This window comes from Canis lupus, chromosome 6 (assembly GCF_011100685.1).
Source record: "Canis lupus familiaris isolate Mischka breed German Shepherd chromosome 6, alternate assembly UU_Cfam_GSD_1.0, whole genome shotgun sequence".
NCBI classification, from domain to species: Eukaryota; Metazoa; Chordata; class Mammalia; order Carnivora; family Canidae; genus Canis; species Canis lupus.
In genome coordinates, this window is record NC_049227.1 from 75,434,106 (window position 1) to 75,722,463 (window position 288,358).

The 288,358-nt window shown below is 41.8% G+C and overlaps 1 protein-coding gene and 2 long non-coding RNA genes across 6 annotated transcripts; 1 reads left to right on the forward strand and 2 right to left on the reverse strand.

Moving 5' to 3' along the window:
- Positions 1–3,312: 3,312 nt before the first annotated feature.
- On the forward strand, positions 3,313–181,896 carry PTGER3 (prostaglandin E receptor 3). 4 transcript variants are annotated; one of them, XR_005361412.1, is made up of 4 exons: positions 3,313–4,221; positions 35,904–36,083; positions 165,239–165,417; positions 181,733–181,871. XR_005361412.1 is itself a non-coding variant. In XM_038541660.1 (4 exons), the coding sequence occupies exons 1-4, from the start codon at positions 3,313–3,315 to the stop codon at positions 80,358–80,360; spliced, it is 1,221 nt and encodes a 406-aa protein (XP_038397588.1). In that variant the 3' UTR covers positions 80,361–80,622. The 4 variants fall into 4 exon arrangements, 3 of the variants coding, with proteins under 3 accessions (XP_038397588.1, XP_038397590.1, XP_038397589.1); XM_038541660.1 differs by lacking the exons at positions 165,239–165,417; positions 181,733–181,871 and adding exons at positions 79,609–79,700; positions 80,321–80,622; XM_038541662.1 differs by lacking the exon at positions 165,239–165,417 and having other exon boundaries at positions 181,733–181,896.
- On the reverse strand, positions 89,766–93,574 carry LOC119872292. The gene is made up of 2 exons (XR_005361433.1): positions 93,351–93,574; positions 89,766–91,932 (listed from the first exon to the last, which is right to left on the reverse strand). It is a non-coding gene; the product is annotated as an uncharacterized LOC119872292 (long non-coding RNA).
- On the reverse strand, positions 159,750–163,108 carry LOC111096460. Its single transcript, XR_005361434.1, has 3 exons — positions 162,966–163,108; positions 162,533–162,621; positions 159,750–160,950 (listed from the first exon to the last, which is right to left on the reverse strand). It is a non-coding gene; the product is annotated as an uncharacterized LOC111096460 (long non-coding RNA).
- Positions 181,897–288,358: the final 106,462 nt, after the last annotated feature.

Consider the following 288,358-nt stretch of genomic DNA (forward strand, 5'->3'; position numbering starts at 1 on the left):
TGAGCCCGGGGACAGCAGCGCCCGCGGGGACACCCCAAGGGGCTGCGAGGTCGCGGCCTGGAGCCGCCGTGTCGCCTGCCCGTCGCCAGGGGGCGCCGCTGCCTCGGGCCACCGCGCTCCGCCGGCGCCGGGCTCCCAGGGCCGCCCCGTCCCCCCGCTTGGAAGGCCGGCTGCCGAGAGGGCCCCGGGGTCGCTGCCCCCCGAAGGAGTCACCCTTCTCCGAATAAAAACGGGAAGGGCTTCCGATGCAACTGGGAGACGACGGCTCCGCTCTCTGCGTGCGAAAACGCCCGAAGTCGTTAGGTAAAACCGGTGACCCCGCTAGGGAGCCGCGGCTGCAAAACTGCCCTTGCTCGGGACTCGCCTCCAAACGCCCGCAGGTGTGTATCTAACAATAACCAACCGCTGTTTTATTCTGGAAATGATAGTTTGGAAAAAAATGTTTCACAAGTCCGGGTTTCCAATGAGTTCATGGGTAGAAGACAAAAGTTTGGGGGAGGTTGAAAGGGTAAACGCTTTGCTCCTCCTCGAAACACACCATGAGTAATAATGTCATTATTAGTGCATGTTGTTCCAATGAAGTTTAAATTACATTTTTTGCTTTTTCTCCCTTAAAAACTATATAAATCCTACCAGTGATGTGTTTTTTTGTTTTATTTTTTTGTTTTTTGTTTTGTTTTTGTTTTCTTTTGGAAGTTCTACAGAATCAGCCCAACAGGGATCCCTGGGTGGCGCAGCGGTTTGGCGCCTGCCTTTGGCCCAGGGCGCGATCCTAGAGACCCAGGATCGAATCCCACATCGGGCTCCCGGTGCATGGAGCCTGCTTCTCCCTCTGCCTGTGTCTCTGCCTCTCTTTCTCTCTGTAACTATCATAAATAAATAAAAATTAAAAAAAAATCAGCCCAACAGCAGAGAAAGACTGTGGGGCGTGCGTCCGGCTCCCTGGCGGCCAGAGGGGACACCAAGGAAGCCACCCGAGGCCAGGGGACCAACGCGGATGACGGGGAGCACGGCATTTGCACATGATTTTTAGAGATCTTCTCATTTCCTGGACGATGTGAAAAGGCAGAAAAACCAGACCCACCCCCAAATGTGGGAGCGATGGTCCTATTGATGTTCCCGCCGCCAAGAGCGGTTAGGGACCCACGCGTCGCCCACGGGACCCGGACTCGCTGGAAGGCCTGGGGCGGGAGCCGGGGCGCCGTCGGGGCGCGACGACCACAGCCTCGGGCCTGGAGGGCCCCTCGTCTGGTCTGCGCAGTGAAGGATGCTCCGGGCCCTCGCCCCCTCCCTAACCCGACACCTGGCCACGCGACCTGGGGGGCGCTGGGCGGCGGCCGCTGCTCTCCACCGGGTCCCCCCAGCTCCCGGAGCCCGCGGGGGGGCAGGCAGGCCCGGCTGGCACCTGCCCCGACACTAGGGCCTCCCCCAGCTGGCACCCGCCCCCCACACTTTGGCCCCCAGATGGCACCTGCCCCGACACTAAGGCCCCCCCAGATGGCACCTGCCCCGACACTAGGGCCCCCCAGCTGGCACCCGCCCCCCACACTTCGGCCCCCAGATGGCACCTGCCCCGACATTAAGGCCCCCCCAGATGGTACCTGCCCCGACACTAAGGCCCCCCCAGATGGCACCTGCCCCGACACTAGGGCCCCCCAGCTGGCACCCGCCCCCCACACTTCGGCCCCCAGATGGCACCTGCCCTGACACTAAGGCCCCCCCAGATGGTACCTGCCCCGACACTAAGGCCCCCCAGATGGTACCTGCCCCGACACTAGGGTCCCCCCAGATGGCACCTGCCCCGACACTAGGGTCCCCCCAGATGGCACCTGCCCCGACACTAGGGTCCCCCCAGATGGCACCTGCCCCGACACTAGGGTCCCCCCAGATGGCACCTGCCCCGACACTAAGGCCCCCCCAGATGGCACCCGCCCAGACACTTGGGCCGAAGCTAATTTTGTTGTTGTTGTTAACGGGGTTGGAGGAGAAATCAGGTGGAGAGCGAGGGTAGTTGAGATTTCATCTCGGAGTTGGACTAGGTTTTATTTGGTCTCCCCTTCCGTCCTTCATATTTTCAGGGCGCCCCCCCCCCCCCCCGCCCCGGGCAACAGGGTCGCTGGGCCGGCTCGGATCCTGGCGCCCAGAGGACGAAGGGCGCGGTTCCCGGCGGCTGCGGGGGCAGGGGAGCCGCCCTCGACCCGCTCGCCAGGGGCTTGGGGGGCGTCGGCCGCCAGGTCCGGGGGCGGGGGGGGGGGCAACCTGCCCCGGGTGCGGGAAGCGCCAGGAGACGGTTCAGCCCTCGCCGCCCGTGGGCGCTCCTCCCGCGGGGAGGAGGAGGAGGAGGCGCAGGGAGGGGGCACCGGCTAGGGAGGGGAGGATCCGGTAGGGAAGGGAGCACCGGCTGGGGGGGGGGCCGGCAGGGAGGGGAGCGCGGTTAGGGAGGGGAGGACCGGCAGGGAGGGGAGCGCGGCTGGGGGGGTACTAACTGGGGAGGGGGTACTGCCTAGGGAGGGGAGGATCGGGTAGGGAAGGGAGCACCAGCTAGGAGGGCGGGACCGGCAGGGAGGGGAGCAAGGCTGTCCCACAGGGGGTACTGCCTAGGGAGGGGAGCATGGTTAGGGAGGGGGGACCGCCTAGAGAGGGGAGGCCGCCTAGGGAGGGGACCCGGCTAGGAGGGGAGCACAGCTGGGGAGGGGGTCCGCCCAGGGAGGGGAGCGCGGTTAGGGAGGGCGGACCGCCTAGAGGGGGAGCACGGCTAGGGACGGAGCACCGTTAGGGAGGGGGGACCTCCTAGGGAGGAGTATGGCTAGGGAGGGGAGCCGGCTAGGGAAGGGAGAGCGGTTAGGGAGGGGGGTTCGCCTAGGGAGGGGGCACGGCTGGGGTGGGGGTCTGGCTAGGGAGGGGAGCACGGCTGGGGGCCGAGCACGGTTAGGGAGGGGGGTCCGCCCAGGGAGGGGGGTCCGGCCGGCGCTCGGGCAAGCGCCCCCCGCCTTCTCCCCGCCGGGCCGGGAGTTGCCACCGAGCGGGGCCGCGGTGTGTCCGCGCGGGAGCCCGCCCCTCCCCCTCCCCCGCCCCCTCCCCCTCCCCCTCCCCGGCGCCCGGCCCGGCCCGGCGCCCCGCCCTCCGCCGCCGCCTCCAAGGGGCGGTCCCCGCGCGCGCCCCGGCCCCGCGGGCGTGCGGCGTCCCGGAGCCGAGAGCCGACGGCGCGGCCCGCAGCATGGAGCGCAGCCCCGCCGGCCCCGCCGCCCGCCCGCGCCCGCCGCTCCCGCCGCCGCTCCCGGGGCGCCGCCGGCTCCCGCGCCCGCCGCCGGCATGAGGGGGCCCCGGGGCGAGGGGGGCGCGCCCCCGCTGTGCCCGCGCCTCAACCACTCGTACCCGGGCCTGTACCCGGGCCTGTGGGCGGCCGAGCGCTCCGCCGCGGCGCGGGCCAACGCGACGGGGCCGCGGGCCGCCGGCCAGGACTGCGGCTCGGTGTCGGTGGCCTTCCCCATCACCATGCTGCTCACCGGCTTCGTGGGCAACGCGCTGGCCATGCTGCTCGTGTCGCGGAGCTACCGGCGGCGGGAGAGCCGGCGGCGGCAGTCGTTCCTGCTGTGCATCGGCTGGCTGGCGCTCACCGACCTGGCGGGGCAGCTGCTCACCAGCCCCGTGGTCATCGCCGTGTACCTGTCGCAGCGGCGCTGGGAGCACCTGGACCCGTCGGGCCGCCTGTGCACCTTCTTCGGCCTCTCCATGACGGCCTTCGGGCTGTCCTCGCTGCTGGTCGCCAGCGCCATGGCCGTCGAGCGGGCGCTGGCCATCCGCGCGCCGCACTGGTACGCGAGCCACCTGCAGACGCGCGCCACCCGCGCCCTGCTGCTCGGCGTGTGGCTGGCGGCGCTCGGCTTCGCGCTGCTGCCCGTGCTGGGCGTCGGCCGCTACGCCGTGCAGTGGCCCGGCACCTGGTGCTTCATCAGCACGGGCGGCGCGGGCAACGGCACGGGCGCCCCGCGCGACCGCGGCGGCCTCTTCTTCGCCTCCGCCTTCGCCTTCCTGGGGCTGGCGGCGCTGGCCGTCACCTTCGCCTGCAACCTGGCCACCATCAAGGCGCTCGTGTCGCGCTGCCGCGCCAAGGCCTCGGCGGCGCAGTCGGGCGCGCAGTGGGGCCGCATCACCACCGAGACGGCCATCCAGCTCACGGGGATCCTGTGCGTGCTGTCGGTGTGCTGGACGCCGCTGCTGGTGAGGCGCGGGGACAGGGGGGCAAGGGGGGCGCACCGGAGGCCCCTGCGCGGGCAGCACCTGCAGGGGCGCACGCAGTCCCGGGGGGGGGGCGCGGGGGCGCACCGGAGGCCCCTGCGCGGGGAGCATCTGCAGGGGCGCACGGAGTCCCGGGGGCGCACGGAGTCCCGGGGGGGGCGCGGGGGGCGCACCGGAGCCCCTGCGCGGGCAGCACCTGCAGGGGCGCACGCAGTCCCGGGGGGGGGCGCGGGGGCGCACCGGAGGCCCCTGCGCCGGCAGCACCTGCAGGGGCGCACGGAGTCCCGGGGGGGGCGGCGCGGGGGCGCACCGGAGGCCCCTGCGCGGGGAGCATCTGCAGGGGCGCACGGAGTCCCGGGGGCGCACGGAGTCCCGGGGGGGCGCGGGGGGCGCACCGGAGGCCCTGCGCCGGCAGCACCTGCAGGGGCGCACGGAGTCCCGGGGGGGGGACGCGGGGGCGCACCGGAGGCCCCTGCGCCGGCAGCACCTGCAGGGGCGCACGGAGTCCCGGGGGGGCGCGGAGGGCGCACCGGAGGCCCTGCGCCGGCAGCACCTGCAGGGGCGCACAGAGTCCCGGGGGGGCGCGGGGGGCGCGCCGGAGCCCCTGCGCAGGCAGCACCTGCAGGGGCCCACGGAGTCCTCCCCCGCGGCGGCCTCGCTACTGAGCTCTGAGCTCGCATCCACCTGCCGAGCACCTTTACTTTTCTTTTTTTAAAAATATTTATTCATGAAACATTAGAGAGACAGGCACACACACAGGCAGAGGGAGAAGCAGGCTCCAAGCACGGAGCAGGACATGGGACTCGATCCCGGGTCTCCAGGATCACGCCCTGTGAGCCACCCCGGCTGCCCTGCCCAGCACCTTTAGAGGCCACGCGTGGCAGGAGGCCGCTGCTGCACCGCCGGAGGCCCCGGAGGGCAGGGGGACGCCCCGCTGGCATTGCAGCGTCTGGGCGGAGATGGGGGCGCGCACCGGGTGCTGCGGGACCAGAAAGGCTGGGCGGGCGCTGAGCGCTTTCTCGCTTTCTCCGTGTCACAAGCCGGAGCCCTAGCGGAACAGCAGGCGGGGACCCCAGGCGAGCGCACCCCGCCCCCCCGCCCCGGTGGCACCCAGGGCGCGCCCTTGCTCGCCGCCCCGCTGGGACTGGAGGCAGGACAGCCCCTTGGAATGGCGCTGCGGCCTCCCTCCGGGAAGCGTTTGTAAGGGACATCCAGCCTGCGGGACCCCAGGGCCTGGGAACTCTCAGCGCTTGTGCCAAACACAGAGTTATCCAAGAATTGGAGGGGACAGGAGTAAAGGGGGGAGAAGGGGGGAATGGAAAAGCCTGGAGACACAGGGTGACCCGGGACAGATTGCAGCAAGCAGTGAGGCTGCAGGGAGTGCAGGTTGGGGCGGGGGGTGGGGGGGGGGTGGAGCTGAGGAATAATGAGCCCTTTGTGAGCACTTGGACTTGCACACTTCCAGAGACCGGCAGCTACGCTAGGAGGTCCGGCACTGGGCCAGACCCACTAGCTTAGACTTGCTAACGCTACCCCCGATGGAGGCCCCCCTCCGTGCCAGGCGCTTTGCAGCTTTGCAACGTGCTTTGCTGAATGAACCCAAGCGCCTTGGGTTCATTAAACCCATAGCACAAAGCTGCTACTATTTCCATCCCCATTCCTCAGATGAGAAACCTGAGGCTCGGGGAAGCCGTGTTGCCGGGGACCAGGGAGCCTGTGAGCGGCAGGGCTGGGATGCAGATCCCCCTCCCTCCCGGAGCCTCAGTGTTCCCATCTGCACCAGCGCCCCGGGGGAGGCTGGAGGGAGCCTGCCTTGAGCATCCCCCGAGGTCCTACCGCCCTCAGGACAGGCAAGTGGCAGGGCTGCGCAGGGCCAGGCCTGAGACTGGGGTGGGGGCGGCAGGGGGGCCGCACTTTCTGGCTCCTTGCAGAGCCACACAGCCTGGGAGCTGGTGGTGTCCTTAGTACCCAACCTGGCACTTTCCAGATTTTCCTGTGTGGTGCTTTTCGCTAGAGATTTCTGTGGGTAAGTGTCGGTTGCGAACACCTGATGGACGGTGTGTTTAGGTTCCAAGCCGAAGGCTCCAGAGGAGGCATTACAGGAGGAGGGACCTGGTCGTTGTGTCAGGGGTAGCAGGTGGTACGTTGGACCTGGGACTTTCTTAGACAGTTGGGGGACACTTCTGAAATCCGTGGACACGGTTTTCAGAACCACTCTCATGGAGTCTTTCTTTTTGGTGATGAAATATACCTAACGGGAAACTTGCCACTTTTAAGCGTGCAGTTCAGTGGTTATTAAGCATATTGAGGTCGCCGCGCAGCACATTTAGTTTTGAATTTGTTGTATTTAAAAATAGAACCTTAGTTCCTGTTCCCTGCCCACTCCTGCATTTGGCAAACCGGATATTCCAAGGATACCTGGGTTTCGCTGGTGTAGTAATACTTGGAGCACAAGTCTTGGCTTCAAATCAGTGACATGTGGTGACGAGGAGAGTTATGTTGGGACCTAGCTGCTCACGAGTCACTGTGTGGTCACGGCTCTGCGTTCCAAGGGCTGGAACTCAGGCTGACGTCATCACCGTGGCTTATCAAAACCAGCACCAATTTTAGACACATTTACTTCTATGGTTGAGGAATGGAGTTTATAGGTGGCCAAACAGAAGTGGGAAGAGTTCTAAAAAATAAACCTTTTATTAAGGTGCTAATTATTAACATGACTTTAAAAGCGAACAGAGTATCTGAATTTTTCAGAGCTGCCATTTGAAGCTGAGTTTGCTCTTATCAGGCACTTTATATTCTTGAGTTTGCTCTTATCACACGCTTTCTATCCTAAAACAAATGCAATTAAATCATGTGAATAAAATGCTTACCTATACAGTTAACCTGACAGAGAGAAACCATACAGTGTGTTTTGATTTCAGCAGCGCGATTCTAATGCCTCGGGCACGGTAGCCCTAAGGATTTAGATCAGTTTTGAAAGTTGTGAGCTGGGGTGGCCAAACCCACTCTCTCTTAAGAAAGACATATCTGGAACTGCTCCTATTTAATTTCTGCATTCAGAAAATATTAACTGGCTTGCAACTTTTTACTGGACACTGTGGTGACTCGGTTCGTATAAAAACATTGATCTTAAAATGAAATAAAGTCAACATGTAATCATATCAAAGAGGAGAAATTCATGGTTTCCAAAGTAGGTACTTCTTAAACCCAAGTTAACGGTTTTGTCTTCTCTTTTGTGCACCATCCAAGTTAAAGCTTCAAGTGTCTTCAGAAAAATCTGCAGGAGAAAGTTATTGCAAAGGAAAAGAAACTGGCAAAACTGCTTTCTCAACAGGTTAGGGAATTGTAAGAATAAAAACACTAGAAGTTAGTGAATTGAATTTTTAGTCATTAATGCTAAAGTGAGATTTTTTTTTTTTACAACTGTTTTATAATTACAGGAAAATACAGATTCCCTGTTAGTTTTTGTTGAGCTGGGCATAGGACACTAACATAATTATTCAAACTCCTTACTTAAAAGGACCCTGAGTATATCTCATTTTGAAGACTATCACAACTATAATAATATTTAATGTTACTGCTGGAAAACTTAGCAGAGAAGAAATACCGTAATAAGAAAACATCCAACCTGCAACAAGTTTCTACTACTTAATACCTAGATAGAGGTTTATCTATGGTGCAAACAAAACTTTTTTTTTTCTTACTTTTTCTTTTCCCCAGAAACTTCACAAAATATAGTGTGAGATGTGAAATTGAGAATGCAGGGCCAAATGATGTCAGTGTGATCAACGATCTACAATTCGTAGTTGCCTTATGTTTAATGTGTGGCATCAAATCCTATTGGAATGTCAGTTGACTCAGCAACGCAGTCCTTTCGACTTTTTATTATTAGTTTTTTATGAACCTAATTCACCAAATAGTCCAGTTATTAGACATGATAGCCAAGTTTCCACAAACAGGAATCACCTCGGGGGGTTGTTCGCAAAAAGCTAGGAGTACATTTTGTGTTTGTGTAAACCTGACACTCCCCCAACAGGTGGAACGTGGCTAACAGTGTAACTCTTTTAAAAATGGTAAATATAGGGATCCCTGGGTGGCGCAGCGGTTTGGCGCCTGCCTTTGGCCCAGGGCGCGATCCTGGAGACCCGGGATCGAATCCCACGTCAGGCTCCCGGTGCATGGAGCCTGCTTCTCCCTCTGCCTGTGTCTCTGCCTCTCTCTCTCTCACTGTTGCCTATCATTAAAAAAAAAAAAAAAAAAAAAAAAAACTTAAAAAAAATGGTAAATATAAAACTGACTTTGTGAAAAGTGAGGTCTGAGGAACAAAGTTTCTCATCTACAACTTTGGAACTGGATAAAAGCAGCCGTAGAAACCTTTGCCTTCCATCCTGAGCCTATAAATTCTGCTCAGTGTCCACAAACGCACACAGAGATTCTTCAGTAGAAGAACATATTTCACAATGTGGATGTGACTGCTTTAAAAAAAAAAAAGATTTTATTTATTTATTCATGAGACACACAGAGAGAGAGAGAGAAAGAGAGAGAGGCAGAGACACAGGCAGAGGGGGATGCAGGCTCCCTGCGGGGAGCCTGATCCAGGACTCGATCCCAGGACCCCAGGGTCACGCCCTGAGCCCAAGGCAGACGCTCAACCGCTGAGCCCCCCAGGCACCCCAATGTGACTGCTTTTAAATTTAAAGAATCACTGATATATTTTGGCCAAATGAAACAGGCCTTCGGTATACCACGTGTGATAAATACAGGCGATAGATTGCAGAGGTAATCCTGTTTATACTACAGAAAAGTACTACGGGATTGCTCGTCTCTGCCTGTAAATTTCTGCCTTACTTAGGATGTCGCTTCAGGGAAAATGACTACACCTGTGAATTGGCATTATAGGAAAAACCTTCTCTAATATGTTTTTGTAAGAATTGAGATTATTTAGAATTTTTTTTTTTACTTTATTTGTTTGTTTGTTTAGGACAATACAGTCTAGGCACTGTGGAAGGGATATTAAGGAGACTTACTTAAAATTGGCCAGAGAGCTATACTCTGTTCAGAGAAGCAGAATCCCTACATTTATGAGTGAGACAATTAGAGAACAGTGCAAGAGTTGATGTGATTAGTGCCTGTGGCTCTGGAAGGAACGTCCATCTGAATTTAGCAGAGTAGACTTCAGGGAAGAGGTGAGATGGCAAAGCTTGACCTTCACTGTGCCCAGGACCCAGCACAGAGCATGCTCACTGGAACCCTGGGACCAGGCTTTGGAAAGGTTTATGGGATCAGATTGAGGTTGTTAGGATGAACCTGGGATGAGGACGGCATTCTTTTGCCAGTAAACCACAGGACCTCTATTTGGGGCTTCTAATAGGGGAGAGGGTTTATACAAGATCAAGAGGGTTGCGGTGCGTGGATAGACTGGGGCTAGAAAATGGGAAAGAGAGATCAGTCATGAGCTGCTTTTGCAAAGTCGTCAGGGCTTTAGGGTAGAGACAGTGGGAAGAGATGAGTCAGAGAAGGAAAGGCAATAGAGAACTAACCGATCTGAAATGGTCGATTTAAGGAGCAATTGATTATGAACGTTTTTTTTTTTTTTTCTGCATCTGTCCTCTGTTGCAGTTACTATTTTCACATCCATTATCCCATTTTAAATGCATCTTGTAAGATTGCCACTATTTTCTACATCATTCAGAGAAGTCAAGAATAAAGAATATTAGAACCAGATTTAGTTTATTTTCAGTTTTTGTTATTGCTGATTTGTCCGTTTTTGCTTAGATAGAGGACAGAAATTCTAGCTCCAATAGTGGGCCCTGTTACCCTCTTATCTGTAAAGTATGGTGGTAGCACTCATAGACATTTAGCATATTTTTCCCATCTATGTTACTCTCAAGTTCTCTTACCGGAAGAATGATGGTTCAATGAACAGGAATGGGAAATGTGGAAAGGGGACTGGGTTACCAAAATTTTTTTTTTTTTTTTGGAAGGACAGGCTCATGAGTCACTGGGGTTTTGGACAGAGTACATATGCTGATGGCGTATTATCAAAATGTTATATCCAAAAGCCAATATAACTTGAAGATTAATGAGAGAAATCAGGGCTCAAAAATGCAGATTTTTTATTTTGAGCATAACAGAGGGAGCTAATAATTAAACAGTTCTTAAGCCATTCTATTTGAAGAAATTCAGATGGTCTAGATTTGTAACATAATTGTGACTCATTGGCCTCTCTCTTTTGAAAAAGGTGTAAAGGTCAAGAAATCAATTATGAAAGTTTCCACGAGTTCAGTTTTTTTTTTTGGAGTAACGTTCAGGACTGTGCACTGCACCCATGTGTCACAGGCAGTGATTCCTCTCAGGGTGCAGAGGGGTGGTGGTGAGGGGTTCAGGCTCATGTTTCAGTTTCCAGTTCTAGCCTCATGTTGCAGGGAAGCCAGGAGGGAAGTCCTCCCTTGAACTCATTACATTTGTGTAGTATTGTTTTTTTAAGATTTTGTAATTTATTATATATACAGAGAGAGTGTGTGCAGGGGAGGGGCGGGGGAGAGCATCTCCAGCAGACTCCGTGTGGAGCACAGACACCGCACCGGGCTCCACCTCAGGACCCCGAGGTCAGGACCTGAGCCAAACCAAGTCAGTCGCTTAACCCACTGAGCCACCCAGACGCCACACATTTATGTGATATTTTTTGTGACTGGCCAGCATTCCACGTTTATCTCACTCAAGCCTTAAACCTCAGAGGTCTACAACTGCAGCATGTCAAATTTTGGCTCTCATTTTCCTCAATTCCATATCACAGAGAGAAGTAGGAAATTTGTGTTTCAACTCCTCGAAACACAGTATTTCTTGAGGATTATTAGATGGCGTCTCGAGTACCCCTTCTCCCTAGAAAATTCCAACTTTCATAGATTAAAGAAGAGAACCAAAGGAGCCTGATTTCCCCTGGGGCTCCTCTGCGCTCTTGACCGCAGTATATGTCTGTATTTTACAGTAAGTACAGTAAGTCATTCTTATGCAGAAATAACAGTTGGGCAACAGTGGCTTCTGTAGCAAGGGGGGCACCACACACACACACACACGCATGCACGCACAAATGCACACACCCAGAACTAGCACCACGGAATGCAAGAAAATCTCTGTGCTCTTTACTCAGAACGCTTGTCTCTCCCTTTGGTCATTGGCCACTTTACCCGGCAGTCATTGGGCGAAGGCTGCCCAGCAGTCGCCCCTCCTGGATTGCCCACCGTCTCAGGTTAGGAGGCACTTGATTGGCGAAGACGCCTCCATCCTCTCTAGCCGGGCTTGGGCGCTCTGGCCCTTGGGCTCCACAGCACTTGCCTTGCATCTCCCACTCATGGGCTGAGTCACACTCCCTTGGCCGTGGGCTACTTGGCCTCCTGAGACCAGGTCCAGCTCCCCTTGTGTCTTCTCTTTTCCCTGAAACGGTCATAACTGCGTGCCTTCCCAGGTATGCCCGGTAGGTACCCGGTTATTGGTTAGAAATCTAAGCGCCCAAATCAGAAGACCCTACCTGGTCCCAGTTACATAAGCAATCAATGGTGTAACTTTAGACAACTCACCTGTTATCTTTGTGAACTATTTGCTTCTCTTTGGGAAAATAAGAAGAAAAACACCTCCCCAGCCCATTTCACAGGACTGTAATGAGAACCAGTGTAAATGTGTGGGAGCATAATTGGGAATATCCTTTTAGCCTTATGAATACTATATGATGTTCTTTCTTCTGGATGATAGCGTTGATTTCTTGTGTTCAGGTAGACCTTGCCCCCGGGAAGCTGAAGAAAAGAGACAAGTGATGTTTCACAGCTCGATTAGTTATAGTTCACTGGGGGGAAATGCACAGTACAGGATGGAGCTTTTCAGAAAAAAAATAAAACAAGAAAAATAGTAAATCTGAAGTGCATAAATGTTTACAAGGAATTATACTTCACCCCCCTCCCTCTCCCCTCCCCTCCCCTCCCCTGCGGCCATCTCTCTTCTGCATTTCGTCAGCTCATGGCTCCTTTCCCTTCGTGGCTACCAGTTAATGAACGCTCTAGATCTAAAACATGCTGGGTCCCCTCTCCCCTTTCCCTAAACCTGGAGGTGTAGCCACTGCCTCGCCCTCTGAAGACCTCTGCCACAAGTCTAGAAGGTGGCCCCTGGTTTTCCGGTCAGAGACTCCTTTGTACACTCCTGCCTGTCCTCACATCAGTGTTTAAGTCAGATTAATTGTGCCTCTAGTTATTGTCATTGGACGCATTGTTGCGTAGACTTCTTAAGGGTGGATGTGGATCACCAGTGTTTAGGCTAAACAGCATTTCCACCGCTGACTCACAGCCTCGGACTGAGTTTACACAATCCTTAAATGAGGCCCAAGTATGAGACTCACTGAGGTGTCATTTGTCTCACAATCTGACCGGGTCCTGACAAGGCACCATTACTATTTGTAGTCTACAAATAGCAGAGTGTGATTTCCCCATCCACTGGCCCGCCTAGATGGTCTTTGGGTGGCAGTCATAAGAAAGACATTTCATTGAGTGATTTTGGCACCTCTTTTTTAAAAAGATTTTATTTATTTATTCATGAGAGACACAGAGAGGCAGAGACCCAGGCAGAGGGAGAAGCAGGCTCCCTGCAAGGAGCCGGACGTGGGACTCGATCCCAGGACCCCGGGGTCACGCCCTGAGCCAAAGGCAGACGCTCAACCAGTACCGATTTTTAGGAGGCGTTTGAAGATCCATGAATCTAAAAATGAAAGCTAATGGCAGAGATGGAAGAGGAGGCTTGCCTTTTCACGCCTTCATTCTGTTAGACAGAAGGAAATTGGCCAATTTAGATAAAGGTCAGGTAATGGAGGCACAAGCAGTACTATTTTTTAAAATCTTGAAAGTGCAAAAATAGAAGGTCAAGTTAGACCTGGAAGCCTACTCATTTTAAGCAATCACTGACCCTCTGAAGAAAATCAGGCGTAATTTAAAAGATACATGATTCACCGATCTGTTGATATTTCTGGAAAATATTTGATTCCTGAATGTAGTAGATTGGATCTTTTTTTTCCCTACTTTCTGAACTTCCAAAGTGTCATTTTCTGTGGTTGAGAATGTCCTTCTGTTGGTGTGACTCACGAAAATCGGGAAAAAAGAAGCCTGTCGTTAATGTAGAAAATGCTGGAAGACAGATGGTGAAACAGAGGCCGCTGGAGGCTCAGTAGCCATCTGAGCCAGCTAGACATCCTAGCTGGTGACCAGGTGGTCGGCGGGGAGCGGGCGGGAGGGGCTGGGGCCCCGGTGAGGGTCCGCAGAGGGAGAGTCCATGGGCGGGAGGGTCCGTCCGCAGAGGGGAGGGTCCGCAGAGGGGAGGGCCCTGCAGAGGGGAGGGTCCGCAGAGGGGAGGGCCCCACAGAGGTGAAGCCCTAGCAGGGGAGAGGGTCCCACAGAGGGGAGGGTCCCGCAGGGGGAAGGGTCCTGCAGGGGGGGGGGTCCGCAGAGGGGAGGGCCCCGCAGAGGTGAAGCCCCAGCAGAGGTGAAGCCCCAGCAGAGGGGAGGGTCCCGCACGGGGGAGGGTACTGCAGAGGGGAGGGCCCCACAGAGGTGAAGCCCCAACAGGGGGGAGGGTCCCACAGAGGGGAGGGTCCCGCAGGGGGAAGGGTCCGCAGGGGGGAAGGTCCGCAGAGGGGAGGGCCCCGCAGAGGTGAAGCCCCAGCAGAGGTGAAGCCCCAGCAGAGAGGAGGGTCGCGCAGGGGGGAGGGTCCACAGGGGGGAGGGTCCGCAGGTGGGAGGGTCCACAGAGAGGAGGGCCCCCGCAGAGGTGAAGACCCAGCAGAGAGGAGGGTCCGCAGAGGGGAGGGTCCCGCAGAGGGGAGGGTCCCGCAGTGGGGAGGGTCCCGCAGGGGGGAGGGTACCGCAGAGGGGAGGGCCCTACAGAGGTGAAGCCCCAGCAGAGGGGAGGGTCTGCAGAGGAGAGGGCCCCGCAGGGGGGAGGGTACCACAGAGGGGAGGGTCCCACAGGGGGGAGGGTCCCGCAGGGGGGAGGGTCCGCAGAGGAGAGGGGTCCCCCAGAGGGGAAGGTTCGCAGAAGGGAGGGCCCTGCAGAGGGGAGGGTCCTGCTGAGGGTCCTGCAGAGGTGAGGCCCAGCAATGGGGAGGGTTCCGCAGGGGTGACTGCACCGCAGAGGGGAGGCCTCGAACAGCGATCGAGCCCCCCCAAGCCGGGACTCTGAGGCCATCCTGCCTCTCCTGGGGGGCCCCAACAGTGAGGACAGGGCTGTAGGCCACAGGGCCCAGAGCAGGGCCTCTGCCGTGGGGGGAGGGGGGAGGAGGAGGGAAGGCGTGGGGGGGGGGCGGGTTCTCTGGCTACAGCTCCCCGTACCAGGGTCTGTGCTGCTGCACCTGTGCCACCTGCTCTGCCCCTTGGGCCCCGGAGCTGGAGACGGGGAGCCCGGCTTCTGCGCCCTCCACGTGTCACTGGGACGACAGGCCTGGCCCGAAGGCAGGGAAGGGTCGCCGAGGCCCCTCCTGGGTCGGGGGGCGGGGGAGGCGCTGAGGAAGTGTCCCTCGGGCCAAGCCTGAAGGCTGACACTTGGAAGAGGCCCTGGGGGGAGAGCAGAGGCGTCAGCGGACCCGAGGGAAGGCAGGCGGCCTTCGAGGTGAGGGGGGCGATCGCAGAGCCCAGACTCCACACTTGGACCCCAGGATGGAGAGGGCAACCGAGGGGTTCCGTGGGCTCGAGCCCTGCGCTCTGTGCAACAGGTGGAGACGATGCCTAAGTGGCCGGGACTCAGAGCCTGCAGGTGCTTCGGCCACAGCGAGGTGTAGGGGCATCACTGGACAACCTCGCTGTCCCCTAAGTTGCTGGAAAAGAGAGAGACGCAGTTTGGCATAGAATTTGGGGTGTGGGGGGGTCTGTGCAGGTGTGCAGGGGAGGCCATTGAACCCGGCGTGCTAGGAGTGGTCCCTAAACCTGTATTTGTTGGAATGTGTCTGAGAATGTCGAGAAATGTTAGGAGTCCCGGAGAGGCTGAGGGCGAGGGAGAGAGGAGGGCAGGGGGACATCGCCCTGAAGGCCAGAAATAGGCATTTGAGTTCATTGTGGGCCAGTTGTGTTGCCTCCCAACGCTCCTGTTGCGTAGCTGTAAAATAAGGAGGTTCCCGTTGTAAAATCTCTTGGCTTAGGAAGGTCATTCAGTAAAACAACTCCTCGAATGTTTGAGGTCTTTCTAGAATATTCTCGGTGACATTGTTTAAGCTTTCAACACCTTTACTTCCAGGAAGTTTTTTGCCTTTCCGAGGGCACCAAGAGTCCTCCTACGGCCTCGTACTACACTGGGCTCCATCTTAGGAACAGTTGTTTGTTGGTTTTAATTTCTCACAATAACCCTGAGGTGTAGGTATAATTGGCTCCAGTCTACAGACAAGGAAGAAACTCGAGCTGAAAGAAGTTGAGTGATTTATTTAAGAGGAGAGAGCCAGTAAGCGGCCAGGCTGGGAGTCAGAGGACAAGCTGTTTCTCCAAGCCAGGGCGCATCGCATAGCTCAGTTCATCTCACCTTGTTCTTTCTGTTATAAAAATTTCGGGGCCCCTGGGGGGCTCAGTGGTGGAGCATCTGCCTTCGGCTCAGGCTCCTGGGATCGAGTCCCGCATCAGGCTCCCTGCAGGGAGGCTGCTTCTCCCTCTGCCTGTGTCTCTGCCTCTCTCTGTGTCGCTCAGGAATCAATCAATGTTTTAAAAATATATAAAAATTCTAATTCCTTCGTGTTGGCTGATTTAGTGTTGATCATGCCAGTCCTTGGTTTATATGGAGCCATAACTAAACTTATTTAGAGACCAGCGTTTTAAGTCATATAATCCTCCCGTGTTAGGCATCAAGGAGTTCCACTAAATTCACAAACAGCAAAATAGCCTGAAACTATCTTGGCAGTGGCGGGGCCAGGAGCCACGATGCGTCGATTGATTTAAGTGACACTTTATTGACTCTCAGGGGTGTGCGGGGCATTTTGTCACAACCTGACGGCGCAGAGCCGCGGCCTTCTCCTCCGGGAGTGCGTGGTCTACCGAGTGATTCCCTAAGAGAGACCTGAGGTTGCGAGTGAAGCCAGCAGGACTCTCTTCTATTGTCAATTGTGAACACAGCATCGAAGCCGAGGACCAGTCGGAATTCATTTATGCCGTCGTGCTCTGGGGGTCGTGAGGTATCCAGGATGCCTCCGGCGCAGCGCCAGGTGCTCCACGTCGGCCACCTTCCCGCTCGCAGGGCACATGCATCCGAGTAGAAGACGGTCCCTCCACTAGGTCCTTCCACGAACGCACTAGCAGTCGGACTGTGATAAGCACTGAAGAGAGACAGGACGTGACAGGGGAACCTGGGAAACGTGTGCGGGTTGCGTCGTCCGGGAACAAAGCCTCTGAGAGGGCGCGTGGAAGCGGAGACCTGCAGGGAGGAAGGAGGCAGGCACGGGTGACCTACAGGAAGGGCATTCTAGGCAGAGGGAGCAGCAGGGGCTCACCTGGTGGGGCCGAGGGAGAGGGACGGAGAGAAGACTTGGGCGGCTGACGTGAGGTGAGGAGGAGGGAGGGAGTCCGGTGCATCGAGGTCACAGGCGGGGCTGGGGCCGGGCTGCATCAGGCCACACTAAGGAGTTTTGATGTCCTTTTAAGAGAATGCTGGGAAGTTTGAATCATGGCAGTGATGCTCCTGGATTCACGTTTTTAGAGGATCCTGGATTGCAGAAAGGTGGGAGTAGGGGCTGGGAGACCAGATGGGAGGTGCGGACGTTGTCCAGGTGAGAGGTGACGACAGCTGGGGCTGGGTGGAGAAGTGGCTGCGTTCACACAAGGGGATTCCAAGATTGAGTTGCTAAGACATCCCGAGACTTCTCTACTCCTGCCTGTGACTCTGGGTCTCCGGGTTTAAGGCCGCGCTCCGTCCACACTGGGCTTTCCCTTTGGCTCCTTGACAAGGAGGCCGCTGCTGCGAGTTTACGCAGCTAATAATGGGCAGAGCCGGGCTTAAGGGTTATCTAATGGGTGCTATTTTTTCCCCCGAGACATAAATCAGAATAGTCGCCCGGAGAAAGAGAAGTAAGCACGTCTGCTCATGAAGTAATAGGATGTCGTAAGAATCGTGGTCCCCAGAAGATCCAGAGCAAGCTAAGCTTAGAAGTAGAGACAGGCAGGGAGAGAATTCCTGGATTCCCATAAGGTGCAGGGGCGTCAAGGTCGGAGGTGGCCCTCCGGAACCGAACCAGGACCGTCTCCCTGGGTGGCCCCTGCGTTGATGTCTTGCAAGGGGTCAGAATCCCCGATTCCGGCTCTTCTTCTAAGGAATCGTTTTAAGACAGAGCTTTACAGCTCCTTGGCCAAGTCCTATGTTGTTGGGTTTTTTTTGTTCAAAGCTTTTGGTTAATAGGTCTATATTTACACTCCACATGTGGGGCTTTAACTTTGCTCTTAGAGCGATGCAGTATTTCAGAGGTCATGTCACCTCGAAGTACTGTTTCGACATCTTTCATCTTCACTATGGTTTGTTTTGTTTTGTTTTGTGAATGCAAGCAACAGTCACACACGGCGTGAAGTCTCAGGACCCTGCTTCGTCTTCAAAGACGAATGTGAATTTTGTCAGGCCACAAGGATTGAGGCTCGGGGCGTTGTCCAGAAGCGGGTTAAGAGCGTAACGTGAGGTTTACAACGGAACAGAGGTGGCCATAGGAGGCTCTGAAAGCTCACACTCTATTAACGCTGTAGCGAGATGAGGACCAGAGAAGAAAATAGTTCTTTCTCAGTGTTGCCATAAAGGGTGAGTTGTAGCCTGGGCTTGATGTTAATCTGGCAACTTTCTCTTTATAAATCAGTAGATGTACTAACAGCCAACGTGCTGGGTGGCAGATTTTGGATTTATTCACGGTAGTAATTTCCTCCAAGAGCAGGCTGAGGATTTGCCTGGATCCAGAAGTAAATTTCTAAATATTAGCTTTTGTCCTATAAAAGACATTAGGGAACATTTTGAATTTTGTTTTTTTCGGTAGCATCTATTTCTAATTAAATTCTGCCGCAGATCAGTTTCAGGAAGCTTGGGGATGTCTTCTGACGTCAGAGCACGAGCCTCCTGCCTACACTTGGGTCTTGGTCATGAACAACAGTCTCTGACTCCAACCACCCAGGACATCTGTGAAAAGGGTATGAAGGACTCACAGGCTCCATGAGAAGCTTCCAGGCCAGGCTTGGAAGACAAGCAAGGCCCAGGCTCTCCTGGTTGTGGGGCGTCAGGCCACACTGCCGGGGCCCTGCTGCTGGACAGTGTGCTGATGGCCCCGGGAAGATCCAGAACCTCAGAGCTCCCTTCTTTGTGTCCCAAGACTCAAAGTCCTGGGTGCAGACCTGACTGCCTTAGCTTGGGGTTTTTACCCCCTGGCTGTATCAAGAGGCCGCTGGAAGAGGGATCGGCCACCTGCAGCATCTTGGTTTTGAGTTAGGAGGTGATATAGTACGACGTGAAGGTGCTGAGATTTCCTCTCCCACTTAGAATATATGCAGAGAAGGTTCTTCGACCTTGAGGTATGAATCATAAGAAGGGGAGGGGCTTCATTGCTGCCATCTAGCTTGCTTTTAGAGCCATCAGGACCTTAACACTGTGTCTGTCGAGGCCTGGGTGTGCACGTAGGTTGCATGTGCGTGTGTGTGCATGTGTGTGCTTGGCACTTACTGAGTTGGAGTGGAAAGGAGACAAGGGCAGGAAGCGAGGAGACGTGCAAATCGAAGACACGCTTCCTGCTACGTGCGAGGACTTGAGAGTTACCGTGTTAGGCCCTTTAAAATGTCATTGGATTCATTGGATTTAGGTTTCACAACAGTTCTTCAGTGTGGTGTTCTCCATCCCTCTTTTCCAGGTGCGCGTTCTAAGATTCCAAGGATTCCGCAGCTTTCTCCAATTATACCCCTAGAAACTGGTAGACATGAGGCTTTTTTTTTTTTTTTTTTGCATGTGATAACGTTCTGTTTCATATTGGTTGTCTCTACCTTTACCGGTTTGCTAAAACGCCACCCTATGACTTTATTGAAATGGTAAAAAAAAGAACAGAGGGAATGAGAGTGGTCAAAAATCACGCACGTTGGCTGGGTCGGATGATCACAGGGATTAAAGACTTCCTGAAGGATCTCATTGGTCCATTAGCTGACTGGCCTTCTTAGGAGCTTGGGTTTCTAGAAAATACTATGCAAATCCTTCTAGAAGGTGAGAAGAGTTTTCACTTGTCCTGCAGAAAACCCTTAAAAGGTTCCGTTTGGCACGACACCTGCAACGTGGGAGGTGTTTTCGGTGAAGGTGCGACATCAGTTGCCTCCAGTGATCTGTCTTTTCGGGCTTAGAACACTCACATGCAGTGATAAAGTTTTACGAGGCAAACATTTTCCAGCTAGTACGATTCACAAATATTATTCTTTTCGCGGAACTATTTATAAAACAAATAAAACTGTTTATTGAGTTCTCTTTGCTTAGTGGGAAAGTGTTTGACCGCAGTCAAAATTAGAAAATTTGTTTTGACAGTCTTAAAACTTGCAGCATGATATAGTGCAATCGGGAGTCTTGCAAACCTGCTTTCATCTGTTTTGTTTTTTTTTTTTTTTCCTTCTTGTAATTGTGGAGAAGAGAAAAAGCCCCAGCCAGCGGGTTTCAGTGCGCTCACAGCGACTCTCTCCCAAGAAACGCAGGCCTATTATTTCTATGGAGCGCCCTCTCCCCCAGATTAAAAGGCTCCAGATGCCTAGATTTAATCCTTCAGATCCTGGGTTTGGCCACACCGACTGCTCATTTTCGGTCCCTCCCCGCAGCATCCTCGCCTTCAGTCCTGAAGACCAATGTGCAGTTCCCAGGGCGACTCATGCCATTTCCCACTCAGCGGTAGGAACGCTTTGTCTCTCAGAACTCTCCAGAAGTATCGGCTCTTTTAGAGGGCAGCGCTTCCCTGGTCGCGGAGACGGATTTAAATGCCCTCCTCTCTTCCTGACAGTGCCTGCGTGTACCCTGATCGCTTAATTATGCACAGTTGTGTTTACAGTTGTCATAATATTTAGTACGCCAATGAGGATGATTGTCCACAGTAGACAGATGCTTACTCTGCAGTAGGCCCTGCGCTAAGCATTTCACAGACATCATCTCATTTCATTCTGTCAACAACACGCTGGAAGGACGCTGCTATCTCCTTTTTCAGATTGAGGAAATGGTTTGGAGATGTTAAGCAACTCTCCCAAATCGCATAGCTAACAGAAAGCAGAGCCGGCTTTCGAATCCAGATTTGTCTGGTTTTATAGCCTATGCGATAAATGACTCAGCTGTATGGCCTCCCTCTTGTTAATATTCATCGATTTGTCTGATTCACTGGACACTGTCAAGTGCCTGAGAACAGAGACTTCGCCTTATTTAGTCTATAAATTCTCCTGGCCTGTAGCAGCCACTCAATACGTGATGATGATGGGACAAATGGAAAAAATGAGGTTGTAATGAAGTGAAAAAGACACCTAATTTGGAATCAGAAAATTGACGTATGAATCCTGGCCTAGAGAGTTGTACCAATAGTACGTGGATTTAATCTGCGCATAAATCCTTCAGGGTGGCTGATATCTATTTTACTTTACTTTTTCATTAGCTGGGTAAGCCACTTGCTCTGAGGTCCAGAGTTTGTAGATGGTATTGAGCAAATCAAACCCCAGTGTTTTTGATGCCAGAGCCACCAAGGCAGCTGTGTTTAATGAATACTGTGTACTCTTGATGCAGTGCAACTTGTGAGCATTAAAAAAAAAAAAACAAAAAAACCTTTTCCTTTATGTGTTACTTTTAATTGTTTCCATGTTTGTCATTAGTAATAAAAATCCTTAGAAAGATTTAAAAAATACCTTTAGGGTAGACAAGAAGAAGGCGCAGCATTGTTTTTGTAATGGAAGAGAGTAGTTAACGAAAAGCAAGCGGGAGGAAGCAATAGAAACCACTGCTCTACTGTCTGGTGTCCAAAGAAGAAAAAAAAAACAAAAAAGAGTATTTAGGAAGGTGCCCTGGGGATAACAACTAAACAATGAGCAGTTTTAGCAACAAGAGGGGAATAGTAAAAATAACAAAGAAAGGAGAAAACAACGCTTCAAAAGATGCTCAGAAGTTTCAGTATAATTATCTTGCCCTCAATTGTTATTAGAGATGAAACAATATATTGGCTCTAGAATAAAAAAAAACAACAACAACAACAAAAACATAACTGCAAATCCAGAGTTAGGGCAGCCTTCAGAGTTGGTTGATCCAGAAGTTTAGCACTGCCGTCAAGGCCCGAGGCTTGTCCCGTCTTCTGCAGTCCACAGCGTTGGCCGCGTCCTATCGAGGGCATGTTCTCCTCCGGTTTTAGGGTGGTCGATAGGACAGCAGCCTCCCCCCTCCCAGCCTCGATCCCCAGGTTCACGTCCCTCTATTCAGCAGACTATGGTCCAGAAGCAGATGATCCTCCTCCTGACGTATGGTCAGAAGACCAGGAGTAGCCTCCGCTACGTCCCAATGCCTGCGTCACCTCACTTCATCTCGTCATACAGGCATTTTACCATCTCACATCATGGCAGGAAGGTCAGGGAACACAGTCTAATAAGATATTTTGAGACAAAAAGACGACATTGACAGGACTTTTATTATTCTGTATTGTTACAATGATTACATTCCATTATTCGCTATCGTTGTCAATCTCTTCTTGTTCCTAATTTATAAATTAACCTTTATCACAGGTATGTGTATATAGGAAAAAACAGAGTAGTTATGGGGTTTGGAACTCTCTGCGGTTTCAGGTATTCACTGGGTATCTTGCAGTGTATCCTCTGTTTATTATTGGAGACTAGTGTACATGTTTTTCTAGTTCACTTCTAGCTGGAGTAAGAAGTGGTGTTTTTCTATGGCTCAATCCTAAAAAATGTAGAGACTTTTTCCCAGATATCCTCAGGGAACTTCCTCTCGGAGCTCATTGCCCAGTCTGGGGTCACCTCATCATCCCGGATCCAGACACATTCTAGTATTCAGCGATAAAGTCACTCTGGGGTACCTGGGCTCCAATGCAAATCCACGTAGTGGTGAGAAGGGAAGATGGAAGAATGGACGTTGGGTAGGCAGCCAACGTTGGGTCTCATCCAACTACAGATGAGACCTATGCAGTTTAGTTGAAAGAATGTATGTGAAAGGCCCTCAAAAAGGATAAAGCCCTTGGGGCACCCGGGTGGCTCAGTGGGTTAAGTGTCCGACTCTTGATTTTGGCTCAGGTCATGATCTCTGGGTTGTGAAATCAAATCCTGCATTGGCTCCATGCTGAGTGTGGAGCCTGATTAAGATTTTCTCTCTCGGTCTCCCTCTACGCCCCACTCCCAGCTCATACAATGCACATGCACTCTCCCTCTCCCTTTCTAAAAAAAAAAAAGAAAAAATATAAAGCCCTAGACCTGCATTGTCCATTGTGGTAGCCACTAGCCACGTGTGGTTACTGGACACTTGAAATGTGATAACTCCAAACTGGGAGTGTGAAATACAAATATAAGGATAAAATACGCATCAGATTTTGAACACTATTGTACAAAAAAAAAGTAAAAAAGCCTCAACGATTTTTATATTGATTACATATGGGAATAGTATTTCAGATATATTTGGTAAATTAAAATATTTTACTAACATCAATTCTACATGTTTCTTTGCTTCTTTTTAAATTTTTTTAATTTTTTAATTTTTTTAAATAATAAATTTATTTTTTATTGGTGTTCAATTTACCAACATACAGAATAACACCCAGTGCTCTTTGCTTCTTTTAAATGTCGTTACTATAAACCTTTAAAAGCATACATGTGGCTCTCATTTGTGGCTTGAGTTATATTTCTTTTGGACAGAGCTGCATTAGGCCAATGACTTTCCAATTGCTTTAGCTAGAGAAACGATTTAAAAAAAACCTCTTTAGAGAAACAGACAAAAACAGAACCGTTCTGGTCCAGTGGGTAGGGAGCTGGAAATCCCAATAAAATCTATTCACTAATTCCTGTAAAAACATTTATGAAAATACTTATATCAAATACAGTCTAAAATGAAGTCAGTAAAAGTCCCTAAGATAGTAATAGGAATGATTTTGTAATTATTTGCTGAAGGTCTTCCCTGGGAAGCTAAATAGTGGGGTAAAAAATGCCTTAATGGAACTCACATGTTAAGGAGAGAGGGAGCTAATGGGTTTGGTTGGGATTTGGTTATCTTCTCTTAGGAATCCATAGTCTTCAGAGGAGTTTGGCTTCTGAGTCATGGGAAAAATAGATTTCGCCCTCATGTTTGCTTTCTTCTGGTTCTTATTAGTTACTGAGCTGTCGGACCAAATGGTACCAATCCAACTAAACCAACAGATGAGACAAAAGCAGCCTAAGGGGGGAAGACATGGAGGATGAACAAGTTACAAGTTTCCATTTTCCTACATCCCCTGAAATGTGAATTCAGTCTTCTTTAAACTTTCCTCAAACCTGGTACAAAATTTTAAGTGCTAACTTCAAGTGATTTTGTAAAGTCTGATTTTCTGAAAACAAAAAGCACAATCTTTTCAGAAGAACCTTTTGAAAAATAAAGCTTATCATTTATAATGTAAGTGACACATGGCACTTAATAGTTTTCCCCTGGCACATACATGGTGTAGAAAAGACTGATTGTGAAGGTGTGTCACGAGGCTGCTCTCAATGTGTTTTCTCTTAGACTCTGAAGGGTATTTTAAGTACTCCTTATAATATAGTTACAGGATACAGTCTCATATTTGTGGGCAAGAATTTCATAAGCAAGGAGCACTAGCATCCTATGTGACATTTTTACAATAATAAAAGAAATTTGACTTACTATATATCAAAAATTGATATTAATACAGACTTATTACAGACTGTATTGGTATGCATGCCTTATTTTGGGTTTGTCTTGAGGTCTATTTCTGGAAAAATTGTCATTAAATACACACCAAGAATTTTTCCTTTCTCATAGACTTAGTATGTTTTATTTTAAATATTTGCTTCTGTTGATTCTACAACGCAGCCCTCCAGCTTCTTCCAGGTTACTGCTGTAACTTCGAATGTTCTACTTAAAATCACGAGGGATAAGATGGACTTAAAATTCATTAGTACCTAAATTGAAGCTGTTATCCGGGCTAATTATAATAACAGAAAAAACAATAACAACAACACAAAGACTTGAGTAGGGATAAATATTAGTGGATTCATACATTAGATAAAAATTCTAGAATCTGGTACACCCAAATGGAAGGGAGTTACTCTTTTTTTTAAAAAAGATCTTGTTTATTTATTTGACAGAGAGAGAGAGCACAAGCAGGGGGAGCAGCAGAGGGAGAGGGAGAAGCAGGCTCCCCGTTGAGCAGGGAGCCCAGTGCAGAGCTCCATCCCAGGACCCCGGGATCATGGCTTGAGCCGAAGGGAGACACTTAATGGACTGAGCCAGCCAGGCACCCTAAGGAGTCCTCTTTCTACCATTCATCCATTCGTTAGTTAATTCAGAAATATGTATAAATTTACAATGTAATAAATTCTGGGCTAGGTCCTTCCTCAGATACACCTAAAAAGACTGAAATCATCCCTACTTTTATAGCAAAGTCTATTAAGAGAGACTGATGTTAAAAACAAGCAACAACGACAAAAACAAAACAAAACAAAACAAAAAAACAAGCAACAATATCAAATATTTCAGGGCAATAAGGGAAGTAGAGAATTTGGGGGAGTCTATATCAAAACTTATCTACTAGGCTTTTGGCAAGGGAAACACCAGAATAACTTGATATTTCAAGTCTACACAAAAACTAGGTTGAAATTAGTGAAGTAGAGGAGAGGATAAGAATTATAAGACCTAGGGATCCGCGTTTGTGAAAGTTCAGGAGCAAGATGAACCTGACACTTTTAAAGACCTCAAACAGGTTCAGGGTGATTGGAATATGGACGTGAGGGCAAGGAATGGTGAGAATTTAGGCTGTTGAGCTCGGCAGGGGCTGAGTGGTGGGTGTTCATTGAAAGCCTTTACTCAGGACAATGAGAAGTATTGAAAGAACTTTTCCAAGTGGAATAACACAGTCAACTTTCCATTTTAAGAGCATCCCCTGTAAGCAGCACGGAGGGGCCCCCGGGATGGAGGGTCATAGGTCGTGTAGTAGCCCATTGCAGTAGTTCAGACAGGAGAGGGGGGTGGTGCGGGTTTAGGGTCAGCGGGAGTGGAGGTGAGAGAAATGATAGTTTAAAACACATCGAGAAGGTAATGGGAGACTTTGTGATCGGTTGGGTGTGAGGAAGCACGGATAATGAGGTGGAATGGAGGAGAGAGACAGGCCAGGGAGAGACAGCGAGAGATGAATCAAGATGAATCCGGGATAGCTCTTAGGTTTCTGTTTCAGAGAGCTGGGTTCGCTGAAATAGGGAAGATTGGTGGAGAAGCAGCTTTGACGAAGATAAAAATGTCAATTTGGAGCCGGTTGGATTTGATGTAAGACACCTAAGCAGAGCTGGGCTTGCTGCAGGCAGCTAAATTAGTCAGTCTGGAGCTCCGAGAAGAGGTGTGGCCTGTAGCGCAAGGATGGATTTTGAGGCCGTTAGAAGAGGTCACCCGCCGGGGCTACACACAGCAAGAAAGGGAGGCAACCTCCCATTACTTAAGCTGGAACCCAAAACAATGACATTCTCAGGATGGGTAGAGAAACAGGAGCCATAAAAGAGACTGCGAAGGATCGCCCAGGTGGCAGGAAGATTAGTAAGAAATCAACCCAAACGGCAGCTTGAATACTTGGGAATATTTGGAAATGGCAACTTGGACATTTGACATCCTGAGTCTTAGGCAAGAGGTTGTTTCCAGAAAGTTTTGTAAGTGTCTAGAGGATTTCGAAAACCTTGTTGGTGGTCTTGGCCATCGCACTTCTTGAGGATTTGTGGGCACTGACGCCAGGCAAGAGTACGTTTATGAATCAATCTGAGGGGGCACCTGGGTGGCTCAGTTGCTTAAGCATCTGTCTTTGGCTCAGGCCCTGATCCCAGGGTCCCGGGATCCAGCCGCGCACCAGGCCCCCTGCTTGGCGGGGAGCCTGTTTCTGCCGCTCCCCTGGCTTATGCTCTCTCACCCTCGCTTTCTCCCGAATAAAAATAAATAAATAAAATCTTTAAAAAGGAAGAATGAATGTAAAGATAAGGAAGAGAAACAACTCTTGAGAATTCAGCTGTAACTCGTGGAGCAGTGTATGTAGGGAGATGAGAACTCCAGGGGCGTTTTTCTTCTCTCGAGGTTGGAGAAATTCAGATATGTTAATGTGATCTGAATCTGTGACTTTTTGGGAAAAAGCCAAAAGTTAAAGATAAAACAAGAAAGAGATAACTGACAAACTAAGGCCTTTGGCCTTCGTGATGGATGAGATCCGGGGCGCAGATAGAGCCCTGGAGAGATGGTCTTAGGTAGAGGATGGACACCTCTTCTGTCTGAATGAGAGGCAAGGAGGAACGTTGGCCTTAGATGCTGAGCTTGGTGGTAGGAGATGAGAGGCCCCTCAACAGGGGGTTTCCTATGGGAGGTGAAGGACGGTGGAGAGTGTGTGACGTAGCCACTGTGGTGAATGAAGGAGAGACAGAGAGGTGACTAGGGGGTGACACAAGGTCGGAAGGTCGGAGACCATGGATGGAGAGAGACCCCAACCTGCCCCTCTTCACCCAGTGCTCATCCCAAGTACCACATGTGTCTATGCGGATCCCTCGATGAGATCAAGTCCTCCCACAGCAGAGCTCCAGAAGGGAGTGTCGTTTTGACATGAGATCAAGATAAATAAGAATTTATTAGATCAGGTTAGAACCACAATCAGCCTGCATTGCGTACTGGCTGCGGCGCAGGGAAAGATTCTTCTACATGTGGTGGCTGTGCTGTCCATGAATCACAGAAGCCAGTAATTGACCACTGAACATCACATTCCCTTTAATAAAACCATAATGAATCTGATGAATCTGATGATTAACTTAAACGTTCGGATCAATTATAGAGTGTCAGACTGTTTACCTATTAGTTGCTAAATTATGCACACGTCGACTACCTAAGAATTCAAATAAATGACCGTGTGATGGTTCCAGGCTGGATCGTGACACTAACATCTTACCAATCAACTATTTAATAGTTAATATTTATTATTTATATGGATGCTTCCAGCTACTCTACATTCAATGCTTCTTTTGTAGGTGTGCAAATGATGACACATTTATTATGGAGCATTTGGGGAAGAAAATAGAAATTGCCCTAATTCCCACCTGGAGATGTCTTTAAAATTGAATTATACTATGTAATGCTCATTTGTTTTTATTTTTAACATCCTGAGTATTTCTTCGTGTTATGAAATATTTTTCAAAAATGTAATTTTAGATGGCAGCATTGAAATACATGTATGTTATGCAAATCAGTGGATGCCCCATTAATTTGAACTGTGCCCTGTGCCTTATTGTTGGCCTTTTCAGTTTTCCTAGTTTTCTTTGGACGTGAATATCCCTGCACACAAAACCTGGTCCACATCTCTGATTCCTTCTTTAATCATTTCACTACTCTTCAGAAAAAAAAAAAAATTCTTGAGGGTAGTTGACACACAGTGTTATGTTAGTTCCAAGTGTGTGATACAGTGATTGGACAAGTTTGTGTGCTGTGATTGTCACCAGTGCAGTGGATCTCTGAGTGGGTGATAGGATTCAGCATTTGGGGTTTAGGTGAAACTGTATTTTGGCAGAAAAAAAGAAAACTCTTAAATCTAAGTATTTGCAAGGATGAATGTTCTTTAAACTTGGCAGAGACGTATTTTCTAGACTTTTATCACTTGGCATCTGAGATACACAGGTTTGAAATGTAGTCAAGAGAGCTCTTCTGACATGTATCGCACAGACCTAATTTATCACCTGTAATCCAAGGAAGCAACTTGCCCCTTTCAGCCAGAATCTGAATACTTACTTAATCATCGACATTTTTTGACTGTTGTTCTAACAGAAAGGTATTTGTCTAGACGTACCATAGGGAATGGCCTCTACTGCAGCCCGGTCGCACAGAAGCCACCGTCCGTACTACCTGAAAGGAGACGGTAATTGCCAGGCACTAAATAAAGCGGTGGCGGCCTGCGGCTTCTTTTTTTTTTTTTTTTTTTTAATTTATTTTTTATTGGTGTTCAATTTACTAACATACAGAATAACCCCCAGTGCCCGTCACCCATTCACTCCCACCCCCCCTGCGGCTTCTTTATGATTTGGAGGTGCTCTGTGCGGCGATCGCGCGATGGTTCTACGTTAGCAAACATCTTTAAAGTTCAAATTTGAGGGTTTTTTTTTTTTTGGCCTTTTAAAAAATACAATCTATTGGGCAGAAATTTTTTAAAGATTTTATTTATTTATTCATGAGAGACACACAGGACAGAGGGAGAAGCAGGCACCCCATGGGGAGGGGAGCGCGATGCAGGACTCAATCCCAGGACCCCGGGGTCACGCCCTGAGCCAAAGGCAGACGCTCCACTGTGAGCCCCCCAGGTGCCCCTATTGAGCAGAAATTTAAGGAAAGCAGACATATATTTCTAGCAGTTCATTCCCTAGTATTCTGCAAGCATCCGCTGTTCCATCCCTGAACGTCAGATCATTCTCTTCTGGAAGCATACGCAATAGGGCAATAGCCTGGGGCTTGGGAAGACGTATAATTTGTGTATCGAAGACTTTAATTATTCTCACCTCATTTTAATTTTTGCAGCTGCATTACTAGATGGAGCAGATACTCAGTAAACACGTATTAATCATGTTCTGGAGAAGGGAGACGTTAAGATCCAAAGTTAGGTAACTGGTCCCCAGCCTAGACGCAGAGCTGAGTCAGATCCATGGTGGGTCTCTAACTCTTGGTCAGTGTGTTTGCCGAAGTCAGCTACTTCTAAAAAATATGTTCCCCAAAAGCTTTATGAATCCAGCCCCTTGTAGTTTTCGTTTGTCCATTTTCTAACTTCGTGACTTTCCTGCGTCCTCTGTTTTCCAAAAGACGCATTTTGGGGTTTTCCTGAAGGGAAATTTTGTCTTTTGTTTCCACCCTTTTACCTTTTGGGTTCTTCTCGTTTTCGCATTAAATCCTTGTTCACTTTTCAGCCTTGCTGCAGAACTTCGTAAAAAAAAAAAGAAAAAAACTTAACCACAGAGGTATATGGAAGGGGCCTCCTGGGCCAGCACTTTTGTTTCCTAGTGGGTTTATGAAAGCATAGAGGGTAAGTGGCTTTGCCTGAACTCACGCAGGGTGGCGGAGCCAGCAGTACAATTTATTTCTTCTGATTCTTAGTTCATCACTGTTTTGAAAAATTTTATGAAATTACATAATAGTATGATGAAATAACGCGACTTCTAGTAACCTTTTAAAAACATGTTTATGAGCTGTTTATATTCAGCTTTGAGATTCGATAAGGCAGGAGAAGCTTCTGAGACAGTGGAGTATAGAGTACTGAGATGGTTTGGGAGCCCGAGAACAGAGTTGTAACCAGACTGGCAAGACTGCAATTATTTCTTGAATCTACAGTGAAGCTTCTTCCCATGATAATCCTTCAAATTATGTCATTATGTGATTTAAAGGGCCCAGACTGGTTTCAGCGTATATTTCATAGTACATTTATCAAATGATAGAGGGCATTTCCAGTAAAGCAGGTTACTTACTCTCCCAAAGCCTAACCACGGAGGATTATGAAAAACAAAACATCGTAGATAAAAATTGGCTCTGAGGAAAATTCTCTTATACACGCACATTAGGAATAAAGTGGAAACGCTTAAAAAGCTTCCAAATGGAGCCTGAGGGCAAGTTACCAATTTTATTCCCTCCCCCGCAAGTTAATTTTTCTGGGTTTGCTCACTTATCATGTTCAATAGATATTTATGACCTATAACTCAAAGCATTTTTGAATTAAGAAGCGAGGCACTGAAGATTTTTAAACGTGTGGTTGCAAATCCTGCTGCAATAAAACAAAATCCAAAGGCAGAGTGTTAAGAACCGCCTCCCTGCGTAGCGCTGTGTACATGTACGAGGTCACGATCACTGGGGAAGAGAGAGGTCGCTTTTTACCTTTAGGTGGAGCACACTAGTTGCCCGTGACCCTCGGCAGGGACGGAGGGTTTAGGGGACGCTGAGACGGTGGTGTTCCTGGTTATGGGGGGCGGGAGGGGCTCTCTATTCCTGCTGATACGCAGGGACAATCGCGTGGAGTCTGAGGTCGCCGCTGGCCGAAGGGCTGCGTCCTGGGCCACCAGAATTAACCTTCCCGGTCCCTTGACCAGATCATGGTGAGAGGCTGTTCAGAGGAGCGGTCATGCAGAGAGCGTTCATGCATCTGCTAAGAAAAGTAGCCTCTGTGCTGCCCAAGCACCCTGGTTTTTGTTTGTCTCTTTTTCCCTGTGTGAGGAATTAAATGGAACTGATAGGAAAAATTAATTCCACCAGAAATCTGCATATTCATGCCAAAGGTTTTCTCCCAAAGTCTGAGCGTCTGAACAAGATCTGCAAAAACTGTAATTGCTGGTAAGCTCCTTAAATATAGGGAAACCAACAGATGGATGTTAATTTGCATTTATGTTCAATATTAGATGGACTTGGGAGCCCCACTTCCATCCCCGTGGACATTTGGAAATCTCAGTATCATGCTTACTGCCTGTAATTCTAGTTACTGTCCTATTGCACAGCTCATAATTTCCAGGAAAAGCTGGAGTGTCTCTCCCTGTGCGCCAGCTATTGCTTACAGAGCTTGGTCTCCTAATTTCATAATCACTGCATTGTCCATAGTGAATTATGGGAAATTACAGAGGACTAATCAACGTAGGCATATGAAACCTATATCAGCCCAATGATAATTTAAAATTATTAGCCCCATAAAAACTAATTTTAAAATAATGAAGGAGGACTGTGTAAAATGACTGAAGTCCCATTTTAATTACTAATTTTGTTAATTTTCCTGATTCTTTTTTTTTATAATTTTTTTTTTTATTTATGATAGTCACAGAGAGAGAGAGAGAGAGAGAGAGGCAGAGACACAGGCAGAGGGAGAAGCAGGCTCCATGCACCGGGAGCCCGACGTGGGATTCGATCCCAGGTCTCCAGGATCGCGCCCTGGGCCAAAGACAGGCGCCAAACCGCTGCGCCACCCAGGGATCCCAATTTTCCTGATTCTAAGTAGAAAAATTTTTATACCTTATTTTATTAAAAAAATGAAGAGTAATTTAATGAGTTTCTTTTTTAAAGATTTTATTTATGAAAGAGAGAGAGAGAGCACGAGAGTGGGGAACAGGAGCAGAGAAAGAGAGGAAATCTCAAGCAGACTCCACGCTGAGTGTTGAGCCTGACGTGGAGCTCGATCTCATGACCTTGAGGTCATGACTTCAGTGGAAATCGAGAGTCGGAGCCTTAACCAACTGGACCACGCAGGCGCCCCGAGTTTTTAGATCATTCTAGACCAGGCCCAGAGCACTTCCTGGAAGATGGTGGGCCATCAAATATGTTGAACTGTTGGATGAGGTGAGGGATTAAAAGAGCAAGATACAACCTTTCCAATAGTTTATAAAAGGGAGGATGAAAAAAAAAAAGAATTAGTAAACACATGTTTTTCTTAAAGGCAAACTGAAAATATGAATTTATACCTTTTTATCAAACACACTGAAATTTAACTGATGTTACTAGAATAGCGAGAGTTCACTTGTACATGATGCAAGTTTAGAAATTGAGGTTATTTAAGCAGGAGTTGGGATGAAGCTTACTTTTACCTTATGTTTAAAAGAAAGTTTCTTAGGGACACCTGGTGGCTCAGCAGTTGAGCATCTGCCTTGGGCCGAGGGTGTGATCCTGGAGTCCCGGGATCGAGTCCTGCATTGGGCTCCCTGCATGGAGCCTGCTTCTCCCTCTGCCTGTGTCTCTGCCTCTCTCTCTGTGTCTCTCATGAATAAATAAATAAAATCTTAAAAAAAAAAAAAAGAAAGTTTCTTAAGAAAGTGAACAAAGTAAACGGGCTTGCTGAGATGTTTTATGTCTGAGAGTCAGTAAATCATTTTCAAGCATCGGCCTCCTCCCTGTGCCCTCTCCACGTCTGCTGGGAGCCCAGTGTCTCCTGTTGTTCCCTAACAGATTAGTAGCCACGTATGGCCTAACACGAGACCGAGTTCTCTTACAGTTGTGTTAGGGGCTTAACGTGGATCCCACTGGCTTAAAATCGAGGTGTCCACGGGGCTGCATTCCTTTCTGGAAGCTCTGAAGGAGACCCGGAGACTTGGTTCTTTCCCTTTTTCGGTTTCTGGAAGCCGTCTCCACTCCTTAATTCAACTCGTGGGTCCCGTCCCGTGTGTTGGGTCTGGAGTGTTGTACGCCTCTGGCCGTGCTCCTGCCCACAGAGCTCCCTCTTACCGCAGCTGCACAAAAGCCTCAGGGTTTAAGGACCTACGTGATGACACTGAGCTCACCCAGGTCACCCAGGGAAGTCTCCCCACATCAAGGGTGAATCGCATCAGCAGGGGGCCTTTTTGTCACGTGTGATGACATAGGCACAGGTCCCAGGGGCTGAGTCGTGGATGCCTTTGGCGGCCACCTGTGTGCACCCCGAGAGTGGCATTCTGTTCACAGGACTGAGACCCAGCATCAGAATATCCTGATGTACATTTACTTAGTTTTTTTAGATTGGCATATGATAATTCGTATTTATTAATGAAGGCAGTTATCTTCAGCTTCCTTTAAAGAAAAGCCTTTCATTCATTGCTGCAAGTGGTTTTAAGTACACACAGTTTTTAAAAATAATTTAATGCTCGTTTAATGGTAAGTTATTGTCTCATAATAATAATTCCGTTGCCTTCCACAAGTCTATGTATTTCACATAATTTAATTATAATAACTATATAGCTTTACGTACATAAACTATCTATATTCTGCCTTCACCTAATGCTTACATGTACTACTATATAAATAGGCCATATTTTACTAAGCTTTGCTCCTGATGTTAGAGATTTATGTGTTTACAGTTTCTTACAAGTGTAGATAATGCTTTGCTGAACATTGACTTATTTATACAGTTGTTTTTACTTTTACTGAATAAATCCCTTGGAAAAAATCCCTTTGGAAGAAGTTAGAATAAGAATATATGACTGCAGGTTGCCTTCCCACTCCCTTGTTCTTATCTGTTTATAGAACCATAATTTTGTTCAGGTAGTAGGTGGTACGGTGGTCAAGGACCATGGTGTAAGCCCCGGGGATGAATTTGTCCTCTAAGTGAAACCTGGAAATTTCTGTGTCCTTTGCCAGTGATTGGATTAAGAATCTGTGGGCCAATTTTGTCCAAAAAGACCAGGTTGAAATTTTTTATCTTTTTTTAAGATTTTATTTATTTATTCATGAGAGACACAGAGAGAGAGGCAGAGACACAGGCTGAGGGAGAAGCAGGCTCCATGCAGGGAGCCCGAGGTGGGACTTGATCCCGGGACCCCAGGGTCACACCCTGAGCCAAAGAGAGATGCTCAACTGCTGAGCCACCCAGGCGTCCCTAAGTTGAAGTTTTCATAGCTGGAATCTAGTTAGGATGCTGAATCTGTGATGTGATGACATCTGTGTCACCATCTGGGTGTCTATTATCGCTGCGATTCAGATGAGTGGAGTTGCCGAACCAGGATGAAGTTGGAATATGAGCAAAAGGCATCGAAGAGGATGAGGCCAAAGAAAGATTGGAAGATAACTGGCATGTGGGGCCAGGATGACTGTATAATAAGCAAGTGCCGTTGTGGGATTCTGGGCTTGTGGTCTGGGGTGCTTTGTTCATTCAGGGATAGTGACTTCTATTTGTGTGACCTAAGGACAGACATCCAAGTAAGTGCAGGCCTCAAGAGAGATCTTGGGTTCAATAGAACGTACCATGAGCAACATATGCAAGCCCCGTATATAATCCTACATTTTCTGGTAGTGACATTTTTTAAAAAGTAAAAAAAAAAAAAAAAAAGGAAGCGATGCTGATTTTAATAATACATTTTTCGATACAACATATCAAAAATATTATCATTTCATTATATAATAATTATATCTTCCAACATCTCAATTTGTTCCAGCCACATTTCAAGTGCTTAATAGTTGTGCACCATTAGAAAGGTGAATTTAGGAGCCAGTTATAACGTCAGCGCCTTTCTTTGCTTGCAAATGTGAACCCGTGTTTGGCTTTGGGGTGTTTCTGTTTTGTTGGTTGGTTGGTATTGTGAGTGCCACTGTAATGAACAGCTATATATACAGCTCCTGGTGCAGGAGTTCAGGATGGAATATACCTGGGAGTAGGACTGCGGGCAGGTAACAGATGAAATGTGCTCATTGTATTTTCCAGGCAGGTTGCTCCAGTTCACGTCCCAGCTAGTGGTGTGTGAAAGAGCCCTTATTGCTCCACATCCATACTAACATTTGGAAAAGTCTCATTTCTTCAGTTTTGTCAAATTAGTGGGTGTAAAATGACTTCTTGTTTTCTCACAATTTGCATTTTTCCGATTATTAACGAGCTTCAAAACCTCTCAGATGTCTGTGAAACTTCATTTTTTGCTCCTATAGAAATCACACATATTTTTTCATTAAATATATTAATACATGGTACGTATCATATATTCATATATGCATCATATATTTTTTCACAAATATGTATTGAGCACTATCTATTAAGTATTGGTCTAAGTATTGGGAATATACTAATAGTGGGAGGAAAAATGGTCCCAAATCCTGCCCTCCAGGAATTTACAGTCTAGTGTGCATACATGGTGAGGAGGGAGAGACAAAAACAAAAAGAAGCCAAGCACCGTATGTCAAGGACTGTTAGTAAACCTCGTTTGCGTCTGGCTCAGCCATTTCACATCGAGGTTTAACTTGGCTTCTGTGGTTGTATAAAGGAGACAGTAATAATACTGTCCTCACTGTTTATTCTGTGCATGTGAAGAGCTTGACACAGTCCTGGCAAGTTGTAAGGATTCAGAAAATGCTCGCAAGAAGTATTATTTTCCCCTCTTTGCTTCTACTTTTTTTCTGTAATTTTTTTTTCAAATAGAACTACTGACGTTTAAGATTAAATATGTTTTGGTTTGTTGAAGTGTTGGCTCTCATCAGGGTGTCAACCCTATTGGTAATTTCTACGACAAGACAGATGACTTTGGCTACTTTTGAGATGTGTTTTTGAGATTTCAAGCTTCTTAAGCCCCAATGACCAAGAGCCCGAGAACATGCACTTTTATAAAAAGCTGCATCATAGGGACGCCTGGCTGGCTCAGGGGCTGAGCATCTCCCTTGGGCTCAGGGCGTGACCCTGGGGTCCCGGGATCGAGTCCTGCATTGGGCTCCCCGCAGGGAGCCTGCTTCTCCCTCAGCCTGTGTCTCTGCCTCTCTGTGTGTGTCTCTCAGTAATAAATAAATAAAAATCTTAAAAAAAAAATCTGCATCATGTCAAATGCCGAAAATGTGGGAAAATCTCTAGGAATGTCTTGTATTAATTCAGGGCTATGTCCCGTGAGTATAAAGTTTGTCTGAATCAATCATTTCCATCTAACAACCAACTTACTGTAGACTTTGTGCAAAGGACTGCATAGAGGAGATGCATGTGACCTTGTTAATGTTTGGAACAATTCTTTGTCCCTCTTTCTTAGATAATGATGTTGAAAATGATCTTCAATCAGACATCAGTCGAGCACTGCAAGACTCACACCGAAAAGCTGAAAGAATGCAACTTCTTCTTAATAGCTGTTCGCCTGGCTTCACTGAACCAGATCTTGGATCCCTGGGTTTATCTGCTGCTAAGAAAGATCCTTCTTCGAAAGTTTTGTCAGGTAGCAAATGCTGTCTCCAGCTGCTCTAATGATGGACAGAAAGGGCAGCCTATCTCATTATCCAATGAAATTATACAGACAGGAGCATGAAAGAGAATTCCTAATCAACTTGCATGTCCACAGCTTTTGGCAACAAGTAGCCGTAAACTTTACTGTGAATTTAGGCATCTCTGGCATGCCGCTGTTTGTGCATTGAAGGAGAATTTTTGATGCAATGCTGAATGGTCTCAGAAGCATAGATAATCCCCTATGTGCCAAAAGTATTGAAACACAAACAGAGGAAAATATATTAATATTTTCCAGTCCAGTGTTTTGGGGTCTCTGCCATTTGTAGCCGAATATGTGATTATTTATGAGATGAAAACTTTTTTTTTTTTTTTTTTTTTTTTTACAAATGATCTTGGTCTGCGGTAGAGATGAGTTGGGCAAAGTTAACCATCCGGTGTTACTGAGTACACGGGGGATTGAATTCATTGATCATCGAAGATAGGCAAAAATTTGTCTCTGTTCAAAGACCTTGGTCTTCTGCATTTTCTTTCTTCCTTCTTCTTTCTTTCTTTCTTTCTTTCTTTCTTTCTTTCTTTCTTTCTTTCTTTCTTTCTTTCTTTCTTTCTTTCTTTCTTTCTTCTCCATGTCATTAGGATTAAAAAAAACGTATACTATATCCATAATATTCAGTGGTACTGATGTATATATTGCTCAATACATAAATTATCTGCTGAACTTACGAAGTGTAAGTTTTGGTTGTGCTGGTAATTAGGTTTGCTCATTATCTAAATAAGAGCCAATTCCTTGTATGTGAAATATGACAGGATTTGTGACTATCCAAATGACTAAGTATTCTCCTTTCTGAATACATTTTTAATTCCTAAAAGCCTGGATGAGATTCATAAATCTGATCATGAGAGTCAGTGAAGTGATTTTTCAAAATGCTATTTACGAACTGATTTGTGAACTAACTATAGGTGCTTTGGTTAATTATCTTCCCTGATTGTTCCACCAGAAGTATTCTCTAGTCTTTTGGATATTTAAATACTAACTCTGATTCCAGGACCAATAAATATTTTGAAGGTTCCATGAAGACTTTCCATAGTTTGACCTATTTATAGAATAAGAAAATTAATAGTATCGACCCCTTGCAGCACTTTCTCTCTTCTCTCTTCAAAGTAGCTCTGTATATAAATATTTATTAATATTAATATGTTTTTCTTAAACTCTACATGTGTACAAACCTTCATAGTTAAGTTTGATATCTTTTTAGCACAAGCAGATTATTATACTAAGTTTCGAGAGTTGCACTTAAGAAAACCTCCCCAACAAACTTAACAATCTTTTAAGTGAGGCCTACACAAAATGCTCTTTGTATTCTTTGGAGCATTCATTTTGCAAACTCGTTAACATTTTCTCACAAAGATTTTTAATTTACAGCTTATGTTACTGCATTCCTAAAGTTTTCAAAAATTTGAGACTTATTTTATACATCTTTGTAGTAGCTACTCTTTCCCCTGTGTTTCGTAGGCATTTAAGGAATAATTGATTTTAACAAGTATCATATATCTACTAGGTTAATATATAAATCATCCTAGGTCAGTTAAGAATAATCAATTTATTATTATAATTATGAAATACTATGTCAAACTGAGTGAGAAAACAGGGTCTGCTGAGAGTGTTTATGTAAATTCACGATGGTTCCACTGGCCTACATTTTAGAAAAAATGATGATACCTAATACTCAGCCCTGTCGTAAAAGCTCTCTGCACTATAGAATTGGGTTATCCCACAGGCCACCTTATGAAGAATTAGACACAACTACCTCCTTTTCCCAGAAAAAAAGTGCACTTAAATTACCTTACAGTAAAGAGGCTTGACCTCTTGAATGGTCCTCTGGTCCCAGGTCATAATCAGATAGATTATGACACACACAGCATGGATTTAAGGGTGTGAGTGTGATTCGTTTCTCCCTCCAGCACCTAGTACAACACCTGAACTATAGGAAGTGTTCAGTACTTATTCAATGAATGAATGAATAAATGGCTGCTAAAACGCACGCACATCAGTGAGGTGCTTGCCATATGATTGAAGGCCTGCATGCCATTAAAGTCCACCCAACTGATAAAGTGAATGATCTCTGCTTATTTAATTACAAAAATATGAATTTATCTTCAAGTGTGTAGTATCGTATTGCTGTGCCACAAAGTGCTTTATGTGTATTAATAATTTAAGGGACTGATACTTCCAAATGGTAATGGAGATTACTGTCAAAGAAATAACCACTTTTCATCAAAACACAGAAATGCATAAAGACAAAAACAGCCTGAAACTTATCCTGAAGTACAAAATACGTTTCTGCCCAGGAATACATGGCAGGAGTGGACAAATGGCAGTTTTTCAACAAGTTTGAAAAGGCAGTGGAGAAGGGAAAATTATGCAAATGGCATGTGTTTTGTTACCATTTGTTCGTCTGGGGAAAACCTGATAAGAAATATAAGTCCCAAATGATTTCAGCCTTTGGGATGATAGATTTGGGAGATGTCGTACAGAGGCCCTTGACGTGGTCAGGAGGGGGACATCTGAAGTCACAGCAGAAGACTTTATGTTTCCAAGTTTAAGCTTATTGGCCTTTAAATTCATTCTCATATACTTTGTGTATCTATGTATATGTCTGAGCAGGAAAAGAAGACGTGTGCATAAATTATGACAATAAATTATGACAATTCTTAACTTGACAACATTGGTTAAAAAAAAAGAGAGGCCTAGGGAAGCCACGTGGGAAGAAGTGAGTGAGTACAATGTCGAAATTTAGGTACAATCAGCTGTTGTAGATTTTACATAGCAGTGCTGATATTCTAAATGATGACTTTAGACAGCTGTGCTGTGTCCTAGAAGGAAATGATGACATGCTATTCAATAAGAATATTTGACTTTTCAAATAAAATCAGTGTAGCGCATATCTCAAAACTATTTTAGATGGAAGAAATAAAACGTATTATCTTAAGATTTACCAAATTTGCCTGATGCTGTACACCTAGATATTTTAAGTAAATGTGTTTAATCATGACAGATTTAAATGATGATGAGTCCAAAAGTGCGCATGTATTTCTACTTCACACTCCTTTATTATATTAAAGATCTCTCGATTGTGTGATAGAATAAATTGTGGAAGCTCGTGGAAAAGTTAACTGTAGGAGACCCTGGGACCACGATGCCATCGAGTGATGGACCAACTAGAAACTCTCAATGCAAAACAGTGTTTCTAAAAGGTGGTCAATCTGTGGCGATATTCTAACAATAGATTTTCAAATGAATTAGACCTTTTATTCACTTATGCTTTTTATATATCTCTTGGCCTTGAGTCCTAATTTGTGATTAACTTTCAATTTTCCCATGTCAATAGTAACTTAATGGTTCTTTTCTACTAGGATTAAGTAGAGACAGAAAGTGAGAAAATTTCTATTGTTGAAATTTTAGGCACATATATTCTTGCTTACTTTTTTAAATACTTTGACCCCAAAAGCTTCTCTCAAAATAAACAGGATACCAGAAGATGAGTGACACACAAAGACTGCAGAGTATTTAATCCTACAAACATATTAAAAGCTTAATGTGGAAAAATTAAAATTTCTGTGATTTACCCATGTGAAAAGTTTAGACCATCACCTATGCCAAATCTTTAGAGATGTTGTTTATTGCTGTTTTGTGCTCTCATGTCTCAAAAACTGCTAAAATCGATGTTTAAATAAATGTGCAGAATTGTTCAATGAATGAGATTATATCAATTCGAAAGTGAAGAATATTCAATACTGTGGCTACGTCCAGAGGGCTATCATCTGAGTTGCAATAAAATTCCAATAAGAGGTGACACACATCTGTGATGTTTCCTAACATCGATTTTGATAAAGCCAATTTATAAATTTGAAAATCAACCTAAAACTCACATGCACATTCGTTACAGAGCTGTATCAGTTCAGTATTCTAAGACAACTAATTGGTGATGATTACATATTGGGCATGAAACAGAGAATTAGGGAAAATTTTAAAATTAAAACTCCATTAGATTGGCATCATTTATATAGGCGGTGTTTTTATAAGAAAATTTATAGTCAGCTGAATTACTCCCACCCAAAAGGTTTCAATTTTATTAGGAATTCGTATCTATACTTATCAGTAAAATCTTTTACATGTCTTCTTCCTTGAATGCCTTTTTTTGGGTTAAGTCCACCTTGAATAAAACTGGAGAAAGCAAAAAGAATAGCGCAGAGTGGCCTTATTCTCAGAGTGACAAAGGGAACACTGAGACTATGCCTATTTCAGAAAGACCTTCCCCAAGTCTAGAATCAAGGCAATTTTTTTTTTTTTTTACAAAGAGATCAACAATTCATGTTAAAGTCAGATGGAACGATACCTTCAAAACAGGCTACGTAACATCTCCTTTCCCACTTGTCCCTGTTCTCTATTCTTTTAAAGAGCAAAAGAGCACAGAGTTTTTATTTTACATATTCTCTATTCTATAATTCCTAAAACGAGGATTCTATTTAAAGGTTTATAATTTGCGCAAGTTGAATTGTAAACCATTACATTATGATTACCATAAACTGAGTACTGTTTGATTCTCTGGAAAAACAATTCAATCAGATATATACGATAGTCATTTATATATCACTCGTTTTCTTTACTGAGAATGAAAACTCATTTCCAGAAGTTTTAAATCCATCCGTTTAATATTATCAACAACTCAAATATTTACTGGATTACATATTTCTTCATTAGGAATGAGACTGTGGTGCCAAACCCTTTGCTTCCAACCTGTTTATTCATTTTCTCAACAGAGTGGAAAGTAACAGAAATATTTACTGTTGGTGGAACTGGGATTGTTTTTAAGAGGATAGAGAACAGCTTTGTATTTCTAGCACGCTTATGCCTTAATATATGAAGCAGACCTGACTCTGGTTTTTAGGATAAATCAGCTTTGATGGAATCATTTTATTATAGGAGTAAAGATAAGATGGAAACAGATCATCCTGAGGAACAAAACCAAACTTTTCAAGCTTTTTGAGCATTTTGGAGATGACTCCAACTTTAAGGTTACTTTCAAAAGTGCGGCTCTTAAATTCTTTCATCAATTGCTTTAGAAACAGAGTATTTTGGCCTTTTAATGAAAGTGAATTGGATATCGAGACAAAAGGTAGCCCATCGCCAAAACTTAATAGTTATTTGAAAATGGTTTCTTTATATGTTTTCTGTTTGTGTGGAAGTCAACGCTGTAATATTAAGCAGAGAAAAATGCATATGACGCATCGACTCACTCCAGTGTTCTTTCAACTCCTGCAGAGGTACTTGTGTGGAGCAGGCAAGGGACGGGGGTGGAGAACATAGTGTCGTGGAGGGAACCGTGTACATTTCCGACTTGTTAAAATTCTTCATCCTTTTAAGCCATTCCGCAGAATCAAAGAGAGGGAGGGACCACATTCATCTTTATACACGTGAATGTCAGTAGGACAAAGCAAGGAGTGGCCCGTATTCTTTTCTGTAGGATCAGGTGTTGAGTTCCCTCAAGTCGTCACTGACTGCTACATGCTCTCCCTCCCATACATATGTGTGGAATTTGTATGAAATATTTTACTTTCTCCCTCTTCTTTTACCAAATGTGTACGTATCAATAGCAAAAAGTTGAACATCGCTTTACACAAACAGGTTAAAACTAGGCACAGATTGTCATCATCTGTTTATAATAAATGAGCATAAGTATCATTCACGTGGTGTATTTAAGTAAGAACTGAAATCGTGGGCACTTTCATCAGTAAAGTAAAGCTCAGCAGAGAAGGCATATGTCTCTCCATCTTTCCCATTCAGCATCCTATCCCTACACACTTGGTTAAGTGGGAAGTTATACTTTTGTCATCTCTATGTAAAGTTGTTTTTTTTTTTTTTTGAGGTATCCTAAGTGTAGTTAAACACATCTTCCAATATATTTTAAAGGCGGGTCTTCAGTATTGTGGAGACAGAGAGTAAAAGAGACTTTGAAAACTACATCAAAACCTTGATGACATTCAAGTCATAGCTAGTCTCTGTATTTAATAAATGTATGTTTTTCATGTTGTGTTTGTCAATGGAAAATAAAGTTGAATGTTCTGAAATGTCCCTGTCTTTTTTTCCTGAAGCCAACTCGTGTCAGGAATATTTTATTTATAATTGTGTTAAACATTTTGCTGAAATCCTACTTGACACGCTTTGTCAAATAACAGCACAATGTCATGTTGTGCTACCTGGATGATGATACCATTTTGTTTTACGTCCCGTAAGTGTGTACAGTACACGTCATCACTGACTTGCTGTAGATCCGATGTGCTCTTTGCCCATTTTCAACATGATATCTATTCGTATTATAATCCCAGATTTTTGGGTTTTGATACAAATGCACATTTATCAATTATTCTCAATTCAGTCAATCCTTTTTTTTTTTTTTTTCAGATTCTAGTATAATCTATAGGCAGCCAACCAAGGAATTTTCCTGGTTTGTAGTCAGTCTCGTTGATAGATTTGTACCTAGGTATGGGTATGAGCTGATTACTGGCAGAGACAAACGCTGGACTGCCTGCGTTTATACCCTATTCTATGTACCCCTTCAGGCCAATCTACCCCTTCCTTCTTTACTGAAGGGAGGTGTTCTGCAGAACATAGGTGGCTAAGCCAAGCTCAATAAAAGTAGCACATCAGGCTTTCCCTTCTTCCTCCTAAGAAAAGGTATTAGGGAGAGCTCTGACCATGGTTTCTCCATGGGCTCCAAGGCTCCGAACCAGATCTTATGGTCCCTATGGTCTTTGCTTCATAGCATCAGCTGAATATCATGGTGGCATTTCTGGTCTACAGAAGGTAGAACCTACATGCCGTACAATGAGGCACTGCACAGTTTCAGGTCCTTGGAGAACATGAGCTCAAAAATATCCTTAGAAAAAAAAATATCCTTAGATATTCTTCGGGGGTTGTTGTGCTCACCCATCACCATTTTGAGCAAATCAGTTTGGAGGCTGGATACTCAGAATCCAAGCCAGTCCTCTGGGCTTGTTCTTTCCTTCAACATGTATTTGTTGTTGTACCTACTCTGTGCCAAGCATTCCGATGGGAGTTAAGACTCACGGATTTTTTTTTTTTTCTAAAATATCAGTTTTCAGTGAATGGTAGGGAATAGGAGATAATTTGATCAGGGTTGGTAACAGAGTAAGCATATAGGAGAGTTGATGCTAAAATAGGAAATCATTTCCTGTAGAAGATGACGGTTAACCTGCATTTTGGAGAAAGGAATGAGTATTAGTTGGGAAGGGGAGGGCACATTAGGATACTTTTTCATTTCATGCTGTCCCAAATTATAATTTCCAAGGCATTCAAACTAACTTCTAGTGGCCCTCTGAGAAGTATAGGTCGAAATAGAGCATATAATCTCTCAGAATGGGCCAAAGGCATGGCCTTGGGGCAGGATTTCTCCACTTCAGCCCCTTGGCTTATTGGGCCAAATAATTCTTTGTTATGGGGGCTGTCCTGTGCATTGCAGGCTGTTTAACAGTATCCCTGGCCTCTACCCACCAGATGATGGTAATACTTTACTAGCTGTGATGATCAGAAATGCTCCCAGACAGGGACGCCTGAGTGGCTCAGTGGTTGAGCATCTGCCTTTGGCTCAGGGCGTGACCCTGGGGTCCCGGGATCGAAGCCCACATCGGGCTCCCTGCATGGAGCATGCTTCTCCCTTTGCCTGTGTGTCTGCCTCTCTCTGTGTCTCTCGTGAATAAATAAATAAAATCCTTAAAAAGAAAAAGAAATGTTCTCAGATGTTGCTAAATACACTATGGAGGATCTGATTACTCCCAGTTGAGAACCTCTGCCTTAGAGCAAGGGCCATGGCCTTTGAGAGGGTGCTTTGCAGCACAAAGCCATCTGTGAGATCTTGGATCTGAAAGGCACCACCCTGGCATTCCCCGAAGCAGCAGGCCCTAGAATGCCAGTTGGTGTCTGACTGCACAAAAATGTGGCACTACCACTACAACAATGCCTGGATCACCACGGGCCCATATCCACTTCTGTAATCACATAAACCTATTCACAAATGAGGAGGTACAGTTTCTTAGAAAGTATCATCTTTCTATTGATGTCTCCAATCCCTATTTTGTTCTTGATAAGAGGCCCTGGGGTTATATGTCTCTCAAAGGGTTATCTAAAGGGAATGAGCCCGTTTCTCCCAGGATGTTTAAAAATCGGTTGTAATTCCTCTTAAGTTCACATTTCCACACAGGTGCCTCAGTAGGAGAGAACTGATTTAGCAAATTCTGTCTTTTATGGGGGTTTTGCACATTTGGTTTGTGTAACAGAGCTCCAGCAGCTTTATCTAATCTGAAAGATGATTTTTGTCAAAGAGCCGTCCAGCTCTGGGCAAACGTCTCTTTACTGGCCTGTTTTTCTGATGTCATGCCAGTCTGCAGAACCTCAAGCATTGAGCTGTTACCACACATTTTGGAGACAAAGTTCAACTCACGTAGGTCTCCGTAACTAAAACTTAAGTCTCTGGTTTGTATGGTATGGGAAGTTGAAAAACTTAAACTCCAAATCTGACCCCAAAAAGTTAGAACAAGAATTTTCCTTGGTCTACTGTAAATTTCTGAGGCCAAGTACGGCAGGTCTACGGATAATCAGTGTTCATGCCTAACAGTTTTTAAAAGAAGTCTTTTTGAATATAATATACAAGGTTGTTTGAATTGGACTTTGAAAAGAACACTGGAAGAACCCAGTTCTGAAACAGTCACCACCAACTGGGGCTCTTCAAATTAGATCTAACTGGAATATACCTGGTGGGACACTGGTTTTTAATCACTGGGGGATCGGGCCTCCTCGGGCAACCGGGTGAAAGGTATGGATCCTTTCCTCGAAGAGAGGATAGAGAATTTTTTTCCAGTCGCAGAGACTGTACAGCCCTCCTGAATTTTGTCTGTGGACGTCTTGGAAATTGATGGACACAGGTTAGGAATTCTCCATGCCAGAGAGTCTTGATGATTCGCGGAAACTCATGACCTTCCGTGTTTGGTTAGAAGCTAAAATCCAAAACTGGAGCTTAAGTCAACTAACTACTTCCCTGTGAATGTGAACATTCCCGACATCTCGTTATAGGCCCGTAATAGTAAAGCAATATAACCAGGGATAGAATCATTAAAAGAGGAGCTGCAATCATTTTTAAAAATTGTCATCATGGGACACCTGAGGGGCTCAGTGGTGGAGAGTCTGCCTTGGGCTCAGGGCGTGACCCCGGGGGTCCCAGGATCCAGTCCTGCCTCAGGCTCCCTACAGGGAGCCTGCTTCTCCCTCTGCCTGTGTCTCTGCCTCTCTCTCTGGGTCTCTCATGAATAAATAAATAAAATCTTTAAAAAAAATAAAAAATAAAAATTACCATCACAGTGGAGAAAAGAAAAATAACACAGTCCCAACAAGCAGAGGGACAGTATAGGCTACTCACCAAACGCAGGTCGAAAGTAAAAGTACTCTTTTTTTTTTTTTTATTTAAAATTAGGAGTAATTCAGTGATGCATTTGCCTTACAACAAAGAGCTTGTTTCGGTTTTCCCTTGTGCTGACCCAGCAAGAGAGATTTAAAACGAAGCTATTTAAAAGTCAATTAAAAAAAAAAAACATCACCCCACCTGAAGAATGCAGTCTCTTACACAGGGACGGTCTAGGCGGTCAGAATGCCACTTCCTGTGCTGACCCTGTTGGAGGGATTCATCCTAATGCCCGCGTCTGCATGTGCTATGTCTTTGCCTTGCAACTCGGAAGGGAGGCAGCAAGGGTGACCTTATCATCGATCCTCTGCCCCCGAGGATGCAAGGCATACACTTACAGATCTTCTTACTAATGCAAAATTAATGATGCTTTACGCCAACACTTAAAGCTTTTAGTAAAATGCTGTCTTGATGTTTATAGTTTGTGTTTCTCTACAGGGAAAAGTCTGGAGCGATTAATGACATTTATCTTTGCATTGTTCTAGCCTTATTGAGGAAGATGGAAATGAGATCTCAAAGCACTGAAGCATTTGTCTGTTGGAAACAGCTCTTTGATACCAAGCCATCCTCCATTCGGATGTGTTACAGGACTTGGCCCGTGCGCAGCGTGCATAATGCTGCAGGTGGATTTTCATGAATCAGTGGTTTGGAGTCTTCTCCCTCAGAAGATCCATGAAAAGCCACTTTTAGAGGAAAAGCTATTTAAATTTATTTTCAACATTCCATGATTTAAACCTTTTTTTTTTTTTTTTTTTTTTTTTTTTTTGCGGGGGCGGGGGGGAGAGGATCTAATGTTTTTAAGGATGATAGGGACAAAATTAGTTTTTACTTCGAAATTCTTGGAGAAATAATATTGACTTATTCCCAAGAGAAACCATTGTCTTAAATGTTGTGCAGCCCTAATTAGGTATGCATGGCCTTTATCCTCATCCCAGATTGTCTCCTCACTAAAGCAATTTTGAATATTCCTGTTAGACTATTCCTTCAGCAGAGTTTTTCATTGAAAGATGAGATACGTAATATGTTAATTTTCTTAATTAGTATAGACCACTGCTAAGATGTTATATGTTTAATTTAAAATATTTTAAAGATATTTTAAACAAAATCACCTCATCAAAATGCTCTATAAAATTTTTAGGGGTCATAATGCAAAAGAAAAATTTCCAACATTGGGAAAGAAGTCAGAACACGTATGCCCAGTTATCTGATTTGCTATTCCCTGGTTATTTGTGCTTGACAATTCAGTGAGCCACTCCGCACTTGCATTTTCTCATCAGTGCAACATTATTAGGATTAAATAAGGCAACGAAGACGAGGACACTTTTGAAAGCACTGTATAAGTGGTCGATGGTTAATTTATTTTATTATGCTCATTTCATTGACGGAACAACATTAAAAATTAATTATTATATTATCATCTTAAGCGACTATAGCCCAGTCTTGTGAATTTAGTGTTGGGCATTCACCAGAACACACAAATAGTGTTAGAGAACTGGTTCTGGTCCCACATAGGGTGTGTGTGTTTGAGAAAGATACACAGCTTCTTCTAAGTTCAGTTGCCTCATCTGTATGATCAGGGTTGGCCTATCTGTGTGGTATCTTCTAACCGAAAAACGTGATTCTCCTGCCTCTCTGGAATGTCATGTCTTTTGAATCTTGAAAAATAGCTCGTAGGAGACAGATAGCAAGGCCCAGAAAAAGTTTGTTCCTTTTTTTTCTCTAAAGAGAATTTTTAGGTGGCTCTTCTTCTCCTTTGAGATCGTTCTCTTGTCTCAACCAAATCACAAGATCCTTGAATACAGGAGCCACGTCTTCCACTTGTTAAGGTTTTCTGGCTGCTTTTCCCTTGGCTCCTCATCCAAACTATCAAATCCTAGTTTTTGTTGTTACGGGCTGGGTCTTATTTACTTCTTTATTTTTGGTTCCATAAATATCAGGACGATTAGGTCGTGTAGATTTTCATACACTTGGGTTTATCAGCATGTGCGTGCGTGTGTGTGTGAGACGTCCATAATATCTCAATTGTGCATTCCTTTTTTCAAAAATTTTATCAAGTGTTTAATTTTAATTCCAGTGTAGTTAACATACGGTGTCATATTAGTGTCAGGTGTACAATGCAGTGACTCCACACTTCTGTGCGTCATCCAGTGCTCATCGTAAGTGTACTCTTCAATCCCCTGCACCTGTTTCACCCATCGCCCCCACGACCTCCCCTCTGGTGACCATCAGTATGTTCTCCATAGTGAAGAGTCTGTTTCTTGGTTTGTGTCTCTTCTTTTTTTCCCCTTGTTTTTGTTTCCATCTGTTTCGTTTCCACATATGAGCGAAATCATGTGGTATGTCTTTCTCTGACTCACTTATTTCACTCAGCACTATGCTCTCTAGCTCCACCCGTATCATTGAAAATGGCAAGATTTCAATCTTTTTATGGCTAAATAATATCCCGTTACATATATATACCACATCTTCTCTATCCATTCACGGTTGATGGACACTTGAGCTGTTTCCATAATTAGGCCACTGTAAATAATGTTGCAATAAACATAACGGTGCCCATATCCTTTTGGATTAGTGTTTTGTAGCCTTTGGGTAAATATCTAGTAGTGGAATTACTGGATCATAGGGTAGCCCTATTTTTAAGTTTTTGAGGACCCTCCACACTGTTTTCCAGGGTGGCTGCACCAGTGTGTCTTCCCACCAGCAGTGCAGGAGGGTTCCTTTTTCTCCACGTCCTCCCCAACACTTGTTAGTTCTTGGGTTTTTGGTTCTAGCCATTCTGACAGGCATGAAGTGACATCTCATTGTGGTTTTGATTTATCTTTTCCTGATGATGTGTGACATTGAGCATCCTTTCACGTGTCTGTTGGCCATCTGGATGTCTTCTTTGGAGAAGTGTCTGTTCATGGGTTCTGCCCATTTTTTAATTGGATTATTTGTTTTTAGGGGGTTGAGGTGTGTATTTTGTTTTTAAAATACAATTTATTTTCTAATCACAATCGTATGAGCATTCCTTTAAAAGGTCAGATAATGTTGAAAGGCTCTGTTCTCAGTGTAGCCCTACTGCCAGCACTTTGCTTTACGGAAGTCACTTACAGCTTTTTTCTTCAGCATTTTTCTAGAATATATTACCATATTTCTAACTAATGTACTTGTGTTGCTATCTCTTGCTTCATTAACTTTTGATGCTGTATGCTGATTTATTTTGCTGGATTTAGCTCTCTCCTCATCCATTCACCTATTATAGTTATAACAACATTTTTATTAAATCAATATTCAGTGTTTGCATTTTTCTGACAATGCAGATAATCGTAGTACTGAGAATCATAGTACTGTGATTGTGTTGCCTTTCTTGGACACATTTTTCTTTTTTCTAGAGTTAAGAACTTAATGAGTTAAATTTACTTATTAGCTTTACTTTGTGCCAAAGACTAAGCCTCACGGTTATCCAGGTGCCCAAGCCCATCTGATAATTTTTACCCCCTCTGGTATCCTAGGTTTCTTGCCATTGATCCTTTTGCCTCTTTTTTGTTAGACACCCCGTTTTCTAGATCTTGTGTCTTGAATTATTTCTTGAATTATTCACTCATTTTGAACACACCTGCTTTAAACTGGGCTTTTTAATAGAAAAGAAAAGGAATCAAACTCCTAGAAGGGGAAAAAGAGTGGTTCTAAGTGAACATGAACATTAGTAATAATGGTGATAATAAAATAGTGGCAAAGATCATTTCATGAGCAATATACATATGTTCTCACAGTCTCATGCCAGTGCTACAAGGTAGGGGTTATATCACCACTCTCCAGATGAAAAGGCTGGAGCTCAGGGAGGATAAATCACTCCACAAGTCCACTGAGCTAGTGAGGAGTGAAGCTGGGGTTCTCACCTGCTTTCAGGTTAGAACATATTTGGCCTGGAATCCCTGAGCAAGGAATTACTATGGTGATTATTTTCTTAAGCTTCAGGTTTATCTTTGAGGGCTCCACTAAGGCCCCATGAAGGAAAGGTTTTGACTACCACGATGCCTGGGCATTTTCAAACAGCCACGATCGTGGAGGGGAGGCAGCTTTTCCAACAGTACCGAACAGAGTCAACTAACAAGATTCTTAGCAAAAAATCCGAGAGTCCATCTGCGCAACCTGGGCATGTGCACCACCCTGCACACATTCTGATCCTTCCTAGTTAGAAATGTAATTACTTCTGCGGTGGAGGGAGCATCAGCTGCTTGGCAGCAGATGGTTGTAGGGAAAGGCTATATTTCTACTTCCTGTCCAGGCCTGTGGGTTTTTCAGAATGTGAGTTTATCCTGATTCAGGTTACTTAGCACACAACTCCTTCCGCCTCTTTGTGTTCTGTTTCTTTTTTGTTGTTGTTTTGCCTTCTACACTCCCTCTCCTGCTGATAAGGCAACTCAGGAGCAGTCTCACTGAGAAGCTGAAAGGCAGTAAGTACTTTTATTTGCTTCCTAATTACAGAGGGACTCCGGGAAGGATATGTACAGTTCAAGATGGAAGAGAGGGAGGACAGGCCTTTGTCAGGAGTAAAGCCATTCCGTTTATCATCTCCCCTGCGTAATTTTGAGGTTTGCTCAAACTTCTTCTGCAAAATATAGTGCAGTTCCAGAATGGAGAATATTTTGCCTTTACGAAAGAGAAAAACTGCCCTCTCTTTTTGAGTCTTTCTTCCCTTGTTGCTAGCAGGCAAAATCTATTCGGTATAGCTGACATTTTATTCATTCACCAGGATTCTCTTCGACGAGCTGCTATGATTTCCACAGAACTGGTCAGACTGATTAGAAAGGGTGTGGAATATTTTGCTCATGGGAATGAAATCTTGGTATCTCCCAAACTTGAAATCTGTCACCAAGAAATGATTTCAAAAAGGAACCCACCAATAGCCATATAAGTTGAAAAATTGGTACATGTTGGAGTTTATCTTCGATCCCATTTTGCATGCTATCTCTACTATTTCAACATAATAACTGTAGTCAACAATTCTCAGGCATCTCAGGGATCAATTAACATTTATTCAGAATGGGCTCACCCCAATCACATGTAACTCTTTACCTAATTTTTTTTTTTTAGCTAATCGGTGGTTAATTAAACCAAATCAAATGAGTCGATGCTTAGGACAAATGTTTAAAGGATAAAGTCCCATTTGTCTGCCATCTTTATGTAATTTGCATGAGAAGTGGAGCCTGGAGATTTTCATATGGTTTGTCATTAATAATATAATTTTTAAAATGCAGTAATTTATGGACCTCATTTCATGAGAGTAAGTTTTAATATGAGAATATATTAAAAAAATTAAAATAACAATGAATGGTTACATACATTACTTGAAGTTCCTTCATGGGGAACACCATTCTCCATTTCAGTGGGTGAAGAATGGTCCTCTCAAACCTAGGGGATCTTTCTCAATTGCCCAAGACAATCATTTGGAAGAGAGAGAGGGATATTCTTGGAGAAAGGCAAGCGACAACTAAGATGCCAGCTAGATAAGTGGGATCTTCTCTCAGGAGATGAGTATCCTGTGGGGCTCCTGTGGGGCTCAGCGGGTTAAGCATCCAACTTTTGGTTTTGGTTCAGGTCACGATCTTATGCATCAAGAGATTGAGCCCGGAATCTGGCTGCATGCTCAGCAGAGAGTCTGCTTGAAGATCCTCTCCCTCTGCCCTTCCCACCACTCACGCGTCTGTGCTTTCTCTAAATAAATAAGTAAATCTGGGATCCCTGGGTGGCGCAGCGGTTTAGCGTCTGCCTTTGGCCCAGGGCGCGATCCTGGAGACCCAGGATCGAATCCCACATCAGGCTCCCGGTGCATGGAACCTGCTTCTCCCTCTGCCTATGACTCTGCCTCTCTCTCTCTCTCTCTCTCTCTCTCTGTGTGAGTGACTATCATAAATACATACAAAATTAAAAAAAAATAAGTAAATCTTAAAAAAAAAAGAAGATAGATATTGTGGTCAGATTACCAGTAAGGTATGAAAGTATGTATTTTGGAGTCAGACCTGGATCAACTTTGGCTTAATACCTGAAAGTATTATGATTAAGCTTTTATGATTTTTGCATATGAAGGGTTGGGATTTTTGCACTAACTTTATAGGGTAGCTATGAGGATTAAATATGTAAATATTCCAGAACAGTGATGGGTGCAATAAATATGTAGGGGGTATTGATGTTGCTGTTGCATTAGTAGTGTTAATATTAGCCAGAGTAGCAATATCAATTGCTTGAGGAATCCATACACTATGGTAAAGTGGCAAAAGACATCCTGATCTCTGTACTCATTCTTAGTATTATTTTGGGAGACCCAAGCATATAGCTTTGTGTTTGAAAGGATGGGAACAAAAAAAACCCCTACATTTGGTGGCACAGCAAATTTATTAATCTGCTAATTTGCCAATTAATTTGTTAATTTATTAGTAGAGTGAGGTTAATCAAGTTAACTTAACCTTTTGGGGCACCTGGGTGGCTCAGTCGGTTAAGCGTCTGGTTCTTGATTTCGGTTCAGGTCACGGTTTCAGCGCCCTGGGATGGAGCCCTATGTTGGGCTTCACACTCAGCGGGGAGACAGCTGGAGGATTCTCTCTCCCTGTCCTACTACCCCTCCCCCTGCTTTCTCTCTGTTTCTCCAAAATAAACAAATACATCTACAAAAAATAACCCTTCTAACCCTTAGTTCTTTAGCTATAAATTAAGGTAATTTTACCTAGAGTTAAGAAATTTATTGCAAATATTTAATGAAATAATACATTCACATACTTGCCTAGTGCCTGGCATTTTACTGAGTCAATAAATGGTTATTATTATGCTATTATAAATTATCATCATTAATATTAAAAGCAAGCTCAGAAGATGTAAGTCGACTGTTTCTAACTGAGGCTGAATACTGTCACAAGCATACTCATTTTATCCAGCCTTCTCAAGACTTAGGGTGAGAAAATAAGGATGTGGGTCAACTTCATAGGAAGAGGAAGCACTTACAAGAAACAGCAAAATAAAGACATTTAAGTTTCCTTTATGGCTTAAGTGTATGTCTTTGTGAGATAAAGAAATGGTTCCAATAGCACAGAAGAGGCTTCATGGTTTATTTATTGATTTATTCTACGGTTTTACTGAGATATGTCATAGAATATTGTATTCATTTGAGCTGTACAACATAATGATCTTTTCTTAAAGATTTTTATTTATTTATTCATGAGAGAGGGAGAGAGGCAGAGGGGGAAGTAGGCTCCCTGCGGGGAGCCCGATGCAGGACTCAATCCCGGGACCCTGGGATCACAGCCTGAGCCGAAGGCAGATGCTCCACCACTGAGCCCCCCAGGTGCCCCCAACATAATGACCTGATATACATATAGATTGCACAGTGATTGTCACAAGTCCAATTCACTTATGCTTATATACTTATAATTTTTTCTTATAATAAAGAACTTTAAAGATTTACTCTTTCAACAACTTTCAAATATATAACATAGTATCGTTGACTATAGTCATCATGCTGTAGATTACACTCCCCGAATTTAGTTGTCTTACAACTAGAAGTTTGTGCCTTTTGACCATCTTTACCTATTCTCTTCATCAGCCCTCCTACCTCCCACCTCTTACAACCACCAGCTTGTTACCTTATTTTATGACTTTGGCGTTTTCAGATTCCACACGGTATTTGATATGACGTGATATCATATAGTATTTGTCTTTATTTATTTTACGTAGCAAAATGTTTGCAAGGTACATCCATGTTGTTTCAAGTGGCAAGATTTTTTTCTTTTCATGGATGAATAAACTCCATCCCATTATATACATGGAAAGAATGTGGTTTCCGTGTCTTGGCTATTGTAAATAATGCTGCCATGAATGTGCGGGGCGGGGGGGGGGGGGCAGGCAGGTATCTCTTTGAGGCAGTGATTTTGTTCCCTTCAGGTATATACCCAGAAGTGGAATTGCTGAATTGTATGGTAGTTCTATTTTTAATTTTTTGGGGGAACCCAGAAGAGGTATTTTGAAGAGTCGCTCTGATAACATCATCAGGTGAAATCCAGGAAAAATAAATAATGAGGCATACACACAGAAAAGTGAATCTCAGCAGGCGGAGATGTAGCAGAGTCACTTAGTGCTTTCTCACCACCATCTAACGTAGATCAGCGCAAAACAGGTCTGTCACCCCATTTCCTGATCCATCAAGGACCATGGGGGTAATAATTTCTAGTTTATAGGGCAGCTGTAAATATTAGAAGAGGTAATATTTACCGCCTGGTTTGCCTATTTTACGGTTGCCTTAAAAATAAAAGTCAGTTATTTTGCCAGCAAAAGTGGATTTCTTTGGAAGAGCAGAGGATTGCAATTCAGGGCAAGCAAACGATGGCAAAACTATAGACCAGTCCAACAAAAGAGGTGAATGTTATTTTATGGAGAAGGAGGATGTTGGGAGGAGCTTCTTTGAACAAAAGTCCATCAGAGAAAGGCAAGAGTCCAGGGTGATGACACTTAGTCATTAACTTGTAGGAGATGTAATGCACATCTTCTCCTCTTGGATCCGAGACTGATGATTCTCCCCTGTTGACCTCTCTTCAGTTATTGGCACCTGTAATTGGCAGTTCTTGACCGTGAGCGGTGGGGCATGAGCGTGTCCCCCTTCTGGCCTTCCCACTCCATTACAGTATGGAGGATAATGGGGTGGATACTCCACTATAGTATCAATTTTCACAGTATTTGTGCCATGTCCCATCATCATCATCATCATTTAATGTACAAAATCCTCATAAGCTTATCAAGGTCCAGGCAGAACAGGTATTTATTTCTGGGTACCGTAAAGTCATTTGTTTTTCTCTAGCTATAAAGTCAGTAGAAAATAGAACTGCCAGAGAATTTTCGGACTGTGATGCATTGGGGAAAACACACAATTGAAAAAGACATTAAATCAGTTTAAATTAGGATGGGGGTGTTCTCCTTCTTCTTAGTACTTGGATTGAGAATGGTAACAACTTGGTCATTAATACCATTACTTCTCTGGGGATGACTGTATCTCCAAGGAAGAAAAGAGGGACAGACTATTTGTGTTGGATTTTGATGAAATGAATAATTGCTGGATTTATTTTGTCCTTGATGCATCTTTAATGAGACCCTAGCATGTGTGTCTAGTCCTGGGGAGCCTGATATTTTCACTCACAGATTCCAGGTTAAAGATTCTCTGATTCTTCAAAACAAAGTATCAACTTTCATTCATTACATTCAGGACTTTAATATTTTTCTCAAGCAATGCAGGAGAACACAAAGACCGAAGGGAAAAATTCCTGACTCTCTACCGCTCAAAGTTATCCTCTGTAAATGTTTGGATTAATGTTCTTTCAAATGTTTGTCTTTGCAAGTTTCTCCTCAACCCTAGCTTCACCTAAGAACTATGGTGAGATTCAAATGTTGGAAGGACTATCACATGAAATACAACATGGTGTGTCCTGTAGGCTGGACCAAGACTTATGGGAAGTCGCTACAGAGAGAAGGACTTTGACCCCAAGTAAAAGGAAGCAAAGTCAGTGGTGCCAAAGGTAGAAAGGCCTGTCTTAGAAAGTAATGAGGTTCCTAAGGCGGCAGATGTTCAGGCAGAGACTAAGGTCCCCCACCCTTAGGGAGTTTGCTGTAGAAGCAGGAATCACAAATATCTTTTGAAAGTCTTCTTCCAACTCAAGAGTCTATGATTTTATGCCTCAAACTAACGGTAAAATGGCTACTGTAGTTGAAATGGCCTAAAAAGATGGCTGAATTTAGCTGTTGAACATTGTGCCCCGCTTTAAACTCCTTTGTGTGTAGTTTATACGCCTCATGTGATGCTAACTGAATTGTTGAATCTCATCTCAAAGCTAGCCTTCAAGGTCTCTATGTTCATCTTATCAGTTTACAACTTTCTGGAAAACTCCACTCAGAAAAACAGCAAAATGTTATCAAAAAGGAGCTGCCACAATTATTTTCCAGTAATTAAAGCAAAATATCTGGTGGCCTTTAATATCAACGACTTTATTAGCTGGGGTAACTGATTGTCCTCACTGAATATAAGTGGCTGACAAGAACATGAATTTGGTCAACCTTGGCTTATTATTGACTCTGATCATGTTTTACTATGTACAAAGCATATATCTTAGGAGAATAAACTCAGCATGAATAATATTTATCAACTTTCTGTACATTACCAACCCTATTTTGTTTTTAAGTTTCATGACCAAGAGAAAAGAGAAATGTACTTTAAAATATAGAAACAGGGGATCCCTGGGTGGCTCAGCAGTTTAGCTCCTGCCTTCGGCCCAGGGCGTGATCCTGGAGGCCCGGGGTCGAGTCCCACGTCGGGCTCCCTGCATGGAGCCTGCTTCTCCCTCTGCCTGTGTCTCTGCCTCTCTCTCTCTCTCTCTGTGTCTCTCATGAATAAATAAATAAGTAAAATCTTTTAAAAAAATAAAATAAAATATAGAAACAAATGATTCGGTAAGTGTTTAAGGAAGCTTTTAAAATTTGAAATAACTGTAAGGAACCAATACTATAAATAGGGAGGTGTTATTTTTGTTTTGTTTTGTTTTGTTTTGTTTAATCAACAGTGGAATTATTCTTCAAGAAAGACATTTTTTCACTTCACTGGGTGGGGCAAAATAGGTCATATTTTCCAGTTAAATTAAGCCTAAAGAAAACATGCAACTTACGGATACGATGTGATCCTTAAAAGGGTTAGAAATAGTAACATCTCTTTTGAAGCACAGAAGCAGACACCAGCATCCTAGCTGGAAGTGATGAAATCGTTGGCATCATTGTTCTCTGAAGAACACCTGCCACTGCAACCTGAGAGGTTTTCGCATCAGCAGTGGGAAGGCAGCATTGGGGAACCTTGTGGAAGAGTCTGGGGATCTGAAGACATAGATTTGCAACCTGGTGCGTGACTTACTAGCTGTGTGAATGGGCAGTTTTTAAGTCTCTTTCTGACTCCGTTTACTCTTTTACAGATTGGAAATCATGATACCCCTATATCGCAAGGTAGTAAAAGGAAATCATGTGTGTTCAAAGCACAGTAGAAACTCAATCATTTATGGTCATCATTGATACTGAATAACCTTACTTGCCTTTGCAAAAATACCTAATGCCACCTTCTGGAGTAACGTTAGTTGTAAATGTGATAACTTTGTACCGAATAATCAACTCTTACAGAATTCTTTGAACATTTCTAAGGCTCTTTAGTATCTGAAGTTTTATCTGATTGAACTGTTCAAGTAGAGAAGGAAGTATTGCTATTATTCAGATTTTATTGATAAAGAACTAAGACTAAGACTAGATGGGTACAACTTTTGGTTGTAGAATAAGTAAGTCGTGGGGGATCTAGTGGTTAATGACACTGTATTGCATATTTGAAAGTTGCTAGCCAGTAGACCTCAACAATTCTCATGACAAGGAAAAAAAAACAACAACCTTGTAACCATGCCTGGTGGTAGATGTTAACTGGACTACCCGTCACGGGCATTTCACAATATATACAAATATCGAATCATTAGGTTGTACACCCGACACTAATGATGGTGTATGCTAACTAAACCTCAAAAAGTCTAGGTCTAGTGTTTGAACTGTGGGGTTAAACTTCAGCTCTACACTTGGCCTAGGAGTGAGTGTCTTCCCCTTCTGGGCCTCAGTGTTCTCCTTTGGAGAGTGGATAGAGTAGTGGGGTCCTCAGAAAATTTTGTGTTTTCCCAATGTGCCTGCCCTAAAAGCCCGAATGCTTCACATATTTAAAGCTCCCAGTAAGCTGTCCCCAACCTACCTCTCCGTGTTATCGACAAGATCCCAGCCTTTTGGGAATCTTTTCCTCCAACACATTATTCACTTCCATAATTCTGTTCCTACTGTTTTCTTTGCTTGAATGTGCTTCTTCTTCTTCTTCTTCTTTTTTGAATGTGCTTCTTAATTGAGAAAATCCTACTCATTCATTAAGGCCTACTGTAATTAGACCTACTTAAGAATTCTTTACCAATGTCTGATTGGGAATTAACAACTGCCCCCTTGTTGCATCCATGACCATTTATTTATGCCTCTGTGATTACTTCTCACTGTTTGACTTGTGCGGGAGTCAGCTGCACATGTTTCTAGCTCCCCCACTAGACTCTTAGCTCCTTGAATGAGAGACCACATCTTTTTAATCTTAGTGCCCCAGACCCTCTCATTTCCTCTCCTCCTCCCAGCCTCCAAGCCCATAAAGACTGAAATACAGATACATAGTAGACATAGAAATAGCTTTTAAATTTATTCTAGAGACTGCAGTACAACTAGTCTGAATAAAAGATGTGAGATGTCCAAGAAGGGGTTTTAGTGGAAGACATTAAGACTTACGGAACTTATCACAATGCTAGATATACAGTACATATTTTAGCAAATAGTTGTTAACTACAATTAGGGACTGAAATTGGAGCGGATGGCATCCAACCTTTTGGCTTACATGCCCCTCAGAATGCCTCTAATCCCTTCCCAGTGAAGGTCCCTTGATGCCATCATTGGACAAATTATTAAATTGGGTGGGGTATTAAGTTATTAATTTAAAAGTGTTAAATTAGTCTCATTGAATGCAACTCCTCTTACACTCATGTTAAGGCTATAAAGTAATGTGAAGGGAAGATCTTGTCCGTGTGGAGGCATACGTCTGTGGAATGGCCTTGGGTAGGGGACGGGCCACCCAAGAGGTGATCTGCAGCCTGGCAGAGAGGAGGGAGCTGGGGTCAGCAGGATGGTGTGAGGAGCAGGATGCCTTTGGCCGCAAGGTCTGAGTAACTGGAGCTGGGATCCCACAAGTGTTTTCCTGGCCCTTTCAGCAACGCGGCTGTGGAGTCAGAGCCTGATAGAGTAGAAAACACACTTCCCTTCCAAGAACTGCGAGCGTTCAAGAGAAACCAGTTCTGACCACCTCCTTTTGACATGTAAGGAAGCTGAGCCGAGAACTATCAGCACAGCTTCCAGGCTTCGATAGGTTAACACTCGAAAACACTTTTCTGCTTCCTGTCAGGTGCTCCTATCACCGGACCACAGCCTCTGCGTTCGTCCCCGTTATCACCCACTCAATCTTCCATTCACTCGCTCAGCCCCCCAGTATGTGGCTGCTCGGTCTGCTGTTACTGTGCTGGGTCACGCGGGGAAGCCAAGTGCCCTCCAGGAGCAAAGCATGGGTTGAACCCATTTCCAAGACTGAAGGACTCAAAAGCACCCCTGAGCAGCCTCCCCAAGTCATTTCAGATCTCCTCTGAGCCCTTCAGAGCCTACAGATCGGACTTCCACAAACACTCCCGGGCATCAGCCCGGGTTATTGTACTGCAGCAAGAGTAGAGCCTCGCGTGTCGGATATTTTGGCCTAGGCTTCAGCACACAGGCTCCCGCCTACACCAGTTCACTTTTCTGTATGTGGTGAATTTCTAAGAAAGTGAGCAGGGCACCAGGGTCCTCTAGCTCAGATACCAGGAGCTCCTGTCACAGAGGCGAGCTCATCGGTGTGTCACTGAGCACACCAAAGACCGGGGGATCCTTCTTGGTCTCTCTAGACCCTTTAGGAAGGACAACATATCAAGGCGGGACCATGATACCGAAAAATAAATGAATTGGAGGTGAACGTGCTCCACTGTGTGAAAGGGGGGAGTGAGCTTCGTAAGAGATTGTCTGCAGGTGGGAAGGAAAGTCAGCACGCCCAGCTCCACGATCCACATTCAGCGGCAGCGGAGGGAGCACCTCACCACTGCAGGGCCTCGATGTATTTTTATTGAAGTCAGAGGAAAAATAAGGTCAATGGAACTTATGTCCAAGTATCCAATGGAGTTAGCCTCAAAGAGTGCTGCCCAGAGGGATGTAGTTATCTACGTTGTGAGGCTCAGGCATATTTTTGCTATAATACTCAATTTGGTCTTCATGATCGCTCATCAGATGCTTCCAAGATGCCAGCTGAGTACTTAGAAGCTATACTTCTCATTCTTGCTTCCCTGAGGGAGGTTCATAGCAGGGGGGCGAGGATTTAAAACAGTATTTCCTTATTTTCTTGAACCCTAAAGGAAATCAAGTGAAAGGATGACTTCTTTCATTGCTCTCTTTTCTGACTCTAAGCTAGACTATTTCCACTTGAGAGGAGGTCATATTTTGATATTTTACCCATGGGTATGTCTGCACAACTGATTGCCTAGAATCCTACCACGGAAGCACACAGTAGAGACCACTGAGTCCAGAGGATTTCAGGTGGGTTCGACAGGGCCCTATCTGCAGGAGCTGCTGCTGCTGTGTGTGTGTGCACGTGTGTGTGTGTAAAGTGAACTTAGGGTCAAGGGGATGGGTTGTATTTTGAACAGTACGAGGCCCGTCTTATAGAGCCTGGGCTCAGGATCTCGCTTTTATCCATTGTGTGCATCATGCTTCTGATTGGGATTTCTTTTATTTATTTATTTATTTATTTATTTATTTATTTATTTATTTATTTAAAAGATTTATTTATTTATTCATGATAGACATAGAGAGAGAGAGAGAGAGAGAGAGAGGCAGAGACACAGGCAGAGGGAGAAGCAGGATCCATGCCAGGAGCCCAACGTGGGACTCGATCCCGGGCCTCCAGGATCTCGCCCTGGGCCAAAGGCAGGTGCTAAACCGCTGAGCCCCCCAGGAATCCCCCTGGGATTTCATTTAGAGAAATGGCTCTGCTTTTAAAGGAAAACCCCCGCCTCTTCTCCACCCTACTCTCCACACTTCAGACACAAAATGTGGGGGGCTTTCCCCACACCTACCCGATTCTTCAGCAACAGCCTGGTGTCCTACGGCTCAATCCTGATGCTCACCATTCAGAATCAGAGCAGCTCGCAGCTTACGGGCTCGGCCTGCAAGGCTGCCCCCTGCTTCAGGTGCCAACCGCAAGGCCCCGGACTTCTGGCCAACAGGCCTTACAGCTCAGGCCCCAGGACCCCCATCTTGGGTTCAGTGATTTGCCCCATGGCTCACAGAACTCGGGAAAACAGTTTCACTTACTAAATACCAGTTTATTAGAAAAGGATACAAATCAGGCCCAGCCAGACGGAAGGGAGGCAGAGGGCAGGGTGTGAGGGAAGAGGTGCAGAGCGCTGTGTCCTCTCGCATGCTCCTGCCTCCCACACCTCGGGGTGCTCGCAGCTAGAAGCCCTCTGCACCTGCTAGGCTCGGGTTCTTACGGAGGCCTCAGTGCATGGGGACGGTTACATCACTGGCCGTTAGTCATCTCCGTCACCTCTCTTCTCCGCGGAGGTCAGGCGGCGGCATCAAAAGTTCCAATCTTCTAATCATATGGTTAGTTCTCCTGGCCACCAGGCCCCATTTGGGGGCTTTTCAAAAGTCACCTCAGCAACAGAAACTCAGATGAGGTTGAAAGGGGCTTCTAATGAATAACAGAAGATTTCCTTTCACCTCTATCCCTCTGGAGCTTTTTTCAGGAACTGGGGACAAAACCCAAATAGTATAACAACACCGTCATCACCCAGAACTATTTCAGGATCTGAGGATGAAGACCGAGATACATATGTATATTTTATTATATCACAAATCACAGATTCCAAAAATTATAAGAATGTAAACCTCAAATTTAGTTCAGCTGAGACTCAAAGTTGAAGTGACTTGTCCGAGGTCGCACAGTTTCCTAGAGATGGAGCCCAGACTAGCACTCACGCCTTGTCCCCAAGCTAACTCCAACCGTGGTGGGTTTTTTTGACAACCACGTAGGTGGTTAGAAGCAGGGATTCTGGAGCCACATTACTTGGGTTCAAATCCTGGTTCACCTACTTCCTAGCTGTAAGACTGCAGGTGAAGTACCTCCGAATCTTCATCTGTCAAGTCAAGGTATTAGTAGTGGGCCCTTCTTCTCAGATTTTAGCATATAATGTTTAACTCAAACATTAAAATATTGGATGGGATGACACTTAGAAAGGTGCTTGATGTGTAGTAAAAAAAAGTATTTGTGTGAGCTATTATTATTATTATTTTTAAGGATTTTAAAAATCTCTTCTGATCCTATAGTAGTGTCCACCATAAGATCTAAAATCCTAGAAGTAGTGTTCTTTTAAGTAAGGACGTGGAAGGCTCCTCTTAGAAAGCAAATGCATCTTCTGGGTAAAGACAACACAGCGAAGCACCGCACCTCTCTAAAATCCCAGAAACAATGATTTCCATTAGCTCTAAGCGCTTATCAGGCCTTACAAGAATGAGACACAGAATAGTTAAGCTTTGGCGATGAGTCGGGAACAGGATTTCTTTTTTTTTTTTTTTTTAATCTTTTTTTTTTTATTTATTTATTTTTTATTTTTATTCATGATAGGCACACAGTGAGAGAGAGAGAGGCAGAGACACAGGCAGAGGGAGAAGCAGGCTCCATGCACCGGGAGCCTGATGTGGGATTCGATCCCGGATCTCCAGGATCGCGCCCTGGGCCAAAGGCAGGCACCAAACCGCTGCGCCACCCAGGGATCCCGGGAACAGGATTTCTTTATGGAGACCAAGGAAGGACATGAAGGCTGAGAAGGGGGACAAGTCTGGAGGGAAGGTACTGGTAGGATAAAACAGGCCTGAAACAAGCGTGACCCCTGTCGAAGTTCTCTTCTGTGCCCACGTCAGAGACGGAGGCACGGAATGAGTCGCCACAGTGGTCTCTGGAAAGGACTGGAGCGGGGTCTCCCTGGGCTCCCTCCCTGGGCGTCTCTCTCCTCCCTTCTCACTCCCTCACCTTCTGGCCCAGGTGATACATGGGGAGCAGTGGGCAGGAGGTCCTGGCGCCCGGCGGCTGGGCTGCTCTTCCACGCGGCCCCTTGCACTGTCAGCTCGAAAGCGGGAGGCCAGGGCCAAGCTCCACGTCCCTGTCCTTGCAGCGTGTCTCAGTCTTCAACGTCATGTTAGAGAAGGCAAGGTCCCATGGTGTGTGTGCTGAGATCAGGAGGCATGTGCTCCACCTACGGAGCCAGCCAGGTGCCCCAGAAGGCCATTCTTTTCTTTTTTTTTTTTTTTTAAGATTTTATTTATTTATTAGAGACACACACAGAGATAGAGAGAGAGAGAGAGAGAGAGGCAGACACAGGCAGAGGGAGAAGCAGGCTCCATGCAGGGAGCCCGACGCGGGACTCGATCCTGGGTCTCCAGGATCAGGCCCTGGGCTGAAGGCAGGTGCTAAACCGCTGAGCCACCGGGGCTGCCCCCAGAAGGCCATTCTTCACCATGAAATTCAAATAACCTGTTTCGTTGGAGCAAGCAGCCCAGTCTGCCCTGAGCTATCCGTGAAATGGAATCATCACCGTGGCTACTCTGTTCACGCAGACGCTTCTCAGATAATCTAGTGTTTTTATTGCTATGGACCTCCCTGCTAGAAGTAAGACTGTGGCTTAGTGGTGAGTGACATACTTTGGTTTCACTGCTGACGATGTGTCTTTGGCCATTCAGAATACACGACAATATTGTGTAGGTCCGGAGTCATTCTCATGACCACTGGTAATTTTTCAATGCTATGCAGATGACTTCTGCTGGAAATGTCTGGGTGCGTAAGTCCAGGTTAAAGGGAATTTGCAGCACACACAGCATTTAGATTTCAATTAGTGAGCGACCCATTCTTTTCTTTTCTTTCTTTCTTTTTTTTTGAGCGACCCATTCTAATCGCCTCTTCTAATGTAGGTAATGAATTCATTCTTAGTTTCGGTGTCTGTCCACGTGTTTCTCCTGTGCTGGTTGCAGAAGAAGCAGCTGCAAATTAGCCGAATACTCATTCCCAGTGGTATTCTTTTAGCCTAAATACTTGAATCTGTGTAGCTCATAAAACTCAAACATCATACAAACAAAACTTTTCTACAGAATCACAAAAATGAATATTAGGGAGAGGAGTTCGACGTGCAAAGGAGTCACTTTTTAAAGGTGACTGTCTCAGAAAGCGGAAAGCGCATTGCCTGTCCCAGGGAAGCGTAAGTGAAGATACCCAAATGATGTTGAGAACCTTGAGAACGCTTTGACATTTATTTATGTCATTGGATCGTCCCAACCTCCCCACGAAAGGCAATGGAGCTAGTGTCATCCTTATCCCCATATCATGGAGGAAGTAGGTGAGATTTATAAAATTTAAGCAGAGCTTGTCCAGGTTTAAAGCGAGTTAAGACTGAAGTCCGGATTCATGACCGATTGCCGAGTTGGCTGTGAAGGCAGCGTGCAGAGAGCAGACTACCCGCTGGCGTGACGCTACGCTGCGTCCCCCTGGCCATACAGGAGCGCTGTACGGGGGGGAGACCGCCTGCAAACAACTCCAAGTCATCTCCAGCTTTTGGGCATATGACCTATGCTCGGGTCCCACAGCCAGTCTCCTTACGTCAAATCCTAAAGCCTCCAGGATGGCACAGGTGTGGGGATCGATTCATTTTAAGCTAGACATGCTGGAAACCCCACTAGTTTCCCTTGATCAGTGTGGTTTTTCTGTATTGCATCAGGCGTTCTCTTGACAATTGCTTAGAATTTATTCAAGCTGATGAGATGCTTTATCGGTGTGATAGGTTTTGGTCAGATGCAAAAAAAAAAAAAAAAAAGGAACAAAACAACAAAACAAAAAAAACCCCCACAAACAACCCAATAACCAAAAAAACAACAATGACAATGGCTAAAAGAAGATAGAAGGGCATTTCTTGGCAATTTCTATAAATTCTGCGCGTGGGCAGGCCTGGGCCCACCTGGCTGCTCCTGCTCATCAGCGATGGATGCTCTGTCGCGGTTCTGAACGTACTGCCTCATGGTTCAATACGGCTGTTTGGGGCTCAAGCATGAATCGGCCTCTGCTCAGACAGAGGAGGAAGAGGTGGATGGAAAAGAGTGTCCCCTCGCCTTCAAGGAGATTTCCCAGAAATGTTGTCGCTTTTCCTTGCATAACCGGCCAGAGTGTAGTCCCACGGGCGGACCGGGCAGGGATGGGGTTGGGAAGGCAGTGCTCTAGTGGGGCCCAGACAATCAGAGTTCTCTTCCAGAGAGGGAGAGAATAGAGACTAGGAAGCAGTTGACCATCTCGGCCATAGCCGAAAAGCAGTTCCTCATTTTATGAGCCATTTTTATTATTGAAATATAATTCACACGTGACAGTGTGTAAATCTAAGGTGTACAGCCTGGTGATTGGATGCGGCGGCACGTTTTCAGAGGATTGTCACTGAGTCGGAAACGAGCACCTCTATCACATTACGTGATTATCATTTCTTTTTGGCGGTTGGAATAAATTCTAGTCTCTCAGCAGATTTGATGATTGTCACACAGTGGTGTTGTCTCTCATCACTATACGGGGCATTAAATCTCTAGGGCTTATTTACTACTCGTTGCCACTTTGTTCCCTTAAACAACATCTGTCCCGTACCTCAGCCCCCATCCCCGGGTCAACCACCATCCTACTTTCTGTTCCTATGAGCTTGGCTTTTGGAGAGTCCCCATATCCGTGATACCGTGTTTGTCTTTCTCGGACGTCTCACCCAGCGTAAGGTCTCCATGGTCCATCCGTGTTAGACCTGCAAATGGCAGGACGTCCCTTCTTCGAGCTGTATGACAGGACGTTTTATTTTTATGTATTTATTTTTTTATGAATTTATTTTTTATTGGTGTGGCAGAACGTGTTAAATACTTTTTCTGAATTTAGGTCAGATGATCTATTAATTTTTTTTGCCTCGGGATCATAGCTATTATGTTGTCACCTGCTATATTACTGTCATTAAGAACAAGAGAAGCAGAATAATAAAATATTTGCTAGATTATTTTGCATTTAAATAACCGACTTTTAAACTATTTTTTGTAGAAGATCTAGATTCCAAATGGCCAAACTGTAACTAATGGGACTTTCGTCATTTTTCTTTGTTGCTGTCACTTTGAGAAATGGGAAAGGCACCGAGGATTTAGACTTCTCATAGCAATTGGATATGTGCACACGTGATGAGTCCTATTTAATTACATACAGCCTTTAACACTTTTACTGGTCACGAGTCAAGGTTTTCTTTTAATGCCTCACGGTGTCTTGCATGTGACAGCTGGGTGATCGATGAAGGCCAGCTTGCAGGGCCCTCCGCTGCTCAGCTGAAGGTATTTGGAGCGAGAGGCCCCTTGATGGCTCCCACGAGGGTTCACGCACTAGTCAAGTGGTTGGAGTGAGGCCGGCTCTGATTTAATGGGATTGTACCAGGGGGTTGTGGGTTATTGACGTGGATGGATGGGACCACAGGGCATCGAGGCCCTTCTCGGCTGTGTCAGCGTTTTACCCCAAACAGTGATCACACCTGCAGCTTTGGGGGCCGGGGAACCCTCCAGAAGACTGACGTGCATAGAGATCAGTCAAATCAGCCCCGCACCGGAGGGTAAGGATTGATTTATCATCAAATTCATTACTCGGGGCAATTTCCATATCAACCGTCGTCTGTAAGCTCCCTCAATCCTCAACCACTGATTTGGTAACGTCCCGCGGGAGTGCGCACGAGCTGTACGTCCTTGATTGACCTTGCAAAGCGTGGACATAAACTTGCAGCCAGACCCTCCACTGACAGCCTCCGATCCTAAGTCATACAACAGACAAAACTTAATTTGTTTTTAGACACATACACCTAACTTGATGGAAATTAGGAAGGCCTTCTCTTATTAGTCATCTTGGGCGCCGGTTCATTTTCCTTCCTGGCCACCCTTATTGGTGCTTTATTTTCAGCATTAAACTGAAGGGGAAAAAAGCTCATATTCAGAATTCTGGAGGTAGTCACCACAGTCATTTAGTGCTATTGGCTTCTGTTTGGCTATTAAGAGTCTCTACTTTTGTTCATGGCTAAGGTGAAAGTTGTACAGTGCACAACTCAGATATTATTTAAATTTCTTTTTTAAAATTTTGCACATAGAACAAAGATTCATTACAAATCCATGTGCTCCGATGGCTGAGGCAGGGGCTGGCGGGCAGGACAGGGGAGGATGGGTTCTCCGACTTGCAGCTGGAGGATGTTGCCCACCTGTTTTTCTCACTTTGGGCCAGCTCGGCCTTCTCTTGTTCTTACTAATATGATAGCTCACGGTTCCTCCCACGTCCGCCTTCCTTACCCAAGGTGGCATCTATGTGACGGAGAAAGCTTACGTCCTCTCACAATAACGGGGGCAGATCAGGAGGGGCCACTTGTCTACCCGTAGTCCTGATCCTGCCTGTTGCGTCCTCTGCATTGTCCCTAGCGTAGACTTCGGTCTTCGTGGTCGCAGGGTGGCTCCTGGCAGCCCGGTTGACTCAGGGCTAGTGAATCGGTCAACTGTTGCCTCGGCACATGCTGAGCCCTGTGGTCCTACTTTGCTGACTCGGCCTCATTATTTTCTTACTGGCCCAGCAGACCCCTAGGCTCTTCCTTCCTCTGGACACTGGCTTTGGCTGTCTAACCCCTAGAGATGACATGACGCTGGCCCTAAATAGCAGCTCCAGACCAGTCCCTCAGGCATTCAGCTCTCCTTTCTCTTCTATGAAACCCAGGGGGACCCCAAGGGGCCTTCTCCACCTCGTGGAGGCTGGAGATACTCAGAATGACCATGGCCTCCTCTCCTCTCTGCCCTTCCCCTTCTCCAGAAGCGTCCACACATAGGTGCCAGGCCAACCTGGGAGGCCGTGTTCTCAAAAGCTCATAGCCAGTGCTTTCTACTTGGGGTTTCTGTTTTTTTATCCTCCTCTCACCCCTGGGGTTTGATGCTGAGTTGGCACTTACCCGTTTCCCGGGGGCTATGACGATAGGTGGGTTGCCACAGGTGTGGGGAGGAGACCGCAACAATCCCGTGAGCAATCCAAAAAATAATTAGGAGGTGTTTAAATATTTAAAGGATACTGCCGTTGTTTTACTAGAATACCTTCAACCTTTTCTTCTGAACTGCACGACTTCATTCTTTCCCGTGTGAAAAAATACATTTAAAAATATTTTTTCCTCTCAATTGAAAATAGCAACGTGAGTTCCCAGACCACCCTTATTTTAAGTAATTTTTTATATTACGTAATTTTGAATAGTTAAAATGATTTTGTTATTTTGATCCATCTAAAGAATATTATAATTTAAATCCGTCAGCCGCATAGCAGCTAGCCACAGTAGCTAAGCTGCGCTGTTACATCCAGTAACAAGTTCTCATTGCCCAACTCGACAATTAGGAGCACGAAGAGGGGGATCCCTGGGTGGTGCAGCGGTTTGGCGCCTGCCTTTGGCCCAGGGCGCGATCCTGGAGACCCGGGATCGAATCCCACATCGGGCTCCCGGTGCATGGAGCCTGCTTCTCCCTCTGCCTATGTCTCTGAGCCTCTCTCTCTCTCTCTCTGTGACTATCATAAATAAATAAAAATTAAAAAAAAAAAAAAGGAGCACGAAGAGGCTTCTGGACAGCTCAGTGTCTCCGCAATGATAATCCCTGCAGCGTGGGACCTTTTAGAAACTAGGCTCATGTTGAAGTCAACTGGGGCTAGGGCTGCATCCTTCTGGTTCTGAGAGCCAGGAAACCCCAATGGGTAACGGACCAGCCCGATTCAGGGAGGCAGGAGCAGCAAGGATGGTGCAGGGAAGGGTTAGGCTAACCCTCTAGCGCACCCTCTTGTTGATACGAATCAACTGTTCTTCCTTTTGCCTGGGGTACCTTAAACAGAGGAGGGCTGCATAAAGACATGGCAAGCTGTGAATGTGACCAGGTGCGCATGGTCATCACCAAGATTAAAAAAAACCAACTCCCTTTTCTATCTATCTATCTATCTATCTATCTATCTATCTATCTATCTATCTATCTATCATCTAATAGATCCGGTGCATCATAAATCAGCCAGCAAACACTGACTAGTGCCGTTCGGCATCAGGCATCGTTCTGGGCTCTTTGGGGTCAGAGAATATTTACAACACAGTTCCCGGTTTTACAGCTAGGGCGCTGTTGGAAAGATCATCCACTCATGCAGCAAACGTGTATTGACCGCGTCCATCCTCTGTGCCGGGCCCTGTGGTCCGTGGGCATAAGGCAGAAACAAAATAGACGAGAGCCAGGCTTCCACGGAGCTCACGATCGGGTGATAGTGTGTTCGGTACGTGACTCCGGCTGTAACCGAATAGCCCCAACTCTAGCCGGACGCAGTTCCTTTCCTTTGGTATCAGATAAAAGGACTCGATGGAGCACATTGTGGGGAGCCTCGGCGGAGGCAGGCCCTCCTGAGCCCGCGGACCCCGGCACCCGCATGTCCGCCGCCGCCTGGCAGGCCTCGCTGCGGACCGGGCCTTCGCCTCTGCTCCCCGGCTCCTGGAGGCGGCTGTGCTCTCCCCGCCGTGGCCGCGTTCGCCTCCAGACTGGCTGGGAGGCCCCACGACCACGGAAAGACTCTCCGCCGAGGGCTGCACCTGAGGCTGGGGGGAGTGGAGAAGGGGGAGAATTTAAAGCCAGAGGGACTACTCCTTCCTGTGCACGGACTGGCCCCCCTGAAGCTGGTCACAAAGGGACGCGTCTGTGTCAGCTCTGCAGACGTTCCCGGGGTTGGGCACATTCAGGCTTCCCTGGAGGCCCGGGCCTGGAGACCCAGCCCTGCTCTAGTTTTCAGCCACCCCCTCCTCACACACACACACAAGGAAGCCAAGAACTGTTTTACCTCCCGGAAGCACGCTCTGTCCACCAGGAAGGGAGCCCCTTGAGCCGTCTACACAGCAACTCTGGGCAACCTTCCCCTTCCCGGCCAGGGCCTGGCTTCCCCTTCACAAACCCCGAAGGGCTCGTTTAAGCCTTTCCGCAAACCAGAAGAACTGAACTCCCCCGAAGATGATTACCACCTTGCCTCTGTGTCCCGGCAGCGCCCCCACGTCTTGCACGCTGCTCACAAGCACGGGGAGGCTGGGGACGACCTGAGAGCGATTACTGGCCTCCCGCCCCCACGGGGCCCCGGAAGGGCGAACGCAGCCTTCTGGAGGAAGGGGGGCTGGACGGCGGGAGGCCCGCGGGGGGCGGCGGCACCGCAGATGCAGGGAGCAGCATGTGCAGCACCCCCTGGGCCCCGGGAGGCCCGGAGAGGGGAGGGCAGAGGCCCACGACGTCCAGGAGGGACAAGGGCCTCGTCTGCTGTGAAACTGCTATTGGCCTTGGTTCTAAAGGTCCTAGGAACATGCCGAGCAACGCTATGAAGCGGGTGTGTGGGGTATCCGTGAGCGCCCGTGGGTAACGACAGGCTTTCCCCGTCAGCGTCCGGGGGAGGGTGGCTCAGCTCATGACAGCGGGTGGCTGTGCCAGATGCTGACCGAGCAGGGACAGCCGTGGGTACTGATACGCTTCTACACAGTGTAGAGCCCCAGACACCAGAAGCTTCTTCCCAAGCCCCGGAAGAAGGAAGGCCGCGGCCCGGTCACACATGATGTTCCCAAGTGGGGGGCAAGGGGTGACCTGCGACGGCGGCTCTAGCAGGCCTGTGTGCGTCTACACATGCTGTACGAGGACCTGCAGGATAACCGTCCGGCTGCAAAGTTCCTCCTGAGTCGGCATCAAAGGCAGACGTAGGGCAAAGCCAGTGAAGCTCAAGCTTCAAAGCCCCCTCCTTCACCCGGGCCTTTTTGACCCCGAGCCCAGTTTCAGATCCATTTTGTTAAAGAAAGTTCTACGCCCTTCAGCTTCCTCAAAACCTGGATCCACGTCTGCGCGGCAGGGCGCCCAGGCACTCCGGGAGCCAGCGGGTCCGAGCCGGCCTTCGGACAGGGTTGGGCCTGGTGCAGCCCAGAAGGCCGGGGAGCCCGCTGGGGCTGGGGAGGGCTGTAGGGACAGTCGGGGTTGACCCCGGGGCACGGGGTCGATTGATCCATGGGGCCTGGTTCCCCGGCTCATCATCCAGGGCACCCGCGGGGGTCGGCGTTCCGGCTCTCTGGACTGAAAGGCCTGGGGTACCTGCCAGGTTCGCTCAAGCGAGGGGAGTCGCTGTAACGGGGTCCTATGGGCCTGTGGGAGCTGGAGATAGATCAGGATCCAGGAGTCACCATGGGCATGAACCGAATCCCACCCACGGGGGACCTCCCTGTCACCTACCTCCCCAAGTGTGCTGCCACCACCGTCGGCCGACCGCCTGGCCGCTGGGCCGTGGGCTGTGCGTGACTCCCACTTGCTCACCGTGGCTGCTTCCCCGTGGCTCCCACCTGCCCTGCTCCCGGGGTGCTCGACGGTGCAAGCTTCAGCCCCCCCCAAGGAAGTTTCTGCCCTGCGGGGGTTCCTCGGCCAGCAAGGGCAGAGGTCAGCGGCTAGCCTCCAGCTCCAGCTCGGGGACCTTTGCCAGCTGCATACACCTGCCACGTGCAGGATCCTTCTGGAAAACACAGCAGCCGGCGGCCCTACCAGCAGGGCAGGTGCAGGTGCAGGGGAGGCTCCTTGCAAGTGCGGCTGCAGCGGGACCAGCGGCGTCCCCGAAGCTGTCTCTCTGTCCCTTCCCCTGAGTTGACCCTCCTGCGGGGCTGTTGCCCCCGCTGTCCCTGGGGAGCCGGGGCGGGAACCGACGCCCAGGTCCGGTCCCTTGCTCGGGATCACAGGGCTAGGCACTCGGGAGCCGGGCATAGGCAGGTGGCAGCGTCTGGGCCACCAAGCAGGGACGGGCAGCACAGGGTGCACGGGAACGAAGGGCCCCTGGGGCCTACACACGGAAGCCAGTGGCCTGGCTCTGGTGGCTCCCAGCAGGGGTTTGGGAACGGGCATCGGAGGGAGCCCGGGGCACGTGACCCCGGAGGAGCAGACGAGCTGGGGACACGCTTCAAATCTTCGCCGCAGAAAAGGGACTACCGGCCACTTGCAGGTACAGTAGCCGCAGACTGTATCCAGTGCGACGGGACAGACTACCATGTGCCCGTCCTAGACAGTGTCACGCGACCATCGGGCCCGCCCCCTGTCCTCCCAGAAGGGGTCAGCCTGGGCTCCCGGGGAAGTCGGCTCTGACTAATATAGATCAGAATTTTGAAGGGAAAACTACCCCCTCACTTTATAGCACAAAATTCTGGAAGTTTCTGGGCGAGCAAGGTCTTTGGGGTCGGTGGGCGAAGTCCCGGGAGCCCCAGCGCAGGTGCGGGAGCTGGTGTGCACCCATGGCGGCCGGGCCCAGGGCACGTCCCGAGGGTCCCAGGGCTACCGTGCTGGCTGGGGTCCCGGCCGCCCTCTTGGAGGCTGAGCTTCGCCTGTGACCCCTCCCTGCCCAGGCTGCCAACCCGCTTCCAACCCCCGTGTGCAGGCCTCGCCTCTGAGCGGCTGGCAGCCGGGCTCCCCAGCGGCCGTGCAGTCTCCCCAGCTAAACCCTCTGTCCCCCACCTTGTGCCCCTTGGAGAAAACCCAGGCCGCTCCTACATCACTCTTATTTCCCTTTTCTCTGAATTCTTGGGGAGTTTGCCACCTGTGGTACTGCGGGGAGAACAGTGCTCACGGCATGTCAGGTATACCCCGATTAGGTTACATCTTATTGTTTAAAAAAGGAAGAAAGATCGATGCCTTCGAAAGGCCAGGTTTCAATCGAATCGAGAGGTCAGTGAGCCTGGCTACAGTGGGATTGTGTTGGTCAGCGAGCCCGTAAAACCCCCAGAGGTGAAGCCCTGCTGAGGAGAAGGCCGGAGGACACTGGAGCCTTTGAGTCATGCTAGCTGCGCAGGAGCCCCGCACAGCCGGGGGAGCGATCGCTAGGAGAGGCCCTGGCCCACCTCTTGTTCCTCTGAGAAAAGAGCAGAAGGGGAAGGAAAATTGTGAAGGGGAAGAAGGGAGAGCTGTCTCCTCTGGTGATAGTGGAAAGTAAGGATGCGGCCTAGACAGGGCAAAGACAGGCGTGCTCATGACGACGGTAGATAACGCACCAGCTGTTTGCACCTCCTGGGAATTCTGCTGAAGGTTACACACACACATCTTGATGTCTTCTACAAAATAATTCATTAACGAATTTAAAATAAAATCAGAAAGCGCTATTTTTACAGTCAGATAATGAATTCAGAGCCAAAAAGTCTAGTTCCTAGTCCTGGTTCTAGGTCTACCCTTGAGCATGCACTTTGCTGAGCTTTAATATATATTTTTCTCTCTTATGAAATGGCAATAACATCAGCCTCCTTAGAGACACGCTATATAAATCATTCATTTACACATTAGGTAGTAATTCAGCTGCATTGTGGAAGCCTCCAGTCTAGTCGCTGCGGGTGCAGCGGATGAACAGGAGCAGATAAAAATCTCAGTCCTTGTGGAGCTTACGGATTAGTATCATGGGCCAGGCTTTTTGGTTTTTTTACACAGTTATTTGTTGTATAGCTGTTATGTACTGTAGTGGTGTTTACAAGTGGATCAAGTCTGCAAATTAGTTGTTTGGCTTTGGGGTCCAACGGCAGCCAGGAAGCTGAAATTTAGGTGAGACTTTGCTGCAAACAAGCTCTGGGACTGTAAGAAGCAATGTTAGCTCACCTCCTGGGTTGTAAGTGAGAGAGCCGGACCGTGTGGTCTCTTCAGCTTTAAAGTAGGCGGTTTTGTTTATTCCTCCGGGGATCGCCGCTGTGGTGACTGAGACCTCTCTCAGTGTCAGGGCACGGGTTACAGATTCTGACAAATTAAGGTGATGGCAAACGGCACTGTGATGTTATCCCCTGGAGTGTGATTTTGTGGCATTTTCTGTCATTTTCTTGTTATGTCAATGGTCTCCCTGCTATATTATCCCGAGGTAGGAATCAAGAAGAGCATAATACATATTCTTATCCAAACGCGATAGAACTCACGTGACATGGGAAGCCTAGTCTTGCATTTCAACATTCTAAATTCACCTCTATTCTCCTCTCTCAAGTACGTCAAATTCTGTCCCTGTTGACTTACGTGTTTTACATTTTACTTCGACCAGTGACTCCCTTTTTATATATCATAAAAATATAAGGTTTGGGGAAAAATCAAATTTAGTTCGGCCCCCATCAGGATTATTTGCTCCTTCTAGATTAACGGGGTTTTATTACACTTGCATAACAAGAGAGCGACGATCTGATAAATATTAGACCTTAGTATGCGGTACGGGTGTATCTAGTCCAAGCATTACAGTAGCAGAGATGACAATATGCCAAAAGTTTCCAAGACACTAGATTTGTCGTGGGGTGGGAGACGGTGAGGCAGGATAGATAGTAGTTGTGTAGTCAGCATGTACCTGGAACCTGACGGCCCGCAGCGGAATCCAAATCCTGCCACCTACTGCTGGGCGACCCCCAATACGTTCCTTAACCTCTCTGTGCCTCAGTTTCCTCATTCGTCTGGAGAGGATGAGTACCGTGCCGATTGCAAAGAAGAAAATTCCTCAATATTTGTCAAATGTCCAGAATAGTGCTTGAGAAATGGAAAGTACTCTAGGGCTTGAGGCTATGACTTCGGGGAGAGCTGAAGGGAGAGGGAGGAGGAGTAGCAGATGTAGCACATGGAGAAGCGGGGGAGAAAGTGGGGTGAGCGCCTGGACCGCGCGGGCAGGGGGACGGGGAGAGCGCGGGCAGCCGGGCGCAGGCGTTTCTGGCTCGCACTGCCCAGGTAAGGGAAGTCTGAGGATTTGAAGGTGGAAGGAACAAAGCCAGTGAGGTCAGGGCTGATTAGAGGTGACAGGAGGGGGCTCCGGGGGGCTCAGGGTGGGGTGTCGGCCTTGGGCCCAGGTTGTGACCCCAGGTCCCGGGATCGAGTCCCACATCAGGCTCCTGCTTCCCCCTCTGCCTGTGTCTCTGCCTCTCTCTCTGTGTCTCTCCTGAATAAATAAAATCTTAAAAAACCAAAAGAGGTGATAGGAGGTAAATGCTCACAGAATAGTTTCCTGTGCTCCTCAGGAAGCCAGTCCCCAGGCCTGACCCTCTGTGGGCCCTGACCCTCTGTGGGCCTTGTCTGTGGGCCCTGACCCTCCGTGGGCCCTGACCGTCTGGCATCCACGTGGCATCGAAACCCTGAAGAAGCCAGTGCAGGGCACTGGACCCCTCGGCCCCACAGGAGCAGGCGGGGGATGCAGAGGCCTCCGGGAGCCCTTGCGGGCTGAGTGTCCCATCAGAGGCCGCCCCAGTGACAGGCCACGGGCAGGTAGGCCGCGGGGTCGGGCCGGCCCTGCAGAAGGAGCCTCACAGGCACACTGAGTCAGGATGCGGGCAGCCAGGGCGCAGACGGCAGGGTCGGGGCCTGCGGGCATCACAGTCGCCACAGGGCAGTGCTGTGACCCAAGAGTCAGACTCCTGCTGAAGCTCACGCACACATGCACACGCGCACACACACGCACACACATGCACACGCACACACAGAGCCTTTCCTCCCTACCTGGAGGCCGTGGAGAGGCCCGGGGCGGGGGGGCTGCTCCAAGGGAAGGCTCGGCCTCAACGGGGAGTGGCAGCGCAGGCAGGTGGGGGGACACCGGCCTCCAGCTGGGCTGGGACGAGAGGGACAGGAGCTGTTTGCCCGGGAAGCTCTTGGGCAGCGACAGGCCCCCCCACCCCCGCCTGGTGACACGAGGGAAATGGCAAAGAGGCCCCCCCGGTGGGGCGTGTCCTCAGGAAGACCCGGGGACCGGGAGGGAAAGCAGCGTCTTCGCTGGTAAAGTGTCCAAAAAGCTTGGCGTGGCTTGACAGATAAGGTTCTCACCCTTTCTCCCTGCCACCCAATGTAATTCTTTTTTTTTTCTTAAGATTTTATTTATTTATTCATGAGGGACACACAGAGGGAGGCAGGGACACAGGCAGAGGGAGAAGCAGCAGGTTCCATACAGAGTCCGATGCGGGACTCGATCCTGGGACCCCAGGATCACGCTCTGAGCTGAAGGCAGGTGCTAAACCGCTGGGCCCCCCAGGGGTCCCGATTCTTTTTTTCGCTATTGTTTCTCAACATAGATGAAAAGGCCTTGACCCCAGCTCTAGGGGTCCGCCGGGAGCAGGAGTGGAGATGGTCTTCAACAGGAGTCTTCCCAGAGTTCTCCGGTCTATGCTCACAGCACCCCCCCTCCCCAGCACCAGTTACATTTTGCTTGCCTGGTGTGCAGCCGGCGCTGTGTCCCACCCGGTGAGTCCTCCCAGCCCCAGCAGGCGCCAGTGGGCCCTTCCAGTCACCCACCCCCAGCTCCTGCTCGTTGTGCTGCTCCCGGCTGGCGCATGGCCTTCAGCGGCTCACCGAGGGCAGAGCCAGAAGGCGTAGGAGCTTTGCCCTCTCAAGGCGGCAGTGACGGAGGGATGTGGCAGTAGAGGAGCCCACACCCCTTGTTTACAAGTGGAACAAACTTTGAGATGTGCTTTTACTCCGGAGTTTCCCAAAGGTTCAGACTATGGCTGGAATCACTTAAAATTTCACCCCTGCTTGGCATCTCCTTCCGTGTCCCACTTTCCCACTCCCTTATTTTTTTCCCCCCTTGGAGCACGTTCTTAATAAGTCATTTGCATAGACAGCTTTGTCTGAGGTTCTGGTTCTGGAAGTAGTCTGCCTAAGACAGCCCTAACTCGCTCATTCATTCATTCAAAAATGTGCACCGAGTGTCTGAGGGCCTTTGTCCCAGTCCTGGGAAGAAGAGCAACATATGGTGAGGTAAAGTGTAACAACAGGCACCCCGGAGGGAAATGCGGGGCAGAGCGAGACTACCCATTTCCAAGCCAAGGGCAGCTTTTAATATATGAACCTATCATCACACCTGAAGGAGTGACCTACATGTAGCGGGTTCCCGTGGGTGCTGACGAAGCTGATCAGTCCTCGTCTCATAATGTTGACCACTGGGAAGAGCCCAACGTTTATTTAGAAATGGATTTATTCGCATTTATTGGGCTCCTGCTGCGAATTTCCAGTTTGAGAAACTGGGAGTCTAAGTACAATCTGAACGATGTGCACAAAGCTGTAGAAGTCCCATGAAAGAAATCATAGTTTTCCGAGAAAACCAAAGGCTGGGTGCTGGAGAAGAAGTGGAATGAATTGTGGACCCAAGAAGAGAGAGGCGTTTTGGAAGGGCAGTCGCTAAGTCCACAGAAACCGGGTGTGCAGAAGCGCTGGCAGGTCTGGGAGGGCATCGTGTGGGGACGGAGGCAGGGCTCCCGGGCAGGGCAGAGGCAGGGGACTGGAGATGACCCTGGGGGTACAGGTCAGAGCCCCGCGGCACGGGTCGGCCTTACTCCTGCAGCCACGGGGAGCATTCGACAATGTGTAGGATCGCCGGGGGTTGCACCAGGAATAACAGGGAGGGTGCCTGGGGGGCTCAGTGGTTAGGGGAGGGACTCGGGATTTTGGCCCGGGTCATGTTGTTGGGGTCGTGGGATGGAGCCCGGGGTCGGGTCTCTCAGCAGGACGTCTGCATGACACTGTCTCTCCCTCCCTCTCCCTCTGCCCCTGCCCCCACTTGTGCCCATGCTCTTGCTCTCTCGCTATCTCGCTCTCTCGCTCTCTATCGAAATAAAAAGTGATAATCAAGATAATACGAAGGATGCAGTCAAGAGGAGAAAGACTTGGGTCAGGACATCTATTGACTAAAAGACTGTTACTAGGTTAAATGATAAATAATTTCCAATATTTAACCAGTTTTGATCCAACAACAATGTGGGTTTCACGTAGATCCATGGGGCTCACTAGGCCAGGAGGACTGAGGGCACCAGTCGGAGCAGTGGCACCGTCTGGAAGGAGGGGGAAGGAGGAGACACACGTGGGACCGACGACCTGGCCTGCAGTGAGCAGCCCCCACCAGGGCAGGGTGGGGCTGCAGAAACGTGCGTGACAGTGAGGGCAAGCTCCGTGGGCACCCTGGGCGCGTACCCAGGACCCTGGGACCCCTACACACGCTGCACACCTCACCTCCAGGGCTTCATGTCTTCCATTCCTGCTTTTTTTTTTTTAATTGAAGTTAGGTTTGCCAACATACTGTGTAACACCCAGTGCTCACCCCGTCAAGTGCCCGTCACCCAGTCACCCCATCCCCCTGCCCACCTCCCCTCTACAACCCTTTGTGTTTCCCAGAGTTAGGAGTCTCTTACAGTTTGTCTCCCTCTGTAATTTTCCCCACGCAGTTCCCCTCCTTGCCCTATAATCCCATTCACTGTTTCTTATATTCCCCGAGTGAGTGAGACCCTGTGATGATTGTCCTTCTCCGACTGACTCCCTTCACTCAGCATCACCCTCTAGTGCAGCCACATCGAAGCCAATGGTGGGTATCTGTCCTGATGGCCGGGTCACGTTCCAGGGTATATATAGACCACATCTCCTTTATCCCTTCCTGCTTTTTAAAGATTTTGAAAAGAAAAAACATCTCTACATTCCTCACGGGCCTCAGATTCGCAAACCTGAGCTGGAGGGGCGCGGGCTGCAGGCCTTGGACCGCCAGGCTCCTCGCTCCCGTGGCTCCCGCTGCCCGGCCTGGACGCACACCTGACACCCAGGTTCCCGGCAAGGTAGGCCGGTGGGTGACGCGGCCCTGCTGGGAACAGCCGGCCTCCAGACCCTGACCTGGGCAGCCCAGCGGCAGGGGAGGCACCTGGGTGGCTGCAGCCTGGGCCCCACAAGCCAGCTCTTCCTTCACCAGGGGCACAGGGGGTTTGGAAAGTCACAGGGAACAAATATAAAAATCCGAGAGTGGGTTTGTTGTTGTTTTTTCTGACTCAACGCTGATCACACCCCCAGAGCCACAGTATTTCTGTTAAAAGGGCCACTAAACTTCTTCCATTTGCGCTGAAATAGATCTTGGCCAAAGTGTAATTTGTGGTGCAAAGAAGACATTTCACTGTCCTGCAAACAACACTGCTTTCCTAAAACAGACACGATCTATTGCGTAATAGTGTCAGACACTGGAGAACTACACGTCTGTGTGGGTAGCGTATGTGACTTAGGCTACGTGACATGGGTAGGCGCGCTGTTGGAGTGATCTCAACTAAACTTTTGAGGAAAAAAATACCCTAGGAATCCAATAAAAAAGACTGACTAAGAAAACACTGAATTTCATTTCTTTTGGCTTTTTCCCTGTAATGCTTCTTTGCGAGAACTTAATTTCATTCTGCTGTTTCTCGTAAGAGAATTAGTAAGAAGTGTAGACGGAGGAAATATTTTTTTTCTTAGTATTTTTCATTGAATCCAGTGAATTGAAGCTGTTATTTGTAGAGTACTGTTCAGGGATGGGCCTCGGCCAACTGCATGGCATCGTTCATTCAGGCCACAAACGCTCGCTGTCCGTGACCTACGTGCCAGGCGCTGGGGTAGCTGCCGCCGCACGGTGGTGGGCAACACCAGGCATGGTCCTGAGCTCGTGAAACTCGCAGTCTAGAGATAACAACAGATACTCAATAATCACAAAAAGTAATTCTTGCTTCCAAACTATCATGAGCTCTTGAAAAGAAAATAGTGGGTATGACATAGTGGGGGGCCAGTCCTAGTCAACAGGAGAGCCTCTGAAGAAGTGGTATTCCACGTTGAGGTCGGAAAGGCAAGTAGGAGTCAGCCAGCTGATGAGGGAATTGGAAGAGCATTCTAGGCAGAGGGAGCTTCAAGGGCGAAGGCCCTGAGGTAGGAAGAAGGATGACAGTGTTCACGACCTTCATAGATGGCCAGCGTGGCCGGGACAAACGACGCTGGAGTTCCAGCAGAGGCGGGATCGGACAGGACCTTTGAGGTCATGTTAAGGATTCTGGTCTTTATCCTTTTTAAGAGCAACAGAACGTCACTGAAGGCTAGAAAGTGGTGGGATGGGACTCACCTCCACCAATCCTTTGAGGCCGGCGAGTTTTTATTCAGTATTTCACAAGCAGTGTGATAACTGCTCTCAGGACTTAGAAGTCACAGAAGGCATGGTCGCCACCCTTAAGGAATATTTGGTGTGAAATCGTGGCAAGAAATAGAGGGTGGCTCAAAGCTGGGAGGCAGAAATGGGAAGACAAGATCGAAAATGTCTTCATCCAGATGGCTATGGCCGATGCAAGCTGATATGTAGATTTTTGGTTCTGCTTTTCTTTAAAAGGCGGTCAAGAAAGAGTCGTCGGACGAAAGGAATGAGCATCATTATTCTGTCCACTGACACCCTCTGTCTGTTCACAGATCAGACACCACACAAACAGCTACGCAGCCAGCTCCACCTCCTTACCCCACCAGGGCTCCTCAACCTTGATGTGGAGTGACCAGCCGGAAAGGTGAGACTGAGACACCGTCCAGGTTTGCGGCCTTGCCTGCCCCCACCTCCGCTCTGATCGTGTTCGTGCGACAAGGATGGACCGTCCCCAAGAATCAAAGTGCAAATTCAGCACACGTCCCCGATTCTGGAGGCCCAGGCTCCCAAGGGAGGTCGTTGCTGTCTTGACAAGCCCACTTCCACCTCCTCCAGCGCACGTTCTCGCCTGGCTGCAGGCCGCTCCTGGGACTGGGCGAGTCTGCGTGTCACTGCTTTTCTCATACGAAGAACAGCGCCCAGGACTAGTCTAAGGCTAAGCGATCCTGCTCTGATTTAGCACCAGAGCTCAGCGCGCTCCCCACGTGGTTGGCGCACTCTTGCTCGCCCCGGACTAGGCCTGTCTGGGGTACAGCGGGTACTTCAAGGGGTGGACGCTCTAGAAAGCAGGACGTAAGGCCGAATACGATAAGTTAGTCGTGTCAGATTTCAAGCACCAGCTTCCGCCCTCAAACCCCTTATTTCATCATTCCTGTGCTGACTGTGGGGCTACGTGGACGCCGTCAGGGTGTGATTCCATTGGGTGATCTTTTGCGTTTTAATGAAAAGTGAAAAGCTTTAATTATTTTTTTTTTCCAAATATAGCACACTTGGCTTCTCAAGTAAGCTGAAATCTCCATTGTAACGGACAGTGTGCAAGTTCATTTTACTCCGTCCCCTGCGTGAGTCTGGGCACGAGGCCTCTGCTCCTCCGTGCGTGTGGTGAAGGTGGATGCGGACATTTAGGTGGCTCAGTGTCTTTGGACGTTTGTCCTCCTGTGGTCAAAATAACTGAAAGATAATCACTTGAGTTCCTCAGGGGAAGATGGAAATGTAGTTTTTCAATAGAGGTACAGTGTGCGGCGATGCCTACAGGATACCAATAAACTAGAGGATTCTGGAACATAGCTCAAAAGTCTCGAGGCCAATAGACTTTTTCCTCAACTCACCTTTCTGGTCCTACATCCTTCCCTTAGTTATCTACATGTGACACACTATCGTGGGCACTCTTTTTGCTACACATGCAGATTTCCTTGGAAAACAAATGAAGGGAAAAGAAAAGAGATACTTAGTTCCTATCTCTTTATTGGTAGGCTCACCCTAATTTCATTTTTAATTTTTTAAAGTAAATCCTATTGTCCTTTCCTTGCATTATGAAAATAAGCCAGGCTCTCTATAGACACTGCAAAATAAAGAAAATTACTAAATTTTACTTCCACTACTCAAGTATATATATTCTCATACAGTTAAGAATGATCTTTGTCTAATTAGTTTAAAACCGATAGGAAGATAGTATATGTCGCTATAAAATACTTTTGATGCTTTCATTTTTAATCCACAGAAATGTATCCATTTCATACTAAATTCACCCCAAATAATAAGTTCTGTGACCTATGTTCTCAAATATTCTGTATCATGATTTAGCAACACACCGATTTCTAACCCGTGCTTTCATCCTCATTTTTTAAAAATTATCTTCCATAAACATGGATTCTCATTATTATGTGATGAAGTTACATTGAGAATAGAACTAATCCTCAAAATAAGACACATTTCTGCCAAAAAGAGTGGGGAAATGGGACCTGATCTTCAGTTGTATTGTAATTATAGAACCTACCGTAAAGCTCTGCGGAGTACACATGCGAAACAAATCCGTGATATTAATATGCTTTGCAGCTGAGTTGCATAGACGTGGCTCCTGACTACATATAATATATTCTTTTTTTTTTTTTTTTTTTTTTTTTACCGTATCATTATTTTTAATGTCCAATGTTTATAATATGAGGGCCGGGGCTTTCTCCTCAACTCAAGTTTATAAATTTTCAATTGGCTTGTGAGGCCAATAGGGATACTTCTTCTTGTCTAATTTGGTTTCTGGGAAGACTTCATTCAGGTCCTCAATGGTCATCTGATCAAATGGAATTATGTTCTTCATCTTCTCCAGCTCTTTTTCATATTCTTCAATCCTGGCCTTTGAGAGGGACAAAAACTCAGCACAGCTTTTCACATCTTCTTTTTCCTCAGCATCCACCTGGACAGTGTATTTATCCTCTGGCACAGGAACCTTCAGGGCATTAAACTTCTTCTCAAAGTCATCTACCAAGCCAGCCTTTGCCACATTGGCCTTGTAGTAAGCCCAGTCGATAGCAGGTGGTTTCTCAGGAAGAGTAGCCAACCTGGAGGTAAGCATCTCATTCCAGGATTTCAGGGAGTTGGCAATGGCCTTCTGGTTTCGGGGTATGATCTCCCCAAAAGCTACCCAGTCAATGGTTTTTAGAGCAAGTTTTCGCCCAGCCATTTTGAGATCCTTCACCGACCCCGGCGGCCCACAGTCCACCCATATAATATATTCTGTATAATTTTAGGCATATGGCTTTTAGGTTGTAAGAACAAACTCCTGCCTACTCCCACCTCCATCCTATTGCAGATGCTGTGCTTTCATACACACCACTGCAGGCCAGTGTGAAACAAGCAAACAAAATGACAAGCAAACGAAAACAAGCACCCAGCTCTGCTGCCCCAGGAGAGGTTGGGCCAGGGTATTGCATGAAGAGGAATGGCATAGAGTAAGGGCGAGGTAAGGAAACAGCATTAGGTTCAGAAGATTAGGCTTCCATCAGAAGCTACATTTACCCAAATTCTCCCAAAGAAGGAGCAGAAAATTAGCATCACTATCTTTTATATGTAAATGTGTATACGTGGCTTACAGTTGTAAGTGGACTTGGGTCCACGAATTACACGAAGATGCCGACAGAGTTGAATTGCTCCACATTATTACTGTCTACAACAATGACTTTTAAAAATTAAATACATGATAAAACCCACGTTATAAAGGAACCATATAAACTATTTAAGAGAACAAAGTTTCTTTCAACATCCTCAGTAGTTAGAAGCTCATTCAAAAGAAACCTATTGGTAAGAGAATGGTAATTGCCAGGTAATTGGTAATGGTAATTACCTTACGGATCTGTATAAGATACACCTTGCTTGACATACTTTCCATGACTATGAACACTTACATGTGTAGTTACTGTCTTAAAAATATTTGTGCCCCTATTCTTAATTAATCCAGGCTTTTACTGAATATTTTGTTAATTCGAAATATCTCTAGGTTCATACCATGGATAAAAGTGTTTTTCCATTGCATTCAGGTTCTAGGGCTTTATTTTTTTATTATGTGATGTGCCTTTTATATAAAAATAATTTGTACGAAATGTATGTTTAAGAGCTTTTATAGTTTGCTTTAATAAAATTCTCAACCACATTGTAAGCTCCTGTGGGCAGGACCCATGTTGTATGTATCTCATGTACCTACAGAGCCTAGAACAGTGCTAAGCTCATAGAAATCACTCAATAAAAGAAAGTTGATGGAGAGGCTAAGAGACCAGATTGCAATCTATGAGTAATGTTTAAGACAACCAGGTATGCACACTTTGGGTCAGGATGGACGACTGTTTCTCTATTGACTTTTCCTCTTTGATATTATGCCATTAAAAAAAGATAATTCTAGTACAGTTAACATACAGTATTATATTATTTACAAGTATACAATACAATGATTCAACGATTCTATACATTATTCATTATTACTTCTCCCTCTGGTAACCACCAGTTTGTTCTTTATAGTTAAGAGTCTGCCATTTTGACTGGTCTTTACATTTGAGTGGTACAAGGGAGTCTTTTTTATACTTCTTGAAGAAAACAGCTGTAAATATTTGTTGAGTATGGGATGATTACTTTTAGAAAAAGAGTAAATGATATAAATATAAGCCTGCATATAAAATAACTTGTCGTTTAGTTGGCTGTATCATTTCTTCTTACCTTAGTATAGGAGCTGAATTTTAACTCTATACCTAGAAGTAAATTAAGCTATTGCTGAAAATGTAAAGCCTGTGAAATAAAATGAACATAAATTGCAGATACAAAAACAGTAGAAAATTTTCATCTTATGGATTCTTTGAGCATAGTTCTCTCTCTCTTTTTTTTTTTTTTTTTTGGAAACAAGTACACCAGAGCCTTAGTAAATTAACAACAGTCTTTAGTTGATTTCTTAATGAAAGTTAGTAATTGTTGATTGTCGTTTTTATCAGTTTATTGATTTAACTTACAACTTATATGTTGAATCCTTTGAAATGCTTTGAAAATGGGCAAGAAATATTTGTGCAACATTATGTTGAGAAAATACTGTTGTAAATGGTAGGTGGACACAGAAAATGTGAGAGCTTAAGCACCGAAATGCTCTGGCACAGAAAGGGCAGAAGAAATTATAGCCCAAGGAAACACAATGCCACTACAAATGCAAGATTAAACCAGAGACTACTAACAGAAATGAAGGAATAGAACAGAGGGATGTAAATTTGCTACAGGATTGAACAAAGTATGATTCAGTAATATGTGCTTCATAAATATTTGCTGACTGCTGCGGTGGTGGTGTGGGCGGTGCTGCTGCTGGTGGTGGTGAAGAATAAGATATTCAAGCAAAGTTAAGTGAATAACATACTAAGAGAATAAGTAGGAAACAGGAAAAAGATAAGATATTCTTAATAAGACTCTGGGACAAACAAAAATAATTAAAACAATTGAGTTTATCTCTTTTCTCTATATCTAACCATCTTTTAAGTTCTGTTAAATCTACAGATATTTCTTATTGGGTCTCCTCGTGGGCACCACCATGGTCTAAGTCTACACCTCCATCATTTCCCACTTGAATTACCCTAGAAACTTGGGTCCTACATCTGGTCTTGGGCTCATCAATTATCCTGCACATCTGCTGCCACTGTGATATTTTGTTAATAAATTGAAAATCTGTTCATATTATTTTCCTTAATCTCCTTGGTATTTTCCTATGGCCTCCAGGATAAGGTTAAAACAACTTAATTTAGTTCAAAGGGCTTCTGGTGTCCTCTTTCACATCTGCCTTGTTTTCTAGCAATACCAAACCGCCATCTCACAGCCTTCCTGCTTCACACATGCTGTTCCTTCTATGCTGGATACTCCTTTCTCTTCTGTACCTGGTTAAAACTGACTCATCTCTCATGAGTTTCAGCTCAAGTATCACTTCTTCAGAAAGTCTTCATGACAAAAACATCTGTTTCTGCTGTAATTTGCTGGCTTATGCACCTAACTTCTTGGCATGGCCAAGGCAGGGAATCTGGTTTTCATTTCTGTGTCTGTTGTATGACATAGACTTGGCATTCAACAAGTCCTTGCTCGTGAAAAAAAGAACAGAAAGAAGATGTGCAGCAATGAGCTATGAGTTTGAGCAAAAGTAATAATTCAAGAGAATTCAAGGCCCAAACTGTACATATGTTACTTAAAGCAGGCAGTCAGCCACACTCTGAATAACCATTCAATGCTTGTCTTTCCAGGCACATAGGTTTATATTTACACTTGGTGTTGGCAGAGATTCTGTGGAGGTAACAGACAAGGCTGGGAGAGAGTGCCACAATCTTATCTCACTTGGCAAAAGTTTAAATGTGATCTTAGAAACTCAAGGAGAAACGAACAAACGGAAATATTGCTCTCCAACTTGATCCAGCATTTCTTCAAAGGCAGAAGAGTGTGGTCTTGTAGAGGCAGCTCAGGCTTTAGAGTTGGACAGTCCTGGGTTTGAATCCTGATCGGCACTAGGGAATGATGCGACCTTGAAGATTCTGTATTTAACCTCCCTTAGCCTCAATTTCATTATTTGCAAAACAGAGTAAGTAACGCCCATCCTGCAGGGTTGCTGCGAAGATTAGAGATGCCATGTGTGAGGCCATTATTCTTAAGGCCAGTGTAAGTACCCTTTAAAAAAAAAAAACAATTTAAAAGCCCTTTACGGGATGCTTCAATTTTGAGTAAGCAGCTGGAATTGGGATCTGAGAGAAAGGAACACATGTGCACTAAAGCAGCGCATAGCCTAACAGGGCCCCAAGCAGTTTTGTTATAAGCTCTTCGCAAATCTCCAATCGTCCTTTAAAGAGTTAACTGGAATTACCATCAAGCCAGCTGCTGAACCCATGGGATTTCCTCTGCAGGTGCCAGCAAGAATAGTCCTGCAAAAAATGAGAAGGTAGTTTTGAAATAAAACTCACACATAAGTACTTGTGACCTTAAAGAGGAAAGAGCCTGAGGCTAGAGCCTCCGTTTATATTCAGAGTAATATGTGGGTTACGGGCTAGTCAGGAGCAGAAGCCATGAGTTGCCAGTAAAGGCTGCATCGTCTGGGCCTATTTCAGGTTGGTCTCTGGACTGCAACATGGCACCAGAGCCAGTCGGTAGGAAGAGAGACTGTGTCCCAGGGCATCTGTTCATGAAAATAAGGAGTGAGGTTCTGTGGTTGGCTTAAAGGGCAAATGGATTAGGGTTACAGGATCCAGTAGTTTGCTAATGATCTTTGGAATTCCCTGACTTGGAGCATATCACCCCACAGAAGGTCTCCTTGTGTGTCCTATGTCCTATTTTCTTCTTTTTATAAGAACACCAGCCATAGCAGACCAGCCTATTGCAGAATGACCTCACGTTTACAACCGGGTCTGCAATGGCCCTATTTCCAAATGAGGTCACATTTTGAGATACTGGGGGTTAGGACTTCAACATATGAATTTGATTAGGGGTGAAGGAGACATTTCAACCCATAAGAGATGTGTTGATTGGTTTAGGAAGGAAGCCAAATGTAAACTCCAAAATAATAAGACCTAAAATGATGCTGCCTCTGGATTTAATGGGTTTAGGGAACGAATAAAAAACTCAGTGATGCATGCTAGCCCTGGCTCCAATTAGGAACGATAATTCAAGATTGATCATATTTCTGACACTGAAATATCTGTAAGTTTTTCCAGTAAATAAATAAACAATACAAAGCTCATAAACAAGTGTTAGGAAAGATACTTGTGTTGTTTGTACCGGATTATAAATGATCAAATTAGACTAAAGCCAAATTGCTCTATTTATGTTGGAAAGAGTAGGAGGTTGTAGGAGTTCCTGTACTTAAGTTATCAACTCAGGTTGATTTTACTGCTTTGAACAGTCAGATTTCTTCCCTGGTCGTTTCCAAAAAAAGTCTTCACCTAGAGATGGAAGTTTTAAGGGAAGTTAAATGCTACCCATTTAAAAGAGGATAGTTAAGAGACGCCTGGGTGGCGCGGTCTGTTGAACACAGGATCCTTGATTTTGGCTCAAGTCGGGATCTCAGCGTCATGAGATAGGGCCTGGTGACAGGTTCCGCACTCAGAAGGGAGTCGGCATGAGATTTTTCTCTGCCTCTGCCCCACCCTCTGCACGCGCTCTCTCTCTCTCTCTCAATAAATAAAATCTCTAAAAAAAATAAAAATAAAAATAAAAGACTTCAAAAGAGCAGAACAGGCCATTGTACCTCTGCTTTAGCTGCTAATTAAAGTCCATCTCGGGCAGAGGGTCAACTGCCCCTCCTAGTCTCTCTAATGTCACGATCCAATTGTTGACATCAGTTCGTGATGGAACTTTGGAGGCCTCTAAAGGCTGTTCATGATCACATTGAACTTTGTGCAGCCTTTGTTTCTGATGCACATATTGTTAATCTAATCCTGACTTAAAGGTTGTGCCAATAAATTGCATTGAATGTTCTTTTTATTTCACCACTGTATTTACATACCACCCCCTGTACTTTTCAAAAAGCAAAATAGTGGTTCACAAGACATGTACTTATGTTCCAAGGAAGTGATGCAATTGCTTTTGGCAAAATAATGAAAGTTTCAGCATAGTTCTAAAGTTCTCTTTGTATCAACATTTCTCGCTGTGTTTTCAGTTAGAGTGGGAGATTTTGCCAACAACCGGCGGTTACTAATCTGGTTCACAGCTGAATAAATCATTTTCTTGAAAAGGTTCCCCATCAAAACCTAACTATAAATGCCTGTAATCACCCAGGGTATCTATCTATACATCCCTGGTTATAGGAATTAGAGGAGCTGCAGATATGATCCATTGACAACACCTACCATGTACTTAATAATCTCACATTGCACCTTTCGGACTCTGAAACTATAAAAGAAAGTAGCCCTTCTTTAGGGCAGAGATAGTTGTCCACACCTGCAGATGTTCTCCTCTCAGGCGAGGATGGAAACAGCTCCTGGGGGTGGCATAAATGGGAAAAGTTTAGTTAAAACTAATCTGAGACTGGGCACTGGGAAATTCCTCTGTCTCTTAGGCTTACATGAGATATCTGGTCAGTTGTCTAAAAAATTAATGTGTAATTGTGTAGAGAAAGGCGACCAGTGGCCCTGAACTATATTTCTGTAGTAACTCCAGTGATGAATACATGATAAAATCAAAACAGAACTTAAAGTCTTTCAAGCAGGAGGTTCTTCTTTGTGGACCAATGACCAATGTCTGATGATATTATCACAAGTGTTACAAGAAGTTTTTATGTCTCTTGTGTCACTACCTGGGAAGGAAGATGGGACAAAGGACTACAAGTGCTTCCAGTCTCTACTGATAGAACAATATCAGATCAGAGAATCTCTCCATCACATTTTAGAACCATTCTTAATAAAGATTTTTCTTCTTCTTCCTCCCTTGTCCCATCTCCTGCCTGCCTCCCTCCTCCTGTCCTTCCTTCCTTCCTTCCTTCCTTCCTTCCTTCCTTCCTTCCTTCCTTCTTTCTTCAAATATTTATTAAATTATTGAATCTATTTGATTGTGTGCTACTAGGGAATAGGAGTTAGAGAATGATGTGAATCTATATAACACAAAGGGAAAGAAGTGACATATTTAAGGTTTACAATATATAAGTGCTTCCTGTTCACTATCTCATATCATGCTGCCCTTCCACGAGACTGTTACTGTAAACTTCTATTTTATTTTATTTTTTTTTTTAAATTTTTTTAAATTTTTATTTATTTATGATAGTCACACAGAGAGAAAGAGAGAGAGGCAGAGACACAGGCAGAGGGAGAAGCAGGCTCCATGCACCGGGAGCCCGATGTGGGATTCGATCCCGGGTCTCCAGGATCACGCCCTGGGCCAAAGGCAGGCGCCAAACCGCTGCGCCACCCAGGGATCCCTAAACTTCTATTTTAGACCTGAGAAACTTGAGGCCCATCTCTGGAGTAGGGCTTGATTAACTCACTTTCCCGAGGTCTATAACTTTAGAAGATGGGATTCCTTTTCCAACCCAGGTTGCTTGGCTACAGAGCTTGGCTGCTTTTTTTTTTTTTTTTTAAGATTTTATTTATTTATTCATGAGAGACAGAGAGAGGGAGAGAAAGTCAGAGACACAGGAACAGGGAGAAGCAGGCTCCCTGCAGGGAGCCTGATGTTGGACTCAATCCCAGGACCCCAGGGTCATGCCCTCAGTGGAAGGCAGATGCTCAACCACTGAGCCACCCAGGGGTCCCTGGATCTTGTGTTGTCACTGTAACCTTCAAGAGGTTCCCAATGCTTAAAACTGCCAGCAAATAGATAAAATGCTGGTAATTATATTAGCTATAAGAAAGCAATTATGGAAATGATGGGATTTAAAAATATAGCATCCCCTCATGAATAAATAAATAAATCTTACCAAAAGAAAAAAAAAAAAAAAAGAAAAGACTAACCAGGAGAGCTGCCCAGCTCAGAAGACCTAACAAGTTAGAGGCATCCTCTTTGTCATCTTGGGTTCAGGTTCATTGCCCTTCTCCACCTAAGTCTCAAAATACTATGTTGGAGCTTTAGTCTTCTAATGTAGGCTAATTCCTATGGAAACACAGCTATTTTAATGAATGATATAATAAGAGCAGTTTGGGACAGTGGAGTGGGAGGAGGGCAGAGAGCCTCAGGTACACAGAAAGGGACAAAGAAGTGGGCTCAGGACTAGGGAGGAGCGTTCAGGGAGAGAAGGGGAAGTGAGAAGGGATAAATGACAGGTTTTTTCCCCCATTTCTGCAGATTCTTCAGATCCAGTCCTTCCTACATGGATATGTCCTTCTAGAGTTTCAGTTTATTGACTGTTACCCTTCTCAAAAATGCCTATTCTCATTGAACGTCATCTATGGTTTGGCACCCCGCTAGGCACTTGACAAATTGTCACAGCACACTTATGCTATTGTCCCTCTTTTTTTTTTTTTTTTTTTTTTTACAGCTGAGAAAAAGAGGGATCAGAGAGCAGGCAAAGTAAAAGAAGGATGAAAAACAGGGCCATCTGAATGCAGACCTCCTGACCTTCTGCCAATTGTACCGTGTGCCATACTTCCCTTCACCACAAGCATGTGAGGGAACCCTCCCAAGGCAAGAAAACGACGTTATACTCTAGCGGCAGCAGTGACAACAAATATTAGTTTCCCCAAATATTAGTTTCTTAAAACCACAAAAGCTCTTATGCCCCCTCCCCCTTAGCCTGCCTGTTGAAAGTTGGGGGAGGAGACTCAGCAGCAGGCCACCCTCATCAGAGACTCGGGCTACCCTAGGGCTTCCAACAGGGCTGGAGCCTGCAGCAGGGAAGGGAGCTCCCTGGAGCAGCACCCACCCACTTCCAGAGCAAGGGGTACTCGGGGCCCACTGAAGGGGTGAGGGAGAGGATCCTGCCACGTGTGAGATAAAGGAGAAATGGAAGGTACTAGAGCAGCACTACTATGCACCCCAGAACATCAGCAGTTAAGAGTAGAATAAAAATGAAGAAATTAATGGCAGAAGGACTTCGGCTCCTTTTTTGACTCCAAGCGCGGCTTATTTTAAGCCTATTTTGTGTGTTGACTTACTTGCCCGGCGGGAGAGTTTCAGCAAGCAGCGCCATTTTAAATTATGGGGAGATACGGGCATATTTTTAGCAAAGCTGAAAAAACAGGTTGGTCATGGAAATTATCCAGTTTAGACATAACAGGGTATGGCTCACAGTTGCTACAAATTGCTGCTTTAGCAAATGGAAAATTTTTCACACGCAGGGGGTTAACACAGCAGGTCTCTGGAAGAAATGCAAGAATGCTCAGGTACTTTGTGCAGAACAGAAGAGTCTGGAGTGCTTGTGGGACTTGGTGCCCTTTTTCCGATGAATTGGAAGTCATGGATTTGCAAACTAAAAATATCTCCAGGCCGTCCAGGTTATTAAAGCGTGTTCTTTTTCAAAGATTTTTATTTATTTATTTATTTTAGAGAGAGAGAGAGAGAGAGCACCAGTTGAGGGATGTCAGAGAGGAAGGAGACGGAGAATCTTGAGCAGGCTCCAACCCAGTGCCAGGCTTGATCTTCTGACCCTGAGGTCATGACCCGAGCAGAAGCTAAGAGTCTCACGCTCAACTGACTGAGCCATCCAGGTGCCCCTATTAAATTCTAATTCAAAATCTTTAGACTGGCAAAAGCTTCTACTTTATGATTCTGTAAAACTTACATTGACCTTGAACTACTAGAGCTAGTGAGTATGGCGCACGGGACAGGCTTTAAGGAAGGGTGGGATTCAAAACCCCCCTCCCGGAGTTACCTCCCGTAAGAGCCTTAGTTAATTTCCTATTCTCATCTGTTAATGCGGGAGATATTGATAAGTCTACATGGCAAGTACCACTGTAAAATGTATTTCTTCCTCCAAAATATATCGTGACCTTGTTCACCACTCTTCATCTCGAATACTCCCATTCGAATTCACACAGAACTCATCTCTCAACTGGACCACCACTGACAGCCTCTTCATGATGCTTCTTCTTCTTTCTCCAGCCCATTCATTACTCGGTAGACATAGGGATCGTTCTCACCCCAGGACTCTTGCACATGCTATCCCACTTCCAACCCCCACCCCCCGTTTTCTGCGTATATATAGCTCTGTCTCTTCCTTTGGTCAATAGCTTAAGTACTTTCTCAAAGCCGTTTTTCTTAAGCTTCCTATCGGTAGTTGTTTCTTCTTGTTTTTTTTGCTACCTTAGCTCATTTGTTTCCTTCATCCACCCTTCACCGATTTATAACCTGGTTTTCCTTTTCTGTTTACTTCTTCCTTTGTTTTCTGTCCTTGAATATGAGTTTCACAAGAGCAGAGACTGGCTTGATCTTACCCATCCTTGTCTTTACTAAGCACATTGCAGGTGCCAAAATAATGAGCAAAGGTGTGATGAGCAAAGGGAGCGTGAAGAGGAAGTGAGATAATTCAATGCATCTTTAAGCACCTGGGTGGCCCCAGGATCAGCATTCCGTCCCTTTTCTTTACCGCGGCTGCCCAATCAGTCTATGCCTCCTCTTTACATCTCTCAGCTGCAGGTACACCGATGTGATTCCTTATCACGTAGAAATGTCCTAGGAATCTAAAGTAAAAGGCCAAAAGTAGTGAAATAGGGGAACAGAAAAGGTTACTCTTGACTTTGATATATTTGTCTGTTCTACATCTGTGCTTTTGTGGGTTGTCTACTGACACCCTTACAGGATCTTTCCTGTGCCAAATTTAGAGATTTGTAGTCAACTACCAAACATTTATTTCTTACTATCTTTTCCTATAGGGTAGGCAATACTTCTAAATTTGTCTTGAGCAGTGGTGTTGCAAAATTTTTTGACTATTTAATGACATTTTCTCTTGTTATTTAAAAAACGAATGGAAAATGAAAATATAAATATGCATAAGCTAGTGAAAAAAAAGGTCAGAGTGAGAATACAATTAAGGCAAGGGTGACAATAATTCAGCATATAATGGATGGTTAACATTTAGTTGTTTGGGACACTTTGAAATTAAATTGATTAATAGTATCCTTACAAAAGAAAATAATAAATTTAAAGAATGGCATGAAGTGATAGATTTATTATCAAGTATTATGCCTAAAAGGTTAGGCATAATTATGAAATTTATATCAATTCCTCTCTGTGGAAAAGAATTCCACTCTAAAATGCATCTCTTGCACGTTTGGCTTTCTTATGTGTTTTTAGCCTGATTTTGTCTGAAAGCGGATTGTTCATGCTCCTTTTCCCTCCTGGAGGATGGACAGACCCACTCCCTGAGTTTACTTATGGGGAATTTGTGACTCAGTGAGGGGAAGAAACTAGTCCCACAAGCCTGCTTCAGTTCTTTCTCATCATTTGCCTGAACAATTTTAGAGGCTAGGTCTGTAGGCGAAGAGACCAGTATTTATTTATTTAAAAGTCGCCCTTCATAGTTTGGGACTAATATTCATTTATAAATGGTGTCTGTTTTGGGATAGGAAACATTTACCAGTGGACAGCCAACAGTTCTAGATGCACGAGAAGAAAGACTCATAAGGCGTCTTTTGCTTTTGATTTCTTCTTGGTTAATTTATCCCTCCATAGGCTGCAGGGTGGTTTCTTCACTTGTTTCTTTTTAGGAAGAATAAAGATCAACCGGTGGAGATCACACCTTGTGTTTCTCAAACAATGCTACTTTAATGAATCAGGTCTAGAAGAATTTTTGTGACTCTCCCACAAGCCTGACCTGCTCCTCAACTCTTGCCAAATTGTTCTGGAACATGCCTCTGCTCTTTGACACGTTCACTCTTTAGATTCGGTGGGTCCTGAGGTCACTGGACCTGGCCACGTTCTTAATATTGCTCTGGATTTGCTGAATGAATGTTGGAGTCCTGCTCACATTTCTAGCATTTAATCCCCCACAAGCCTATCCCTCTTTTTCTTCTATCACCCACTGCCCTAAAGGCAATTACCATCCTCACTGCACGAGTATTATTTCAAGTTCTCAGTAGCCATCTGAGCTAGTGGTTACCTGATAGCACAGAAAGGCCCAAGGAACTGCTCCAGAGTATCCACATCTTCACCAGACTTCCCACCAGTTTCTTTCAGCAGATGACAACCGGATCAAAATATGAGCAGCCCAGGTTGGAATGCATCAGTGACCACCCAGCTCAAGCTAAGGCTTAGCACAAATGCCCTTGACATTTTCCTCTTTTCAGTTAATGGTGCATATCGTTGTTTTCCAAACTCTTTCACAAGGCTTACAAAATTCGCCATGACCTTTACCACGTGTCTAACTTCATCATTCCTTTCCCTTGAACTATACTCTCCTGAACTATTTTACATTTATTTCTTGATTCCAATTTTAAACTGGCCATTCCTTGTCTGGACTATTCCTCCCTTCTCATCAATGTCTCAAGTATTTTCTGGTGTTGTGGGACACTTTAAAAGGAGGTGTTCATCCCCTTTGGACAACTTAGAGATGTGTGGCTAATTTAATGTTATTCGACTATTCATATCATTCAACATCAGAAAGCAATTGAGGGCATAGGAGAATGTGGAACTGTAGTTTGTACATGGAAAATTATGAAATGCCAAAGTTTTTAAGTGAAGAGGTCTCAACCCTGGGGACTTAAACTGTTCCAAGGGTTTTGTAGGAAACAAACATTTTGTGTCTTTATCTGTGTGCGTGTGTGTGTGTGTGTGTGTGTGTAACTCACTCCCATCACTTAAAACTTTTCTTTTGAGCCTATACCACACACTTGAAGAGACAACGGAGGAGCTCTGCAGATAAGGTACAAAGTACATTAGAATCTAGCCCAATATTTAACTCTAAGAAAGTATTTCAATACCCACAGAGCCTTTGAGAAGCGTGCTCTGACCATCCTTGCTTATCGTTCATGATCTCTATCTAGAGGAAACGTTTGGGGAACAGAGTCATCCACAGCAAGAGTAGGGTTGTCAGGGGCAGCACAGACTCTGACTCCTGCCTGGTTAGGAGCATTTAGTGATGAAGCCGCATTATAGCAAAGAATGCTAGAGTTGGAGTGCCCCACTGAAGAACCTCCTATACTAAAATGTGTCGGACTAACACTTGAATGGCTATCAAATGTGAGCTTGCACCTCACCTGCACTGTCTCTTCATTGTCTCCCCATCTCCATGTTTGGGGTACAGAGACTAAGGACAAAGGTCTCTACAGGAAATGTCTCCACTTTATGACAGACGTACAAGGATCCTTTTCTGACATGTTTGCTGAAGACTGGAGAATTTACCCTGAGGCACACCTTTCAGATTGATAAGAAGGTGGAAACAAAATTTAGATTTTGTAATATGCTTATAGTTGCAATATCATCTTGAAAACGCAGTCACTATAACAAAGATTTCACGATACCATTCAAGAGATCCCAACTTGACCAAGATCAGAAAATCCATCTTAATTTCAGACACTTGAACTGAGAACTCACAAACTTAATTAAGCCAAGAATGCAGACTGACTTGAGAAATTACTCACAATTCAGATTAAATGCCTCTGATCATTTTTCTTTCTCAGTTCCTGCAAGGTCTACTTCATTAAACATGCTTATCTGTTTCTGTATAATTAAAAAAATATCCTGTAAGGGAATGAAGTACATAAAAAAATAATCAAATATACTTGCTGAACTACTTGTGTATGAAGTTGTGCCAGTTTCCATTCGTGGTAATTAGGTCATGTCTCTCCACTTTCTTTAAATATTACAATAATGAGTGTAAATTAGTACATTGCTATTTTCAAATTAATGGCAACATATAAAACTCAATGTTCAACTTTGTAGGGAGTGTTGGTTTTGTATAACAGGACCCCCAGGCGGTAAAGCATGGTCCAGGCTCTGTCTCAGGCGCTACAGGCAAACCCTACTATCGCCTCACACTGTGTCCGGAGCCCCCACTGAAATCCATGATTGTGTTCTCTAGCACTTACATTATGTTTTGATTATTATGAACATTAAAAAAATATTTTGTTTCTTAGGATTCTCAAGCACAAACAGTCACCCATTTATCAAAACAAAACAAGCCATAGCATGTATAAATATAAATTTTTAGAACATGTATACACAGATCAATAAACAAAAGTGTATGGAGTGTAAGTGTTTCTAAATGACATCATGCCCTTATTTTAGTTGCAAGGACTCAGCGTTGATGTAGGCCACGCACGACCCCATTGGCTTTAGTGAGTCCCAACAAGGCAACCTGGAACTCCACAACCCCAGTGTCCCGTGGTGCGAGACACTGTGTTTGTGTGTTGTCAAATGCAGAAGTTAACTTGAGTTATTCTCCTAAATATATGAAGTTCCTCTTTACTTTCAGAAGGTGAGATACGATACATGTGTTGAGCATCTACTTTAAACACGGCGCTAGCCGTACCTCCGTGTGATAGTCTGTCATTCCCACAACGGCCCTGACAGTAACAATCCTTATCCCCATTTTTACCAGTGAGGAAACTAACTCATAGGGCAGATAACTGACTCTCCCAAGGACATACTAATGAGGCAAGGAAGCAAACCCAGGCCCGAGGCCCTGGAGTGTATTCCTTTTCTAATTTGTCATGCGATTTCTGGTCGCTGAAACCCTTCCTGCGGACTTACACTTGGAATGATGAAAACTTCCCAAGGACATATAAGGGCAAATCAAGGAATGTAGAATGTAGCAGGACCTGGAACAGGACACCTGTGCCCATGCACACCTGATTCCTGGGGCAAAGCCAGTCAGGACCCCAGCCAAGTGCACGGGCTGCAGGGCTGGGCCTCAGTCCTCCGGGACAGAGGAAGGTCAAGCAGGTAAACTGGAGCAGACGTCCAGGTTGACGGGCTGTGCCAGGGTGGCCTGCAGGCCAGCTCTCCACGGGCACCTCGAGCCCGCCCGACGGGAGGTGCAGCTTTCAAAGGGCTCCCGTGTGTCCTTCACCAACCTCCAGAAGCCGAGTACATTGAGAGATGAAGAGAGCTTTCTGTGATGTGGGAACTGCCACTTTGGGGTGCTTCTTCCTAATTTCACATGAAGGGCACATCAGCAATATGCAGCTGGACGGGCTCCGGCTCACCAGCGTACAACTGCACACTCTGTAAAAACCAACAGCATTTTGATGCCAAATCAAGTCAGGTTAGGTTGTGTAAGGTCGGTTGTCCCATGACTCCGAGTCCTTGGAAAGCACCCAGTTCAGCCCCCGGAGTCACTCTCTGGGGCTCACATACGCACACACACGCCTGTGGGGCAGAGGCCCAGTCTGAGTTTGACATCAGGCATTTTGCAGGAAAGGCCGGAGCCCACGCTCGCAGCCAAGTCTCTCACGGGCTGCATTTCACACAACTGCAAAGCTGTGAGGACAACATTAAATGGCAGATCTGCAGCAGGGGGGTGGGGTGCATTTTTTTAAGATTGGCTTTTGTGCCTCCTGGTTGTATTTCTGCAGGTTGGAAGGGGTCATGATTGATTTGCTTTTCCGCTCAGATAATATAAAAATTATGTCTGGGGAGATACAATAGGTGACACAGAAATCAAAGCCTTTGAAGTCTGGCATCCTGGGGTTCGAGTAGGATTTCAGCCATTAGCCAACTCTGTGGCATTTACGCTCTCTGAGTTTTGGGGTTTTCACTTGCAAAAGTACCTCAAAGAGCTCGTGTAAAGGATAAGTTAGATAAAACACCAAGTATATAGTTAGTACTAAAAAAAAAACCATTATCTGTTAATATTCCCGTGCCATCTTCAGAGTGGTAGAGATTTTAATGTTAATCGATATGCCACACACAGTGTTAGTTCCCTTATATCTATATTATCTATAATTTGTATAACAACCACAGCCAGAAACCATGTCCAGATAGATGCTTCTCATTATATAGTGTTAAATGGACTGGAGAAAAAAGAGTCTAGGGGTGCTGGGTGGCTCGGTTGGGTAAGCATCTGCCTTCATCTCAGGTCATCATTCCAGGGACCGGGGATGGAGCCCTGAGTCAGGATCCCCGTTCAGTGGGGAGCCTGCTTCTTCCCCTCCCTCTGTCCCTCTCCCCTGCTCTCTCTCAAATAAATAAATAAAACTTTTACTAAAAAAAGAAAAAAGAGTCTAGAGACACGGAGATGAATCTAGAGGTTACTAGGATTTAAATTAAAAAAAAATTTTTAAAGAAGCTATTAAACTGGTTCAGATTTAGGAGGTCTCATGAAGGTGGTGGTAGAGAGGAGAAGGAAAAACCACTTCGAATTTGGCATTGGAGAACAAATGTTGGCCATGAGGGTAAGGAATAGCAAGGACTGAAATAATAAAAACCCCTTTTTTTATGTAATCTCTCTGGCTAAAATCCACCGATTATAGAGCACTGACTTGGCAAAATATTCAAATGAAAAGGTAAGGCTGTAAAAAGCCATATCCAGAAATGACATGCTAGGTAGCGTTTATCATCTTCATTCAGTACCAGGAGATTTATTTTTTTAAGCATCTGCTGTATTTCAGATGTTATTCCAGTGCTAGGCATCTGGTGCTGTATGATAGGACTTGTCGTACATAATAAAACTTTACTGACTCAAAGATATGTAAGCCGTACTTCTCTGGAAGTTTGGGTTGTACGTGACAACAACAACAACAACAACATCTCAAACTGGCTTTTAAAAAGGATGTTAATTGCTGAAATAACTGAAGAGTCTCTTGGTGCTCACATGACATATGGAGAATCCAGGTTTCTCTGAATTTGTTTTGCTCTTCCTTCTTCTGCATCGGTTTTATTCTCAGGAGTGTTCTCTTCATGGTGGCACGATGACCAGCAAAAGCTCCAGACTAGTCATCCTTACTAGTTAGGCAACCTCAGCAGGAAAAAAAAAATCGTCAACTTCTCACACCTTCATAATAGTCCTAGCAAAATTCTGGTGATGGGGATGTTCACATGGTTTGGATCCCATTGTCCTTCTTGAACTAGTTACTGTGGCCTGGGCTTGGCCCTAATGAACCTTATGGACCTGAAGAAAGGAAGGTTACTCCAGATAGAATGACTGAAGTGTTCTTACCAGAATTAAGAAGAAGAATTGGGTGATCAAAAATTACAAATGTTGACTCTTCTATCCAACTGAGCCAAGCAAGGGCCCCTTTTGTTGTAAGTTAACAGAAATCAATCTCAAGGGCAGCCCAGGGGCCTTAGTGGTTGAGTGTCTGCCTTTGGCTCAGGGCGTGATCCTGGAGTCCTGGGATCGAGTCCCACATCGGGCTCCCTGCATGGAGCCTGCTTCTCCCTCTGCCTGTCTCTCTCTCCGTCTCTCTCTCTGTCTGTCTCTCTCTGTGTGTCTCTCATGAATAAATAAATAAAATCTTAAAAAAATAAATAAATCTCAAACTAGCTTAAACCAGAATGAAACTTGTTATAAAACCTCATAGAATCCAAGAGCAAGGAATATAAGACCTCAGAAGGAACAGAAACGAGGAAATAAAATTAATTGACATTATAACTGCTTCCCCATCCCTCTCTGTCTCTGTCTCTGTCTCTCTGTGTAGCCATGTGTTAGTCTTTATTTCTTTATTTTTCTCTGCACAACTTCTGCATTTGGGGTGTGTCTCATTCTTCAAATGTCTGTTTCTCACGGCATATGACTACCTCACAAATCTGGAGGTTCTATCTCCTTGGTTTCAGACACTCACAGAAGACCAGTGACCTTATCTGACTCTCACTTCAAAACTAAGCCCACCTCTGCACAAAGGGGTAGTTCTTGGGAAAAAGAGGCTACTGTGATGTGGATAAAATACCGAAAGCAGTCTACTACAAGCCCATCAACTTTACTGAAAGAAGATCTCGCTCTTGCTCTAAAACTCATCCTCTGGACCGAGGTAAGTATGCAAAGGGATACCCACGCACAACATCAAACAATGGCCATCTGCGCCACGAGGATGCACAGGAAGAGGAAAACCCCCAATAATGACTGACTTACCGGGAAGCAGCAAGTTGTGCGGAAAGTGTTCATCCATCCTGAGGAAGGGTATTCACCTCCTACCAATGTGCTAACACATCTCAGGAGTTAATGAGGCAGATAAATGAGACAGAGTTGCTTCCCTCAAAGACGCACAGAAGAGCTGGGGAGACAGCCGAGCGGACCAGTGACTGAACGTCCGCTGTGGTAAACCAGGGCTGAAGGAGGGGATCTCCGAAGGCTCCCGAGTTGCAGAGGAGCCAACCTCCTGCTTCGACGAGGGTTTACTGGTTTACTAGGGCTGCTCTGACTAAATACCACAGAATGGATGATTTCAAAAACAGAAATGTACTTTTTCACCATTCTGGGGGCTGGACTTCCAAGATCAATGTGTTGACAACTTTGCTTTTTCCTGTGGCCTCTCTCCTTGGCTTGCCAACAGCCACCTTCTTGCTGTGCCCTCACGTGGTCCTTCCCCGGTGTGAGTGCACCCATTGGCTCTCCGTGTGCCCAAATCCCCTCTTCTTGTGAGCACACCAGTCAGACTGGGTTTACCCTGAAGACCTCATTTAACCTGAATTATTTCTGTAAACTCCCCATCTCCAAACACAGCCACATTCTGAGGCACTGAGGGTTCAGGCTGCAACTTATGGCTCTGGGGAAGGTCGGGGGGGGGGGGGCAACAGTTCAGCTCATAATAGAAAACGACACACTTTCCAGAGGAGCAATATCTGCTTCAGTCTTAAAGGATAAGGCAGGGAAAAGTAGAATTCTGTAGGAACAAAGGTGTACAAGCAAGAGAGGGTGTGACTTATCTATGGAATTTTAAGGAGTTGGGTATGGCAAAATTTAGGAATACATATGAGAGATTGGAAATCCATAAAGGATGAAATTGTACATGTAATTCGAGTTTGAATTATAAAAGGCTTTTTTCATATTGGCGTTTGTTGCATGGGGGTGGGGTTAAACTCTGGTAACAACTATGCCTCAAAATATAATAGTTCAAATACAACAAAATTTTTTTTCTCTCTCTAGTAAAGTCCAGGGGTGGGGTGTTACGGATCCACCAGAAGTTCTTTTTCACACAGTGGTTCAGGGGCCAGATTCCTTTCATGTTAAGGGTATCAACCACGTGTAAGGACTGGGGTGCTATGTCCAGCACTTTCTCTTTAAGGTCTGAACCAGCAAGTAGCACACTTCACTTGGGCTTTTGCTGAGAACTAGTCATTTGACCTCTTCTTGTTGCAGGGTTATGGAGGTTATGACACATAGGGGAGGTTTCCAGTAAAAGACTTTCATGGACATAATTCCATTAGGAAAACATTTTCTACGTAGGAACTTCCTCTGTCAGTCTTGTAAGTCATGCAAGATAATCTGGATGTTAGGTTATCTGCTCCTCCCCGTTCAACAGACACTGCATCTTCTGGTGCAGTGCCAGCCACGTCCCAGAGACCTGATGGTGAAGGTCAGAGAAAACAGATTTGGCCTCATTGGGCACCTGGTCATCAGGGCTGCTTTTACTCTGGCAAAGTGGACATTGTTGCCATCAGTGACTCCTTCATTGACCTCAATTACATGGTCTACATGTGCCAGTATGATTCCACTCATGGCAAATTCCACGGCACAATCAAGGCTAAGAATAGGATACTTGTCATCAATGGAAAGCCCATCTCTACCCTCCAGGCATGAGATCTTGCCAATATCAAATTGGGTGATGCTCATGATGAAGACATTGTAGAATCCCCTGGGGCCTTCACCACCATGGAGAAGGCTAAGGCTTACTTGAAGAGTGGGGCCAAAAGGGTCCTCATCTCTACCCCTTCTGCTGATGCCTCCATCCTTGTGATGGGCATGAATCATGAGGAGTATGACAACTCCTTCAAGATTGTCAACAATGCCTCCTGCACCAGTTGCTTGCCCCTCCGGTCGAGGTCATCCATGACAACTTTGACATTGTGGAGGGTCTTATGACCCACAGGTTATGCCATCATTACTACCCAGAAGACCTTGGATGGCTCCTTTAGGAAGCTCTGACCTGATGGCCCAGGGGCTGCCCAGAACATCATCCCTGCTTCCACTGGTGGTGCCAAGGTTGTAGACAAGGTCATCTTTGGACTGAATGGGAAGCTCACTGGCATGGACTTCCGTATCCCCACTCCCAGTGTGTCAGTTGTGGATTTGACCTGCAGCCTGGAGAAAGCTGCCAAATACGATGACATCAAGAAGGTGGTGAAGCACACATCAGAGGACTCCCTCAAGGGCATCCTGGGCTACACTAAGGACCAGATTGTCTCTAACAGTGATTTTAACAGTGACACCTGCTCTTCCATCTTTGATGCTGGGGCTGGCATTTCTCTCAATGACCACTTTGTCAAGCTCATGTCCTGGTATGACAGTGAATGGGGCTACAGCAACCAGGTGTGCATGTCTTATGGTCCACATCGCCTCCAAGGAGTAAGCCCCCTAGACCACCAGCACCAGTGAGAGCAAGAGGAAGAGAGAGGCCCTTGGCTACTGGGGGTTCCTTGTCTCATCCCCCAATGCACTGAGGATCTCCCTGCCTTCACAATTTCTATCCCAGACCCCCTGAAGAAGGAGACGGGCTTGGAGGAGCCCTTCCTTGTCATGTACTATCAATAAAGGATATTGTACCCAGCTCAAAAATTAAAAAAAAAAAGAGAGAGAAGAATCTGGGTTTTATGCTGAGAAAGAGAGCGTGACTTTGGGAGTTTTAACAGAAATGACATGACTAAATTTTCATTTTATTTTTTTTCAAGTGTTTAAATTTTCATTTTAAAAGGTAACGCTGGTGTCACCATAAAGAAAGGACTTATGGGGCAATTTAGCAGCAGAGATGATATTAAAGAAGGCATTTTGGAAGTTCTGGCAAGTGGTTCTGATAGGAGTAGAGAGCATGGGGCAGATTCCAACGATATTCCAGAAATAGATTCATCATTACTTCTGATTTATTACGAAGAGAAAGGAGGAGGAAAATTCTAGGTATCTTGTGATTTCTGGCTTGGGTGAATGAGGAGATTTGGTAGCATTCAATGAGGAAGAAGGAGTGCGGGAAAGTCTCAGTTTGAAACACAGTGAGTTTGAGACCTCTGCAGGATCCCAACAGCAGTATTCAGTGAGTTGTTGTAATATAAATTACGTTTTTCAGGAGAGAAGATGAGTTTTAAAATAGATTTTATAGTTATTACAGTAACAAAGAGAGGTAGTTGAAATCACCTATGAACGGGGTCATCTGTAGTAACCATAGATTTGTGTAATGACATAAGAATGTTGATTTCCAACTTCCACTTTAAACCAAATAGGGTTTTAGGTAAAAATAAATAAATAAAAAAAAAAAAGAGTTTAAATAATGCCACATCGTGAAAGCTATAGGTTATCTATTTCATAATTATTTAATGGCAAAAAGGAAACAATAATTTCCTGCCAAACATCAGATTCAAATACTGTAAGATAATCATCATAAGACAGAGAATCATTACAAGTAAGGTGGCGTTTCTGAACTTGAGGTCTTCATACATGAGTACTGCTGTTATTGTATGTACAGTCAATGAAGTTCACATTTAATTAATAACACCACGTTCTCATAAATACCCATCCAGTATGCTGGCAAAACAAGAGGTGGCCAATTTTATCCTTCCTGGCAAATAACCACCTCCTTTCTGGAAACCCTGAATCATTTATATTTGTATTTTCATTAACTTGTTCACTTAAGGATTGTCTCAATGTAATTACTAGAGGATTAAAGTTGATCATGTGACCCCAGAGTGAGAAACATGAGTTAAAGATCCCAAGTGAAAGATCCTATTACATGACTGTTACAAAAAATGCCTAAATAAACAACTAAATAATAACCAGATGTTAGAAAATGCTTGAAATTTCTTTAGATGATATCACTAAATTCAGGGAATTAAAATGTAAAATATTTTTAACGTATGGCATCATCATGGAGTACTTTCCCAAACACTAATATTTCCTTTCAGTTAGGATCATTAGGGTGAATTTTGTAAGTCATCACCATAATTTTACTAGGGGTCACTTACAAATTATACTTGAGTTTAATTGTACTGAGGAACTCTACGGTGACTTGACTTTCGCCCTGTCCAATCTGGTGCTCAGGCTCAGGTGTGATGTTTGAACACTGACTTTTATATTTGATGTGTTACCTTTTCATCTGCTTCTGAGGTCTGATTTCTATTTTTATTTCTATATCACGAGGTGTTTTAAAGGAGCCTTTTGCTAAAACGCATCCAGATCCTCCCCCATTCTTCTTAAAAGAGGAGGGATATAATAGTATTTTTCAAAATAGATATCTGTAATCCAGACTGCAGAGTCTTTTCATTACAGAAGTTGAGTTTGACTCCAAAATGTCATCGTTCACCTTAAAGTTAAAAGCCGATACTTTGAACAAGGGTTAACTCTTACCCGATTTTGATAGGAATGAAATTATAGAACTAACTTGCTATTCATTGGAATAATATAAAAGTGAAATACATTTGAAATCAAAATAGCTGGTTGCTTTATATGAACCATATAAATATAATAAATATAAATATATATATTGTATAAATATAATATATATAATATATATAATATAAATATAAATGATCAACTTTTACATCTTTAAAAATGTCTTTCATTCACATGTTCTATATGTAATTAACCATGTAAAATAATAAAGAAGCGTCATGGATTCCTTCAGTGGACATAGAGAGTCACTAAGCTATGTAAATAGGCTTTAGGGGTTCGGGGGCTGACCAAGTTCACATAGGACTGAAGACACCTAAAAGGTAATCTCAAGTACATGAACATTTGCAAGATCTTCACCTAATTATTCCTTTTGATATTCTCTGGAAATTTAACTGATCTCTTTTGCACAACATACTGGTTGTGGGTTATGTGGCTTGAATTGGCATCCACATGCGAAGGACTTCCAAGTCTCTCGGCTCTTCAGACTTCCCACCTCTGTAGCCAACGCCTGGCTGGACGTCACAGTCAACTTAACTTCACTCAAAACCGACTTCCCAAAGCCTGTTTCTTCCCTGGGGCTCCCCATAACCTGGGCACCAACCCTGGAATCATTCTGGGTGATCTGCCCCGCCTGTCGCTATGGTCACCTGTGCCAATTCCCCTTCTATAAAACATCCTCGAATCTATCCACTCGTCTCTCCTCATTGCAGTTCATTAATTCAAGTGCCCTTATTTTATGGCTTATTCTAGTGCTTTCCTGCTGCCCCCTGCCTTGCTCTTCCTACTAACCCTCAGCTTCGGTCACCAGATCTATTCACTGTGTAGCCAAAGTGACCTCTCTTTCATATTCAGCTCCCCAGGCTGCAGCCAGAAAGATATTTCCAAAGCATAGAAATAATCTTGGCACTTTTCTGATTAGAAGTATTAGGGATTTCTCATTCCTCCCAGAATAAAGTCCAAACTTATTAGCACCACCTATATGACCCTTAATAATTGGGACCCTTTACAGCTCTATTCTATTATTTATTTAGTTCCTGAATGTGCCAGGTCCCTCTACAGCGTTTTGGACTTTGTTGAGTGTTGTCCTCACCTCAAACCCTGACCTTCCCCTCCACCCCTGCCTTATCTTCTACTGTCTCTCAGGACTTAGCCCTGATCTTATTTCCCTGGTGAATCTTTTCCTGACCAAATGAGGTTGCATTTTATATTCTTCCCATGTATTCCATCAGCACGCTGTTCTTATCCCAACGTTCTACTCATCACATCATATTTTAATAATGTTTATCTATCTCTCTCCATGTATTTCGAGCTCCTTAAAGTCTTCATTGGGGGCAGGAACTGCTATTCTTTTAAACCAGTGTCTCCCCAGTGTCTAGCACCAACTTTGAAATAAAGTAGATACTTCATATTCACCGATTGGATAAATGGAAACCAATTAGATGCTCCTTGCATAGAAGCGACAGGTGCGCACATTTGATCATTGACTGTCAACATGATTCCACCCCAGTCAGGATGCCTTTACTGGTTTGTAACTGACACCACAGTGGGCCCAGGGGAATCTAGGAGCAACAGGGAGCAAAAAAAAACCCAGGGCTTCAGGGAAGAGTTTCTTAACAGAATTGCGAGGCGGCATCAAGAGCAACTGCCTTCAAATCTAGGACATAGTTTGCCTCTAGTTCCTAACACACAAACCTCGACTTACTGTTGCTGAATAGGAAAGGCTTAGAAGAAGGAAGAGAGATGGTTAGTGAAATCTCAGAGTCAATGCACAGGTTGCAATTGCTTTCTTTTTCCTTGGTTCAAAACCAGCTTCTAGGAAGTGTCTGTATTCCACACATTTTCCCCGAATCCCTCTTCTACTCACTAGAAAGTGACCTTCGGCAGTTATTAAATTGCTTGTTTTTAGATGGAAAAACAGAGATAATAACACCTGTTCATTACTGGCAGGAATAAATCATATAGGGAAATTGCCTGAAACAATAAATGGAATAAATGTAGGTTTTTTTGTTTTTGTTTTTGTTTTCTGTTTTTTTTTTAATGTTGTATCAAATAGTGTGACTTTAGAAAAAATGCTAAAAGGAGCCAGCAAGTGGAGAATCTGACCATGGAAGTTTGAGAAAATGGAGGGGAAAATCAGAAAGACCTCCTCTGGTTCTTTTCTATCCCAGCATCTGGGAAAACAGCAATAGTGTCCACCTAGAATAGAAAAATGTGTACCAAGAATAGAAAAAATGTGTAATGATGCATAGCAGCTGACTCTCACGTCAGAAGGAGTTGTTTTTCCTCAGGCTTTCATTGTGCATTTGGAAGTGCCTGGGAATAAAGCATGACCTGTGCTTTCTGTGCTCTGATGACCTAGTCTGAGGTTGCCTGCGATACAAGGGACCAAACCCATGGGAGTCCCATAAGGAGCTCAGGGTCTGGCCCTGCACTCATGGCCCCCTCATTAGCTGTGCTCCCTGGTGTCAGAAATCTATTATGCCGAGAGAAGATTCATGCTGCATTGTAAGTGCTGACCGGAGCTGTTGGAGTTGGGGGCATTGGGATATATTTTACACCAAAGTGATGTTTATTACAGTTTATTGAGACTTGGGACACGGTCTACCGAAGACACGGAGCTGCAGGCACCGTTGCTGACACTAATACAAGCTACACCAACTTACACCTGTTGCAGCCACAACTGAATTTCCAACTCCCCCTAGTGATTTTCACCTACTCTCCCTCCTCACCCAAAACCCATTCACGGAGACCAACTGCAGCCTCTAATCCGCCTTCCTTGTTTCAAATGACACCTATCTCTTACGTGATTCGAATCAACTTTTATCTCTATGTGTAAGTCCTTTTATTTCGTCTTTTATACATCTACAAATCTATCACACATTGGTCTGTTCTCAGAACACTTGATGCTTTCACATCCTAGCCCCAATCACGCAGAGCTTCTCACTTCTTGAAAAGACCATGTATCTCTGTCACCCTGTTATTTGCTTTTCTGAGCTTGTCCTCCGTCCTCTTCAAACTGGCCAACTCTAATTCCTAGTTCTATTATCTCCTCTTCTGTAGTCTTCTGTGAATTTTTTTGGTAGTTACCACATTCCACACCACCCCTTTGCTCCCATGGATCATTGGACTTTCCAGTACCATTGAAAGTATCTGCGTATGAATATCCTGAACTCCTAAAAGGCTAGAAGGGGTCACATCTACCTTGGTATCCCTAGTACAAGCCAACACCGCTCTAAAAATATTTTTGAAAGAGTACTCAATTCCTTGTAAAATTTTGTAAAAACAAATACAAGTAATATAACCAAGCCAAGACAACAACAACAAAAAGAATATGCTAAGGATAAAACTTTAACACTGAATTGTCATATTAATAGAACCTGGATTTTTGCCTTAATAGGAGAGTCTGCCTGAATTGATCCAACTGATTTTCAGTATAGTGCGTGACAATTCAGTACAAAAATTTTATTTCCAGCACATTTCTTTCTTTCTTTTTTTTTTTTTTTTGGCCCCTGAGCTACCCTTGGTTTTTGTATCAGTACGGTCACTCAGCTAGCAACCACCCCACTTTTATTAGAGAATTCCATATATAGTGAATAAGATCCCTCTATTAAACCAATAGCAATAATAATTACTATTACTATTATCATTATTATTATTATTATTATTATTATTATTATTATTATTATTTAGGCTAAAATCATGCCAAATGACAGAAAGATAAATTTTTGGTTGTTTCTGCTTATAACAATAACTGAGCAGAAAAAGTGGGCAAAAATAAATGAGAAATGTCCCTGCTTAGCCTAAAGTAGACTAGCTAGGTGAAAATTAGAGGTGGAAGTAAAGAAATATTTAGATTTGCCTGTTTATTATAAATACGTGCAAACAAATAGTGCATCTCTAATATCACCTACAGTGAGAAATTTCTGACATTAGCTCCCATAGCCTCTTATGATTAACCCATTTCTGTCTTTAATGTGTTTCCTTCCAATGTTTTCATTCTTTTTCTAAAACCTCCTAGATCTTTCTAACACTTGAATTTAGGATCAAGGCATCTTGGTGGGCTCACCATAGACACAGTCTTTTCCCTATATGGTTTAAAATACAAACCACATGTTTCTATAAAGCACATCTGGTGATCCACAAGTATCTTCAAGAGCCAAGAAGAGAAAGTTGAGAGCTGCTAGGTCAGAGGAGGTCAATTTGAGGAAGCAATCATTGTGACAGTTGACATTAAGGCTCGTAATAGGCTCGGCCAGCTGTTTCTTATGGAAGTTTTGTTTCTGTTGTTATGGCTGCTTCTGTCAGGACAGGAGATCTGGAGAGTGTTTTAGAGAGCGTGCTTTTCATAATTCGAATGATAAATCATCTTATGTAACTATTAACTTTATTTATATCTTCACACTGAGGTAGGCAAATTCTCTGGATAATATTACATGTATCGACTGTATTCCCAGATCTATGGAGACACCTAATTGTCCCCACAGTCAGTCCATGAGCATTTTTATCATTGAGTATTTTAAAATCCTACACTGGTGATGGATGGGCCAGTTCTGATGTGGGAATGAAGCAGGGAGAGACCGAGTTTCTCGAGAGCAAACAGAGTTAATGTGAAGCTGCAGAGTCAGGGGACATAGAAGATTAAAGGAAACTCAGTTGTGCCAAACTAACAGAAGTAGCTGAATTCCTGAAGTGAAGCCAGTCACTTTGGGACCTGCGTCTTATTTACGGTGCACCATTTTCACACTGAGGTATAGTAGCCACGTGTGTGCTCACAGACACAGGACCGTGGGAGAACAAAAGGAGTAGAATTCAAAATGCCAATTGTGTTGTTTACCTTGGTCAAAGTCTTGGTTGAGATCATTTTTGCCTTGTGGATAGTTTCCCACGGGGTCTAATGTGTCCCCCTTCCCAGGTAGGGAGGGGTGACGTTTTCTCATCTTTATCTGTGCTTCTGATGAACTGGGGAAATAAAGTTCTGTTCTTAAGTCACAGAGACACATTTGGGTCACTTAGTAGGCACAAAAAAGTCCTGAAAGAAAGTCAAAATGATATTTTTCTATCCTAATTTTTTATCAGAATTGAATTAAATCCTGTGATGATGCAGGGATAGCTACATAATGTTGGGTAAACCGATGAACATTTCCTTTTTTTTTTTTTTTTTCTGATGGACATTTCTAAGCCTCACTTTTCTCCTCTATAGAAAGGGGGGAGTGATACGTGGTCTACAGGATGGTCAGGAGACCAAAATGAGGATATATGTGAGGAGGCTAACACAAGGCTAGGGTATAAAGGTTTTCAATAGATGGAGCTATGACTAGCATCCTGAGAACAACGAAATCTCTGAGGATTTTATTCTTGGCAGCAAGAGATCCGATCCTTCCATGTGCCTGTTGATTTATGTGCTGAGAGCATCCTTTAACTTCTCAAGCAGCTACCATGAAAGAGACTGCGGCACCCACCGCCACCTGCTTGCAGTGCTGTTAACACTTCGGAGCATATGGCAGAAAGTCAAACACTTTATACTTCCCTAACTTCTGAGTTAAAAAATAAAACCCCGCCGTTATCCTTCCTGAAGTCGCTATTTCCAGGAATACCTAAGCACTGAAAGAAAAAGTGTACAGTGAGTCTAGCTATTAAAACAGGGTGGTTGTGATCTTTCTTACTCCCAGCATTTGCTCAAGGACCAGATTGTTGCCACTGGACGAACAAAGCAGAGTCCTTCTTCCTAAGCAGTCATTCTCTCTTTTCGCATTTAGCACCTGTTTATTTCGGCATTTGTTGTGTGCTGGTCCCTGGCAAATAAAAATGAATCTGGGATCATCCTTACACTGCAAAAAAAGGACCCACTGCATTGTTTAATGATGTATATTTGGGAAAGTGCTATAAATATGTAAATTAATTTCAGCAAACATTGAGAAGAACATTTTTCAAAGCACAGCACTATGTGGGGAAAGATCATCAAAGGCATGATGTTTTCCTGATAACCTAGATGATAGGGAAAGTTCAATTAAAATCCAGGAAATTTTGTGATAGTAGCCACAGCAAGGAATAAAGTGTGACGAGAACTCAGAGAAGCTGGGATTTATTCCTATCATAGACGAACCTGCAAGACTTCTTGAGGCAAAGGAAATGGCCATGGTTCTTGAAGGATGAGAATTCAGTCACCCATCAAGCATTTATGAAACGATTCGTTAAGTCCTAGGCACTATAACAAGTATCAGAGTTAGAGAGAAGATACAGTCTTGCCCTTCGGAAGCTCATGGTCTAATTACAGAAGAGAGCTATACAAGCAGATGATGACAATTAGTGGATTTATAATATTAAAGTAGTAATAATATATTATGCTATGTATGATTCTCACCTAATCTAGACTTGTTACTGAGGGAGACTCCGATTCTACCTTAGGTCTACAATCATGTGTGTCCATGTGCATGTGTCTACGTGTATGTGCATTTAGAAAGTCTTCACGAGGAAGACATTTGAGTTAAGTCTTAGCGAAGGGTAAGGCTTCAGCAAACTTCCCTGGGGACTGGGGGGGGACACAGGGAGCATTCCATGGAAAGAAGGAAGGAAACTAAATTTCCTTAGAAAACTGCAAAGAAAGTATCTGTTTTCCAAAGAAGACAGATGGCCAACAGACGCATGAGAAGATGCTCCACATCACTCATCATCAGGGAAATGCAAATCAAAACTATAACGAGATATCACCTCACATCCGTCAGAACAGCTAAAACTAGCAACACAGGAGACAACAGGTGTTGGTGAGGATGCGGAGAAAAGGAAAACACTCTTCCACTGTTGGTGGGAATACGCAGTGGCACAGATGCTCTAGAGAATAGTTTGGAGGTTCCTCAAAAAGTTAAAAATGGGACAACCCTATGATCTAGCAATTGCACTTCTAGGTATTTACCCAAAGGATGCAAAAATGCTAATTCAAAGGCATACTTGTACTCTGAGGTCCACAGCAGCAATGCCCACGATAGCCAAGCTGTGGAAGGAGCCCAAATGTCCCTGGACTGATGAATGGATAAAGAGGTGGTGTGTGTATATATATATACACACATATATAGGTATTTATATATATTTATATATATGTATATATATGGGAGATAATATAATATATATATTATTTTGCCATATAAAAGAATGAAACCTCCCATCTTCAGTAGTGTGTATGGAACTGGAGAGAATTATACTAAGTGAAATAGGTCAGTCAGAGAAAGACAAATACTGTATGATTTCACTCATATGTGGAATTTAAGAAACAAAACCAATGAACAATCTGGGGGGAGTGAAGAGAGGAAAACCTCTCTTAACTATACAGAACATATCTATGGCTACTAGAGGGGAGGTGGATGGGGGGGATGAGGGACATAGGTGATGGGGATTAAGGAGGGCACTTGTTGTGAGGAGCCCTGGGTGTTGCGTGTAAATGCTGAATCACTAAATTCTACACCTGAAACTAATATTACATTGTATGTTCACTAACTGGAATTTAAATACAAACTTGAAAGAAAAAGAAAGAGTGTCTGGAGTACAGTGTGAGATGGGGAAATGAGATCTGGGAGTGGGAATGAGTGAGTGAACCGTGATTTAGGAATGAAAGAGAAGACGCAAAAACTCCGGGTAGGGACCAGACCATGAAAGGCTCTGTACCTACCGACGGGGAGCCCCCGAGGCGGCCGCAGTGAGCTGGGGGGCTGGAGGCTGCCTGGGTGTCCTGGGCAGCATGTGTAGTCTGGTTTAGTGGCTCCTGAGCTTCAGCTACCCCTCATCCCACCCCCGGCCAGCTATGTTGAGAATATATACCCTCCCCTTCAGAAGCCATGAAGCCAAGGTCCACGGGCATTTCTTGAAATACTTTGGGAACATAAAGCAACGCTTTATTTCGCTTGGAGCCATGAGCTTCATCTTTGGATATACATGTGATTTAGGTCCAAAAATCGGAGACATAAAATAGGACTCTATGGGCAGAAGCACACTTTAAACTGATAAGAGATTTCTATTTTTTGGGCAATCATTCAGGAGTGATTGAGTTGCCTTGAGTTGCTCAAAATAGCTAACTTCCTTTGTTCTTGGAACATGAGCATATTTGTCCATATTTCATTTACTCATTCACTAATCTCCCCCCACTGATAGAAGAATTGCTGCAAATAGTGTTTATTTTTCCCTTTCTACCTGAGTTTTGGAAGAGCCAATAAATTGTGGGAGATAAAATTGCAAGTTGAAAGTACTGCTTATTTCTCCATCCAGGTACTAGTAACTTAAAAAAGTAGCAGAGATAAGAGCCCTTCCTTGTAAACTTTTGGGAACTTAGTAAAGAATTACTTTTCCACCTGCTTCCCAGCTCACCACTCTGACATAAGCACCGTTTAGAAAAACTGGTTTAGGGTGAAAGCAATGTCATTTCCTACAGAGTGATGTGGGTCACAAAGTGTTTGATTAACCAGGGTGGCCACAGACAGAGTTAATTATTTGGTAAATATTTTACTAGGTTTTTTCAGTTATTACCCATTTTATTTTTAATTACTATTTTCTATTCTCTACACATCTGATGTTTTACACGAATGTGCTTAAATTGTAAGGTCAACTGCAAAAGTTAACCCAAATATTAAATCATATTTTATCAGAAACCTGTACCTGGCCTCATTCTTGTAAGGCATGTTTGCAATAAAAGAAAGAAAAAAAGACAATGTTAGGAAAAATAATCGTTTTTTTTAAAACCTCACTAAGTTTTTTTTCAAATTGCTTTTTATAAAAGCACATCATGATGTGTCAACAGGGTGATAGATAAGAACTACATAGCTTTTACATTTTGAAGGGAAAAGGGGCCTCTGAAAATGGACTTCATATGAAAAGTGCAGAATCAAAACACAGCTGTGTCTATTAGTCTTTATCACTGCTTTATTTACAGCTTTGGGTTAGTTATTAAAATGCCTAAAGAGTTATACATTTTCTGGAACAGAACAGAACAGAACATTATATACAAGGCCAGTTGACAAAGCTCTCACCTGCAGATATCTAGAGGAATGGAGCTCCACAAAATCCGTGGTCTGGGGACTTTCTCAGTTTAAAGCTACTAGCAGGAGTTTTGCCTAAACCAAATCTTAGAATTGGACCCCCTAGGTTCCCATATTGTCACTGTGTGAGTTTTTGAAAAAGAAAATAAATGGTATCAGGTGTACAATTGAAGGATTCAACAATTCTATACGTTACTCAGTGCTCATCAGGATAAGTGTACTCTTTTTTAAAAAGCCTTTTTAAAAAATATTTATTTATTTATTTATTCATGAGAGACACACAAAGAGAGAGAGGCAGAGACACAGGCAGAGGGAGAAGCAGGGTCCATGCAGGGAGCCCGACGTGGGACCCCGGGGTCACGCCCTGAGCCAAAGGGAGATGCTCAACACTGTGTACTCTTAATCCCCTTCATCTGCTCCACTCGTCCCTCCCTCTACCCACCTCCCCTCTGGTAACCATCTGTTCTCTGTAGTTAAGAGTCTTTTCTGCTTTGTCTTTCTCTCTCTTTTCTTTTGTTCATTTGTTTTGTTTCTTAATCCACATATTACTGAAATCCTGTGGTATTTGCTTTTTCTCAGGCTGACTTATTTCACTAAGCATGATACCCTCTAGGTCCATTCATGTTGTTGCAAATGGCAAGATTTCATTCTTTTTTATGGCTGAGCAATACTCCACTGCAGATATACACCACATCTTCTTTATCCACTCGTCTATTGATGGGCGCTTGAGTTGCTTCCATATCTTGGCTATTGTAAATAATGCTGCAATAAATACTGGTCTGCAGATATCTTTTCGAATTGGTGTTTTCGTTTTCTTTGGGTAAATACCCAGTAGTGGAATTACTGGATCATAGGGTAGTCCTACTTTTAATTTTTTAGGAAACCTCCACACTGCTTTCCACAGTGGTTGCACCAGATTGCATTCCCACCAACAGTGCAGGAGGGTTCATTCTTCTCCACGTCCCTGACAATTGTTTCTTATATTTTTGATTTTAGCCATTCTGACAAATAGGAGGTGATACCTCATTGTAGTTTTTGATTTGCATCTCCCTGATGATGAATGATGTTGAACAACTTTTCATGTGTCTGTTGGTCATCTGGATGACTTCTTTGGAAAGATGTCTGCTCATGTCTTCTGCCCATTTCTAAGTGAATAATTGAATTATTTGCTTTTTTTTTTTTTTGGTTTGGAGTTACATAAGTTCTTTATACATTTGGATATTAACCCCTTATTGAATATATCATTTGCAAATATCTTCTCCCATTTGATGGGTTGTCTTTTTGTTTTGTTGATGTTTTCCTTCACTGTACAAAAGCTTTTTACTTTGGTGAAGTCCCAAAGGTTTAATTTTGCTTATGTTTCCCTTGCCAAAGTCCCTCCACATCTTTTAAAAGACATCATACTACATTAGTAATTGCAGTTAGATTTCTTAGAATTTTAATTCCAGCATTGTTACAATTCACTGTTAAATTAGTATCAGTATACAATAGAGGGGCTCAACAATTCTACACATCACTCAGTGCTCATCATGGTAAGTGCACTCTTAATCTCCTTCAGCTATTTCACCTATGCCCTCCCCTCCTCTGGTAAGCATCTGTTTGTTCTCTACAGTTAAGAATCTTTTCTAAGTCTGTCTATTTTTTTTCCTTGTTCCTTTTCGGTTCTTAAATTACACATGTGAGTGAAACCATATGATATTTGTTTCTCCCTGCCTTATTCCACTTAGTGTAATACTCTCTACCTCCATCCAGGTCTTTGGAAATGGCAAGATTTCATTCTGTTTTGAGGCTGAGTAATATTCCATTGCATATACATACTACATCTGAAGTTAGATATTTTTAACATGGCCAACGTAATTTATAATTTGGAATTTCTATATAATGCAGTGGTTTTCAATCACTTTTATAGTGGAAGACTTCTTTTTTTTTTTCCAAATTAACTATCTCATGAAAATTATGATACTTCCATGCTTGCCAGTTGGTTTCCCAGCTTAAACGTCGCTTTCCCTGGAAAGTCATTCTTATTCCATAAACTAGATTTATAATTAATCTTTTGTGACATAACTGCATGCTTTATTGAGATACACAGTAAAGCAGTAATATAATACAATAGCAAGGCATATATTTGGTGAAGTCTGATATGTTGTAAAAATGCAGTAAAACTGAAGTTTAAAAAATAATGTAAATGTTACAGTGTTGGTATTAAAACACAATATACTGTGATACTCAGATAAGAACCTAGTGATTTATAATTAATTCTTGAGGGATTTATTTTTTGGTTTAATACTGTAACTTCCTTGAGGCATAGTTATTATCTTTCCATCACCAACAGTCTCTAGCCCAGTGCCTGTGACATAATAGGGACTATACACGGTCCCTATTATGTTTTTTGTATATATTTATATATATGTTATATGTATTATATATTATATATGTGTGTATTGATTATGATAAATGGGTTCCTTTCACTATTAACAGAAAATATTCTTAAGCACTACAAGAGCTGAACTTTACATAATGTAAATAAAAGAACGATCTACATAATGTAGATAAAAGTTGCCTAGTGTTTGTGGAAGAGGAATAATGTCTCTTTAGACATTTCAAGTAGCTATAGCATTCTCTGGTGCTCACGTTGTAAAAACATTGGATGAGTGGCTAGGGCACCCACAGAGGAGCTAAGGCATCTGGTTTACAGGTTTGAGTTAGGCATAGCCTCTGTGTTTCAGTTATAATTTTTATTTCACTTGACTTATCTAGAGGTACTTGACATCATAGCTGCTGGCTTTTCTACACTTTCCTGATTCTCTTTTCCTCAGCCTCCTTCATGGTTGACAGCCTCTAGGAATCCAGTACAGCTCTCTTCACCTTTTATTTGACATGCTGTTTTTTTTTTTCTTTTTTAATGATCCCATCTACTTCTGTGTTCTTAGTTACTGGTGCATTGGTAATATTTGGGCTGTATTTCCACAGCCCACCATTCTCTCGAGCTCCAGAAGGTATTTCTACCTGGTGCCAGACAATCTCATTTTTATTTATATAGATGCTTAAAACTCTCAGATGTATAACACTCTACTCTCTATCATTATACTCCATAATTAGGCTTAATTATTATGCCTAATTATTAATTATTAATTATGGAGAAGCATAATTATGCTTCTTTGGCTATATTCTCTGTTTTGGTTAAGGGCATTGGTTTGGAAATCATCTTAAATGATTGTCAGCTCCTTACATATCACTAATTCCTGGTAATTCTAGCTCTTAAATAGCTCTCAAGCCCACTCTATATAATATGTTCCCAAAGCCACTGCATTGAGTCAGAACTTCAATATCTCATATGAATTGTCTGTCCTCTATACTGATGATTAAAATATCTTCCTTTTAAAACAGGAATATAAATTTCACTCCCCTACTGAAAATATATCAGTGGCTCCCATTGTCTAATTTAATAATCTCTGTGTAGCTCCAGCAGGAAGAATGAGGTCCAAGAAGAAAGTACTGGGACTTCTATTTATATTCATTCTTTTTATCACATGATATTTGATATTTACTGAAGAATGTGACATGGTGATGCCTGGGTGGCTCAGTGGTTTAGCGCCTGTCTTTGGCTCAGGGCGTGATCCTGGAGACCCGGGATCGAGTCTTGCATCAAGCTCCCTGCAGGGAGCCTGCTTCTCCCTCTGCCTGTGTCTCTGCCCCTCTCTCTCTCTCTCTCTGTGTCTCATGAATAAATAAAAAAATCTTTTTTTAAAACAAGAATGTGACATATATACAAGTTATAGAGTATAGTAATAAAATGCATGCCTGTGAACTCACTACTGACTTACATCCTAGAACATCACCAGAACTATCCCATCTACCTCTGCTTTCACCTCTCCTGACCTGCTGCTTTTACACACTCCCCATCCCTATCCAAGTAGAATTTAACTCTTTTATGATTTCCTTACTTTTTTGTAGGTTTATGGTATATGTATTTATTTAGAAATACTATATTGTGTAGTTTGTTCCTAAATTTTTAAAAAGTGGTATCCTACTGTATTTGGTCTTTGTAACTTGTTTTTAAATTCAGTATTATGTTTTAAAGACTCATTCATAGTGTGGCGTGAAGCTGTAGTTCATTAATTTTTACTGAGGAAGAATATGCCACTGTGCAAATGCATCAAGAACTGTTTATCCACTCTCTTGTTGATGGATATTTGGATTTTTCCCCAAGTTTAACTAATATGGACAATTTTACTATGGATAGTAGTATTTTTAAAATATTTTATTTACTTATTTACTTGAGAGAAAGTGAGTGAGCAAAGGGAGGGGCAGAGGGAGGGGACAAGCAGACTCCAGGATTAGGACAGAGCCTGATGTGGGGCTCCATCCCACGGCCCTGAGATCACCACCATCCCAAATGTAATATATTAGCAGTTATACAGGCGCATACTCTATTTTTAAATGCATTAAAGATATATTAAGGATGAATGCCCAAGACAGTTTTTTTTTCTAAATAGGAGTGTGTAAGCAAAAATGTGTGGAGACTACTGGTTTATAGAATAAAACAGCACTCCCAGATTTAGCTCCCAAATCCCTTTCATTTCCATTATTCCTAAGCAAACTTTGTATGCTCTTGCTGCCATAAATTTCTGCTTATGTCACCATGGTAGTACTCACTAGTTTGAGTACTTGTGGTTTATTCCATGTCAGACTCCTTCACCTAAATTAATAGTCAAGGACAGAGTTGCAATCTTTCATCTTTGTATCTCTAGTGTCTCATCCAGTGGCAGCATGTAGCAAGCAATCTATCTATCTATCTATCTATCTATCTATCTATCTATCTATAATGAATGAATATAAAATTGTAAGAATACCATTTTATATAGCTTAGAAGATAAACAAAATATCACAAGAAAATCCTACATACTCTGGAGGAAAAGTATTATGCAAATTCAAGGTATTAGTGTTTTATGATGGTATTTAGTCGATGATGTTTTAAAACTTGATTATCAAGATACACGTTTTAGTTTGGAATTAATCAGGAAAGCCAATTCTCTGTCTGCTCCTTATATTCACCTTAGATGCACTAGCACCATAGCAAAGCAATAGAAAATTCTCTTGGTTCTCTTTATTAATATTTCGAGGAGAAGGAGGTCATGTTAGAACAGGAAGATAACTGGACTAGGAATCAGAACAGGATTTCACTCAGTTCGGTCTTTGGCTAGCCGTGTGACTTTGCACAAGTCATTCAATATCTTTGATTCTCGGTATAGTAATTTTAAAGAATTATTGTTTATTAGCATGTGTCAAGCACAGTGATATACACTTAATGTGGATTTATATCCACATATATAATTTAATAATAGATATAAATGTTACTTTCATTTTACAGAAGCAAACGAGTATCAGAGAGTACATCTTGCTCAAGGTCCTACAGACTCAAGTCACAAGTCACTTATCATCCTTCTCTAGAAATTGTTGTGTTTTTTTTTTTTAAATCATTATGCTATTCTACTTTGCCCTGGCTTCTTCCCAGGAATTTTGAAAGGATCAAATGAGATAATCTACCTAAGAACATTCTATACTTTTAGAAACTTTACCCATTCAACAAATATTTAGTTAGCACTTAGTGCATGCTTTGTTCTGCAGTAGATACCAAAAAGAAAAAAAAAAAAAAGATGAGTTGTAAAGTCAGCATCCAGAAGATCTTGATGTCTTGTAGAGGAGACACAAATATCTGTAAAACACACTTACACAATAGTGACTACTTTTTCCCTAGGCTGGGAGTCAGGGAAAACTTCACAAGAGAGATGCCCTTGAACTCTAATATATGAAAAGATGGCAAGGAGTTTTCCAGGTAGAGCTTGTGCTAACGGCTATCCAAAGCAGTGGAAACAGCAGGCGCAGAGACAGAGGGGGTAAAAACACATGATGTATAGAGGAAATGGGAAGTCAGCCATCACAGCAAAGTACAGGATGTGGGGCAGCGTGGGGCAGCAGATAAAGCCAGAAAGAAGCATAAGTTGGAGACAGATTATAAAGGACTTGGGAGTTTGGGCTTATTTCATTGGGTTAATGGTTAGTATAAAATTTTTTTAACTAGGCAAGTACTATGATGTTGAAAATAAGAATAGTAATAATGATAATTATTCTAATAATAATAATAATGGATAATATAGAACACTTAATTTGGCCAATAACTACATTAAACATGACTGACTTACTTGATCTTCAGTCACCCTATGAGGTAGGCACTGTTTCCTAAATCCTAGAATTTAGCATTCATCAGTTGCCTATAACTCCCAGTGCTCATCACATCACGTGCCTTCTTTAATGCCCTTTTCACCCAATTATCCCACCCCCTCACCCAACTCTCCTCCAGCAACCCTCAGTTTGTTTTCTACAGTTAAGAGTCTCATGGTTTGCCTCCCTCTCTGTTTTCATCCCATATTACTTTTCCTTCCCTTCCTTTTTTTTAAATTTTTGCTCTTCTTAAATTTTTTATTAGTTTCAGAGCTAAAATTTAGTGATTCGTCAGTTGCATATAACACCCAGTGCTCATCACATCACATTCCCTCCTTAGTGCCCATCACCCAGTTACTCCATCCTCCTACCTACCTCCCCTCCAGCAACCTTGTTTGCTTCCTAGAGTTCAGCATTTCTTATGGTTTGTCTCCCTCTCAATTTTCAACTCATTTTATTTTTCCTTTTCTTCCCCTAGGTTCATCGGTTTTGTTTCTTAAATTCCACATATGAGTGAAATTATATGGTATTTGTCTTTCTCTGATTGACTTATTTCGCTTAGCGTAGTACCCTCTAGTTCCATCCACATTGTTGCAAATGGAAAGACTTCATTCTTCTTGATGGCTGAGTTATGTTCCATTGTGTCTATACACCACATCTTATTTACCCATGCATCTGTCCATGGACATCAGGGCTCTTTCCATACTTTGGCTATTGTGGATGTCGTACTATAGGGAGGCTGGGTATGAGTTTGTCCTGTTGGAATTCCTAGCCTCAAAACTCCCCTTCTTCCTCCACACCAGGAAACAAGCTGGGCTTGTTTCATTATATCTAATGAATGTTCTTTTTGACAAGCAGAGGGGTATCTGTCAGAGACCCAGAAGCTTCCTTCAGGGATATCCTTCTTTGTCCATATATTTACTTGACAGGGGAAGAACCCCAAAACTTGGGCAGTAACTTCGACTTAACAACTGCACAGACCCTGTTGCTTAGACTTGCACAGATATTTGTTGTTAGGAAGAAACCACACGAAGCAAATAATGACCCAGATCTGTTAGCAAAGAAACAATGCACTGGGGGTGGGCAACATACTGAGTGGTGCTCGTATAGACACATACTTGTGACACTTCCTCCTTTGTACATTCAGAGATGTGCACGTGTTTTTCTGGATATATTATCTCTGTCATAGTATATGTCAATGAGGGCAAAACTTTCCTATTTTTAAAAAATTCCTTGTACTTAGGATAGTACTTAAAACATAATAGATTCTTCATAAATCTTTCACTTATTTGTCAAAAAAATACTGAGCACCTACCTATCCTTTATTTGCAATTCAAATAAATAAGTGAATGAGTGACTGAGTGAATGGAAAGACAGATGAAGAGCTAACAAAAATTGCAGTGCCTATACCTAAACTTTACCGGTTCCTTAATCATCTTATCTGTCACCAGTATACTTGTGAGAGTTAGTCTTGTATAGAACGTGTGTAGAGTCAACAACATACAAAAGTTGTTGGGATTCTTGATTTCTCCTTTACTGTTTCTTGTCCTTCTCTGACTACAATTAATGCTCAGTAATAAAATATGAACAACAGATGCCAAATTCAGGATCTTTGTTTCAGAACATAGAACAGAAGCTAACATTTACTTTGTTTTAGGATATGTTCTTTCACAAATTCCTTCGTTTAATTCTTAAAATAAGTATCTGAAGTGGTGGTATCATCCTTATTTTACATCTATAAAGAAACTAAATTCATAATCCATTGAGAAATAGAGGCAGCTTTTCCCGTTTTATGTAATTGTTCATTTATGTGTTTTCCTCCTCTTGAACAGGGTTGTTAAAAAAGACCTTCTTAACCAGAAAACAAAACAAAACCCACCACCACTCCTCAATCCTCGGCTTTGCGTTTATCTTTAAAATTCCCATATTACTTATACTTTGGGCTATGGACGTTGATACGATAGGTCAACATGCAAACATAATCTGGGGAAGAAACAAAGTAAACAGGCAGAGGGGTATCATTAATCATTAACACCTTGTGGCTCATTTTGGTTTCTGAGATTTCCTTTAGTAAACAGAACCCTGAGAAAGTGAAATCTTGGTCAAAATTATTTTGAAGCCCTTCCCAGTCACAGTGAGCCTCTAGAGTCCTAATGAACTGTATTCCAGGAGGGGTAGAAACCTGCCACTCCCCCAGTCTCTAGCGCCTTGAGAAGACTGTCATTAAAAATACAAAATCAACCACAATAAGTCACCATGTGACAAAGTGAGTGTGGAGTAGAAAATGGATCTTCAACTTCTAAAGTTCCTCCAGAGACTCTTAGTCTGTTTCCCGAACACTGACTTTGCATTGTCACTCGTATTCAAGCTTGCAGCAGTTTCTACACACAACCGAGAAATTGAAACAAATGTCAGGATTAATCAATCCCCGACTTTTACCCCAGGAATTGGCACCATCATCAGAGCCTCTGTGAAGGACATGGAGTTGACTGCGAGCCAGCCCTGCCCTGGTGAGGCGTAGAGCTCCTTTGTCATTTGTAAAGATACATCTTACCACTCTAGGCCGGTGGACCTTAAAATTTCTGATGAGATGTTTAAGGCTCCTTTGTGGTTGTCCACAGCCACAACTGGCTACCCACCCTAATCTGCTACAACACTTTTTCTTAAAAAAAAAAAAAAAAAAAAGCTTGGACATTTTCAATAGCACTTCCTTTGCAACTTTTCGGGTTTCTTATTATTTTTTTCTCTACTGCACAGAGCATAAAATAGAGCTTCCATTAAATGTAGACTAAGCCGGCCCTATATTCATTTTCTTTAACATACCAGAGAGGGCAAAACTCAAAGTGAAAAATAAGTATTTTTCTTCAGTAAAAGCAGAGATTAAAAATTGTCTGTTTATCTGCCTGACTTTTAGTGACTGTAAATGATAAGTGGCTGAATGATTTCCTGCCTGAATTGAAATGATATCTGGTCATTTAAATACATACAAGTCAACACACCAGACAGGTGCTGAAAATCTAAATGGTGTTCGACCTAGGTAAATATGTTCTGTAAGATATGTTTTCCACTCTCAGTGTTTACTGACCAGCTGTGTGCCTGAATTTTTCAGGTCCTTCTCTGTTACTGGAAGGAAAAGGTATCTCATGATAGGTTCTGAGAATTAGGAAAAATTAAGGACTGGATTCTTTATAGCATGACCCAAAAGCCCATCACCTGAATGCACAGGCTGGAGAAATTTCCTTTTTTTTAGAAAGGGAATAAGTGGCAGAATTATCCCTTTGTCACCATTTCAGGATTCAAGATTGCTTTGGGTTGGGTTAGATCTCTGCAGACTCCACTGCAGGACAGAATTGAGGCTGTGGTTCAAATGATGAGAGAAATAAATTGTGATGGGCCTGGCAGGTGGAAGAATGGGAATAGGGATATGGAACCCAAGCTCTACAGATGGAGTCCTTGAACTGAATGTAATGTTGTTCCAAATGAGCCCAGGGAGCAGTTCCAAGCGGTGTTATTTGTGTTTCAACTTCTTTTTACTGGAAATCAGGGCCTCTGTTTTTATTTCTGGATAAGTTTCCAAGAAACTATGCCTGTTTCATTGATATAGATATTCTGAACTCAAATGTCATAGCAAAATTGTCTTCTTCCCCCTTTGTTTTTCTTAGGCATGTGTGTCCCATGCATCTGGTATTGAAGGAGGTCAGCCTACATATTAGCTATCATCATTTGTTTCAGGAACTACAATAAGAAATATATCACAAATTGGAAGCATATGTTCATGTTCAAAGCCCAACCAGAGAATCAGCGTGCTAGTGCTGTCAGAAGCCAGAGGACTGTCCGTTTTAATGTTTTCTTGTTCTTGATGAAGAAAGGGCCCAGAATTTTGAAGGGACTTGCCCAAATCTACACAAAAAGTTTAAGTACAGCCACATTAGGGGTTGAGATTCTGATCCCTAATTCCTGTAATTCAAGTCCAGAATGATCAATGCATCATCAAAATACTTAATATGCTACACAGAAAAGGTAAATTCTTGTTTGGGAACAAAGTGAACAGCTTCCAAACTAGATTGGTTTTGAGTTTTGGCAGAAATTGACCAAATGAACAATTATATTCAAGACTCATTTAATAACTGCTAATACATTTAAGGACGCAAAAACTGTTAAATTTATTCTTTTAGAGACCGTTATCAAGTTGGCAGAAGACAAGCAGGATCTCCAAACTATCTAAACTGATACAACCTGGCTCCAAATTCTATGGTCTTAACCAGTATGCTAACGTTTGTGTCCATATCTCTTCCATCTCAGTTATTTTTTAAACTAATAATTCTTTTAATATCTTTGGAATTCTTAATCAGTATACTTTCTCTCCAAACTCTCCACTCATGCATTTGTTCACCAACTCATTTATTCCACAGTTATGTGGAAGTTACCACATGCCCGGACACAAAGAGGTGTGCGGCAATTTTTCTCTTCAGAGTTCTTAGCCCCACGAGGGGAACACAGAGTGTAACAAAAAAGTTACAATTCAAATATCTGAGATTGAAGTTCATATATCCTTGAGAATCACTTGCACAGTTCTGTGATTTTTCTCTCATAGGGGAGATTATAACGTGTGTCTATGTCAACGCTCCTCATGTAAACTCATGCAGTCAGCAGAATAAACAAAGGTCCCAGAGAGGTTGAAATGACGTCAGCAAATCTCAGGGACCCTATGTGTCTTGTTCACCACGTGACTTGCACTCAGTGAGTATCTGATTGGAAGGCTGAATGCAGCGTGCAAATGTCAAAACTGCACCATGAGCTCAGGGGTTCTAATCTTGAGTCAGGATCCATTGTGTCGCATCCATTTTCAACATCAGCTGTAACCATTACCTCTCGTGGCTCTTCAGACCAAAGGCTCCCATCGATCTTGAGTCCCACCTACTTGAGATAAAGCATTCCAATTAATTAATGTTTATGAAGCTATTAATTAATATATTAGCAGACTTAAAAACAGTCTAAGTTGAGATGAAAGGCAATCGGTTCTGTAGGTATTGCACCTCTGTTGAGTCAATGATTTTTATCAGGGGGTCCATCAGAGCATATCAGAGATGTACTTGCACTGCTCCCTTGTACGATGCCAGCCTTGAGAGTCCTGTGGCAGGTTTATGAGAAGAGTGAGGATCCAGAGATGTGACATTCTCGAGCAGCAAAAAGCTATAAATTTGTTCCTGAAATGCCCATGGTTTTCATCATTAAATGATGGACACTATAAAAATAATAGTTATGATGATATCAGGGAACTTTCCAAAGAAAAAAAGGCTATCACTTATTGAGATTCAACTACATTCCAGCGATGTGGCAATCATTTGCATGTTACTTCAAACAAGTCCTAACAATTCCATGACATAGATAATACTATCAATTCCAGTTTACAGGTGATGGAGGCACAATGACTTCCATTAACTCCAAATACTCAATTTATTTTTGAAAGAATGTGCTGTTGTCCTTCCTCTTTTACTCACAGCCACACTCATCTATTCCAATTCTATATACATGTGATATTAGATAGAATACAAGTGCGTCGGCTGTAACAAAAGCCAAATGAACAAAAACCATGGAATATGTCCCAAGTTATTCTATGGAGCCAGCATGACTCTGAAACACAAACCAGAAAGAGACCATAAAAGACTATAGACTACAAACTATAGAGCAATATTTCTCATGAACACAGACACAAAAATTACATTAGAGGTTTTAGTCAGTCAAATCCAATGACAACAAAAAGTATAACACATCATGACTCAGTGGAGTGGTCCTAGAAAAACAAGGTGGTTTAATATTCCAAAATTGATTAATGTAATTCATCGTATCAATGGACTTTTAAGAAGAATAACCATGTACTCATCTCAATACATGCAGAAAAAGCATTTGAAAAAAATAGAAGATTCCTGATAAAATCTCTCAGCAAACTAGAGATTAAAGGGAACCTCCTTAATCTGATAAATGATATTAATGAAATTCTGTAGCTTAGTGTCATCCTTAACAGTTAAAAACTGAGTGCTTTCCTCTCAGGATAAAGAATAGGACTAGGTATCTGTTCTGTATTCCGTATTGTACCGGAGACCCAGCCAGAAAAACAAGACAAGAAAAACAAATAAAAGGAATCTGAATTGGAAATAAAGATAAAGCTTTCTTTATTCACAAATGACTCCATTGTTTATGCGAACAAAGTCCTAAAGGATTTTTAAAAAGCTATTACAACTAACCAGTGGGTTTAGCGAGGTTGTAGAGTGCAAGGTTAAATTTTAGGGTAAATTATTATTTTATTTTATTTTACTTTTGTTATAATTCTAGTATAGTTAACGTATAGTGCTATATTAGTTTTAGGTGTACAATATAGCGATTCAACATTTCTATACATTATTCAATGTTCATCACAATAAGTGTATTCTTAATCTCCTTTATTACACCTCTCTCCCTCCCGCCTCCTCTCTAGCAACCACCAGTTTGTTCTCTATAGTTAAGAATCTGTTTTTTGGGTTGTTTCTTCTTCTTCTTCTTCTTCTTCTTCTTCTTCTTCTTCTTCTTCTTCTTCTTCTTCTTCTTCTTCTTCTTCTTCTTCTTCTTCTTCTCTTCTTCGTTTGTTTCATAAATTCTACATATGAATGAAATCCTACGGTATTTGCCTTTCTCTGACTGACTTATTTCACTCAGCATTATATCCTTTAGATCCATCCATGTTGTTGCAAAGGGCAAGATTTTATTCTTTTTATAGCTGAGTAATCTGCTAATGTACATAACACCACATCTTCTTTATCCATTCATCTGTCAACGATGCTTAAGCTGCTTCTGTATCTTTGCTATTGTAAATAATGCTGCAATAAACATAGGAGTACATATATCTTTTCAAATTAGTGTTTTCATATTCTTTCAAATACCCAGTAGTGGAATTACTGGATCATATAGTAATTATATTTTTAATGTTTTGAGGAGCCTTCATACTGTTTTCCACAGTGGCTGCACCAGTTCGCATTCCCACCAATGGTGCACAAAGGTTCATTTTTCTCCACATCCTTACCAACACTTATTGCTTCTTGTGATATCCCATTGAGGTTTTTTTAAAATTATTTATTCATGAGAGACACAGAGAGAGAGGCAGAGACACAGGCAGAGTGAGAAGCGGGCTCCATGCGGGGAGCCCAACGTAGGACTCAATCCCAGGACCTTGGGATCATGACCTGAGTTGAAAGCAGATGATCAACCACTGAGCCACCAGGTGCTGCCCCCATTGTGGTTTTGACTTGCAGTTCCCTGATGATGAGTGATGTTGAGCATCCTTTCACATGTCTGTTGGCCATCTAGATGTCTTCTATTGATTGTTAATTGGATTATTTGGGGGGCTGGGGTTGGTGTTGAATTGTATAAGTTTATTTTGGATACTAACCCTTTATCAGATATATTATTTGCAAATATCTTCTCTCATTCAATGGGTTGTCTTTTAGTTTTGTTGATTATTTCCTTTGCTGTGCAGAAGTTTTTTTTATGTAGTCCCAATAGTTTATTTTTGCTTTTGTTTCCCTTGCCTCAGGAGGCACACCTAGAAAAATGTTGCTATAGCTGATGTCCGAGAAATTGCTGCCTGTGCACCCATCTAGGATTTTTATGCTTTCATGTCTCATATTTAGATCCTTAATCCATCTTGAGTTCATTTTTGTGTATGATGTAAGAAAGTGGCCCACTTTCATTCTTTTGCAGATAGCTCTCCAGTTTTCCCAATACCATTTGTTGAAAAGACTTTTCCCTATTGCATATTCTTGCCTGCTTTGTCAAAGATTAATTGACCATATGTATGTAGGTTTATTTCTGGGGTCTCTATTCTGTTCCATTTATCTGTGTGTCTATATTGTGCCAGTACTGTACACCATACAGTTTTGATCAGTATAGCTTTGTAGTATATCTTGGAGTTTGGGATTATGATACCTCCAGTTTGGTTATTACTTCCAGTGTTTATGATTATGATTAAGCAGTTATTTTATTGCTTTTGTTATTCATGGTTCCATAAAAATTTTAGGATTATTTGTTCTAGTTTTGTGAAAAATGCTGTTGGTATTTTGAAAGGAATTGCATTAAGTCTGTAGACTGCCTAGGGGTTATGGGCATTTTAATATTTGTTCTTCCAATTCATCAGCATGGAATATCTTTCCATTTGTTTGTCTCATCTTCAATTTCTTTCATCAATATTTTATAGTTTTCAGAGTATAGATCTTTCACCTCTTTGGCTAAATTTATTCTAGGTATTTTATTATTTTTGATGCAATCATAAATGGGATTGTTTTCTTAATTTCTCTTTTTGCTATTTTATTATTAGTGTATAGAAATGCACTAGATTTCTGTATACTGATTTTGTATCTGCAAACTTACTGAATTCTCTTATCAGTTCTAGTAGTTTTTTGGTGGAGTTTTTAGGGTTTTCTACATATAGTGCCATGTCATCTATAAATAGTGAAAGTTTTACTTCTTCTTTGCCAATTTGGAGGTCTTTTATTTCTTTTTGTGTGTGTGTCTGATTGCTGTGGCTAGTACATCCAGTACTATGTTGAATAAAAGTGGTGAGAGTGGACATCCTTGTCTTATTCCTGATCCTAGGGGGAAAGCTCTCTGTTTTTCATCATTGAGTATGTTAGTTGTGGGTTTTTCATATATGGCCTTTATTATGTTGACATGTTCCTTCTGAACCTACTTAATTAAAGGTTTTTATCATGAATAAATAATGTACTTTATTGAATGCATTTTCTGCATCTATTGAAATGAGCATATGGTTTTTTTTTTTTTTTGAGCATATGGTTTTTATCCTTTCTTTTGTTTATGTGATGTATCACACTGACTCACAAATATTGAACCACCTTTGTATCCCAGAAATAAGTCAAGGTTTGATTTTTAAAATAAATCATTCTGTATACCAGCAACAAATAATTAAAAGGAAAATTAAAAGACAATATCATTTCTAATAGCATCAAAAATATAACAGTGATAAATTTGATAAAATATGCACAAAGCATTGCTGAGAGAAATTAAAGAAGACTTAAATGGAGAGATATATTATGTTCACAGAAGGAAGACTCAATATTGTTAAGATGGTAGCCCTACTCAAATTTATCTACAGATTAAAGGCAATTCCAATCAAAGTCCAATAAGCATTTTCTGTAAAATGGTAAACCAATAGTAAAATTTGTAAGAAAATCCCAAAAACCTAGAGTAGCCAAAATGAATTTGAAAAAAGACTAAAATTAAAGAACTTATATACATAAATTCAAAAGTTATTATAAAGCTAAAATAATCAAGACAGTATGATATAGATATACAGGTAAAAATATAGATCAATGGAACAGAATAGGAATTCAGAAATATGGTCAACTTATTTTTGACAAAGCTTCCAAAGCAATTAATTGGTGAAAGAATAATTTCTAACAATAGTGCTAGAACAACTGATAGCCACATGCAAAAAAAAAAAAAAAAAAAATTAAACAAAAATAAATGAAAGCTCTCTACTTTTACTTCATACCATATATAAAAATTAACTCCAAATGGATCATGGACTTAAATATGTTAGAGTTAAAGCTTTAAAACTCTAGAAGAAAATATACCATGAGATCTGGGTCACCTTGAGTTTTGCAAAGGTTTTTTAAAATCAGAAACAAGAGTATATCCTATTAAATTTTTAAAATTAAAATTTGGAATTTGTTGAAAGGAAAACTTTTTGCTTTTCTAAAGATACTATTAAGTGAATAGGTAAGCCAAAGCATAAAAAAAAAAAGATGTGTAAACATATATCTATATTGACAAAGGGTTTGTGTCCATAATATACCAAAAAATTCTTACAACTCAATAGTAAGATTAACATTGTAATAAACAATAAGCAAAAGATTTGAATAAACACCTCATCTAAGAAATTTTATGAATGGAAAATAAGCATCTGAAAATATGCACAAGATTATTATTTATTAGAGAAGTGAAAGTTAACGATACCCACTATAGTGGCTAAAAATAAAGATTGATCGTACCAAGAGGCCAAGAGAGTTAGTTTGTTAATTGTGCTATCACGTACCCAACTAAAACTCATACCATTACTAAGGAAAAAGAGTCTAGAAACCTCTACCTCCCCAAATATAAATATATTATATGAAATTTCACTTGAGCCATCCAACAAATATGCTTCTGATTATGTCACAGTTTTTAAAGGTCATAGACTGTAAACATTCTCTATTTCTTTTTTCCATTACAAGATGGAAAGAGCTAGATGCTAAAGAAATAGTCTCCTGGATCCTCTATTCAGAGTTGAAAGCTGCAAAGATGGGGAAATTGCCTATGATTTTGTAGCATCTTGTAATTATGTTATCTCTTCAAGAAACCCCCGAAGTCACTAAAACCGTGGCCTGATCCACGGTCAATCGGGTCCATCAATATTACTTCAAGTTTGCACAATGTTCGAGGTCTCAATGAAACATTAGAGTAATTTTGATGTTATTGTTACCTATTTTCTGAGGAATGATTCTTTTTTCCGATCATGACTGTGAAATTTAGGCTTATGAAAGTACTAAGAAATTTTATAGCTCTGCCAAAAAAAAAAAAAAATAGCCGTTTCTTTTCTCCCTTAAGGGAGAAACATTCCTTAATAAAAAACAATGGCAATCTGTTGAGTGAAAAGTAGCTATAAACATCAGTCATCTGGTTCCTTTTATTCATTGTAGAATAAAAAACACAAACACAATTTTCATTTCCATTTCAGTCATAATACCCCTTTGGGTTTCATAAAGTTTCATTAAATCTAACCTCATCTAAACCGTCCCTAAAATTGGCCAAAGAACCTCTACTATATAGGGTCCTATTCCCTCTCTTACCCTCCTCTTTATAGTGTAGTCAGGTTCTGCTAGCCTACATTTTTTGTCTTCTTCCAGTTTATTCTTTCCTCTCTTTTTCACAGAAGTCACACTTTCCAAGTACTTTAAATTCAAAGCTTAATATCTACCATTTTAAGGGAGAAAGGATCAGGGCGGAGAGAAGAAAATATACTGCCACATGGATACGACCGGATTTCTAGAATCTAGGGAGAAGGCAATCTTAAAATAATCTGTTCCCCTGATCCCATAAGGCTATTTGCTATTATGAAAACATGTGCTCAAATTTTTGGTTTGAAAAACAAGAATTGTTATTGTAATCACAGAAGGAGAACTTCACAGGTGACTGAGTATAAGAGAAAAGCCGGAAAATAGGTCTAGTGAGTCCTAAAATATCAGATATAACTGTGTCTGGTCTAGCTTCTTGGATTGTGTCTCCATCATTCTAGTAGTCCCGACTGCTTGTTCAGGTTAACGCACTTGGGTTCTAATCTAGGGTGATACATCTGACACCTTTGACATCCTTTTCTCGGTGGCTTTAGTGAGTGTTAATTAGGATTGCCAGTGCATGGTTCAGTGACATTTTTTCAAACTAGGGCTCGTTTGATCTGTTTCTTCTATTTTGTTAAGTGTCACCTTTCTGCGATCATTCCGAGCAGAAAGGATGGTTGTGATATATTTTTAAAAATATTTTAAAAATATATTTTTTAAACATAACGTTAGGTCTAGTGGCTTTCAGATCTTTGTAGTTCCCTGAGCGACACTAGTGTTCTGACTTTGTAAAGTATTGATGTAGAATCCTAGTCAGACTCGTGCGGCCACTGTTCAGCATCCTGGGGGCACTGAATGGACCAGAGCCCCTGGCACATGTGTGGGGCTCGGCTGACTGATCCCACAGCTGTGTCACTGTCAGTCAGCCATGTGGCTTTAGGCGGATCCCCAGTGTCATCTAGAGTTTGGCAGAGGAAAAGGCAAACAAGATCATTTTGAGCACAGGGAGTTGCTCTGAACTAAAACTGCAGACCTTCGTTTTCCTAGAGAAGTGCTTTCCTTTCATTGCTTTCAGGAAGGAGTAAGGTTGTGCTCACGCTGGAGCTGTCATTAGCACTTCTGGACAACAATAGTAGGGGCCACTTATTGGCTGCCCGGTAGGCGCCGGGCAACACGCCGATCGTTACCCGAATTCTCTCCATCCATCCTCACAGGAACTCTATGCGGCCTGTACTGTCAGGACCTGTGTTTGCAGACGAAGACCCTGAACTCACAGTCGGGGTGTGGGGGGACCCTCCAGGGCAGTCCCCTGCTTGCACTCTCTGCGGTAAAGAGAAGATGAAGAAAAATAATGTTCCTTATAGGAAACCTTTATTAACCCGATACATTTTTCTTTATTTTTTCTTGTAATGCCAAATACGGTACGCATGGCATTCAAAGGTATTTTTTTAAAACCTATAATAAAAATATCTTTGAAAAAATTTCCAAATAATAAAAAAATAAAAAATAAAAACATCTTTGTCTGTGGCTATTGAGGGGACTGAATGTTTCGTGTCTCCTGTGATGTCCTGTATCCACAGACCCCCGGACATTGGCCTCTCCTCCTAGCTTCATTTTCCTCAAACTCTACACATTAAATTGCAGTCCTGTGAGCGCTCACATTTCTGAAACTTCACGTGTGCTTCTGTCAGGAGCGATCCTATTCTGCATTGATCCCTACGTGAGGGTCTTTTCATGAGGCTTCTGAGACTCTTCCAGAAGAATGCATATGGCTCCTTCCTCTGTGAGCCTGTGTCAACTAGTATATACCCTAATTACACATATTTTTAGTATGGCTTTTTGAAAGAGTGATATATACGTAAGGTGGAGAATCAAAGCGGTAAAAAAAATGGTTCACAGTGTAAAGTCCACCTCCCACTCATGCTTGACACACAGGCCTGTCGTGAGGCAACAGCTATTCCCACGACAGTTAACACACGTAGAAACATGAATGTACGCATAGCTCTTTGGATTTTGCAAAATGGGAAGCCACAGCGTCCTGCACCTTGCTTTCTTCACTTAACAGTATCTTGGGCTTTTTTCTATATTAATATATAAAAATATATAATATATTAATAAATGAACGTTCTTATTTTTAATAGCCATGAATATTTTAATATGACATACCCTAATTTACCTAACTGGCTTCCCATGAAGGACATTTTGGCTGTTTCTAGCTCATACAAACAATGATGCTCTAAGTGTTCTTGCTGGCATGGATATAAAGAGTGGACAAGGACGGGCCTTGATTTCTTGGGTTTGAACCTTGGCTCTGTAGTATCAGCTCATAGTTTTAATTAGTATTTAACCTCTGTATGCCCCCGTTTCCTCTTGTGTAAAGTGGGAATTTAGTAGTAATTTCAGAGGGTTCTTCGGAGGACCGAGTCAATCACTATATGAAAAGAACTTTAATGCCTAGTGTATAGTAAGCATTCAGTGGTGTTTATGAGGATAAAGAGCACATGTCTCTGGGCACATGTGCGAGTATATCTTTGGGATATAGTCCTGCAAGTGGATTCTTGGGGCAAAAGGCATGTGCATTTACAAGTTTAACAAAACCCCATCTTGATCGGGTTCCTTTAGCAGTAGACCCTGAGACAAGGACTCAGATACAAATGGTTTATTTAGTTGGTGAAGAAAAACCCAACGGGGGCGGGGGGACGAGCCAGGGAAGGAAGCCAGTAATGGGTGTATCAACAAGTCGTTCGATATTTTGAATATTTGGACTTCAGTCCTTCTGAGGCTCTAGGAAACTCCAGGAGCTAGTACTGACACAGGCCTCAGAGTTACCTTATTCAGAGGGTGAAGGAGCTGGGTTATAGGTACCCTGACTCCTGTCTCTCAGGTCAGTCACTGCCGAGGGCCACTGTATGGTCCTGGGAGCAGTGGCAGCTGAGGACAGAGCACCGCTCTGCCTTGGGTTTTGGTAATAATGAGATTGTCTGTAGATAATTTTAAAAGGTAACAAAATTGACCAACAGTGATTCTGAGTTGATCTTCATGATGTCCTGGGAATCCTCTCTACCCTTAGGTATGAAATGCTTCTCCCCTCAGAGTCACTCCCCACCTTGCTTCTCTCTCTTCCGCTGCCTGGGGGGATTAACTCCCCAACGCTTCGGACCTGTTTCATAGGCAGGCAACATGGATTTAACTGCCCAGAGAAGGAAATAAACACAGGTGCTGCTCGTTGGAAGCCCCGCCAGCATGAACTGAAGGGCGAGGGAGGGAGAATATGGTTAGAGTACCAGCAGCATCTGCCACAGTTGAACCTGCCCCCACTTACGCCACCCACACAAGTGCGTGAACATTTGTATTGCTTCAAGGTCCACCCTTGGTGGTGAGAATCTCCCCTCTCTGCTGCCTTTCATGACCAGCCCTGAGTGGGCTTATGTTGCTTAAGCAGTCTATTTTTAACTCGTATGCTATATTCTTGAGCCAACCCATCTGTGAACCAGCCCTGGGTTTTATCATCCTCTGATGACCTGGTTATGGGAACTCTGTGAAATCATGGGTGTGACCTGAGGGAGACACACTGGTTTCACAAAGTAGGTAATATGGGGGGCTGGGCCACCAGGTCACATCCCTTAGCTGTCCCTCTGGACATGCTCATGCCTGGTCACAATGTACCATTCACTGTATGCGGAGTTCCTGCCGTGCCTGCCCTAATGACTCGGAGGATCTGACGCTAACCAGCTTGTGGTGAGAGCTCCAGCCAAGTAAGCAGGTGATGTCTAGCCATGAGGCAGAGTTTCTACAGGTCCAGTAGAACCAAAAGCTGCCTTTTGAATGGTAAACGGTTCTTTGAAGGCTTCTGGCTTCCTTATTGTATCTTGATTGGCAGTTGAGCCCATATTTTTTTTTTTTTCTCAGTATACCTATGACACTAACAGCAACCAGCCAACCCTACTGGCCTTGTAATCCTCCTTCACCTATTATGTCATATACTGTGGATGTTGCACGAACCAGTGCGTGCCCTGCATCCCAGCCCATTGCAGTAGGCGTTGACGGCCTTAGGAAATCAGGCCACATACACTGAAACGCAGCAGCGCAGGGATCTAGACCGGGCGCCATCTGCTTCTGCTACAATGTCACTAAGATCTCCTCCAGAGGGCACTTGGCTTTACCTGCTCATCCACAAAATGGAAGATCGTTGTTTTTATGCATCTTTACCGTCTCAGTATATTATGAAATAGTTGGACTTTGCTATTCTGATAGGTTTTTAAAAATGGTATTTTATTGTTCACATGTATTTCTTTATTGTGAAGTTACATCTACTTTCACACACGTGAAGACCATGGACATGTCTTTCACTCTGAGAAATCCATTGGCAATCCCTTTTACACGCTTTGCCCATTTTCAGGAACTACAGACAAGAGATCAAATATTATAACAAAAGATGTCCCCATTGCTCTTCTCACTCGGGAAATCCCAAGGGTTTGCGGGGCCGTGAGCCAGGACTATGGACAGAGATCAAATACGTCTGAGACGTACATTCTGGTCATCTGAGTGACCGAATATATATTTCTTACACATCACAGTATCATAATATGGTTCATTTGTTACAATTAATGAACCAGTGTTGATTTGTTGTAATTAAGTGAAGTCCATACTTTATTCAGATTTCTTTAGTTTTTATCAAATGCCCCTTTTTCATTCTAGGTTCCCACCCACCCAGGATATCATATCATATTATATTTAGTTCTCATGTCTCCTTAAGCTCCTTTTTGCTATGACAGTTTCTCAGATGTTCCGGATCAGGGATTTTGTAGACTGTCTCTTGTATTGGGAATTTCCCGATGTTTTTCTCATGACCGGGCAGAGATTATGGGTTTCTAGGAAAAAGACCACAGTGGTAGACTGCCATTGTTAATAGCAAGAGCACATACTATCAACATTATCACTGCTGATAATTGACCTCGATAAGCTGGCAAGGTCGTTTTTTTTCAGACTTCTTCCATGTAAAGTTACTCTTTGTGATTTTTTTCCCCTACATATCAATTTAAGTGGGCTAAAGGATGTCCAAATAGCCAATAACACGGTATTTCTGGTGTGTCTGTGAGGGTGTTTCTGGAAGATACCAGCATTTGAATCAAGAGGCCAAGGAAAGAAGATCTACCCTCACCAGTGTGGGTGAGCATTATCTAATGCACCGAGAACCCAAATAGAACAAAAGGTGGAGGAAAGGCAAATTCTCTCTTCTTGAACCAGCAGCCCTCTACCCCATACAACCCTGTAATCCCAGTTCTCAGGCCTGTGGCCTCAGAGTTTCACCATTGACTTCCCTGGTTCTTAGGCCTCCAGCTTACCTTTCCTGGCTATCCAGCTTGCCAACAGCTGAATATATGTGTATTATCCCCTGTTGGTTACACTTTCTCTGGAGAACCTTGACAATACACTCCTGCCCCCCACCCCCGGCCCTGCTCATACTGCACTGTTTGAGACAAAGTCACTGTGTGTGGCTCACAGTTAAGAAGGGATGCAGAGAGGTAGCTGGGTGGCCCAGTCGGTTAAGTGTCTGCCTTTGGCTCAGGTCATGATCCCAGGGTGCTGGGACCGAGCCTGCTCAGCAAGGAGTCTGCTTCTCCCTTTCCCTCTGCCGCTCTCCCTACTTGTACTCACTTGCTGTCTTTCTCTCACTTGCCCGCTCTCTCATGCTCTCCCTCTCAAGTAAATAAAATCTTTAAAAAAAAATAAAGAAGGAATGTGGACTTGTGCCCCACCTCCTTGAGGATGAAGGGTCTACATAAATTATTTGGAACTCTTCTATATGGGAGATTTGTCTGTTCTCCATTTATTTATTTAATCATTTATTTATGTCAGTATGGACTCATGGGTATTTATTTTATACTTTGGATCATAATCCAATATGATTTTATTTTGTTCTTTAAAATGTTCCTTCCTTGGCCACGGTGAGCTCTTTTAGTTGGCTCAGTGTCCTTTTAACATAGCTCCATAAATGCGTGCTTTGTTTTCTTCCTTATACTTCCTTACTTTTGGGCACTCCAAGATGCTCTAGCTTATCTTGGGTACTCCCTACCATAGTCCTAAAATTAGCCATTCCTCCCCTGGTTTCTTTTATTGGAAACAGAATTAGAAACCAAAATCTGGGCTCTAGATATGCCTATTACTGCTGGGGTTAGACTTAGTAAACCAATAGAGTCTGGTTTACTTAATAAACAAGTTTCTGATGTAAATCACAATATGCTGAAATATTCTCATCTAAGCTATGATTATAAATCAAAGACATGTATTCTCAAGGTGGTTACAGCGTGTCCGTTTATGTACCTGATATAGAGTTTTTTAGAGCTTTTTAAGCGTGTGCAGAAACTGTACATGTCTAAGAGAAAAGAAACATCTTTCAGATGAGAGAAGAAGATAAAAACGCCAGTTTGGACTCTAGGATGCCTTGCAGTACAGAGATTTTCCAAAACTAAAATAAAAATAACAGCAAAAGCTGTGACCATCACCCCATCTCACTACTAATTTTTGAATACCTCCACTATTGGTGAGCAGATGACATTTGGTTCTTACAGGTGACCTAACATTCAATGACCATAAATGCCCTTGGCAATAAAAGTGCTGTCTTGTGACTCTAATCTAATCGACTTGCTAAGCACAGGAAATAGCTGGCACCTTCCTACGGCATTGATTAATGAAGAAAGACTTGGTTTCACAGTTAATGTGAATTATTATAACCTCTGGGAACCTATTACTTTTATAAGAAACAGCTCTGGGTGATGTTTTCATATACTGACGTCTGCATTTATAACACAAGAACCACATCTCTATATGACTTCACTTCACATTGAGAAAATGCAACTTGGGGTTAATTTTTGGAAATATGTATCACGTGCTAAGTGTAACTCCCTTATTCTCCTCTTCCCTTTTAGTTTTCCATTGCTTTTATTGGTGTGAAAGGGATGAGGGAAATCAAAGTAACCTGAACCAACTATCCCATTCGTACATACATTTAATTCAATTCTTAAAGCAACATTAAGAGCTAAGTATTCTTCTGTTTGAAGGCCGAAAAAAACATAGATTTGGAGAGGTTAAGCAACTTACTTATAACACAATTATAAGCAGTGATTTATAAAGTTATTATATAGAATTTATGCCTGGATAAGTTTGACCCCAGAGCTCATCTTTTCCCAGCAGGAGTCCTCAAAACTGGCAGCATATATAAGAATAATTTAAGATGATTTTAAAAAGTAATGATGCCCGAGGCCCACACAGAGAGATCCTGATTTAGTACTTCTGGGGAAGAATCTAGGCATCAGCAAGTTTTAAAAGTTCCCCCAGTGATACTAATGAGCAATTGAGTCTGAACCAGAGCAGTACACCATTCTGTTTTCAGCCTCATAATTACCTAACATTTATGCTGTGGCCTTACAGTTTGCAAAGTGTTTTTTTTTTTTTTTTTAAATACACAGTTTGTTTACTCCTTAAACCAATCCAGTTAGAAATTCGTATGTGAATTTTTCTGGAATGGGAAACAGGGACTCAAGGAGTTTAAAAATCTTAATACAACAGAGTCCATAGCTGAAACCCACGAAAATTTGAAGAGGACCACCCTACTGTTTTTTTTTTTTTAATTTAGTGGAAAGCAGAATAGTAATTTATATGTTTTTTTTTTAATTTTTATTTATTTATGATAGTCACAGAGAGAGAGAGAGAGGCAGAGACACAGGCAGAGGGAGAAGCAGGCTCCATGCACCGGGAGCCTGACGTGGGAATCGATCCCGGGTCTCCAGGATCGCGCCCTGGGCCAAAGGCAGGCGCCAAACCGCTGCGCCACCCAGGGATCCCCCACCCTACTGTTTTTAATCCTTATTTAGAACCTCCTAATCTTGGTCCCTTTTGGATCCCTCCATCTCTTTCCTGCCTCCTTTGGTTGAATCTCTAGCCCAGGACTTCAAGAGCTACTTAGATGCCATTTGGAGCTACCAGCCACGTTGGGATGAGGAGGAGGGGTGGCTGTGATGACTGATTCATTACTAAAGCCACATAGGTTAGTAGTAAAAACAGAGTTGAGGGTGCATGTTGGACACCTTAAGGTTGTGAATTTATTTCTCTGGAGCTCAGGTTCAACAATAAAATGGGGAAAATAATAGGACCACCTCAGCGTTTTACCATGAAAATAATATAATGTGTAGAAAAGAGGTTTGTATATTGAAGGCACTATACTTAAAGCAAGTCGTTACTATTTCACTTGTAATGGTTAGTTTTGAAGTGTTGTGTTAGTTTCCCACAACCAGGGGCTTAAAACTATAGAAAATTATTCTCTTCCAGTTCAGGAGCCTAGAAGTCTGAAATTAAGGTGTCAGTGAGGCCAACCCCCCTCTGAAGATTTTAGGAGAGAATCCTCTTCCAGCTTCTAGTGGCTGCCGGCATTCCTTGGTGTTCTTTGGTTTGTGGCCACATCACTCCAGTCTCTGCCTTTCCCTCACCTTCTCTCCTCTGTGTCTGTCTCTGTGGCTACCCCTCTACCTTCTTTTTTAAGAATATTCGTCATTGGATTTAGGACCCATCCAGATAATTCAGCATGATCTTCTCATCTCAAAATCCTTGACTGCATGACATATGCCAAGAACCCTTTTCTAAATAAGGTCACATTCATAGGTTTCAGGAATTAGGACCTGAACATGTCTTTTTGGGAGCCACCATTCAAAGCACTATAGACACTACAAGTATTTCTCTTAAACTAAATAGGCCACTCTCTGATTCATTAACTGCTGATTGCCAAAAAATTTAAATTCCCAATCTTTTATGTGGTAAATAAGATCTCCATTCCGTAAGTCACTCCTGCTCATCCTCCAAACAACTGCACAGAACTTGCAGCCATTTCCTGAATATCTCCCATACTTTCTTATCGCTGTGCGTTTACGTAGGCTTGTTACTGTTGCTTCCCTTCCCTCTCTTTCTGGACCTTATCACTATTGTCTTCTCCTGTGAAGAATCTGCTGATTATAAAACAAAACAAAACAAAACAAAACAAAACAAAAAACAAAAAACAAACCCTTCTCCTTCTTTTCTTTCCAAATTTGCTGGATTTCTTAGCTTCCCAACTTTGCTTTTAGCATTTACCACAGGTTGGACTTTCCCTCTAGAGCTGAGCACCTGCCTGCTTTCCCAGTAGATTGAACTCGTTGTTGTTATGTCTTCGGGATACAGAGGGTGACTCATTGTCCTTCGTGCTGCTCACTACATGCGGCTCCTGACCAGGCACAAGCAGATTCTCACCAAGGTGCTGAACCACAGGGCACGCTGGATAACACTTTTCTCAGGTTCCTCAGTCTACGACCATGTGGGGTCCTGGAATAAGGCCCTGGAGTCTTATCTCCCTTTCAGCGGTGCAGATCATGTCACTACATTCGTCTTATTCTCTTTATTTGGTTTGTTATTACCATTATTATTCTTTAGTAAAATAGATGTATGTGTCCCTTTTCCTGCTTTTCTCATTTGTTAGTTTAAAATTTTATTAAATTTTGTAGTATGTTCTAGGGTTTCTTTTATTGAAGAAAAAATTCAATTTAAATTAAATTGAATTAAATTAAATTTTGTAGTATGTTCTAGGGTTTCTTTTATTGAAGTATCTTTCTTTGATGGAGTCTATAGTTTTCTTGTCATTGATAAATGATATTTCTTACAGCATCTTATTTCAGTAAACGCTTCGTATGAGGGAGGGGAAGGCAGATAGACGCTGTGAGTCTGCATTCTACGCAGATCTCAGCTCTGCTCTTTGACTTAGGTTTTATCTTTTTGAAGTTCATTATATTTGTTTTTCTATTTATTTTTTCTCATCCTTTTTATGGCTAAATCCCTTTTCAGTCTTAGATTCAAAATCCAAAATTAGGTTTGGGAAAAAGTAAACAGATGATTGAATGTTGTCCCATTTCCTGAATACTACCAATGCTGCATGTGGTGTGTACACACTCGGCTTCATGATCTGTTTAAAGATTTTCCTTTTGAAGTGAGCACTTCTCAGATACTCCTAACTTGAATAGGAGTTAGACTCACATATTTCTTGGACTGTAAATCCTGTGGAGGTAGAAACCATCTGTTGCCCACTAGTCACGTTGCCAGCACAGTGTCTGGTACACAATAGATAGTCAAACAATGTTCCATGAATCAATGAATGCAAATATCTGTCTTGGGAACTGGCAAAATTTCAATAGACCACGGATACCTCTGATTTCTCTTTCCTACTATAACAGCTGTTCAATTTTGTGATTTTCTACTTGAAATAATCTGTCTTTTACTACCAGAATATCTAGAATGAAAGTCTTGGTCAAAACCAGTGCCTTTCACAATCCCTGTTCTGCATGATATCCCTCCATAGGATAGCAATGCTGGTGACTACTCATTGTCCTATGGCTCCTCCAATCCTACTTTGGGAATTTAAACTCTACTCAGGTCTATGCGGATTTGAATAACAAGATAGAAAGCTACCACACTCCAAAGCTATCATCTCCAAAAATCAACATCTGCCAGTGTTTCAAGTTTCAATTCTAGCACTTAAACTCCAAGCTCAAGGTGAGATCTCTGGGGATTGCCAAGGAAACTTTTAGGCCCTTTTCCCTCAATTTTATCTGTAAATCCTTCCCCAGAATCTTGGGCATCAGTCTCATCCCATATGTCAATGTTTCTCCCAAGAAAAGTTGGTTTGAACTTCACTAGACTATAATTCCTGGTATATATCATTAACTGCATCAAAGCTACTTCTATGTTTTCTCCCACTGGCCCAACATATGTTTTGCAACAAATAGGTATCAAAACACTCAAGTCCAGAACATCACCATTTTGTCACTTGGGTTTAGAGAGGCTTATCCAAGATAAATTGATTCATGTATTATAGTCACCTCCCAGGATAGGCTCGCCACCCCTCATGGAGTGCACAAAATTCCTTATGGCAGTGGTCCCCTACAGGCTGTGCTGTGTCTCTCACTCTTGCTCTCTTATCTTGAAATTGAAATATAGGCTGGAAGGCAATTCCCATTTTTTAAAAAAATATTTTATTTATTTGTGAGAGACACAAAGAGAGAAAGAGAGGCAGAGACACAGGCAGCAGGAGAAGCAGCTCCCTGTGAGGAGCCTGATGTGGGACTCGATCCCAGGATCCCAGGATCACATCCTGAACTGCAGGCAGAGGCTAAACCACTGAGCCCCCCGGGCATCCTGGTGATTCTCATGTTAATGTGTGCACCAGACTGCATGCAGAACACTTTGTGTCTCACCTCAGACAGGACAACAAATAGGATCTTAAAAGAAATGCTTAATGCAATGTGTTCGGAATCTCTTTCCTCCCTCAGTCTACATTTATGTACAATTACAATATAAAATTATAAGCCAGGGATCCCTGGGTGGCGCAGTGGTTTAGCGCCTGCCTTTGGCCCAGGGCGCGATCCTGGAGACCCGGGATCGAATCCCACGTCGGGCTCCCGGTGCATGGAGCCTGCTTCTCCCTCTGTCTATGTCTCTGCCTCTCTCTCTCTCTCTCTCTCTGTGTGACTATCATAAATAATAAATAAAAATTAAAAAAAATAAAATAAAATTGTCAGCCAAAAGGATATAAAAGCAAACTGAAGGAGTCTCTTGTGATTCAATCTACACTTAGCATTGCTCAGAGCTGTGGACACTCAGTCATTGGCTCCTGCACAGTGTAAGAGGCTGACACTCAGGATGAGGATACAAAGCAGCGCACTTCAACATCAGCCATGTTATATATATAGCAGAGAACATCTCCTTCTCCCCTCAACTCTAGCAGCCTGCTTGCCACAGAGAAGGAAATAGCTACTGTGCATGATAGGAGCTTGGGGTTTGGCAGTGATCCAGCAGAGAAGTAGGGACAGAGGTCTGCAAAGTAAGAAATAAAATTAAAGTTAATCTGCAACAGGCTCTGTATCTAAAGAAACATGCCGAAGAAAATTAGGAATAAAATTGACAGCTTTGGGTTATTTTTGTAACCCAAGGGTGCACCCCCATGGGAAAGACTGTTGCCCACAGAGATGTGGGTGAGGTGTCCTCCAAAGTCCTAACTGCTCAAAGATCACCTTGGATATACTCAAAATTCCTATCATTACAGTCATGGCATCTAGAAAGTCTATTGAAATGTTGAGGAGACCAACATCAAATCACTGAAAGACATACAGTTACATCCCCAAAACAATTGGTATAAATTTTGTGTCATTTCTCTCCCAGGTTATTTAGTTTTACTATTTTTTTCCCTCTGGTCTTTCCTTCTTTTTTTTTTTTTTTTTTTTTAGATCTTATTTGCTTAATTGAGAGAGAAAATGAGAAAGAGATCACAGGCAGGGGAAGAACCAGCTGAGCAGGGAGCCTGACATGGGGCTTGATCCTAGGATCCTGGGATCATGACCTGAGCCTAAGGTGGACACCTAACCCACTGAGCCACCCAGGTGTCCCTTCTCTGGTCCTTTCATCTGCATCCCTTAGTTCAGGTCCTTAAGCTTTTGTTTCATGGAGGTTATTGCAATAACCCTGCAAACTCCTGTTTGGAGCCGCAGTGCCCGGCAACTTATCGTTCCCACTACAGCCAGTATAAACCCAGGTCTGGCACTGTTAATTCTTTACCTAACTCTTGAGACGCTTCCCATTGCCTGCAGGATAAAATCCAGGCAGAAGCATAAAAGCCCTTTATAATCTGGTCTATGCTTATCTCTTCCCGCTCAGCAGTCACTCGGAAACTCTTGCAGTAGTTCCAAAACACAGCAGTGCCCTGGGCCCCTGTGTCTTCTCCCATGTGATTATCCTTTAGTCTGGAGGAGAACTTCTTCCTTCTAAGACCGACCCCGATTCAGCCTTTGAGACTGAGCCTCGCCCTTTCCTCAGGAAGCCTTCTCGTAGTATGGGGGGGAGTTATATGCGCTGCGGGTTCCCACAGCAGCTGGTTTTCTTCTTCATCACAACTGATCAATCACATCACCTCCCAACCGACGTAGAGTCGTCCGTATCCCCTACTAACCAGCGAACAGCGTGCAGGCAAGGACTGTCTCCTCAGGAGCTGGTGGGACGGGCTGGGTACAGGACAGGCAAGGCATTGAGCGAGCATTTCATGAACGATCCACATGACCCCACCAGGCCATATTCATCCCGGGGCATTGTCACACATATTAGGTCTTTTAACCTTTCCAACACAAATCCTCCCTCTCCTCTTACATAGGAATGGCCCGATTCTTGGTGCATCACGTTCACCAGAACAGGTGAACATCATTGTATCAGACAATTCAAGGAGAGAGAGGATGCTGAGGTGTGAAGCGGGTGATGGAAGGGGAGACATTCAGAGATGCAAAGAAAGGGAGATCGTAAGACTTTACAACTCTGATGTTATAGCAAATTAGTTCTTTCCTTTTTTTGGAACCCTGAAGGGAAACAGGAATCTGGGATGGTACTAGCGGATAGCGTTACCTCAATAACACGTTCGCTCTTCTATGTGGTTTCGTACGTTAACTCATCAATCCTTAAAAACGTACCAGGAGATAAGTACTATTATTATCCTCATTCAACAGATGAGGACCCTGAGGTGCAGGAATATAATTTGTCCAAGGCGTACGGCTAATTAGTGGCACGGTGATGATTGCACACGGAGGCAGTCTGAAACAAGACGCTATGCTCACAACCACTCTAGTGCGATCTTTCTACATGGTACAGTTAGAATGCGGAGGTGAAAATAGTTTTAAAAGCTACAGCAAAAAAATAAATAAATAAATAAATAAATAAATAAAAGCTACAGCAGCTGGGATCCCTGGGTGGCTCAGCAGTTTGGTGCCTGCCTTTGGCCCAGGGCATGATCCTGGGTCCCGGGATCGAATCCCTCATCGGGCTCCCAGCATGGGGCCTGCTTCTCCCTCCTCCTGTGTCTCTGCCTCTCTCTCTCTCTCTCTGTCTATCATGAAAAAATAAATAAATAAATCTTAAAAAAAAAAAAAAGCTCCAGCAGCTGCACAGATTCTGATAGCAGACTGGTGGTCGGGAAGGCTTCCCCGAGGAGGTGAGGGTTGGTCAAGGGGGCAGGAAGCATACGGGTACTCTGGGGAGATGGAATGGTGTCTGTAAAGATGAGGAGGATGGGGAGAAGAGTCTACTCGTTCTGGAGCAGTGCTTCTGGCTCGATGGCAACCGAAAGGGAGAAGAGAGAAACAAGAGGATGAGGTTAGGCAGCAGTCAGGGTCGCCTGAGTCTTCACTCAGCAGTGTCCACCAAGGTTGCCCAGCAGGGATGTGAGGGTCGTCTGCTTTGATAACTGAGTAGCCCTCACATGAGTAAATCTGGCCACAAGCCTCAACTGGGCACCTCCAGAGACAGCAAAGGACAGCGATGCCTAGGACACACTACATACACACGTATCAGGGTATCTCCCCACTGTCCTCTTTTTGTATCGATGAGGAAATGGAGGTTCAAATAGATCTACTTGATATAACCAAGACGGTCTATCTTCTTAGCAACGGGGTTAGGACTCGGAGCTCGGAGATATGGTATTTCCTTTGAAGACCAGATGATCTTTCACGGAGGGAATATCAAATACAGACACACACTGATATCCAAAATAGCTCAGCATTTCAATAAATGCAAAACAAACAAACAAACAGAAGTTGTGCAATGGAAAATCTAAGTGTTGAGAGGCTGGCTGAGTGAAGATGGAGACCAGGAAGTCTGGAAGTTCCCTCTTGACATTTCCACCCTGAAGACTCCCACAACCCCAGAGTGAGAGGTCAGAATTCTGACAAAGGAATGACAAAAAGGAAAAGTGACCAAATAATAGATAGGCCACGATCTTTACCTATTCTTTTTTTTTTTTATTTTCTCAAAACTACTTGATAGTTGACAGCTCACCCTCCATGTGTACCGGGCCTTCTAGGTGAGTCTGTTGCTGGGCGTGAATAGCGAGGCCGACCACCCAAGGTTAACTAGGTGCTTAGTGTCCTAAAGGTTTGAGCAAGCTGGTCCCTATCCCTAAATAAGACACGTCTTCCAGGACTCAAGTGGTCGCTTATGATCAATCATTGCCCTTGAATAGCAGTTACTCCTCATTTCACGCAACTATAAAATCGTTCATGAAAAATCCAAGCAAATGGCTGACTGAGTCAGTATCACTTTGAATCCAGGCTGGGAGAGGCAAAGCTGAAATTTGGATTCCAGATGCTGCAAAGATGCTTTAGTATGGAGTTCAGTCCCTGCAGTGAGACTTCACAAAAACAAGTTTGCTTCACAGAAACAGCTCGCAGCATACGTGAGGAAGAAAACACAGGGACCAGGGAAGGAGCCGGGTCCCACAGAATGTGGGCACAGTACGGGGACATCAGTTGGCACCGCATTCTCCTCACGGCCTGTTTTGCTTGTATTCATCGTCCTATAAGAGAATGAGAGTCTCAGAACTCTGGCTGCATTCACAGAGGGCCTTCGTGCAGCGCCCAAGCCCTTGCACTAGACCAAGGAAGGGGCCAAGGAGACTCTTTCCGCAGATCCCTATGGTCTGTGACCAAGTGCCCGTAAAGCAGAGCACGACTAGGAAGCGAGAGCCGCGCCGTCTGCGCTCTCAGGTTACTTGGCAGAAGGCTGCGCTTGCTTTTCCAGGGAAAAGACTCCCCTTTGTAGTGAGATGACAACATTCCTAAAAGTTTTGGTGTTAAAATGTCTTCTATTTGAAAAGATGAAGATAATAGACTGCAGGGTTTTGTTTTTGGTGTTTTTTTTTTTTTAATTCTTTAATTAAACTACAAGTTTGTCATGGTCAGGGGTTGAATTTCATCCCCTAAAGGATGTTGAGATTTTAATTCCCGGGACCTGTGAACGTGTCCTTACTTAGAAACAGGGTCTTTGCAGATGATCAAGTTAAGATGAAGGCATCAGGGTGGGCCCTAATCCAGTATGACTGTGTCCTTATGAAAAGGGGAAATTGGGACACAGAGACAGAGGCATACAAAGGAAAGGTGAAGTAAAGATCCTGGGAGGATGCCAGCTACAAGCCAGGGAATGTCAAAGAAGGCCAGCAAACCACCGGAAGAGAGGGGAGGGGCATGGAACAGATTTCCCTGCACAGCCCTCAGAAGGAACCAAATATGGGCACGTCTTGGTCTCTGTTTCTAGCCTCCAAAACCTCAAGACAATAGATTTCTGTTACCTAAGCCTCCTAGTTGGTGCTGATTTGTTATGGCGGCCCTACAGGAATCAATGTAGCCATCCTAGGTCAGTTATCTGTTTTTATTTTTATTTTGATTTGCTTTTTGAAATTTTACTAGTTCTTGAACTCTCCAAGCCTGGATTACCTTAAAATCCCATCCAATATTGAGATTTTATGATATCTCACACAGTGGAACCTTTCTCCTAAGGTTTCTGATTAGTCATTCTGATTAGTCAAGCCTGCCTATGGGATTGGAGACTTCCAGATTCTCCTCAAGATAGCAGAGTACAAATAGGAGCAACACTTAGCTGTTTCTGAGCCAAACCTGAGAAAAAAATCTCAATGCATGGCTTGAAACATTAAACATGGATGCTTGATGGATTTCTTTCCCTGTGGTTTGAATAGGGGTAAAACTCGGGGTGCTCTTGGTATAAAATATAAGGATTAAATACTCGTCTGTCCATGGATCTGATGAAGGTTCATGTTTCTCAGAAGGTTGGAGGTAGGAACCCCAAATCCGTGGCATCTTGTATTTGGTTCCTTAAACAGTCCTCTTCTCTCATGGGTTTTGCAAACTCTTTCTCCCTTCCTTTCTCCTCCTAGGCAAGCTACACAGAGAAGATTAGGGACAATGGGGTGTGTTTTAGCAAATCATGCTTAAGTGCATGGATAACTGCCACATGTCCATTGCTCAGATGGGTCTGAAAAACATCTAACTGGGAATTCATCCACTCATTTATTCACCCACACATTTATTCAATGGATAGTTAAAAAAGAAAAAAAGAGGAGACCAATCCCTGCTGTGTATCAGATCGCCACAATATTGCACCCCACATCTGAACCTAATGATGTACTATACGTTGGCTAATTGAATTTAAGTTTTAAAAAACGAAAAGAAATATCCTTTTCTTCCAGGGATTGGAAACTTCCTTTATAATGTCTGCCCATAAACAATACAGAACTAATATAAAAAAAAAAAAAGGTTGTCACGAAATGACTCCATAACTATAATAGCTACTATGTGTTAAAAAAAAAATCTCCACCTTCATTTTTTAAAAGATTTTATTTATTTATTTGAGAGAGAGAGAGAGAGAGAGAGACAGCGTGAGCGGGATGGAGGGGCAGGGAGGGGGAGCAGCAGGCTCCTCACTGAGCGGGGAGCCCAGCACGGGCTCTATCCCAGGACCCCAAGATCATGACCTGAGCCAAGGGCAAATGCTTAACTGGCTGAGCCACTCAGGTGCCCCTGCCTTCATTTTATAGATGAGCTCAAATAATTGAACTTGTGTCCTTGGCCCCATGCAGCAGCCTGACCTCGGTTCTGTAGGACGCCCACGTCTCCACTGTATCAGGTCACCTGCCCTGGCAACCCACCGGGCTGGGGTAAGCATCATTGCACCTTGGATGATTAGCCTTGCTATTCACGCCCAGCGACAGGCTGGCCTAGTACTATCAACTGTACACCTGGAGGGCGAACTGTCAACCACCAAATAGTTTTGAGAAAATAACAAAAGGATAGGTAAAGATCATGGCTTGTATATTATTTGGTCATTTCCTCTATATGTCATCTCTTTGTCAGAATTCTGACCTCTCAGGACGCCTGGATGGCTCAGCAGTGGAGCGTCTGCCTTTGGCTCAGGGCGTGACCCCGGGGTCCCAGGATCGAGTCCCGCATCAGGATCCCCACAGGGAACCTGCTTCTTCCTCTGCCTGTGTCTCTGCCTCTCTCTGTGTGTCTCTCATGAATAAATAAATAAAATCTTTGAAAAAAAAAAAAAAGAATCCTGACCTCTCACTATGGGGTTGTGGGAGCCTCAGAGTTGAAATGTCAAGAGAGAACTTTTGGGGGGAGAAAAAGAAGGGAATGCTAAGAAAGTCATGCTGTAGGTAAAAAGATTAGACTTGGTGTCAGACCTACAGTTTGACCCTTGCCTGGGCCACTTTACAGTTGCATCACCTGGGGCCCAGTATTTAGGTTCCTCGAGTCTCATTCTCATCATTAATAATGTAGAATTAATAACATCTCTTCCGTAAGACTGTCAGGGGGATCAGACTATCTCTGGTGGGGATAAGGGTGGCTCCCAAGGAAGGGGTTTCAAGAAGCAAAGAGGACCTTGAATGTTCTTTTGCCTAAAAGTGAGCCTTGATCCAAACGCCACAGGAATTTGAAAATTCATGGAATTTTTAAAATTAACGTTCTTCTATGGGTTAAACGAATTACGTAACCCATTTTTTGAAAGACATGATGACTGTGCCTTTGACAAGAGCAGAAAATAACTAAACATGCTCCTTATCAGACAAACAGAAGGCTACGGAAATGCGCTGAGGTGTTCAAGGTCGCCTAGGACGCGGGGAATTCGACGTAGTTCTCTGGCCGACTTGCAGGCTCAAAATGCCACTTGGTACTTAACAGAGTCAAACTGATGATTATCAGAAAACTACGTAAGAAATCCAATTTATCAGGCCCTTCTAAAGGTTACTTTCCATTCCGACTAGAAGCAAAATGTGCTTCTTGGCCTTTGTGATTCCATTTTGGAGTAAGACCAACGATACACGTAAATTCCACTACTACGTGGGCATTTTTACCTTAAGAGGATAATCATTGGGTCAAAGAAAATGTTGGGTGGAATTTGGAGAATATAATTAAAATATCAGGGAAAGCACCAACAAAGGAACTTTGCCGGTGGCTCGTGTTCCCAACAGGGAACACACTGGGTTGGGAACATTCAGAGAATCTCATCTTGGCAGGAGTTTTCAAAGGAATCTTTCCTGACTTGTGAGAACAGCTTGTATGGTAAACTTCTATCCATTCATGGACAAGTCCTGACTATTCAGGGAAGAGCCCTGGGTCACGTAGAAGGCATCTGCCCCCCCCACCCCCCCTCGACAGGGACACGGGGACTCAGGGGCTGGGCCTCCGTGACAAGGGTGGCTCCTGTGTGCTCCGGACACCCCCGGGGGAGGCACCTGTCGGGGCAGGGAGTCCCGGTGCGTCAGGAAGTCACAAGGTCCCCGGAAAAGATGCGGCCTAGCAGAGCGCCAGGGGCCTGCTGGGGAGCCCCGACACCTGCTGCTGTGTGGCCCACCTCAGGTCGGCCTGTGCACAGGCCAGCGGCTGGGGGCTCGGGGCTCGGTGAGCCACAGGAGGAGGTGAGCCTGCAGGTCCCTTGGCCTCCAGGCTTCCTCCTCCCCCTGGAGCTCCCTGTTTTGCTGCCTGACCTCTGGGGAGGTGACACCAGGGCATGTCATAAGTGGTTCCACGATGCTTATTCAGAGGATGATATACAGAGGCATCTGGCCTACAGGGAGTCTAGGCCGCAGACCCATTCTGGATTTGCCTTTCCAGTTTGGGTGGCATCCCCTGGGCACGCGGTGCCCCCACGTGCAAGGGCGACCTCAGGAGTCCCTTTCTGAGCCTCCGAGCATAGGGCTCTCTCTGACTCGGTTCTCCAAATTATAGGAACTTGTGCTAAGCCCCATTGGGCCCTTAGGGGACCAGGGCCGGTGACCTCACCCTGGCATAACCGAGCATCATCCCTTCCTGTGGCTGCCCAGGGCCAGGGGCCCGAGCAGCTTGTGCGGCGCCCACCCTGCGACCCCGCGACCCCGCGACCCTGTGCATCCTCTGGGTTCCCGTATCTGAACGCTGGAGGGTTTTGGGTTTTTAGTTTTTTTGTTTGTTTTTGTTTTTTGTTTTTTGTTTTTTCTGGTTTGTTTCTTTCTCAAGATCTGCTGCTGTAGGTTAGGGAGGAGAGCCCTCTCCCAAGGGCAGCAGGCAGCGGGGGCAGGAGGGTCAAGCCCACGGAGACAGTTCTGGCTGCTTTATCCGCCTCTAACTGTAAGTCGGGGTAACATCTGCCTTCGTGGGCGACTGTGTTCATAGCAAAAGGGGATCACAGGAAATGCAGTCTCAGATCAAACAAATCATTTTTGGATGATCGTGTCTCCGGTCTTGGTTACACAATCACTGAGCGATGGACAGAGGGCCGGCTGCTGGCGGTTCCAGGCCTCGGATCCAAAGACACCAAGGAGTGGGGGGGCCCCGAAGGGGACCAGCTGGCTGTGCGCCCCCTCCGGGGTGGGGAGGCCCCCGATGGGGACTGGCTGGCCATGCACCCTCTGGGGTGGGGAGGCCCAGGGAGGGCACCAGCTGGCCGTGTGCCCCCTCCGGGTGGGAAGGCGCAGGTGAGGGGACTGGCTGGCCTTGCGCCCCCTCTGGGGTGGGGAGGCCCCTGACGGGGAGACCGGCTGGCCACGGGCCCTCTGCACCTCTGCAATGCACCCCGGCGTCCTAAGCAGCAAGTCCATCACCGCTGAGCCTCCTTGTCATGGACACCAGCACAGGTGGACGACCCCCAGGCTGATGATAACCCACAGAAACAGGGGAGGCCCGCAAAGGCCCAAGACTGACCTGACTCCTCTGAAAAGGGGGGATTTTTGCAGCCAACTGTTAGGCTTTCCAGATGCCCAGCCTTCATGTCTGACAGCATCACAAGGGTCAGAGGCCTGCCGAGGCGTCTGCCCTGCACACCCCTGAACACAACCGAGAGCCTCCTTCGCTTGGACAGAGGGACTGACTTCAAAGGTTCGTTGACTTCTTACCCCACCTCGTAGCTTGTGTGTTGTACGACTTTGTCTCACGCTTTCTTCATGTGACATGGATGAGGCCAAGTTAAGTGCCTAATGGAAGTGAGTTTGGAATCCCCAAGAAGCAGCTTTCTGATTATGTTAAACCTGCTTTGTGACTGAATGAACACACGTGTGTGCACACGTCAGTCCACGAGCACACAGTTGAGATAAGGCCTCAGTCTGGTTCTGGGTAACTCTTGGCACTTCCTGCCTCTTACGTTCAATCTACCACTTACTGGCTTCCTGATTTTAAGAATACAACTTACCCTCTACAAGCTTCAGGGTTCTTATTGGTAAACCAATGATAAGAACATACCATAGAATATTTATTTTTAAGTTTCTGAGGACCCTCCATGCTGTTTTCCACAGTGGTTGCACCAGCTTGCGTTCCCAGCAACAGCACACGAGGGCTCCCCTTTCTCCACATCCCTGCCAACAATTGTTGCTTCTTGTGTTTTTGATTTTACCCATTCTGACAGGTGTGAGGTGATAGGTCACTGTGGTTTTGATTTACATTTCCCAGATGATTGGTGATGTTGGGCATCTTGACATCTGTCTGTTGGCCAACGGTGTGTCTTCTTTGGAAAAAAAGTGGTCCTGTGCCCATTTTTCAATAGATCGCTTCTTGTTTTGGTGTTGAGTTGTGTATAGATTTGGGGTATTAACCCCTTACCAGATATGTCATTTGCAAGTATCTTCTCCCATTCAGTAGGTTGTCTTTTTGCTTTGTTGATGACTTCCCTTGCTGTACAGAAGCTTTTTATTTTGGTGTAGTGCCAATAGTTTATTTTTGCTTTTGTTTCCCTTGCCTCAGGAGATATATCTAGAAAAATGTTGCTATGCCTGTCAGAGAAATTGTGGCCTATGTTCTCTTCCAGGATTTTAATGGTTTCAAGTCTCATGTTTAGGTCTTTAGTCCATTTTGAGTTTATTTTTGTGGGTGTGTTAAAAGTGGTCCAGTTTCATTTTTTTTACATACAGCTGTTGTTTTCCCAACACCATTTGTTGAAAAGACTGTCTTTCCCTCATAGTATATTCTTGTCTCCTTTGTCAAAGATTAACTGACCATATATATGTGAGCTATATCTGGGGTCTGTATCCTGTCCCATTGATCTATGTGTCTATTTTTGTGCCAATACCATACTGTTTTGATTAATAGTTTGTAGTATATCTCGAAATCTGGGACTTTCTCAGGATTGCTTTGGCTATTTGGGGTCTTCTGTAGTTCCACATAAATTTCTGTATTGTCTGTTCTACTTTGTAAAAAATGCTGTTGGTATTTTGATAGGGATTACACTGAATCCCTAGATCGCTTTGGGTGATATGGACATTTTGATGATACTAATTCTTCTAATCCATCAACATGGAATATCTTCTCATTTGTTTGTGTCATCTTCAATTTCTTTCATTAGTGTTTTATAGTTTGCAGAGTACAGGTCTTTCACCTCTCAGTTAAGTTTATCCCCTGTGTAGTTTATTCTTTTCAGTGCATTTGTACATGGTGTTGTTTTATAAATTTCTCATTCTGTGACTTTGTTGTTCCTGTACAGAAATGTTACTGATTTCTGGGTATCAATTTTGTATCCTGCCACTTTACTGAATTCATTTATTACTTCTAGTAGTTTTTGGTGGAGTTGTTAAGATTTTTCTATCTTTAGTATCATGTCATCTACAAATAGCGACAGCTTAATTTCTTCTTTACCAATATTTCTTTGCCTCTTCTTTCTTTTTCTTGTCTGATTGCTGTGGCTAAGACTTCTAGTACTATGTTGAATAAAAGTTAAATATCAGTTATTGTTACCATTGTTGTGATTGTCTATTGAATGAGGAGTTCAAGGTCTATCTTTCCTTCAACTTTGTGTCCCCCAAAGTCCTTGTCTAGAGGTCTATACATAATAGTTCATCAAGGGATAGTTGTTGAACTGAGCTGCACTACAATGGTAGAACATAGAAGCACCAAATGAAGCTTCTGAAAGAGGTGAAGAAGGATTCACACGTGCTTAATGTGCAACTTATGGCAGTCACACAGTAAAGGTCAAGAGCAACATTTAGGGATGAAGGACAGGAGAAGAGGTACTAAGTATGGTACTAAGTAAAACGGAAGGTTAAGTCCTAACAGTAAATAAAGCAAACTAACCCAAGAGAAGGAACCTAAAAAGGAGTCTTCAGAGATACATGGGGCTTTCAAGAGGGAGTTAGTGATCTGACATTTTTCCTTTCTTGGTTCAAGGTTTTATTAAGATATCACAGCAGGAATCATCTGACATCACTGTGAGAAGAAAACTAGAGGGCATAAATTTGATAAAAATAATTACATACTAACCTAGAATAGGAACCTGATCTGAACAACTAATTTGATATATTATTCAGCTTGTATCATGATTCTTATTTATTTTTTAGTGATTAATTTTTTTCTGAATAAAGCTATGTTAATCTTTATATGTAAATTTTAAAATTAAAATAATCGCCTTTGTGTATTTAAACTAAATTTGTCCAACAGAGAAATAAAACGATTATATTTATCATTAACAGAACATAAATAAAATATAAACCAAGAAGATGGAGAAGCACGACTGTAAGTGGAAATTCCCTTGATGCACTAGATTTAGATTTCTTTTTTAATTTGCGTGTTGCAAAGGGTTGATTTGGCACAGGTTTAGATACAGTAGGTCAGCAGCATATAAATCTAAGTGAAGGTGGTATCAAAAAGGGGAAAAAAAAACTCCTTCAAACTCCTGATAAATTCAGGAACTCTCAAGCATTTTATTTTCCTAACAAACCTCCCACACCCTTGCAGTGTCCTAGAGCTCACTCTATCTCAGATGGCTGCAAATTATATGCATGGTGTTTACAGCATAAAGATGCCAGGCGGGGAGGAGTGGGATCTCTAAGGAAGAAGGACATTTTTCTCATTTGCACAGATGTATGAGAAAAAAAACAGCACTGCTATATCCCATGTCTTTCCATCAGAATGAAAAAATACACAAATCAAGGCCTACTTTCTTACTATAGAAGAGTGCATGGCCCTTTCTCAGCATCTTCAAGGATTTTTAAAAGCCTGGGAAGCTGACTGGAAAATGAAGGTCAACATACATTTTGCCAGGCCTGAGCTTCCCCGCCCTCCTCTGTGGTTCTTTCTAGGCATTTATTATTGATTCTTCACATGGTGGCTTTTTAGAAGCTTTGAATCTGCCTGAGAGCATAAAAGGCTATCTCCCCGGTGCCCTTCATGCCTCTTAGGCACCTCCTGCAGCACAACCATGCTGCTGCTTTTCCTGCTCAGCCAGGGGGCTGGTTGGAGCTGTTTCCTACTCAACTTGGAGAAAGGCCAGAGTGCTGCCTGCCAGCATACATGGTACAGTTCTGCTGATTTTCAAAGAGTCAACACCCACAGCTTTGCATGCTTCGATTACCACCAAAATGAAAGAGACAGTGTTGTTGCCTCATTGCTTTCCAGCCAGGATTAAACCCATATGAAGCTGCCTTTTCCCACCCTTATTTTGAGTTACTCAGTGGAAGAAAGAAAATATTTCTCTGCTCTTGTTTACACACTGGTCTATAGTTTGTATTTGAACATGAGCTTCGGCATATTATGAAACCAGCACAACCACCCAGCTAGAAAATGCTTGACATAAATCAAGCAGCTCACATGTAAAACAGATTTGTAAAATCTGTTTTATATTCTCTAATGCACCAGAGAGGATAACAAAACTTTAGAAATTTAAAAACAGAGAGAAATTATTCAGGGACTTCATTGGAAAATAAGTATCAAGAGCAATAAACAAAATCTATTATATTAAGAATCTAGAATTGAACTGAAAAGAAGTCAACTTCAATTATTTCCTTGCCCATAAGAAATAATAAGAGGTATGGATTCAGAAACCTGACTCTCCTCTCTCCTTGACTCCCCCACCATACATACATGCAACAATAATAATAAAGTAAAAATAAAAGGATGCTCCTCGACAGGTACTAGGAACAACATATACACATTTGTATTAAAAAAAGAAGTATAATAATTATGATTACCAACATGCAACGTGCAGAATGATCACCAAAAGAGATTGGCGATGGGAGCCAACCGTAACATAAAGCTTCAGCATTTAAAAGTCTATACCAAGTCAGGTGTGAAAAATACCAGGAAGGAATCTATTTACTAAATTCTCCATTTGGTCCCTTTCAGATTGCAGTGTTCTGTAGAATGGAAATGAAAAAAACGTCTGAAGTACACGTATATACATCAGAGTGTGGATCAATGCCCTTTCCCCAGTTCAGATGGTCTCAAGCTGTCACCATTAGCATTTCGAGGGGCTCTGCATGCCGAGCTGCAAGCCTTCTCTCCATGCCCACAGGGGAAACTGTAAGCTTCTTGTCGAAGACTTCCAGATCCTTCATGATCTGTCCCAAACCATCTTCCCGTTGTACCTTCAGGACCCTCATTCTCACATCCTCTATGCTCCAGATTTCCCCAGAGTCAACTTACTATTTCTCTTCTTCCTTAGTCATAACCAGTGTTTAAAAACTTGGAATCTGGGGGCACCTGGGGGCTCAGCAGTTGAGCATCTGCCTTCAGCTCAGGGCGTGACCCCAGGGTCTCAGGATTGAGTCCCACGTCGGGCTCCCTGCAGGGCGCCTGCTTCTCCCTCTGCCTGGGTCTCTGCCTCTCTCTGTGTGTCTCTCATGAATAAATAAGTAAAACCCTAAAAGAAAAAAAAAAAACTTAGGAGTCTGGAATTAGACAAGACTGGATCCAAAGGCCAGCCCTGCCGTAGGCCCAGAGTGTCACGGTCGACAAGACATTTCATTCACTAATGAGCCCACAGATTCAACAATGGTTCCTGAGCTTCTAGTGCCAGGCTTAGACCGCACACTGGGGATAGAGTAAAGAACAGTGTAAGGCTCTAGGCCTTTATTCTCGTTGAGGAAGACCGAAAATATCTGGTAATGTCAGGATGACCAATAGAGCAGGGTTAGGAAGCGGAGTGATGCGGGAGTGGAGGAGACTGGGTTATGTTTTCCGCACGCTGGTCAGGAGGGCATTTCTGAGTAGATGACGTTGGATCAGAGACCTGAGTGAATGAGGGAGCGAGGTGTGCCGACATCTGGGGGACTGTTCCAGGTGGGGAAGGCCAGCAAGGAGCCCTCGTGGTGCGTTCGAGGAGCAGCGAAGAGCGGGGGAGGTGGCTGTAGGGTGATGGATTCGGAGCCAGTGTTAAGAGATGATGTCGCAGGACTTGAGGATCTTGTAGGACCTTGAAAAGGATGTAGGATCTTGAAGCTGGGCTAAGGACCTTAGGTTTTAAAGCAAGTAAGATGGGAAGCTGTCGGAAAGCTTGCTCAGAGCACTAACGTTACCTGATGGTGGCTTTAAAAGGTCACAAAGAGACCAGGTCATGGCAGCAGCAGAGAGAGCAGCTTCCAACAGAGTATGAGGGAGGTGAGAGTAGCTTTGGTCGGAGCAGTGGTGGAGGAGAAGACAAGACGTGATGGGATGATTTTAGGGTCCTTTACTGCCATTATATCCCTGATCGGTGAGGATTACATGAGGTTCAGTAGGGTAAAGTGCTTGGGGACAGTCCTCGGCACATAGGAAACGGATAACAAAAGACAAGTGTTACTCAGGCTACCAGGCTCTGCGAAAATGTCACCTCTTGAAATGGTCCCTCACCACTGGCTTCCACCCATGCTCATGGGCAGCCCAATCCCTCCCTCCACTTGCTTTGCTTTACATCGTATACATCACTGACACGGCGTTTCTCACGGTGTCCTCACCACGGTGTGTGTCCTCACGCTTTTCTTATGCTTTTGTTCTCTCAGCTCCAATGTGAGCCTGATGAAGAGGGTGACCCTGCCTTATCTTGGGCCCTCAGAGCCTAACGTGGTGCCCGACACATCAGCAATTCTAAATATGTGCTGGTTCAATGAGTAAATCAACTTAAATTCCACTTGCTCCATGAAGTTTTTTGACTTACCCTCATCTGTACCTCCACTAATTATTTTTACCAGTGACATCACTTAACCTATATTATTCTATATACAAAATTATGGATTTTTTTGTGTCCATATCTTGTTTCCAACTAGATCATAAAGGCTTATGGAATAGGGATTGTACCTTTTACTCTTTGTATGACCCAGGGTATTGTGTATTATGGATCAGTTATCATTGTATAGTTAAGAGAACAGCTTAACGAGTAAATGCACAAGTAGACTTAAGGATCGCTTGATGAAGGCTCATTATACATTTTTGAGCGACTAAGGAAGTGATGATGTTAGAATATGATTACTGTTGTGTTAAGGAAACCAGAGAGAACCCAACAAGAAGCACGAGCCAGAGAAATTTTAGAAGGTTCACAGGATGATGAGGGACAATAGGAATCTCAATATCATTTCAGGACTCATGACTGCTCATCAAAAGGCTTATCCTTGTTTACTAAAGGGAAGAACAGGAGTCTGAATCTAGAATCAGACAGATTTGGACTTTAGTGTTTTCCAGAAACTGACATTGGAACAGTTAGACAAAATGATGAAAGATACATAGCATTCAATGGGATGTCATTGTGTTGTTTAGGAGAGTTATGGCCTAAATATAGGAAGAATATAACAAACACAAAGGAGCTCCCTCAAGTTCCTATCTACAGGAACTTAGAAACTTGACAGTGTTCTTGTAGGTAAGAAGATATTTAAATATCTTGGGTGGCAAATGATGCAAAATTCCATCAAGGGACAACAGCCTGGGGGGTGGGGGTGGGCTCAGATCTCTGTTAGTAGACAGAAGATTTAGGTTTGCATAACTTGAACTTGAAGCACACAGGTGGTGAGAGCACCCCAGTTAGAGAATGTAATAGTTTTGTTTTATTTTAATAAAGATTTTATTTCTTATTCACCAGAGACACAGAGAGAGGCAGAAACCCGGGCAGAGGGAGAAGCAGGCTCCTCACAGGGAAGCCCGACCTGGGACTCCATCCCAGGACCGGGATCGTGCCCTGAACCAAAGGCAGACACTCAACCACTGAGCCACTCAGGTGTCTCTAGTTTTGTTTTTTTAATCAATTTCTAACAAATTACCACAAACTTAGTAAGTTAAGGCAAAACAAATTTATTATCTCACAGTTCCTATGGGGGTGAGTTAGCTGCACCCCCCCGCCCCAGTTCTGCTTAGGGTTTCATCAGATTGAAACCAAGGTGTCATCCAGGGCTATGATCTCAGTTGAGGCTTGAAGGTCCCTTTCTAAGGCCAGCAGGAAAGTACTGTCACTGCTGCTTGTTTATTTTAAGGCTCGCCTGATTAAATCAGGCCCACTGAGGAAATTTTTCCCCCTTTTTGATTAACTCAAATTCATTGCATCTGGAAATTCATTACATCTGGGAAACTCGTTTTGCCATGTAACATAACAATTGCAGGAGTGATAATTCATATTCACAAGTTCTACCCAAACTCAAAGGGAGATGGTTATGCATGTTATGCACCAGGGGGCAGAAATCTTTGGGGTCATCTTAGAGTGTTGTCCACCACAGAGAGAATGGACTTAGGTAAATAGTGCTCAATGTGTCCCAATAGCATTACAGATGAGGGTCCAGTCATGTCTAGTTGGTAACTCTGGTTTTTAAGAAACACCAGAAAACTGAGAAGGCTGCCCCTTAAATTACTTTAGGAAAGTAACATCAAAATTATTGGGGTGATATCATTGTGTCCTTATCTTTTAATGAGAGCAAAATTTAGTGCTTTGTATAAGAAAACTAAAATAATAAAAATTAACACTCTTAAATATATCTGCATTTAGGAATCTGTGCTTATTTTCAAGTTTAATTATTTGTACTGTTCAAGAAAATTAGGCCTATTAGAATAACAGGTCAACCTTATAAATTCCAAGTTAAAATGAGTAATTGATTCATTGCTGTAGACTTGTAATTTCAGATTGAAATTTCACTTGGAACGTTTAAGAGAACCTACAGTTCACCATATCTATAAATTTAATTTATTAGATTCATAAGAATCACTTAAGTTATTGGGAAGATTGTTAAGTCATACAATGTACTTAAAAAGGAAATAAAAATATATCACATTGATAAATGTGGCTGAATATTAAAAGAATTTAATTAAGTTGTAAAGTAATCCTTCAAAGTAATTATAAGACTTGCTAGATTTATGAGTATCTTAATTAAATTTATAAACTAACTTCTAAGCTTAAGAAAAACAAGGATTTCAAATGAATTAGTATTAATTTTGCACCAAAATAATCTTGAATAGCTCTTTTCTAGTAATAAAAAATGACTTAGTAACATAAAAACACTCATACATAACAGGTTTCAACTCTACTATGATTTTTGTCACTGACTTAACTTCTCTTAGCCTCAGTTTCTCATCTGCCTAATGGGGGCTGGAGGCTACTATATCAACTTGCAGGTTGCTCTAAAGACTAAGTGAGATATTTTACATAAAGTGCTTGGTACATGTTAGAGAGCTATATAAGAAATAATGATGAGAGCTTAAAAAGAAAACAAAATATGATTTTTCTCATAAACACACGAGCAGAAGTTTTGCTTATAGTCTATCCACACCAGGGACACTTTAAAGTTCAATCCTGCATATACCCTCTTAGATAACAACTTATTTGTTACCTTTCCAGGCACCATGGATGTTGGAGAATTAGTCTTAATGCCCAAGGCAGTACCGTAACTTGTGTGAAACCCAGAGGAGGAGGATCACACCCTTTAAATCCTCACCAGAAGGTGGCTGTAGGAAAGTAGTAGCAAGTCAGTGTCTCATTTCAGTCTTTAAAATCGGAGGCACAGGGAACAAAAAAGTATCAGGCTCCAAGGACTTTGTGCAACCAGTGTGTTCCTGTGCCAGTATCTGGGGCCAAATTACTGGAATGGGATATAAACTCTAGGGGAAGGGGGAAGTTAGTATTCCCTCTAGGCTAATAGTCGCCTGGTGAAATGTCGCTGTATTTGTGTCGAAGGAGCAGAGGAATGCAGTGCTGTCTGGGTAGAGCGCAAACAGAAAATTCAGAGAGGAGCTGACTTAGAACATATTGTGTTTAATATAAACCAACTCACTTTTCCCACATTCCCATATTTAGGGACCAAAAATGCAATTTCAAGGGGAAACTGTAAAATTAATTATTATGAGAACTTAAAAAAAATCTCCAACTATGTCTAATTTCTCAAAAAATAAAGGCAATGATTTTTTGTGCATAGGGGATGAAAAAATTTCCTTCTACTCTTCTAGACTCTTTTGGCTAGTCTACTTATTAAGTTGTCATAAGAAAAATTAACAGAAGAAAAACAAATTTAATTGCATGCGTATGGGAGCCCCCAAAACAATAGGATATCCCCAGCCAGTCAGGCAAGTAAGGCTTACATGCCATCCTGAGCTAAGGAGAAGGAGATAGGAGTCTGAGACCTCAAAGAGGAGGAAGATAATTCATAGGAAAAGGAGAAGAGCAAATGTTTGGCAAACAAATGTTTGCCATGCAAAGCAGAGGTAACGGGACCCAGAAAGTTGGTCTTCAGGCCCTCTCTGCTCTTCCTTCTCCCCTGTTTACCACACTTGCCCCTATTCCTTATAGTTATGCCTGGTGATTGCTCTCTTCCTGGATGAGGCCCTCTATCTAAATTCTCTTGGGTAGCTCAGAGGATGGTAAAAAGCTCTTGCTGAATCTTTTGGACCTTGACTGACTTCAGCTCAAAGAATCCACATGCCAAAGTGGCACATTTTGGGGAGGCTGATTCTGAACCCCTTTAGATGATGACTCCAGGAGGTGAGCAAACACAAAAAAGAAAGGTATGTGTGTATAGAGAGAGACAGACAGGCAGAGAGATAGACAGGAGGAGTGGATGAACAGAGAGGGAGACTCTCAGAGAAAGAAAACAGAAACTGAGAGAAGATCCAGACACAGAGAAAACAAATATGAAAAAATGATATTAAAATAGAGCCGCCTCACACTGAGAACTGATGAGACAGAAAGACTGAAAAAAAAAATATTAAAGAAAAATATATGTAAATTTTCAAGGCCCCAGAAACACCCAGAGGACCAGGGAAGGAAAAAGAGAAAAAGGAAGATAACACAGGGCAACCTTCAATTTGGTCAATATTTACTGAGTGCCCACGGGGAACATGCCAACCTCCAGGAACTTAAGTGGAACCCAATTCAATTCTCTCCTATTCTGGAGGGTCGGGAGGTTCAAGTCTGTGGAGCGGCCTTGGGGCGGAGGAGGTATAAGTACATGCAAATCCATACTGTGCTTTGCTTCCAGTTGGTTGGCCCAGCAATTCCATGTCTTCTGGGCTAACTTTCTCTTCCCCCCAACTCCATGGAGAAAAAAAAAAAAAAAAAACTTAAGAAACAAAGATGAAGGCATTCTTGAGTCCTTTTTTTTTATATGTATATATACTTGTGGTATTGGATCTAAACAAGTGTTACTTAATAGTGACACCATATTTCTTAGTTACACATAAAAATCTGAAATCTAGATATTTAAAAAGAGAAATGTTAAAAATTATTTTAAAAGACTGAATCAAAGACCACTTTCATTAGACTTCCCTCCCCACCATGTCCTGACATACGTGATAATGTATATTATTTTTAAAAATCTTTATTTCAAAAGTTTCAGCCTAGAAAATATTTCCTAGGAATATCAGAATACACAGGCACATAGCTGATCAAAATGTCTCCAAAGACCCACAGAAAGGGAAATGTCTGCCGTATGACTCATGGAATCCATAACATAAATAAACCAGAGGTTTAGGAGAAATACTACTATTCTCCATGGGTTCTATAGAACAGATTTTCTAGTGAAAGACATGGGTTCTATAAAACAGACTTCCTAGGGAAAGGACAGCATCAAAACTCATTACACCTCATCAGCTAATCCACACTTATTCAGACTAACCCATCTGATAAACCTAAAAAAAAAAAAAAGGCATATGATAGAACAATTTATGGGACTATTAGCTTACCTTTATTCTTCCTGTATTCCCCTACCTCACAGCTAGGCCTTTGTTATTTCCTAGCCTCTGGGATTTTTGCAGGGTGGAAAACAGAAGATACTTAAAGTGAAGGACTCTTCTTAGTGTGAAGTGAGAGCTTGTTGAAAAACTACACTACTTTTACCCTGAGGATGAGAGTAGAGAGGAATTTTGAGAAACTCAGGAAAAAGGCCAAAGTCAGGGACCACACATTCTTCAGTATGAAAACAGCCTTCTAGGAAGGTGGCACATGGTGGTGGAGTGTCTCTCTGATGTGCCATGAGAGTGGTACCCTGGGCACTAGAGTTCCAAACTCCAAGGATGCCCTTGGATGCCTCAACTGTGAGATGGAGCAGGAGCGTGGTCGGGTCAGAAGGATCAGATTATAGTCCGGGACAGCGAGACTGTCACTGGTCCTCAGTCAGTAGACCAGTGACTGCCTCTCCGACCGTGCGTACTACCTACAACTAACTCGACCACAGCACAGCATCCCTGGTACGCTCAGGTCCAATAGGGACTCAGGCCGAATTTCCTATGACCCAGGAGAAACAAACTTAGAGAACAATTTTGGTTAATTTTATAAAAATAAATAAATGAAGGGTGCCTGGGGGCCTCAGTCCATTGAATGTCAGACTGATGCTTGGTTTCGGCTCTTGGTCGAGGACTCAGGGTGCTGGGATCTGACCCAGGGCAGGCTGTGTGCTGAGTGCAGAGCCTACTTGAAAATTCATTCATTCATTCCTCCTTGCTCTCTTTCCCCCTCTGCTCCTCCCCTCCCGCCTCCCACCCCACTCGTCTGCTTTCTCATTCTCTCTCCTAAATAAATAAATAAATAAATAAATAAATAAATAAATAAATAAAATCTTAGAAAAAATAATATTAAATAAATAAATGAGATATTTTATATGCATCTAATGTCATACCTGCCACCCAAACCTTGGCATCACAAAGAACTAAGGCTGAGCAACCCTTGGGCACTTTGCTCAACTTCTCCAGGCTCAGTTTTCTTTATCTGTAAAATGGAGATAAAAAATGGAACTTAATTCGTAAATTACTATAAGTAGGGAGGATTGGGTGCACATAGGTTCAGCGCCTGGAACATAGGAAGTATTCAATAATGGTTGCTATTTTTATTCAGTTGGAAAAATGAGTCTCCTAGACGTGAGACACAAAACTTTCAGCCATTGCACAAACACAACCATTGCGAAGAAGGAAACACCATCAGTTACGCACACTGTTTACAAGATGAAAATAAGTTATTAATAGTTCTTCAAGAGAAATACCACCGCCCCTTGCAGGAAAAACAATCTGAACACAAGGACCAAGAAAAACACCAACCATCCCCCACAACTCTACCACCATGGGGCCATCGGCATTCAGGTCAGCACGTCCAGTAAACCTCAGACCCATGGGGAAGAACAATAGAAGCAATTCAAACCACTTAGTATGGCCATGGCTTTTACAAAGCCAACTGCCACCCTTCTCCGCACTTTTCACCCTCCCCTCCTCCAACACAACCACATCTGAGGCTAAAGATATTTATAATTCTCCGAGTGACTAACTGCAACAAACTTTTGACAAGAAGGCTGTTGAACTTGATAAAAGTATCTTAGTAGGACAGATATACTTCTCCAGTGGAATTTGGGAGGGGAGAACATATTTAATTTTTGATAAACTAAAATAGGACCTTCAGAATGGAATGACTTCACACCGGGATTGAACGGTAGAACCAGTCCCAGGTCAGATAAGGCTCCAGCTCCTCCGTAGTCAAGTGGGCATTCACACCACAAATCTTAGCGTGACCTCAGGGTCTCCTCATTTTTGCTCTCCTCTATCCTGCCCAGGTCATTTGGAACTCATGACTGGTCTCAGGTCTGTCCCCTACCTAATGGCCCCTGGTGGAAAAATCATGACTTGACAGTTCAACAAACATTTCTTGAGACTTTGTAGGAGCGAGAGAGGATCAGGGTCAGGACAGAACTGCAAAGGCGAGTCAGGCAAGTGCCCGGGGCCTTGTACAAGATGCTCAGAAGACTTGACTAGAGCTGTTCCTTAGACCCACCTGGGGCCGTAAGAACACATTGTACGTCAGGGAGCATGGAGGCCAAGGGGGGGTTAGAAATCCAGTAGGGTACTCAGAGCAGAGAAGCCGAGGCAGAAGCAAGAGCAACCACTCTCTGTCCTGCTGCCCTGGTGGAATGCAGACCCCGGGCTGGAGTCCTGGTACCTTTACCAGTGGCCTTGACCCTAAGTCTCAGCCTGTGGAAACACCCCAAGCTCTTCCAGGCTGATTGAGCTGCTAGTGCCCTCTAGCGGGAGCCCACGGGATGGCCTCAAGATGTGAACCTCCAGATTCAAACCCAGTTCCCAAGGACTCACCATGCGCTGGCTTCTGTGCTAGCTGCTGGAGCCACAGGTCTTTGAGTCGTTGTTGTTTTTTCTTTTCTTTTCTTTTCTTTTCTTTTCTTTTCTTTTCTTTTCTTTTCTTTTCTTTTCTTTTAAGACTTTAGTTATTTATTTGACAGAGAGAAAGAGCACAGGCAGGGGGAGCGGCAGGCAGAGGGAGAGGGAGAGGGAGAGGCAGGTCCCCTGCTGAGCAGAGGGAGCCAGATGCAGGGCTTGACCCCAGGACCCCGGGATCATGACCTGAGCTGAAGGCAGACGCTCCACCGACTGAGCCTCAAGACTGGTTTTTCCCTCAAGAAGCGCACAGTCTAGGACGTGAGACGTAGAGATAAACACATGAGAACCAGAGTGTGTGGTCAGTGCAAAAAATAATAAAATAAAATAAAATAAAATAGCAATCGTAAATATAAATAAGACAGAGTTTGTACAGAAGAGGGATGATTAACTTTCGTGTCTGAGGGTTTGATGATGGTTTGAGGTCTGGGCTGACAGTGACAAGGGTGTCCTGGAAGGTGTAATTGGGCTCTGAAAGAAGATTAGTAGGACTTCACTAGGCAATTAATAGGAGATGAGTTTTCCAGGAAAAGAGATCAACATGAGGTATTGCAAGAACTGCAAATGACTGTACTCTGGGAATGTCAAGTGGGGATGGAATTCGATGGAATTTGTCCTGGCCCTTTCTGAGGGAGTCTAAATGGTACCAGTGTCTCCCAAAGTGTTCTATCAACAAACATTTGTTAAGCATCTTCTATAGGAAATGGGATGACACATTATTCGAGTCCTCAAGATGCTTACAGTCGAGCATCGGGGTGGATGTTCAGACAGAAACGTGAGGGATAGTGTCTATAAAATGCACGTTATACACACATAGCAGCTGGTGACAAAGGACAAGGAACATTTACATTGAAAAGGGCCACCAAGGAAGGCTTCCCAGTGTAGGAAACACCTGGCTTGAGCAGGGAAGCACACACAAGCACGAACTTGCCCGAAGGCGGTCACGGGGAGGTTGTCCCTGTGATGTGCAATGCGTTGGCTGAATGTCTTCCTGTCTCTCTGGTCACATTAATTTTACTTCCCTGAAAAAAAAAATAATAATTTTACTTCCCTGGCTCCCCTTCTTCTTCCCACCCCCACTATCATCGATCTCCAAGATTCTATACTCAGACCTCAGAGCTTTGCTTTGTTCTTTCTCAGTGATTTCACTCACACCTATTTGTTTCCAGGATGAGCTTCAAACAATTTCCTTAGTGGAGACCCGGCATCATGGAACATGTCACTTTTTACACAGCAAGTCGGGCTGCCCCTAATGATCCACGCTGAAAATGGGATCCACCCTCTTCATCTCTGAGGTCCTCCTCTCCCTTGGTTGGTTGTCCCATCCGTCCTTTAGTCATCTGATGTTGTAAGTCAAGAAACTTGAAAAGACCCTACTTGCCCCCCCTCTCTCCCCAGCCCCCAGGGCCTCTCCAAGTTCTGCAGCATTCACAGATCCTTTTCCTTCTGTGTCCGCTATCACTGCCTTAAATTAGTCCCATAATCTCTTGCCTGGCTGATCGCGTGGCCTCCTAATCCATCTTTCTGCTTCTAGCTCGCCCCCTCACTCTATCTGCTTCACAGTATTTCTAATACGAAGTCTGATCTTGTATTTATGCCGCCCACCCCTCCTGCTTGCTGTGCTTCCGTGTTCCCTTCAGAACCAGGTCTCAGCTCCTTGGGGGAGTAGGCACCCCTCTCCCGCCGACCTCTCCAGCCTTATTTGTTGTCCTCTGCTTCCTGAAATTCTCCAGAAATTCCACACTTATGGTAGGTCTCCCTAAACATCATGTTATGTCCTACTTTCTGATCTTGAAGAACTGTCACCTAGAGTGCCTCTCCCCATTATGTTTCCCACATGGAAAACTCCAATTTATCCCCCCAAACTCAGTTCCATGTCACTTCCTCCCATTGAACCTTCCTTGGTCCTAATAGATACCTACTTTATGTCAGAGGCACCACACTAATTGCTTTGAACAAGACAAATTCCCTCCGCTGTGGACTTCACATTCTACTAGATGATACAGACGCTAAATAATCGCACATTAGTTATTTGACTGTAAGTGGGATATAAATCTTAACCAGGTGTTGAGGGTCAGGAAGTTACCCTCAGAGAGGGAACTTCGCTGATGCCTGAAAGACTAGAAGTAAATAACTGAAGCATAAGGTGGTAGTAACTGTGGTGGCGAGCATCCGAGGAAAGGAAACATTCTGTAGAAAGCCCCGAGTCAGGAAGAAATTTGGCACATAGAGCTTTGAGTTCCTTATGTGGGGTGATTGCTACAGACGCGCGCTGGTCCCTGTGCAAGATGACCTTCCAAACAGCTCTAGCCTCAAGCTTTCTATCATGTTGATGCCCTGATCAGAAATCTTCCATGATTCTCTGTTGCCTATTGAACAACATATTAATTCCTTTGTTGGTTTTCATGACCCAGTGCAATATGGGCTCCAGGAATGGTCCAGTTTTATCTCTCATAAGTCGTCTACATTTATATTCAACAAGAACTATCACAAACCACTTGACATTCCCCACACATTTCCTCATTTTTTCTTACTTTCCCACATTGACTCAGGTTGCTATTGTCACTAAAATGCCTTACTTCTCTATTCCTATCCATGCTTCTTGTTCTACAAAATAATATTTACCTGTTCTATGTGTGACGCGCTTTGGTATTTTCTAGTCTAGTCTATTTTACTCTATTGTATTTTATTTCAGTTCTTAAAACAGGCGAGTAGTAACCTACCAAAGTAACTTCACTGCCCACTAATAGATCTTGACCCACAGTGACAAACTGCCCCGAGTAGCCTTTAATGTTTTTCTAAGATATATGATTCTTGAATGAGGTTTGGCCTTAGTAGATTCTAAGTTTTCTTCCAGAAATAGAATCCTCTAACTCAGTTACATCTTCATTATTGGGCACCTGTGTTCTCTAAAGACAGAATGGTAAAATTCTACATGAACACATGATGAATGGGGTAGCTAATCACACAGAGCCAAGGCACCCTGAAGACACTTGGTAATGCATTTTTTTTTTTTTAGCAATGCATTTTAATTTGTAGGACATGTCACACTTTGCTCTTCCAATCCTGGCAGTATTTGAACTGAAGTTGCTAATTGCATTGAGCTGCTCCAAATCATATACTGGGCAAAGATGAACATGGGAGAAAATCTCTTCCAGCTGTAACTGAGAAAAGCAAACAAATCCATAACAAATAAATCCATGGCAAAGAGTTGCAACTGTAGCCCATAATATGGACTAAATGTAGATTGCTTTGGAACTGCCCAAGGGGAACACTTGAATCTTTTGTAATAATCACTTTCCAAAGGATCTGTTGTTCAAAATCATTTCTATATCTCCCATTTTAGGTTTTGCAGCATCAACGCCTGGGTCAACTTATCATCTTGTTAATGTTCTTCAAATCTTTATCTCCAGCCCAGATTATATTCATGTTTCATTTTTCTGTATATCCTACCGCCAGTAATGAACCCTAGATACCCTAAACTCATCAATCTAAATTAACTCATTATCATCACTCTAAGTCACCCTCTACCCACCCTTATCCTTCTTTGATTAGAGAATGGCACATCACCTCTCCACTTAAGCCAGAGAAGAGCGGCATTGGGCTTGACTCCTCCTTCTTCAGCTAACCTGCTACTAGTTCCTCTTGATGGCACATCCTATATGCTTCTCAAATCTGTCTACCTCTCTCCAACCTTCCTGCCTCTACTGATGTTCAAGCCTCCCAAATCGTCATCCTCTTGGCATCTTTCCTGATAGAGTTCACAAAGTGGCTGAAGTAACACATCATTCTCCAGCTGGAAACCATTCAGTTTACTATTATTTCACTTTCAGAGACATCCAATGGGAAGTACCTAAAATTGCTTGCAAAGCCCTCCTGAACTGTCCTCTACCAACTTTTCCTGCCTTTCCATACTCCTTTTCTCTTCTTTCTTCTTTTCCCCATTTCTCTGTGCATTCATATTCTCCAATCACCTAAAGAAGGTTCTTTATGCCTCAGACACTCCATTTTTTTTGTCTAGAACACTCCTTTTTACTAGAAAGCTATTACTCTTCCTTCAAGGCATATCTTGGATATCCCATAGAAAATATCCCTTAAGGCTTTGGGCTCCTTCTGTTCTCTCTTAGTGCCCTATATCTCATCATTATGCTATACTGAAATCACCTATTCACTTCAGTCAAACATTATGAGCACAGAAATTATTCAACACCATATCTCTATTGCCTAGCACATAATAGGTGTATGATTATTTTTTTATTTTTTTATTTTTTTATTATATTTTTAGAATGAACAAACAACATCTGATTTTCTCTCTCCTAGCGGAGGGCTGTGTAATGTCCAGCTATGCTGGTGACTTGGGAGATCAGTCTATGCAACCTTGGGATAAAGTATTGGAAAATTATTTTGACTGTAAATTTAAATCATTATCTTTAAACAGTTCATCAGTAATACAACTTTTTTTTTTTAAAGAAATGTCCATCTGTCTTATGTGTCTTATTTTACAAACTCAGGAGAGGGTTATTTTTGACTCCATAGAATCCCAACATTTCGGGTAATCTCTTTTCTTAGAAAACTAAATTTTACTCCTTACCAGATTCACAATCCTCAAATCCAAGCCTGAGCTTTTGTTTATGGAACCAGAAAGATTTGCATTGCATCAGTTCATGTTTAGTCAGTGCTAAACTTTCAATAAAAGTTTCTTAACCTTTTATTGAATTTCATTCATAACTGAAATGCAAATAGTCTGGCAACGTTCAGACGTTTCTTCAAAGACATATAGGCAGAATACATTTACATGATGAGAATTTGTGGTTAGTCGCAGGTGGTCAACGCTTATAGCTTGCAACAATTATTAAAATGTAAGTGTCACTGGTGGGGCTGCCAATGCTGACACCAGAAGAATGGAAAAGAACTCTAAAAGATTTTTTTATTTAAGCTAACTTTGAAATTAGCAAGGCTTTTCTGAACAGAATGGTTCTGCAATTTTCACAATCTAAGAATTCTTCAAAATACATTTCTGAGGCTCTTGCATGAATATTTAGAGTTTTGTTGAATTTCTTGCTTTTCCCTTAACACACTTTACTGTATGCTACCTCATACCTTTGCTGTTCTTTCTGATTGGCATAGCCTTCAGCCCCTTAGATGCCTTCTAAACTCAAATCTCATCTCTTCTGTGAAACACCACAACAAGATCAATAGAAATCTCTCAGGCTGAATTAATTCCTCTCCATTGTGAGTGTCCACAGCATTGTGTGATTTGCCTTTCAAATTGCACTTACTACATTATAGCATCCTTGTTGGTAAATGTTTCTCTGTTCCCTAACAGTCTATGAGTTACTCATTAATTTGGTATCCGCAGGACCCAACAGTGTCTGATACACACCAAAGCTTCCATATAGGGCAGCCCGGGTGGCTCAGCGGTTTAGTGCTGCCTTCAGCCCAGGTCATGATCCTGGAGACCCGGGATTGAGTCCCACATCAGGCTCCCTGCATGAGGCCTGCTTCTCCCTCTGCCTGTGTCTCTGCCTCTCTCTCTCTCTCTCTGTCTCTCATGAATAAATAAATAAAATCTTTAAAAAAAAATAAAGCTTCCATATAGACAAGTTTAAAGGCCAAATCATCCTATTTTTTCCCCACCTCTTCTGCGTCATTGTAGTATCAAGTTCATGTCATCCAGTTGGGGCTCACTTCACGATGTACATTATCAAACAGTTCGAATCTCACAATTAAGATATAAATTTTCTAATTTTGTCACAAATTCATTTTAGAAAAAGCAAGGAGCTGTAGTTTTAAAACTCATCTCTGTCACTAAGAGATTATGTGGTTTGGGACAATCAGTTTACCTGCCTTGGACATTACTAAATTATCTCTATCATCCCCATCTTCTCTCGTTGTATGACTCAATATCCTTTTCTGAATTCATGCAAAATTAATGGTCTTGACCACATAATTATGTATTTAATGGTTTTTAATGGCTAAGACTTAGTTTTCTCCTGTGTGAAATGAAGATAATAGTAGTGCTTGTCTCATAGGTTATAAGTAATCTTCTGTATATCTTGACTCTCTGCAGTTGTAGTCCGTATAAGGATGCAAAAGTCTTAATAACACACACATATTCACTGCTGACTTAATCACTACCTTCTGTTTTCTCCCATCATGTACAGTGTTTTATCTGTTTCTTGCTGATTGCCAAATATCATGAACATCTGATAATGTAATGCTAAGATAATGTCAAATAAATATAGTGACAAGTACGATTACAAATCTTGCAACAGATGCAAAGTTTCATGAAAATAAAGTCACATAATTTTAAAACACACATGTAAAGCCATTGACAAATAATAGAAGAAGAGAAAGCTAATACAAATATAACAGGTTGGGCTTCTTAAAGATATTGAATGGGATATGGGAATAAATAGATAAGTCCCTCTAATATTTATTACAAAAGTGACCATATTTATGATCATGTGCTGCAAAAAGTATTAAAAGGACATTTTTTTATGTCACGACTCATTTTTTTAATGCTCACAGTTAATAATTTAGTTTCATCTTTGCTTTTTCTAAAATGTAACTTATAGAGGCAATGAGAAAGAAGATGAAATTCAGCATGAAAATAGGGAATCTCAGGCAGCAGGTGTCATAGGGGAGGCCAGGGACACCAAGAGGCAGCTGAGAGTGACTAGTCTTAGTTCTGCCTCAGGTCAACTCTAGTGATGCTGCTTATCAGCCACATGAGAAAGCAAAGAAGATAAGAAGATGTGATGATAGATAGATAGATAGATAGATAGATAGATAGATAGATAGATAGACAGACGATGGAATATTACCCATCAAAAAGAATGAAATCTTGCCATTTGCAACAACATGGACGGAGCTAGAGTGTATAATGCTATGGGAAATAAGTCAGTCAGAGAAAGACAAATATCATAGGAGTTCACTCATTTGTGGAATTTAGAAAACAAAACAGAGGAACATAGGGGAAGGGAAGGAAAAATAAAATAAAATGAAAATTGATAGGGAGGCAAATCGTAAGAGATGCTGAACTCTAGGAAACAAACAGGGTTACTGGAGGGGAGGTAAGTGGGATGGAGGAATTGGATGATGGGGATTAAGGAGGGAATGTGATGTGATGAGCACAGGGTGTTATGTGTAAGTGATGAATCAATAAATTCTAGCTCTGAAACTAATTTTAAAAAGCTTAAGAAACACAAAACAAAACAAAAAGCAATGGAGAATGACACAAAGACTGCTCATTTGACTGTGTATGTTTGACATGTTGTAATTTCTTAAAATTTCAACCTAAGCAACTCCATTAAAATACAAAAAAAAAAAAACCTAGTGATTTCAAAACTCCAGTAGAACTTTAGAAAACATTAATTTCACTTATTTCTATAGCATTTTAAAATAAAGATAATTTCATTATTTTTTCACTTTATTAATAACTCTGAAATAGCTAAAACAGGCATTGCTTTTTACTGGTGAAAAGCAAAAGTTGGCCGAGTCTACTCAGATATCAGAGAGATAACACAGGCTCCCTGACTCTAGGACATAATGGTGAAGATGTTTTATTATGTCCCTTCTCTTTCCTCAGTAATACTAAATTCTTTACATTTTAGTCCTAATTCTCATTACAATCTTTTCAAGATAGATTTTGTTGCCTCCAATTTACAGGTAAGAAATCTGAGATTGAAAAAGATTAACAAAATTTGCCCACAGTCACCAGTAAGCATATCTTCCTAACTCCACTGTCTCACCCCTTTGTTTGCTGAAGTTCAGTGAATGTATTTATTAATAATAGAAAAACCACACTCAACAAAAAGAGGCTTTAGAGCATAAAAGAATTTTGGAAAGTCTGTCTGAGAAAAAAATAAATTTTTTAAACCTTCCAGTTTATATCTCAATTATAATTACTAGGACATTTGAGCCATACAATTGAAAAGTGATACATTTATTTCACCTTTGTTCCCTTTTTCTATATACTTTACCCTTCTATATACTTTTCTATATACATATAGAGCAATGAAATAACCAAATACTATGTTGTATCAAAAAAAAGAATCTGCTTTTGAATAAATGTCTAAACTCAATAGGTCAGGTCACTGAGCGTGCATCACCCCATTTTATCAGTTGAGATGTGAACTATAAAGAGATTCAATGAACTTCCTCAGGTTACAGAATCCAAGCTCCCCTTAGAAAATATACCAGCTGTCCATGCACCATTCCTTTTTTTAATGGCTATCTTAAATACAAGCATATGGTCATGCAAATATAAAAGTTTCCTTAATAAAGCAATAAAGAGACTACATCAGCAAAAATTATTGTCAGTAAACTCTAGGTTGAAATTACATGTTGTGAGTGACAACAATTTACTTTTACTTATAGCAGCTCCAGTCATGGATTATCTGTGATGGATTTTTCATATGGATGATATGAATCACATAAATGAAATTAAGACTATGAATATGTACATATTTTAGTATATATTAAAGTAAGCAAGGCAAATATTTTCTATTAGCTGAAGTCTAAAACTAAATAACCTATATGGAAATTTTGGAATGGAATCTGTTGGCTTCATAAAGAGATCTTGACATATTATTTCTGTTTAAATTGGAAAAATTAATACTGTCCACTCCTAAGCAAGACAGAAGAAAACAGTTATATTTCACATTACATTCTTGGAGGGATCTTTATAACTTGACTATAATTATTTCAGGATGCAAAATTTAAAAAGGACCTTATAATGTCTCAGTTCATCTTCAGGACAAGAGTCTCTCATTAGAATGTGATGCGTTTGTTCGTTAAAATTCTAAAGCTGAATGGCATCCTTCTAGGAAGGGCTGAATTGCCATCTAAACTAAATAATAACAACCATAAGATAAGTTTTGTGTTCTCTTTTATTTCATATACTCATATTAAGATTAGCAAATGTAGAAAGCAATTTATAAATGCATGCCCCAATCTACAAGTGGCCCCAAGAAAGTTGTTCCCAGGGAAAAGAAGCCATTAGGATTATTCAAAAGCAAATGAATTCTCAATATATTTTCATATTTTGATAACAAACCTCTATTGTGTCACTCTGTTGTCACAGAGATAACACACATCAGAAGAAAATGTCCCATGTTGTCCTTCAAACCCACATGGATCTCAAATCCACTTCTATCTCCTTTTCTCTATCCAGCCCCCATGTCCTTACCCCTCTCCTTGATCTACTAAAATTCTCTGGGGGGGAACCTAGCTGGCTCAGTTAGTAAAGCATGCAACTCTTGATCTTGGGGTTGTGAGTTTGAGCCCCACATTGGGTATAGAGATGACTTAAAAAGCAAATCTTAAAAATAAATAAATAAAACTCTCTGGTCTGTCATTATAATAACCTCTTAGCATATGTTCTTGATCTTTCCCTGGCTGGTTTCATTACATGTTTAGCAGAAGTAGAGGGGTTGAAGATTATACAGGCAAGAGCTTTGTCAAAAATTATTAAGTTGTACACATAAGAGTTACGTATTTCATTGCATGTAATTTTACCTTAAAAAAATTTAAACAATTACTGAACTTCAGTTAATGGGTTAGCTTTTTGTGATGATATGGGTTAGTAATATTAAAGCTTGCTTAAACAAATGAGTAAATATATTAAAAGTAATGGGAGCAGTATTTTAAGAGGAAGTTACAAACATAGAAAGAAGAAACAATGGCATTGAATTGGAAATGGAAACTATCAATATAAGCTCATGATTTTTAATATTTACCTATCTAGTTAAATAAATTTAGAAGTGATTATAGATATAGGCATACATGTGTGTTTACATGCACATGTAATATACTACATATGTTCACTGAGATTATCTAAAAGTTTTGACAGCATTGAGCACACCTAATACTTAGACCTTGATTTCTATTTATCATTTTGCATTAAAAGGAACCTAGACTTCTTACATACAAATGGCCAACAGACACATGAAAAGACATTCAACATCATTCAGCATCAGGGAAGCACAAATCAAAACCACAGTGAGATCCCACCTCACACCAGTGAGAATGGTGAAAATTAACAAGTCAGGAAACAAAAAATGTTGGAGAGGATGTGGAGCAAGGGGAACCCTCTTGCACTGTTGGTGGGAATGTGAACTGGTGCAGCCACTCTGGAAAACCGTGTGGAGGTTCCTCAAAGAGTTAAAAGTAAATCTTCCCTATGACCCAGCAACTGCACTGCTGGGGATTTACCCCAAAGATACAGATGCAGTGAAACGCCGGGACACCTGCACCCCGATGTCCACAGCAGCAATGGCCACAATAGCCACACTATGGAAAGAGCCCAGATGTCCATTGACAGATGATGGATAAAGAAGGTGTGGTCTATATACACAAAGGAATATTACTCAGCCATCAGAAGAGACGAATACTTACCAGTCACATTGACATGGATGAACTGGAGGGTATTATGCTAAGCAAAGTAAGTTAATCAGAGAACCAATTATCACATGGTTTCACTCCCATGTGGAATATAGGAGACAGCAAAGAGGATCATAGGGGAAGGGAAGGAAAACTGAACAGGAAGAAATCAGAGAGGGAGACAAACCACGAGAGACCCTTTAACTCCAGGAAACAAACTGAGGGTTGTGGGGGGGAGGGGAAGAAGGGCTGGGGGCTGGGGTAACTGGGTGATGGGCATTAAAGAGGGCATGTGATATGAGCACCGGGTGTTATATGCAACTGACGAATCACTGATCTCTACACCTGAAACTAATAATGTACTATATGTTGGTTGGTTGAACTTAAATTCAAAAAAAGGAACCTAGACTTCTCAAAGGAAAAAAAAAGAATGATTCCAGGGCTGTGACAGAGACAAATAAAGCTCTACAGAATATTATTGGGAAAATCGATAAATTTGAATATAGGCTATAGATTTGATAACAGTTTATCAATATGTTTTCCTGATTTTGATAATAGTACTGTAGTTAAGCTAGAGAATGTCCTTGTTTTCATCTTTTTAAAAGATTTATTTATTTTGAGAGAGAGAGAGGGCATGTGCATGCACGAGAGTGCAGGGTGGGGAGAGGGAGGGAGAGATTCTTTCAAGCAGGCACCCCCCACCCCCGCCCCGCCGCTGAGCGTGAAGTGAGATGCAGGGCTTGATCCACAGCCCGGGAGATCACGAATTGAGTAGAAACCAAGAATCGGTGCTCAACCAACTGAGCCACCCAGGCACCCTTCCCTCTTTTTTAATAAAGATTTATTTATTTATTTTTGTGGGGGGAGAAAGAGAGAATGCCTTTGTTTTTAGAAAACATTCATGGAATTATTCAGTGGTAAAGGGTCACAACTGTCTCCATTTCACTGTCAAATGATTCAGAATAAAAAAAAAAAAAAAAGTCGTCTATCTATCTACCCAGAGAATGCAAATGACAAAAACAATTGGGAGAAAATGTAAACATTCAGTTAATGTAAATAAACTATTCCTTATACTTTTCACTTTGCTGTAAGTTTGAAATTGTATCAAAACAAAAGGCTAAAGAATATATTCAGTGGCTTCCTGTGTCTGCACAAGACCCAGTTTCAAAGATGGACAAAACATGTCCCCGTTGTCTTGTGTGCCCTCCCTACCTCTCTGAGGCCGTCTTTTCCATCCCTTTCTCTTTCAGGGCTTTCTCCTCAGATGTCCTGTTACATCCACGCTTCAAGATTTCCTTGTTACATCCCCATCTCCTTCAACCGTGCAACATCTCACTCCCTCGATGGACTGTTGTATTTTCCATTACATCCTACCCATTTCCCACCCAACCTCCATTCTCTCCAAGTCCTGCTCTACCTCTTCTCTTCCATGGCACGTGTCCCTTCCTAACATCCTTACGCCTCATATGTCTTGCTTCTGTCTTGCCTCCACTCTCTAGAACGTAAATGCCACAGACAGTTTTGTCTGCCGCCTTTCCCGATCTATCCTGAAACCTGAGACAGACAGTCCAAGGCACTCTGTGAATATTTGTTGAATGGAAGAATGATTGCTGCCAAATTGTCAGATTACCTTTGGGGAACATATACTCTTTTTGAATATTAATCTTGAAGGATGTTTTTTCTTTGTAATTCTTATATATATATACAGAACTGACCAGATAAAACCCCATGTATATATTATATATAATATATATACAACTTAACGGGAATAATTTAAGGAGTTTAGAGATAGTGCTTAGGAAGGTCATCTGAGCCTCAGAAGGAGATGGTAAGTTGCTCTGGGCCCCTCTTTTCATCATCTACTTCTCAGCCTTGAAGGACTGGCTCACACTAATCACTCCTATCACTCCTCGTGAGATACTGGTGAGAAGGCCAATTTAAAGAATTATACTGAGAAACAGAGTTGCCACAGGTCTCAGATGTTTCAGTCTTCTGCTCAGCTCATTTCCTCTGAGAACTTGACATGGAGTCCAATAGATAAGTGCACAGTTACTTCTCTTCGTGGAATCAGAATGAAAGGAATGAGTTAGTCAACTTACGCGAGCCCAGTGAGGACGTTTTTCTGTCTAAGGAGAGGTTGTCTAAGAATACAATATTGGGAAGTCCTCTCCTCGGTTCAGGGCATTTTCTCACTTCATGATGTTGAAATGGAAATTATTAAAATTGGGTTTGGAGCCTTCCCCCTTTTGAGGTTTCACATTAGTAATCAGTTCACTCATGTCTTCCTTCAGTTGCTCTGGTACGTGTGTAGGCCGCAGGCAAGCCCTGTGGCTCCTGGTTTCCAAAGGAAACCACGTTATTCTTAGAAGAGGACTTCTCGGGTGGCTGATCTTAGTCACCACATGCTGAGTTTATTAGTTCAGCTTTCAGAGCTGGTGTGGGGTGCTTCCTGCACGTAACTCATGCCCCTTTCTGTCCTCGACGCGATGACAAAGAACAGTTTACTAAACGCTGCTTAATGCTTAATCAAATAAAAAATGCCTGGAACAAAGTTAACCTTCATGAAGTTCTAAAACCTCACGAGGTGTCTGGTTCTGGACCACTACGGAGTAGAAGCACTTCTCCCCAGTCCTTCCCCTGAGTTCAGGTAACAGTCCTGGACACGATACAGAAAACACGCAGGAAAGCCGACTGGGAGGTGAAGAGGGGGCGGCTGACCCCCTGCGGCCTTGGGAGCCCAAGAGGCCGTGTTGCTTCCCGGGTTTCCCCTCTGACTCCAGCCTATGGACTGGGTGTTGGAGAGGCCACATCTGGAAAGGCCACGGGAACTGACCGGATAAAACCCCCCAAATACAGTTCTTTCTAGCAAAGGGCAAGAAAAGGGACAAGTTAGCAAGATGAAAAGTTCTTAGATAATAACTGTCCTGGTGCAGAAGCACAGCGGGGGACAGATGCGGCTCAGGTCCCATCGCCCTCAGCTGCTGCCCCTGCCAGGCTGCTCTAGGGGGACAGAGGTCACAGCGGGGGTGGGACTCAGCCTCACTCACCAGTGGCGAGCCTCTCCTGCCAGCGTGGGTGGAAGTCGCCGGGAACCTGGGCTTCTGTCCCCACCTGGCAGTCGTGAGGCACCATCCCATCCCCACCGAGGTGAAGCAAGAGGCCAGCTGGGGAGCTGTCGCTACCCATCAGCAGGAAGGCAGTTCCTTCTTGCAGCGTCTGTGGAAAGTCCAACATTTTTCTGATGCGGATCTCAACATACGTAGAGGTAGGATTTAGGACAATTCTATTACAAGTGAAAAAAAGTCAAGGAACTGAAAGGGAGGCAAGATTCCCACATTTGATGCTGGAGGACGGAAGAGTCTGACTTGGCATTTTGAAACTAGTAAATAAAAGGAAAAGAAAGAAAAGAGAAAGGTTTCTACATTTTATTCGGACACTAGTAGGCCTTTGAGCTGACGGAAGAATCCTGTATCTTGACTGCAGTGCTGGTTACCGGAATCTGCGCAAGTGACAAAGTGACACAGAACTATATGCAACATTGTCTTGCTGCAAATTTCCTGCCTTTGACATTGTGCTATACTGAATGCGAGATGTTACCCCTGGGGGAGAGTAGATGAGGGTCCCCAAGGACTCTACACGACAGCCACTTGTTATAAATCTGTATTTCAAAATAAACAGTAAATAATAAACTTTTTAAAAGACCTTTATAGGTCATATTCAGAAGCTTCTCCTAACCATGCAAAAGCATAAAAAGCGTACAATAAAGGATCGGTGTAAAATTTTAGAGCAGATTTCCCCAGTAATTAGCGGTCGTAGGGGTTGGTAGTCATTTATGACCTATTTGATCCAGGAAATGCAATTTTGTTTTGATGTTAACATTATCATCAGTCTTTGCTTTTTCTTTTTAAATTCGAATATAGTTGACACACAACGTTAGATTAGTTTCAAGAGTACAATTTAGTGATTTGACAAATTACACAGTGCGCTATGTTCACCACAAGTGGAGCTGCCATCTGTCCCGTTACATTGCTAATACAATATCACTCAATTTCTTCTTTTTATGTAGTTAGTAAATAACACTGTGTAAAAGCTCACGAGTCATCTTGCTGGGTTATTAATGTGACTGACAAGTTTTTAGCATTTCCTAAAGAAAAGATCATTTATTACCTTTAGCTATCATGGCATAGTAGTAGGTACCTTGGAAAGGTGCAAGCATAAAAATGCAAAAGTTTGTTTGTTTCCTCTCTCAAGAAAGTGAAAAAAAAAATAGCATAGGAGTTTCAGGATTTCTTAGTGGCACAGGTGGATAGTGTCATCCAACTGTGATAGCCAGAGACATCCAGGCCTAACTACCTGTCTGTGTCGGATTTTTTAATCTACAGTGAAAATCCTTCCTGCTCTTCCAGCCCATAGTCAACATTTTCAGAGTTTCTTCACAGCCCAGATCACGTTTCTGGGAACTGACCCCATCATCTTCATACAGTCCTGTTTGAAGTGATCTTCTCCACTGGTCACGATGGTTGGCACAGGATTTCCTTTCCTATGCTAATTTGGAATTGGGACCCATAGACTCGAACTGAATAGACTTAAGGTCCAATGTTGTCAATTTTCTATAGTCATCACTTCTGACTCACGAAATATTCCAAGCACACAAAACACCCAATGAGTCCCTGCCTTAAGTGAACAGGTGTTAATGCACTATCATATTTATTTCAAATTTCTTTTTTCTGAAAAAATATGATATAAACTCAAAATTACTAGTATAATATATACCAATCACCAAGATAAAACAATTACCAAATTTTTGTCACATTCATTCAATTTTTGATTTACATTTTAATTGTGAAAAGACACGTAATATTTACCATCTTAATCATTTCTTAAAAGATTTTATTTTAAAGTAATCTCTATACCCAACATGGGGCTTGAACTCATAATCCCAAGATCAAGAGTCTCACATTCATTCCACCAACCAACCCAGCCAGGCACCCCCCCATCTTAACCATTTTTAGGTGTGCAGTTCAGTAGTGCTAAGTGAATTACACATCCCATAGCACATGGAACGGGTCTCTAGAACTTTCTCATCTTGCAAAATGAAACTCTACGCTCTTCGAACAATTTCTCATTCCTCTATTTCCTCTATATCCCCAGCCCTGGTAACCACAACTCAATTTTCTATTATTATGAATTTGACTTTTATAGATACCTCAGAAAAGTAGAACCATACAGTAATCGTCTTTTAATGACTGGCTTATTTCACTTAGCATAATGTCTTCAAGGTTCCTCCATGTTGTACTATGTGGCAGGATTTCCACCTTTTTCACACTATTATTACCATATATCTATTTCCCACAATTTATTTATACATTCATTGGTTGATAGACATTGGGATCACTTCCATTTCCTGGCTATTGTGAATACTGCTTTGATGAACATGGGTGTGCAAATACCTTTCGAGATTCTGCTCTCAGTCCTTTTGTGTGTATATATATATATAATATATACAGAAGTGGGACCACTGAACCATATGATAATTGTATTTTTAATGTTTTGAGGAATCTCTATACTGTTTTTCTGCAATGGCTGCACCATTTTACATTCCCATCAAAGGTGTACAAGGCTTCTAATATCTTCACATTTTCACCAGTGCTAGTTCTCTTCTGTGTTTGTGATAGTGGCCATCTTAATGTGTGTGAAGTGATCTTGCTTTGGGATTTCAGGTTTTATTTCTTTAATGATTTCTTTAGGTGAACATTTCTTCATATGCTTGTTGGCCATTTGCTTATTTTGGAGAAGTGTCCATTCAAGTTTTTTGCCCATTTTTAAACGGAGCTGTTTTTTGTTGTGTTGGTGGTTGGTGTTGAGTTATAGGAGTCTTTTATGTGTCCTGAATATAAAACTCCAGATATACAATTTACAAATATTTTCTCCCATCCTAAGGTTGTCTTTCACTCTGTTGACTGTTTTCTTTGATGTGCAGAAGCTTTAAAATCTGATATAGTGTCACTTGCTTATTTTTGCTTCTGTACATTAGGTCTCATATCAAAAAACCATTGCCAAATTCAATGTCATGAAGCTTTCCAACTATGTTTTCTTCTAGTAGTTTTATGGTTTTCTGTCTTACACTTAGGTCTTTAACCCCCTTTGACTTAATTTTTTTTGATATATGGTCTAATGTAAGGATCCAAATTCATTCTTTTGCATGTGAATACCCAGTTTTCCCAATTTCATTTGTTGGAGAGACTGTTCCTTTCCCCATTGTGTAGTCTTGGCACCTTTGTTGCAGACCATTTGACCATATGCAAAAGGGTTTATTTCTGGACTCTCTGTTCTATGCCGTTAGTTTATATATCTGTTTTTATTCTAGTACTACATTGTTTTAATTAATGTAGCTTTGTATAACTTAACCTGTTTTTTTTAATGCAATTTCTTTTTTCCTTCTTTATGTATTTTACAGCGAATATCAGGCAGCATAATTTTACTCCTACGTGATTCAATATAAATCTCTAAAAATTATGGTCATTTTCCTTTGCAAAAGTATTATTATCACATATAAAATTGGCAATGTTTCCTTGCTATCATCTCATACCAAGCCCAAAATCAAATTATGAATGGTCTGGAAAATGTGTCCATTGATTTGTTTGAATCAAGATCAAAACAAGGTCCCCACTTTCATTTGATTACATCTTATAAGTCTCTTGGTTCAGAGAAGTTCTACCCTTCCTGTTTTTCCCCCTCAGACATTGACTTGTAGAAATTAAATTAGTTGTCTATAGAATGTTTTAATTCTAGGTTTCTCTGTATACTTCCTTGTTCTGTCATTTAGCTTGCAAATGGAAGTAAACTGGTGGCTTAATTCTATGCTCGCTTAACTATAAATTGAAATTAGCTCAGACTTTTGATGGTTTTCCTACCTGTGGGCAGTTTTCTTAATTCACTTGCAAACTGGAGACTCTGGGGACTTTTCCTAGTTTCCCTGGTCATTTTCAGATAAGTCTTCCCATGTTTCCACCCAGAATATGTAGGGTCTTTATTTCTTACAAGTGGTATTTTTTTGGAAAATTTTAAAAACCTGGTTTGTGGAGTAGGTAGGTTGTCCCCATGCATTTCTCTCTATTCCTGCCACCCAGGTTCGATCATGTTCTTATTCTGCTGCTATAGGTGATTTATCATTTGTGTTCATAATGTGAAGTTTATGAAAATATCTTTCCTTCTAGTTTTATTTAGATGTTGTCAATGGATTTTTCATTTGCTATCCTAATTTGTTTATTTTTCAGGAGGAATTTTTTGGAGATTAAAAATCGACCTTGCTGCCAAGATCACATCACTGGAGCTTTTCACATCACTCAGCTTTCTTTTTGTTAAGGAGACAAAAATATCACAGAAAACTGTACCTCCTAACCCATTCCTTTTCACTTTCCCCCCTATGCCCACTCCCAAAGGTAACCCTCACCAGAAGTTGGTATGTCCTGTTGCCATGCATGTTTTTGTACTTTTACTACATATATATCCATCTATTAAATTTGTATCCTATTGTTTTATAAGTTTAAAATATTTACATACATGTTTTCATATTATATGTATGATTTGCTGCTTGGTTTTCTTCACTCAAAATTACATTTAAGTTTTATCCATATTGAAACATAAAACTCTAGATCATTAATTTTAACAGCTATACAGTATTCCATAGTTTGAAGAGGGCATGATTTCCTTTGACTAGAGAAAATTATTTTATTTCACTATAATAAGCAGCATTGTAAAAAAAAGAAAAAAGGAAGTAAAGAATAAAAATCCCTAGAGTATATGTTAGCTTGTGCACATCAGCATGAGTTTCTCTAAAATAAATATGCAGGAGTGGATGTGCTATGTCAAAGGGCATATGCATCTTTTTATATTCACATGTGTAAGAGTTTCCTCTATGTATATCTATACTGGCATTTGAGATGTTTTAGTTTTTTACATCCTTATAGGTGTGAAATGGTATCTCATTATTAATTTATCTTACATTTTCCTGATTGAAATGTGAGGTTGAGAATCCGTATTGATGATTTGGCTTTCTCCTATGTCTGGCCTGTTTATAAAATTGATAATGTCTCCTGGGTTATATGTCAATTTATTAATGATTTGTGAGGGTCTTAAAAATATCTGGTTAAAAATCCTCTTCTGGTGTTTATTAGATAGGTTCTTTTAACATCTTCTGTTCTTTCTATTTCTACTTCTACTTCTACCGGTCTCAATCTCAACAATCATCTTTTCTCTTCCTACAGCCCAGACTTAGTCCATGAAAACATCTTAGAAACAGGCAGCATACCAATCTTTTCATTTTCCCAAATGTTTCTCAAACCTATGACCACCACTTAAATTTCTTCCTGGAACATCCTTTCTTTCTGAAACATTGACATTCATATAACAGATATTAAGAGTAGAAGAGTTCTGCCTTTATTGACAAATTGTCAGTTATAATCATAATCTGTAAATTAAAGTTCAACTGGTGTTTTTCCCTTTTCTAGCATAGTCTCTTACCCTTTTCCTTATTTGAGACCTTTCTTATTCCCTGTCTTTATCAGGATTTTGCAAGTCATTATTCAAATGTTAGGTATGCAGTGAATGTGGATATGGATGATAGGAAAAAGAAAAATAAATTCAAGTTCTTTGATAAACATGAACCATACATTGATATGAGAATTTGATGTTATGGTAAAATAAAAGTTGAGATGATAATGTCAATATGTTTAAAGGAGTAGATATCAAAATGAGTTTGGAAATAAAGGAAAATTTCTAGAACATACCAAGTTATTATCACACTGTCACCATAAAAAAAACTGGTGTTAATGAATAAATTCCTCTGGAAGATTATATGAGTTTGTGAGTCTAAAGTAATGTTATTTTGAATTTTGAAATCTAGTTAATGTAACTTCTTAAAGTGAAATATATAAACTAAAGTTTTCTTCTTTATGTTTTACTCTTCTGTCTTCCTCTTTGGCTTCTCTCTTAGCATACACTAGAGAAACAAAGGCACATGTAAATGTTTAGAGTTATTAATTGGGATTCCAATTTAAATTTTCCATTATTTTTAACTTCATTTTTAAACATAGGCATCCGTTTGGTTTCATGAGAAAAGCCTTCAGTTTGGTTTCTTCTTACTAAATTTCTTGAAATAGAAGTAATATTTTAACCTTTGATAATAATAGGACAAAGAGAATGATAACATCCAAGTGTATGTAGGCATTTCATTATGTAGAATAATTGTTTTTAATGGAAAAATGGATTAGACAAAGAATAGTAGGGGCTTAAATTACAATAATTATAACTGTGGGAGAAATAGCTGGCCTGGGATAACATATCAAGTCCAAGTTTGTATACAATATAATTCTTAAAATCTAAAATAGAATTATAAACTAAAAATAATATTTAGGTTCTAACTGATGAGTCAGATTTGGAGACAAAAATAGTAGCATGTAATGTTGAAACTGTTCAAAAATAGAAGTGATTTCATTTAAAAAATGACAAACATTCTTCAGAGCTCCAGGCCTCCCAGTTATTTTAATAAAATAAATTATCTTGGAGGAAGGCTCATAAACTCTCCACTGTTCATTAGTTTACACCTGCACCTCAGGGGGGTTGCTTGGGAAACTGACTCTTAATTTAGCTTGAAAAGTCAGTGCTCTTAGATTAGGGTTTTGTGCAATGCACAATACAAAAGGTTAATAATTTTATTTGAAAAAACTCATTACTATCACTTTGCACTTTAAGTCTATGTCACACTCAAAAGAAATTAATTATCTTGATGGTTTTGTACCTCATCTGCCTGAAAAGTCTTGTTTGTTTTAAATATAAATGTAATATTTATATTAACTTTAGGCTGTACCTTGTACAAGTTCTCACTCTGATTTACTGAATAATTGAGACCATTCTCAAAAATGTCCAATATAAGAAAGGACAGGTAAGCTTCTTGTCTCATAACTTTTTCCAAAGGCTTTTATTTCCAAGTAAATTTGATCTATTCTTATTTTCTATTAATTTAGCAGCCAGAGCTTAATGTGATTTATTTATCTAGCTAGTCCATAAATCTTTATGTTAAGTCTTTGTATATGCTAGGCAATGATTTACCATGACTCAAGTTTTTATTCTTTCTTCATTAAATTAAAAAAAATAGAACTTCTTTTTTTATCCCAGAATATTCCTCTGTAACAATTCCAGTAATTTATCTTTTAAGCAAGCTTGGATTCAAGAGATGATTGCAATTCATCACAAATGTCATTTTTGTCTCTCACATGACCATACTACTTAGAACTATGAAAGGTGGCTGTTTTATATTTGTGGTGCTTCACACACATCAATTATCCTGTGAAAATCCTACGGACTCTCAATGGAAAAGAATAGTTCCTCCTCCAAGGTTCCTGAATGAGAACAATCTGTGACATTGCAGTAGACTCTAGGACATACAGCAATGCCAAGGACAGATGCTAGTGCTCGCCAACAGGTAGGAGACTGAAGACTGGGATAGGCCCAGGTTCTGGAAGGGCCTGGGAGATAGAAGATTTTGAAAAGAAAATAAGATGATCCTTGTTTCTTCCCAGTTCAGCCAAGACTGTCTAATAGATCAGCGAACAGAAAAGAAATTGAAATAAATACTATTTACTTAATTCCTCCTGTATGCTAGTGTTAGCATGGATCTCAACTGCCAGGTTTTGGTGTTTATCATCCATGTGGACCGGAACAAGAAGGTAACCTCTCTATGCTGCAGTTTTCTTATCTATAAAATAAAAACAACATGTTTTTCAGAGTTTACATAAATAATTCAGTACATTTTTTCCTAGGATTAGCCTGGCACAAAAAAAAAAAAAGTATTTCTTAAATATTGGCTATTATTGCTGTATTATGGTTGTGCTGGTTAATAATGTAAGGAGTGGCACGCTGATATGACATGTCATAGAGAATTTCAGCAAAGTTTCTGCTGGCTGAGCTTTTCTGATCTTTTTGGAATCAAACCTTGATCACAATTATGTGCAAGGTCCTAATAGCTCAAGTGTCTCTGGAACAACATCAGATAGGTTTCAGTTTTTCCCCTGCAGTATGGGTCCTCCTATTAAACCTAATCGATTATGACTCATTAGGAACCAGGGGTTTTTATTTTTTATTTTTTTATTTTTTAAAGATTTTATTTATCTATTCAGAGAGACACACAGAGAGAAAGAGGCAGAGACACAGGCAGAGGGAGAAGCAGGCTCCATGCAGGGAGCCTGATGCATCAGTGGCCAGGTAATCCCAGGTAACTCATTTGCTTACCATTCAGGATTCATTATTCAAGTTTCAGCTCATTCTTCCTCTTCCCCTTTCTTTTCTTCTCCTTTTTTTTTCTTTCTCTCTATTATTATTGTTTTTTAAATTTTTTTACCTTTGGAGATTTTTCTTACTGTCATCTTAGGAACAGATTTAAAAGATATGTTTGCAATACTTCTGCTACAATCTAGTTGCACAGCAGTGGAAGGGCTGCTCAGTGTTTCTAGTCCATCATACAGATTCCATTTTTTTTTTGAAAGCCTAATCATATTTGTATTTGTTTCTTTTGTTTGTAACACTGTGCTAAAATTGACCACAAGGAGGCCTAGTGTTTTCCAGGTTATAGATTTTTCCACTTTTTTCCCACAATAGGACAAATTCATGGGGGAAATTAAGTGTGTGGGCCTATACCACGCCCTCCAAAAAACTGGTTTTAATTCTCTCTATTCTATCCCATGAATATGTTTACCACTGTTTTCCTCTCCAAACATCACCATAGCAGTGAGTGGATTCAACTTTAATCCTGTTGCATTACACTTTATCTGGATATTTTACATATTTTATCTGAAGTTAAAATAGAGCATGGCTGAGTAAAGGTGTGTATGTGTGTGTGGTAAACTGTAATCTTAACATTTTTAGTATTTTTCAGTCTAATAGGAGAGAGGGTCAAGCACAAGTAATAAAAGAGTTTATCAGAGAACAGACAACGTGAGTCCTCAGAGAAGGAAGGGTCACAAATCTCAGGCTTGGTCAGAAATGAAATTTTACAGCATAAACATTCCCGTTTTATGCTAAGAACTACACGTGGAGTTAAAATACATTATTATTATTATAGGTAGATTCCAATCTTTGGAATGGAGAGGGGCTGCTGGCAGGGGTTTTGTTATTGGATGTACCAGGTGACTGCTCCAGAATACTCCAGCAGTTACATGCTGGGAGGAGGAAGCAGGTGTTATCAGATGACTGCTCAGGAATGTGACCTAAAGGGACACTAATTGGAACACAGACTGGTCATACCACTCTCTTTGCTGGGTTGTTTTAAATAGTTGTCTGTATCTCTCGATGTCTGTGATCTCTACCTAGGTCACCTTCGGCAACTTCTCTTCCTGTAAACAGGGAAAAGAGTGCTGGGAAATAAGCAAGTGACAGAAAACAAGTGGGAGTCACAGTCACTTCTGGCCCTACTAAACAGCATGACACTACTTGCTAGGCTTGGAGTTGAGTCTTAGTAATCCTTAGATATTTGTGGCTGCTTTGTTTAGAAACTGAACCTCAGAGTAATGACTACTAGTGCGTTTGGATGGTGTAGCCAAAGAATTCAGGATGTGAAGGGATCAGATCTCAGCTTCATTACTTGGTCACTTTGTAGCTTTGCTGTTATAACCTATTTCGGCATTATTACCCCAATTTGTGAAATGGTGATTACAATGACACAATAGACTAGTGTGATGAGGTAAGAAAACATAAGGTGCAAATAGTGGGTGCTCAGTATTTACTGGTTCCTTTTTCATCATGTTGTAGGCTAATTATCCCCAACTCACTCACCTACAGACACTGGGTTGGACTTTAGAAGATATTCACATATTCACAGTGGGGATCCAGTCACTGCATCCACACTAACCATTCTCATTATTGCTCAAATACAGCAGACATTCTCATTCTCTTGCCTTAAGGTGATGAATCTGGCTGTTCCCTCTCCATGAATGCTCTCCCAGTTTATGCACAAGCTGACTCTTTCACGTCCTTGAGTTCTTTGATCAAATGTCTCCTTCTCATTGTGGCTTATTTAATGACCTCATCTACAATTGCAACCTTTTTAAAATACAATTATCATCTTCTAGCACTCTATAAAATAATTTACTTTTCATTATGTTTACTGTGCACGCTCACGCTCTGCCTTTCCCTACCAGAATGTACACTTATAAAGGCTAAAATCCGCATTTAACCAATATATCCCGAGTACCTATTTCCTGGTATACTTAAGGCACAATAAATTTTTTTTCGGCGAACGCACACAGGCATTCCAGACTAAATCAGAGTAAAGAGCTTACTCACTTCCATATCCCCAGAGCATAAAGTATAGAAAGTGTGAAGCGTATAATGGAATGGAAGAAAATAACTGGTGCAATCCAAGTTCCCAAGAGGGCTAGGAATTACCCAAGCTCAGGCAAAACCCATTTTCATTACTCCCTTCTTTCTGAAACTGACAACCTAACACACTGTTTTAAGATTCTTTTTATGTTTGAATGATACTATGCATCCAGAAGGTCAAGAAAATGTGGAGAATATTTACAATAGCCCAAAAACTTTGTGTAATCATTTGTGCTCATGCTGGGTTATTTAAAATTTGAATGCTGCTATCTAACTTAACGCTCAAATAATGTTCATCATTTTTATAATAAAAGAGCAATACGATGAAATTTAGACACATCTCATCAGTGCATGAGTCCTGTATTTCTACCCGTGTCATTTTGAGCTTGGCTAAACAGGATCTTGTCATCTGTTCTTAAGGAATAACCTTATCCCCCTCACTCAAGTGAAGAGACAGACTGATTAAATCTCTTCTGAGAATCTATCTTTTTTTTATTAGAATTTTCTGCTCTACAAAGTGTTAAGAAGGCATTATCTAATACAACCTTAAAGTACAGCACCAACTTAGCACTCAAGAGATGACATCATGCTCGGAGAATTTCTATAGAGCCAAATGCAAATCCAAAATGAAGAATAATTTATAGTTGAGTTATTCGGAGGAATGCAAACCATAAGACAGATGATAAGGAGGAATGCATGTTATAAGTACAAGCAAAGAAAGTTTACAGAAATCATAGTTAATTTCTTTTTTTTCCCTCATGGTTAATTTCTGTCAAGAGAGCTGGAAGAGATCTGACCTTTATCTCTCTCTACTTTTAGCAGTTAAAATGATAGTCTGTCCCCTGAGATCTCTCTCTAATGGGTAGTTTAGAACATTAATCTGATTTTACACAAGTGCCGCGCTCAGTTAACTATGCCTACCATGTCATATATATGCCTGAACAAGCAGGCATCATGCGAAGCTTTACGTGATGCTACCATCTAGTCTAGCCTCATAACTATGCATTTATCAATTAACTGTGCTTTGTCTTTTCTCCAGATATTAACACAGTTGAGGATTTCACAGGCTTCCTTGAAGAATGCCCTAGAGGAAGCACTGAAACCACTTCTATTCTACATTATGACTAACCTATTTGAACACATAGGGTAAAAGAAATATGCAATAACTCTCTGATACAATGTTAGGAGAAAGAATTAAATCAAGCATTTATGCCATCAAAAATATGTTTTGATGTGTGCAACAGTCTTAAGAGCTCAAAACGCAAGTGTCTCACTTTAGAGTTAGGACTCCCAGGTGGCAAATAAAACCACCAACATATTCATGATTCATTATAATCTCTTTACAGAAGACTGCAACTGGGAACACAAATAAGGAATGAGAATGCTGACCCATAATCCATCATTAAATTATTCAGCTGAAAATATTACATAAAAGCATCCAGAAGTCAAGAGGGATAAATCAAAATATAAGGCCATAGACCCAGTATTATTAAAGCATGGATGAATAAAGATGGGTGGTCCTATGGAGAGGTTCTATACCAGACACAAGAGATGAAAAGCTATCTGCTTTCAAGACTCTGATGACATAGTATCACAGAATGAGAAATGTATTAAATGGTTAGTGCTAAAAGTAAATTTGGAGGACAAGCTGATATAGAGAATATACCAGAAAAACAGAATATACTATCTTTACCATTCAGTTATATCTATCTTATTAAGTTCATCTGATGATTTGGGCATCAGGCAGTAGGATACCAAATAATTGAACTGGCCAGGCATTTCACTTGGTGTCCAGAACTTATAGATGGTATTTAACCTCTTTGGCCATTGTCTTTGTTTGGTATTACATTAATTATGATGCCCTTTTTACCTCAATTGGCAAATTATTGTTTCTAGACATTTTGTCTTCTGCCTAGACACGGGTCATTTGTTTATACAGGCTGTAGAATGGAATCCCCAAGGTCTGTTCCTGTCCAGCTACTCTAATTTCCACCTTCCAATTAACCACAGGGAGGTAAATATACAGCACCCAGAAGAGAGCCATCCAAGGGCCCATCATGAAGTGATCTGACACATTCACTATTGGCACAGCAATCAAATTCAAATCAATGGAGAGCAATAAAAAATCTAGATCCATATTACTGGTCAACTATTCAGAGGCATGGTTTGGTTACACAGTGAAAATGCAGAGGCCATAAGGCCATAGTAGAGATTGCTGCAGCCAATTTAGTCAACAACTCACAGTTAGTTATATCAAAGCATCATCTAGTGGTCAATTCCTGCCCAGGATCATAGCGGTCATTAATGGCTGACCCAGAACAAGAACCAAGAATTCCTCACATAAGTACAGAGCTCTCTCCAACCAGTCTTTAACCATGAGGATAATGTAACTCTGAAAGAAATTTGTACATATTTTTCTGAGTTGTATGACATTTAAATAACTCCTCATAATTTAAAATGAATCCTCATTGAAGTTTCAAGGCTCTTAGTTCATTTTGAAATAGCAAGTTATTTACAAATCTTAAAAGTACTGAATGAAGATAACTTTCCTTTGTTTGTTTACTTAAGCCAAGGCAGGACAAGTAGCCCCAAACCTTAAGCTATTCATGCTGAGGAACTGGAGCATATAAATCAAGGACACAGGAAATAGCAAATATCCACAAGTTCAGTAGCAGATTTTATATGCTGGAGGGGTTGAACAGTTCAAAAGTAATACAAGGCAAGAAAGAGAACAAAGAAGACAGAAATCTGAGAAGATAAGTTTTTCTTAAATTCCTCTAAATTTCCCTTTTTATTAATGGCAGGTCTTGCCCAATTTATATAAACCAAGATAACTAAGTTATTCTTACAAAATACTATTTATGTATCAAGATGCTATTTTCTACCTTCAGAAAAAGTGGTTGTAGCACTTTAGAGCACTAAGGAAACTAGCAGCTGAGGAATCCCCTTCAGGGCACCGCTCACTTAACTTGTTAAGGGATCAAACCTAGTGGTACAAGGCAATTGAACTGATTACATGTCATTCATCTTACATTCAATCTGGAAGTAAAATAGAACTCCCTCTTTGTTGTTGTCATTTTTCAGCGTTTACTTTATGACACCAAAATGTTGGAACTAAAAGTCCCTACCTGACTGCCTGGAGTAGGGCCTTCCTGTTAATTGCATTATGTTGTCAAATGAGCAAAAAATAAATTTTCATTATATTATTAAGTCGTTGGAATTTGGAGTTGCTTGTTATAGCTGCTAGTGTTACTTATCCTGACCTGTGCACAAAAGGGTATTTTTTTTCACATAGGTAATTTTTTTCATGCGGTAGACATTATATAACATTTTTTCTCCAATACTTTATTCTCCCCTGCCTCTGTACACCTAGAAGATGTGATTATTGACTTCCTTAAAGTTGGGGAAAGCACCATGATTTGTACTGATCCATAAATCGGGAGTAAAAGATGTGCATAACTGAGGTTGTAGAAATCTCATGTTTAATGATTGAGGCTTTCTTTTTCCACACCGAATACTTGAGCGGGCTTGTGTTCCAGATGGTGCAACTACCACATGGTAGAGCTTTATTGACCTGGGTCCCTCAACAACTGGGGACTTGAGTTCCATGTTAACCAATAATTCATAATATTAATGGGTTAAGCTACTACAACTTGGAAGTTGTTTGTCACACAGCATGGCTTACCCTAACACATAGGCCAGAATATATATGTGTATAAAATGTATATATGTGCATCCATGGGTACATACATATATATGTATCAATGCATGTGTATCTATCCATGTGTGTACATACATATCATAGACATATATATGCATATACATATATAAATACATATAAGAGGCATATTAGTCAGAATGTGTATTATCTGTGTACATGTACCCACATATATACATATATGATTAATAAATTTTTACATGAGGAATTTTGATGATATTCATTTATGGAAAGTGTTTTCGATTATGCCTTTAAAAATGTTTTTTTTTAGGAATTTAGATTAGTTTTATAAAATAGGTTATTTTTTATAAAATCATACCAAAAAGCAAACTATACACCAAATGACCTATGCTATAAGTTCTGCAAGATGCATAAAAAATAAATACAGGGAAGAACTAGAATGGTGTATCTCTTCAGTGCCTTTTCACTAAAAAAATGGTGAAAATGTATTTTTCTACTCTATCCCACATAATGTGAACTGACTCATTCATCGACCTGCCAAGAAAGCAGCTAGCCAACTGTGGGCTTCCCCTTGCAAGGCTAAAGACCCTGCTCCGGAGAGCTTAGTGTAAGGAACCATTAGGAAAGCAGAGAGTAGGTACTGCCTGAAGACTTGCTGGAGAGGGAAAGAGACTGGCCTTGCACAACAATGGCGTTCACCTCAATCTTATGCTTTAGAGAAGTAAATAACAGGGGAATGGGAAAAGAGATTCATGGTGGCCTTCCCATATTGTTTCCTCATAGGACAGAGAGGTCCCTTTGGTCTATGGATTTTGAGGAGTTGACTAATCAACTTTCTCTTCCACCTACTACAGCCTTTTCTGAGTCTTTTGCATCTTTGCCGTCATACTACTGAACATTAAAAACTCTCCTCTTACTAAGGAGACATGATGATTAAGTGCAATGTGCCATACTGAATTGGATCCTAGGGGGAGAAAAGGAAATTAGTGAGAAAACAGGTGAAATTTGAACAAAGTCTGGAATTTAATTGGTGCTAATGTACCAATGTTAATTCCTTAGTTTTGAAAGATGTACAAAGTTATATTAAATGTTAATGTTAGTGGATGCTGAAAAGAAAGGTATATGAGAACCCTCCAAATTACCCTTGAAACTCTTCTGTAAATCTAAAATCATTTCAAAATTTAGAAATAAAAGAGAAAATATCTGTCTTTCTTTGTAAGCCAGGTGGCATAATCACTAGGAATATAATTCTATGAGTAAATTCATGGCAAAGCCTCCTTAAAGGAAAAATGGATTATTTAGGGTGAGCCCAAGGAGATACTATGGGGTTTCGTTTAATATTCTGACTTAAGCATAGCAATAATACTCTTCTTAGAATACTCTGTAGCAAAGCTTAGGCAAGATTGGCATTTTTGGTACATCTGGGCTAAAGGCTAGTGGATAATAAGAGAGCCTAACAAGTAGGTACTGCCTGAAGACTTGCTGGAGAGGGAAAGAGACTATGGTCTAGCACAACAATGGCGTTCACCTCAATCTTAGGCTTTATACTTTAAAGCATATACTTAATGCTTTATGCTTTATACTTTATGCATATATACTTTAAAAACACACTCTAGTATGTAGTTGAATTCTCATAATTTTGTGAATCCTAAAGTGTATCCTCTTATTTTGCTCTTCTTCCTTCTACCTGGGGAAGTTCTTTTTAAATGTCCATTGACCCAAGAATGACACCTACCCTTCTCAAATTCTAGATCAAGAGAGAGGTTAAACTTTCATCCTCATAGTTCCTTGAGGCAGTTCCATAGATCTCCTTGCTGGATGCAACATTCATATCTCTACGTTACAAATAACCTCAATGTTCCTGGAATAAAGGTAGGAGGGCCATTTAATTTCAACAAACGGCCAACCACTTGTGAGTCAACACAGTAGAAAAGAAATAGTTAATAGTCTTGGAACCAGAAAGTACTAGGTTTAAATAGCAGACGTGCCACTTTCTCTACCCAGCTTCTCTGAAGCAATACACTCTAAGTCCTAGTTTGCTTACCTGTAAAACTGTGATAATAGAGCATATTCACAAGGTGGTGGTGAGATTTAAATGACACGTCATACACAACGTAGTTCCTGGGTGTAGTAGGGCATCTCTACATATTAGTTTTACATTCTCTGAAGAAAGCAGGGCTTGATAAAAAGTAGAATAACTTGAAACTATGACTATCAAGATGGAGACAGAAACAAGTGTAGCAGGAGAAGCAAAAGCATACAAGTGGGATATGGCCTGTTGAAAGGACATTATCTTTCTCATAATTGTACACATTCTGGATCATGGTCACAACCACAGTTTCAGCCTTTCAATCAATGTATTTCCAGCCCCTAGCTCACTACTCGTGGCATCACAGAAAGATTTACAAGATGCACTATCCTGGCAGTGTCAAGATTCATTGGAAGATAAAACTCAGTTGATTGGAAATGACAACATTTTTTCCCCAGTTAATTGCATAGTCATAGACAATTCAGTCAAAATGTGTTTGCTTTAGACCTTTCAGCACCCCCATTTGAAAAAGAACAAATTTAAGAGTAACATTGATATAAAACGATGGTCGTCTTCCTGATTGAATTGGAGGCCTTCACCTAAATCAATGCCTTTGAGCTCAAATCCCATGTAATTGGCAAACGTATACCTGACAACTCAGGGACCAGAAACAATTCTAGGAGCATTGATCACAGTGGTGAGAGCTTCTAATATATATAAAAGCTCTTAGAAAAAGGTTTCAAGGCCTTCTAAAACCAACTAATGATATAATGATATTTTGTTCTGTTTAATTACCAGTCATAATATAATGTAATCAAATCCAGTGGCACGAGGATAGCAGTGCCAAGATACAGACAATTAAGTTAATCACGACACACGTAAGATATATTTATGCACCCAAAAAAACCTTCTGGCAAAAAGGATCTAAATCTATCTTCATGAAAATAAGCATTTTTCTTGCATTTGCAAATGATAAAAAGATACCAAGTTTTCAAATTCTAAGCAGTAGGATAAACTGCCAATGATAGTGTTTTGAAAAACTGGATACTAACATTAACTGACTTTAAAGAACTGGTTTTAAGAGCTTAAGAATTATTTCTTGTAGTTCATAATCTTACAGAGCCCTGGGTCAGAAAAAAACTAAGAATGTTGATGAGTAGTATACAGAGGTTGGATCACTATGTTGCACACCTGAAACATTGCATGTCAACTGTGATCAAGTAAAAAATGTTTAGAAACAAAAAAGTAAAAATAAATAATTGTGTATAAAAATAAAGATGACATTAACAGTTTATCAAGATGGAAAAAACATTCAAAGTAAGCATAACTATTTCTTTCAAAAATGATCTATGGTTTATTACATATTCTAGTTGTAATCATCTGTTAGGTGTATATTTACAACTATATCTGCTCCCAAGTCTGCAGCTTTTCTTTTACCTTTATCCTATTTCTAGAATACAAGTTTTTTAGTTTTAATTTCAGCACATTTATCGATCTTCTCTTGTATGGCTTCATTTTTATGCCATATTTAAGAATGTCTTACCTACCATGTGCCAACATATATTTTCCCATATTGTCTTCTAATAAAGTTTTTTTCATATTTAAATCTTTAATCTCTCAGGAGTTCATTTTTGTATTTGGGGTGAAATTGAGACCTAATTTCACCTTTTCCAAGGAAATCCATGGACACATACCATTCTTTTTTTAAGATCTCATTAGCCTTATTAAATGATGCATGAACCAGGTAGCATTCCTTCAAGCAAATGAGACCCTCCTCAGTGCCATTTTTTTTAAAGTCTCTTTTTCTCATTATTTTGTAACACTGTTTCTATCGTTTATATGTCACTTAAAATCTATATATTTATATATTATTTATATTTAAATATACAGTTAGATATTTTGTATAATTATATATTATATTATGAATTTATATTTAAAGATAATATATCTATCATTTATATCAAATTTTTATATATTCACACGTATATTTTATCACTTTCTAATCCATTATGTAAATCTATTCTTACATTAATACATAATTACTATAATTTCTATAGCTGTATAATGAATTTTGACATCTGATACCTCAACTTTCTTCAAACATATCTTTTACAAACATGTATTAATTTCAGAATTATCTTCTCATGTTCTTTGAAAATAAATGACATCTCTAAGATATTATCTTACATATACATGACGTAGAGCTCCATTTTCTTACTTGTTCTTTAATAATGTTTGAGAAATGAGTCCACAAAATTCTTCTTTTGTGGTATTGGATCAATTCTGATGAAATTTATAATTTTGGCACTATTTTTAGTAGAATCTTTTTTTTCTATTAGTTGAAGAAAAGTAGTAGGAATCCTTTTCTTGCTTCTGATTTTAATAGCAATACTTTTAAATATTGACCTATAGGAAAGATGTGTTTAACCAGGACATTGTAAGCTCCACAAGGACAGTCTCTACTCTCTTCATTGCTATATTATCAGTGCCTATAATGAGCATTTGATACATACAGGCGTAAGATAAATATTTGTTGTCAATAAATTAGGGTATGATGTATACTTTTTGGTAGAAATCCTTTCTCTTTTTAGGAGTATCCTTCTCTTCCCAGTTGGATAAGGAAAAATAATCATGAATTAGTGTTGAATTTTATCATTTATCTTTATACATTGATATAATCAAATGGATTTTTCTCCTATAATCATAATTATTTTGAACAGATGACTTCTTAATATAGAACCACTTGTACTCCTTGGTGATGAGGCTTTACTTTTTGCTATACTGTAGGATTTTCTTTTTAAATAGTTTGGTCAACTCTTTATTTGCCTCCACTAGTATCACTGCCCAAGGCAGTTATAACAATCACTCTTTGTTTTAGACAATTGCCCTGAGGATATGTGATTTCCATACTGAGAAAGACATGACCAGATGGTCAAACAAATATAAATTTTGTGAATTTCCCAGGGAGCTACCAGGCAGGTCATCTAATGACAATTCTCTGGAAATAAGCCTTTTAGGGAAGTTCGAAACCCTTTCTACTCCCTCCAGTGGCTGGTAGGCTGCTGGTTTTCAAAGCTACTAAGGTGAGGAAGAAAAATTGGAAAAGAGCAATTGAAAAATATCAAAGCTCACTGTTCTTACCAAAAGTCAGCTATTTTTATTCAAGAACTTCTCCTCAGATTGTTGCATGCCTTTGGTTAATTTATAGTTTTTAAGAAGTTGATTTTGACAATTTTTTCCCCAATGTTCTTGTTGCTTTTCTGAAAGAATGGATTCTCAGAGGTCTTTACTCTGTGTTATGGATATTTGTGTCCTCCTTAAATTCATATGTTGAACCCCTAGCCCTAAATGTAGTGGCATTAGGAAGAAGGGCCTTTGGGAAGTAATTAAGTTTAGGTGAGGTCATGGAGCCCTCATTACAGGACAGTTCCTCTAGAAGAAAAGACATCCTCTCTCCTCCAAATGTCCATACAGCAAGAAGGTAGCTGTTTATAATCCAGGGAGGGGCCCCTCATCAGAACCTGGCCAGGCTGTCACCAGCTTCATTTTGGGGAACTTTCTTCTCATGTTCTTTGCCCATTCTACTGTAGTATTAGATTTTCTTATTGCACTGGAAGTTATTTTTTAAGTATATTGAAACTGTGCCCTTTTTTTTTTGCTAAAACTTTCCCAATTTACCATTTGCTTTTAAATATTATAATTTTTGCCTACATAGATCTTTATCAAGTCTAGCATATCAATATCTACCATTATATTTTTCATCTTCTTAGAATGAGTTAAAAATCACCTCATATTTTCTGGCTTTTAAATGATTTCATTTTTTATATCTAATTTTTCATTTATCTGGAATTTTGACATATAACAGTAAAGTCAACTTGATTTTTGTCCCCAAACATCAATTTTCCTAGTAGAATTTACCAAATAATCCATCTCATTCTTCATTGGTTTATGATATGTCATTTATCGTATGTTAAACACCAAAAATATAATTCTTATATAAAATAAAAACAGTTTTGGGGCTCTTTCTTCTGAACTCTGATCACATTCTTACTCTTGAGCCAACCCTACATTATCTTAATATATTGTTGCTTTGTACTATATTTTAACATTTGGTTGTTCTGAATTAAGATGTAATGTAAAGAGCTAACAGTAGTTGAAAAGTAGTCTTTGGGGTATGGGCTTTTCGTTTTTGTTCCTGTAGTTATTAAATTCTTATGCAAATTTCAATGGAAGCATTGCCTCCTCTAAGAAGACTTTCCTAAATCTTTTTCTGCCTCTTAGGTTGGGTTAGGTAACTTTCCTCTATGCCACTTCTTTATATTCTCATAATGTTGCATACATAGCTCTGTTATGGCTTATATTTCATGGCAGTATGAGAGTTGAGTTTTTATTATACCACTGGACTACGATAAACTCTTTGAACACAAGAGACTATGTTCTGTATCTATAGTGCTTTGAATAGTTTCTCATCACATTAAGAGCTAAAGAAATTTTCCTTGAATAAATGAATGAATGGTATCAATTGAACTTTCCCCTGATAATGGATAACGGGGAGAAGGAAATCTAGTGTAAAATTCAGGCGTTGTTGTCAATAATGTAGGACTTATTATAAATAGATACACTATAGTAATTTTAAATACAAACATCTAAGTATGACTCAGCAATATCTTGATTTTGAATTTTCTTATTCTGCTTCAATAAAAGGTTTGACTATCATCATTGGATATTCAAAAGCTTTGGTTTTTATGCAGTTCCTAGTCATTAGTAGTTAAAATGGCCCTTGCTGTTTTTCGCTATTGTCAACTCTGTTTTTTAAATCTAGCCAATTAGACCAAGCATTTACTAAATATATGCTAATCAAGGGAGGCCTGAAAGTCTCAACACTTGTTATTTGCACTTGGAAAAATGACATCTTGTTGCACACATTTGACCTTACCTGTTACTAGACAGATTATAATCTTTAGATACACATTCACATCCCCAACAGACTTTCTAGGACAATGAGTTTCCAACTTGAGATTTCTCAGGAGCTAACTTGTACCCCAACAGCCAGTTAACAAAAGAGGTCATTGGTTTCCTTGGTAACAGCTGTAGACTTCTGTATTTTGAATCAGACTTGCATCTCAGCATCAGATGTAACCAGCTTATTAAATAGGCCATATCTTTTGCAAAAATCAAATAAAACAAAAAATCTAAAAAAAACATTTGTTTTTCAAATGCAAATATTGGATTTTTTTATAGCTTCTCTACAACCAAAATGATCATAAAATCTAGCATCCCGTCTTCGAACTGAGTCAAAATCATTTTGGAATAAGCTAAAAATAGACATATAAACACACTATAAGAAAGACAGATAACTTTGATAGAACAGAAATAATTGGATATATGGGCATGAAAGAGAAGTGGAGCTAACAGCCTGGAGAGAGCTAGAATAACTATAAAAGCTTAGTTGTAAACTACATAAACGAAGACGAGAGTCACTTAAAGGAGATTCAAATTGGCAAAGCCAATGTGGAGCTGAGCACCAATGAATTTTTTATTAATCCAGCCTAAAGCAGCATGTGTAATACTGACAACTGCTTCCACATTCCATGTTTATTTAATGAGACCATCTTGAAGAATGCATGTTGACCACTTATAGCACTCAAGGCTCCCTTTAGCCTCTTGCTCCTCAGACATGCATCTTCTGAATCATGTATTTATGGTTAGACATGACATTACAAGATTAAAACTTGTCCTTCCCCCTCAGAAGCAAATGGAAGTCACTGCAAGCATCAGCACTTCCTGACTCACCAGCTACAGGGGAAATCTGGAGCAGGAAGGATAGAAGGACACCACAGCTGAGAAAGCCATTGCTTTGGCTAGAGGATCTGACAATAGATTAAGCACAGTCCAGCAATGAGGAAAAGAATATTCAGTGTAGTCAAATCCAGAGGATTAAAAACCCATTTCTGTTCTCACTTTCCAAGTAGGATTTCAAAGTTTTGATTTTCATAAAAGGGAAATAGTACACATGTTTAATTGTGTTACTAAATAAGGAAGGCTTCTGTTCCAGCTAAGAGTAAATCATAAATTGTCCATATCATTATAGATGCCAACATGCTTGAGATAATTATAACTTTAACTTTAGAGGTGATTTTTTTTTTTTTTTTTTTTTTTTACTGGGCATAAATAATCTGTTTCATCCTTCAACTTCTTATAGCAAAAGAAATTTCCAGGCCAAGGGACTGAAATCTTCACTAATGGAGAAGTCACTCTTTGTGAAGTAAGCATTTGTGTACCTAGAAGTTTCTTGGTCAAATACAAATAGCCCTGAAAACAGAGAATCAAGGTTTAGAAATCTTGAACATTCATGGTAGATTAGCTTATTGAGATCTTTTTTTTTTTTTTTTGCTTCAGAGAAACTGGAAAGGAGAATTCTGTGGCTTGTGGATGGCCTGGGCAGTTAGGGTTTCACCAAATAAAAACCTGTCAACTTAGATTGCTGGGAGCAATGCAGGAGTGGGACACAAGGGACAAATACACTTTGATGGCATAGAAAGAGAGACACAGGCCCATAGCTCCTCAAACACCAGCCCTCATCCTTCTTCTAGGTCTTTGCACTTGTTATTCCCTTGAATCTTTCTACTCCTCTGTCCCAACTCCTACCCCACCTCTCTACCCGACTAGTTACTACTCAACCTTAGGGTCTTACCATAAATGTTACTTCCTTAGGTAAGCTTTCTCTGGCTCCTAGATAAGCTTGTTATCATAGAATACTGAAATTTTCCATTTTTCAATATAGCAAATACCCGTTAATTCTTGGCCTAGTTATTAATCTTATTTTAAATTTTATTTAAATTCATTTAATTAACACAAAATGGATTATTAGTTTCAGAGGTAGAAGTCAGTGATCCACCTTATACAACACCCAGTGCACATTACATCACGTGCCCTCCTTAATGTCCCTCACCCAGTTACCATACCCCCTCCCCTCTCCAGCAACTGTACTTTGTTTCTTGTGATTAAGAGTCTCTTATGGTTTGTCTCCCTCTCTGATTTCATCTTGTTTTATTTTTCTCTCCCTTCCCCTATGATCCTCTGTTTTGTTTCTTAAATCCCATATATAAGTGAGAGCATAAAAAAATTGTCTTTTTCTGATTGACTTAACCTCACTTAGCATATCTTCCAGCTCCATCCATGTTGTTGCAAAGATTTCATTTTTTTGATGGCAAGATTTCATTTTTTTGATGGCTGAGTAGCGTTATATATTGCATCTTCTTTATCCATTCATCTGTCAATGGACATCTGGGCTCTTTCCATAGTGTGGCTACTGTGGACATGGCTGCTATAAACATTGGGGTGCAGGTGCCCCTTCAGGTCACTACATTTGCGTCTAATTATTTTTTAATATCAGCTTCCTCACTGAACTATAAGCATCATCACAGCAGGGCCATGGCTGCCTTATTTACCATTCTTTCTCAACACCTAGCACATTGTAAGGGCATAAAAAATTTGTGTGACTGACTGACTGTTTGCCACACTGTAAATGAATACAGTAAATGGAAGTGGAGTGTTATAGCAGCAAGTTCTCCATGACATTAGGGTGACTGATATAAGTGACAATATAAGCCTGGGGAGGAAATGGATAGGGATGAAGAGGAAAATTAAGGCGGGAGGAGATAATCTTGTTAATTTTACAATTTGGTCAAGTTTCATCCTTGCTACTTTTTATTCTCTCATACTTTTTCTATTGCCAGGAGCTGCCTCTTTGAGGGTTTTGGTGGAAAATCAGATAAAAACTTAAATAGTGCCTGTAGCATGTCAGGCACTGTTCTAAATGCCACACTAACTCATTTGGTCATCGCAATAACCCTATGAGAGAAACACTTTCATCGTCCTCATGTGAAGGTGAAGAATCCGAAGCAATGGGAGATTAAGTTGTTTCTTAATTCACACAGGTAGAATGTAGTAGACCTCAGGGTGGGATCTCAGCACTCTGACTTCATAGCGCAAGCTTGTAAATGCTTTGGTTATGGGGGTTACGCAGAAAGAGAGTATAGAAAACATTCTCACTTAATTAACATCTATTTCCAATCTTATTTTCCTACATCCATCTCCTTTGTAGGAAAAGTTGGATTTTGCTGCTTTTCCTATCTTCTTTGCATCTAGTGGTGGCCCTGCAAGCCAATTCTGATCAAGAAGGCCTAGGCAGATATATTCTGGAGACAGAATCCTTCTCAGAAAGGATTACTTTTCTGAATCTGAAGTGGTATAAATGTGGGTTTTGGCCATCTTTCCCTCTGGTTCCTGCCTGGAATGCAGGTGGTAAGCCCTGGCAGCCATCTTGTAGCTATGAGGGAAATATGAAAGAACTATGAAAGTGACAGCCAAAGCCTTGACAACATTGAGGCACTGAAACAATGTCATATCATTCTCCTTGTTATGTGATAAAAACAAACTCCAATTTGCTTATTCTTGGTAACGTTTTCTATTACTTACAACTGTAGACAAGCCTAAGTGATACAAGTCACAGAAAACATTACCAAGAATGGGTTACCACACACAAAAAATAGCCGAAGCCCAAGAGATTTCTAAAGAAATGCCAAACTATAACAATAATTTAGGAAAATACTTTGAAGAGGTGGAATTATGCCCTATTACACCAGAGTCTGAAGGAAAAAAGATCAAACATTCAAAGGGGTTTAACTGAAGATCATTCCCAGGAGATTATTTACAGAGAGTTCCTCAGAGTCAAGGAATGAAGGGGATAATGAAGCACCCAGAATCAACTGAGCTGAGGGGGCAAGGAGGGGGAACAGTGTTACCAGAGGTCAGAAAGACCTGGAGCTGGGAAAGAAATTTCACCACAGAGAAGCTGTGTCCATAGAGATATTCAGTCACTGCCAGGGTTGGAGTAGTCAGGACTGGAGTTGGGGGGGGGGGGTACATAATTATACCAATACTTATTTCTAAGCCCCTCCTGGAGGCTCCTTGGTAGATCCAACTGGAAGTGAGAGGGCAGCAGATCCTGGAGGATCAGGCTTCTAGGGCACTGAGAAAACAGAGAAAGGTTGAAAATACATCTGGTAGCATTGTGGTGTGGGGGTCAGAGGGAGAGCTGGAATGAAAAAAAACGAGGTGCAAGTGGAAAATATAATCAAACTTGTCCTGGAACAGAGAAAATGGACTTCCTCCTTCTCCTTGTTTTCTCTTCTATTATAGCTATCCTAGACCTAAATGTTTTATATTTGGTAAAAGTATTAAAAAGCACACTTCCAGCCCCTACAAATTGTGTGACTTACAGCAAATTACTCAACCACTATCTCAAGGTCTCCCAAGTCCAGTCTGTATCCTGATGGTTCCAGTGTTCAAGAGAATGGCTCATTCAACACCCTGGTTTTTTCCCTCCTTAACTGACTTAATGATCTTCATTCATACCCACTCATGACTATAATTTGATTATATATTTTTTCATTGGGAAATGTTCCACTGGTGAAAATTTAAACAGAAACTACAATCTGAATTCAATTCAGGTTGAAAAAAGGTGGTAGGTTGAAAAAAGCCTCCTCCAACATGCCCAAGCCAACCCCTGACCCTGTCAATATGTTAACTTAAATGGTAAAAAGAACTTTGCTGATGTAATGTAATCCAGGTGGAACCAATGAGGTAATGACAAGTGTCCTTTTAAGATGGAGACAGAGGGAGATGCTACCACAGAGGTGGAGAAAACCATGTGGTGATGGAAGCAGAAATTGGAATGATGTAGCCACAAGCCAAGGAATGTCAGCAGCCACCAGACATTGGAAGAGGCAAGGAATGGATTCACCTCTGGATCCTCCAGAAGGAATCAATCCTGCAGACATTTTGATTCTAGCCATACAAAATTCATTTCTGACTTCTCGCCTTGACAACTATAAAAGAATACATTTCTATTATTTTAATCCATTAAATGTGAGGCAGTCAGTAGGAACATAATATAAACTCCCATTCCTTTCAGCTCCCCATCCCTTTGATTCCTCAGAGAGGTCCCCCGGTTCTTGTATCTTCCCTCAACAGTGTCCTGCTGTCCTTCTTTCCCTCTCTTTGCATGACTTCCATCAACATCCTCATTTCCCAAGCACCTCTTTCCTTCCACCACACTTACTCAGCAAACACCAATTCTGGGTCAGTCCCTGTACCTGCTTTCTCATTCCTAGACCTGGGAGGCCAGGGACTTTGAAAGAACAAAATTCCACAACTTCAGGAAATTTTGCAACAAAAATATACGTTTTCCAACTTCCTTCAGGACAGCTTTTTTTCTTATAATCTTCCTGAGCCTTTGTCTCCACGCCCTCATCAGATTTTTGCAGAAACACTTTCTAATAAATCCTTTCAGAAGGTCTGTCTCTGGAGAATCTAATCTAAGACATCAGAAAAGCCATCAGTCTGTCTCCTCCCTCATAGGTAACTGTGCTTGAGATGTAAAGTCAACAAACAGGAAGGTGGGTTGAATCTCTGCTTCCAGTCACTCCAGCTCCTCCAATAGATAAACTGGTAAATTCTCATTCCTGCCTAAGCTAGGTTGAGTTTGATTTCTGTTACAATTAAGAGACACAGTTCATCAGGCGGAGGGGAGGGAGACTGACTCCTTTTTTTTTTTTTTTTTTTTTTGTTCATTCAACAACAGATCTTACAAACCAGGGAGAGATATCTATGATATCACCACAGAGGGGGATAAATCAGCAGTATTTTCTGAACAAAGTTATCACAAGACCTCTGCCATAGCCATTGCACTTTGGGTGTCATATACCCAACTTATAATTTATGTATCTTCCGTTAGGGTTTACGGAGCTATTTCCATTTCCACAGCACAAGCACCTGAAAAAATTCAATTTATCTCAATATGTTCTGTAATACCTATCATATATACACACATATGTTAAATAAAAGGAAAAAGAAGCAAAATCTTTCTAAAATGCAAATCTGATCATGTCAGATCATTTAAAGCCTTCTGTGCCTCCTCTTTGTTCTTAAGATAAGGTTCATACTCCTTAAAGTGGTGTCAAGGTACTATACTTGGTAGTGGTGGGTGCAATCTCCAATCACATTGGAGACTCCACTCCACCTCCATATTCCCATCACAGTGAAGACTTTTGCTGTCTTGAGTGACATGCTTTTTTCTTAGCCTTGGACCTTTGTCCCTCCTCTTCCTCCACATGCTCATACCTCAGCTTCTGACTTCACTCAGATCACATCCTTTTAGGTTTCGGGACTTAGTCAAAATGTTACTTCTTCCAGGAAGCCCTCTTTCGTGGCCTGCCGTCCACATCTCCTATGTGCCCTCGTTGTCCTTTTACTCTTCTATAATTTTACATGTAACTCTCTAATGTGATTAAATTTGTTTGTTTAAGAATATATAACCCCTGAGGTAAAATAATGTCTATTCAATGCTATATTGCTGGAATCTAAAACAGTACCTGAGTCATGATGCATTCATATTTTTGAATGAGTGAATGAAAAAGAAAAGAGAGAGAAAGAGATGTTGAGAGAGGAGAAATAATGACGTCTTCTTGAACACCTTGACAACACCTTGACACCTTGACAAGGTGACGTCTTCTTGAACACCTTGACAACCTTCTTGAAGGTTGACAACACCTTCTTGACAACAACAGTGTAACTGGAACACTAATTCCAATCAGGAAATGTCTTCTTAACATAAATATCTTGATGGAAAAAAGAAGTGTATATATTTTCATGCCAGCATAACTCTCCTGGGTGTCAACTCTTTATGATAGCAAAGGTTAATAACCATAAAATACGTACCCAGCAACAAGACAACTCCTGTGATTAAACGAGAGGATCCAGAGTCACTTAGCCATGGTATCTGGCTTCCCTCCCAGAGCAAGGTACCCAAGTTCTCTTAGAAGAAAGACAGCTGAGATTTGTATACCCACTGCTGAGAGACTCAAGTGGATTACTTAACCTTTTATTGTTGTATTAATTTAGAAATTAGTGGTCAGGGACAGCTAGTTGTAAAGACTGCTATTTAAAACAACCTGATTTCCAAACTAGTCTCATTTAGTAACCAGACAGACGAAGGGAACAAGGAGACACTGACTTGCAGAGAAGAATGCAAGATCCACCGTCAGAAGTTTATGCACTATGGAAGCAGAGAGAGAAAGCGCTAATCTCTGTAAGCTGCCTTATCTGCTGCAGCAAGAAACTTACCCGTCTTTCAGAAGAGTTTCTTAGTTTTAAGTTGTCACGTTTTACCTTGACTAACATCATTTTGCAGGATGTTATGCTGTCAAACAATAGAGTAACCGTTTTCAGAAATGGAGGTTGTGACCATGGTGCTGCCACTCTCCCATGCAGCTTCCTTGTCAGTCTCACCAACTCATCATGGCATTCTTTTCCATGAGACAGACTCATCCCCAGAATGTTCCTCAACGCACTCTTCCAGCAGTCACTGCTGGCCAATTCAACTCACTATGGAAGATGAAACTACTGTGTCACTCTGACTTTTCTGTGGAACCAATGGCAATTACCCTTTGGGATCTCGAACACACATTCCCCTGCCATTACTAATTTCCCTGTCAATATCCATGGAGGTACTCACCGTATGACAAGCTCTTAGAGCCGCTAGCATGACACCTTGTAGAGTCCATGAAAATAGCTGCCTACTATACACTATACACTGATTTTAAGCAGCATTTACTTCCTGGGCATTACTCTTTGTTTCCTTTGCTATAACATTATGGATGCTTTAAATGATCACAGGTGGCAATAATGCCTGTGTCCTCTCATGGTCACCCAATCCTGTCCATATCTATAGAGGAAAAAAACTATTTTATCTTCCAAATCCTGTGGTCCTCCATATTTCCTCTCTTATCTCATAATTCAGCCTAGGGTTATCTAAAATTCAGTCATTTATATCCTACCTTCACAATCTTTGCCAACTGTACTGTTACAGGTGATAGATAAATATAGATAAGTACAGATATTGGTAGATACATAGGTAATCTATTTTGATAGATAGTCACTTTTTATGATCTTTTGTTTGTCCTAAATAACAATATCCATGGGCTACTTATCTATTTTTCTGATATATCTTAGAAAACTATAGCCATTACAATTTAAAATGATTTAGCACCACCTAAAATGATCATAATTGAATATAATAACTCTTTAAGAAACAATAATGCATGCCAGTGGCTCTCAATACTGGCATATCAGAATCACCTGAGAAGACTTTTTTAAAAACTCCAATGTCTAAGGCAGCCCAGTGGCTCAGCAACTTAGCACTGCCTTCAGTCCAGGGCGTGATCTTGGAGACCTGGGATCGAGTCCCACGTCAGGCTCCCTACATGGAGCCTACTTCTCTCTCTGCCTGTGTCTCTGCCTCTCTCTCTCTCTCTGTCTCTCACGAATAAATAAATAAAATCTTTAAAAAATAAAAAAATAATAAAAATCCCAATGTCTAGATCTCACTCCAGATCAAGTAAATCTGCATGAGAATATCTGACAACAATGGTACATCTAGATGAGAAAAAATAATCACGCAGAAGACCCTCACTCTAACACACAGTGTGAGCTGTGTGAAAACCTCAGGATAGACACTTTCATTTAAAATATGACTTGAGAGCTGCATTACTAAGTCACTTTGAGTTTCCTTTCCATCCAGAATTTAGAAACTAGCATTCAAGTTCTATCCTAATGAGAGGTTCTATTTTTAAAAAGGCCAGTTGTTATTGTCTACAAAATTTAATTTTTCAAAATTCATCTAAACTGAACAAAACAAATCCTTTATAGAGTAACAGAGAGTTCTTTGTGTTCTTCTACCTGTATGCATTGGACTTGGCTATGAGTTCTTCAAGAGCGGACCTTCATCTTTTTTAGATATGTGCATCTATGTACCTAAGATATCAAGCAGTGTCTGGTACAAAGTAGACCCTCAACAAATGGCCATCAAATAAAAAGTGAATAAGTAAATACATATAGCTCTAATATTTATAAGATCCAACTTCCATCAAAAACATTTAGGGGTGCCTGGGTGGTTCATTCTGTTGAGTCTGCCTTCGGCTCAAGTCATGACCCCAGGGTCCTGGGATCAAGTTCCACATCAAGCTTTGCATCAGGCTCCCTGCTCAGCAAGAATTCTGCTTGTGCCTCTCCATTTTCCCCTCTACCCTACTCATGCGCTCTCTCTCTCTCTCAAAGAAATAAACAAAATGCTTTAAAAATGTTTTATAATTACTTCCTTTCTTACTTGGACCTCATTATCTCTTTTGCAAGGTTTTCTTATTGTGATTTGAAAGATAAAGACTAAAGTTTTCTAATATCTCATCCCTTACTAAAAAGTAAAGTAATAGTTAGATATTAAATACTATCTTAATGGACTGTTTTCACTGCACACGTTTTAGTGTTTGAGATCTGAGGAGCTCCCATTAACTTCAGAAGAAGTGATTGCTTCTAACCATACAGCTGAACTGGCGGCATTTCATTCACATCCAGCCACTACCCGGTGCTCAAGATACCTGAAATGCGGCTTTGCACAAGCATGACCTGTGGAATATAATCAAAATACTTTTCAGGGGGAAGTATTTCCCCTACCGCGGGATGAACCCCTCATAAGCTCCACAACTTCTTACCAAGAACATTTAACCTTCAGAAAACACCTCATTTCCTTCATCTGTATAACAAAGGGCTGGTACTACACACCAAGCCTTCCATGCTCGTTTTAACATTCTCTGTTTTCTCAAAAGTGCGCAATTCAATGGTATTAAGTACATTTGTATTGTTGCTCTGTTTCAAATATTCCAATAGTATGATTTAAAATTTTCTCTATCAGATCTGGGTATGTTGTCACTTTGTTTCCCATTCATAATTTCAGGAGATAAGATGACACTCTGAATTTCCATAGAGATTCCACTATGATTATAAAAATTGATCTAACCTACTCTTTTAAGCAAGGGCTGAGTCTGTGCATACAGTGGATCCTGGCGGAGCTGAAATCATTGATTTACAGAGGATGACAGACAAATCTGCCTAATGATTTTAACATCCTCTTGTCAGACACTTGCCTCTTTTCCTCTGATTTGAGAAGGTTTTAGTTTCCACGTAATTGACACATGTATTCAACATGATTTCTTCCTCCCCATCAAGCTTTTGGTAGGTGCCAACAAATCTGCACATATGGGCACCTCTCCGACAACCCATGGGGAGATAGACATAGGGAACTTCCCTCGCCACCATTATATAAATTTCTCAAAGAGCTAGTGCTCTCATTTTCTTGAGATCCAAGAGCAAGATCGAAGAACAAAAACACTGGCAACTCATACTGCGGTGATATCTCTAACTGAGGCATAAAAAACTGCTGCCAATGCATTGTCTCCACCTAATGTTCTTATTTCTTCAGAATTAAACCAGAGCCAATTCCTGCCATATGTTGCAGACGAAGACAAAACAATTTTGTCTGTTCCCTTCTACTTTGTATCCGAAGCCCAAGCTTTTAATTTTCTTATCTTGAAGAGAGATGTCAGAGAAAAATCACTTTTGTTCCATACTGTGGAGCCAGTAATGAAGGATGCAAACTAAAACTTGCCATCTACTTTCTAGTATCAAATGAAGGGAACACTTAGCCCTAGGGAATAACCGCCAAGAAGCTGACCCGTGTCCCGAGGGGACAGGAGAATAAACATGACACTGTGTTATTCAGAGCAGCACTGTTATGGAACGTAGATACCATCGGTGCCTCTTCCTCTCCGAGAATTCATATTATTCTAGAAATAGGCATGTGTGGGTGGTGAATAATCCTCGTATGAAACCAGGATACAACTCGTTGCCCTCTGTTTCTATTTTGAGGGAAAATAGCCAAGAGGTGGATGAGGAACCTAGGAAGTTGGATCACATTCTTCTTTCATCCATACTCATTCATTTATTCCTTCTCCTTTTGTATCACAGATGGTTATTAAGCAACTGTAGACCAGCACTATGCTAGCTTCTGAGAACGCAAATCTAAGTTGTTAGCCATCAATGATCTAGAAATCAAGCCGGGAAATAGTCACCTAAACAGATTCTTATAATACAAAGCTTTCTAAAGATTATGCTCCTGAATTAAATTTTGCTTTAGTTAAAGCAACAAGCATAAATTTAACCAGTAGAGTAATATCACTTTGCATTTGTAAAATTTGTTCTTTACCACATTCACACACGCAAACTTATCCGTGTTAATTATTAAATGCTGAGTGTAAATTAGACTTTGAAGGAAGGAGGTAAGAATCATTTGGAAGTGGGAATGGTGTCATGCCAAACAGAGGGACTTGCATGAGAAAAGGTTAGAGAAAGAGTTCAGTGTACTGAGCAGATTGCCAGCTATTTTGAATGGCTGGAATGCAGAAAGAATTGAATGTGGTGACCATATAATTTATTGTGGGATACTTCTGAAAGTGAAAAGGAATCTTAAAACAAAATTGTCTAATTTAAAACATTTATATGGTGACCTAAAACTATTATTATTATGATTATTGTATTGGTAGGGTTATAACAAGTCCTCCGTAACTATCTTCGGAAATAAAATTCTTTCAAAAATTAAAATAAGAAATAATATAGCTGTGTACATTAAAACAAATAGAAAACCTATCATTGATAATCTGAAAATTACAAACATAACATAAGCAGAATAATTATTCTTGATATAGATAGGGGAGTTTAACCAGTTTCTGAGACAGTACAAGTGTTGGCAACATTAAACACTTGTCCCTTTATCCCCAAGACCCAGAAAGTTGACCTATCACACTAGCCATCTTTTTTTGTTTATTAACAAATACTCTGCGTTGTGTCTTTGAGAAGGAGGCGATGGTTATATCATGCCTGGAAAGGCCTGGGCAAAGGAAATGGTTATCATTGATGGCCTTTCAGATACAGGTATGTGTTATGGGAGAACTAGCTCTGATACACAAGCAGCTCATCATAGCTGGTTAAGATACGACAAAAGCTGGAAGTATAAAACCATGAATCCATTCCCGCTTATTTGAATGCAACTATTAGTAATAACACTTGATTCAATAAAATGAAAAATCCAGGGCAAATAGTAAACCAGGTAGGGCTCTCAGACAACAATTCATAAATCCTAATTATTCTACACAGAGAGGATGTGAGATCAGCTGACGATTAAGGTGATGGTAGGATAGAAAGCAAAGGAAGGAAGCAAAGGCCAGATTCTTCGTACAGGCATTTAGAATTAAACAAGGGGAAATCAGTGAGTGAAGAACCATAGACAGAACTGTGTTCAGTTAGCACACTTTGGCTGCTTTTTTGATATGAATTTTGAGGAGGCTGAGCTATTTATATTAATTATACTAAAGATAGCAAACCGGGAACTTATGAGCTGCATCCAGCCCATGTGCATATATGTATATTTTTAATTTATTCTCTGCTTCTTCAGTGCTAACGTGCAATTTAATGAACTAAATTTTCAGTTTAAACTGTTAAAAAACAGGAAATTTCACATAAAAACTTGGACTGCTGGCTTGTACTGAAATACTGGAGGCGCCTGGGTGGCTCAGTCGGTTAAGCACCTGACATGATCTCAGCTCAAGGTCTTGATCTCAGGGTCATGAGTGCAAGCCCAGCGTGGAGCCTACTTAGAAAAGAAGAGAAAAGAAAAGGAAAGGAAAGAACGCTGGAAGCTCTGGGGTTGTAAGATCTGCTTTTCTGGGTGACAATTGGTGGAGGTTGAATAGCAACTGCCCTTTAGCCTGCGGGAAGCACCCTCCGACATGACTGCCTAACTTGCTTTCACCAACACACACTAAATGCCTGGGCCTGTGGCACTTGAGTTGCAAACTTCTAGTATATACTATCTTTTAAATATTTTTTTAAAAAAGGACTATTTATTTAATTATTTGACAAAGGGAGAGTGAGAGAACACAAGCAAGGAGAACAGCAGACAGGGAGAAAGGCAGATGCAAGCTCCCTACTGAGTGGGGAGTCCAACACCAGGCTTGATCCCAGGACTCCGGGATCCTGACCTGAGCTGAAGGCAGACACTTAACCAACTGAGCCACCCAGGCACCCCATCTTTTAAATATTCTTGATAAAAACAAACAGGAGAACACACGTCCCTAAACTAGCACTGAGTTCTCATCAGATGTCCCAACCTAATGGCACAAAAGTGTGGATCCAACAAATGCAAAGACAAGCTTTAGATAAGGGCAGGGTTAGTGCCCATTCATATGATCACTTCGAACATTATTTTCATCTTGTGACAGCGCTGCACACTTTAGCTATGATGGCCAAATGACCCCAATATAGAGCAACCGAATGATCACCTTCTCCAAGGGTTACAAGCAGTAACTTACCAGAAGGCACTATCATTTCAATGATAGTTCCTTAGCAACTCCAAGATAATGAGAGCAGAGTAAGCCTAGCCTCACCTTCCTCTTCCCTGGACCCAGTGCTTCGCTGAGATAATGAACACGTAGGGTTACAAATGGAGTTTCCCAAATGAAGCCACCGGACACTACTTTTCCTAGCTCTGACAAAAGAACCATGTGCTGTGTGGGTTATTAAGCTCCCCTTTTTCGAGGCCCCTGTAATCTGTGGCTTCCACATTTCTGAATTCCTATACAAATGTCACACATTTCATTAAGACTTTTAGCCAAAAAAAAAAGAAATTATGTTATTAGAGAAAGCAATAGACTAAAATAAAGAGAACATATGCTTTCTGCCAATCATACCATACCTTTGAGTTTCCTTTTTGGTAAATGTTACAGGCCACAGGAAGAACTCCTATCTCCTTTCCATGTTTTATAAGAGCTTTCAGGACCTACAGACGTCACTACCCTCTTCAGTCCCTTCTGCCCCAAACTGTGTCTCCAGGACTATGATGTGCTTTCATTTCCTCAGACATGAGCTCCCTTCCTGACCTCAGCACATGCTCTTCCCTCGACCTAGAATACTTTCACAGCCCTTCCCACTGGTTGAGCGTTAGTTATCTCTGACTATGTAACAAATTAAACTTAGCAGCTTAAAACAACAAATATTTATTGTCTCATAGTTTCTGTGGCTCAGGAACCTGGACACAGCTCAGCTGGCACATTCTGGCTCAGGGTCTCACATGAGATTGCAGTCAAGCTGTGGGCCAGGGATGCTAGTATCCGAAAGCTTCCTTGGGATGGAGCATTCACCTCCAAGATGGCTCACTCATGCAGCTAGAGGCAGCAGGTCTTCACTCCTTGCCTCTTATTGGTGAAGGTGTTAGTTCCTTGTCACGTGAGCCTTTCCACATGGCTGCCTGAACATCCCAATAACAAGTCAGCAGACTTCTCCCAAAACACGTGGTCCAAGAGTGAATAAAGCAGAAGACACGTGCCTCTTATGACCTTGCCTTGGATGTGAAACTCCATTACTTTGGCCATGATTTTTTATTAAAATGAAGTCAGACAGTCCAGCCTACACTCAAGGGAGGGAAATTTAAATTCCATCTCTTGAAGCAAATGTCAAAGAATTTGTGAACAGAATTTTAAGCCACTGCAGCCATGCTAAAGCCAAATTTCAGCCAGGATGGTTACTTTCTTGGGTAGCCTTTGTGAGTGCCCCAAGATGACTCGGTATCTCTCTTTAGTTCTCAGGAGGTGCCTCTCCTAATAAGGACTACATTTTTGGAACTAAACCCTAATTGTTAGTCTGTCTTTTGCAGGAGAACGTAAGCAACTTGATGGTGTCTTGCTCACATGGGTATCTCCAAGCCTGGCATAGATCTTGGCTGTTGGTAGGCTTTCAATGTTTGCTGAAAAATGAATCATGTCCCTCAAAGAAGTGCTTTTCCTGCCTTTCTGCCTGATAAGCAGAGAATGAAAGGAAAGATGTTTCACAGCACACTGCCAGCTGTGCCTTGCACTCTGTATATATGATCTCATTTAGTGACAGTTGAAAACTGATTAGAAGTACAATTATGTAGTAGAGAAGAATGAAGACTTGCACTTTCACACCCTCCTGCTGTTACAGGATTTTTTTTTTTTAAGATTTTATTTATTTATTCATGAGAGACACAGACAGGCAAAGGGAGAAGCAGGCTCTCTGTAGGGAGCTTGATGTGGGACTTGATCCTGGGACCCTGGGGTCATGCCTTGAGCTGAAGGCAGATGCTCAACCACTGAGCCACCCAGGTGTCCCAAACCTAGGGATTTTTCTAGCTCTTTTGAGGGACTACCTTGAGCATCCTGAGTGCGGGCCCCCTGTGGACTGGCTGCTAAGGTGTGCCAATCAGGGCTTTGATCACACACCCTTCTACCTATCAGGTTATTGTTCACATTCTAATGGTCTTTAGGGCTGACATCTGGAGACTAATTGCCTCAACTTGTGATAGTGACCAATGTTTTATGGTTAATTGTTTTGTTTCAGGATGTTTCGCAAAAGTCACAGAGGTTGCTAGAGAGGATGCTGCTGTGGTCTTGGTGATCTTGTCTAAACTGTAAACAGGATGCTGGTGTGGTTTTATCCTAGCTGTCCAGCTCCCTGTTTTCTTGTTGGGGATGCTAGTCCTGACTACCTAATTGTCCAACCAGCTTCCTAACACCCGCTTGTTACCCCAAAGGCTTGGCAGGTAAGTCAGACCCCTGGAACTTCAGTTTTCTTCAAAAAAATTGGAGATAATTATTCCCTTGGCAACCAACGTGCTTTTAATGAAGGCCAAATTAAAAAAAAATGTAAACAGAAGTTAAATATAAGCCAAAAAGCATCATACAAATATGCATATATTACCACTTCTCAAATTTCTATGGCGTATGGATGATATTGTCAAACATGGAGAAGATGCTTCCATCTTTAGAAACTCAATCAAATGTCAAAGTCTTGTCTTAGTGATAACCAATATTTTGATTAATTCATTCTTTTACTTAGTATTCTTTGAACTCCTACTATGTGCATATTGAAAGTACAGCCCTGGGGCACCTGGGTGGCTCAGCGGTTGAGCATCTGCCTTTGGATTGGGTTGTGATCCCAGGGTCCTGGGATAGAGTCCAGCATTGGGCTCCCCAAAGGGAGCCTGCTTCTCCCTCTGCCTGCGTCTCTGCCTCTCTCTCTGTGTGTGTCTCTATAAATAAATAAAATCTTTGAAGAAGAAAGAAAGAATAAAAGAAAAAAAGTACGGCCCTGGTGTTCAGATCCCTTACAGTCTTCAATTCAGTCCAAGAGTAGTTGTAAGTCCTCAAAATCTTGTTGTAGAGCTATTGGGTTCCATTAGTAATAATTAGCACTTTTTTAATAAAAATTTTACTTATTTATTCATGAGTGACAGAGAGAGAGAGAGGCAGAGACAAGCAGAGGGAGAAACAGGCTCCCTACAGGGATCCCGATGTGGGACTTGATCCTGGGACCCTGGGGTCATGCCTTGAGCTGAAGGCAGATGCTCAACCACTGAGCCACCCAGGTGTCCCAAATCTAGGGATTTTTCTAAGCTCTTTTGAAGGACTACCTTGAGCTTCCTGAGTGCAGGCCCCCTGTGGACTGGCTGCTAAGGTGTGCCAATCAGGGCTTTGATCACACATCCTTCTACCTATCAAGTTATTGTTCACATTCTGATGGTCTTTAGGGCTGACATCTGGAGACTAATTGCCTCAACTTGTGATAGTGACCAATGTTTTATGGTTAATTGTTTTGTTTCAGGATGTTTCGCAAAAGTCACAGAGATTGCTAGAGAGGATGCTGCTGTGGTCTTGGTGATCTTGTCTAAACTGTAAACAGGATGCTGACATCTGCAGATGCTCAACCCCTGAGCCACCCAGGCGTCCCTAACTAACACTTTTTAAATGATAGAGGGGGGTTGCCAAAGCAACAGTGCCAATGGTGGGCTAAACGCCTTAGTCATGTCTGGAGTCAGAACTCTGGTCGTGTCTTCTCCTGCTCCAGCCTTGGCTCCCCTAGGGCAGGAAGGGTTGGGACTGGCATTCAGCAAGTGCTTAATCTTGGTTGAACAGAATTAAAGAAATGGCTATGGCCTGTACAAGAATCATCAGATGCAATGGCTAGATGGGGTGGCTGAAATTTCCCAACTAGCTGCCTCATTTTGCAGAGAAGTAAGCAGAAGCTCTCAAAGGGATCTTGATCCCAAGATCATACAGGCAGTCAACAGCAGCGTTTAGACTGCAAATAAAAGCGTTTAGACTGCAAATAAGCCTTTGACTCCCAGCTCTATGCTGTTCCACCATAGTGTGTGTTACCTTTATCAAATACTGGACTCTATTTTAAGAGTTTATTATTAGAAATAGCCTTGCAAAAGATGGGAAATAGCACTGACTTAACCTAATAGCCTTGCCCAAAGGGCTATAAAATAATGATGCCAATAAAGCACTTCCCATATTTCACGAATTATTCCAATGATAGCAAATATGGCCAAAGTTTATGGACAAGCAGCAGAGGTGCCTTAAATCTTCTGGCCACTATGGTAGCATTTAACACAAAGCAAAACTGTCCATGAAAGCTGCCCTGCGAAAGGTTAAAGTGATAGCCCTCTTCTTGGCATAATAATGTGTCAACAGCACCACAGAAATAAACCAGCACAAATTGTGCCTTCATTTTGTTTCTCCTCTCATCTTTCCTTTTCTGATTATTAAACAGTAGTATTCCCTCTAAGGAAAGCAGTGCTTTGTATCAGCTGTCACGAGACTGTGTGTCAGTTTTCCAACCCAGACAGTTCTGATGATGCTGAGGCAGATTATTCACACTCTGCCTTAGTTCCTTTGAGGAAGAGGGACTAATTGGCTAACATTGGTAGCTTTGAAAGCTAGAATTATTTCAGTCACTTCCCAATATCTCCTTCCGGTGATATTCTCATTATTGCCTCCTAACTCCTGGTTTTGGACACATGACTTACAAATGCTGCTCTTGCTAATGATTATAATCAGATCATGTATGGCACCTCTGGCAGCTCGTGAGCCAAGCTGGGCCCACATAAGCTCTTCTTTTATATATATATATATATATCTTATATATTATATCTTATATATATATATATAATATATAAGATATATATAATAAATATATATTTATATAAATAAATATATAAATAAATTTATATATATTTATAATATATATTTATTATATTATAAATATAATATAATATATTTCATATTATATTTTATAATATATTATAATAAAATATATCTATTATATATATAATATATATAATATATTTATTTTTAATCCTCTTATCCTCATCTCATATATCTCCGCTATATCATTCTCTATCTCTCAGCTTCTATCCTAAATAGATATTATATATATCTTATTTATTTATTTGAGAGAACTCATGTGTGCACACAAGTGGGGATAGGGGCAGAAGGAGAGGGAGAAGCAGACTCCTCATGAGTAGGGAGCCCACTACTGCTGGATTCCAGGACCAACTGAGCCACCCAGGCACCCCTCATTTGGCATTTTCTACCTTAGGGTAAAATTATTTAAGAAGAGCTTATGCAGGGATCTGAGTGGCTCAGTCAGGTAAGCATCCAGCTCTTGGTTTTTGCTCAGGTCATGATTTCAGGGTCATGAGATTGAGCCCTGCATGGGGCCTGGGCTCAGCGTGGAGTCTGCCTGTGTCTCTCCCTCGGCTCCTACTCCTGCTTGCACATTCTCTCTCTCAAATTAAAAAGAAAGAAGAATAAAGAAGAAAAAAGAATAAAGAAAGAAAGAAAGAAAGAAAGAAAGAAAGAAGAAAGAAAGAAAGAAGAAAGAAAGAAAGAAAGAAAGAGAAAGAAAAGAAGAAGAGGAAGAAGAAGAGAAGAAAGAGAAAGAAGAAGAAGAAGAACGAAAGAAGAAGAATAAGAATGGACGTAATGAATGACGTCCTGAATACAGTGAACTTAATAAAACCAGCCCTCACGCCCTCCCCCCTAAGACCCCCGCCGACGACCACTACGAATACAGAAACCGCATCCCGTACGCCCTCACATCCCTACCATCCCTACGCCCCCGAAAACTCCTCCCTCCAGCAGAGAGAAGACCGAAGACCAATCATACCAAAGACAAAACGACAAGAAAGAAAGAAAGAAAGAAAGAAAGAAAGAAAGGAAGGAAGGAAGAAAGAAAGAAACCCAAATGGCAGAAACTTGAGAGCCACATTACTGGACCAATCAGTTGACATGAAATGTGATTCATTTTAAGAAGAAAAATATTCATTTAGTTCCATTTTCCCTAGCACCTTGGAGGAATGCACCTGGCCGGTTTGCCTGAGTTCCAAGTGAGCAAATCTTCAATATTCCTGGCATTTGGGGAAAGGAATTGTAACTTTGAGTAAAGGCAAAGAGACATATAGTGAGGGCCTTGCTAGCAGCCATCTCATGCTTTAAAGCACAAGCAACACACAAAGTGGTGAGAATTACAGGGTGGTGGTTAAAATGTATGCTTTCACATAAGAAATTGGTTTAAACCCAAGCTCTGTACTGGGCAATTGTATGAACCCAGGTTAAAATGAAAATTTATTTATGAAAATGAACATAAAATATCTGAGAGTAATGTTGTGAAGGTAAGAAAAATAATGACTCTAGGTCATGTATCTGGTGCCCATAACATGATAAGTGCTCCCTAAATGGGGGCTTTTATTATTACAAATAATAAAACCAAACAAAGGCAACTTATTCCCTAAGTAGTGCTCATTGCTTTTCAAGAATTCAAGGGGCTTTGCAATGTATACGAACATTCACCATAAATATGCAGTAGATCACTAAATTGACCTAAACTCCTTGAGCCAATTGATGAAATGATAGCATTTATTCCTGTGAAAACGTAAAGCTCTGAACTTCCAGGGTCTAAGTAGAGGTAAACCTGACCTATGTCTCCTCCCTTTCACTGGGCATATTCATGCACTAGAGTGAAAAGTCACAACTGGTAAAAGTGAGGCTTTGCAGGGCATAGGGAATTTCTTTGGAAATGGTTCCATTGACAAAACCCTGGGCTATACCACCCTAAAGCACTTCACAACAAATCCTCTCCTCCAACTAATACAGATTTCAGCATTAGCAAAGGAAAATGCTGACAGAGTAAAAATCCAGAGTAATCTCATTCAGTGATATTCAATTTAAGTTGCTTTTCTCTCTTATAAATAAGACTAATGACATAAGTATAATGCAGAATGAAAAATTACAATAGTATGTTTAGTGCCATGGCAAGCAGCCAGTTCCTCCAAATTAGAGTTGCCGGATAAAATACAGGATGCTCATTAAATTTGAATTTATGATGAACAACAAATAATTTTTTTCACATAAGCATGTTGTAGGTTGATCCTGGCCTTTAGAGGTAGGCTTAGAAAAATCATCAGGGTTACCCTTCATGACCAGGCTCCATGTCAGATGCACATCTGGGACATAAACATGTAACTGGGTGTCCTATATTTTTATTTGCTAAGTCTGGCAACCCTCTTGCAAATGAACTGGGTAAAACCAAACTCTACAGTTACCTGTCATGCAATTATTTGATCACTTTTCAAAACCTCATGTTCTGAGACCCTTCAGACATTTTCCATTTATTAAAGAGATAATACCAATTTGTAGATTGGAAATTTATTGAACACGGCCACTTTTTCAATAATTTGACTTTACATAATTGCCATTTATATGAACGATAACTTCATAAGAAGAAAGTCAACATGCATAAAAATAGTACTTCACTTTTCCATAGATAATCGTGAAATAGACCAGTGTAGGCTTCTGGGAACTGGAGACAGTTTTACCCTTATGATTGGGACCAGCTGGACAATGTTTTATACTAAGACCCATGACCATTTGGACACAAAGAAACTTCCAATTTCAAATTCTGGACAGTTTTCACCAGTGATGTCATAGCCAAGAACTGGATATTTTGGATTTGATATGAAATCGATATCATAGATTGAAAGTTCAAATTTCACCCATGCTGATTCTGGACATTGCCCAGATTCATACCATCAAGGTTTTAATGCTGTTGGACGCCCTTCTGAAGACTGATGGGAGATGAATGTCTGGGAAAGTCATCCCAAATCCCAGTGAATAGTCATAGTGCAGTTTCTCAACACATCCCTAAGGAGTTTTGTGGACTTTTCCTCTTATAAGGAGATCCTGTTCATCTAATTATTCAGTGTGTGAGAGAAGCTTTGCAAGGATGTAGCCAATGACAAGCTTCGGTGTATGACCTTTGTTTGCTGGGGTTCCTCAGGTCCCAGTGTGGGTAGTAATCTTGATGACCTCTGGCCCCAGAACTCGTCACAAGAGGATTCCAAGACTTTTTGCATTTCCTGTCCAGTCCCTGGGGGATTTCAATCCAAAATGAGTAAGACCCAAGCCTAGACCTCACAAGTGCTGTGGGGTCAACAGAACTGCTGTCTCAGCCATCACCACTCCTCCACCCACGGCTGTTGCGCTCTTCTCCCACTGCCTTGTAGCCCTTCAACTGGGAAATGACCTCCCCAGCCTGCGCTGCATTATTTATTGCAGGGCAAGTGCATCTTCTCATACAGCTCCCCTGGCAGGTTGTTCCTTTAGTTTTTCACGACCTCCTTTCTCAAGGAACTTAGGACAAACTCCCAATGCGGGGCCAGAAGATATTTCAGTGGTCCTGCTGTGCCGCACTGTCTCCCCTGACCTTGCCAACAGTGTCCCAGTCAGACTTCTGTGCATCTTGATTCCATTTCTTCACCAGAGTGAGCTTCCTGTTCACCCAGGACACTTTGCCACTCTTTCATTTTTAGAGACTAGCTTTAGAAGCTTGGATCACACTGCAGATTTAAATGCATTTCCTGTTTTATCGAAAACACCAATGTACTTTTGTTTGTTCACTTATCCCTCCATTTATTCAAATAATATTTTGTCTCACAATGTTAAGTCAAACCATTTGGTTCCTGCCTTCATGAATCTTATAGCTTCGGGGAGAGATAGGTACAGCAGAAATAACTTTATTTTTTAATACTATCTGATATCTTCTCAATTCTCTCTAATCTTATTGTCTTGTAATTTCTCAAGCTTCAAAACAATAGCACTTATTTCTTGAAGGGAAAAGGTAGTTCTTGCCTAAAATAAAAAGATCATGACTGAGGTTTGGGTTCTGAATTAGACTTCCTTCTAAGTATATTTCAAGCAGGCGTCCTGAAAGCTTGGTTTTCTTGAGAGGGAAAGAGGTTTTTTTCTTAATCCTAAAAATTCCCTTGAATTTCAGAGACTAAAGTCTGAAGGATTGACTAGGGCATTAATCATTAGGGAAGAGAGTATGCAAACAAGAGTAGAGTTTATGGCTTCAGGAAAGTCCCCAGCTCCCATGAAGTGGGGAAAAAATCATTTGCAGGGCTGTGAGAGGAATGAAAGGGAAGTTGAGAGAGGGGGAATCGGTTACCTACTGCCCGGGCCTTCTCCACACCCAGTGTGTGTCATCTCCCAGGCCTCAGACCAGTGGAAGATAGGAGGTGAGGATAGGAAGCATTCCTCACCGGTGTGGGGAATATGAAAGTCCATTGGATCAAACCGAGGAAAGAGAATGAAATTGGTTATGTTTCTGTTGGTGGAAGACCGTCTAGCTATCACCAAGATCTCCCATGCATTCTTCCTTCTGGGCCTATGGCTCCCTGGAATCAGGCATGGCCACATGACCTACTTTGAACAACGAAATGTGAACAGAAGTGAAAAGTTTCAAAGACAAGATTCTCTGTGCCTTCCTCCCCTGCGAGGCGACTCAGAAAGACCCAGGCAGCATAGCTACCAGATATGAGAGATGCTGTCAGCCTGGATTCCTGAGGATGCCAGCAGCAATACTTCGTTTCCATCTTCCATTTCCTTATTTTATGTCTCAATTTACCCTGAACTCAAGGGGAGACAATAAATGGTTTGAGATGGAAATCATGGACCCAGTTGTGGATATGTGAATGTGCCACACCAGAGACACCCGAGAAAAGATGTTAAGATAAATGAATATGAGGCTATAGAACTCTGAGGAAAGATCTACGGAGATATAAATTGATATATAGAAAGGGCATATAAATACAATCTCACAGCCAAACCACATGTCCCTTATTAGAAAAGAGGTTTTGAATTCGGGAAGGGTTTAATGTATGATGATCTCATTGAACTGGTGCTAAGTACTTGGAAGACAATTCTAAATATCAGCCACGTTATTTTGAAAACTTATAAAATATTTTCATTTACACAAGCATAGAAACAAAATGGTGCTACCATTTACCTTTCTTTAAACTCCAGTGTAGTCCTGTCTCAGCCCCAGATGAATATTCATGTATTCCAAGTAGTGATACCAAATACAAATTGAGACTAATGAACTCCATTCCTTAATTGATTCATTTCTGGATATTTTTAAGGGTGATTTTAAAGCCAAGGTTTGAGAACACAGAAAATTAGGAACATCTAAAAGGTGGCAGCAATATGGTGGGAAGGGGAACGTCAGACTGGAAGAAAATATTTGATATTCTCTTGCAATTTGATAACTATTTGATATATTATAATGAATTTTATATGTAATTGGATAGGTGTTTGATTGGCACAGTTTCAGAAGATAGAAAACATAGAGGTAAATTTTGCTACAAAATAAGGGAAAATTTAAAGCTATTTTTTTCTATTTCTGACTCCTAAAGTAATACATTTTTGAAAAGAACAAAAAATAAAATGTTAGAAAAGATCATTCACAAGCCCTTTACCCAGAGATAATCATTATTAATATTTTGTATATTTATATATTCACTTTGGCAACTATTTACTGAGTCCCTGTTATGTGTCAGATACTCCTTTAAGCAGTGGAATACAGTAGCAAGCAAAAAATGCCCCTGCTCTTAGGAAAGCTACATTAAAAACAGCAGGGGAGATACAGAATAAAGTATACAGTATGTCAGTGAGAAGTGCAATAAGGAAAAAAGTAGAGCTGAGTAGAGAGATAAAGCATGATGACAAGAGGGAGGGGAACGATATTATGTGATTATGATGCTATTTGAGAAAAATCTCAAGGAAGGAACCAAGTCGTAAAGCTATGTGGGACAAGAGCTTTCTAAATACACATAAGAGAAGACTTAGGTAGCTTTGTAACCTACATTTTTATTTAAGGATAAATAAGGAACCTCTCTCAAGCAATTAATTATGTTTCACAAATGCTATTGTTTATGTATACATAGTCTATTGCATGGGTATATGTAATAAAGCAATTCTCTACTGTTGGACATTAGATTGAATTAACTATCTTGCTACTATACCGAATATCTTTGTATAAAATTTTTATTTGCAGCTCTGATTAATTGGTCTGGATAATTTTCTTAAGACAGACTTTCTAAATCAAAAGATACTCTTAGGGATGCCTGGGTGGCTCCGCGGTTGAGCATCTGCCTTTGGCTCAGGGTGTGATCCCAGGATCATGGATCAAGTCCCACATCGGGCTCCCTGCAGGGAGCCTGATTCTCCCTCTGCCTGTGTCTCTGCTTCTCTCTCCTGTGTCTTTCATGAATAAATAAATAAAACTTTTTTTAAAGATATTCTTAAATTGTGCCCCCCACCAAACCTAACTGATTTACTTTCCAATTAGCAGTATTGAAAAAAAGATTATTTTCAACTCCCCTTAACAAACATTGCATTTTTAAAAAATCTTTGCTAATAGAACTTAAAATGTGTATTATATTTAATTTGCATTTCTTTCCTTATAAGTAAGGTTGAGCAGTTTTATTCATATTTTTAATGAATCAGTGTATCATTTACATTAAATGTTATATGTATTAAAAGAATATCTATGACATTTATAAAAATAAAGGTAAAATGGGCATCTACATACTCAGTACCCAACTTAAGGATACAACTATTCCCATTATAATACAAACCCTTATGGACTATTTATTTATCTTTCTTATTGTTAGTTAGCATTTGAGTTGTTTTAGTATTTTGCTTTTACAAAGTATGTTGCTTTGAGCATTTTGACCACCCTTCCTATAGACACATGGAAGCGTTCCGCTATGGAATACTTATAAGATCTGGATCTCAGTGTCATAGACTAAGTGCACTTGCAATTTAGAAAATAAGCAGTTGGTGGTATTATTTTATACTGGTACAAAGTCATTGTAACTAATTTATACTTCCACCAAAAGAGCACAGATGTCTAGTTTTTCTATATCCATGCCAACACTGAATACCATCCAATGTTTTCATATTTCCTAATTTGGTAGATATAAAATGCTATCTTGTGAGTCTGCATTGTATTTTTCAAATTACCAATGAGGATGAACATGTTTTATGGTTTGCTGGGCTGGTTTTTGGCTAATTTGTATTACCTCTACTTTCTTCATTATCTCACCCTTCTGCTTCCATTCATCTGTTAGTTGGGTCATTATTGCATTATCAGAGTAATTAACAATGATTAGGTTGTATTATTGTAATCATCGCCTCATCTGTTGTAACAACTGAGAATCAAAGACATCTTTTAAAGTTTAACAATAAAGCAATAGAAATTAAGCATACTTAATAATATAAACTCTCAGAACGATAATATTAGTGACTAAATTTGAATAGTGTAGGCAGGAGAAGTGAGGAAGAAGAGAACATGAGCTAATTTTATTCTTGCTCACATACAAAACTCATGGGCACTACTTATGGGAATTGGGGACTAAGGGCTACATAAAAGTATAAGAATAAAGATAACCACTATTTATTACAAACCTTTCTAAATATAAGACCTATAATAAAGGCAAAGAACAAGAAAAAAAAGAGCATATAAAAAGGTTTCAAATTAAGAAAAAAGGGAAAAAGGAAAACACGCTATTATTTACTTTTTTTTTTAATCTACAAAACTATGGAAGATAAAAATAGGGACAATTCTATGGAGCTAAAAAAGCTTTCAGACTCAGACCTCTCATTCACAAGGACTTCTTCCAAGGTTCTGGAAGGATTCAAATGGTCATATGTGCTAGAAAATTTTGCATGTATTAGGTATTTTAATTACAAGAAGTTAGAACCAAGTTTTAATTTATAATTTTGTTTTCTTTTCCTTAAAAGCACCTATGAAACTGCATAAAATGAAAGATTCAAAAACTTGGATTCAGGGCAGCCCCGGTGGCGCAGCGGTTTGGCGCCGCCTGCAGCCCGGGGTGTGATTCTGGGGACCCAGGATCAAGTCCCACGTCGGGCTCCCGGCATGGAGCCTGCTTCTCCCTCTGCCTGTGTCTCTGCCTCTCTCTTCGCTCTCTCTGAATGAATAAATAAATAAATCTTAAAAAAAAAACAAAAAAACCAAAAAAAACTTGGATTCAATTCTATGAAGAAACTAATAAAAATGAATACTAGTTCGGGGTGGAAATACAGGAGATGGTGGGAGCAAGACTCAAATGTACAACTTCTTATGTGTTTTTGGTTTTTAAACCATGTAAATATAATCTCCATTAAGAATATGTAAATTTTCAAAAATAACCTTACAATATTGGGACCAAGGGGCACCTGGGTGGCTCAGGTGATTGAGCATCTGACTCTTCGTTTCTGCTCAGGTCATGATCTCATGGGTTGTGGGACTGAGCCCCACATGGGGCTACACACTCAGTGGGGAGTCAGCTTGTGGATTTTCTCCCTCTGCCTCTCCCCCCACCCTTCCTCCTACCTTTATACTGGTACAAAGTACTCACACACACTCTCTAAACAAACAAATAAATAAATCTTTTTTAAAAATAATGGGATTGAGTGTTGCTATGAATAAGTCTTTTTAAATGTTACCTAAAAACCAATATATTAAATTATTTCAATATTTAGATCAGGAACATATAGTTAAAAAGTTAAGAGAGAGAGAGAGAAACAAATAAGGAAGGAAGAATAGGAAAGGAGAAGAGGAAAAAAGAAAAGAAAGGAAAAGAAAAGAAGAGAAAAGAAAAGAAAAAAGAAAAGAAAAGAAAAAAAGAAAAGAGAAAAAAAAAGAAAGAAAAGAAATAAAAGAATAAAGAAAGGAAAAAAAAGAAAGAAAGAAAAAGAGAAAAAGAGAGAAGAAAAAAAAAGAAAAAGAAAAAGAAAAAAGAAAAAGAAAGAAAAAAAAGAAAGAAAAAAAAAGAAAGGAAAGAAAAAAAGAAAAAAAGAAAAAAAGAAAAAGGAAAAAGAAAAAGAGAAGGAGGAGAAGAAAGAGAAAAAAGAGAAAGAGAAAGAAAGAAAAGAAAAAAAGAAAAAAAAGAAAAGAGAAGAAGAAAAAAAAAGAGAGAAAAAAGAAAAAATAAAAAAGAGAAGAAAAAAAAAAAAAAAGAAAAGAACAGAAAAGGAAAAAAAAAAAAGGAAAAGAAAAAAAAAGAAAAGAGAAAAAGAAAAGAAAAGAAAAGAAAAAAAAAGAAAGAAAAGAAAAGAAAAAAAGAAAAAAAAAAAAAGAAAAAAAAAGAAAGAGAAAAGAAAAAAAAAAGAAAAGAAAGGAAAAGAAAGAAAGAAAGAAAAGAAATAAAAGAAAAGAAAAAGGAAAACGAAAAAAAAGAAAGAGAAAGAAAGAAAAGAAAAGAAAAGAAAAGAAAATATGCCAATAGACACTTGAGTCTGAGATAAATTTCTGGTGCAGCATCATATGAACATTGATCGAGTGCTGTATCCCAGTGTTTGAATGGAAGCAAGGACAGTGTGCTCTGGAAAACCTTTAGTTTGATGGCTCAGAATTGCTTATTTGAGCTCATGTGGCTTATTTATTGGCTTAGGAAAGGGCACCAATATCAACGAAGTATGTATTGAATGAATTAAATATTATTTATAAAATAAAACAAAATAATGTAGCATTAGCCTAAAAGCAATTTCTAAAACAAATACTGAAGACAAATTTGTAGAATGCTTTTTAGCAAAGTAGCTTCATGAGAGTTGGGTATACTCTCTCAAGGTGACCATTTTAGGGACGATACTAATATGTTTTTTCTGTGTGTTTTTTGTTGTTGTTGTTAAATGGGCCAATTCAATAGATCTTACAGGTAAGTGTGTTTAGCTTTGAAATTCAGGAAGTGAAATGGAAATCATAGTGAAAATAACCCAGGAAATTGTCTATAAAGATTAATGAACAAGCTGGACTTGGCTGGGCTCCACGAAAACAATTTCGCTCTTTGTCACCACGCCCTGTTGGGCGGCGGGCTACCCTACCCCTGAGTGAAGTGAAATCTCAGGCAGGTCCCTTCACTTTTGAGGTTATTTTTAGCTAATAAAATTTCCTCACACCTTTAAAGCTTCAAAGAATACAGGTCTGCCTGAGAATCACATAATTTTACTGCAAAACGGAACTTTTTTTTTTTTTTTTTTTTTTTAATAAAATCCCACCTCATCCAGTGGGGCCTACACTGAACCTGGACAGCCTGCATCTGGAAAGGCCTGGGGCTGGGGGTGGCCTGTCATTGTTCTCCACCTTCTCTTTCCTTTTGCATCTCTTCCCCATTGCTGGCTGCTCTTTCTCACCCCTTCCAGAGACTGAAGAACAATCGAAGGGCCTGAAACAATGGCAACCCAGCCTCAGAGAGCCCTGCGTGTGACCAGTGCGGTGCCCAAAGCCGACGAGCTCTCTCCCGGGCTTCTTCAGAAGTTCCCTGGACATCTGTCTGGTCGGGGTCGCTTCCGGGACCCTCTGGTTCAGGCAATGCCTCCCTTCTTGAGGGCCACTTGGGCTTTCAGGGGTCAATGGGCCAATGGGGCTTCTTTGAGTCTCCAGTCAGTCCTCTCAAAGGATTCCTGGAGCTGTGCTTGGTCCCCAGGGGTCACAGGTCCGCTCACAGTTGGCTCGCGACAGCGAGAAGGCAGGTCTCAGTGCCACCACCCCCTGCCCGCATCAGCGGACACGGCAGCCAAGACCCTTGTCTCCTTCTCACCTCATGCCTAAGAGGGACCTCGGCTGTCACTGACGTGGATTGTGGCTCTTCCTCTCTGATTTGTTGTTAAATATGTCTTATTAATTGACTTTGTAATACTAATTTTTGGTAAAAAAAGAAAAAGGGTAAGTTCTACCTACACTTGGGGTCATTGTTCTTTTACTTCAAGAGTTTGCTTGTCAGCCCCTGATTCTGTTGTATTTCTGCTCCTAAGTAGGATCAGTCAATAGATCCTTTTTTTTTTTTCTATTGTGTTTTGTTTTACTGTTAGGTTTAGATATTAGGGTTCTGCTAATTCTCTAACTGGCCCCATCCTTCACATGCTCTGGAGAACTTTTTATGAGACGCAAGCCAGCTTTTCCTGGGTGTTTTAGACACCCTCATGCAACCTGCTGTGCTGAGCATGATGGAGGCCTTGCTGAGGCCTCGCCCAGAGGAACAATGAGCCACGGGACTCCAGTGGGACAGTCGCTGGGACCCGGTGGGGAAGAGAGCAGATGGGACTCAGCGAACGCGGCAGGTACACCCAGGGGGTCTGCTACGTGTTTCTCTGACCAGCCGAATTCTTCTCCACTCCCTTCACGTACATTTGCCTGCCTGGAACATTCTCCCACTCTTCTCAGTCATCTGTCAAGTCTTGCTTTAGATGTTACCTCCTCGGAGAAACCTCCCATGTCCACATGAATTGAAGTTAGATCATGGGGTACAGTTTCTCAGATAGTTCTGAACATCTGATACTAGCGCATATTGGGGCGCCTGGGGGGCTCAGTGGTGGAGGGGCTACCTTCAGCTCAGGATGTGACCCCAGGGTCCTGAGATCGAGTCCCATATCAGGCTTCCCTTAGGGAGCCTGCTTCTCCCTCTGCCTGTGTCTCTGCCTCTCTGTGTATGTCTCACATAAATAAATAAATAAATAAATAAATAAATAAATAAATAAATAAATAAATAAATAAATAAATAAATAAATAAAATATTAGCACATATTACAATCCGTAGTTGTATATTTATTTATTAATGTGATATTTTTTAAGTGCCTTGGTGCTTTGGGACCATAATCTCTGTGAGGGATATGTATGGTTTTCTCCTACAACTCTATGTTCAATTTGCTAGTAAATTCACGGTACATAGTAAATAGTAAAAGTTCGTTAAATTAGTGCAAAAAATACATTTTGCATAGTTATGTATATGTTTTTATATATGAGTGAGCTGCATTCTTTTCGTTTTAGTGTCCTCCTGGAAACCGTGTTACTCTTTGTTTTTTTTTTTTTTTTTTTATAAATTTTTTTTAAATTTTTATTTATTTATGATAGTCACAGAGAGAGAGAGAGGCAGAGACACAGGCAGAGGGAGAAGCAGGCTCCATGCACCGGGAGCCCGACGTGGGATTCGATCCCGGGTCTCCAGGATCAGGCCCTGGGCCAAAGGCAGGCGCCAAACCGCTGCGCCACCCAGGGATCCCCCGTGTTACTCTTTGAATCTCTGGAACTCAGAGAACCTGTCTACAAAACTGCCACTCAAGTCCAACATCCACATCTAAGGAACAATTAGGTGTTCAATTCAACTAAGAAATTAAATGACAGGATCGTTAAGTGATGTCTCCAAAGTCGTACCAGTTTATACCAGAGTCTGGACGAGAAGCCGTATCTTCCCGACTTCTATCTTCACGTAGTTCCCACGTGCTATCACCTCTCTTTTTCCTCCAAAGTTCTATTGTCTCCACTCCTCTATCTCTCTTCCCTCCAGCAGAAGTCCCTCCTCTGTCCCTCCCTATTTCTTTTTTTTTTTTAAAGATTTTATGTATTTATTTGAGAGAGAGAGTGAGGGCACACAAGAGAGCACGAGTAGGGGGAGGCAGGGGGAGAGCTGGGGGCAGATTCCCTGCTGAGCACGAAGCCTGCACCCAGGACCCTGGGATCGTGACCTGAGCTGAGGGCAGACCCTTAGCTAACTGAGACGCCCAGGCTCCCCATCCCTCCCTATTTCTGAGGCTCCACAACGTGATAAAGGAAAATCAATGTCTTTGAGTACAAAGGACTTTGAAAGCAGAGAGACCAGGGTTCGAATCCTAACTCAGTCCCCTAACACCTGTGAGAATTTAGTTAAGTTCCTTAATTCCATTGAGCCTGTTTCCACACCCAGAATATGGATGTAGGATAGTAAATATTAACTGAAGAAACTACATGTCGAACAAATACCCAACATAGGCCCTCGCACAATCTCACGCTTAGAAACCGTCAGTCTGTGTCACTAATTATCTTACCGGGCTCTGCGTAAGCATGTATTTGTTTGCCCTGACACTGTTTGCAAAGCGTAGGAGCATCCATAGGGAGAGCTCTGAGTTCAAAGCCACTATGATTAATATGATTAATATCGCACTGAATACTGAGACTATGTCCAAGACCCTAAAAGTCAAAACAATCTCTGAAAAAAAAAAAAAAGCCTTTCTATGAGTTCCTTGAAGATGCAGTGGTTGCTGAAAAGACAAGAAAATCAATCCTGAACTCAATCTTTTAATTTCTTCTCATGATTACTGTTCTCAAATGGGGAATACAATTAAAACTAATGCTATATTAGTGCACTTCTCTCAAAATAAACATTGATCAGATTCTACGTGAAGGGTCTGTAACATCTCTTCTGTAATTATTTTAAAATATATTAACAGGGATCTGTGTATTGTAGGACAGAGAACACTGCTTCTCTAAGACAGGAGCTCCGAGTTCTGGCACCAGCTCCACCATTCACCAGCGACGTGACCTATGGAAAGTCATTTGTTGTGCTTGACTCTCCGTCTCCGCAGTCAAATGGGTACATTCCTGCCCCACTGAATTGTTCAAGGATCACACACGATGCATGTGACAGACAAAAATTGCAATATGCTTATAAGAAACCATTATGATTTCTATGCACGTTCCTGAAAAATAGGATAAACACCAGCCAGAGACATCAGAATCACCGGGACTCAACACAAATAAGCTACCCTGCTTAGGATCATCAGGCCACGAGACAAGCGTGGCACCGAACGCACAGAGGGTTGACTAGCTTATGTTATGAGAAGGGTTATTTCTTTCATTTTTAGGTGACACTCAAAGGTATGAAAATAGCTGAGACTTGCTGCTGCACACTGAACTTATCTATTAAATAATCCTCCCTCCAAATGATCCAAGGGATCAGAAACTCAGATACGAGGCGCAGAGTTTTGCCTTCTTCCCGAAGCAGCCTGCTCTGCTAATGCAGGATATCAATCCAGGTTAGTGTTTGTTAGACTTAACTTTTTTCCTCAACAGCTTCTGTGATGTCCTGTTATCTAGGAAACGCTTCACCACTGCAAACGTCGATTTAGCTCTTGTCAAAACCTGCTAGTTATGAACCCTGATGCTTTTTCCTGAACCCCTACATTACAGTGTAGTTAGAAATTTTTAAAATTCTATTGCCACCTCCAATAGCCCGTAGGTTGGATTAACCGTGGCTATGCAATAAGGCAGGTGTTGAGCGTGGGGAGTAAATAACACGTACACAGACACCGACCTGTGTGTAGCTGACCTGTTATCAGCCGTCACAGTGCCATGAATCTCACAACTTGGTCCTTCTTCCAGCTCTTGATTGTGCTAAACAAAATGCTTATCCTTTATTTCGTATCATGAAACTGACGGCATTTATATCCAGACCGATGCCAGAGGAGATAAAATTTTCCTGAAGGAGGGACAGAAACCATCTGCTCCTCTGACAGAGGGCTGGGCCGACGTCAGGCCCTTAATTGTCATCTGTAATCACTAGATGGAAGGGAAATAAGAAATTACCTTTCCAACAGAGGCATCTAACATCATCCACAGGACCCCGTTTCGTTGACTGCGAGAGTGCCACTCCCGGGGGTAACATTGCTCAGGGTTACCTAGAACGAAAAGGAGCGTGCAATTGAGGATGCAAAAGATACCCTTATGAAAATAAGCCCAAGCTCCTTTTGACAAAAATGTCTTTATTCTATTTTTCTCCAAATAGCTTAAGCTAAATGTTTTTCACTCAACATTCAATAAATATTTATTGATCAACTAGTAAGCCTCTTTCATTATTTAAGGCACAGATAGAAGTAGATGGGGCCCAATCCCTATATTCAGGGAACACAGTGTCTTTAGGAGAGAAAAGTGTGTAACCACGCAGTCAGAAAACAATAGGATAGGATAGGATGGGAAAGGCTTTCTGGATGCTGTGGAAGCGCAGAAGCACCAGGGCTCTAGGTTGCTGGTTAGTGTTTCAACAAAAAAAAAAGAGGAAGGAACAGTCAGCCGGAGTCTTGAAGGTTAAATCAAGACAAGGTGATAATATTCCAGGAAAAAAGGAATCAATAGTGCAAAAGCACAGACTATGAGAAAGCACAATATCTTCAGGAAATAACAAGTAATTAATTATGTTTGTCTGGATCTTCATTTTCATAGAAGAGATTATTGATTTCCAGCTCGCTGAAGAGAACGGTAAACTGACCGGCGTGATGAAGTAAAGACAAGTTCATTGCTTACTGCAGTAAGGGGAGCCGCTTAAGACCCGGACAGAACCTAAGTGGCATCTTGGGAGCGGGGAGCAAAGCAGCATCTCTAGGGTTTGGGCCTCTAATGTAAGGCATATCTTTCCGTGAGGGAGTCTGATTGGCACTGAACAGTGTTCCTAATGTCATCGGGTGAGATTAATGGATAAGGTAAGGCGGGAACTGTATTTTTTTTAAGATTTTATTTATTTATTTACTTAGTTAGTTAGTTATTTAGTTATTTATTTAACAGAGAGAGAGACCTATAGGCAGAGAAGGAGGGAGAGCACAAGCAGGGGGAGCAGCAGGCGGGAGGGGAGGGAGAAGCAGGCTCCCCACTGAGCAGGGAGCCCAACACGGGGCTGGATCCCAGGACTCCAGGACCATGACCTGAGCCCAAGGCAGGTGCTTAACTCACTGAGGCTTAGAGAAGTCTTACTTATAAATAATGTCTTTTGAGGAACTAGTGGAGCCAGATTTCAAACCTAGTTCTAGCAGATTCCAAAATCACCGCGCCCTTTGTCTTCAATAATGCTGTTTTAAAGCAGGGGTGCAAACGGAAAATGTTTCTCAATAGGGATTGACTAAAGCGTGGACCCACGGACCACCCGGTTGCTTATTAGCAATGCAGACTCTTGAGCCCCATCCCAGAACTCCTGAAGCAAAATCCAACAACAAAAGCTCAGGTGATTGTTACGCACATTGAGATGTAAGCAGCTATTTTAGGGGCCTCTCAAGAGTTCTTGAGCTGCCATCCCCCTGAGAGTAGCTCCAGTTGTGCAGTGGGGTTTTCTACATCCCTCCAGCCTCCAGCCCTGTCCTTCTATCCCTTACCCTCCTCATCAGGGTAAGAGAAAAAGCAACAGAAACTACTAGCATAATAGCCCCTGGAAACTGCTACAGAAGTGCGATCAACAGGGCAAGAGAAATACGGTTTTTCTTGTGGATATTTGCCCCCTAAGCCGGAAAACCTTGAGCCTACTCCTAGTTGGGAAGTAAGGACCGGCCGTCGCCTGTCCATGACGGAACCTAGAGCTCATCTGCAGGCCAGAAGAGAGACTGGGGGTTAGGTGGTGAGGGGGAGGGCGAGGGGAAGCCCCGAGGAAGGTGGGAAGAGGAGGAAAAGGGGGTACAATATGGATGGAGGCCAGACTTTAAGGAGATTACTGGCTACCCACAAAGAGGTATCCCTGTGGAATTTGGGGGGGGGAGGACAAACGTTTTATATCAGCTGAATCCACCCATGGATCGTAAGATCACATCATTTCCTTTTGGCTGGTGGCCTGTATCTGCACCGTAACCGGATCTTTATCACTCTCTTCATTTACTCACTCATCAGTGTCTTCAAGGCCTACGATGTGTTGGACACTGTCCTAGGCAACGGCGACACGCGAACAAGATGAGCCTGTCACTTCTCGGCGCTCACATTCTGATGGGAAGGAGAGAGAGAGAGACAATAAGGGCCAAGTGATGGTTCATTGTTTACAAGAAAGAGTTTTCCCTCAGTGTGATTGTGAGTAGATACCTGCACTCTGGGGACAGGTGACGCTTGAGACCCGTACCCTGGGGGGGCAACGTGGGGCCAACCCTGGCAAGCAGCCGCCGAGCAGCCTCCTCTCAGAGCAGGGCCCAGCGGGCGGTGGGTCCCCGGGGCTGGAGGAGGGTCCTGGACACCCCGTGAGACCTTGTGACATCTCTCAACGTCTTCCCGCAGTGTCCCTTCCGGCTCTGGGCAGAAGGGAGAGGCGCTCCTGCTCCTCAGGCCGCTGCCTCTGGGTGCCACCGCCCTCCCTCCTGTGGGTCCTCTTCCTCAGGATGAGCAGCCCTGGAGACTGTGCTGTCAACAGGTGCCCAGTGGTCACCCAAAGGGACACAAGGTGCTCTCCATGGGGCGCTTCCTGTGGGACACGCTGCTGTGGGAGGCCGCGGGTTACTCTCCTCCAGGGGCCTGCTCTTCCCCTGGGGCCAGTGACAGTGGGCAAGGCCCCTCTCTCGGGGCACAGGTCTAGGCTCTTCTCTCAGCCAGTCGGAGCAACACTGTCCCCTTCACAGTGTTTGACAGCTTACAAAGGCTTTGCTCACACCGTCTTCTGTTTCTACACATGGCAGCTCGGAAAATTATCTTCAAAGACAGTAAACATCCCCCCAACCATCTTGGTGCCCAAGAGTCTGTGCCACACCTTCTGATCCCAACCCCCCCTGCTTTCCACTATCCCACTGCTCATTTTCCCTCCATCACCGACCTCTCCCACTCCCTCCTTCTTTCTTTTTTATTTATTTTTTAATTTTTTATTTCCACTCCCTCCTTCTTTCTCTCCCTCTCTCCCTCCCTGTCTCCTCTTTATGGTTCAGATATTTTTAAGGCTGAAAGAATATAAAAGTGAAGTAGCCATTCCTAACTAACCTCTTACATAGCTTACTTCTGATTGTCATTGTCTTCTTCTTCTTCTTTTTCTTTCTTTCTTTTTTTATTTTTTAGGACTGGATTTGGGTAATGTCTACCTCCACCATGGGGCTTGGACTTACAACCCTGAGATCCAGAGTCCTGTGCTCCGCCGACTGAGCCAGCCAGGCACCCCTCATCTTCTTTTTGGGAATAAAATGCTTAGCATTCTTCTATCACTATTTTTTGTAAAGAAAACAGTATTAGTTATTACCCTTATCATGAATTATAAACTCCATTGTTAGTTCTACTGGCACTAAAAAGAACTAGTTGACTGGTGACTGCAGATCTCAAAATAAACTAGGTCTTGGGCAGCCCCAGTGGCACAGCAGTTTAGTGCTGCCTTCAGCCCAGGGCGTGATCCTGGAGACCCTGGATCGAGTCCCACATCGGGCTCCCTGCATGGAGCCTGCTTCTCCCTCTGCCTGTGTCTCTGCCTCTCTCTCTCTCTCTCTCTGTGTCTCTATGAATAAATAAATAAATAAATAATCTTTTAAAAAAATAAATAAACTAGGTCTTTTTTTTTTTTTTTTTACTTTTTATTATTATCGTGAACCAGCATTGTTCACTAAGGCCATAACAAGGAAATAAATTTAGCATCGATGGATAAAACGCCACACATATCTCTCCAAGCCCTTTGAAATATATTACGAACAACAAAAAAGTCATTCAGAAATAAAAACAATATATTTTCCTCCTTAGGAAACGTTTCTTTCATATATGAGGCAGTGATTATTTAGCTGATTTCTGAGACTTGAAGCAAACTTCTCCCTGAAATATGTATATAAAGTGATCCATAAAAACTAAGTGTGGCAACGATGAAAAATGAAGAATGAGCAGTAATGTATGTAGAGATTTTAAAGAAAAACCCTTATAGGGTTATCATCACCCTTCCTCCTTTTGGTAGCAATGTCTTATTGAAGAGAAACTCTTTGGCTTCCTCTATGGTTCTTTCAGTTTAATTTGGAAGCGCATTTCCTTTGGACACTAAAAGTAAACTCGGTAATGCCTCAGTATTGAAGTTTTAGACTGATGCTCAAGGGTACTCAGTTTATAGATCCTACTTTAACTGCCTCCTTGAAGTGTGTACAAAAAAAAAAACAAAAAAACCCTAAAGCGATAGTATTGATTCCTAAATAAGAATCACGGGGACTCACTTATCTATGTCCTTTTCTTAACCCAACTTACCAAAATGGGATGAAAAGGAATTTAGCAAAGTTCCAGAGTAAATGTCTACATTCTAGAAAGATTCCAACAAGGACCCTTAAATCCTAGAGAAACTATATGTACTTCAGCTAAACAGACTGCCCTCAAAAATTGTATTTTTTTCATATAGTTATAATAATATAGTTATAATAGGCAGCACGACAGGTGAAGTTATCAATGGAGCGGGGGGGGGGACAGTATCGTTTATTTTCACATTTACAGACCTAGAGTAGTACTTGGTTTGGATACTTACTACACAATATACCAGATTGAATATTTATGGACATATCGAGCTCTATTCTTTCCAACATATCCAGGAGAACAGAAACAACTAAATAGGAAGAGAAGGTTCCACCCCCTTTCCCCACCTCGAGTGTGTGCGAGCACACGGGCAACACAGTTTTGATTTTCTAGTCTGACATTTGTTTTCCACGGCCCGATGGGAGTTCCCCAAGCCACTCTGTAGCCCGACTCTAGGCAAAGTGGAGTTGAGATGGAAGTCTTGCCCTCCTCACTCTGAAGGTAACCCTCGTGTGCCTGATTCTAACCCTCTCTTCAGGCCCTACAGAATTACCCCAGGATGGAACTCACAAGTTCTCTTTCTGTTCTCATCATTTTTAAGATATTTCTTAGTATCTTTGATGTTTTACCATCACTCTATGATATTCCTGGGTCATTTTTTTTTTTAAAGCCTGCTTCACACTAAGAGTTTTCAATATGGTGGCTCAAATGTTACTTCTAGAAAATGATAAACAGCAGCGGCTTAAACAACATGAACTTATTGTCTCACAGCTCTGAAGTTCCTCAGAAGGAAGCTCAGTTCCTTTTGAGGGAAGTGAGGGAAAACCCTTCCCATGCCTCTCTCTTAGCTTCTGGCGCTTTGCTGGTGATCTTTGATCCTTGGCTTCTCCTGCACCACCTTCCTCTTTGCATGGCATTCCCCTTGTGTGTATCTATGGGCAAATCTCTCTTTCCTGCTGGATTAGGAACCCACCCTAGTATGAACTCAACTAATTACATCTGCAATGATCCTATTTCCAAATAATGTAACATTCCGAGGTAATAGGGGTTAAGACTTCAACATGTGAAATTGTTGGCAGGGTGGAATGTGCAATTCAACCCAAATTCAACCCATAATAGAAACCAACAGTGTCTTCTTTACTATCCTCAGTCTGGTGTCCATGTGTCCAGCCCCTGACTGCTCCTGTCCTCGTAACACCAAACCTAGAGCACACACCTGCCTGCACCCTGGCAATAATGAAGGTCAGAAATGAAGTGTCTGGATTTAAGTTGGGGAAAGTGAGACTCATACTGTGTGATCCAGGTAATACGTGGGGAGGGTGTTCAAAAAATACGAGGATCCATATTAAAGCTAGGGAGCCCTGTCCCTTCTTGACACAAATTAATCTCTCTGATCTTTAATTTCCTCATTTTTAACATGGGGTTTTGTGTGGCCTAACCGTTAAGGTCTTAGCGTGATGTGTTGTATATAAACAGGTGTTCCATAAACGCCAGGTCGTTCTACTTCCTCTCACTCCTCCAGACTCTCAAAACTCTTAACTTCTTGCATGGTCTCCATCACATTCTGTCTTGTGTTTGTATGTTTGTCATATTTCCCCAATTTTAATGCATGTTTCATGAGCCAGGGACTTTGTTCTAGACCAGTGCTTCTCAAATCATTTGTGATAAAGGACCATGTATAAGATATCCAATCTGCCACAGACCAATATTTTTGTTAAATCTATTAAAAATAAGTTCTAGAAAGATGAGATTAAGAAAAAACACATATAAATTATAAGCCCCAATTTCATTACAGTCAACAAACATAAAATTACTGTCCAAAATGCTACAAAAATTTCCGAATGCTTACTGCAGATTTCTGTATTTAATCCATTGGAGACCAGTCACCCACATTTCACTGGTCTATGGACCACACTTTGATTGGCATGTCCCAGACCCTTACTCCCCAGAGTGTGGCCCCAGTACCAGCAGTTTCGGTCTCCCCTATGAAAATGCAGAGTATCAAGACTTTTCTCAAACTTATTGAATCAGAACTGGACATGGAGGTTTGTCATTTTGAATCCCTTCTGTTACTGAGCTCCAAGGGTTCAATCAAAAATCTGCTTAAACGTTTTGAGTAGAAACACCCCAGAGAGACCCAATATGTGACTTTTAGTGCATCTGTCAGGGGATTTTCATTTTATTGGAATCCTGTAACTATTTGTTGATTAACAATGGAACAGTGTTTGTTGTCTTCTCCTACTACCAAGAACATCACTTTTTATATGAATAGGTGACTTTACATTTTTAAAGCACAGTATTATTACAATTTATAATCTTAATGCTTTTGTACGTGTGTACGTGTGTGTGTGTGTGAGTGTAATTCTGTTTTCTGTCCAGCTACCAGCCTGTGAAGCACGTAAAGGAGGAACCTAATTCATTACCACTGGATAATTTGCTGTTTGTGTTTCATTAAGTCAAGATTAAGGTTGACAGAAATAGCTTTCAGAGAACTGCAGTACGTTGTAGTGAAAGGAGATCAGCTTTGAAGTCAGACTTGCCTCCAGCTGAGGCTAGGTTTTTATCCATTGTTCACTTATTCTCTGTGGTCAAAACTTCCTCATTTGTAAAGGTTAGTATTCTGATTCTGGGTGATGGATAAGGTCAAAATAATGTATTTATACGACACACGAGTAAGATGCCTATTATATTGTTACTGCTCAGTAAACTTTGTCTTTCTGAAGAGAGAAAGGAGCTTACTCATTTTTTAATGAGGCTATTATTGGAAGGACTGAAAGTATATAAAACATAAATAAATAAGTTTAATTAGGCAGAGAAATATATAGTCATCATTTCTTGGATACTCATAAGTTTGAAATTGTAGCTATATGTTACAAGTCATAGGTACTCGATGGGGTTTTCTCCATGGTAAACCTGGTATTGTGCCCAGTATGAATCTGTCCCATGCCCGTAGTACCTGTTACAGTGCCTTGCTCATGGAAGATGCTCCATAGATGTTTCTGGAAGAAATTGTGACTTCTTTGCAGTGAGGAACCATGTCTTATATCTCCTTGTTCTGTGGTCCTCTCATCAGTTTCCTATGCCGGAGCTTCCCACCCAGTGCACAGCTGCACGCATGTGAGCCACGAAGGGTTTTCAAGTGTCTACAGACCTTGACCTCCTACGCCTGCTCAATAGCCATACAGGGCCTGGGAAACGAGAGCAGCTTCCTTCTGTTTATCCCAGTAGCGTAGAGCTCGTACATGAGAAAGGTTAAGAGAAATGGGCCCCTCCTATCTTCTTTCCAAAGTGGAATCTTTGATGCACGTGGTTCTCTCCTGTAGAGAAAATCCTTCGAAATGGTGCCCGAGTTTTACTTACCTCCACCTCCTTCCTCCTGGACAAGTGTAATTCATCTTTAGATGAGTTGGGGTGACTCTCTCACCAGTTACTTTTAGTGTAAACTTGACCCTGGTCTCTAACTATATTTCTTTTCTTCCATTACTCTTTCAGATATACCACACTACACCTGGGCACCTCCCAGAAGGGCACTAAAATGATTTTACCTAGTGCACTGTTACAGTTTGTCTTTGCTCAGTTTGTTTTCAGGGCTCTGAGGGAACATACCCTAGTTCGATATTTCTGTGACATGAGTGAGTATCTTCTCAATCTCATGCTATTTTCCCTTTTTAACAGCAGAAATATAGGACCTCAAGCGGTTTAGTAGGCAACAGCCGCTAACCAGAATTCAATAACTTTGCTTTACGTTTGTCTTTATTTTTATGGTTTATTTTAAAGCAAAATAAAGGTCTGAGTGGCTCAGACCATTAAGCATCTGCCTTCGCCTCAGGTCATGATCCTGGGGTTTTGGGACTAAGCCCCACATTGGGTTCCCTGCTCAGCGAGAAGTCTGCTTCTCCCTCTGCCCCTCTGTCCTTCCCTCCTTCCCTCTTTCTCCACTTCCCCGCCCTTGCTCATGCTCTTGCTCTCTGTCTCTCTCTCAAATAAATAAGTAAAATCTTTTAAAAAAAAATAAGGCAAAATAAAACTATATTTTACTATACTATTTAAATTATAGTAATCAAAAACCACTTTTCAATATACTTATTTAAGTAGCAAAATGAGTTAAAATGCTGAAGTTCATGGATATAGCACACTCAAATACATGGATATAATAAATCCGTTAAGATTATATTCAAATAACTGACATGAGCGAAACACCCGCAGAGCAGAAGGGTGCTGGGTTTTGAAGCCAAATACCTGGGGTTGGGAAGCAGCTTTGTGAGTTACTCAAGCAAAGTGCTTACCCCCTTCCTGGGGCACAATTTTCCCTTCTCATCTGTAGAACAGGGATTACAGCAACTGCCCCAAAGAGCATTTCTTGTGAATTAAAGGAAACAATGTCCATGAAAGAACTTTGTAAACTAGAAGCAGTGAAATACATGTCAGTTTGTCATTTTTATGAATATATGATAACTACCATTTCACATTACATCCCGGTGTCCTGAGAGAGTCATGCGAATTGTAAGATGCGTGATATGAGTATATTAATTACTTTTTAATTTTTTTCAGTATAGTTGACCCTCGGTGTTAACATTAGTTTCAGGCATACAACTTAGTGACTCAGCTTCTCCAACTAATACGTTATGCTCACCTCAAGTGTAGCTACCATCTGTCACCGTCCGGCGGTGCTGCTCTCTATCCCGGGACCTATTCATTGCTTACCTGAAAGCCTCTATCTCCCGCTCCCCTTCACTGGTTTCGTGCATCCCTCACCCCATTCTCTCTGGCAACTATCAGTCTGTCCTTGGTATCTGTAGGTTAGAATTTGCTTTTTGTTTGCTTTATCATTGTGTTTTTTAGATACCACACATGAATGAAATCATACTGTGTTAGTCTTTCTCAGTATGACTTATTTCACTTGGTATAATGCCCTTTGGTCCACCCACATCACAGATGGCAAGATCTCATCCTCGTTTATGGCTGTGCAACTTTCTTTGTAGGTATGTATACCCCTTCTTCCTTATCTGTTAGTCAAGCAATGGGAGTGTAAAAATGCATTTAGATTTCTAAAATTGGGGCATAATATCAAAAATAATGAGTTTTACAGATGTAATAAAATCTTGTAAATACCGGTAACCCTGGTATCACATTTATTTCCAAGGTTTATTATGTGCCAAACTCACTTCAGGGGTAGCCAAGTACTACTGACGGAGACTATTGTGAATGAGCTGCACCAGGCAATTATCGAACTCCTTGGGCAGAGGATGAAAGAAAACCAAGCAGGGTGGAAGAAAACGGGGGGTACTCTGAGGAGAGGTGATTAGGAGACTGTGTTCTGGGGGGGGATCTGGCCTACTTTGAGCCTCAACAGTGTTACTATGGGAACCTGATGAGTCTGTTGGGAAGCAGGAAAGGAAGAGTGCCCAAAGAAAATGTGGGACTTTCACCCTGGTGGAAAGCCAGGCTCTGTGCTCTCAAGCAGCCTGCCAAAATACACAGTCTACAATAAACTAAGGCTTCGAGAAACTTGGAGTACACCAGTCTTGTAATCGTCACAATCCACATACTTCAAATAGCAACCAGGAAAAACGGGAGAGATTTGGACTTTCTGGAAACCTCTAGAAGAGAAAGCCAGCTGGGCCCCAACAGACTTATTTACGCACTGGACGCCTGATGGGGTCGTTAAGGCTGGATACCGGAGAGGAATATATATTTGAATCTCACAACAATGACACTTTAAATGGCTTACAGAAACAGTCAGATAAGGTTCCCAATGAAAAAAAAAATCATGAGAAAGGAATATTTTTATTTCTCATCCCAGCAAATCCGCGGTGACAAAGGTCCCTGACCTTCCTGCAGCTTGTGTGAAAGTTTTAGAACTTAAAATCCAAATCGGTATTTATGTATTCCCGTATCTTAGGCTACGGAGCAGTCCGTTTTTTTAACCTTGGATGGTCTGAGCCATGACTAGTATTGTGCCATCAACCAGACAAATGGCATCGACAAGACATTCTTTGTGCCGTCAAGTTTATTGACCAACTAGTGGTTCTCAAGATGGCCCAGGGACCCCCTAGAAGTCCCCAAGATCCATTCAGGGGATCTGTAGTGTCAAAACTGTCTTAATAATACTTCTAAAATGTTATCTACCTTTCCTTTTCATTCTCTCATGAGTGAACAGTGCTGTTTTGCAGAGTCAGTAGAAGTACAATGATTAACAGAATGAATCCAGAAGCAGATACAAGGAGCAGCTGCCTTCTTTTAAGCCATCAAGATATTTGCACAAATGTTGAACAACGCTACTTTCCTCCTAATTTGTTTTGTTTTGAAAAATATAGTCATTTTTCCGTAAAGACACTTTGTTTATGTTGGCACTGATTTCCATTAACATGTAATGGGTTTATTATTATCATTTTCAAATGAAAATCTTCTCAGTTCTAATTTTCAACATGGAGTCCAGCAATAGGTATGTAATAGACCAACAACAACAGGCCTAACACACACTTCGGGTCCTCCTAAAGGGGCATCCTCCGGCCAAAAAATGTTGAGACCCAACTGGCTATTAAGCTGCTAGTTCCTACAGGCCTGATTTCCTGCAGTTTGGATTTTCTGGGATTAGCTTGAGGAAAAGTAACCCACTACAACCCTATTAGCAATTTCAGTTAAGTAGCAGCTGGATCAACATGTGTGACGAGAGGACCTACAGAAGGCCCAGAGAGGAATCTTTTTTCTACCAGCTACTAATTTGTGCTGTCCATCCTGAGCCACAGAACCCTCAGGCAATTATCCTTCGGGATTTATCTGTCAGCTATCGAACTATAGCGACACTCGAGAAGATGTTGAGATTTGTGAGTTTAAAATAATGACCAACGGGGTTTTTTTTTTTTTTATTACAACTGAGTTAGGCCAAATCACATATGTCACCAACGCAAAGACTATCCGGCGGAGTTCTAACAGTGACTTAAACCCTTGCTCGCTCAAAACTAGTGAATATGTAAAAAGGAGTATTGTGGAGATAGGGGTGCAGACCCTAGAGTCCAGCAGAAGTGGGTCTGAACCATGTCCCACACGCGCTGACACCATGACCTTGGGGATTTTAAGTTGGATTATTTCTGTAGGGCTTAGCGTTCTCATCTGTAAAATGAGAAATCGAAATAATAGCTTCACTGCATGGAATGATTTGCAAATTAAATGAGACACTATGCAGCGTGCTTCCCGTACATCATCTCATTTAACCCTCGTGGTGATCTTAAGACACAGAGGTTATTAGGTTTTCGTTTTACAGACAGGGAAACTGGCTTTTAGAAAAGTCAAACCATTTTCCGAAGATCCTGCTACTGTAAGTGGCAAAGCAGGGATTTGCTTTCGACGGCTCCGAATCCAAACAGCCACGTCGGTGTGTTTTCTCAACAGCAAAGATTAGACAAGTGCATGCTTCTCTTTCCCTTGTCCTCTGTCTTGAGCCCAAGATACAGGAACTGACGATTCCTCTTTTATAGAGGGTTTACAACTTCTTTCCTGGGTCCACACAGCACACACATATTTCCCAAGTTCCCTTTAAAGGCTCTGGAATAGGGCTAAGCATTTGTGACAAATACATGTAAATATTGGGTTATATACTGAGTGATAAATGATCATAAGAAAGGGAAAAAAATGACTTCCTCCTAAAAAGCTCTTACTGAAGCATTCTAGATGAAAAGGCTTGAGGCAGTGCAGGCTCACTTCCTCCTACGCCCCCAGGTCCACAGGCTTGGGGCCAGATGCCCTACAGCTGGAATTACTGTTCCTTAATATTGTAACGGAGATGCAGAGTTTCTGGAAAGGTCTCTTAGATCTTAACCCAAGTTAAGAAAAGACAACAACAACCTTGATGCTTTAAAAAAAATTTATTGTAAATTCAGAGTAATGGGCTAGTGATTGCAGAGTTAATAACCTATACATCCATTTATATCCTGTGAGCATCTCTAGCCAGGAGCCTTCTCTGTTTTCGGACTGGCCATCTAAAACTGCAAATAAATGTTTACATTCGATCTCTGTGGCTACCGTTCTCCGTTGGCTGGGTAACAGAAACTGCTTACCACTCAGATCATCTGACGTCTCTGCGAGCACCTTCCCCTCTCGCAGGGCTCGGCTGTAAATGTGACTGCGGCATGAATCCGTGTGCACCCGACCGGGTCATGCTCTAGCCTTGAAGGAAGAGCTCAGGAATGAATCATGGCCATATCCCTTTGGCTCAGTAAACCACAATTTTGATTTCACTTTTCTACTGGGATAGAGATTTAAAAAATGTATCTGTTCAAGTGAAAGTTGGTAGTTTTATGTTTGTCTTATTAGAGTTTCATAGAGTGATATTTGGATTTATTGAATGCCTCTTGTCCAGAATTACTTTGAAGTTATTAGCGGAGTAAAGGAGGCCAGTTCCAATAAGCTCCAACTTCAGTTTTCCACCCGGCATTCTGAGAACAGCATCGTTAGGGCTATGGAATGATGGACCGATGCTCCGCATTTCTAAAACGTCTTTCATCTGTATCTCTCTGTCACTTCGCTTTTAAGAGGTAAGAGAAATTCGATATCATGGTTTCTCTGAGATTATTTCCCAAAGTACAGCTTCACACATTCTAGTTCATTCACATGTACTTCCTCCAGAGAAAAAATAATTATCAAGATATTTGACATATATGTAGGTCAAATACTCTCCCAGGTCAAAAAAAAAAAAAAAAAAACCCAACAGCAGCAAAAGGTCCAAGATGTCACAGAATTCTTGCATGAAGAGCCCTTTGATACCCAGGCCATTTGACAAACAAAAAATAAATGCTTCGACCTGTAGGATATCTTTGAATAATTACCTCCACCGCATAACCAAATGCCACATAAAAATGAGAACATCAGCATTCTCTCATTCCCAGAACTTCAACTTGTCCTGACTTATTCCTCTGACATTGTCTCACCCTTGGTACCCTCACTTCCAACCGTCCTATTTTCATCCACATTCACTTTGTAGATCGACCCTCAACACTGTCTTCCCCCACCCTGGCTGCCCCTTGAACATGATTTTATTTTTTTAAGATTTTATTTATTTATTCATGAGAGACACACAGAGGGGGTGCGTGGAGAGGCAGAGACACAGGCAGAGGGAGAAGCAGGCTCCATACAGGGAGCCCGATTCAGGACTCGAACCCAGGACCCCGGATCATGCCCTGGGCTGAAGGCGGCGCTAAACTCCTGAGCCACCCAGGGATTCCCCCTGAACATGATTTTAATTTGGATTCTTCCTCTAGCATTGCTCTCCATGCCATGTTAACTAAATCATAGTACTCAGTACTTAATAAGTTTTACTTCTAACATATAATTTATTTCAAACTCAATTTTATTGCAGCCCAAACTGGAGATAACTGTAAATAGTAAACTATTTTGTATATATAGACGATATTTTAAGCTTCAAGGAATATAATTTACTTGGCAGATAGCATTAAAGATTAAATAAATTACTAACTACTTTCTTTTCTTCAGTGTACTAATAGTTATTTTTTATTTTATTTAAATTCAATTAATTAACATATAATATATTATTGATTTCAGAGATAAAAGGCTGTGATTCATCAGTCTTATATAACACCCAGGGCTCATTACATCACGTGCTCTCCTTAATGCCCATCACCTGTTACCCCATCCCCTACTACCCTTCCCTCCAGCGACCTTCAGTTTGTTTCCTATGATTGAGCCTTTTATGGTTTGTCTCCCTCTCTGATTTTGTCTGGTTTTATTTTTTCTTCTCTTTCCCTATGATCCTCTGTTTTGTTTCTTAAATTCCACATATGAGTGAGATCATGGGATAATTTTCTTTCTCTGATTGACTGCACTTAGCATAATATCTTTTATTCACATCATTGTAAATGGCAAGATTTCATTTTTGATAGCTGAATAGTATTCATATCTATATCACATCTTCTTTATCCATTCTTCTGTCGATGGACATATGGGCTCTTTTGATTGTTTGGTTATTGTGGACATTGCTGCTACAAACCTTGGTTTCAGATGCCCCTTCGGATCACTCCATTTGTATCTTTGGAGTAAATACCCAGTAGTGCAATTGCTGGATCCTAGGGTAGCTCTATTTTCAACTTTCTGAGAAACTTCCATATTGTTTTCCACACTGGCTGTACCAGGGGGCATTCCCACCAACAGTGTACCAGGATTCCCCTTTCTCCAAATCCTCACCAACATCTATCATTTCCTGATTTGTTCATTTTAGCCATTCTGACTGGTGTGAGGTGGTATCTCATTGTGGTTTTGATTTGTATTTCCCTGATGCTGAGCAATGTTGAGTATTTTTTCATATGTCTATTGGCCATTTGTATATCTTCTTTGGAGAAATATCTGTGAATGTCTTCTGCCCATTTCTTGATTGGATTATTCTTTGAGTGTAGAGTTTGATAAATTCTTTATAGATTTTGGATTCTAGCTCTTTATCTGATGTCATTTGCAAATATCTTCTCCCATTCTGTACTAACTACTTTCTATAAGTTCCCCAAGTCAGTAGGACCCCAGCAGTCCTTCTCTTAAGAACTCCCTATGAGGGAATCCCTGGGTGGCGCAGCGGTTTGGCGCCTGCCTTTGGCCCAGGGCGCGATCCTGGAGACCCGGGATCGAATCCCACGTCGGGCTCCCAGTGCATGGAGCCTGCTTCTCCCTCTGCCTGTGTCTCTGCCTCTCTCTCTCTCTCTCTCTCTGTGACTATCATAAATAAATAAAAATTTTAAAAAAATTAAAAAAAAAAAGAACTTCCTATGAATAGCGGTCTTATCCACCTATTCTGGGTCTGAAACCAGAAAAATGTCTTACAAAAAGGAAGGAAAGAGAGAGAGAGAGAGAGAAAAGAGAGTAAATGAAGATCAAATATAAACTTGTCAAATGAGTGCCTTCTGAGCTAAAATTTCTTTGGGGTTCCTAAGAAGCCAAAAACTAAACCAAACCAAACCAAAGGCTTAGTTAACAAAGTCAAAAGTATCAGGGTAGCTTCCATCTGGTTTTGTTAGTGGGATTCCAACCGTGCTATCACCACTAGTATTTATCTCCAACCCACATTTGTCAGGAGCTATCTCCTAACATGGATGGAAACATTTCTCAAGTCCTTTCACTTCCCATGGGATCTGGGAAGCTCACAGCAGTAACTTTGGTCTTTATTCTGAGCCTCAATATTCTCCTGAGAGGCACAGTTCTTTTTACCTCAAGTAAAGGGAACTCTTTCTCAAGTAGTAGTTCATAGAAACCCTATTCTCAAATATCATGTTCTATCACTTTTTGTTAAAAGATTTTATGAAAGCACAGGTGTGGATTCAAATTCCAGGCCCAATCCTTACTGTGTGATATGGGAAGCATTTCTTCACCTGTTAAAATAGTAATGATAATACCTGCAGATTTGTTATGGTATTAAAATAGGAAAAGTTAAGTGTGAATGCACCTATCAAAATGCCTGGCATTTAATAGGCATCAAATTATATAATATACTTTGTCTCTAAGTAAATAAAGGAGGGACCAAGGCCATTATCAATATGTTTATGGGTGTCTTCTGTATCTGGCCTTTCTTTCTTTCTTTCTTTCTTTCTTTCTTTCTTTCTTTCTTTCTTTTCTTTCTTTCTTTCTTTCTTTCTTTCTTTCTTTCTTTCTTTCTTTCTTCTTTCCTTTCTTTCTTTCTTTCTTTCTTTCTTTCTTTCTTTCTTCCTTCCTTTCTTTCTTTCTTTCTTTCTTTCTTCTTTCTTTTTTCTTTTTTCCTTTCTTTCTTTCTTTCTTTCTTTCTTTCTTTCTTTCTTCTTTCTTTCTTTCTTTCTTTCTTCTTTCTTTTAAAGTAGGCTCCACACACCATTGTGGTGCTTGAACTCATCTTGAGATCAAGACCTGAGCCAAGATGGAGTCAGATGCTTAACCACTTGAGCCACCCAGGCACCCCAAACTTTTATTAAACCAGTGCATTATCTTTTTTCCCCAGTGCATCATATTTCTATAGGAATAGAATAATCACTTCATTTTAGAGACAAATAAGCACTCTCAACTGTGACAGAGTCCAGAATTGAAGCATATCACAGTTTCCATCTGAACATGCTAAAGGGGCCAACTTAAATGGAAATGCTTGTTCCTTTCTTCAGCAGATATCCCACCTCCCTTACACTTTTATTAAATTAGAGGAGCACTGTATTTATCTTCTCTGTAGCCACGATGGAAAGTTTAGTAATTACATCAAAAATTATTCCTGGATGTGTTTACTGCTCTTCCAACTCATTCTGTGTGGATCAAAAACTCAATACAAAATATCATTTTTTCAATGCTAAGTAATCTAAAGAAGGCTTTTTTCCTAAACACATGATAAATCTGATCATAATACTGCCTCTCTGGAATCAATCTGACAGTAACCAAAAACAGACTATGAGGGAACCAGGTTGCGTAGCGCAAAGAAACATGAGCAAACCTTCATACTTCTCTGTTTCTATCTTCTCTTTTGAAAAGCTGCCAATAAATGAGTCAGAGTCTTAGCAATACAGCTCACATTTCCATCTGTAATGACTCAAGTATATCTGACAATCTCTGATTCAGAAAGATTTGTTAGAAAAGAAGCCATTTGTGTAAGATGCTTTATTTTATTCTTCAAGTCATTAAATATAAATAAAGCAATGACAGTAAATGTTTCTGAAGTCAGGTTTCCATGCTCTCATGGATTAAATAAACATTTCACTTCAAAGGGAGTCATCCACCTTCTTTTATCATCTTTAATATTTCATACCTAAGTTCCACAGCCCAAGCTGCAGGAATTTGTTACTTTTGATGGGAACATTGCTTTGGCCTTGATATTTTTTCTCATCTCATGACTCTTACATAGAACATTACAAAGAATGGAAATATTGCAATTGTGTATAGCTCACCTCTATTCTCTTTATCCTGCTATTGATCCTGTGCAATTCTGGTTCTGGAGAGAATAGAACAGATCTTACTTGAAAATTACCATGTAGATTTTTCTAACCTGTCTGAGGGCTACCTGAAGAACTAACACGAAACACTCATTTCTGTTTTGCCTAACTCAGAACTGAGGCCTCAAAAGCAGCAGATATCCCTTGAAAATGCTTCAGGGCAAACTAACAACATACAGACACATTCTACAAAAGATTACAGTACAGATATATAATAGACAGCATATGGTACACGAGAAAAAGCTGGGGAAAAGCCTTTGGGAAATTAGAATATTCAAAAGAAGTTTATATGGAAGATTTAGAGAGCCATGCATTTTACCAGGGCAAGTTATATACTTAGAAAAAGATACCAAGCTTCCACTTTAGGCTGATCCCAAGACTGATCAAAAGTCTGGCTAAATATTGTACCACAGCACAGAACCAATCTGCAAAAACCTGGAAGGTTGTTTTCTTTTTGTTTGTTTGTTTTGTTTTTTTTGACTTCTAGTATTCAAGGAAAGCTCTGTCATAATACTAGAATACTAACTAAAGGTACAGAGAATTCAGTTACCAACAGGATAAGGAATATAGTCTTTGAAAAATTGTGTGTGTGTGGGGGGGGAGTAAGCTCTGAAAAATGGGAAAAATTTGATTTCCAGGGTGACTACATTACAATATTCAAATGTCCAGTTTTCAACAATAACAAAACATAACACATAAAAGAAACAAGAAAGTATGACCTACTTAAAGACACAAAATTGAATGAAATAACCCCTTGGGAACCCCAAACATCAGAATTACTAGGAAGACTTGCAAATAACTATCTTAAATATGCTCAAACCTCTAGAAGAAAACATGGAAATGTACTAAAGAAAACCAGGAAAATGATGTATGACCAAAATGACAATATTGCAAAGGGAAATATAAAAAGCAACCAAATAGAAATTCTACAGCTAAAGAGTACAATAACAGAAATGAAAAGTTTAGGAGAAGTTCAAGAGCAGATTTGTGCAGGCAGAGGAAAGAATCAGAGAACTTGAAGACAGATAACTGAAATCATCAAGTCTGAGCAGAAAGGAAAAAAAGAATAAAGAAAGGTGACTAGAACCTAACTACCTTAGGACACCATTCAAGCAGACCAACATACCCATTATAGGAGTTCCAGAATAAAAAGAGAGAGAAAGTGGCAGAAAAAATATTGGAAGAAATAATAACTGCTGTAATAAATGTAGAGATATGTATAAAGACTCATATAAAATAGAAAAAATGACTGAAAACTTCTCAAATTTTAAGAAAGACATGAATTAATAAATAAAGGTACAAACACATAAAATCAGGGAAAATGGGAGATAAGTCTATAGTAGCAAAATTGAGTAAGTTAAAAAGACATTTGAAAAAAAAATGCTGAATCCTAAGGTAAGAGTGAGAAATGCTATAAAATAACCCGATTTACAATTCAAAATGCCCCCTAAATCTCAGGAACTGTTGCCACAACAAAGTAGAGGGGAAATGGCTAAAATGAAAGGATTTTTGAAAATTTTCATGGAAAGCTAGATGCAGTTTCTCTCCCACTCTAATCAGCTATATCTCTGTATCTCCACTCTCACAGAAACCTGGAGGGATTGTTTCATTTTGTCTCTCTTAGGAATTTGTTTAAAAAAAGTCTCCAAATTATAGCAGGATACCATAACATAACTGAGAAAATGAGCAAATGAATGTAAACTAGATGCTGAATTTCCCTGGCCTCTTACCCTTACTTGGCTGCAGAATGTCAGAAACAAGGCCTTTAAGCAAGCAAGGCCTCATGCTTCCAAGCATGAAATGGAAATGCCTTAGGCAGAGATTTAGCAAGAACAGAGAACTCCCCTGCACTCCATCACCAGGCTAACAAGCAGCAAAAACAATTTCAGCCTAACACTGCAGAAGGGATAAGAGCATGAAAAGAGACCAGGGAAAGCCTAAACTTAGAGTGAAGCAGGAGATCTGAGAAAAAGCCCTAAACAACCAACACCATGATAAGAACAGGGCAGTAATAAAAAAATGTAAAGCTGGTGGTGCACTAAAGCTCGCCATTGCAATAGCAAAACCCAAATTTAATTAAAATCCTCACTACATGGGCACAATATCCCATACCAATGGCCTTGCAGAAAGATTATCAGTCATGAACACTAGTTACCTCAGCCTCTGCTACTCATAGTAGCTACATAGTGGACATACACACTATGTCCAACAATCAATAAGACATTATAGGATACCCAAAATGCAAGAAAAAGCAACCCATTGTCAAAGACAAATCAATCAATAGAACAAGATTCAGAAGCAACCTAGATAATGTATTTGTTAAAGAGGAAATATGAATAATTATGATCAACAGGTTATCGAAGTAGACAACATGCATGAACTAATGGGGATTTTCAGGGTGAACAGATAAGGAAGGAAAAGGATAGTAAATAATCAAATAGAAATGCTAGGAACTAAAAATCATAGGTACAGAGATAAAGAATGCCTTCAAAGTCTTATCAGTACACTTGACACAACCAAGAATGGTCTCTAGATATCACCCAAACTAAAACACACAGAAAGTGCTAATAAGAGAAAGCAGAACAAAGCATCCAAGAATTTTAGGACACTATCAAGGAGTCTAACATACATGTAATTGTAATCACAGAAGAAGACAGAGAAGAAGAGTTGACGAAATATTTGAAGACATTACAATGGCAGAAAATTCCCTCAAAAGATTAAAAATATCAAACCACAGGTCTTGGAAACTTGGAAAAGCACAGAAAGTATTTAAAAATTAATAATTAAATTCACACATCCAGACACATGATACTGAAAATGCTGAGTACAAAAGATAAAAAGAAAATCTTAAATCATCAAGTGAATAGGCCACATTATACAGAAAAAAACAAAGACAAAAAAAAATACACCACACATCTTACCAGAAACTTTGCATGTCAAAAGAAAATAGAATGATATTCTTAAAAGGCTGAAAGAACACTGTCAACCTTCTATCTCATGAAAATATTTTAAAAAATGATGGAGAAACAAAGATTATCCAACAAACAGAAATGAAGAATTCATTAAAAGCATATCTGAACTGCAAGAAATGTTAAAGAAAATTCTTCAGGAAAAAAAAAAAACTATGACAACAGACAGAAGCTTGGATTTACACAAGGAAATGAAGATCCCTGGAAATGGTTAACATAATAAATATAAAAGGCATTTCTTTTTCTTCTTTTAATTTCTCTAAAATATTATCGACTATCTAAAGTAAAAACATAATATATTATGAGCTTAGATAAATGTAAAATAAAAATGTAGGAGACAAAAATAGCACTAAAGGGGACAGGAGATATTGTGCATGTTCTGTCACATATTCTACTACATGTGGAATACTACCACTTGAAGGTAAACTGCAATTAACTTAAGATGCATACTGCAAACCTAAAGGTAATTATTAAAATAAATTAATATGAGAAGTAGAAAAAGTAAGTCAATAATAGAGATAAAATACAATCTTAAAAATACTCAATTCAAATATAAGTCAAAAAAGAACAAAAATAATTGGAAAAACTAGCAATATGATAGATATTAATGACACCATAACAATACTTGCAGTATATAAGTAATAGTGTATATATAAATAACCTAAACACAAAAATTCAAATCAGAATTAACTGATTGTATTAAAAAACAAAGCATGCTACCTGTAAGGAACCCACTGTTAAATATACTTAGATCCTAAGTAAAGTATATGAAGAGATATAGTATGCACATACTGACCAAGAGAAGGCTAGAGTAACTATATTGATATCAGACAATGCACAATTCAGAGCAAAGACTATTACTAGAGATAAAGAGGAGTATTACCTAATGATAAAGGGCTCAGTTCACCAAAATAACCCCGTAATAATCCTATATTTAAGTACGTCACAGTAGAGCTTCAAGACACATGAAGCAAAGAAAGAAAGGAGACAAAGACAAATCTACATTTATTGTTGGAGACTTCAGTACTCTAAATAACTGATAAAACAGAAAGATGGAAAATCAGAAAGGATATGGATCATGGGAATAACACTAAAGGTCTATTTGACCTAATTGCCATTTATAGAAAACCAAAAAGCAACAGAATACATGTTCTTCTCAAACACACACAGAACATTCACCATGTTAGACCACATTTGGAGAAATAAATCAAACCTCGACAAATTTGAAAGAATTTAAATCATACAGAATATGTTTCCTGATCATAATAGAATTAAACCAGAAATCAATGACATAAAAAGAGATCTGGAAAATTCCCAAATACTTGGAAATTAAATAACATCCATCTAAATAAGCCACATATCAAGGGAGAAGTCACAAAGAAGACTGAAGAATATTTAGAAATGTATAATAATAAAAATATCAATGACAGTTGCAAGATGTGACAAAGTGGTACTTGGAGGAAGTTTATAGCATTAGATTCTTATATTAAAAATAAGTTTCAACTCAGTGCTGCATGCTTTCATCTAAGAAACCAGGAAAAGAGGAGTAAAAAACACACCTAAATCAATAGAAGGAAACAAATAATAAAAGGTAAAAGTAAATAAAATAAAAAATAAAAACAATAAAGAAAGTCAATGCAACCAAATACAGGTTCCTAGAAAAGATGAAGAAAATTAATGATATCTAATCAGAATGACCGAAAAAAGTATAAATCACAAATCTTCCTTGCATTTGGTGCCACTGCATTTTTGTTTAATTTTTCTTGAGTGATTTTCTGTTCCCTGCAATCAAATATCCTTAACCAGAATAGGGATGGACACATAATATAACCAACCCTGGAAAAATTACAATCACATGGAAATATTAGGCCTCCTATTCAGTTGAAACAATTTAGGAACAATATATATTCAGTTAATTTTATTTGCTTCATTTAAAACAATATTTAAGGGCACCTGGGTGGCTCAGTTGGTTAAGCATCTGCCTTCAGCTCATGATCTCAGGGTCCTGGGATCAAGCCCCACATCGGGCTCCCTGTTCAGTGGGGAGTCAGATTCTCCGTCTACCCTTTCCCTTGCTCATGTTCTCTCACACTCTCTCTCTCAAATAAATAATAAATAAAATCTTTTTTAAAATAATACTTAGTCTTCACAGGGAAAATGTGCATATATGAATATACTTCTTAATAAACTGGTAATATATTGTTAATTAATCCTGCTTAATGTATGTAATATTACCAAAGGATTTGATTCCATTAATGTCACTAATGATTCATTTTCATTTTCTTTTTTTTTAATTTTTTTTAAATTTATTTTTGATAGTCTCACAGAGAGAGAGAGGAAGAGACATAGGCAGAGGGAGAAGCAGGCTCCATGCACCGTGAGCCCGACGTGGGACTCGATCCCGGGTCTCCAGGATGGCGCCCTGGGCCAAAGGCAGGCGCGAAACCGCTGTGCCACCCAGGGATCCCCATTTTCTTTTTCACTGAGGAGTTTTACTCTCATTCATACCTCCTGTTACCACTGAAATAGAAGAAGCCAATTATCTTTATTTGATAAACTATTTTGAAATTATTTCATACAAAAATATGTATTTGTTTACTATTTTATATAAAATACATATAAAATTATTTTATACAAAATTATGTATTTCTACAATTTTTAAAAGTGTTTTATACAAATGAAATTATTTTATACAAAAATATATTTCTACAATTATTTTATACAAAAATGTATTTCTGTAATTATTTTATACAAAAATGTGTATTTCTACAACTTTTTAAATTAACTGCTCTAGGGGAAGAAATACCTAGTAAGGTAAAAAGAAAGTGAGTGTTTGGAAATGATAGTGGAAGCTAAAATAATCCTAATATACTAATCAAGCACCAAGATGCAGTAGTCTTTGTACCATATTTATCAGGGCATATGAACAAGAATTTAAAAAGTTTCTTCATGGTGCTGGGTGGTTCAGTCAGTTAAGCGTCTGACTCTTGATTTTGGCTCAAGTCATGATCTCGGGGTCGTAAGATGTAGCTCCACCTTGGGCTCCGTGCTGGGCGTGGAGCCTGCTTGAGATTCTCCTCCTCCAGCTGCCCCTCCCCCACATCCCTCTTTTTTTATAAAAACACACACAGTTTCTTCAATCTAGGGATACCAATCTAATTGAAGAAAACAGGATCATAGGGGAAGAGAGGAAAAAATAAAACAAGACGAAATTAGAGAGGGAGACAAACCATAAGAGACTCTTAATCATAGGAAACAAACTGAGAGTTGCTGGAGGGGAGGGGGGGTGAGGTGAGTGAAGGGATGGGGTGATGGGCGTTAAGGAGGACACACCATACAATGAGCACTGGATGATCTATAACTGATGAATCACTGACCTCCTCCTCTGAAACCAATAGTACATTATATGTTAATTAACTGAATTCAAATAAAAGTTTTTAAAAAGACGTGAATGATTTGTATAAATAAAACCAATGTGAAAGGTGGAAAAGGATATGTTCACAGAACAGAGACAACTTCAGTGGGGTTTTTTTGAGGGGAAAAAAGCACAGAAAAGAGTTTACATGAAGAGATAAAATAAGAAAGGTAGGTTATGATGATTAAATGCTCGTTTAAAGTTTCAAACAATATTCTGTAATACAGATAGCTTGTTTAGACGGAAAATTCTAGCAACTTACTTATGGACCTCTGTGGTGGTTCATTTTATGTTAGTTTGATAGCACCACAGGGCACCCAGGTTAAGCATTATTTCTGGGTGTATCTGTAAGGGTGTTTCTGGGTGAGAGCAGCACATGAGTTGCTGGGCCCAGTAAAGTAGATTGCCCTTCCCAAAGTCTACGTATTGTCCAACCTGTTGAGCGCCTAAATAGTACAAAAGGTAGAAGAAAGAGGAACTCATCCTTTTTTCTTCCTGCCAGCCTGCTTGAGCTGACATCATTCTCCTACCCTTGGACTGGGATTTATACCATCAGCTCCCTTGGTTCTCAGGAATCATCTATCTATCTATCTATCTATCTATCTATCTATCTATCTATCATCTATCTATCATCTATCTATCATCTATCTATCATCTCTATCTATCTATTCATATGGCTCTCTATATATCTATATCTATGTATAGGCTCTGTTTCTCGGGAGAACCCAGGCAAATACAGCCTTTTTATCCACTTGCTTCCATCTTGGTGGCAGCTCTTTGGAATATACTAGGAACAATAGCCTCACAAAGAAAAGCACTGTCCCAATCCAGTTTTTCCCTGAGACTCAGTCCTATATTAAATAAGATTTTTGAGAAAGACCTAGCCCCTCACTATTCTCTCCTTCAAGGCTGTAGCTTAAATTCTCTTGCTTCAGCTTGGGGACATACTGACCTTAAACTAACGTTTCCATCTCTTCAAGACTCCAAGTTATAAGCATCAGTCAATCTGAATTTCAGGCCACTGGCAGAGAGGTCCTTTCCTACCAAATTGTATATGCAGTAGATGAAGTACAAAAATAACAAACAAATAAAAAATAGAGTCTAAGAAATAAGTGAATTTCTTTATTATAAAACTAATGAAATGATTGGTTGGCACCTATAGAGCTAGCCAGCTGGAAGTCCTATGGGCCCAGCTATGCAGTGTGGGTCTGTCCCAGTCCTGGATGGGGTTTGGTACCACGCGGTGGTCAGTTTGACTTCTAGGACAGCAGCAGTGACCAGGTAACATCGGAGAATACTTAGGTGTAAGGATCTATCTTCTACCTTCTACCTTCCTGTTTCCCAACAAGTGCTGCTCACTAATGTTCTGATTTCCTCACCTTCCCTCGTTTGCTACCTGTTTTTCCAAGAAGGTAAGTACTTTGTTCCATCCCTGTTTGAGAAGGGCAGGAGCCAGTTGCCAAAAGCATGATTTCTGAATTCATGTTATGTGACATATACATGGTAACATATATCATCAACAACGTAGATTTAGCCCAGTAAATGCCAGAATGATTAATACTGGGCAAAAATCTCTTAATGCACTCATTATACTAATAAAGTAAAATAAAATATGTGATGTAAAATGCTAAAATGATGAAGAAAGATCTTCAGTAAAATTAAATACTTACTCATGATAGAAACGCTTAGGAAGCTAGGAATAGAAGGACCTTTTTTTGTTAACTTGATAAAAATATCTTCCAAAAAAGACAGAACAAGCATCATGTTTTATGGTAAAAGACTGGAAGTATACTCCTTAGTAACAGTAGCAAGATAGGAATGCTATTTACACCAGCACTACTAAACATTGAATTGGAAGCCCTAGCCAGAATAATGAGCTAAGGAAAAGGAATATAAACTTTGTAAAGCAAAGAGAGAAATCATTTTTTGCAGATGACGTTATCTGCAAAGAGTATTCTACAGACTCTACAGAGAATCTAGGAAAACTTACAAGAGAGTTCAGAAACTATTGGATTCCAGCTTAAAGTACAAAAAAAATCTGTAAATAAATGGTGATGTATTATTATAGGTAGAGGTGAGAAGAATTAATATGTTTTCAAAAAGTCAAGTCTTTCTGAAATGCCAACAATATTTTTAGCAAAATTACCAAGCTGATAATAAAATTCATATGATGAGGGGAAGGCAAAGAACAGAGAAGTACATTTTGAACAATAACAACAACAAAGAGCAGGGGAAAAGGTGTGAGAATGACTTGGAACAGCAAAGATCAAGAAAGAGAATTCCTATGATATTGGGAACAGAGGAAATTTGGTGTAAGGTCTCTGAATGGAGCCAAGGGTTTATGAAAGCCTGTGAGAGATATGGTTTTACAATTCAGAGAAAGAAAGGGGGCATATATGTAGGGAGGGAATTATAGAAATGGAAGAAAAATAAAGTTAAATGCTTACTTCATATCCTGCATGAAAATAAAACATGGGGTCAATAACTATATACAGAAAGGCAAACCTTTAAAACCATGATAAGAAAATTGAAGGGTGAAGTTCAAAGGAAGATCGTAGGAGTGCAGCATATTTCGGACTTCCCAAATTCCCCTACAATATAGACCAAGCAACTAGAATAACAGAAAAAAGCAGCCAAACCCACAACAAAACTAAATAAGCTATCTCCATGAGCCCCAAGATTGAGGAATGGAGGCTAAACTAACTGCAACAAGCCTTACATTGTACTGGCAACTGTGGGGGAGGAAGTAGAGTAGGCAAGGGGATTTCTGACAGCTGGGAAAGCTGGAGGACTCAGAAACTGAATTACCCAAGGACCAGAAATTGAGGAATCCATTCTGAAAAGCTCAGGGGGCCATTCTTAAAAAAAAAAACCACCCAAACTGGGAACTGGTTTCATGGACTCCAATTTGCGGGTGAGTGCAAAGGGACAGCAAAAAGTCAGATGGTGTGGGTCAGTCTGTACCCTATAAAAACTGAAATAAAACAACTGAAGTTCCCTTGTAGAACAGAGACCAGCCTCCCAGAGAGTCTTCTGGGAGTAGAATGTAAACTGAGAAAGATAAAGATACTAGGACCAAATGAAAGAAAAGATCCAGATAGAAGTAGGGGAGAGGAAGACGGAGAATGGTTCATGGAACTATAAATCATGCATTTGACCAGTTTGCAATAATAAGAAGGAATTTTACAACAGTGAAGCTAGGAAAACTGCTGGCCAACACTTGTCCTCTGAGAGTGTGAAAAAAATAACCCATTTTACCTAAATGTGGACAAAAGAAAACATTGCGATCAATGGTTAAAAAAAATATTGCACAGAACCATAAAATAAAACATTTTATAAAGAATATATCACTACACAGCATGGTATTCACATAGGAATAGATAGGGCCAGCACAATTTAAAAAAAAAACAAAATGAGAGACTCTTAACTCTGGGAAACGAACTAGGGGTGGTGGAAGGGGAGGTGGGTGGGGGGTGGGGGTGACTGGGTGACGGGCACTGAGGGGGGCACTTGATGGGATGAGCACTGGGTGTTATTCTATATGTTGGCAAATTGAACACCAATAAAAAATAAACTTATATAAAAATGAAATCTTAATGATATTTCTGATTGTAATTACCAAAAAAATAAGAATAAAAAATAAGAATAAAAAATAAAAAATACATGTAATTTCATATGAAAATTTAGTAAATGCTAAAGATAGCATTTTAAAACAGTGGGGAAGGTAAACTTTTTAATAAATGGTATTAGAACACCTACTATGTGAGGAAAAGGGTTTGATCCATTTTTCATACTTTCTAAGGGATAAATTACAGATAAAGTAGAGATTCAAAATGTTTAAAATGAAACCACGCAAATACTAGAGGAAATTCTTAGAGGAGAATGCACACTTACAAAATGAAAACTTCCCGTAATTGAGCCATAATAAGCTATTTATATTATAGGCAAGTTCACTGGAAATACTAAGATCCATTTTTCACTCTGCAATTACAGAATGCTTTCATGTTTGTTCATCAATGACACCTTTTGGATTTTTTGAGCTACGCAGAGACATGATATATTATCCCTTGAAAACTAGGAGATGAGATTCAAGAACTCTGTCCCTGGTCATATGGCCAGGGATCAACAGAGCTGAATAAAAAGTACATTGTGAATCCAGGTAGACAATGTTTCTCCCAGTTCGTCCTGCTGTTCTTCCTTTTCTTTCTGCTCTATATGTCTTTTAAAAATATATATTTTATTCCCTTTACTTTCCTTCTCCTGCTTCCTTATTTTATTTTATTTTTTCTGGTTAGGGAAAAACGTACTGTGAAAGATGGGTGGAAGGGTACAAGGGTAAGACAATGAAGAGATGTACACTTTACTAAATATATAGATAGAAGGGCAGAAAGATAAAGGGCTTAAGAAGAGGAGCATGTAGTATGCAAGTGTTGTGTCGTGGAGAAGACACAATGAACCTATCTGTTCTCAACCTGGGCTATAAGGTGACAAGGAGAGCCATGTTTGACCACTAATATATCTGGGAAAATAACGATTAGAGTAAGCTTTTGTGCATTCCCACATAATTCTCATGCTTCTATAGCCTGTCCAGAAAAACTTGTCAGAGAACTAAAGGACATTTTCCAAACAAAATTATGTGATGGCTGCTGGTTTGTAGGAAAACAGAAAATAATAATAATAATTGCTACTACTACTACTACTATTATTATTCCATTTCTACTATCTATTTTATGATTCAGCTGTTACTGTTAGTGAAGCGTGGTTGCGGCCCCCACTTGTCAAAATGCTGTGGATGATTTGCTAACATGGGTATGAACTATGGATAATTGTTTCTGGCAAAGATACGTTATTGATCACTTGCTGCCACTAGTGATTTGCCACTTATTGGAGTTACTAGGAATAATTTGTTTATACTAATAAGTTTTGTAAGATTGTATTTCTTTGCTCTTGGCATCTTCAGTTAAACCATGTTGTCTATAGTTATTCCCAGGATCCCCCCTGAAAACTCATTGAGAGCCCCATAAATAATTTCGATAACCATTATGGCTGGTGAAATGATTGCCCCTGCCAACCTGATAATCAAGCACTGATTTTCTGTGGCCTGCTGAGGAAGAAAACATCTTTCTTCCATTCATTCAAACTATCAAATGTTGTCTCTGCCAAATGCATTTCGAGTCATTAACAGATATTGGATGTTATTATAGTTCAGTTACTTAACTGCACAATTGCCAGATTGCTGTTTCTGCAATACTGAGTACAGAACATAACTTTAGCTAGAATCGTGGGACTTGGCTGTGCCATAGAGATGAGGCGGCTCCTTCATGAAGCGATTCCCTGAGTCTGTGGATAGCCTCGGGAGCTCAGCAAACAAACCTGTAACTCAATAAGCTTCAAGTTTACACAATAGAAGTACATCAGGATCAGAATCACTGAGCTCTACTGTTATCCTCTTGCTGTTCAGATGTAACTAAACAACAAAGTCAAGGTGAGTAGCCAGATAATTTATCTGTGAAATTAGTGAAGAACCACTAATTTTTCTTCACCTCATAAAGAGAAAGTTGGGTCTGAAACTAAATAGGGCAATTTTCTCAAAACTGCATTTCTTAAGTCTCCCAAATCCACAGTGACTAGGAGAACTTTAAAGAAAGAGGCAAATTTAAAGTAGTCCCTAAAGTTTTGTATCTTTTTGTTAGATAATGTAAAACAAGATTTAAATATAGGAAAAGATAGCCTTTATGTATCTCTGTATCAATCATTGAGTGTCAACTCTGTCCTCAGTACGCATATATCATTTCTTGCATTCATAAATGTAAAGATTGGTTATGAGTCAGTTATGAGTCCATAAATTAGTTGGTCACTGGATCTGTTAGTTTGTCAGTCTGCTATTCCCAGGACTAAAGGATGGCTGGATAAAGCCTAAAAGAACTTTATATTTCATAAATTTGTTTGTATTACCAAACAAATAAATGTTTCCTGAGACCCCTAGGTCCAGGGAAATGGAACAGAGAAGTTTGTCCTCTCCCTCCCACCAAGTAGAATTGGATAGTATGTGAAAAATGATCATAAGAAGATTCTTGAAAAGTACGGAAAAAAGGCAGACTAGCTAAGAACACTGAGACCCACACAATAGCATCATGGTGAGATACCCGTGTTTTCTTTCTCTTTCATACCTTCCAACCTGGGGTTTAAGAAGCCAGCAACTTGTAAATGCCAGTGGACAGACACGTACAAAAAAATCCCTAACTTGTTTTTGGTCTACTCTTTCTAGTTAAAGAATTGGGAAAGGCACAGTCAAGCAGGAAAGGAAACTTTTAGACAACGATTGTTCTACAACAGTCAAATCCCAGAAGAACATGGGTCCATCTACACTCATGCCAGGAAAGGCTGAGTGGGGAGCCTAGGCTTCCACCCTTGATAGGCTATAACAAGATGTCCCACGACTCCTACAGGAGTAGTATCAAAGAACTCCAAGTAAGGAATCGGGAATTTCATCCCTGATGATGCATGGCAAGCATACTTCCCATCTCTTTCCCTGCAATGTCAGTAAAGATCATGTGGGGAACCAGAACTCCCATTCCCATACAGCAGTAATGAGGAGCCTTCTCTTTGGGTATACCTGGAGGGTAAGTGGTGAACCTCTATGTAATAGTAACAAGGTGGCACTCCCCCTCCACACCTGGAGCAATGCCAGAGAAAACCAGCAAAAACTGAATGTTTGAAAAATAGCTACAGTCTCATAGTACAACACAAAACATCCCGTTTCGATAAAAAATTACTTGTCATATCAAAAAAAAAAAAACAGGAAGATTTCAAACTGGATGAAAAAATCATTATATGTTGACACCAAGATGACAGAAAGTAGAATTATCTGATAAAAATTTAAAGCAGCCATGTTAAAAAATAAAAAATAAAACAGCCATGTTAAAGATGCATTAGTAAGCAATTATGAGCATATTTATAACAAATGAAAAAAGAAACAGAAAACCTCAGCAAAGAAATAAAAGATATAAAGACAAATCAACTGCAAATTTTAGAACAGAAAATTATAATAGTTGAAATACAAAGTGTAGTGAATGTGCTAACCAACAAAGTGGAGCTAACAAAGGAAAGAATCTATGAACTAGAAGATAGAACAATATAAATGCTCTAATCTGAATCAAGAAAAAATAGGCTAAAGTTGAAAAAAAAATTAACAGAGCTGCAAGACCTCTGCAACTACTACTATAAAAATCTAACATTCATGCTTTTGGAGTCCTGAAAAGAGATTAAAGAACTGTTAAAAAACAAAAAGAGGAAATGATAAAAGAACTTTGAGACATTGGGAAGAAAGAACACAGTAAGCAAAAATATATATAGGGTTTTGTCCCCTCTTGAGTTTCCTAAATTTTGTTTGACAATTGGAATAGCAATTGTTAACACTCTCTGATGTGGTTCTAAGTATATAAAAAGAGGAAATATGTTAGACAATTATAAATAGAGAAGGTAAAGGGATGTAAAAGGAGTTAAGGCTTCTGTACTTCACTCAAACTTATAAAGTGATGATACCAGTAGACTGTGGTAAGTTATGTAAATATAGTGTAATACATGGTAAAACTGTTAAAAAAAAGTTTACAAGAAAATGTGCTCAAAGACAGACTTATCTATATAATCTATAGATTATAGTATCTATTGACTTCTAAACAATGTTCAAATAACACATCACATATTGAAAAAAGAAAACAGAAATGAAAAACAGAACAAACAAAACAAAAATTAAAATGGCAGACTTGAGCCCTGGCACAACAGCAATTATATCACACACAAATTATCTGAATACATTGAAAGAGATTGACAGGATGGCTTTAACAATACTCAACTATATGTTGTCTACGAGAACCTCTCTTCAAATGTAGCAGTATGGCAAGGTTGAAAATAAAGGGATGAAAAAAAAAAAAAAAGAAAAGAAAGGGATGGAAAAAATATACCATATAAACATTAATCAAAGGAAAAGAAAAACAGACAAAGTAGACTTTGTAGCAAAGAAAAGTAGCAGAGACAAAGAAGGACATTATATAATAAAAGGCTCAATCTAACAAGAAGACCTAAGAATCTGAAATGTGTATTCTATGCATCAAACATCAAAGCTACAAAATATATGAAGCCCAAACTGAAATAATTTAGAGGAAATATAGATAAATTCACAATTACAGTTGCGTACTCCAATACCTACCAATTGGTAGGACAGCTAGACAGAAAATCAGCAACGGTCTTTAACAACTCAATACCACCATAAACCAATGGATCTAATCAGGGTTTATAGAAAATTCTCACCCAAAAAAACAGAAAAAGTATACATTCTTTTCAAATAGCCACAGAACATATGCCAAGATAGACTATAATCCGGACCATTAAAAAAAAAAAAAACAAACAAACCTTAACAAAAAATTTTAAAGTGGCAGTCATACAGAAAATCAAATTAGAAACCAGTGAAAGAAGATAATAGGCAAAAAACCCCACAAATATTGTAAACTAAGCAACACACTAATTTTAGATAATCCATGGGTCAAATAGGAAGCCTCAAAGAAAACCAAAGAATACATTCAACTGAAAGAAAACAAAAATATAACATATCAGAGCCCGTAGGACACAGCGAAAGCAGTACTGGGAGAGAGGCTTATGCCATTTAAATGAATATATTAGAAAAAAGAATCTCAAAGAAATAATCTAACCTCTCCCTCAAGAATATAAAAAACAAAGATGAAATGAACTCAAAGTGAGCAGAAGGAAGGAAGTAACAAAGATAAAGGCAGAAGTCATGAAGTGGAAAACAGAAAATAGAGAAAAATCAATGAAACAAAGAGCTGGTTTTGGGAAAAGATAATTAAGTTGACAAACTTCTAGCAAGTCTGACAAAGAAAAAGAGAAAGGAGACACAAATTACCACTCCTCTAAGAAACGGGATATCACTACAGGTCTTGGAGAATCCAAAGGATAATAGGGAGTTGTACAAACAGCTCTGCACCAAAAAATTTGACAACCCAGTAAATGGGTCACTTCTTCACAAACAGATTTCCACAACTTATCCAATATGAGATCGATCATCAGAAAGGCCCTCAAGCCATTAAGGAAATTGAATTCATAGTTTAAAAACTCCCCCAAATCTTCAGGCACAGATGGTTGCACTGGAGAATTCCACTGAAGGTTTAAAGAATTAACACTAAATTTACACAGTCTCTTCCAGAAAATAAAACAGGAGGAAATACCTTCAAAATCATTTTATGAAGCTAGTATTGCTGACACCAAACCAGACTGAGACAGTACAAAAACCGAAGACTACAGACCAATATCCACGTTCTGGTACAACTGCTGTTGTGATGCTGTTCTGTGTTGCAGCGCCACAAGGTGCTACCCTTGTGGGAAACAGTAAAATATACAGATCTCCTTTATTATTTCTTATAACATGTGAATCTGAAGTATCTCAAAATAAAAAATTCAGGGGATCCCTGGGTGGCTCAGCGGTTTCGTGCCTGCCTTTGGCCCAGGGTGCGATCCTGGGGTCCTGGGATCAAGTCCCGCATCGGGCTCCCTACATGGCGCCTGCTTCTCCCTCTGCCTGTGTCTCTGCCTCTCTCTCTCTCTCTCTCTCTCTCTATGTCTATCATAAATAAATAAAAATAAATCTTTAAAAAAAATAAAATAAAAAATAAAAAAATAAAAAATTCAACCACAAAACAACTGTTTTCCTCCGGGTCTCATATTCTGAAATACTTTTACTGAATAAAATTTTAAGCAGTCATTCTTTTCCCAATTTTAATTAATCAAACAAATTTCTAAGCTGGAATCACTAATTTATTCTGATGTCAATATCGATGAAATGGAGAAACAGATCCAGAAAAGTTGCATAGCTTGATCAAGTTTAACACCTTCAATATTGAGTTATGATAAAGTCTGTGATGCCCAATTCATACTTTTCCACCAAGATATTAGATTGTATTCTATAAAATTACCAATGTTGAGTCATTTCTAGCTGTAAGAAGATAAGTTCAACCCAGTGTGTAGTCTCTCATTGTGAAAAGGACTTCAAATGTTGTATTTTCTAATAAGCATTTATTTAGTATCTACTGCATATTTAATTAAATATGTTTTGCCCTATGGAATATGCCATTTAATTTTCCTCTGAAATATACAATTTTTAGCATTGTTGCCAGGACTTGAAATCCCTCCAGAATGACCCAAAATCTCATTTCCCCCCTTCTTCGCCTGAAGTCATCCATATCTCTTGTGGCCTACCATGTTGATAGACTTGGTGCCCCAAGACAGGACACTCAAAGCACCAAAAGAGCTGAGGACTACACCTGACCTAGGCTCATCCAGAGGCCTGGTCCCCTGTCTAATCCCAAGGCTTCTAAGAAGCTCTAAGTGTAAATCTATCCTCAGAGCTTCTGAGAGCCTTCCAGACTGAAAATTATTGCTCGTCTTCCTTCTTTTCGTTTCAGACGAGGATTGACTCTCAGTGGCTGGGGTTGGGAGGATGAGAAGATAAGACCCCTGTATCAGCCTGTCCTAGGAGTCATTCACATTGAGGGACATTTAGGGCATTTAAAAAGCCGAGGGCCTTCCCATCTAGTCAGATCCCAGTGCTACCACAATGCTTTGCTCTCTGGTCATCCTGAGAGCGTATTTCTACCACCTGCTTGGGTTCCTCCTTTTCAGTAATTCATTTAGCAAACGCGTCTTCCTGGACCATAGTAATCACAGACTAGAACCTGGTACCCCCAGCTGCACCCATGAGCAACGGTATGACCTTAAGCACCAATTTAATTTCTCCTATCCTTTCTTCCTCGGCCAATAAAGTAGTAAAAACATCAACATGGTAATTTAATAAGACAAGGCAACGTTTTCCAAACCATAGTACCTTTATTATTCACGACACAGGAGATGACTTTGGGGGTCTGTGACGAATATAGTTGTCTTAAGTACTTTTATTCTTGCCTTCCCCTTAATGAGAGGACAAATGGTTTCCTTCTTATATAAGATTCCCTTTAAAGATAAATGTGTGTACATTTTTCAAAATACAAAGTCACTTAAAGAAAAATATTAAGTGTAATACATTACAGGAAATACGTGGATGTGGCAAAATAACTTGTGAAGGAAGCTGATGTGCTGGAAACACCGAGCGAACACAGGTGGTTCTGGCCCGTGTGCGAGGTCTGGTCTGGTCTTTCCCACACCGCAGTAGGAAGCAGCGGTGCCTGCCCGCGCTCGCCATCTGTCCACCGAGCTGACCCAACGTGCTAGCTAATCGCTTCACTCTACTTTTCTCTTTGCCAACACGTACAGTCCCAGGACCTGCCATCGCTGCTTGCAGAAACCCCCCCTAGACTTCACATCACACCACGTCGCATCATTGTCTGTCTGTGGCTTTCAGTTTCCAATTGAAACTCCGCACCTTTACCATCACCTGCACTATCCTCACGTCATCTCATGCCCTTCAAACACTCAGGATTCATGTCATCGTGGGGAGCACTCTGCTCGCGCAACCTTGTCCGCCACACTCCTGCGACTCTGCCCTTGCCCAGTTCGTCCTGCAAGAGCCATTGCAAAACCCACTTGTGTCTGGAAATGCAGCTTAACCACATTTCTTTCAGATGATTTATTTATTCCGTAAGTTCCCCCCTGCCCCGGACAGTGAAGAAAATAAACTATATTTAATCACAGGGTTAAGGGAGGACCACACTGATCACAACCGCCTCCCACATTCTATTTCTGTCAAGTGAGTAATGAAGCTGAAGGTCATGACAGAAAGATAAAGAGGAACGCCTTCTCTTTTTCTCAGTTTCTTCCAGTTATAATGCATCTCTCTGAAAAACTTGCCAGACAGAGATGAAGCAGCAGCAGGTCCCTGGATGCCAAAGGGGAAAACCCAACATTCACACTGGACATGATCGAAAGAATATTTATTGACTGTAACTACTCAAAATATCCAACTCACAAATCGCTTTCATATCCCTTATCTCCTTCAGTTTTCATGAAAACTCTGGGAAATAGCTAGTGTCATCTCCATTTTACGGAGAAGGGAAAAGGAGCTTAAATGAGGCGAATGATGTAGCTAATTATGGCAGGACTTGGGTTTGAGCGCTCTGCTTCCAGGCCCAGCAGGTTTCTAGTCCCTGCATATCTCTAGTTGGAAGGTCCCAGACATTGGCCATGGCCAGAAGGAAGAGCTAAGTTCCATTCACAGGTATAGGAGCCTCTCGAAAAGAAGCAGGGAGGTTGGTAAGGGTGCCGGCTGGTAGATCGGACGCCGGCTGTCATCCAGCTTCTCGTGATCCTCATCCTGTGGCCTCACCCCCCACCCGGTCCACTACGCTCGGTGCACGGGCTCCTTGCTCGCCCTCCAACAGGTGAAGGCCAACTGCGTTCACCATTTGCTGTCACTCCTTCTGGAATTCTCATGACCACCCCCCACCCTCCCATTTCTAGAAATGAGCTAGTGGAGATAGCATCACTCCCGTCTCTTCTTATCACTCTTTATCACGCTTGCCTGCCATATTTTCTTCTATAGCTTTTGGCACCATCTGGCCTAGTATAACTTTCATCGATCTATTTGTTTGCTAATACGTCTTTCCCCACTAATGTGAACTCCATTATGGCAAGGATTTTTTTTTTTATTGGTGTATTCCAAGTCCCCAGTGACAGGCACGTAACAGACATCTAGTAAATGTTGGCAGAGAAAGAGAGATAGAGCAGAGAAAGGGGGGGGGGGGGAGAAGAGGAAGGAAGGAAGGAAGGAAGGGAGGGAGGAAGGGAGGGAGGGATGAAGTCCTGACTCCGTATGACCCCTGCTTCATAACTGGGTGAATATAAGTCACTTTACTCCTGGGAGAGTTTCTTCCTCTGGACAATGAAGCATTTAGACTCAGTCACCTCTAAGATTACTTCTGACACTGGCGTTCTATCGTCCTGTGCATCATGACTCTGTTTCCCTCGTTTACTGACAGGAAGAGGAAGGCCAACAGTCGTCACAAGGTGAAAGGCTGCACCCATCAGCGAGCTCCCCTCCCCGCCGCTACCATCACACTGGCTGGTGTGCTGGACACGCTCTGACACATGAGAGGTCTTCCCATGCGGCAGTATTTGAGAAATTCCAGGAAAGCTACCGCTTGATCAAAAGTACGTTTCTCCAGGAATTTCTGTTGATACCTAAAACGTTAGGACGAGCAGCATTTCTGCGGGCTCCATCTCTTATCAAAGTACAAGGTTCCCTCTGAACCCCTCATCAGTCTCCCCGCCATGTGCGGCAGCTCTGCAACAAGACGAGGACTTTGGAACCAAGAAGACCCGGATGGGAAGCCCGGCTCGGCTACTTAATGGCCAAGAGCATTCGAGCAATTGACATATTTCTCTAAAACGTAGCTTTGTCATCTGCAAAATGGGGATGAGGATAGTACATGCGTTGCAGGGTGATTTTGTGAAGATTAAGTGACATGATGGTTTTTATTTATTTATTTAACTTTATTATTTATTTATTTATTTATTTATTTATTTATTTATTTATTTATTTAAGAAAGAGAGCACATGAGTGAGGTTTGGAGAAGGGCAGAGAGAGAGGGCGAGAGTCTTAAGCAGATGCATGACCCTGAAATCCTGACCTGAGCGGAAACCAAGAGGCAGATGCTCAGCCGACTGCACCACCCCGGGTGCCCCCCACAGGAAGGTTTTCAAGCCCTTAAGAAATGATCCATAGATTATAGTTAGTTTTGTGCTTTCAATACTGTAGGAATAACTTAACGTGACCCCAGTGATCAGTTAGCTTCTGGTATTGGTTTTGGAAATAGGCACAGCCTGGATAGAGGGTGGAAATACCGATTCAGACCACAAGGGAGTCCCAAGGGCAGGGGAGGCTAGGCCTTCGGGGAGGAAGAACGGGATCAAAGGCAGAGTGTCTGCAGTGACTGCAGTCAGGACGCTCACTTTTCCAATGATGTCTTAGACTTTTTGAAAAGCACTCACTGTCTTCCTGCCTAGGCAAGGCCACAGGTCACCCCAGTTCAGGGGCGGTCGCGGACCACCTCACGTCAACCTACCGCAGCACTAGCCCCAGAGGAGAATCCAGTGCTTCCTGAGGCAGACACGACCATCAATCAGTGGCCCTGAGTTCTTGGTTGTGCCAGGAAACTTATCCACAGAGGTCAAAGATTTTTGGGAAAGACCAAAAAAAAAAGGACTGAGATCTGAGACGGTGCCCACTCATTAATCAAGCCCGAATGAAAACATTGCCTCCACGTCCAGAGCACGAACATCTTCCGTGTAAACCACGACACTCATCTTCTGATAACATTGTTTTGAAACTGGTAACGTAACCAAGGAAAAGGAGCAGGGAAGTGTCCAGGAAAATAGCTTTGCACCAAAAATAAAAAAGAACCAGTATAACTGGAAGCTAAGGATCACCGTGACTGTGAATTTCTGCCTCCTTATTAAGCCGGTTCCTGTTTTGCTATCATGAAAGTTTCTTTTTCCCATATTTTTCTCAATCTCCTGCATCAGTCATCTGAAACGCATAATATTCTGTATTAGGCAACTACAACTGTACTTGGTAAGAATAATAAAAACTTTTAGGGCAATAGAAACAGAAAACGGCCGTCTTACCTATATTGCCACTTGATAAACTACGTATTGATGATGTGACCTCCTTCCAAATAACTCCGCTCCGGGTCGGTACAATTCCTGATTCAATGTCTGACGTCTGAAGGGTTTTAACACTTCGAGGATTATTTTTCTCTGCTATAAAATAATTGCTCCAAAGAACTAACGCCCAAATACCAGTCATCCGGCCGCTCACGACCGAGTGGCCACGGTGCTGCTACCTCTCGGGTCCACCCTGCGTGTTTCACGCTGCAGTTAAGCCTTGTGAACCCAAAGTTCTTCATGTCATCGCTGTCGTGGTGCCTTGCACATGTTAAATACTCCATTGAATATCTTTTTTTTTTTTTAAGATTTTATTCACTTACTCATGAGAGACACACAGCGAGTGTTTTTGGGTTCAAAATAACACGACTTCAGAGACCACACCCTTACCCGTCACACCTAATAGGCTCTCAGATTTTTCTAATCCAGAAAGAACGTGCAGATTTCAGAATCCTCATACATCACCTTTTAAACTACTAACGTGCAATATTGAAAAAGTGGCGGGTCATATAATTGGGGACTTCCGGTTTAAATTATGAAAATTGAATGACCGTATTATGAAATAAAATGCCATGCTTTTTAGGAAGCATCGGTCACCTCTGCTTAGAGCAACGCCCGGCCTCGGCTCAGCATTGCAGCAGGACGGCTCCGGAGGCCTCAGGCCCGTCCATTCCCACGACAGTCTCGTCCCTTAGAAACGACTGGGGCACTACTTTCACGAGCAAGAGAAATTTCAGGTCCCAGGGGCTCGGCAGCCACAGCAAAGCAAAGATGCCTCGTCAAAGACAAAACAGAGGCCTAGTGACTCCCACGCACCAGGTGATACGCCCTGGCCTTAGAACACTTTCTTCGAAAGTGTAGAACGAGGTGAAACCAAGTGTGTCTACCTGGAAGTTGCGAACCTTGGGAAGAGCTGGATGGGCCTCCACGAGCTTCGCAGCCTCCGGACCGGCTCGGGGCCACTTAGGGGCTGCGAGGCCTCTCGTCCTCCCCCACGTGACGCTGTTGTCCTGATGGGACCTGCTGGGCGACCTGCTACCAGGGCGTCTCCGGCCCGCGGGTCCTGCACCCCTGGCCTGGGGGACACGGCCAGGCGAGGCCTGCACCTGCGGGAGGGGGGGGTGCGTCACAGAGACCCCGAGGGTCCGCCCTGGGGCCTGGCTGAGCTCCAGGGGCTCCTCCTCGAGCTCCTCCATCCAGCCCAGGCCGCTGCTCTTCCCGCAGGCCCCCGGGACACCCTCCTTCGTGGGGCAGGGTTCCCAACCCGCGCTTGGTTCTCCCCCCACACCTGCTGCGACAATCCCAGACCACCTGCCAAGTCACAGCAAAAGCAGGTTTCCGACCCTCCCTTGCCCGCGCCCCCTGCTTAAGCTGCTGGGGCTTCGAGAACCCCGAGGCCTGGACTGTTAGGACGCGGCCCCCCAACCTGGGTCTGGTGGAAAGTGGTCCAAACGTTCACTCTGGTTCGGAAAAGTAGGCTTGAAGCTGAGGAAGTGCCCTGGACCAGTAACCGTGTGCCCATAGGATGCTCCAGGGCCCCGAGGACAGGCTGGCAGAGGAGGACCACAGGGGGCTGGGAGTCTCAGGGTGGTTACATGGGCAGCTCCCGGAGCTCGGGCATCGTCCACCCGCCAGGCTTGGTCCTGGGCTAGATGTGCCCTGGGTGACAGGGCAGCACCCCCGCAGGAGCCGGCCGCTGACCTCTGACCCCGCGCCTCTGGGCAGGCCTCCCTGCAGTCTCCTAGCCAGGAGGGAGGGCGCTTGCCTCTCCTCGGGGCGTCACAGGCAACAGGACAGGACCCCCCAGACTCATGCCCGGCTGAGGGGACAAAGGCCTGAGGGGTGGTGCACGGAGGGTGGCTGCCGTCGCCTTCGAGCCACGTCTCGGTGACAGTCGCAGTCCTCCCGACTCTGGCAGCCGTGTTCCCGTTCTCAAAGCATCCTGGACGGTGGCAGAGAACCGGCTGCTCCCATGGTCCGGGGGAGGCCGCAGAGGGCAGAGCCACGTGGTTTGTCCGAGGACACGGCACTGACCAAAAGGACGTTGAATCTGTGTCGTGTTCACTCTTTCCGACAATCACACGACGTTAAGCAGCTCCCGAACGAAAGGCAATTATGCCCACTAATGTGAAACACGCAGGCATTTCTGTTCTCTCTTTGTAACGTCAGAAAAATAGGAGCCTCCCTGACGTTTTCCCTCCGTGGTGTCCGTGGTGGGTACCGCGTGCCAGGGCGGACTTGCGTGACGGCCTCACTTAGATGAAAACGAGTGTTCCTATTGTGATGCGCTGAAAACTGCCACACGCCCTGGCAGAGCCACATGAACTAGCTGCCGCGGCCGCCGGATCCTGATGCAGCTCGCAGCCCGCGCCCCTTGAGCTCCTCTAAAGGCAGGTGCAGGACTGCGATAAAAGGCAGAGACGGGGCGCGCAGGGTCAGTCGGCCCAACTTGGCCCAACTGGTGCTGAGCAAGCAATGACCTTCTATGTCGCTTCACAATATCCGCACAAAAGTAATCTGTCATCGGCGCGGGTCACCTGCCAACCCGCTGTTAAGTGTCCATGTCGTGGGCAGCTCTGTAGCTCTTTGCTGGCTGCTGTGTGCCCACCCGCAGGACTGCGCTTTCCCTCCTGTGGGCAAAGGAGACGACCCTGCCGTGAGACTCACCCTCTCCAGGTCGGGATCACCCCTTTTGTGAATTCTACTACCTCTTCTCTGTATTTGGAGGGTTTTATTACATGATAAACTCCTAATCTAGGGATCCCTGGGGGGCTCAGCGGTTGAGCATCTGCCTTCAGCTCAGAGCGTGACCCTGGGGTCCTGAGATCGAGTCCTGCGACGGGGCTCCCTGCAGGGAGCCTGCTTCTCCCTCTGCCTGTGTCTCTGCCCCTCTCTCTGTGTGTCTCTCATGAATAAATAAATAAAATCTTTTAAGAAATTTAAAAAGAAGCCTCCTTGGAATAAAGGGGAAAGGAGAAAAAAATGAATGGGAAATATTCATTCTTTTTAGCATTATTATTAGAACTCAACAGGCCAATCTCATTAAAAAATAAGCTAGTCTCAAGTGATTCTTTAAATTAACAGTAGCCAAAAATAAAAAATAATTAATTAATTAATTAATTAACAGTAGCCTTTGAGATTTTCAAAAGTACGTTACTTCTGGGAATCTATTTTCTAAAAATGTGAGCGCACGTATACATGTGAGCACATATACAGGACTGTCCATTGTTACAATGTGGTAATAATGAAATTTTAGGCACAATATAAACTTTCATCAGTAGAAGCAGAGTTAAATAAATTATTATATATACATAAAGAAGAACTGTAGGCAATTCTTTAAATAAAATTTGGTAAATTTATATGTACCGATGAGGATGTGTATCATAAGTTATTCTATTTTTAAAAAAAAATATGGAGCAATACTTACCCTATACTACATTTTTGCTTTTAAAAATTAGGTTATATGAGCATAGAAATCTCCGGAAGGATACACAGTAAATCATTGACAGTCAAATTTGTAGGAGAAAGGTATTAAGAAATAGAGTATCTTAATTTTAACTTTACACACTTCTATGTAGTTGGCTAAGTATTGTGTTTATAATTTTAAATAATCTAAAAAGAAAAAAATGAAAAATTACAGAGTATTGTAACTCATGATCCTGCTGGTTTTTCATTAGAGTGTTTTGCTGGAAGGTGTTGCAGGGAAGCAGCACAGCGCAGTGTGGTGATAAGCAAACTGCCGAGGTCTGAATTCCAGCTCTGCTGTTTGTTGACTGTACCTGCTTGGGCAAGTTACTTAATTTTTCTGAGCTTTGATTTCTCCATCTATAAAGTGGGGATCATCACAGTACCAATAGGGATTGTCGTAAGAATAAAAGGAGACAGCACATGAAACATTCTAACTAAAACCAGTTACCTGGGACATCGTAAGGGTTCAACAGATGTGAGCATCTAATAGAGAAGAGATCTAGAAAGGACAGACATCTCAGTGAAAATGATCTATCTTTTCGCTCCCCGAGTTCATATTAGAAACCAGGCCGCTTGGTTGCTGAACAGACTTTGTTATTTCTCTTTTAAGTCTTTGAGATCAACCCGATTTCCTCCATTCTTTATTCTAGAGGAAACTGTCTCCAGCATTCAAACGGTATGTATAGGAAATTATAAAAAAGAGAGCAAAAGCATCAAGAAAAATTCTCATTCAGTAAGTCTGATAATTTCCTGAAAACTTGTTGTCTTAAATTTCATATCCTGCAATTGTCAGCAAGATGCATGTGTATGATTAACACTGAGGGAATCGGCGTCTGCTAGCAAAATTTAATCTGAAAGAAAAAAACGTGCTGTAGAAAAAAAAAATCCTCAAAATACGACCAACATGTCATGTCAGTTTAAGAAGAGCCTACTAGCTCGAGCAACTGTTGATCGCGGGCTAAATATCACACACATTTATGCTCTCAAAAGATGCCACAGTACACCACCAAATGCAAGTAGTACGTGTGAATATCAAAGCCCTTCTGTAAATGGCCTAAGTTTGGGGAAAATAATTGTCACATAGTAGGTATTCAAGAAATATCTGTTGAATAGACTAATGAAGGTACACTTCGAACCTGATTCCATGATTGCGTAACTGCTAGCGGTCGATTTCTAATGTACTTGAAGATCTTTCTTTTTTACCATCTTACAAAGTAGAACGAATAGGATTTTTAATTTAATACCATCTGAATTGACTGCCAAAATGTTTCCACTTCTCTACTAAACTGAAACAGTAGGCACTGAGAAATATTGCTTCCGTACATAAACCAGTTTTCTATTTGCTCATAAAATTTCATGACTATCTCAGGAAAAGAAAGGGAAATGGATATAGAAAGAAAGAGCGACAGAGACAATGAGAGGTAAGAGCCAGAGAGAGACGGAGTGGGGGAGGGAAAGGGACAAGGTTTGATGATTGAGATAGATCTGCAAGGTGGATACCCCAGCTCTGGCTCTCAGATCTCAAAACCACTTGCCCCGATTTCTTCTAAGATAGACAAGAAGTTTAGTTTCCAGGGTGGTCTGCTGACTTCCAGGGTCCTTGAACATCCCCTTTGTCTTCCATTCAAATTACCTCTACTGGCATGTGTTTTCTCCACCCAACCCAGGTCTGGGAGATTGTGGGTTTTTGGGTCCATACAGGAAATAGGAAGCAAAGCATTGGGTTTGCTTTGAATGATCTGTCCTTACATCTCCTTCTCCTAGGCTGAAGCATGAAGCAGAGTGTACCTTTTTTTTTTTTTTTTAACTTCTTTCAACGAAACTCTGCCATTTTTGCTACGTCCACTAGAGAAAATTCTATGGACGTTCTATACAATCACAAGGGAACTGAGAAACTCCAAAGAAGGCACTCAGTTATTTGTAGCTCCATTCTTGGCAGGGTGTTGGGATTTGGAATTAAGAGGGGAAAAAAAGGTGGAAAATCCATCAATGCAAAACTGGAAGCTACAATTTCTAGAATCAGTTGGTTTTCAAATATGTTAGTTAAGAATGTTCCATTACCTAGCTTGGACATGTTTGTGATTTTGCACTCTTTTCTTCAGTTCTGTCATCAGAAAAGCATTTCAGACACAGCCATCGCTGCCGCGGTGTTATTTTCGTATGTTTTCAGTGTAAAAATCTCTGGTATTTTTTACGTGTGTTAATCTATGCTATCAAATTCTGCTTTCTTTAATCTCTTTCAGACTTTGTCACTTATTTTAAGGGCTGAACTGTATTCTAGTTGTTTCTGGGTGATTCACAACCATCTCTGAGGAAAAGCAGAGGGATTTGATTAGTGTATTATAAACTGCGTGTCCCGTCCCTCTGCACAGGAACAAGAGGCTCTTCAGAGTCTCAGCGGCTGCATTCACAGCTCCTCAGAGCCCTGCCACCAGCTCAGGGACACAACCCACACGTTCATCTGCTGTTTTCATATTGCACCCAGAGCAAGATGATGTTGTTACTTGGCTTCTTGTTTTATTTAAAAGATAAATATTTTTGCCTACTACAAATACCCTAGACCAAAACTTAATAAGAAACACAATCCAGGGCAGCAAATATTTATTGCAGGATAATAGTGAGAAACAGTAGGCTCTGGAACCAGAGATGGTAAAGGAAGGTCCCTCCCCCCAATGCTTTTAATTAAAAGAGCTAAGATGTCCTCAATTTAAAAAAAAGTGATGGGTAGATAATTTTTTTCAGCTCTGTGATTCTGATTCCATTATGAATAAAAGATAAATGAATAACTTTAACTATAGGAGCAAAATAGATTGAATTCATTCCAATATGAACAAAGGATTTGTGGCATCTATTCGCAGGACTAGAGAAGAGGAAAGGAGAGAATAAGGTATCTGTCGCTCTCTGTTCCGAGAATATGAGCCTTCTCATTCTTGGTGGGCCCCTCAGACTCTCCATGATTTGCCTCGTTAATTTACTATTTTTGCTTCCCCAGGTTCCGGCCTCCCTCAGCACCCTGGCAGTCCTCCTCTAAGAAACATTGAGTCAGGTGCCTGTGCCATGTGATCTACGACCTTGAGCATACATCCCTGCCACAGCTGTGGCCTTGTTATTCCCACTTCCCTGTAAATTCCTGAAGGGAAGGGATATTGGAATTCGCCATTGCACCAATGAAGAGTTCTCCTTTGTTATACAGAAAAGAGTGGGTTTGCTTGTATATTGGGAATGATAAGTAATTCAGAATTCTGTGAATGACTGTGTTGCATTTCCACAGTGCCCCCTTAGCTCTCTCTCCTTACTCTCCTCCTGGTGTACATTACTGGATTTATTTCAGGACTCCTCCCCAAGAATCCTGGCAGGAGAGGGGAAGGCTATGGAGCCAAGGACACTGAAGTACAGCAAGCCATTTGCATTGTTTCCTCAACCAAAAATATACTTAAAATCAATATTTCCATTTAAAAAAATGAATAATACAGTGAGGCATGGACCAGTATAGACCCATCCTATTTCCACAGGCCAGTATTTTGTTTAAAAGTTGTATATAGTCCATTGGTGATGAACACGAGCTCTGGGGTCAAACAGACCTGAATCCAAGTTTGTCTCTCACTGCTGGCCATGTGAACTTGGGCAAGGAATTTAGGCTCTTTATGTTCAGTTTTTCAATCCACACACGGTGATACCCATAACTAGGAGCCTCACGGAGTCATTGGGAAGGGTAAATAAGCCAATCTGTATAAAAAGAGCTAACACAATGCCTGACGCTCAATACGTGCTTGACAACAATTAAATATCATAATTCATTCAGACCTTCACTTATTCATGCTTTCAACAGATATCAGTTCTAAAAATACAGAGTGAAGAAAAGGGATAAAAAACCCTTTTTTTGTGAGCTTTCATTCTAGTAATGAAGACAACAGATTAATTAAATATAACACGTGATGTGTTAATACAAAGCTAGGAAGAAAAATATGTCAGGGAAGAAGAAAATTGGGTGTAACCACAGTAGTGCTTCCATTTATTTTATTTTATTTTATTTTATTTTATTTTATTTTATTTTATTTATTTTATTATTTTATTATTTTATTTTATTTTATCTTATTTTATTTTATTTTATTATTTTATTTGGTGAGAGAGAGACTGTACATGCACAGTGAGAGGGGAAAGGGTAGGGAGAGAGACTCTCAAGTAGGCTCTATGCTCAGAGCTCAGCAGGGAGCCCGATGCAGGGCTCCATCTCACCACCCTGGGATCATGACCGGAGCTGAAATCAAGAGTCAGACGCTTAGCTGACTGAGCCACTGTGGTTGCATTTTTAAACTGTGTGGAGACGGAAGGCTCCATTCTAAAGATGATTACATAAAATCATTACAACTTTCCAATCTCCTGTGCCTAACTAGGGTCATATATAGACATAAAAATTTCAGAATGTAAGCGCCGCAAGACTTGTGTTTACCTGATTTATTATCATATCTTTAGTACTAGTGCTTGACAGGTAGGTATTTAATGAATGTCTGATGAATGTTGTTGAATAAATATAAATAATATACAAAGTGATGTGTGGCCAAGTGTTATAAATACTTCTGCAGACAAAAGAAGATACATTCATTTGGGTCAAACAAGTATGAAAAATAAATGATAGAGTAAGATCAGTGTTCAATTGTGAGGAGTAGTGAACATTTCACTAGAAATCCTAGAAATATTTTATGATATCTGCTCTCCAGCCATCCTCCACCATTAGTCTCTCTCTCTCTCTCTCTCTCTCTCTCTCTCACACACACACACACACATACACACACACATAGGGAATCTGCCTCATTCCTTTCTTCCATATGGCAAGTGCGGACTACAAAGTGGCCAGGTAACAGATGAGTGAAAAAGGGCTGACCCCTGGCAGAGGCGGCCCATGCTAGGCAAGACATCAATGTTGATGGTCTCATCTGAAGAGAAGCCAAGCCAATAGATCTTTCCTTGAGGAATTTGAACCAAAAGAAGAAGAAAGACAGTTACCTATGATTTTGGTGGTTGAGCTGAAGGCTCACCTAGAGTTCAGGCTGCAGAGGTCATTTCAGAGCCCTCTGTGAGGAAGAAATTGAGACTCCGTGAAGCTGCCTGGGAGTGAGGGATCAGAGCAGCTAGGCAGAGAGGAAACAGGATGCCATGCGACAGAAAGACAAAGATGGGGAAGTGGCTGGCACTTAGGATTACTTCAGTTCCCACTGACCCTACAGCCTGGTTGTTTAGTCTGTCCTGGATTATTTTGAGATGTCCTTATGTCTTTAGGAGAGCCTCATTTTTACTTAGAGTAAGTTACTTTTCCAACAAAAAGCACACAGACTCCTGGTCACCAGCTATATGCTCTGTATGTCAAACCTAGAGTCTGATTTAATCATTAGCACAATCTTATTATCCATTTACTCTCACAAGAAAATAAAGTTTCAGAGAAGTTAAACACTTCACCCAAAGTTGAATGGCTGTAAGGTAAAAGATCTCACATTTGAACCAAAGAATACCCAAATCCCAGGCTAATAGTTTTCATCCTATTCTGGAGGAACAGAACATAAGCACTACGGGAAAGAATTAAAAAACAGACTCCTTTTTATGGAGAAAGGGGAACCCTCTTGCACTGTTGGTGGGAATGTGAACTGGTGCAGCCACTCTGGAAAACTGTGTGGAGGTTCCTCAAAGAGTTAAAAGTAGATCTTCCCTATGACCCAGCAACTGCACTGCTGGGGATTTACCCCAAAGATAGATACAGATGCAGTGAAACACCGGGACACCTGCACCCCGATGTTCACAGCAGCAGTGTCCACAATAGCCACAGTGTGGGAGGAGCTGAGATGTCCTTTGACAGATGCTGGATAAAGAAGCTGTGGTCTATGTATACAATGGAATATCCCTCAGCCATCAGAGAGAATGAATACCCACCAATTGCTTCAACGTGGATGGAACGTGGAGGTATTGTACAGATTGGAAAAAATTAATCGGGGAAGCACAGTTATCATATGATGTCACTCATATGTGGAATATAAGTAACAGTACAAGGATCCATAAGGGAAGAGGGGAAACCGTATGGGGGAAAAGTTAGAGAGGAAGGCAAACCACGAGAGACTCCTAACTCTGGGAAACAAGCAAAGGGTTGCAGAAGGGGAGGTGGGTGGGGAGATGGAGCCACTGGGTGACGGGCACCGAAGAGAGCACTTGGTGGGATGAGCACTGGGTGTTATACTGTATGTTGGCAAATTGAGTCTAAATAAAAAAAGAAACAGACTCCTTTTGATTAGAATATATAGATAAGGCTTCAGTAGGAGAGGAGGGACTTGAGCAGACCTTGAGAGGAGTAGAATTGAGACGTATATAGAACATTTGGGACTAGTGGTAGAATGCCGTTCCAGATATAAGTAACACGTGACCAGAACCATGGGGACGACAGTGAGAACATCATACAAGACTGAGGAGACACACAGAAGTTTGGCATCAGCGAGAACAGGCTTAATCTGGGAGGATGGTATGGAATCAAGTTAGTGAACTCTTGTAAAACCTGAATTCTTGAGCTTGCATATTTAAAACTGCTAAATGCTCGCTACATATGTCTTGAGCCTTTGATAGAGTGCGTCAGTGGTCTTACTTCTGTAATTTAGGAGCTGGAACTCTAGGCAAAGACACTGTTTTAGAGGGAAACAAAGACTACCCTCAATACTTTTATATCTCTTCCTCATGACCTTGCTCCCACCCCCACCTGCTGCAAAAATAGAAATCTTCCTGACTCTAGAAAAACTACATTTCCAATTCCGGGAGCTGCTGATATCATAACTATAAAAGCAAATGCCAAGAAATAAAACAGAGGAGTGTAGGGGGAGGGAGGGAGAAAAAAAAGACAAAATTGGAGAGGAAGGCAAGCCCTAAGAGACTCTTAACTCCGGGAACAAACTGGGGGTTGCTGGAGGGGTGGGGGTGGAAGGACGGGGTGCCTGGGTGATGGGCAATAAGGAGGGCACGTGACATGATGAGCACTGGGTGTCACATGCAACTGATGAATTCCTGAGCTCTACCTCTGAAACTAGTGGTACCCTGTATGTTAATTAATTAAATTTAAATAAAATTTTATAATTTTATAAAGAAATAAAAACAAATGCCCTGACTTGCCCTGTGGTCACAAGATAGATTTAGCTATTTTTACGTTGACATACAGATAGTGTAGCTTATCCATATAGCATTTTTAAAATTATTTTATTATAACAATACATTTTGAAGAAAGCAAAAAATGGCTAATTCTAAAAGGCATGTTGTAGGAGAAACCACACCCACAGTGACCTCTGGGGGAAAACTCATGGTCCATTACCAACCTTTTAAAAACCCGTTACTTCCCAGCAGCTTCTAAGTCTTTGCCATGCAGCCGTCCCTAACTACTGCCTTCTGGCCTAGCTCTTCTCTTGGAGCAGAACGGAGTCATTTGCTAGGGTCGCCCCAACAAACCACCACAGACGGGGACTCCCACGACACAAACTCACTTTCTCACAATCCTAGAGGCTAGACTTCCCAGATGCTCGTGTCAGCGGGGTTGATTTCTTCTGAGGTTTCTCTTTGGCTTGCAATAGCTATTTCCTCTCCGTGTCTAAGGTCTTTACTCCATGCGCTCACGTCCCTGGTGTCTCTTTTTGGGAGTCTAAATTTCCTCTTCCGATAAGCACACCAGGCTTGTTGGACTAGTGCCCATCCTAATGGACTCATTTTAACTTAATCACTTCTCCAAAGGCCCTATCTCCAAACACAGTCACCTTCTGAGGTACTGAGTGCGAGGCCTTCACCATACGAAGTTTGAAGAGATGCGGTTCAGCCCATAACACTGTGGCGTCCTGATCAGTAAATCCTAAGTTCTTTCTCTGTCCACCCACAGCAAACTCTCTGTGGCATTTAATCCTGTTGCTCGCTTCTCACTCAAAATTTTCCTCCCTTTCCTTTTTTTTTTTTCCTCCCCTTCCTGAGGAATACATTGGAGCAGCACCTCACAACGTGTGTCTTTTACGTGCTAACTTTTTCTAAGGAGTGTGATTTCCATGCTCTTTTTAGGTCCATTCCCAGTTGAACATCATTCCTTTGGATCGCCCTCCGTGACCACCCTCACCAGCTTATACGCACCTTCTACTCTTCTAGCAGAGCCCTAATAATAATGTCAAAAATCGTAAAATGAGAGGAGAAGCTAACATTAATTGCGTAGTTTCTGTGTTGCTAGCCCTGTTCAAAGTGCCTCGCATGTATTACTCTTTTACAACAACCCAGGAAGCACTTGTACTATTCCCACGGTATAGAGGATAATACTGGAGCATAGGGAGGTAGGCTGTAGTACATAATATTTCCAATAATGTTTTAAAAAATCATTCATATACATAACAAAGCTTCTCTTGTGATAGTTATTTTAATAATGGTGACAAAGAGATTTATTGTCTCAGCCCATTTCATGGAGTTCAAGCCATTCTGCTCCTTGCCTTCTGTAAGTTGTGCATTTTGGATCCATCCTGATCCATGGGCGCTGCCCCACAACCCGCAATTCCTCTGAAGCCTGCGACTGGTGTATGTGATCTCTCTTTCCCTCTGCCCTGAGAAAGCCCTTCTGCTCTTTCTAGCCTCCACTAAAGTCATTTCCTCTTCTCTTTCCATCAGAACGCTTTACCAGGAACTATGCTGACTAGACGAAGAAAGAAATGAAAAGAAGAGGATAAAGAGCATGGATAGGTAACCATACAAAACGAGAAGGGGGAGAACAGAGAATGGAAGACACGTAACGTGGCCTGCAGTCATTTCATCACAAATGGTTCTAGTTGCCTGGAACTTCCACGCGGAGCCCTTGCTGAACAACCTGCCATTTAAGCAGGGAAACTCAGAATCTTCAAAACCCCTATTTGCCTTTCCAAGATCCGTGATGGGCCAACAGCCTATCTAATACTTCTACTGAGGATGGAGAGAAGAAATACGGTACAGGAGAAGAGAAAGGTGCCTAATAATACAGAGGATGCTGAATTAAGAACGGATGTACAGAACCGGCATGATTTTGGACCCTTTGGGTGATTACCTGCTAAAATCCCTTTCCATCACCTTTCCAACGTCCTCATCAGACCCAAGTGTCACCAGCAGGCGGAGTTCACTTGTTATTCGTTTTGGTCCCTTCATTTAATCTAAACAATAAAGCCTCAGAGTTTCTTACTTGCATCAGGTATCTTCATGAGCTCGCTCGTCTTCCTTTAAACACAATCATTTCAAGCCAGTGTCTGATCATTTCCTTACCTGAAGTCCTTTCTTGTTGCTTCTAAGACCTGCTGTCGTTTGTTTTTGTTGCCTTTTTCCTTTACATTTACTTCTTTACTCTGAACTGCTTGTGGGATGCTTGAGGGCTGGACTAAGTGTGGGTTCCTTCCGAAAGGATTTGTATTTGCTTCAGTCAAGCTGCCGCTGAGGCACTACAACACTACAAGTTCATTATCATATTTGTTTATGTTGATTCCAGTATAGTTAGCATACGGTGTTATATTGTGTTCAGTTGTATGATATAGTGATTCAACAATTCTATTCATTGCTTAGTGTTTATCGTGATGAGTGTACTCTAATCCCCTTCACCTATTTCACCCAACCTCCCACGTATCACCTCTCTGGTAACCATTCGTTTGTTCTCTATAGTGAAGAACCTGTTTTGGGGGGTTTTCTCTCTCTTTTTTTTTCCATTTATTCACCTGTCTTGTTTCTTAAACTCCACACATGAGTTGTCATTCTCTGACTGGATTATTTCACTTAGCATCATACTCTCTAGCTCCATTCATGTTGTTGCAAATGGCAAGATTTCATTCTCTTTATGGATAATATCCCATCACACACACACACACACACACACTCACACACACTTCTTTATCCATTTTTCTATCCATAGACACTTGAGCTGCTTCCATAATTTGGCTATTGGAAATAATGCTGCAATAAACATAGAGGTGCATATGTCCCTTCAAAATAGTGTTTTTGTATTCTTTAGGTAAAAACCCAGTAGTGCAATTCAGATCACTTTTTTAAAATTTTTTTAAATTTTTATTTTTTTTTCAGATCACTTTTAATTGAATTCTTGGTGTGAAGTCCAAGTTCCCTCCATGTTGCAAATGTTCTCAAAGTAAAAGTCAGCTCTGGGCTCAGTTTACATCTCCAAGTGTCTACTCTTAATGGTCACCAGTGTGAGAATTCATTTAGCTTTTTATGAGTACATCAGTGCCCTTTACCCTTTAGAAGGTCTTTTATATCCTTCCCATGCGTTTTAGTTATCTTCAGTGGGATCCAAATACTTAGACTACCACAGTCCAAAGAAGAAAATCTATGAGGGGCATTTTCAGGACTTGGACCCTGAGAGGATTTCTTAAGTGAATGTTCTTGTAGACAGCACATCGAGTGACTAATCCATTTCTTTGAACACAGTTGTATCTATAAAATAGCGAAGTCATTCCTCCTATGAATACTTCTCATGTAACTACTCCGTAAAAGATAAGGCCATGAAGTTTTAAGCACAGCTTCATGAAGGAGGTCCTCTAAGTGACCACAGAAGGTTGTCTTAAGGGACAAAGATTTGTATGGATAATTATCAATATGCTTCATAATAAAAAGAACTTCGATTAAGTTTGAGAAGCACTGCATATTACATTATCCATACCGTATTATTTTAGAGATTCATGAAATACATTAACATAAGAAGGCTGCAAAAAGTTCTGAAGAGATGTGTTTTCTGCAACTTCTTCGAAACTGAAATACTTTCCTTTTTCTACAAAAGGGGAAACTAGCATCCATAAAAAATATTTTGTGAACATTGCCTTACGATATATTCTAGCTTATCATATGCTAAACCTTGGAGAATTTTCATAGCAGTATACATAGTATCTTCCTCATACTACTTATCTCATGTAATTTTTTGAGTATTGTGCTGTAAGCAAAAAACCGAACGGTTGTACTTGTACAAAATGGTTGTGAGTGTATTGGCTGTTTGCCTTAGGATCTGGTAACATTTGGGAGCTGCCACTCCCTGCTGCCACCCTGCATCACAAAGAATATCGAGCTGCATATTACAAGCCAGGGAAAAGATCAAAATTCGAAATGTGAAGTACAGTTGCTACTGAATGCATATCACTTTTGAACCATCATAGAGTTGAAAAATCGTTAAGTAGAACCATCATAGTTGGGGACCGGCTACGGTTTGATTCCAAACTCAGAGGAAAAAAATCCAATGTCCCTGCTCAAAGACAGTCAGGCATTAGGAAATCCCCTTATATGAAGGAGAAGTAGCCTTTTGTTCTAGTCGGGGCCTTCAACTGATTGGATGAGGCCCATCCGCGTTAGGGAGAGCAATCAGATGTACTCAATCAATGTAAATGTTAAATTCATCTAAAAACAACTTCACAGAAACACTCAGAATAACGTTTGACCAAATACCTGGGCACCCCAGGGCTCATTGCGTTGATGCATTAAAATAACCATCACACCCACCATCAGCAGTGCTCAAGATAACAATAGGTCATTCCGGGGCACCCCCAGGTGGCTCAGCGGCTTAGCACTGCCTTCAGCCCAGGGCCTGATCCTGGAGGCTCGGGTCCACGTCGCGCAACCTGCATAGAGCCTGCTTCTCCCTCTGCCTGTGTCTCTGCCTCTCTCTGTGTGTCTCTCAGGAATATATAAATAAAATTTTAAAAAAAGAAAGAAAGAATAATATTCATATAGACAATGTTCAGAATAATAAAAAGAAGAAATATCCTCTTCTTATGACAGAATAACTCTACATATATAGAGAATATTTTGGGGCTTCTGTGGCCATATTGGATTACTGAGAAGTAGCTAATTTATTGTCAATACGTGGGCTTATGGTCTATTTCAACTCCGTCTCAAAACTCTCTACATCATTTCTACTTTATTTCTACTTCTTTCCTTTCTAAGATGTAGTGGTTTAATTTTTACAAAAGGGATTTTATTTTGCCTCATTCACAGTCACGCAGTATTTGTAGAGCCTTAACATTAGTGTAAAGCCCTAAAGCAGGCATGGCTCTGGAGGCAGGGTTGTTGTCGAAAGGTGAAGAATTCATTAACCACCTTGCACATATTCCCATATGCCTGACCCTGCTGGCCACAAAGTACTGTGTAGGTAACCGGATTTGAGCTAGCATGAGAAGATAGAATAAATTTGAGTAGATGTCAGGGAAATCTAATTCTTGTGAAAAAAATGTTTCCATCAAGAAGAACATAAAACACAGGTAGAAGTTTATGGACGAACCAACAGATGTTTCCAGATTTAAAAAAAAAGCAATCCCTTAGGCAATTAGCCTTTTATTCCCTTTAGGGAATGCAGGTCAATGTCCATATTTGCAACCATGCCCTGAATATTCCCCTCCTTATATCTGACTCTGATAACAATTAGGTTTAGTTCCATTACCTGTACATACAGCAAATTTACTTTTGTACATAAAATTCCATGAAAAGGGGGTGGTGCAGTCCATTAAGAGCCTAACTTCTGATTTCTGAGGGGTCATGATCTCAAGGCCATGAGATGGAGCCCTCTGTTGGGCTCCACAGTCAGCAGGGAGCCTGCTTGAGATTTTCTCTCTCTCTTTCTCTCTCTCTCTAAAACAAATCTTTTTTAAAATTCCATGAAAAGATACATGAGGCACAACTTAAAAATCATTGCTGTCCATCTCATTTTGCTTTTGCAAGTTAATTTAATACTGATAATTCTGAACTGCCCAGACTTTTATACTATGTGCCTGGTGAAAATTTGAGGCTATACAAACATTGCATAACAGTTGTGATCAAGTAACAAGTGTAGTTTCTAATGTTCTTTTACTCCATTTCTTTAGGGTGGATTGATTTTTAACGTATTTTGTTCATTGGCATCTTTTTGGAAATTCTTAAGAAAACTTGTACACGCCCATGATTCATGTAAAGAAATTATAGTGGATTACCAAAGTGATCTTCCTAATTCTTGCTCTTGGTCTTAAAATGGTAATTGCAAACTAATGAAAGCTACTCGGGCAAGGGTTCACGTCATGCTGGATGATTTCTTGTGCTCTTTCTGATGCTAGCAATGATTTTGTGGGAAAAAAATATGAATTTCAGCCTATTTAACAAGTGGAGAAACTGAAGCTTGTAAAAATGAAATAATTTGAAGGTAACACAACTAAGAAATGGCAGAGCAGGAATATTGAACCCACTTCTCTGGGTACACATTCAACTTACCTGATGGCATAACTTTTGGAAAATGTATTTCAATTAATAAGTATAATCATTTGATTTCCCAGCAGCATCCCTTTCCCCCACTCACTTCTAAATGTCATCTGGCATATTTTTCAGTTTAAATAAATTGACATTTTAAACATTTTCAAAAATTTCACAAAAATCTCATTAAGAAATTGAAAACACTTTGCTATGTTGCAAAAATGACTAAACTTTCTAACTTAAAGAAATTAATATTTTTAAGAATTTACTTTCATTTCAGAAACCATTATTTGGCTTGTGTGTGTTTTCTGATTTATTAACAAATAATTGATCCTCCCTTTAATACAGCTGCCCCCATCTCAGATAACAGTATCTTTAATTTTAGCAAACAGTATAGTAAAATTTTTTATTCGTGCTATGCTTTGCACATAGAACATATTCATAAATAATAAGTAATATATTAACAACTGACTATTGAGAAATTAAACAAATTACATACATTATTTTAACTTTTCAGATTATAACAGATATGATAAAATGCTTTCTTTTCTGATTTTCTACTTATTTAGTTTTGTTTAGTTATTTCTATTTAAAGCTAAAATCTTTCTAATTATGCTCTATGCTTCTCCTTCTAGAGTCTTTTATGGGGAAAATAGTATCATTTTTATGGTTTGTGAAGCACCTAAAATGAGCTTTAGAAAAAGTTCAGGCTGGTCCCTGATCTTTGAGAGTTTACAACAGAAAGCAACATGATTCATTTCTTATTCACTATATATCACTTAAATATGTAATCAAGGGGTCATCTATATTGGCACATCAGCTATCTGAAACAAAGCTAAAGACTGAAAGTCAAAAAAAGGAAAAAAGAAAGGAGGGAAGGAAGAAAAGAGAAAAAAAAAACAAAACAAAGGAAAATGAAAAAAAGAAAAGAAAAAGAAACAAAGCAAAAAGTCCTTAGATTGTATCTATCATTCTTTAGGAGGCTAAAATTGGTGCTACAATCCTATGGCTATGCTCCTGGTCGCCTCCAACCTCAGAGTCAATCCCATGTTACAGTAGACATAATTCTGACCAGCTTGCCTCATCCCCCTACTGTTCTATTCCCCTCTCTTTGTCACACATTCATTTGGGATCTTGTGGTTTTACCTCACTGGATATTTTGGCATCTGCAGTGCTCCCGTGTAAGCTCAGGTTTTCATTCTGTTTTTCCTGACCCCCTCTTCCAGTCTCAATTCTCTTCTCAGATACCCTTCACCAAGGTGGTCCTGCTATAAAGCTAAGGGAATCATATCCAAATCTTCTGGCTTAAATCTTCGAAGGATTCCAAATTACTACAGAATTGAGGCTCTTCATTCACTAGTGTCCCATTCAAGGCTCTTCATTCACTAGCCCCTGCTACCTAGAGACCAAGTGAAGGAGAGCAAATAAGGGCTGAGAGCACCCTTTAGACATGTTCACAAGGTATGGCCAAGAGAGGCGATGGCCTCTGGCTTTGCACAGAGCTCCAACGTGGTGAGTGACCTTCAGAGATTCCTCAATGTCTAGTCTTCACAGACAACTGTGAGGTGAAGAGTGAACAAGCCTAGGAAAAGCTGCCCTTTCTCGACCTAGAATAATTCTTCAATTGGTTGAATTAAATTGATTAAATGTTTTTTATTATTTTCAGAGCATAAACTTTTTTTCTACTAAGTGCACATTCCTGAGATTTTTTTCAGTCTCCAAAATCCAATAACTTCCATTGCTTTAGTAGAAAAGATATAGCACGGGAGTATTTTGAAAATTATATTCTAATACTTGAAACTGACATGTTGTAGAGTTTTGTTAAGCTTTTGTTGAAAATTTATTAAGAAGACTTTAAAATATTTTATTACATAAGTTTTAATATAGATAATTTTCAAAATGGCAGCAAAGAACACTTAAAGGCTCAGAAACAATTTGAGTCAAGGTTTAAGTAAATAAAATCATTTGGTAATATGGTAGGAGTCTTGGTAATAATCAAATTGTCCTATTTTTCCACAAAAGAAAAATGCAGCATCATTCTATTTTTTTATTAAATATATATGTGTGTGTGTGTGTATATATATATATATATATGCAAAGAAGATAGGAATCTGAAACTGGTCTTCTCTATTATTCTAGGACATGATCCTTACTTGATTTTCAGCTTATTTTGTCATATTTCCAAGGTAGATAACTTAACCAT

Bases quoted from the DNA above. Each gene is read 5' to 3' on its own strand.
- PTGER3 (XM_038541660.1), top strand. From the start codon at position 3,313: ATGAGGGGGCCCCGGGGCGAGGGGGGCGCGCCCCCGCTGTGCCCGCGC. The intron at 4,222-35,903 runs GTGAGGCGCGGG...CCTCTTTCTTAG, and splicing joins TGTGCTGGACGCCGCTGCTG to ATAATGATGTTGAAAATGAT. The intron at 79,701-80,320 runs GTGAGACTGAGA...TTCCAAATATAG, and splicing joins TGGAGTGACCAGCCGGAAAG to CACACTTGGCTTCTCAAGTA.